At 40.6% G+C, this 261,645-nt stretch overlaps 2 protein-coding genes and 2 long non-coding RNA genes across 11 annotated transcripts; 2 read left to right on the top strand and 2 right to left on the bottom strand.

Annotated features, from left to right (window-relative positions):
- Window positions 1-30,822: 30,822 nt before the first annotated feature.
- On the top strand, window positions 30,823-32,186 carry LOC134347534 (mid1-interacting protein 1-B-like). The gene has a single exon (XM_063049874.1). It carries the CDS (start codon window positions 31,129-31,131, stop codon window positions 31,591-31,593), a length of 465 nt encoding a protein of 154 aa, XP_062905944.1. The 5' UTR covers window positions 30,823-31,128; the 3' UTR covers window positions 31,594-32,186.
- An 11,119-nt stretch (window positions 32,187-43,305) lies between these two features.
- si:dkey-100n23.5 lies at window positions 43,306-225,043 on the top strand. 4 transcript variants are annotated; one of them, XM_063050821.1, is made up of 14 exons: window positions 43,385-43,441; window positions 47,191-47,243; window positions 47,330-47,478; window positions 51,872-51,926; window positions 71,823-71,879; window positions 75,291-75,351; window positions 104,979-105,066; window positions 132,617-132,706; window positions 155,653-155,691; window positions 158,603-158,681; window positions 175,139-175,186; window positions 180,389-180,471; window positions 221,174-221,321; window positions 224,046-225,043. In XM_063050821.1, the coding sequence occupies exons 4-14, from the start codon at window positions 51,879-51,881 to the stop codon at window positions 224,208-224,210; spliced, it is 906 nt and encodes a 301-aa protein (XP_062906891.1). In that variant the 5' UTR covers window positions 43,385-43,441; window positions 47,191-47,243; window positions 47,330-47,478; window positions 51,872-51,878; the 3' UTR covers window positions 224,211-225,043. The 4 variants fall into 4 exon arrangements, with proteins under 4 accessions (XP_062906890.1, XP_062906891.1, XP_062906892.1 ...); XM_063050822.1 differs by having other exon boundaries at window positions 43,386-43,441; window positions 47,377-47,478; XM_063050819.1 differs by lacking the exons at window positions 43,385-43,441; window positions 47,330-47,478 and adding an exon at window positions 44,224-44,495.
- LOC134348039 (uncharacterized) lies at window positions 209,833-223,382 on the bottom strand. Its single transcript, XR_010018334.1, has 5 exons — window positions 223,218-223,382; window positions 221,355-221,675; window positions 219,496-219,626; window positions 211,734-214,508; window positions 209,833-211,502 (listed from the first exon to the last, which is right to left on the bottom strand). It is a non-coding gene; the product is annotated as an uncharacterized LOC134348039 (long non-coding RNA).
- A 139-nt stretch (window positions 225,044-225,182) lies between the features above and the next one.
- Window positions 225,183-260,687, bottom strand: LOC134348038 (uncharacterized). 5 transcript variants are annotated; one of them, XR_010018332.1, is made up of 4 exons: window positions 260,487-260,687; window positions 240,963-243,455; window positions 236,275-236,418; window positions 225,183-225,922 (listed from the first exon to the last, which is right to left on the bottom strand). It is a non-coding gene; the product is annotated as an uncharacterized LOC134348038 (long non-coding RNA). The 5 variants fall into 5 exon arrangements; XR_010018330.1 differs by having other exon boundaries at window positions 236,275-236,422; window positions 240,963-241,882; window positions 260,487-260,681; XR_010018329.1 differs by having other exon boundaries at window positions 240,963-241,882; window positions 260,487-260,680.
- Window positions 260,688-261,645: the final 958 nt, after the last annotated feature.

Here is a 261,645-nt window from a genome sequence, read left to right as displayed (position 1 = left end):
GCATGACATTGGACTTCTGAAGTTCGACAAGGAGGAAAAGCAATTCTGCCTGACGTGTTGAGAACAGAAATAATAAAGCTGGATTCGAAGTATTTCCAGAACAGTGAGGGGCCTTTCCTACCAACAAATAACCGCTCAATGAACAAAACTTAATTCAAGAGGAAATTGGGAAATGGTCGTGGTGAGGAAGTGACTCGCTCATGGCTGGTCTAGTCCCCTTTTAAAAAGTCTGCATTTTGTATCTGTTGTCTTCTCTATTCCCGGTCAGACCATCAATCCTCATTGGAGCAGGAAAGTGGATTCAACCAGTGGAAAGCACCTGAAAGGATTAGTGTTCATGAAACTGCCAAGAATCATTGGGAATGCTTCACACAGTGGAAAGAAATGGAAAGAAATTTAGCTGGAAACATGTTCGACTCGACTCCTGATCAGGCACACCGTGAGCAGATGGCAGAAGTACTGAGGTATGTGGAAGTTGATTTTGAGAGGAAAACAGTCCGTGTTAGAGAGTCCTTCCTTGGTTTTATCCAGATAAGCCAGAAAGATGCTGAGAGCTTGGTCGAAGACATCTTGAAACAGCTAGAGAACGAAATGGAGCTACAAGATTGTCAGTCACAGTGCTATGACAACGCTGCTATGATGGATGGACACAGAAGTGGTGTTCATCAAAGAATAAGTGAGAAAAACAATCTGGCAGTGTTTGTGAATTGCGACAATCGCTCACTCAACTTGGTGGGTGTACATGCAGCCAAGCAGGATACAATGATGGTCACGTTTTTTTTGAACCATCAAAGCTCTCTACGTGTTTTTCTCTCGTTCAACACAGCGTGGGGAAAAACTCAAAAATGCCGTGCCTGTGGTTGTTAAGTTGGAATCCAAAACCAGGTGGGGTGCAAGTACAGAAGCAGAGAAGCCCGTCAACAAGTACCTTGAGGAGATACTTCAAGTTCTCCAGGACACGATAAACAATGAAAACGAGACCAGTGAAACAAGAAGTGATGAAAGGCAGCTGCACAACCGCATGTTGAGTTACGATTTTCTGATTTTGCTAGAATTTTGGAACAAAGTACTCATTCGCATTGACCATATTCAAAAGAGGCTGCAGGATCCTAGCATGAATTTCCACGACGCTGCCCTGGATTTGAAAGCCCCCCCACCCCCATCCCCGAGATCATTTTTATGATGAAAGAGAAGTGTTGATCAGTGAGTCACTCGATAGAAGAGTCTGTCTCTGTCAAGAATGGAATATTGAAGTTGAAAGATATCAGAGACAAAAGAAATGAATGGCTGATGAGAACTCAAGAGACGCTGGGTTAACAGCTAAGGGGGACATGGAAAGAGTCATGAAGGGAACACTCGACCCTCTTTACAGAGAAATGGATGAAAGGTTCGCTCGTTTGCATGACACTGACACCAAGTTTGGGTTCCTTCCCAATGTCGAGGGACCGTGTTATGGCACGAACAGTAACGACCTAAAGAAGAAGTGCGAAAGTTTGGGTGAATTGTACAGCTCTGGTGTTGATGGACGGCAGCTATATGAAGCAATTTTGGATTGCAGAATGTTGCTATCAAGGCGGGTCAACATGAAAATATCAAGACCTGAAGAGTTTCATGAACTTATTCAACCAACACACACAAAAACTGCTGGTGAACGCAGCAGGCCAGGCAGCGTCTATAGGAAGAGGTACAGTTGATGTTTCAGGCCAAGACCCTTTGTCAGGACTAACTGAAAGAAGAGATAGTAAGAGATTTGAAAGTGGGAAGGGGAGGGGGAGATCCGAAATGATAGGAGAAGACAGGAGGGGAGGATCTAAGAGCTGGAAAGTTGATTGGCAAAAGGGATATCAGACTGGAGAAGGAAGAGGATCATGGGATGGGAAGCCTGGGGAGAGAGAGAAGGGGGGAGGGGAGCCCGGAGGGTGGAAAGCAGGCAAGGAGTTATAGTGAGAGGGACAGGGAGAGAAAGAGAGAGAGGAAAAAAGAGGGGAGGAAGAAAAAATATATTAAATAATATATTTAATTCTACCTCTACCTTGCTGAGGCACAGTGTCAACTCGCGGATACCTCCTCTTATTTACCCCTAGATCATGACTCCACTAAGGAGCACCAGGTCATTGTCTCCCACACCATCACTAACTTTATCAGCTCAGGGGATCTCCCATCCACTGCTACCAACCTTATAGTTCTCACACCCCGCACTTCCCATTTCTACCTCCTACCCAAGATCCACAAAACTGCCTGCCCAGGTAGACCCATTGTCTCAGCTTGATCCTGCCCCACCGAACTTATTTCTGCATACCTCGACACTGTTTTATCCCCCCTTGTTCAATCCCTTCCCACCTATGTTCGTGACATTTCTCACACTCTGAATCTTTTCAATGATTTTAAGTTCCCTGGCTCCCACCGCTTTATTTTCACTGTGGATGTTCAGTCCCTATATGCCTCCATCCCCCACCAGGAAGGTCTCAAAGCTCTCCACTTCTTTTTGGATTCCAGACCTAACCAGTTCCCCTCTACCACCACTCTCCTCCGTCTAGCAGAATTAGTCCTTACTCTTAACAATTTCTCCTTTGGCTCCTCCCACTTCCTCCAGACTAAAGGTGTAGCTATGGGCACCCGTATGGGTCCTAGCTATGCCTGCCTTTTTGTTGGCTTTGTGGAACAATCTATGTTCCGAACCTATTCTGGTATCTGTCCCCCACTTTTCCTTCTCTACATCGACGACTGCATTGGCGCTGCTTCCTGCACGCATGCTGAGCTCGTTGACTTCATTAACTTTGCCTCCAACTTTCACCCTGCCTTCAAGTTTACCTGGTCCATTTCCGACACCTCCCTCCCCTTTCTTGATCTTTCTGTCTCTATCTCTGGAGACAGCTTATCTACTGATGTCTACTATAAGCCTACTGACTCTCACAGCGACCCGGACTATTCTTCTTCCCACCTTGTTTCTTGCAAAAATGCCATCCCGTTCTCGCAATTCCTCTGTCTCCGCCGCATCTGCTCTCAGGATGAGGCTTTTCATTCCAGGACGAGGGAGATGTCCTCCTTTTTTAAAGAAAGGGGCTTCCCTTCCTCCACCATCAACTCTGCTCTCAAACGCATCTCCCCCATTTCATGCACATGTACTCTCACCCCATCCTCCCGCCACCCCACTAGGAATAGGGTTCCCCTTGTCCTCACCTACCACCCCACCGGCCTCCGGGTCCAACATATAATTCTCCGTAACTTCCGCCACCTCCAACAGGATCCCACCACAAAGCACATCTTTCCCTCCCCTCCTTTCTCTGCTTTCCGCAGGGATCACTCCCTACGCGACTCCCTTGTCCATTCATTTTCCCCCCGCCATCCCTCCCCACCGATCTCCCTCCTGGCACTTATCCTTGTAGGCGGAACAAGTGCTACACATGCCCTTACACTTCCTCCCTCACCACCATTCAGGGCCCCAAACAGTCCTTCCAAGTGAGGCGACACTTCACCTGTGAGTCGGCTGGGGTGATATACTGCATCTGGTGCTCCCGGTGCGGCCTTCTATATATTGGCGAGACCCGACGCAGGCTGGGAGACCATTTTGCTGAACGCTCTGTCCACCAGAGAAAGCAAGATCTCCCAGTGGCCACGCATTTTAATTCCATGTTCCATTCCCATTCTGATATGTCTATCCACGGTCTCCTCTACTGTAAAGATGAAGCCACATTCAGGTTGGAGGAACCACACCTTATATTCCGTCTGGGTAGCCTCCAACCTGATGGCATGAATATTGACTTCTCAAACTTCCACTAATGCCCCACCTCCCCTTCGTACCCCGTCCGTTATTTATTTATTTAATATATTCTCCCCCCCCCCGCCCTTTTTCTCTCTCTCTCTTCTCCCTCTGTCCCTCTCACTATAACTCCTTGCCCGCTCTCCACCCTTCAGGCTCCCCTTCCCACTTCTCTCTCTCCCCAGGCTTCCCGTCCCATGATCCTCTCCCTTCTCCAGTCTGGTATCCCTTTTGCCAATCAACTTTCCAGCTCTTAGATCCACCCCTCCCCTCCTGTCTTCTCCTATCATTTCGGATCTCCCCCTCCCTCTCCCACATCTCTTACTATCTCTTCTTTCAGTTGGTCCTGACGAAGGGTCCCAGCCCAAAACGTCGACTATACCTCTTCCTATAGATGCTGCCTGGCCTGCTGCGTTCACCAGCATTTCTTGTGTGTATCGCTTGAATTTCCAACATCTGCAGATTTCCTCGTGTCTGCGTTCTTGAATTTATTGTTCAGTATGGAGATGAGAGCATCTTCCCCAATCTTTGCATTGCTCTTCAGATAATGCTAACCATCGCAGTTTCCATCGCCAACTGTGAGAGATCATTCAGCAAGTTAAAACTAATACTTTCGTATTTGAGAGCCTCCATGGGTCAAGGCAGACTCTGTGATCTTGCTCTGCTGAGTGTAGAAAGAGAAGAAACTGAAAAAACTGATTTTGATTACATCATAGACCAATTTGCATTAGTGAAAGCAAGGAAGATGCAGTTATAATTTTCATATAGTGCCATAATTTGTTAATTAAAAGATTAACAAGCTTGACTTGTATTTTTGAGCTGAAATTATGGTAAAGTTATCTAAAAGATGGGTGTCAGATGTTTGGACAGGGGCGCAATATCAGTGCTTGCCATAGGCGCTATTTTCCGTAGATACACCCCTCCCTTTGCCAACGGCAAAACTACGCAAACTCTTTGATGGGGAACCTGCAAGATGGCACCGCCAGGCAACAGCGACGTTTCGCGGACAGCTCACTAAGCTACTCTAATGGTTATACTTCTGAACTGTGATCACTGCCCACTGCCTGCAATTTCCTTTTTAAGAATGTTCCTTTAAACAACTAAACAATCTGGTGCTCTTGTGATCTCATGGGGGATTCGACGAGCTGAACTGTCAAGAGTGAAGGTATGGCTAGGGCAGCCGTGGATGAGGGTGGATGCTGTGTCGAGGACTGAGAGTGGAAGACGAACCTATGGTCAGCTCCATTACTCCACACTGATTAAAGTGTCCAGCAAGGTTAAATTTGTTGAGAAGGGTGGAAAATGAACAGATCTCTGTCTCTCTTCTTGATACCACTGTCGAGCAGGAGGTGCAGGAGTCTTGGGTCCCCAAGCTGCCAGGTTCAGGAGCAATTGTTGCCCTGCACTCACTGGGCTCCTGGACAGCCTTCATTTGCCTTTGTGTTGAATAACCTCTGCAGCTCTGGACAGATTTTTGAGGGCCCTGCAGTTCACATAGAACATAGAACATAGAATAGTACAGCACATTACAGGCCCTTTGGCCCACAATGTTGTGCTGACCCTCAAACCCTGCCTCCCACAATTCCTCCATATACCTGTCTAGTAGTCTCTTAAACTTCACTAGTGTATCTGCCTCCACCACTGACTCAGGCAGTGCATTCCACGCACCAACCACTCTCTGAGTAAAAAACCTTCCTCTAATATCCCCATTGAACTTCCCACCCCTTACCTTAAAGCCATGTCCTCTTGTATTGAGCAGTGGTGCCCTGGGGAAGAGGCGCTGGCTATCCACTCTATCTATTCCTCTTATTATCTTGTACACCTCTATCATGTCTCCTCTCATCCTCCTTCTCTCCAAAGAGTAAAGCCTTAGCTCCCTTAATCTCTGATCATAATCCATACTTTCTAAACCAGGCAGCATCCTAGTAAATCTCCTCTGTACCCTTTCCAATGCTTCCACATCCTTCCTAAAGTGAGGTGACCAGAACTGGACACAATACTCCAAGTGTGGCCTAACCAGAGTTTTATAGAGCTGCATCATTACGTCGCGACTCTTAAACTCTATCCCTCGATTTATGAAAGCTAACACCCCATAAGCTTTCTTAACTACCCTATCCACCTGTGAGGCAACTTTCAGGGATCTGTGGACATGTACCCCGAGATCCCTCTGCTCCTCCACACTACCAAGTATCCTGCCATTTATTTTGTACTCTGCCTTGGAGTTTGTCCTCCCAAAGTGTACCACCTCACACTCCTCCGGGTTGAACTCCATCTGCCACTTCTCAGCCCACTTCTGCATCTTATCAATGTCTCTCTGCAATCTTTGACAATCCTCTACACTATCCACAACACCACCAACCTTTGTGTCATCTGCAAACTTGCCAACCCACCCTTCTACCCCCACATCCAGGTCGTTAATAAAAATCACGAAAAGTAGATGTCCCAGAACAGATCCTTGTGGGACACCACTAGTCATAATCCTCCAATCTGAATGTACTCCCTCCACCACCACCCTCTTCCTTCTTCAGGCAAGCCAATTCTGAATCCACCTAACAGTTCACGTAACAGTTTTTTCGATAATTTTTTTCAATATTAGTGTGAATTCACCTCTTTTGCAGATTGGATATGTGGTGGCTTTGTTGTGTGTGTTTTTAGTGAATTCTATTGTGTTTCTTTGTTTTTGTGAGTGCCTGCAAGAAGATATATCTCAAGGCTGTAGATGATATATATACTTCGATAACAAATCTGAAATTTGAATTTTGATGGCCTCCATTTCTTCAAGTCTATTGCGCACAGTGTGTCCTTTCAGTGCTAACGATAAACCTATCTCTCTGTCTTGTGAGAGTTATTTGGATCTTCATCTGTTTTCCCCTTTTGGATAGTCAAAGAATCTTGATTTCTCCTTTTGATTTGAGTGTTTAAACACCAGATGTTTCCAGACAGCAGCCCCGGGAAAAGTTCCCAGTAAAGCATGTAGTGAGCTCTCGAATCCTTGACTTGTACAAGGGGCCCTTGCTCTATTCTTTCTGGCTTTCTGGCTTTATCTCCGGCTAATTGGTTTTCCCCAATGTTCAATGTTGTGGGTACTATATCTATAATGACGACACTGTTCAGTACTCAGACTAGCTTATTCCATCCTATCCTTGTTCAAATTGCTTGACTCTCCCTTGCAACAATCAGTTGCAAATAAATAAGGTAGAGCGATATTTAACCTTAGCAAAGTCATACTTTCTACTTCAAGCTTTATGTAGCTCATCTATGTAGACAAGTATGAGATAGGGCAGAAATGCTATTGTTTGCAAATTTAAATAAAACAATGCAGAAACACACACAAAACATTGGAGGAACTCAGCAGGTCAGGCAGCATCTATGGAAATGAACAAACAGTTGACATTTTGGGCCATGGCCCTTCTTCAGGAACGGAAAAGAAGGGGAAAGGTGCCAAAATAAAAAAGGTGGAGGAGGGGAAAGACGATAGCTAGAAGGTGATAAGTGAACCCAGATGGATAGGGAAGATAAAGGGCTGGAAAGGAAGGAATCTGATAGGAGAGAAGAGTGGACCATAGGAGAAAGGGGAGGAGGAGGAGGCCCAGGGGAGGTGATAGACAGGTAAGAGCTAAGAGGCCAGAGTGGGGAGTAGAAAAAGAGGGGAGGAGGAGAGAAAAATATTCTTTTACCAGAAGGAGAAATAGCTATTTATACCATCAGGTTGGAGGCTGGACAGACAGAATATGGATGTGTGACATCCAGGCTGGAATCTGTGCTGCCACCCGGTGTTCACTTGGCAGAAGACAAGCTGTATTGTGGTCAACTGCAGATTTCTGTGACATTCATGGCCTCAGGATCTGGACTTTTTTTTGCATGGCTATATTTTGCAGACAGCTTACAAGAGCTTTCTATCTTGTATGTGCTGATGAAGGGTCTCGAAATGTCGACTGTACTCTTTTCCATAGATTCTGCCTGGCCTGAGTTCCTCCAGCATTTTGTATGTGTTGCTCGCATGTGTTATGTGTGGTTTGTGCTGTGTGACTGTTGCTGTTTTGCACATTGGCCCCATTTAGCTGTATTCATAGGTATTCATGTATGGTTGAATGACAATTAGACCTCATTTGAATTGAATTCAACTGAATAAAGTGGTGCTCCTCCATCCTGAGGGTGGCCTCATCTTGACACAAGTTGAGGCCATGGACCGACATGTCTGAATGGGAATGGGAATCAGAATTAAAATGTTTGGCTACCAGGAAGTTCCAGCTTTGGTGGGTGGAGTGGAGGTGCTCAACGAGGCAGTTCCCCAATTTATGTTATGTCTCACCAATTTAGAGAAGGCCACATCGGGAGCACAAATACAATGGACAACCCCGGCAGATTCACAGGTGAGGTGTTGCCTCACCTGGAAGGACATTTGGGGCCCTGAATAGAGGTGAGAAAAGAGATGAATGGGCAGGTATAGCACCAGAGATAAATACCAGGAGAATTAATTGGGAGGGACGAATGAACAAGGGAATCATGGAGGGCTGGGGTTGGGGGGGGTGAGGTATGTGCTGGTAGGATCCCTTTAGCGATGGCGGAAGTTGTGGAGGATGATGTGTTGGATACGGAGGGTTATGGGATGGCACATAAGGACAAGAGGAACTCTATCACTGTTAAGGCAGCAGGAAAATGGGGTGAGCACAGATGTTTGGGAAATGGAGGAAATACAGGTGAGGGCAGCATCAATGGTGGAGGAAGGGAAACCCTGTTCTTGAAGGAGGACATCTCTGATGTCCTGGAAAGGAAAAGCTGTATCCTGGGATCAGATGCAGCAGAGTTGAAGGAAATGAGAAAAGGGAATAGCATTTTTACAGGAGACAGGGTGGGAAGAGGTATAGTCATGATAACTGTGGGAATTGATAGGTTTATAAAAGATGTTGGTCAACAGTTTCTCTCCAGGGGTGGAGAAGTTGAAAAAAGGGAGGGAGGTGACAGAAATGGACCAAGTGAATTTAAGGGCAGGTGGAAGTTAGACGCAAAGTTGATGACATTCCCAAGCTCAGCATAGGTGCATGAAGCAGCACCAATGCAGTCGTCAATATAGCGGAGGAAGAGTTGGGGGGAATTATCGCTTGGAACATGGAGTGTTCTTCGTAGGCAGGCAGGGCTGGGGTTTATGTGGATGCCCATGGCTGCACCTCGTCTGGAGAAAGTGGGAGAAGACAAAGAAAAAATTGTTGAGAATGAGGACCAGTTCTGCCAGACAAAGGAGGGTGGTGCTGGAGGAGAACTGGTTGGTTCTTTAATTGAGAAAGAAGCAGAGACTTCTTTGTTGATGAGGGATAGATGTGTATAGGAACTGTATATCCAAGGTGAAAATGAGGTGGTCAGGGCCAGGGAATTGAAAGATACTGAGGAGACTGAGAGCATGAGAAGTATTGTGGATGTAGGTGGGAAGGGACTGGACCAAGAGGGAAAGATTGGAGTTGAGGTATGAGCACACGAGTTCAGTTCAGTATAGGTCTATCAATACAGAAAGCCTGGGTTAGCGGTAGCAGTAATTACATTGTTTCAAGTGTAGATGAAATTGTAAAATCTAGTATTTATTATTGAGCAGCACAATGCGCAGGTGTCCAACCTGGTGAGACAAAGGAGGGGCCAGGCCCGGAGTGCCCGGAACCTCCAAGTGTTGCAAACTAATCCCTCTAACATGAAGTCTAACAGGAGGCGGATCGAATGGCCTGCAGCTAACATGACTTCACTGTGGAAGCAGTTTGATGAAGATGTTAACCAAATTCTGGAGGCAACGGCGAAGGGAGGGGTTGATAGGAAGCTGCAAGCCATGACAACAGTTATTTCCAGTGGAGGTTGGTTGTAGGCGATTCGTAGCCCACTCTTTAGTTAGAGCCTTCAGCATTTTGGGCATCGAGGGAGAGAGGGAGAGAGGAAGAGGAGAACCATCCGCAGTACCACCGATGCGGCAGAGAGGGCCTCAAGATGGCTGTGGCTCAAAAGAGGGGAGCCATGGAGTCATAAGTAGCTAGCCATCTGGACACAAGCTGGGGTCTGATCAGCCCCGGCTGGGTCACCTGGAGGAGGTTGTGTGATATTGAAAGACCCGAAACACCCGATGATTCCAGGAGCATCACTGAAGATGTGTCCAGAAGCATCAATAGATGTATGTACACAACTTAAAGAATCACAAATTTCAACCCAAAATTGCAATAAATTTAAGATTGATTTTAAAAAATTCTGAAAACAACCAACAATGGAGAATATATAAAAAGTTGTGAAATAATCCTTGTCTCAAAAAGACAATGCTTGGGACAAAGGAGGAAATTTCCAGACTTGTCATTTCCCCCACTTGAGATCACCATGCTAAAGAATTTTATCTATCCTGTACAGCAGTGTACAACCCATAAGATTGGTTATTTAATATAAGATAGTGTTACACAAGTCAAAAGAACTATTTACAGAAGTAAATTGCATTTGAAAACTGATGCACTTTAAAACGGCTACAGCCAGCATGGCAACATGGCAGTGAGTTCTGTATTACTAAAAATTGTTAATTACAAACAATTCCAGGTGTTGTTTTATGGTTGCACTGCTGTGAATTACATACAATATTTAAAGATATAATTTTTCCTAGAATGCAATCTCTAAATGTCATTTAATTTTCTTCTTTTAAAAGCCAGTGATTAAAATTGTGATATTAGCAGACAAAGTAATTATAAAGTTACATATTCAAGATCTGGTAGGCTAATTCTTAACTTTGAGGATTTTGTGGGGGAATTGTTAAATTTTGACCTTATTGCCTGGGGTGTATCATTAAGTGTATGTTTCTGCATTGTGCTTCCAGGTCAATGTTTTAATATGATAGCATCTTCTCTTTATTTAGCACCATCAGTTTCCTTGGTAACTTTTATCTTTTATGCTCCTCATAACAAAATTCATGTTATAGAACAATTAAATAGAGCACTAATTCATGTTTTTAAAGTGCCTAAATTCTTCATAAGTAATATGGTTGTTGATGTTGTACTCGCATTGGTAGTGCATGAACTTCCTTTTAACAAAGTAGGTAGAGTCTCAACATATTGCTCAATTGGTCCCATTGACTGGATATTTCACAGCTTCAGGATAATTTCCTGCTGATCACTTTCCTACATTGCTGTATTGGACCATGGTCCACTGATAGAAAGACCCGTAACCAACAAATAATTCCTTCCACTTCAACTGGATCATGGCTAAATGGATTTATCATTAAAGATATTGGTTTACTTCTATTAACAAAAAAAAAAGGTTTTTTTTTACAAAATATTTACAAGTGATTACTATAAAAGTGGCTGGAAATGGCAGTTTCTGTTCCTGTGAAATTCTGAGCTGACAGCGAAGTCAGGGTCTGGGGTGCTGAAACCAAGAGTGCGGGTTTTTATACAGATACTTTGTTTCACCGTATTGATTCTTTCCTGCTCCAGAGCATTGGCAATAGCAAAACTACGCGAACTCTTTAACGAGGAACCCAAAAGATGGTGCTGGCGATCAACAGCGACATTTTGCGGACAGCTCACTTTGTGGATATACTTCTTCCGAACTGCGATCGCTGAAACTCACAGCCTGTAATTTCCACTTTAAGGATGTACTTTTGAACCAATTCAACAATCTGGTGATTTTGTGATCTCCTGGGGAATTCGGTGAATTAGACTCTCGAGAGCGAAGGTAAGGCCAGGGCAGCAATCACTGCATCAAGATCCGATTGCAGAAGATGAACCCATGGTCAGCTCCGTTACTTCACACCGATTAAAACTTTGAGCAAATTAAAATAGTTGAGGACAAGAATGGAAAATGAACATGTGTTCAACAATGTCAGCCTCCATTTGACCGGTCTCCCTCTCTTCTCACGACTACCGCACAGTTGAACAGGCTCCTCAGCTCTGGGCTCATTTTCAGGGACACTGCAGGTTCAATGTTGCTTGTTTTGGCTTTTGGTTTACTTTTTTTTTACTATTTGTGCAAATTCACCTCTTTTGCAAATTGGATACAAGATGGTTTCGTTCTGTGTGTTTTTACTGAATTCTGTTGTTTCTTTGTTTTTGTGAGTGCCTGCAAGAAGATAAATCTCAAGGTTGTATACGATATATATACAAACGTTTGTACTTTGATAATAAATTTGAACTTTGAATTTCGATAAAGTCTCCATTTCTTCAAGTCTATCACTTGCAGTGTGTCCTTTCAGTCCTAATGATAAATCCTTCTGTCTTGTGAGATTTCTTTGAATCTTCATTTGCTTTGCTCTTTTGTATGGTCAAAAAATCTTGATTTATGTTTTGGTTTGTGTGCTTGAACACCAAATGTTTCCGGATGGCAGCCCCAGAAAAGGTTCACTAAATGCCTTGTTGGGAACTCACGAATCCTTGTCTTGTACCACTTCGCTTCACAAACTTTAATTAACGTTGTGTGGCCTGGCTCAATGGCTGCTGGATTTCATAACAAATGGGCTCTTGCTCTATTCTTTTTGGCTTTCTGGCCTTGTTTCCAGCTATTTGGTTTTTTCCAATGTTCAATGTTCTGGGTCTAATATCTATAATGACTTAACACTGTTCAGTACTCAATACTCAAATCAGCATATTCCATCCTATCATTGTTCAAAGTGCTTGACTCCCTTGCAATGACTATTTGCTGTGCTAGTCTTTTTCCTGACAAATCGAGACTGATTCTACCCTGCACCATCTTCAACCCCAACAAACCTAATATCATTTTCTTGATTCATAGTCCTTAGAAGAAATAAGAACATGTCCTGAGCTGTTACCGCTATTTATTGGGTGTCAATTTCATCATGTGATGAAGTTTCACATGAACAATGGTCACCATGGTGAAACCCACAAAACAAAGTCAGCACAACAACTGGATAAACATTCCACCAATGGAATGTATGGGTAGATGTATTGTTAATATCCTAACATGGTATTGCCATCGTTACAATGGCTATATTTGAGCACAATGTTTAATGTAGTCATTTTGGGTGAAAGTATTCCTTATCCTTTAGTTAATAATCACAACATGCATTTGATGCAAAGCAGTAAGTGCTGATTATTTCAAATTTATATTTAGTAAACCTCAAAATGCTGCACCCACTCTACTGGACAGTGAATAATGCAGTTGACCTTTATAACAGGCCAGTAAGTCACACCTGATATGACATGTGCACCATATCCAGTTTTAACATGCTATAACAATTATAGCAAGTTATTAATGGCAATGGTGGACATGTCATATCAGACTGGCTGAATGCTGGTTCTAGTGCTGTGTAATGCTGACTGGAACTCCATCTCCATATATAGTAAGGCTACATTAAAGCCAGGGTTCATTAGTATGAAGGAATATAAGTAAGAAGAGTACAAATGAAAACACCAGTAAATGCTCTTATTATTAAATAGTACAATTTGCTGTAATGTTCAATGTATAAGTAACAGAAGGTTGAAAGCAGTGGATAGTACATTGGGAATATTTCTGATCGGTGGTTTGAGGTCAAGGTTGTAGCTAATAGACTGTGTGAGAAAATGGCTGAAAGGAACAACACATACATCCTCTGTACACTATGTACATGCAGCCATCCTTAAAATAGACATAAAATCACAAATTAAATTTATAAAATTTTAGAAAATTGCTTTCAATTTGCAAGACAACCTATTTCCCAATTTGAGACTAATGCCTGTTTCTCAGACCAACTCTAGATTGTCCCATTACACAAAATATGACCCTATTTCAAAGGCAGCAAGTCTCAGGCACTCTGTGTTCTATAGACCAAAGCCTAAAACTCACACAGACATCTAGTCATTGGTATTCTCTAGTCATGTCCCCCTCTACCCACACCCCTCCTTCCACATTTCATGGCAACTCCTCAGGTTCTCATCATTCTACAGGAATCTAGCATAGAAGTTGGAGTATCGGGTGTAGGCTGTATTAAACAACCAGATGTTCAGCTATTCGATATGAAGTACAGGCTCCATCCTGTTGCTGCTCACTAAGCAAATAAAGTGCAGTGCTATTTATACTTTGCAACATCATGCCTTCTACTCCAAACTTTATGTAGCTCATCTATGTACAGTATACTACAAGCATGCGGTTAGGCAGAAATGCTATTGTTTAATGTGTAGATGAAATTGTGATATCTAGTATTTATTACTTAAAAGAAGCATACATTTAAATGCAAAAGTGCAATAAATCTAAAAGATGTAACAAAATAATACTGAAAATAACCAACAATGGAGAATGCATAAAAAATTGTGAAATAATTCTTGTCTCAAAAAGAGCTGTGCTTGGGACAAAGGAGGAAATTTCCAGACTTGTCATTTCCCCCACTTGAGATCACCATGCAAAAGAATTTTACCAATCCTGTACAGCAATGTACAACCCATAAAACTGGTTATTTAATATTATGAGATAGCATTAAGCAAGTCAAAAGAACATTAGAGGTAAATTGTAGGTAAAACTGATACATTTTAAAACTGCTACAAGCCAGCTTGGCAAGATAACTGCAACATTGTGAGTTCTGTTTTAATAAAAACTGCTAATTACAATTGATTCCTGGTGTCTTTTTTTATGGTTACCATGCTGTGAATTACATATAATGTAGTGGATTACTCGCACGGATAAAGCAGTAGCTGATTGGCAGGGGGCGAAGAGTGGGAATAAAGGGAGCCCTTTCTGGTTGGCTGCCAGTAACAAATGGTGTTCCACCAGGGTCTGTGTTGGGTCCACTTCTTTTTACACTGTACGTGAATGACTTGGTCGACGGAATTGATGGCTTTGAACGACACACAGATAGGTGGAAGGGCAGGTAGTTTTCAGGAAACAGAGGCTATAGAAGGACTTAGACAGATTAGGAGAATGGGCAGATGGAATAGAGTCTTGGGAAGTGTATGGTCATGCACTTAGTTGGAAGAAATAAAAGCATGCACTATTTTCTAAATGAAGAGAAAATTCAAAAATATAAGGTGCAAAGGAACTTGGGAGTCCTTGTGCAGAATTCCATGCCATCAATCTGTGAGCAATCAATTAACAGGCGTGCAGTTCTCACGCAAGCATAGCTGTCACATTCTCAATATGCTTCAATAATTATAGCATTTAATGTGTTGAAGAGAAAATACTTAAAAGCTAATATTTATTAGTAAAAGTGAGGAATCACACTATAAAAGCAAGAAGCACAATAATATGTAAGACAGCTGCCACAAGTTATTAAATTAATATTCCACAATAAAACATCAAAATCTGCAAGGCAATCCTAGAGAGATGTGAGGCAAAATTTTTAAATTTAGTTATCTCCAGAAACGTCGTAACAGCAATGTCCAGGACCCATTTCCCACGTGTGCCAGTCGAAAAATCAAACTTGCGTGTAGCTTTGGACAACACTCCCCACTGACAGTTCCAACAGGATGCATATTCTTTGCTAGTTCCTCAGTAAAATGCTTTCTGAGAGACCAAGACCTGTCCTCCTACCTGTCAAATATATTGATGGCAGCAGTGGTGTTCTCTCATAACAGTTGTGCCTGGGGTCTGTTCACTGCTGGCAGTGTCTAAAAATTCTGATCTTTAAAAGGAAATGGGCAAACTTCAGTGATCTTATCATTCCTCTTGATCCTGGTGTTTCTGATGACAAAGTAGCAACTGGAAACATACACCAAAATTTTTCTGGCTGATCCATGTAATCTAGAGAGTCTACTCAGATAAGGTGCGGTCAAAACTAAGTTATTAATGTGTTTGATGGAGTGGTACATCTCTACCAAAGGAAGCACAATAATGTGGCTATTGTTTGATAATGCGGTTATTGTTTGATGGAGTGATACATCCCTACCAAAGAAGGCACACCTTCCCTCCACTAGCCTGCAGGTCACCAATCAGCAAGGTGTAGCAACAGCTTAGCCCACCCCCACCCCGACCAGGGTCATGTGAAGCCATGGAACCGGGTGGTGGATGGTCATACGAACAGCCGGTGCATATCACAAGTCCTGGTTATGTGACCACTGACACCAGGCAGACGATCTCTGAACAGTATTGATAATGGCTAGGTTACCCATTTTGTAAAGACACTACCCAGAATAGCAAACCAGTCCTGTAGAAAAATTTGCCAAGAACAATCATAGTCATGGAAAGACCTTGATCACCCATGCCATACAACATGGCACATAAATGAAGAAATGAGAGTTCGATTAAAATTAGACTGCTTAGAGGACACAAAAAATTAAGACCTAGTTAAGAACAAGTTAGATAAGTAGATAAAAATAGTCTAAAATGCAGACCAATGAACCTTGACTATATGACTTCCTATTGTGAGCCAGGATTGTTGTCACCTATATCACAAAGAAATCAAGGCTCCTCTCCAGATTAAAACAAGCCTTCCAGAAAATAAATCTATAAATATTCCCCTTCACAATTGTGGGTCTTTAGTTAGAATAGAAATCTGTAAAGAACATCAAAGAAAGTGACAATGCTACTTTATCACTTTGCCAGTTTTTAACTGATACCCAAATCTTAAATTGTCTTCTTATAACAAATGAGATGTGGTTTCCAAGATAAAACTTTCTTTTCCAATATGATCTCAGATTATCATATTAAAATATGGGGTAATGTATCTATTTCTATTTTAAATCACAGATGATGGGCCTTTGATTTATAGAAAATTAATGTCTCAAGAAAAAAAAGTGTTTTAAAAGGCAAGAAATTGTTCCAATTGAATTAGGCACATTTTAACTGAGTAATACTGACTACATCACTGAACTGGCAGTAATTCTAAAAGTCAAAATGTTACAAATGCCAGGGAAACTCTAAACAGTTTTATTTTCAGGATCAATGAGTCAAAATAAATTTGATTCTGTGGCAGAGAAGGAAGCCTGAAATTAAAGTAGCTATTGTTTTTCAATGCTTAGAAAATGGATTTTTCATATGCTAAATATGTTCTCTGCATAACTCTAACACCCACTTAGCTCTCCCAAGAAGATTCATGAAACAGAGCATAAACACATTAAAAGGACTAAGGTATTTTGTGCATAGAATCGAGTCCCAAAACAGAACAATGCAGATCCCATCTGGAGTGCTAGCTAAGCTTAAAGCTGCGACATCATTATCATGCTGAACACTGGGGAGCTAGCCAGAGTTTAAACAGCTCTCCTGTGGCAACAACAGCTGCTGACAAAGACCTGAAGCTTTTGTTATCTAGGCACTTCTCACATGATGGTCCATCTTGATTAACTCCTGTGCTGCATGTAGCCCCAAGTCATCCAGAAGTGCAGACAGATCAATGAGCCAGGCATCACAGCATGCAGCACAGAGTTGATCTGAACTAAAAATTGAACAGTGAAGGGACTTCACCTGAATCATTTCCCATTACACAGACCATCAACAACAGAGGTACGAACTACTGTGTTCAAGACATCAATGTCACTATGCAGACCTTGCAATTGCCACCTCACTTTGAATCCCTGCACAATTTACTTCTTCCTCTTTGTGACTGACCACGAAAGATCATCATTGCTCCAAAGTTTAAGATTTCTTCGAATAAACAAGGAAACTGTAGTGCTGATGACAGCAGAAGGTACCATATACAATTCATACAGAGCAAGCATCTACATGTGTAAATGATTTGTCTATGGAAGTACCTAGATGAATTTCTCAAAGAATATCAATTCATCTGGAAGTGATAGCTAGCATGATCTCGCCTGGGTAAAACCACTCTTAAACACAATTTGCACATAAAATGGTGTGCAAAATTAGTTCATTTTCCAGGAAATTATTTCCTTAAATACGCTGCTGAGAAAGAAAAAAAAATCTGCTTTGATAATCTAGTAATTAAACTAAACTCTTCCACAATACTTCAGCATGCATTCTCTAGATAACGTCCTTCTAATAATTTCTTCTGCTAATCTACTTTAAAATAGTCTAAGTTTTAGATTTAAAGGTGGTGGTTATGACTACTTACATGGTTAGAACAACTTCTCTGATACTTGAAAAAGGATCAGGATCACAAAATCACTTTACTGACCTGATTGAGATGGTCATAGCAATAACTTTCTATGTTGTAATTATGTAATTGTAATTAGTAAACAGATAAATAGTGTAATAAACAGCTATTTGGAATTCCACCACAGTAGGCACATTCAAACAAAATCTTTGGTTGAAGCTAAAATTAATTAGTTTTAAGTTCTTATTGAGCTCTTGTACTGACTTACCGTTCCATCCATTTTAAAGCATCATTTTGGTCTGCTAGCTATTCCCTATTAATCATATGAATACTGAATAAATATGAAACTGACATAAGCACTTTAGTTCCACCATCAACAATAGTAAATAAGGACTATACAGAGATGTAAAAATAGAAAATATTGGAACAAGCAGCAGGTCAGGCAGCATCTATGGAAAGAGAGGTGTTAATTTAACAAAACAAATCTTTCTCTTTCCATTGCTGCCGCCTAACAAGCTGAATGTTTATATTTCAGATTTCCAGAATCTGTAGTTTCTTCATTATCAATCACATCTGGAGAAGGAAGAGTTTCTCATTTGGAGATAAATTAAAGAAAAGCTCAAATACTATTAAATAATAACAGTAAAAATGTACTAGAAATAAATAAAACTGTCAAAACAAAGTATAATAAGTAAAACACTTAAAAGGACTTTTTTTTTAACTCAAGTATCGATTCCTGCACTATCTAGCACAAGCAGTCAGCTGCTTTGCATAGTACATTCATGCTCTGCTGTTGGGATTCAGCAGCAAGTCCAACTACAAAGCAGGAGGTTTGCTATGCTTACAAACTTCAGGAGGAATACAGCAAGACAGACAGCATCTATAGAAGGAAATACACAATTGTCATTTCAGATCAAGACCCCTCATAGATTCGGCCTGATCTGCTGAGCTCTGTTGGTATTTTGTGTGTGTTACTCAAGATTTCCAGTATCTACAGATTCTGTTGTGTCCAGGTTAGCTTTGCTGGCATCTTACCACCACTTCACCTCCAACTCCTGATGCCAGTGACCGGAGGTGGGGATGTCGTAAGCGGTGTGTGAGGAAGAAGAAGCGAGGCGAGCAGCAGGAGTCCGTGCCAGGAAAAAAGCAAGCCCTAGCCGGCCAGCTCTCCCGTCTATTCTGCTCTCAAAATGGACATTAAATTGGACTACATCCCACTCCAACAAAATACTCGGTGGGATTACAGCTGTTTATTTATGTAACCGTTTTTCCTCTTCTGTACTTTATGCAGTCCTGGATAGGTCTGTAGTCTAGTGTAGTTTTTGTGTTGTTTTACGTAGTTCGGTGTAGTTTTTGTATTCTTTCACGTAGCACCATGGTCCTGAAAAACGTTGTCTCGTTTTTACTGTGTACTGTACCAGCAGTTATGGTCAAAATGACAATAAAAAGTAACTTGACTTGACTGGACTTCAGTCAACAAGTGGGAAGCCTAAAGAATGAGCAGGAAACACCTAGTAAATCTCTGAGTGCAATCCTGCCATCCATTATAAATCCAATTACAGTTCAATATTCAGTGTCTGTCCTGATATTTAATAATTAGAAACTGATGGCAGAAGCTATAAATGACATGGCATACATTCGTAAAGTTGTAAACTTTGTGCTTTTTCCTTCAGTTGTGCTTGCAATTAACATAAAGTTCAGCATGCATGTAAGGGATGGATATTGGGAGAGATGCAAGAGGAGAACGCATACGCAGAACAGTATTCAACAATAACTGTATTTTCAGCTAAGGAAGATGAAACTGGAGGTAAATTTCCTTTTAAACTATTTCTTAAAATTAGCAACAATAAGTTCTAACACCAGAAAGCAACGTACAAGTCCTCCCCAGGTTACGAACTGACTTATGGACAACTTGTACATAAGAAGGGTGCCATGGTAATGTAGCCGTTAGTGCGAAGGCACTACAGCTCAGGCATCAGAGCATGGAGTTCAATCCTGGTGTCCTCTGTGAAGGAGTCTGCAAGGGAGATGAGGCTGAGTACAGGGCTACAGTAGGAAACTTTGTCACATGGTGTGAGCAGAATTATCTGCAGCTTAATGTGAAAAAGACTAAGGAGCTGGTGGTAGACCTGAGGAGAGCTAAGGTACCGGTGACCCCTGTTTCCATCCAGGGGGTCAGTGTGGACATGGTGGAGGATTACAAATACCTGGAGATATGAATTGACAATAAACTGGACTGGTCAAAGAACACTGAGGCTGCCTACAAGAAGGGTCAGAGCCGTCTCTATTTCCTGAGGAGACTGAGGTCCTTTAAAATCTGCAGGATGATGCTGAGGATGTTCTACGAGTCTGTGGTGACCAGTGCTATCATGTTTGCTGTTGTGTGCTGAAGCAGCAGGCTGAGGGTAGCAGACACAAACAGAATCAACAAACTCATTCATAAGGCCAGTGATATTGTGGGGATGGAACTGGACTCTCTCACGGTGGTGTTCGAATAGAGGATGCTGTCTAAGTTGCATGCCATCTTGGTCAATGTCTCCCATCCACTACATAATGTACTGGGTGGGCACAGGAGTACATTCAGCCAGAGACTCATTCCTCCGAGATGCAGCACAGAGCGTCATAGGAAGTCATTCCTGCCTGTGGCCATCAAACTTTACAACTCCTCCCTTGGAGGGTCAGACACCCTGAGCTGATAGGCTGGTCCTGGACTTATTTCATAATTTACTGGCATAATTTACATATTACTATTTAACTATTTATTACTATTTTCTATTACTATTTATTATTTCTATGACTATTACTATTTACTAATAGTAATAATACTATTACTATTTCTATTACTATTTATTATTTATGGTGCAACTGTAACGAAAACCAATTTCGCCCGGGATCAATAAAGTATGACTATGACTATGACATCCTCCTCATAGAATTCATGGGTTATCCCCAGGTACTCTCGTTTCCTCCCACAGTCCAAAGACGTACCAGGTAGGTTAATTTATCACCGTAAATTGTCCTGTGATTAGGTTAGGGTAATATCAGGGTTGTCAGGGGTTGCTAGGCGATGCAGCTTGAAGGGCTGTAAAGACCTATTCCATGGTGTATCTATCTATCAATCCATCAATAAATAAATCGAAAGTGTTTGGTAGACTGATGAGATGGACTTGCTAGCCACAGGTACCTTCTTCCAGGTGAGAATGAGGTTATTTCCTCATACCTTCTATCCCCACCAGCACAGCCACTTCCCAAGCTGCAACGATTGAGGACTGCTTCAAGATGAGCGAAGCTGATAGCAGTAAGTAGACTCACCACTGGCAGCTGCTCCTCCTGTGCCTACTTGCTTTCTCAACAGAGCTGTTTTTGGGATCCTCTCCCATTTAAAAATTTTTTATTCAGAAATACAGCGCAGAATAGGCACTTCCAGCCCTTCAAGCCATGCCCCCCAGCAACCCCAATTTAATCCCAATCTAATCAAGGGACAGTTTACAATATCCAGTTAACTTACCCAGTAAGTCTTTGGACCAGCATTGCTTTTGTTCATTTCTGATTTACAAATGGTTTGGATTATGTACAGTTTTTAGGAACAGAATCAACATCATAGCTTGGGAACTGCCTGTAATGCTAAAATTCAAGAAGTTGTGTTACAATCCTACAAGATAGCTGAGATAATGTGAAATCAAAGGTCAGTCATTAATCTTATAGAAACATAGAAAACCTACAGCACAATACAGGTCCTTCGGCCCACAAAGCTGTGCTGAACATGTCCCTACCTTAGAACTACCTAGGCTTACCCATAGCCCTCTATTTTTCTAAGTTCCAAGTACCTATCCAGGAGTCTCTTAAAAGACCCTATCGTTTCCACCTCCACCACCGCTGCCAACAACCCACTCCATGCACGCACCACTCTCTGCGTAAAAAAACTTACCCCTGACATCTCCTCTGTACCTATTTCCAAGCACCTTAAAACTATGCCCTCTCGTGCTAGCCATTTCAGCCCTGGGGAAAAGCCTCTAACTATCCACAGGGTCAATCCCTCCCATTATCTTGTACACCTCTATCAGGTCACCTCTCATCCTCCGTCGCTCCAAGGTAAAAAGGCCGAGTTCACTCAACCTATTCTCATAAGGCATGCTCCCCAATACAGGCAACATCCTGTAAACCTCCTCTGCACCCTTTCTATAGTTTCCACGTCCTTCCTGTAGTGAGGCGACCAGAATTGAGCACAGTACTCCAAGTGGGGTCTGACCAGGGTCCTATATAGCTGTAACATTACCTCTCGGCTCTTAAACTCAATCCCACGGTTGATGAAGGCCAATGCACTGCATGCCTTCTTAATCACAGAGTCAACCTGTGTAGCAGCTTTGAGTGTCCTGTGGACTCGGACCCCAAGATCCCTCTGATCCTCCACACTGCCAAGAGTCTTACCATTAATGCTACAGGTATATTCTTCCATCATATTTGACCTACCAAAATGAACTACCTCACACTTACCTTGTGAACTTATGAACGATGGGGAAATCTTTATGACATGGTTTGTGTTGGTTTTGCCCATTCCATTATTAACATGAACGGTACCATAAATAGCACAATCTTCAACAGCTTTTCCTTGAAAATGATTAATGATTTCCCTGCTCAACAATTCACTTTTTAATCAATTATCTCAATGAGTACCTAGAATGGGAGAAACTGTGAGAGAGTGAATCCAATTTATGTTGACCAAACTGTTTAAAAGTTACAGAGAAATCATGGACAGCAAGTCAACCAAGGCTACAATTCCTTTGACAAGAACAAGTATTTTAGAGTGAGTTTCTTATGGCAAGTCTTCAAGGTTTCTGATTCCCTTATGTTCACCTCACCCAACACACGGCCCCCACTCAGTGGCATGATGATGAAAGGACCATAATATATTGAGCAGTCAAAGAAATCATCTATTTAAATATCTTACACTTGCCATTGTCAGGCCTGCAGAAGCAGGCACCTCCCAGTCTCCACCTAGCTAACTGCAGCCATCTGCCACTCACATCCAACTCATCACCTGCAGCCTATTTAAACCCATTTCTCATCCACAGTCTCAATCAGTTGCTCCTAGCTTTCAATTGCCTTGTCGCATGTGGTGTTGAGTATCTGTTCTCTCTCATTTTTGTTTTTTTGTAGTCTATTATTAAAGTTGTCACTGCTCTGCTTTGGATCAAGCCTCCTCTACATTTCCTGAAAGCCATACTTCAATCAGTGTTTATTAATTATTAATTTGGATTTTATTAATTTGGATTTCTTCCCACCACCCCAATTCTGGATGAAACTGAAGTTTATTTTTAAAAGCACAGTCAGAAAACACCATTGCAGTTCTACATGGGAAATAATTATCATGCATATTCCATCACCAGACATTAAACATGCACCTTGAGATGCAATGAGGACAGCTGTTCAATAAAAGCTGAATATAAGAAAGAACAGATGGACTATGATCAAGAGTGAGTCACTCAACCAGGTAAGAATGATTCAGTATTTATTAAGATCATGGCAACCTTTTACCCATTTGACTCAGAGAGCTGTACAGCACATAAACAGGCCCTTCAGCACACCATGTCTATGCCAACCATTTTGCCTGCTGCATTAGATCCATATCCTTCTCTACCTTGCCTATTCAAGTGACTAGCTAAAAATCTCTTAAACTTAAGTGATTTTATCCAATTCCAACAAATTCTTTGGCATCCAGTTCCAGATATCAACCACTATCTGTGTAAAAAAAAAACACCTTGCCCCTCAAATCATCTTTAAAACTCCTTGCTCTCACCTTAAAACCATGTCCTTTTGTTTTCTTGATACCAGAGCCGTGAGGAAAAAGCTCTGTTTATGCTTCTTTGCTTATTATGTCGCTTCCTTCACTTCAGGGAAAACAAGCCCAGACCTTCTGATCTCTCTCCATAACTAATGTCCTCTAATTTAGGCAACATCCTGGTGAACCTCCTCTGCACCATCTCCAATACAGCCACATTCTTCCTGCAGTGTGGGACCAGAACTGCACAAAATACCTTAAGCGCCTTCCAATTAGTGTTTTGTAAAATTGCACCATAACATCCAATGCAGGGCAAGTGGGGAATAAAATATCACCCACAGCCCAAAATAGAAACAAATCCAGGCACATCTGTACCCAGATTGAGCGGTGCTCTGGTCAGCACTAAGCCTCCATGTTAGGGGCGGATGAAACCAAAATCTGGCTGTAGGTCTAAAAAATTATACCCTTTCACTTTAGAAAATGAGAGATACCTAAAGAGTAGAGTAATACACCCACTGCCTGGGGATCTCCAAGGCATGTCTGGAGCTGGTGCTGGGTGTGACAGTAAGCAAACCGGTATTGGTGCTCTGCTGAATAGTTGAGCAGGCATCAGAAAACCTGAAAAAGATACAGCCAGCATTCAAGGTAGCCTCCCAACACCACAGGCTATGACTGCTGTAGGTGTTTCTCAGGGGAGCAGTCCACTTACAACTGAGACCATTTAAGCAGTTAGGAGAAGAAAGACGCGCATGAAATGGTCATTAGAAGTAAACACATTCATATTGCGTGTATATTATCGAGTACGGAACTTAAGACTGACATGACAACACACAGGGACAAACTTCATCAACGGTTTATAGCACAATATCCCTTCATACAAGCAAATGCACAACAAATAGCTGATCAATGGAGAGAGAGAATAAAAGAAATTAATCACTATAGACATGTTAAACTAAATAAAACATGACACAGCACAAGAGCTAGAAAGAAACCAACTTAAAGACCACAACAATGATGTGGTCATTGAAGAATATAATGAAGATGCCACGCCCAAAGCACTGATGAAAATAGAATTACTTCAACAACTGCTTCACAAGCTGATGGCAATAGCAACAACACAGATGTAGAACCTCCAGAGAATGTTGATGATGAAGCTGACCTTACGGACCAAATTATTCTAACATTTAACACCATACTAACAGAATACATCAGCCACTGACCCAACAAAAAGACCCTCTGTACCAAAACAAATCAAAATTTACAGAAATTGTGAATACTCTCAACTACATTATGTTACCACTATATTTAGGTAAACTTGAAATGTTTGAAGAACTACACACAATAACATACTGTGCAGCATTAACAGCAGTGCAGTGCAATGGCTCCAAAATATAGGGACTCATTAATAGAAACCCAAAACTGAGTAATGAAACGAAAACACCAAAATGGCAGAAGAGATTAAAAATCAAAACTGAAACCTCAAGAGCAGAAATAGCCTGTATAAAGGAGTATAAAATGGATAGACCTCTTTCCAGTTCAATAAAATTAATTTTCTAGCCATTAATGTTAAAAAAAAAGCAATCATCCGACAGGCCGAAGGGGATAAGCAACCATCTTCCATCATTGGTAACCCACAAATTGCAGTAACAGGGTGTGGTTGTAAATTAATACGCAAAACAGTAGAAATAATATCAAAGATATTTTTCCAATATTTATGCAAGAAAGGACAAGACCAAAACATGTGAGTCAAGGAAGAAACTTCAGAATGGCATCGATCACAAATTGGGCTTATATGTGAATAGAAACGAGCTAACTTGTCTTTAGACATATGTGTCCTACGCACCACCTTAAATTGTATCAATGTATGTTTAGCACATACAGAGGACATGTTAACTGATAGAAAGTTTTTTTCCCATTTTTCTATAGGTAAATAAAGTTGTTCTCTTTCCCATTCAATCTTAATTTTATCAGATATACCTGAATTTATTTTATATCCAACTTTCATTTGTAGTAGGAGGTCAATCCCCCTACTACATTTCAATGGTTTTCTCAAACGATATCTTGTTTAAATTTAGAGAAAATTAGATGTGGCACCTCTGACCCTTCAACTAAATTTGAAGAAACTTGGAGACCATTTATTCAACATTTCCATATGATGTAGTTTGACCTTTTCAAATCCTTTTTTTTAAACTTAAGATACAATGGATAGAGGAGTGGAGTTAACAACATTAATGATTCTATCCAATGTAATATGGTAACCTGTCTTTTTTTTCTATACCTTTGTTTTCAGGTTTTTTTAGTTTAGGTTAATATCGCTTAGTTTAATTAATATGTTTTTTTTTCTTTTCTAATTTGGGTTTCTTTTAGATTTTTTCTCATTTATCCCTTTACCATGTTTAATTACATTTAGAGTTTGGGAAACTTTATACATCTGTATTATTACCAATGCTATATTTGCAATGTCAATTATTAATATTGTAATCCCAATCTCTGTTCATTAATATTGTTGTTATGTTTATAATTTTGAAAATTAATAAAAAGATTGGAAAAGAAAGGAGTATAAAATGGATAACCCAAGCAAGAAAGTTAACAGAAAAGCTAAGGAAAGGTCCATACAAGATATGATCAACTTAGCAAAAGTATTGCAGAATTTATAGATACACTAAAACAAAAGCTTAGTGCATACAAAGCCAGACTAAATAGATACATGAAATGCACCTTTTTCTAAAGAAATAAACATGAACTTTGGACTAGATACAGTGCCTTGATAAAGTATTCAGCACCCAATCCTTTATTCACATAAAGGAGTATTACAACCAAAGGTTGTGATCCATTTAACAGAATTTTTAAAATTTGTGAATCACATGCTCCTATTTTTCCGAAGTAGAGCCTAAGTACTCAGGGAAACTTGTAAAGCATAGAAACAGAAATGTCAGCCAATCAAAAGTATTCACCTCCTTTGCTCCATACTTAGTTGAACCACCTCTTGCAACTATTGCAGCCAGTAGTTTTTTGGGTAAGTCTCGATTAGCTTCACACAATGTGACGGAACAAGATTTACCCATTCCTCCTTTCAGAGATGTTCAATTGGGTTAAGGAATAGGACTCTGACTGGGACACTCAAGAACATCTTTGGCAAGACCTCAAGATTGCTGTCCACTGCCACTCCGCAATTAACCTGGCACAGCTTGAGCAATTTTACCTGTTTTTAACACTCCATTATGAAAGAAGGAGCATGTGATTCACAAATAAAAGTTCTCAGTTAAATTGATCAAAATCCCTGGTTGTAATACTTATTTGTGTGAACACGGGTTGGGCTGAATACTTTTTCACTGCACTGCAAGTACAGAAGATTAAACATAAAGGAAGATGCAATAGAGCTAGCAGAATATAAAACAGAGCAGCAGGATGCAACTAATGGCTGAAAATGAAACATACATATCTGGGATTAAAAAATTAGCAAAGAAAATAGTGCGATAAAGGGAAAACCTTTACAGAATTTACTTCAAGGCTTAAGAAAATCTGCCAAACAGAGGTCAAGAGTAAAAATATAACAAAGGCAAAAAACACTTCTGCTATACCCATATTATTTTGGCATAATATCCTGTCCGAAGCCAGTATGAACCGAAATGACAAACTTTAGAAAGCACTATGTACACTTGAATGCTCTTAGGTTAACACTACCTAGGACAGAAGGAGGAAGAGGAAGAACAGATCAAAAAAATTACACAACAGTTAGGTAAAACTTCTAAGGATACATTTTCACCAACAAAAACAGAATTCATTCAGCACTCCACAAGAGCATATGCAATTCTTTTGAGAGTACTCACCACTAAACTCAAACGAAAGCATGACCCAGAAAAGGAAGAAATTATCACTACAGAAGAAAAAAACTTAACCAATGGAAGCCCATGACCGTCCATGGAAGCCATCCCCACGTCTAACCAGCCAAGGATATGTCAAACACCTGGATAAGAGTTGAAGACCAGAAACAAAGGGCTTCCATGGGGCATACAAGACTAGGTGGTTAACAAAAAAACAATTACCAAAAATACATAGTAAAAGACAAACACATTCAAGATGATAACTGCAGAAAATGCCAAGAGAAACTAGAAACAATCCAACATATTACAGGATCCTGCAGCAGATTAATTCAATCCGATTACTTACACAGGCCAAAATCTTGCTTTAAAATACAAACTCAAAAAAGACACCATACCTTACTATAAATACAAGCATGATCCAGTTTTAGAGTCAGAATCCTACAAATTATATTACGATTATTCTAGATAGAACAATCCGTAATAACTGTCCAGATATAACATTACAGGATAAACAAACAACAACAATGAACTTAGTAGATATAGCCATCCCAAACACACAAAATATACAGAAATCAATAAGTGAAAAATACCAAAAATATGCTGAAATAAAAGTGGAAATAGAAAGACTGTGGAACATGAACAGGGTACCCATTGTCCCAATAGTAATATCTACAATGGTATCATCCCAAAGTCTGGCATTAACAATTAGGTCTATACTGCAATATTCATGTAAATCTCCAGAAAGCCACTAAACACCACTAGAATAGTCAGGAAGTTCCTAGCATTTGAGGAATGAGTGTGTTTGGCTATGCCTGTACCTCAGGTTTTACTGGTTTGAGCTGAGTAAAAAAAAACTAAAAATAATAATAAATGAGTAATACATATCAAGAACATGAGATAAAGAGTCCATGAAAGTGAGAATTAGAGGTGGAATTTGTCTTGAAATTCTCAATAACTTGAAGGGCTCTAGATTAATCAAAGCACAATTTTAATAAAAATGTCAAAATCTATTGAATGGTTCCTTAGAACAATAAAATGGACTTGAGTGCTGCCAAAGGGTTTTGGCCCAAAATGTCGACCGTACTCTTTTCCTAGGTGCTGCCTGCCCTGCTGAGTTCCTCCAGGGGAGGGAGGGGAAGAGTGAGAGGGAGAGGGGGAGGGAGAGGGACTGACTCAGATTTCCAGCATCTACAGATTTTCTCATTTGTTCTTGACTAAATGACCTCAGTATGACCTGGCACCTTATTGCCTACCAGCACTGCACTTTCTCTATAGCTGTTACACCTTATTATGCATTCTGATATTGGTTTACCTTGTACTCTCCCAATGTACCATGTAATGAATTGATCTCTATGAACAGTATGTGAGATAGTTTTATTTTTAATATAAATTGGATTTGCTTTCCTATTGTCATATGTATCCAAGTACAGTGAAAAACCTATTTCCTTCCCTCTTTCTTTCATACTCAAAAGGGGGGGGGAACTAATCACTAACTTCAAAAATAACAAGTACAGCGATATTTTTGAATGAAAATCTCCACTTCACCCAAGTATACAGACTTGGTCTAATTTCCCCATCAATAAGATCTCAAAGCCCTCTGCTACTTTCTGGATCCCCATCAAGAAGGCCTCAAAGTCCTCCGCTACCTTCTGGACAATAGACCTCACCAGTTCCCCACCCCCTACCCTCCTCCGGTTGGCAGAACTGGTTCTCACACTTAATAACTTCTCTTTTGGCTCTTCCCACTTTCTTCAGACCAAGGGTGTCGCTATGGGAACTCGTATGGGCCCCAGCTATGCCTGCCTCTTCGTTGGTTATGTGTAACAGTCTGCGCTCCAAACCTATACTGGTACTGCTCCCCAACTTTTTCTTCGCTACATTGACGACTACATTGGTGCTGTTTCCTGCACCCATGCTGAGCTCGTCAATTTAATCGTCTTTGCTTCTAACTTCCACCCAGCCCTCAATTTCACTTGGTCTATCTTGGACACTTCTCCTCGCTTTTTCCATCTCTCGGTCTCCATCTCTGGAGACAGACTGTCCACTGACATCTCCTATAAGCCCACTGACTCTCATAACTACCTCGACTATACCTCTTCCCAACCCGCCACATGCAAAAATGCTATTCCCTATTCCCAGTTCCTCCATCTCCGCCATATCTGCTCCCAGGATGAGGCTTTCTGTTCCAGGACATCTCAAATGTCCTCTTTCTTTAAGGATCGTGGTTTCCCTTCTGCCATCATCAATAATGCCCTCACCCGCATCTCCTCCATTTCCCGCACTTCGGCCCTCACCCCATCCTCCCGTCCCCACAACAGGGACAGAGTTCCCCTTGTCCTTACCTACCACCCCACCAGCCTCCGGATCCAGCACATTATCCTCCGCAACTTCTGCCACCTTCAACAGGACCCCACCACTAAGCACATCTTTCCCTCTCTACCCCTTCCGCTTTCAGCAGGGATCGTTCCGTCTGCGACTCCCTGGTCCACACGTCCCTCCCCACAGATCTCCCACCCAGCACTTATCCCTGTAAGCATAAGTGCTACACCTGTCCCTACACCTCCTCTCTTGCCACCATTCAGGGCCCCAAACAGTCCTTCCAGGTGAGGCAACACTTCACTTGTGAGTCTGTTGGGGTCATCTATTGCATCCAGTGCTCCCGGTGCGGCCTCCTCTATATCAGTGAAACCCAACGCAGACGGGGGGACTGCTTCATCGAGCACCTCCGCTCCATCCGCCACAACAGACAGGATCTCCCGGTTGCCATCCACTTCAACTCTGCTTCACACTCCCATTCCGATATGTCCATAAATGGCCTCCTCTACTGCCATGATGAGGCCAAACTCAGGTTGGAGGAGCAACACCTCATATACCATCTGGGTAGTCTCCAGCCCTTTGGCATGAACACTGAATTCTCCAACTTCCGGTAATTCCCTCCCCCTCCCTTCCCCTATCCCTATGTCACTCTGCCCCCTCCCCTATCACCTCCCTCAAGGTTCTGCCTCCTTCTACCTCCTATTATGCTTTTCCCTATTCCTTCTTCACCTTTCCTGCCTATCCCCTCCCTGCTTCCCCTCCCCCACCACTTTATCTTTCCCCTTACTGGTTTTTCACCTGGCACCTACCAGTCTTCTCCTTCCCACCCTCCCCCCACCTTCTTTATAGGGCCTCTGCTCTCTGCCCCCTCCCTCTTCAGTCCTGATGAAGGGTCTCGGCCCAAAACGTTGACTGATTGTCTCCACGGATGCTGCCCGACCTGCTGAGCTCCTCCAGCGTGGTGTGAGTGCTGTCTAATTCACAACCTGTCCTCATCCATCAGAATGAAGAGTCCTGCTCCTGCTGACAGATCTCCCAGTGACGCATGTGGCTATTTGCCATTGGCTGCTTTGTCAAATCGGAGCTGATTATCATATTGAATTCACAAAGGACGAGAGAAGCGATTGGTCAGAACAAAAAGGGTGACATTGATGTCACGACGCCGGCCGGTCTGATTTGTTGCCAGGAGATAGGGCGTTTCTCCCGGCGTGTGCAGCAGATCCAGTCTGCTCTGCGGTCGGGGCCGTACAGTCGCTCAGTGGAAATCGGAGCATGAAAGCAACTGCACGCCCCGGAAGCAAGAAAGGAGGCTCTTTGCATTTGGCTCGGTTCCCGCTGTTCAAGTCATTTTAGGACAGGTTCCATCTTGATTTGCAAAAAAATCTGCCAAGTAACGCCTTCATAAATTCGCTGAGGAATCGAACTGATCGCAGTGCAAAGAGGAGCTCAGCAAGGAGGAAGTTGTGAAGCTAAGAGTTTTAAAGATTCCGTACAGAAAAGCGAAAGCAACCGGACTTGAAGGAAAATGATGCAGATTATGGATACGTACAATCAGAAGCACTCCTTGTTCAACGCCATGAACAAATTTATAGCTGCGGTCAATAATATGGACCAGACAGTGATGGTGCCGAGTCTTTTGCGGGATGTTCCTCTTGAAGACGAAAGCAAGACCGAAGTTAATGGCGTCTCAAGTACTGGAGCTTCTAACTATTATTCTGATCAGCGGGATATGTACAACTACTACGTCTTGCTGAAATCCATCAAGAACGATATTGAATGGGGTGTGGTGCAGCTGGACGACAGGAAAAAGGATAAAGCCCCCACCATAGACATTAGAGTGGACGAGGTGGAAGGCGAAGAAGACTTGCAGAAACAGTTCCATTATCATCTAAATGGATTATATACTGTCTTGTCAAAACTGACCAGAAAGGCTAACGTCCTAACTAATCGCTACAAACAAGAAATCGGATTCGGTAGCTGGGGACATTAAGCACAGAGCTTACAAGGACTAACCTACTGAATGAAGTTAAGCCAAGCCTAACTGAAGTTGCAAGGTTGTTTTCTGCTCTGTTCTAGAAACCGATAGAGGCAACGATTAACATCATTTAATATGCCCCTCTTTTTCTGTCTTATTTCCCGTCTTATTTGCTGGGAGAAGGGAAGGCTTTTGTTGGACGTGCTTAATAAATTTTTCATTCATGAAATGGAAAATGTGGTTGTGAGCGGCTGTGCCGGCGGAGATTACCATTTTACTTTGCACTACTTTGTAATATATGTGTAATGTATAAAATTGTAACGTCTTGTATACTGTTCACTCGTTTTACAAACGCACAAGATTAGCGCGTATCTTTCTACAATCTCCACGTGGTACATAAAGTTCCTAACAAAATGAGGCTGTTGGAAAAAGCCAATGACTTAAAAGCTATATAGTTCGGTGGGTGATTTACTGTATGGAACCAACTGAAAAAGAATGTTTCCTGTATCACGACGCATTTTTCGTCTTTAAACCCTAATTTTGTACAAAGTGATATGCTAAACCAATGTTTAAAAATAAAAAATAACTAGTTTAAAAAAAGACTAGCAGTAATTTTGAAATCCTTGGCCGCCGGGTGCGACATATCTTTCGACAGCCGGGGTCGAAGCTAACATCTTCGTGTCTGAAACCCTTTTGAGCTTTGGCTTAATACGGGTTAGGGCGAGTCTTGTACTTATCGCTTTCACGGAGCCGCCCATTATTAACCGGCCACGGGCAGGCCGGCTGCAGCATGATGTGTCGCCCGAATGACTTCACCAATGGGTGGGTTGGTTTAGAATGTGCAGGCAAGCATTTGCCAGTTCTACCGCATTCCTTTCCATATTTAAATAAAACACCTTTTACAACTGTGTGAAATCCTTACGCGGACATATCCGGAGTCCGCTTCCGTTTCAAACGAGAGTATGTTCTCTTCCGTCTGCATGGCCTGTGTCGATGTGCGCCAGCAGAGCAGACATTTTACCATTATCATCCATCACTCCAAAATCGTGTCGAATTACAATGGGCTAGATGTGGTCTTGTTAAAATTAAAGTTCACAAGGATGCTCATATATGGTCAGATGGCGTTAAGGGAAAAGTAATACGCCCATAAGGTCTGCGTGAATCAGGGAAAAAAATTACGGGGAAGAATGGCAAGGCAAACAAATGAGGGAATGAGAAATCTAATTAAAATACTGTACATGATATATAAGTTATATAAGTACCGTCTGCATCTTAAACATGTTTGATATAAAATAAGTGAACTCTATGGCATTCACTCCTCATGGCGGAGGATATTCTTCAACATTGATGTTCCCATTGCGCTGGGGATGAATTTTGGGAACTGTAGTAAGACATTTGGCTGGAAATAAAGCTGCGATTTTTCACGCTTAATTTTACTTAAATGTTTTATATCTTTTTCAATTTGAGGAACATATTTTAGGTTTTACTTTAACCTGGTAAATATTAAGATTATATGATTTTTCAGATTGCATACTAATCACGTAAAGACATCAAATATCTCCTCATTCCAAACACTTCCCTCTTCTTCAGCTGTTCGATCTCCAACCACGCAGCTTCCTCCCCAGCGCTAGCCTCTACTGTTTTTAATTTTTATGAAATGTTACTTCCAGAGACTAGGGTTTTGATCAGGTTCTTTTCCCCAATATGTTCTGTTATGTAAACAATTAGCATTATTGACTGCAAAACTTATATCATTAAGACAAGTTGTTATTTCAATGTGAGTGCAATGCATTCTGAAAAGGCTGGGCCATCCAGTATAGGCTCGCTCTAAATGCTGCACACAAAATTGCTGAAAACTTTTTTTTTGGCATTAATTAATGACCTCCTTTGGTTTACAATATTTTCTGTTCACATTTCAGTTTTTAGCTATTTCATTAATTTGAAAATAACTTTGGCTCCATTGATTTTTTTAAAATGATGAGCTTTTGTAGTGTGTCCTGGCTAGTTTTGTATGCTGCAGCTAGTTATTGAAAGTTAATTTACACTTTTAGGGCTATAGTTCCATTTCTATGTGAACTTCTTTTGACTTTATTTCAGAAAAGTGTTCCACTGTAATTTAAATTCTAATTTAGAAAGCAAATACCGGGCGTGGACTTGGCTGAGTTGATGATATTTGAGTAGTGTGCAGGAGCCCTGCAACTTAATGTTTTAGTTCAATAAATATGCATCATCATAATGATATTAAACTACGAAATATACATGTAAAAGATACAGTAAAAAAAAACTAGAAGTTATTTTTGTGGAATCCCAGCCACTTACCCTTCTCAAACAGCACCACAAACAAACATTAATAAAGTTTGTGCCATTTTGGTCATACAAAATTGGCTACGTGATTTTGTTTTAAACTTCCAGGGCATGGACAGTAATGGGGAGGCTGGCATTTATTACTGAACCTTGGATGGTCCAAAAAGATGTCAACTTCTGGGACCATGGATAGTGGTTTTTATGTCATGGAGTGCCTTACTAGAATCTTTGAAGGGCGTATTAAGAGTTAGACTAGAGATTTGCAGTCCCTTGGCAGTTTTACAACAGTAGCATATTTTTTGATTGTTTAAAAAAAACTGAATTAAATCGGTCACATCGAAAAGTAAAATTTTAAACTTGCACTCTCCACATTACTAGTCTATTAGCATAACTACTATACTCCTATATCTTCATCTGCATACTAATAAGGACACTAAGAGTGTTTTGGTAGCTGGCCAATTTTCTTTTTATTAGAGTCCTTAAAGAATCTCTTTTTGAAAATGACCAATGCTGGGTAAACATACTGTATACATTTTAAAGCTGATGTTGAATTATTTTTCATATGGTCATTGACTTACAAGGATTAGATGCTGTGCATGATTTCATTGACTGGTTTAATTATTTGTCTACTTGTAAATCAGAGATTTTCCTGGAAAATACACTTACAAACTACACTTGCATATTACCACTCTTGATTTCTCCACTGTCTCAGTGTTGTCAGAACTGCTGATTGATACCCAGTCCAGAGTTTTAAAAAAGCTCACACCATTCACCAGTGGGAAGAACAAAGCTATTGTCTTCAACCCAGCAACCAAATTTCCATTTAGACCCACTGATGCCACGTCTTGGACTGAACCAGAGCATTTTATTCCTTGGTATCCTGAGGCCGAAATAACCCCATATCAGATCCATTCTTAAATACTTGCTAGTCTCCTTAGACGAGGCTCTTAAAGTGGTTGACACAAAGTGCCATGGCACGGCACAGCACCTTCAAAGAATTTGGAAACAAAAACAATAACTGACTACTTCCTGTGACTTCTGGATTCAACATCCCAGGAGGATTTTTAATTTTAGGCTGGCAATGCAGTGTTATACTGAATGATGTATATCAGAGAAGCTTTATAGCTTGAATAATATCTGATTCCGGCAAGGATTAAGGACAGGTTGGTACTACATATTGAAGAACATCCTTCTTTCAGCCATTCCACCATAATCAGAAATTGATTATGCTGGTATTAGCTAAAAGATAATGTTGCTTCAAATATATCTAAGGTATAAAAAATAAATTTCAAACTACTAGCAGCATGCACAATGCTGGAGAACTCGGCAGGCCGGGCGGCATCCATGGAAAAAAGATGTCTCGGGCAGTTTTGGAAACGTTGACTGTTTACTCTTTTCCATAGATGCTACCTGGCCTGCTGAGTTCCTCCAGCATTTTGTGTGTGTTCCTCGGATTTCTGGCATCTGCAGATTTTATCATTTGTGATTTTCAAACTACTAGGTTTTTTTTGTAGTTAGAATGGTTGTAGGGTTGAGGAATTTTTGGAATAATGTTTAGATTTTGTTTGACTCAGCCTACATGAGAACATAAATAGAAACAGGAATCAGCCATTCAGTCCCTCATGTCTGTTCTGGTATTCAATAAGATCACGGTTAATCTTTTACTTCAATGTCAATTTGGTGGTGGAGATGATTGAAATGATAAAATAAGATTACTGGCTCCTTATCTGAAGGCTCCCTACACTCAAAACAATGTAGTTGAGCTGATGGCACAAATATAAATAAATAGTTTTGCCCTGATGGCCAATAAGGAAATGTTGCAAGGTGATCAAGACTGAAAACTGAATACTTAGGAGTATTTGACTTGTTGGAAGGAAAGTGAGGCAAGTAAGTCTGTTGGTAAAAGATGAGATTACTGCAACAGTAATATTGGCTCATAAACTCAGGATGTAAAATCCAGATTATGGAAGAAAAAGTAAGGATAAGAATTCATCTGCAAATTAAATTTGCTGAATTAAATTAAATGAGGCAGCTTACAGAGAAGAAGTCATCACCCTGACACAGTGGTGTTAAGAAAACAACCTCTCTCTCAATGTCGCAAAAAAAAAGAGCAGGTTGTGGACTACAGGGGAAATGGAGACAGGCTAACTCCTATTGACACCAATGGATCTGGGGTTGAGAGGGTGAACAGCTTTAAGTTCCTCAGCATACACATCATCAAGGATCCCACGTGGTCTGTACATACTGGCTGGGTGGTGAAAAAGGCACAACAGTGCCTCTTTCACCTCAGAAGGTTGAAGAAGTTTGGCATAGGCCCCCCTAATCCTAAGAACTTTGTACAAGGGCACGATTGAGAGCATCCTGACTGGTTACATCACTGCCTGGTATGGGAACTGTACCTCCCTTAATCGCAGGACTCCGCAGAGAGTGGTGTGGACCGCCCAGCACATCTGTAGATGTGAACTTCCCACTGTACAGAACATTTACAAAGACAGGTGTCTAAAAAGGGCCCGAAGGATCATAGGGAACCCAAGTCACCTCAACCACAAACTGTTCCAGCTGCTACCATCTGGGAAACGGTACCACAGCATAAAAGCCAGGACCAATAGGCTCTGGGACAGCGCTTCTTCCACCAGGCCAACAGACTGATTAATTCATGCTGATACAATTTTATTTCTATGTTATATTGACTGTCTTGTTGTACATACTGTTTATTATAAATTACTATAAATTGCACTTGCATACTTAGATGGAGATGTAACAAAGATTTTTACTTCTCATGTATATGAAGGATGCAAGAAATATGGTCAATTCAATTCAGTTCAATTCATTGGTGTGAACAGTATAAAGGTCATTAACTCTAGCTATACTCTGGGACAGAGTGCATTTCAAGAAATAAAGGAAGCTTACGAAAACAGATACTGTAATATCCATCAATGGTTTTAATCATCATATAGATTGGACAAGTAGGCAAAGGTGGTCTTAATGACAATTTCTTAATCATGTGTTTAGGATTATTTCTTAGTACACTGTTCTGAGAAACCAACCAGGAAGCAGAGAATTTTAGATCTGGTATTATATGATGAGCAAGGATTAATAAATGAGCTCATATAAGGAAGTTCCAAGGCAAGAGCGATAGCATAGTCCAAATTTCAAATTTAGACTGAAGATGAGAAACATAAGTCTGAACCTGATGTATTGGGCTTAAATAAATCTGATTACAATAATAGTGAAGTATAAACAGGGTGAAGGTTAAATGAGAGTAAACCAGTGAATAATATCAAGTATTTTTATAGGTTTATAAAAGGAAGGAAATACCTAAAGTAATCTTTGGTACTTTAATGAGAGTGTGGAATAATGAAATGGCAGAGATTCTAAATAATTATTTCGGACTGGCCTTCAAAGTAGAAAACACTCAAAATATTAAAATAATAGATATTCAAGGGACTATTGGGAGGCAGGATCTCTAACCAACCTCCAACACAATAGTAAAAGTACAGGCAAGTTAATGAGATTGGTGGCCAACAATTGTAGTGTATGTGATTCCCCACATCATAGGGGACTCCCAAGGAAATGGCTGCAGAGGTAATCTCCCCAAATCATCTAGATTGGGAAAACTGTAAATGTAATGTCACTGGTCAAGAGAGGTGGGGGAGAGAGAGCAGGAAGCTATTGAGCACCTCCTTTCCATCTGCCAAAAGCAGAACTTCCCGATGGTCAACCATTTTAATTCCAATTCCCATACCCACGACAATAATGTTGGACCATGGCTTCCTCTTGTGCCACAATGAGGCCACCCTCAGGGTGGAAGAACAACACCTTATTTTCTGTCTGCATGGCCTCCAACTTGATGGCATGAATATCAATTTCTCTTCTGGTAAAAATGCATTCCCTCCCCCTCCCCTCTTCTTCTAATCACCAGTCTGGCTTCTTACCTCTTCTCAACTGTCTATCACTCTCCCTGATGCCCTTCCTTTTTCCCTTTCTATTTTGGTGCACTCTCCACACCTAACAGATTCCTTCCTCTCCAGCCCTTTACCTTTCCTACCCACCTGGCTTCACCTATCACCTTCTACCTATCCTTCTCCCCTCCCCCCACCATTTTATTCTAACGTCTTCCCCCTTCCTTTCCAGTTCTGAAAAAGGCTCTCAGCCTGAAACGTCAACTGTTTGTTTATTTTTGTGGATGCTGCCTGACCTGCTCAGTACCTCCAGGATTTTGTATGTGTTGGTTTGGATTTCCAGCATCTGCAGAATTTCTCATGTAACTGTTAGCCAGTTAGCTTTGCATTTGTCATGGGGGGGGGGTGAAAAAGCTTCAATCCGTTGTTAAGAACATGTTGGTCTTTCATGCAAGGGGTTTGAGGATAAAGTAAGAACACTTGCCACATTTACACCTTTACTGAGGCTGCACCTGGTTTAATTTATGCTAATTCATGTTGTGACTGACTAGCTTCGTGGTTGTGAACGCACTTTCATAAACTTCAGTTCTGAATGTTATCAGCTTACCTTTTATTGTTTGCATGATTTGTTCTATTTTTTCCACATTGGATGTTTGGCAGTCTTCTTTTTCAATGGGCTTTATTGGGCTGCTTTGTTTTGTGGCTCCCTGTAAGGAAATAAATCTCAAGGTTGCATTTGATAATAAATGTATTTTGAACTTAAGGGAGAATATATTGGCTGTAGAAGTGGAAACTTGCAAATATAAGAATATAAGAAATTAATTATCCAGTAGCACTCTTATACCAGCATCAGAACACATAATTCATAGTTTTTAAAGAGTCTTGCTTATTTATTTATTATCTTGTTTTCATTGAAAGGTTGGAAATAATTACTTTATTCTACCCTGAATTACTCATCTCAGTGCTTCTTTGTGCTTGTAATGTTTGCATTTTCAAGGGCTCCTCTACTTTCCCAACTTTGATTTCACTTTTACTGTTCTATTCAGTTTGTCTTCCATTCTCTGTTGTGTCCTGATGTGCTGTGCTTGTGGTTAAAAACCTATGACCTATGACTGATCACATAGTGCTCTATGCTCTTCCAATAAAACTAAGACATTGTCATCCAAGTGATAGGTGCACCTACCTATAAAAATTTATTGTCCCCCAATCTGCTTGTGTTGTGAATTTCTTCCTTAGTTTTATACTTTTATTCTAGTTGATCCTTCACACTGATTATTTGCTGCCATTTTATAATGTTTCTCTTCAGGTTCACTCCGATTACTCTCATCAAGTCTCTTCTGCTATTAATCCAGTTTTTGCCCATTGCTTTCTTTTAGTCATTCCTCTCACGTTTGCTCTTTCTACTTTCATTAATTCTCTTGATGTGAATAAAAGTGACAAAATAGAGAGATGTGTAACTGCTACTGAATCCAATTCTGAAATTATCCTGATAGAAGTATTGGAATATAGAATGCCTTATGTGGATGGGCATGAATACCAGACTGATTGAAACCCTGTGTAGCAGTTACTTTAAAACAAACCAAAACTGCTGACAGACCGCCAGGCACTGTATGACGCACTTCTAAATAACAATGTTCAGAGTGTTCAAGTCGAAAAAAGTGCATTCAACCCTTTATTATGAAACTAGGACAGACATTCTAGTTGTAGTGAAGAAAAACTGTCTAATAGAGATTATTAAGCATTCCATTTAGTGATCTAATTAACACATTTAAGTGATGTCAGAATTAGCATTCTATACATATTTAAGCAGTGTAAATAATGTTCCCAATACAGGTAGATTGAGAAAACTAGGTTGGTGCTATATCCCAAGAAGGGGAATTTCTAGAATGCCTACGAGGTGGTTATCTAGAACAGCTAGTGGTTGAGCCCACTAGGGGATCAGCTATTCTGGATTGGGTGTTGTGCAATGAACCGGAATTCATTAGAGAGCTTAAGGTAAAAAAAACCCTCAGGAGAAAGTGATCATAATATGATCGAATTCACTCTGAAATATGAGAAGGAGAAGCTGAAGTCAGATGTATCAGTATTACAGTGGCGTAATGGGACTTACAGAGGCATGAGAGAGAAATTGGCCAGAATTGATTGGGAGAGAACACTGCTGAGGATGAAGGTAGAGCAGCAGTGGCTGGAATTTCTGGAAGCAATTCGGAAGGCACAGGATAAATACATCCCAAAGAAGAGAAAGTTTTCTAAAGGCAAGATGAAAAAACTCTATACATAAACAGACATAAAACTTTACAAACCTCTATATAAACAGACAAAAATTGACAAAAACCAATGTGCAAAAGACAAAAATGTGCAAATAAAATTAACCTAGAGAATATGAGTTGTAAAGAATCCTTGAAAGTGAGACTGTAGTTCACAGGACCAATTTAGAGTTGCGATGACTGAAGTTTGGGATACTTGATGTTTGTAGAGTAATAACTGTTCCTGAACCTGGTGGTATGGCACCAAAAGCAATAACAAGAAAAGGACATTGCCCGAATGTTGCTGGTCTTTGATAATGCATACTGCCTACTTGTGGTTATGCGCGATGTTAATATACTCAATCGTCACGAAGGTTTGCCTGTGGTGGTCTGGGTTGTATCTACTATTTTACGTAGCCCTTTCAATGTTTCCGTACCAGGCTGTGATGCAACCAGTCAGGATACTCTCCACTGTACATCTATAGAAGTTAGTTGAAGTTTTCGGCGACATGCCGAATCTATGCAAACTTCCAAGAAAGTAGAGATGCTGTCAGTCCTTCTTTGTGATGACACTTTTGTGCTTGTGCCAGGACAAATCTTTTGATATGTTAATACAAGGAGTTTAAAGCTGCTGACTCTCTCCACCTCTGTGCTCCTAATAAGTGTGTAAGCTTAGTAATCATAATAGCCATATTTATAGTAAAAGGGCAGACAGGACCACTGATTTAAATTGCATCTGTTAGACAATGCCCATAGCTTAACAGGTAAGGCAGATAAACCGAGGGCATGCATTGACTAGGCACTGGGATAATTGTGGCAATAACAGAAATGTGGCTGAGAAAGACAGGACTGTTTCAGGATACTGATGCTTTAGAATGACAGAGAAATAGGTAAGAGTGTTGCATTTTGGTAGGGCTATAATATAGAACCCCCCCCCCCCCAATAGTCAGCAGGAACGAGGAGCAGATTTGTCAGGAAATTACATTTAATTGTGAGAATAGTATAGTAGTGTAGGTGGGAGATTCAAATTTTCCCAGTATCGACTGGGGTACCCAGAATGCAAAGGGCCCTGAATAGGGCAGAATTTGTACAGTGAGTCTGAGACAATTTGCTCACACAATATATAGAGGAACCTACTCAGGAAGGAGTAATACTGGACTTCCTCTTAGGGAAAGCACCAGGCCAAGCAACTGAAGAGGCAACTGGGTTCCACTTTCTGCCCTGTAATCACAGTACTATTAGTTTTAAGATAGTTAGAGGAAAAATAGAACCAGTCCATTGTTTAAAGTCCTGATCTGTAGCAGGGCCAACTTTGAGGGCATTAGGCAGGATTTAGCTGGGGTCATCTGAGAGTCTATTTAAAGACAAAGGAACTTAAGAAGGAAATCAGAAGGGCAAAAAGAGTGTAATAGATGGATTTGGCAGGCAGGGTTAAAATGATCCAAAGAAGTTCTTCAGTTATATTAACAGTAAAAGAGTGACTAGAGAGAAACTAGCTCCTCTTAAAGACTACACGTTAAGCTGTTTTAGCTGGCTGAAACTTTTAATGTGAATTTCTCTCAGCATTTACTAAGAATATCATGGATGCCAAAGAAATTAGGGCAATAAATAGTGAGGTCTTGGATTATTTCTGTTTTTGCACTATTCTTTTTAATTTAACTATTTAATATAGATATATATATATATATATACTTATTGTAAGTCATTTTTTTTTCTGTATTTATCATGTACCGCATTGTACTCCTGCTGCAAAGTTAACAAATTTCACAACATAGTCATAGTCATACTTTTTTGATCCCGGGGGAAATTGGTTTTCGTTACAGTTGCACCATAAATAATTAAATAGTAATAAAACCATAAATAGTTAAATAGTAATATGTAAATTATGCCAGGAAATAAGCCCAGGACCAGCCTTTTGACTCAGGGTGTCTGACCCTCCAAGGGAGGAGTTGTAAAGTTTGATGGCCACAGGCAGGAATGACTTCCTATGACGTTCTGTGTTGCATCTTGGTGGAATGAGTCTCTGGCTGAATGTACTCTTGTGCCCAGCCAGTACATTATGTAGTGAATGGGAGACATTGTCCAAGATGGCATGCAACTTAGACAGCATCCTCTTTTCAGACACCACCGTGAGAGAGTCCAGTTCCATCCTCACAACATCACTGGCCTTACGAATGAGTTTGTTGATTCTGTTTGTGTCTGCTACCCTCAGCCTGCTGCCCCAGCACACAACAGCATACATGATAGCACTGGCCACCACAGACTCATAGAACATCCTCAGCATCATCCGGCAGATGTTAAAGGACCTCAGTCTCCTCAGGAAATAGAGACGGCTCTGACCCTTCTTATAGACAGCCTCAGTGTTCTTTGACCAGTCCAGTTTATTGTCAATTCGTATCCCCAGGTATTTGTAACCCTCCACCGTGTCCACACTGACCCCCTGGATGGAAACAGGGGTCACCGGTAACCTTAGCTCTCCTCAGGTCTACCACCAGCTCCTTAGTCTTTTTCACATTAAGCTGCAGATAATTCTGCTTACACCATGTGACAAAGTTTCCTACCGTAGCCCTGTACTCAGCCTCATCTCCCTTGTTGATGCATCCAACTATGGCAGAGTCATCAGAAAACTTCTGAAGATGACAAGATTCCGTGCAGTAATTGAAGTCCGAGGTGCAAATGGTGAAGAGAAAGGGAGATGACCGTGATAATAAACCTGATTCTGATTCTCATTCTGATACGCTTGTTACGAGGAAGGAGGTATTTGCAGTCTTGAGGTGTGCAATGTATGAGAAGTATTTGGATAGGTACATAGAGGGTAGGGTTCTTGGGGACGGGGACCAGCAGGGAGGAGACAAGGAGCAGATGTACTGAAGAGTCTGATTTCTTGCTGTATTATTGTAATGAACACTGTGCTTCCTAACGAGAGTACTTTGAAGATGCTATGAATTTAGTAGTTAATTCACTTCTGGAAACCTTGAAATATAATTTTCCAAAATATTTGTAATTTTCTTATACAGAAAACTGGTTTGAACATGCCTTGTTGTTCGTTTGTGGGAAGTGTCTGAAACAGCAGTTCCTGAAATAAAACCAACACATTGTGGGTTTGTTTGTAATTCGACGAGGCTGTAAGAGCGCCTTTATTTCTTGCGTGCCGGTCCGGAGGAACCTGCCAGTTCTCTGTTTGGGGCATGTTTACACGAGGAGGTTAGCTGCTGGAGCGAACTGGTTAGTCCCAGAGCGGATGCCGTAACTGTGCATGTTACATATACTGTACCAGCGGCGGCAGCTTTTGTAAACCCTGTTACCATGGAAAATGAGCCACTGCAAGTCACCAACTCTGACACTAACCTCACCGGCGTGCCGAATTACCGCTGCACTATGTTTAACTCGGACTCGGAGGATTACAAATGCGTGAGTATGACATCGCCCATGTTGCTGATTTAACTCCTCTCTCCTAGCCTGAGCTGCAGGCCCGCCTAGCCCTAGCAAAACAATTCAAAATAACATGACGAAATAAATAACTGCACAGCTTGCTTTAACAGTTCGTGCAGCAGTACAGTATGGCCTTTTAAATATTTCTGCATCATTACTGGGAAAAGAACGTTTCCACTATGCCCTGTGACAAATAATAATTTAAATTAATATTTTAATTAATATTTTCCTCTGATCAACATAATTCCAAACACTACCCGTTACTCTTGTATCTTCACCTACACTCTGATCAGAAGCTGGCTTTAGTGATACGAGTGGAGTACTTTGGTCATGAATTTTACTTATTGTGTTATTCCAAAATTAAGGATTCAACTAGGCAGTCATCGTTTCCTTTAGTGACTCAGTGCATCTAATGTCTTAACATGTTCCTGCGCAAGCAAGCGTTTGAATCGTATGAAAAATATTAAATAATTAAGGTGCCCTTTCTTATCAGCTTTGTCATGTGCTAATGTATTTCCAAAAATGTGAATACTTTTTTATAAGATGAAGAGTCTTAACCCAAAATATTGACTGTCCAGTTCCCTTCACAGATGCGCCCATACCTCTCAACTTCCTCCAGTAGTTTGTTTTTTTGCTCTTATCTTCTCAAAGGTATTGATCAAATTGGCTTCAGAGCAGAGGGGATCTTGTGATGAGGGCCCATATTAGACATGCTAAACTATAAAATACTTCATATTTGCTGGAAATTGTATATTCTTAAGGTATGGACATTTTTTGCAGCAGTATTGAGTCAAACAAGTCAAGAAAGTTGTGGGTTTAATCAAAATCTGTTATATTGGCAAAGAGACTTGGTGATGGAAGGAATGAAAAGCATTAGTTCTCATTTCGCTGTGACAGTTGGCTGCAAATTCTGTAATCTGGAGTGAAGGACAAAATGCTGGAGGAACTCAGTGGGCCAGGCAGCATCTGTGGAAAAGAGTATAGTTGGCGTTTGAGACCGAGACCCCTTCGGCAGGACTGGAGAAAAACAAAGGTGAGTAGAATTAAAAGGTGGGAGGAGGGGAGGGAGAAACACAAGAAGATAGGTGTGTGTTGCTTGGATTTCCAGCATCTGCAGATTTTCTCTTGTTGGTGAAAGGCTAGCCAGTTAAGTCTAAAGGAAGCAACACACATCAAAGTTGCTGGTGAATGCAGCAGGCTAGGCCTGCTGCCTGGCCTGCTGCATTCACCAGCAACTTTGATGTGTGTTGCTTGAATTTCTAGCATCTGCAGAATTCCTCATGTTTAAGTCTAAAGGAAACAGGGTTTTAACAATATATGAGCTGGAAGAAGGGAAGAATCCAGTACTGTTACCTTGCTTGGAAAAGGAGGTCTTTGTGATGGTATAGATATGGGGTGAGAACCTCAATTTGACTTCAAAGTTGCTACCAAGGTTACTACATTCTGTGTCAGTTTTTACCGATGTTGTTCCTGAGAACAAAATTTTTGACAAGTCAATGATAAGATTATTCATTTCCTTAACATCTGTTCTAGGTTGCAATATAGTTCCTGCTGCAATTGTGCAATCAATTATGTATATTGAATAGATTATTAAAAAAATTTGCAGAAACAGAGATACTGTATATTCAAATAAGTGAGGTAGTGTCCAAAGCTTCAGTGTCCATTTAGGAATCAGTTGGCAGAGAGGAAGAAGCTATTCCTGAATCTCTGAGTGTGTGCCTTCAGGCTTCTCCTACCTGATGGTAACAGTGAGAAAAGGGCATGCCCTGGGTGTTGGAGGTCTTCAATAATGTACGCTGCCTTTCTGAAATACCGCTCCATAAAGATGTCCTGGGTACCTTGTAGGCTCGTGCCCAAGATGGAGCTGACTAGATTTACAGCCTTCTGCAGCTTCTTTCAGTCCTGTGCAGTAGCCCCTCCATACCAGACAGTGATGCAGCCTGTCAGAATGCTCTCCACAGTACACCTATAGAAGTTTTTGAGTGTACTTGTTGACATGCTAAATTGCTTCAAACTCCTAATAAAGTATAGCCGCTGTCTTGCCTTCTTTATGACTACATCAGTATGTTGGGACCAGGTTAGATCCTCAGAGATCTTGACACCCAGGAACTTGAAGCTGCTCACTCTCTCCACTTCTGATTCCACTGAGGATTGAAACCCACTGCAATTCCAATAATACTTACTTATTCTTGTATTCACATCCTCTTTCTTGCTGCACTTGCACACTGGCCTTCAGCAATTTGTATGCAAAATCCTATTTCTATCTCTTTGAATGGAAACGCTGCCAAATCTCTCTTTATGTTGCAAATACTCTATGTTCCTGTTATCTGCACCTAACTGCTTGAGCTCACATTTTTTCACATTATGTTCTGTCATCATGTATTCACCTGCTCATTCAGTTGGTCCATTTCCTTTTGAAGCCTCTGCTTCAGTTGGGCTCTAGTGGATTAGCAATTTCTGACAATTTGACCGACAAATCTGCTATTCTTTACCTATCACTGTTTCAGTCATGGCATGACTTTTAAGCATTCCCTAGTCCTTTTAATCTATCTAATTGGGAAAAAAAATTGTCAGTATGAACTTAGTCTTTTTCCTGAGTTTATTATTAATATTAATTAAAAATTTCTAAGTCCATGCTTCTCAAAAGTGTAAACAAAAGTCTGCTGGGTAACTGTAATCTGAGAGACAGTCTTTTTTTGCATCTGGAGCCTTCCTGTTTGTCTTCTGTTGAGACTGCTTTGATTGGAGAATTTCATGCTAATGGGCATCACTGAGTGAAAGTGACTTGTTTCTAATTTGGTGAGATTTTTTTTGAAGTTCAACAGTTATGGCAAAGCCAACATTTGAAATCTATCTATAACTGCCCTTGAATTGAATAACTTGTATGGTTGTTTCAGAACTTGTGCATATCAGCACACTTCTCCTCTCATCATAGTTATCCCCTTTCACAAATGAGTGCAGTAATTTTGGTACATGGATTTTATAACAGATCTGATGTTATAGATGAAAATTTAATTTTCATACGTACTTACCGCAAAGTTCAAAGTACATATTTGTCACCATATTTTACCCAGAAATTCATTTTATTGCAGGCATTCACAGTAGAACAACTAAATACAATTGAGTCAATAAAAAAATTACCTAAAAGCAAAAACTGACAAACAACCAATGTGAAAAAGAGGACAAACTCTGCAAATACAAAAAGAAAAATAAAATAATAATAAATAAATAAGCAATAAATATGAGAAAATGAGTTGTAGAATCCTTAAAAGTGAGTCCATTGGTTGTGAAATCAGTTCAGTATTGGTTGAGTGAAATTATCCCCTCTGGTTCAAGAGCTTGATAGTCGAGGGGAAATAACTGTTCCTGAACCTGGTGGTGTCGAACTTGAGGTTCCTGCACCTCCTTTCTTATGGCAGCAGCAAGAAGTGAAGATGGTGGGGGTCCTTGATGATGCATAATGCATTTCTGTGACACTGCTCCTTGTGGAAGTGCTCAATAGTGGAATGGCCTGTATCCACTATTTTTTTTGTAGACATTTCCATTCAGGGGCATCGGTATTTCCATACCAGGCCGTGAGACAACCAGTCAGTATACTCTCCACCACATACCTATAGAAATTTTGAAAAGAATAAAAGCTTAAAAATAAATTGCTTACTGTATATAACACTTAGATGCCAAAAGTTAAATTGATGAAAAAAACTTAATAAAATTCCTATTTTCTGCAGGTCATCATCATTGCAGTGAAACGGGCCTCTGCTACTTTCTCTCTCATTGGATGGTAAGTTTTGTTCTATTTCATAATCTCTGATTAATCAAAATTCCCTTGTTATATTTTGACATTTGTGTTGTATATGTGTGACTCAGTTGTGCTTGCAGAAAACCAAAAGCCTTCATTCTACCAAAATTAATAGGAGATCATTGGGAGGAAAGTGGACCCCTTGAAGTAACTTTGTTGAGTGGATAGCTTGGCGATTCACAGCAGGAGGATCCTGTGTATGGATCCCTGGTTAGCGGTGAGTTAGTTGCTTTTAGTTGGGCACCTATATGTTTATACTGCAATAGGTCTTTTGTGGAACCATTCATTCTCTTACAGGTCCATTGGTTAAGATTACAGCTTGCGTGGAATCTCCTGTATCACTAATGTGAGTTTTTTGAGGAGGTCATTAAGATTGATGAAGGCACAGAGGTGAATTTTGTCTACATGGACTTTACTAAGGCACTTGACAAAGTACCATATGGCCGAGAAGGTTAAATTCAAAAACTCAAAGTAAGTTTATTATCAAAACGCAAATATGTCACCATATACAACCCTGAGATTCATTTTCTTTTGGGCATACCTAATAAATCCGATAGCCATAATAGAATAAAAGACCACACCAACAGGGCGGACAGCCAGTGGACAGAAGACAACAAACTGTGCAAATGCAAAAAAAGAAAGAAATAATAATAAATATCAAGAACCTGAGAAGAAAAGTACTTGAAAGTTCCATAGATTGTGGAAACATTTCAGCGATGGGACAAGTGAAGTTATCCCCTTTAGTTCGCGAGCCTGATGGTTGAGGAGTAATAACTGTTCCTGAACCTCTTGGTATGAGTCCTGAGGCTCCTGTACCTCCTTCCTGATGGCAGCAGCGAGAAGAGAGCATGACCTGGGTGGTGGGGGTCCCTGATGATGGATGACAACGATGTGTATGGATGTGCTTAGTGGTGGGGAGGGCTTTATCCGTGATGGACTGGCCTGTATTCACATCCTTTTGTAGGATTTTCCATTCAAGGGCATTGGTTTTTCTATACCAGGGTGTGATGCAGCCAGTAAATACACTCTCCCTCACGTATCTATGGAAGTTTGTCAGAGTTTTAGATGTCATGCCAAATTGCAGACTGCTCAGGAAGTAAAGTTGCTGCTGTGCTTTCTTTGTAATTGGACTTGCATGCTGGACCCAGGACAGATCCTCTGAAATCAACTGGAAAAATGGGCTGGAAAATAGCAGATGGAATTTAATGCTGGCAAGTGTGAGATTTTGCACATCGGTCGAGCCAACCAGGGTAGGTCTTACACAGTGAACGGTAGGGCACTGAGGGGTGTGGTAGAACAAGGGATAATTCGTTGGAAATGGCATCACAGGTTGGTAGGGTTGTAAAGAAAGCTTTTGGCACATTTGTCTTCATAAATCAATGTATTGAGTACAGGAGATGGGATGTTGTGTTGAAGTTGTATAAGACAGTGGTGAGGCCTAATTTGGAGTATTTTGGGCATTTTGGGTCACCTACCTACAGGAAAGATGTAAAAGGGTTGGAAGAGTACAGAGAAAATTTACAAGAATGTTGCCGAGTTTTGAGGACCTGACTTACAAGGAAAGGCTGAATAGGTTAGGATTGTATTCTTTAGAACATAGAAGACTGAGAGGAGATTTGGTAGAGTTTTACAAAATCATGATGGGTATAGATAGGGTAAGTTCATGCAAGCTTGATTTCAATGTTTAACATACGTTTGGATAGGTACATGGATAGTAGGGATTCAGAGAGCTATGGTCCTGGTACAGGTTGTTGGGAGTAGGCAGTTGAAATGGTTTGGAATTGACTAGATGGGTCGAAGGGTTTTTTCTCTGTTGCATTTCTCGAAGTAAATAAACAGATGGTAACACTGTGGAATTTAAAGTTGCTGACCCTCTCCACCTCTGAACACTGGATGAGGATGGTAAGGTTAAGGTACGCTGGGATACAGCACGTGCTGGCTATTTGAATCTGAGCTATGCTTGTTGTTAGGATGTAGAAGATGGCGTTGAAAAGCTGCCTTTCTGATTGGAAATCTGCAGTCAATGTGTGCTGCAGGAATTGGTGCTGGTACCCTTGTTATTTGAGCTATATATATTGGATGTGAATGTAGGAGGAATGATTAGTAAGTTTGCAAATGGCATGGAAATTGGGACACTTGTGAAAAACAAGTCCAGTTGTTTAAGGGTACAGATCAGCATTGGTAAATGGAAATTAATCCCAGCAAGTGGGAGGTAATTGATGCATTTTTGGAAATCACATGAGGTTAAGGTATATACAGTAAATGGTAGGGCACTAAAGGGATCTTGAGGTTCAAGTCCACAGTTCCCTAAAAGTGGCAATATGGGTAGATAGGGTAGCAAAGAAGGCATATGGTATGCTTGCCTTCAAGGATTGTGGCATAGAATACAGACGTTGGGATGTTATGTTCTTTTGGAATAAGATGGTGCTAGCGAATAACACGACCAAGGGTGACATCTTCCAGACATTTCAGGAAAATACTTCTTTCACTTCTTTTTTGTCTTCTTTTTCTTTCAAATGTGGTTCTGCTACTGTTGGAGGCCATGATCTACTTTTTTGTTGTGTGTTTTTGGGCCAATTGAGCAATCTGGTGCTTTGCTGTGGTTTCAAGCAAAGCATGCAGCCTTGGGGTCAAAAAACAGGGTGCGAGCCCATGATCGATTTCATTTCTTGCTGATCTTGCCAATTAAAACATCAGGGAAGATTGAAATCATTGAGGCAAATGCAGAAGACGAGCGACAGTTCAACACTATCTACCGGCTTCTTGCTTGCTGCTGCCAGAGGAAGGTGTCTATGTGTGATGCGCGCGCGCTCTCTCTCTCTCTCTCTCTCGCTGTCTGTCTCTCTCTCGCTCTCTCTCTCTCCCCCTCTCTCTCTCTCTCTCTCTCTCTCTGTCTCTCTCTCTTTCCTGCTGCTCTCAAAGGAAAGTCCCTGTGTTCGCATGGTCTCTCTATTTCCTTATGCCGTTGGAGGATGGTGCCGGAGTTCTTGGTCTTGGGCAAGGTTTAATCAATGTGGATTGGACTCTGTAGTTCATGGAATGATGTGCTTCTGGTTTCTGGTTGCTATTTGGCGCGATTTTGATTGGAGCGGCTTGCAGATAACAAACAACATAGCACTAGATTGAACTGAACTGAATGTGCCTGGACTCTTAATTTTGTGTTTAATATTCTGTGTTTTTTTTGGTTGTATTTTTTGCCCATTTACGTGTAACTCTTGCTTCGGCTAGCGACTTAATATAAGGGGTGATAACCCCTGGCCCTGCCAAACTTAAGAGATCTCATTTGGGTGGATGCTGCGCGATGTGCCCCCTGTTACAAGTCCGTACCCCGAAATAACAAACAGTACAAAAGGGGCCAATCTTATTAAACAGTCTGTTGCGCCAAGTTGGAGCTCACTGATAGGCCGATTGTTCACCATCGACTTCCTCCGATCGTCGCTGCCCTTCAGACCCTTGCTCCGAGTCCACCCTGTCCTGCGGTCTACCAAATCTCTCCATTCATGTCTCCTCTCCTCGGAAAAAAAGCCCGCAAAAAAAACTCCTCCCAGATTCACAAGACAGGGCAACAAAATCCTGATTGGCTTACATACATAACCACAGTCCTGTTATCTCCAGCCATAACCCAAACAATGCTGCTGCAGAGAACCTGTTACCTCAGCAGTGAACATTACAGAGAAGCCACTTCATTAGCCTTAGCAGTGAAACATTACAGAGAAGCCATTACAGTGTGTTACATACGCTATTCATTTTTTTGTGGGGGGTTTTGATGTTTTTATTTGGGTTCCATAGTTTCTTTTGTTTTGTGGCTGTCTATGGGGAAGACGAATCTCAGGGTTGTATACTGCATACATACATTGATAATAAATGTACTTTGAACCTTGAATGTGAAAACTTTACAAAATGCATGTTAGACTATATTTGAGTATTTCTGTCTGGAGTGTCCTCTGCTCTATCTATAGCACAACCACATCTTTCCTGTACAACAGAATAGAAAGGATGCAGTTATCTGAAGGTAGAGTAGAGGAGATTCACAAGATACTGCATAGTTTGGAGACTTAGTTATGGAGAGAAATTGGTTAGCTGGGCTTGTTTTCCTGGAGCACAGGTGGCTAAGGGTGACCTAATAAAAGTATATAATATGTATGAGAGGTATAAATAAAATAGATGGTCAAAATCTTTTATCTGTGGTAGGAGTATCAAAAAAAAAGCACAAGTTTGAGGTGAGGAGAAAAGCAGCCTGAAAGGAGATTTTAAGAGGAGAGTTTTTTACCCAGAGAGTGATGAAAGCTGAAGTTTGTTGCAGAAGTTTGACCATTATGAAACAGGTACAAGATGGAGAGAAATTTCTATGAGCAGGAAAGTTTTGTGTAGGAAAAAAGACCATTTATATTGTTGAGGCAGCTTGCTGAATTCTTAGACATTCCCTGCCTAGATCAAGGACACTGAGTCACTTAAAGTACCACTTTTGTAGCTCTTGAGGTCTCACAGTCACAGGTACTAAACCAAGGACCTTTATAATCTGTACCATTTAGCTACCTGCTGGATAAGATTTGTGAATTGTTGTGATGCAAAGGAGAATATATTCTAATAATTGTGTTGTTTTTATTTAGCCTCTTTATGCTTCTTGTGATATGGTTATTTCGGAAGTACAACTCTCTGGCACAGGTAAAAATAATTAAAATGCTTTGTTATTAATGTGCTCCGCCACCACAATCTCCAAACACTTGCGTCTTTAGATTTTTCACTTTCTTCATTGATGTCAACTTTAGGTACCAATGAACAAGGAAGGTTGTAAAAGAAAAAATATAAATATCCACTAGTGGGATGACATATCATTAAGTGGCTTATCTGTGCCATTTTTCTGCCAGTTATGTTGGTGTAGTAAAGTAAGTGGTCTCTCTTCAATTGATACCAACTTTGCTTTTTACTTGCACTTTGGGTAGAATGGCAAAAAAAAAGAGAATGTGTATCATGAATGCAGAAGGATTGTGTATTTTATTTGTGAAACATTATGTACCTTAAATAATGACTAAATCAGTAAATCATTCTGTTGTTCAAGCTTGTATTTAAAAGGCTTGAGAAGGAATAGATTAGCAAAAGTAAATGGCGGATCTCTTAAAGGGAAAGGAGATTTTAATATGGGATATCCTTTATATTTTGTAGGTCGCTTCTGCAGACTGAAAGCGTTCAGCGTATAGTGAGGATGTGGATCCTAAGGGTTTAATGACAATGAAACACTTAAAGTAAACAGTGATGCTACCAGAGAAATTAGTGGGATAAAAAGTTGAACATGACGCCTGGGGTGAAGCTAGCTTGTTTGTGTTCCACTTAACATCCATGTTAGTGAAACTAGTCAGTGGGAATCCAAAGAAAAATTGTCCATTATCTGGGTTCATGCCAGTCACTAAAACCTTGTGGTTTTTGAAAGCCAGTCATTTGACTTTAGTTCATTATTGGAATTATGTCCTTCAACCTCAACATTGGCACCAATAAAAGGAAATTGAAAGAGCAGCAAAAGCTACTCTGGCCTTTTAGATCTTCACCAAAGTCTTTGGCTCCATCAGTTGTGGAGGACTGAAATATCCACCTCAAGTTCTGTTGCCTACAGAAATTTGTCTCTAAAGTAATCTTGTTCCATTCTGGCATGCAAGCTGTGACATTAAATGTACCCCAGAACTATTGTCATATGTTACATAAAGCTGCATCAATACCCCAAACTTTTCTCAATCTTTCTTGCTCTAATGTTGCAACTTACCTCCAACAAACTTCCCACAAGAGTGAAACTAATCTTCAGAAGCAACAGGAAATTGTTCATCTATGGTGACCATACACCAGAGCTTAGAACTGAACTGGTCATATAAAATGAGATTGATTAGTTAATACTTCACAACAAAGGATCCTGATCAAACATAATAAAATTTAACTTTCTCATTTCATAAGAGTGATTTTGGTGTATCTTTCTACATTCCTCACCTGAGGATTCACCTTTTCCATAGTTGAAAGGTCTTTCAACTATGTGTTGTCCTAATTTTTGCTTGTCCATTCCACCTATTTTCAGAACATGATAGCTACCCCTTACTTCACCTCCCACCCCACCAGACTACCTATTCAATAAACCACCATCAGATTTCTGAATAGCCCGTGAATCCATGAACACGACCTCATTATTCCCTCTTTTTTGACACAATTTATTTTGTAATTTAGAGCTATTTATGTCTATGCACTATACTGGTACTGCACAATAGCAAATCGCATGTCATATGTCCGTGATAATAAATCTGATTCTAATTTGGATTCTAATGCTGACAACAAGCACATCTCCTCTACTAACCCACCACAGCTCTTTCAACCCTTAGAAAATATCATTCTTGAAGTGACACGTTGATCCCTTACTGTGACATTGAAGAGGATGTGACACCTGCCTTTTACCTCCTTTTCATTGTCCTGAGCACTTTGTTAGATGAACTTCAATGTGCAGGTCCTCACTAACTTATGAACACCATTGAGCATTTGGAAGGCTGGCATGATGGATTTGCTGGCTGTTGTGGGCTCCATCATCTTCTGCTGTATAGGAACGCCTTCACATTTCAGCTTTTGGGTTACAAACTTCGCAAGAATGGATTTCTGTTGTCACCTGGGGAGGACTTGTTTTTGCACTGTCATCAAGTTAGTTTACTGTATTAACTTTTCATAATCCAGTCTATTTCACCTTGGGAAGACCAACAGGGATTAGATGATTGCTTTTTGGAACATTTCCATTCATTTTGGTTCACTCAACTTTATGATTACCTGCCCCATACATATTCTGACCTCTATCCTTGGTTTTCATTGAAGCTAGAGAAATAACATTTCATTTTCTTTGCAGACTTCAAAATAAGAAGTTCCAATTGTAATTATGGCTCCCCAACCTTTCTGAAAGCAACTGTTGGAATAATTTCTCTTTTCCAATTTACCCTAGAGTTTTACTTCTATTCCGTGCCTTTGTACATAGTTAACTATTAGTTAATTATTCACGAAGATACGAAGTATTGATTTAAAGCAATTTCCTGCTGATCAACCTGGTAAATTATTTAGCATTTTCTATTTTAATGTTAGATTTTCATGGTATGCTGAATTTGGTTATTGTATGTATTGAAACATCTGTTGAAACATGTGTTGGACATTTTTGGAAGACTAAGGTACCAAGGGGTGTGGGGAACTGGCACATAAGAGGAAAGGAGGAAGGCAGCAGAATAGAAATTATAGACTAGTTAGCCTGACTTCAGTGGTTGGGAAGATGTTAGAGTCAATTGTCAAGGATGAGGTGATGGAGTATTTAGTGATACAGGACAAGATAGTACAAAGTCAGCATGGTTCTGCTTCGGGGAAAATCCTGCCTGACGAACCTGTTGGAATTACATGTCGGATAGATGAAGGGGATGCAGTGGATGTTGTATATTTGGACTTTCAGAAGGCCTTTGACAAGGTGCCACACATGAGGCTGCTTACCAAGTTAAGAGCCCATGGTATTACAGGAAAGTTACTAACATGGTTAGAGCATTGGCTGATTGGTAGGAGGCAGCGAGTGAGAATAAAAGGATCCTTTTCTGGTTGGCTGCCAATGACTAGTGGTGATCCGCAGGGGTCGGTGTTGAGACCACTTCTTTTTATGCTGTATATCAGTGATTTAGATGATGGAATAGATGGCTTTGTTGCCAAGTTTATAGATGATATGAAGATTGGTGGAGGGGCAGGTAGTGTTGAGGAAACAGGTAGGATGCAGAAGGACTTGGACAGATTAGGAGAACGGGCAAGAAAGTGGTAAATGAAATACAATGTTGGAAAATGCATGGTCATGCACTTTCGTAGTAGAAATAAATGGGCGGACTATTTTCTAAACGGAGAAAATCCAGGAATCTGAGATGCAGAGGGACTTGGGAGTCTTTGTGCAGAACACCCTGAATGTTAACTTGCCAGTCAAGTCGGTGGTGAGGAAGACAAATGCCATGTTAGGATTAATTTCAAGAGGTGTAGAATTCAAGAGCAAGGATGTGATGCTGAGGCTTTATAAGACACTGGTGAGGCCTCACCGTGAGTATTGTGAACAGTTTTGGGCCCCTCATCTTAGAAAAAATGTGCTGGCATTGGAGAGGGTCTAGAAGAGGTTCACAAGGATGATTCCAGGAATGGCTGTGGGTCTGTATTCGCTGGAATTCAGAAGGATGAGGGAGGATCTCATTGAAACCTTTCAAATGTTGAAAGGCCTAGACAGAGTAGATGTGGAAAGGATGTTTCCCGTGGTGGGAGAGTCTAGGACAAAGAGGGCATAGCCTCAGGATAGAGGCGCACCCTTTCAAAACAGAGATGCAGAGAAATTTCTTTAGCCAAAGCTTGGTGAATTTGTGGAATTTGTTGCCACATGCATCTGTAGAGGCAGAGATTGATAGGTTCTTGATTGAACATGGCAACAAAGATTACAAGGAGAAGCCCAGGAACTGGGGTTGAGGAGGAGATAGGATCAGCCATGATTGAATAGTGGAACAGACTCAATGGGCCAGATGGCCTAATTCTGCTCCTGTGTTTTATGGTCTTATGGTCTTGAGGTGTCAAGTAGATCAGCTATTTTGAATAGCAATGCAGGTCTTCTCCTGCTTCTGTTTTCTTACGTTCAGCTTTCAAGAGATAGGAGAAAAGCATAGAATCATGTCTTTCACTGTTGTGAACAGCAGATCATGCTATAATGCGACCAAAAGTAACTTGCTACTTTCAGATGTGGAGCCAGCTCATCACAGGGTCATCCTAGTATAGACCAGGAACTTGTAACTGGCTGCATTTTAAATGTTTATATCTGCATATCACAAAGAAAGATTCAAAGGTCTGGAGTTCTTTGTGCCCTGAAACATAGGATTTATATTTCAATCTGTAAAACAATTCAGTCCTGGAACCAATTCAGCAGAGAACCACAAAGCTAACATCAGATTGAATTATAAGAGAAGGGAGAAAAACTTGTACCGAAAGGTGAATGAGAAGAAATTCGCTGGAGCATGTTATATAAAGACAAATTTGGAGTATGGTTTCAAATTAAATTGCAGGTCTAAGGGTTGCTGGTTCATGCTAGTGGAAAACAAATTTGGGAAGATGTCTGAAGGAGAACTTCAGTGCTAAGATTTTTTTCAACGCAGACAATGAATTCCTGATTTAGGTAACAAAAACTTGAGAGTACTTTTAGAGTACGTTCAAAGTTCAAAGTAAATTTATTATCAAAGTACATTTATGTCACCATATATATTACCCCAAATTTTATTTTCTTGTGGACATTCATAGTAATAGAAAGAAATACAACAGACTGCACTCAACAAACAACCAACGTGGAAAAGACAACAAACTGTGCGAATACAAAAAAAAGAATAATAATAAATAAATAAGCAATAAATATTGAGAATATAGCTGCACAGTTCTAAAAACGAGGCCATAGATTGTGGAATCAGTTCAGTGCTGGGATGAGTGACCCCTGGTTCAGGAGTCTGATGGCTGAGTGGTAGTAACTGTCCCTGAACCTGGTGGTGTGGGAATTGATGGCAGCAGCGAGAAGAGAGCATGGCCTGGATGGTGGGGCCCTTGATGATAGATGCTGCTTTCCTGTGACAGTGTTGTTTGTAAATGTGCTCGGTGTTGGGAGGGCTTTACCTGTGATGGACTAGGCTGTATTAATTACTGTTTGTAGTCTTTTCCATTCAAGGCCATTAGTGTTCCCATACTAGTCTGTGATGCAACCAGTCAGTATAGTCTCTACTGTGCGTCTATAGAAGTTTGTCAAAATTTTAGATGACATGCTGAATCTGCACAAGCTTCTAAGAAAGCAGAGACAATGCAGTGCCGTCTTTGTTACGGCAGTTACACGCTGGAAGCAGGACAGATTCTCTGGAATCATAATGCCAGGGAATTTAAAGTTGCTGACCCTCTCCACCTCTGATCCCCTGATGAGGTCTTCTACTTTCCTCCTCCTGTATTCAATAATCAGCTCTTTGATTTTGTTGACATTGGATAAGAGGTTGTTATTGTGGCACCATTTGGCCAAATTCTCAATTTCCCTCCTGTATGCTGATTTGTCACCACCTTGGATTCAGCTTATGATTCTGGTGTCATCAGCAAGCTTGTATGTGGCATTGGAGCTGTACTTAGCCCCCTGCTCTACACGCTTTATACTTATGACTATGAGGCTAAGCACACAGCCTTATTGTGCACCTGATGGGAGATTGTGCAGAAGGTGTTATTGCCAATCTGAACTGACTGGGGTCTGCAAGTGAGGAAATTGAGGACACAGTTGCACAAGGAGGTATTGTGGTCTAGGTCTTGGAGCTTATTGATTAGTTTTGAGGGGATGGTAGCATTGAATGCAGAGTTGTAATCAATAAAGAGCATCCTGATATACGCATTTCCAGAGCTGAGTGGAGAGCAATTGAAATGGAATCTGATGTTGACCTGCTGTGACGGTAGGAAAATTGGAGCAGATCCAAATCACTCTTCAGGCAGGAGTTGATATGCTTCATCACCGACCTCTCAAAGCACTTTGTCATAGGTGGCTATCTTTGACTGCCGAAGTGAGAGGTTAAACATATCAGTGAACACTCCAGCCAGTTGAATAGCACACGTCTTCAGCTCTTGGCCAGGTACCTCGTCAGGTCTGGATGCTTTTTGTGGGTTCTCACGTCAGCCTCAGGGATTGAAATCACGGGGTCATCGGGGACTATGAGAGTTCATAAAGATGTCTCTGTTTTGGCGGTCAAAGCGAGCATAAAAGGCATTGAGCTCATCTGGGCGAAACCTTGTCTTATGTATGTGACTTGACTTCATTTGTAGCAGGTGATAGCATTCAAGACTTGCCACACCTCTCGAGCATTCTTCAGTGATTCAAGTTTGGTTGGGAATTGCCACTTAACATACGAGTTGGCTTTCTAGAGGTCATACCTGTACCTCTTGTATTTTACTTGGTCATCAGATCTGAACGCCACTGATCTGGCCCTCCGCATATTGTGGGTCGTTTGGTTCATCCATAGCTTCTGGTTGAGGAAGACTGAATTATTTCCTGGGACACACTACCATTCCAGGAACTTAGACCATTTCTTATTACTTGACAGGAGCTGTGTTGAATTGTAATATTTTCCTGATCATCAGTGAAAATTCCAGAGTTGTTACCCCATTTGGGACAATGAAGAGTGTAATTGCAGGAACTATGCCCAACTGAAATGGTACCTTTTGAACTCAAGCAAAAAGTGCCTTTTATAGTGAACACATGAAAAGATTAATAGCTTTGTCATGAACATTATATATGGATATAGAGATATCCCAGGATAAGACATGATTAGGGTCAGATATGATATTCCCTAAATTGCATTGATTATATTTACATAAATGATCCAGTATGTGTGGGGCATTATCATTATATATATTAGTGAATATTTTGAAGTATGCAGTATATGATGATGTAACCAACAGCTAGAGTCGGTAACAGCATCAGCAAATTCATATGATACTTGCCAGTATACATTAGGAGTTATCTCAACTGGCACATTATGAGTAAGGAAAACTGGCAAAAATATAACAAGAAGTAATATTAGAATAAACTTCATAATGTTTAGTAGTTGTCAACTTGCTTGAAATTTTCTGGCTGGTTAGTGATTTGCTTATTGTAACCCAACAAGGTAGGCACATGGCCAAGAGGCTGCTAGCAATTAACCACTGCACTTGTCATCATGAATACCACTCTATCCCGCTTGCAATGGTTGGTGTATATCCACTTAATTTTATCTGGTACTTTCACTGCTGAGTTGGCAATTAACAACACTTGATAGGAACCTTCCCATCGAGCTGCTAGTGGTTCCTTATGCAGTTTCTTAATCAAGACGCACTCATCAGGAATCAGGATGTGTCCTCCTTTTGGATCACTCCAAGTGGCAGAAACCTGTTGAGAAGCAGACTGGACAGCTTGGGTTAATTTCACACAATAGCTAACTAAACTGTCTGCCATAATGTGTATCAGCCTCTCTGAGATTGAGGGCATTGTGCAGTGACATAGGACACCCTGTTACCACGTTGAATGGACCTAGAATAGTTTTCTTGTTTTGGTCCGCTCTGATGCTACATAAGATCACAGGAAGAGCCATAGGACATGATATGCCTTTCTCATGATACTTCAATTGTTTGATGGTTCCATTCATTTGTTTGCCTTGGCCTAATAATTCTGGGCGATGTGGGCAATGAAAAGACTATTCAATGTTCATCAGTCAGTATAATTCTTGAGCATTCAAGGGCATTGGTGCTTTTATACCAGGCTGTGATGCCGCCAGTCAAAATACTCTCCACCACACATCCATAGCAGTTTGTCATGTCATGCCAAATCTTCGCAGGCTTCTAAAAGAAGTGTTTTCTTCATAATTATATTTCTGTGTTGGGCTCAGAAGAGGTATGCTGAAGTGATAACTCCAAGGAATTTAAAGTTGCTGACCCTCTCCACCTCTGATTCCCCTCCCCCCCCAATGAGGACTGGTTCATGGACCTCCAGTTTTCTCCTCTTGAAGTCAATAATCAAATCCTTGGCTTGCTGACATTGAGTAAGAGGTTATTATTGTGGCACCATTCAGCCAGATTTTCAATCTCCCTCTTATATGATGATTCGTCACCACCTTTGATACAGCCAATGACAGTGGTGTCGTCAGCGGACGGGGAAGTGGCATTGGAGATGTGCTTAGCCACATAGTCCTAAGTGTATTAGAGCTGTGTTTAGCCACACAGTCACAGTCACAGTCACAGCCTAAGCTGAGTAGAGCAGGGGGACTAAGCACACAGTCTTGTGGTGCACCTGTGCTGATGGAAATTGTGGAGGAGATGTTGATGTCAATCCAAACTGACTGAGGAAATTTTGACCAATTGGAGATGCAGAGGGGAAATGAGCTTAAATTGTAGTGCTGAATAAAATGTATAAATTATACTTAAGTTATAAAAGACAGTGAAAATAGAGAGGAAAAAAAAGACTGCAACCTTAGTGCTAAAAAAAAACCAATCAGAAACAAGTCCATGGTAGTGCAAGAAATCTATAGTGTTCCATTGCAGAGGTAGAGTTAGGATTGTGCAGGTTGGTTCAAGAACCTGATGGTTGTAAGAAAGTAGCTGTATCTGAACGAGGTGACCAGCGTCAGCAGAGTGATTTGGAAAACTAGCAAGGTAACTTCTGTGCAGGTTGTCAGTCCTCAGTTATAGTAGGGTGTATAATCCAAACTGTTGGCAAGTCAGAAATGCAGCCGTGACCTGAGTTGCTACGTTCAGAAGATGCCTGCAGTCCTGCAGCAGCCAGCAAATCGATATTACCTGTCTTCCAAATGCATCGACTGTACTGTACATAAATTGGACTTTCATTAGCTAGTGAGGTTCTATAACAGGAGAATTTACAGTACTGTGTACATCTACGTAAACCTCGTGTGCTGAAGACTTTTGCATAGTACTGTTGTTATTTTGTGTATTGCACGGTACAGCTGCTGCAACAAAAAAAAACAGATTTCATGACATATGTGAGTGATGATAAACCTGATTCTGATATGGGTCTCTATTGTGGACTGAGAGTGGGAAGGGGGTAGGGATAGGGCAATCATGGTTGGGAAAAGGGGAAGAGAGCGAGAAGCACCAGAGGGAGATTCTGTAATGATCAATAAACCAATTGTTTGGAATCAAATGGCCTTGGAATCTAATGTCTAATGTCTCAGGGCTGGGTGAGTCTGCACCCACGTCATCTCCTGCCCCTGGCACCTGTCCCACACCCTTCCCACTTTGCTTCACCCTTGCCATTCCCAAAATAATCAAAATAAATTACGTGCATACATCCTCTGTGAAATAGACACACATACCTTGTCAGGCACTAATGAATTAATTCATAGAATGCCACATAAAAAATAATGTTATTCATTCATAAAACAGTAAGTGTCTAGTGTATTATTAAATATAAAGATACCTTAAATTTTAAAAAGATGTTTGCACAGTAAATCAATAAATTTTTGGAGTGGTAAAATAAAACTACATTTTTTGCCAATCAACTGTCCAGCTCTTGGCTCCATCCCTCCCCCTCCTGTCTTCTCCTATCATTTCGGATCTCCCCCTCCCCCTCCCACTTTCAAATCTCTTACCAGCTCTTCAGCTCTTCTTTCAGTTAGTCCTGATGAAGGGTCTCGGCCCGAAACGTCGACTGTATCTCTTCCTAGAGATGCTGCCTGGCCTGCTGCGTTCACCAGCAACTTTTATGTGTCTTATTTGACCAGTGTCACTGTTGTCTCTTCCAAAGATTTGCAAACTAATTGTACCAGTATCCTGACACCTTGTATATCAATGGCTTTGAGCAGTCAGGGTGTATTTTCTGGCTGTAAGTATGAGTTGAAAATGTCCCGAATCTATTATTTAAAAAATGAAGAAGCTTTTAGTTTACAAATTGTTTTAGTTAGAATATAATAAATCTTTGGAAAAAAACAGAGATAGTTTAGAAATCAAAAATAAAGTTTGCTGCGAGGAAAGCAAACAAATCCAAGATACGGATTTGACGAGGTAAAGGAGATTAATTGTGTGGAGGTTGTGTTCAGGGTTCCAATGCTGATCAGGGTAGGAATGTAGCCAGGAATCACAAGGTCAGATACTGAAAGATTATGAGACCTGGGTTACCTTATGTATCATAGAAATGTGACAGTACTGATGAGGTTAAGTAAGCCCTAATTCAAAATAAAACTACTGCGTGGAGCAAGGAAGTTGTGATTGCCCACAAATACAAATGTTTGTAGGTAGAGAAGAATAAAACAAGCAGCTACAGGATGTGTGTTTTCAGTAAGAAGGATACTTCCAAGTCCTTATGCCTACATGTAAAATTGTAATATCAAAGCTTACTGCTCGTAGCTTGTGGGAAGTTGGGCAGCGTGCCATTCACAGCATTATAACCAAATTCAATCATTATTTTATAATAAATGCAATTGTATTGTGATCTTTTAAATAAGGATCAGGTGCAGGGTTTTTTTCAAGCTTCAACCCAAACAAAATGAGGTCTATGGCTGTGCACTGGATAAGTTAACCAATTCAGTAATTGTACTAGAAACTGAAAGTATGACCTTATTTAACCAGTATTTTGAAGTCAGTGAATGCAGCTGAATCTTTGTTTGAAAATGGTTATTTTAGGGTCTCATTCCATGAATGATTATTTACAGCAAATCCTACAGAAGGCAAGGATTTTGATAATTATCTCTTAGGTTCAAGTCTTAGTGAAACAGAATTCATAGAGCATAGAACGTAGAACAGTAGAGCACAGGAATACACCCTGTGGCTCTAAATGTTCTGCCAAACTAATTAAATTAGTAATCAAATGCCCAGCTAAACTACTCCCTTCTACCTACACAATGATCTTATCCTTCTATTTCCTGCATATTCATGTATCTAAGAGCCTCTTGAACACCCCTGTTGTATTTGCCTTCACTACCACCCAAGGCAATGCATTCCTGGCACCCATCACTTGCTGTGCAAAAAGAAACTTGATCTGCTTTAAACTTATCTCGTTCTTACCTTTAACATCCTCTGGTGTTGGACATTTTAAGCTTTGGTAAAAGGGACTGGCTGTCTTCTCTTCTATGTCTCTTGTAATCTTATAAACTTCTGTCAGATCTCCCCATAGCCTCTGCTGCTTTGGAGAAAATAATCAAAGGTTGTCCTTGGTAAACCTGTTCTGCACCAAACTCTCAGCATTTTTCCTGTAGTTAGGCACCAGATCCGAATGCAATATTTCAGATGAGGTCTGACTAGAGCCCAGTCAGAACCTTGGTAAACCTGTTCTGCACCATCTCCAAGCTCTCAACATTTTTCCTGTAGTTAGGCAACCGGATCTGAATGCAATATTTCAGATGAGGTCTGACTAGAGTTTTATAAAGGTGCAGCATAACACCCCAACTCCTGAACTCTGTTTCTTATTTCATAAAGACAAGCATTGCCATAGGTGTTCTTGACCACCCAATTGACCTATCTTTTCACTTCTGGGGAGCTATGGGCTTGATCCTCAAGATCATCAACATCTTTAAGGATCTTGCTGTTAATGTGTACTGTCTGTTTTATCTGATCTCCCAAAATGTAACACTTCACACTTGGCTGGGTTAAATTCCATCTGTCATTTCTCCATCCATATCTGCAACTGATCAAAGTCCCTCTGTATCCTTTGCTAATCTTCTACGCTATCTACAACACAACCAATCTTCGTATCATCAGCAAAGTTACTAACCCACCCATCTACATTATCATCCAGATTACATATATAAATAAAATATCAAAACCAGCAGATGTCTCTGTCCAGATCCCTGCAGAACACCACTAGTCACAGACCTCCAGCCAGATTAAGTCACATCAGACACTATTCTCTCTTCTATGGCCGAACCTATTCTGAATCCAAATGGCCAATTCACATGGATCTCATGCTTATTTGGAGTGAGACCATTTTAGTAAGCATCTTGCCTACGTAGCAGGTTTTCAATATATCAGCTTAACTGGGTCTATTATTGATTCTATTACAAGATACGTATCCACACATAGACACAAAATGTATACCTTTTACCTGATGAGAATCAGAATTAGTTGTTGAAGTAGTTGTTCACATTGATATCTGAAACCTTATTTAATTATATAGTTGGGAATTTGTGGCAATATACACTCAGTGATCTTTTTATTAACCTCAGGATTAGAACCCGGTGTGGTCTTCTCCTGCTGTAGCCCGTGCACTTCAAGGTTTGATGTGATGTGCATACAGAGGTGCTGTTCTGCACACCACTGTTGTAACACATGGTGATTTGAATTATTGTCACCTTCCTGTCAGCTTGAACCAGTCTGGCCATTCTCCTCTAACCACTCTCATTAACAAGATGTTTTCACGCACAGAATTATCACTCATTGAATGTTTTTTGTTTCTCACACGATTCTCTGTAAACTATAGCCTGTTGTGTATGAAAATCCCTGGGGATTAGCAGTTTCTGAGATACCCAAACTGCCCCATCTGGCACTAACAATCACTCCACAATCAAATAACTTAGATCAGATTTCTTCCCCATTCTGGTGTCTGATTAAACAACAACTGACCTTCTTGACCATGTCCGCATACTTTTATGCATTTGAGTTGTTGCCACATGATTGGCTGATTAGGTATTTGCATTATAAGCAGGTGTACCTAATAAAGTGGCCACTGAGTCAAAAAATCTCAAATCTATGTTTGAAGTTGAGTCAAGTTGTTGAGGATTGCAGTAATTGGACTTTGATGCATGAATGGAATTGAGTGCCTAGTTTTAAAGTCCATGCAAATGCTTTTATAATGCTTTGCATATGACAAGTACTTCCTTATATCAAGCCAGATAGAAAGTTCGAGCATGCCAATTACTTTTTTATGGCATTAGACCCAAACTCATTTATAGCTTTACCTTTAGTTTAGGCTTGGATATCAGGACTACCTGGAATTCTGACCAGTTTACTCTTCCGTAACCCACCAATATTGGGACAAATTGCATTAAACTGGCAATATCTTTAATAAGCAAAATCCATTCTATAGCCACAATGGTTTTAGAGATGGTAATTCCCTGTTTATATGTAAAATAGCATACATTTACAATTCTTGCTTCCCAGTATTGTTGTGCTTTACAAAGATGAATAGAGGATGGCCAAATTAATTCAGTGTATGTGGATTGACCAGGTTTTTGAAGAGTAGATACAGTTAATAAAAAAGGATGAGATAATTCTACAGCAAATTTCACCTCTGCCTTTGAAAAATAAGTTTAAAAATTACTATATAATTTCCTGTCACAGTGGCTTAGAGAATAAGCAACTAAATAATTTAAAATGTGTTTCTGACTTCTGTGTCTCCTGTTTTATCAATGTGAGCCAGTGTTTTTGAGGATAACACCTTGATTCCAGTTACACGTAGGATAGTGTAGTGGTTATCCCAATGCTATTGCAGCTGAGAGCTTTCCAGAGTTCAGGGTTCATTTCCAGCGCCATCCGTAAAGAGCCTGTGTGCTTTCCCGGTGGAATGCATGGGTTTTCGCCGGGTGCCCTGGTTTCCTCCCACAGTCCAGACATGTACCTGGTGGGTTAATTGGTCATTGTAAATTGTCTCATAATTAGGTTAGCGTTAATCAGGGTTGTAGGGCTGGGGCGGCACGGCTCAAAGGGTTGGAAAGGCCCAATCCGCACTGTATCGCTAAATAACTAAGTAAATGATGGTGCTGAATTTCCCATCAGTTCCTGCATATCAATGTAGGACAATTTATTTATTAGTAAACAAACATCTTTATTATTATTTGTTTTGTAGTATTTGCACAGTGTGACGTCTTTTGCACTTTGGTTGCTTGTCACTCTTTGTTAGTGTGTAGTTTTTCATTGATTCTACTGTATTTCTTTCTTCTACTGTGAATACCTGCAAGAAAATGAATCTTATGGTAGTACTTGGTGATGTATGCATATTTTGATAATAAATTTACTTTGAACTTTGGACCACAGCTGATTGATCGCATGAGTGAAACCGTTAACTGATAAGCAACTAGATATTGCCATTGAAACGCTTGCTTTGGGAAAGTGTTTACTGACAAATATGATGCAAGTAAAGATGTATTTTAAATTTATTTTCAGCATGTAGATATTGTTGGGAGAGCTGGATGTTTATTATTCATCCTTTGGCGGCCTGTTTGAGTTAGTTGGCTGTCTACTGCAGGGTTTCTCAACCGGGGTTCTGTGATAGGTCACTAGGGGTTCTGCGAGAGATCATGATTTAAAAAAAATCATTGTTAGTGCTTGCAGTGGTGGACAGTGACTGGGCAGCCCTGTTAGCAATCTTATTAGAGGTCTCTCAGCTCAGTACAGCAATACACAGTAGGACTGTGTTTATTTGCTTGTGTCCATTCTCAGTTTCTTACGTAAGATAGGGAAGGCCGTTGATAATTGGTAAGTACTCTATTGCATGGAGGGGAGGATGGTAGGCTGATAATTGGTGAGCGCTGTGTTGCATGGCTGGGAGAACGGTAGACTGATAATTGGTAAGCGCTCTATTGCATGGCTGGGAAGATAATAGGTTGATGGAGAGATTAGTTTTGCCCAGAGGGTAGGACGGTAAGTTGATGGAGAGATTTGTATTGCACAGAGGGTAGGATGGCAGGCTGTTGAGAAGCGTGATGTGGATTTTCCAAACATTGAATGGACTCGCCCAACATGGGCTGTGACGTCAGCCTCTCCTTCCTGAATTACCTCCCCCAACTTCCTCTTCCGCGGCGCTGCCTGACTTGTGGGAGCCAACCAACTACCAGTGTAGTAGAAAATTGGAGGGAAATTTTCATGCTAAAGGTGGTCCTTTGTGTTGATTTTTGAAGGGGAGGTGTGAGATGGAAGAGGTGGGTTCTAGGCCTAGGCCTACAGATAATTCTGATAAGGCTAATGATTAACAAATACAATCTTTTGAGTCACTTCACTCCTGTGGTGCAACAACAGACACAAAAAGTCTTTTTTTATATATAAAAAAAACTATAAAACTATAAAAGTTTATTTACACAACAAATACATAAAGGCAAACATTAAGTATTTATAAGACAGTGAATAAATTCAAATTAGAATATGATTATTACGGTCTATAAAACAGTCAATTCCCTGGATAGGATGGGGACCAGTTTCCCTTGCAGCTAGAGCGCCGTCCCCCACCGGCGCAGGAGCACCCTGTCTGGATGAGACTAGACCCCACGCCTTCAACTGCTCTTGGTAAAAGCAAGGTAGTTCCCTCAAAGCAGCATGGCTAATGCTGTCTGCTGGAAGCTACATGTCCTCCTGCAGGCAGTGTCCCTGGCGGAGAAAGTGCATCGTCAGCGCATTCCATCTTGGAGGGTGGTTGCTGTACACATATCTGTGCAGGGTCCTGAGGCAGAGAGCCGCCAACTGGGTGTGCGCACACACCAATGACTGACCGCCCTCTGTGATCGGAAGATTCAGGACTGCAGCAGAGATCCAATGCCTCCTCTTGCCCCAGAAGAAGTCCACCAGCCTCTTCTGGGTCCTGGAGACAAAAGCAGTGGGCAGGACTAAAATAATCAGCTGGTACCATATCTTTACAATGAAAGCTACTTATCAATGTGTTTACATGGGCTGGTGATCCAAGTTGTCCTATTCCATTGTGCCTAGTCTGTGGCAAAAAACTTAGAAATATAGCATGGCTCCAGCAAAATGGAAAATGGAAATGGAAAATAACTACAAATCACAGCCATATGTCACGTAAAAGTGTTGATTATTTTAAATGACTATTGGAATCTCAAAACAAACAGATTAAAGCTTTTGATAATAGAGTCACAGTTAGTGAAAAGATTCAGGATGCAAGTTATTCAGTAGCTTTAAGACCAATTCACTCGAGAATATTTAAAAAACTGTGTGGAAAAACTGGACAAAGAGAATACCACTCTCCAGCTACATGCAGAAATCCAGTGGCTTAGCAGAGGAAGAGTTCTCAACAGGGTGTTTGATCTGAAAGGTGAATTGCAGGAGTACTTAAAAAAAATAGTAGACCAGATTTTGCTCGGTGCTTTGAAGATGAAGAATGGCTGCAGAAACTAGCCTGCTTAACAGACATTTTTCATCATGTGAGCCAGTTAAGCAGGTCTCTGTAAGGCCCTGGAGAAAAAGTTTTGACTTCAAGTGACATTCTAGGATTTAAAAGGAAATTGAAACTTTGGAAAATCATGCACCAAAAGGAAATCTTGAACTGTTTCCACTGCTGCTTGGGCTTGAGAGTGAGGAAGAATATCAGAAAGTCTCTTGTCTTATTGAAAACCACCTGGAAGAACCGTAGAACAAAATTGAACAGTGTTGCTCCTCCCTTTCAACACAAGTGTATGACTGGATGAGGTACCCTTTCTCTGAATCTTCTGCTCAGCCAGAGAACTTGACTTTGAGAGAAGGGGAAGAACTTTATGAGCTGCACTCTGATCATGCACTCAAGATGAGATTTACCTACTGGTCCCTGGACAAGTTCTGGGTTTCTGAGAAAGGGGAGTATCCTGCCATTCATAGGAAAGCAAAGAACATTATGCTGCAGTTTTCAACTTCTTACATGTGTGAGCAAACTTTTTCTTGCTTAATAAGCATTAAGAGCAAGGATAGAAATGGTCTCATTTCAGTTGAAGGTGACATCCGTTTGTGCTTATCTCAAGTTTGACCCAGAATAAAGAAATTTATTATGTTTACCTTATGAGTTTTTAAAAAAAATGAAAGAGAAATGAAGAGTAATTTCAGGAAAGGTAAGCAAAGCTTAACTAGCTGTTTTTTTCAAGAAAGATTGGCTAAAAATTCATTCTCTACTTAAAAGAGCATTGACAGTTTTTTAAAATTATATCTACAACTTATTGATCACGCTAAAGTACCATAAGCTCTAGATGTAATAATTTTTATGCAGGAGTTCCCTGAGACCTGAAAATTATGTCAAGGGTTCCTCCGGGGAAAAAGGCTGGCCTACAGAGTCTGCATGGTGCACACAGAATGCTGCTATGGATTAGCAGGATTTTTATGAATTATTGGTGAAATATTTCTGAAGCTGAATGGTTTATGACTTGGAAACCTGAAGAGGATTATATTCCCATCATCCCCAGTCCTTGTTTTTCTTGATGGTGAAGGGCATTGGTCAATATAAATATGTATATACCCAAATAATTTGAACCCTTCTTGTGGTATTAAAAAAGTAGTCATACCCACAAGCACATCAGTAAATGAACATGAGAATGGAAGTGCAACTTTTATCCCATTATAATCCAATCCCTAATTACAAGGCTCAGTGTTGCTCAGCCTTTCTTTGGTTATTTTCTGAACCTTTCCATGATATTTTAATAATTATCTATTTATGTCCTTTAAGTTTATTTGGATTTGCCTAGTTTCTAGTGTATAACAACTTACAAAGTTTTGCTATCTCTTTTTAGATCCAAAGTGAATATTCTTGCATTTGCTTATTGTATTCCATCTGCCACAGTTTTGCCCAATCACTTCAACAACTATTATCTTGCAATGGCAGGGATTATTTTAGACCTGGTTCACTGGCCCTGGATTGGCCCTCATAGTTCAGACTTCTTCGGTTTTTCTGGATGTGAAGAGCTGAACAGAGCTGAGCCTTCATACTTGACAGCCGTCTAGCAAGGCAGAGTGGTCTCTCAACACCATGTAGACCTCAGCCATTGTATTCTGAGGCCCTGCCTCCAGAACACACTTGGGGCTTTTTAATGAATGCTGGTTATTAAAGACTTCTTAACTTTTAAAATGTCACCAATAGACATTTACAAGCTTTTCAAAATGATTTAATATAAACAAAATGGGGACAATTATGGCACATGGGATACAATGTAGAGAAATACAGTGTGAGGTTTCTACAGTTTGTTAGGTTGAATCAAAAAATAGAATACTGTTTTAGTGGCGAGACTACAGAATGCTATTGCATAAAAGGGTATGTTTTTCTCATTAATGAAACAGGAGGTTAACCACAGATGCACTAAGAAATTAGGAAGGCAAATAGAACGTTGGTCTTTATTGCAAGAAAAATTATGTTTACAGTTTTGGCCTGTAAGCTCCCTTGAGTGTTATTATCCTTCTTCAAATAAGAAGATGGTTCCCCAGGTGGATGCCTGGGACGAAGGAATTGTGATAATGAAAATATGCTTGGCAGATCGGGCCTATGCTTATTGGTGCTTGAAAGGATTAGAGATGCTCTTATTGAAACACACAAGATTTAAGTGAGCTGGACAGAGTAGATGCTGAAGGGAAGTTTCTCTTCTGCACTTGTGGGATGGGAACTAGAATGAGGAGTACAGTATCAGAATAAGGGGTCACTTATATAAGTTGGAGGTATGAAAGATTGTGAATCGTAAGTATCTTCTTTCATAGCGAGCAATGGAGGCAGTCACTGAATATATTTACCAAGATAGGCAATATTTGCTGTAAAGGAGAGTGGAGAATTGTGGGAACTGCTAAGAGAACTGAGTTTAGGCCAAGAACAGATTAGCTGTAATCTTTTGGAATCAGAGCTGGGTGAAGTGTAACAAGTGTTACATTTTTTTCATATGTGTAAAGAAAAAACTTGAAAATAGAGACATAGACGGAGAAAATGGTATTTTTCGCTGTGGAGCAAAATCTGCTAAGTGTGAGATGATGAATTTCAGCAGGAGGAATCAAATGGCAGAATATTATCTAAAAAGAGATAAAATGCAAACAAGTGAAATACTCAGAGATGAAATGCAAATCATAGGTATGCAAGTGCATCTGGGTAATTAAAAAGTAAATGTCATATTGGCCTTAATTGTTAGGGTTTAAAAAAATAGAGTAGTACAATTTAACAGAGTGGTGATGGGGTTACACCTGCAGCACCATGAACAGCTTTGGTCCCCTGATTTTATTATATGGATATACTATAACTGGAGGCAGTCCAGAAGCAAATCACTGGACTAATATCGGGAATGAAATGTTGGCCTTCATAGGCAGCTAAAATGGTTGGTTCTGCATTAATTGGAGTCTTGAACAACGATTGGTCATATTTTGGAATGTATATGAGCCTAAATGGGTATGGTAATGTAAATAGTGAGAAGTTTCCACCAAAAGGAGAGACTCAGGGGAGGAACATTGTTGCAAGATTTGGGGTGGTTCATTGTAAATGAAAGTACATGGGAATAGCTCTGCCAGGGGCTGGCGAATCTCCGGAATTCTCTACTGCAAGGGCTGTGGAGACTAGTTCACTGGAGGAACTTAAAAGAGAGCTAGATATATTTTTGAAAGATGGGGTATTAAGCATTATGTGGATCCATCACACTGTTGGCTAATGGTAACCATGCATCCAGTAGAATTAGCAAACAAGTTGTGTACGTGATGGTAACTTCAATAAACATTTCATTTTCTTTACCTCTTTACTCTAGAAAGATTATAAGGTCTCAAATTTTAAAAAATGAGAAAGCAGACAATTTTTTAAAACTTCATCTATTTTTCAGTAGAGTTTTGCACAGGGAGTAATAAATCCTTGGAAGTAATTGCAGGCAGTAATCCAATCAAAGACAGGCAAGTGATGAACCAAGAGAACACAGTGGGAGTAGTTGTAGTTTATAAATATTATCTCAAATCTGAATTGGATTACTGCATTGAAACATTCCAGTTTCAATGTGTTGTTAATTTCATGGCACCATGATCCTGATTTTCAGGCATGTCAGGTGGATTGGAGAGTGTATGCAGATGGAATTTGATGTTGTATTTCGTAACTTAGCTCAGTTGAACAAAGTGTTACAGGAGGACACTATGGTTACTACCTTTAGGGATTCCATTTTGGGCAGTATGGAGAGGGAGACCTCTCCATCTGCTCCATCTGCTGCTACTGCCAGTATACAGTCTATCATTAGTCATGGCAGAGTGAGGTACCTTGTTTTGATCCAATAGACATAGCAAAAGTGCAGCAGAGAGGGAGATCTCTGTCACCACCAGTTTTCAACAAGTATGGTATAAAGCTTTACTAATGCAAATTTTCACCTTTTTCCCTAGAAAATGATCCTGAGTCTGACTTTGGCTGCATTGTTTGACAGTATTGCCTATCTAATGGTAAGTGGATAATAACTTAAATTATAGGTTTTTTTTCCAACCACCTTAAAACTTTAGAACTTATAGTACTGTGATTCAGTTTATAACTTATTCTAATAATTTGTAGAAAAATATGCAGAACTGTGCAAAAGTCTTAGGCGCATATACAGTATATAGCTAGGGTGCCTAGGACTTTTGCACAGTAGTGTAGTGACTTTCTGTATTTCTCTGTACAGTCCCACAAAAACAAAACAAATTTCATGACAAATATAGGTGATGATAAACCTGATTCTGATATTAGTCTCTATTGTAGACCGGAAGTGGGAAGAGGGCAGGGAGAGGGGAAGGAGTGGGAAGCACCAGAGAGATATTCTGTTATGATCCATAAACCAGTTGTGTAGAATCAAGTGACCTTGCCTGGTATCTCAGGATTGGGTGTATATGTACCCATGCCACCCCCCACCCCTCGCACTCCTCTGCCGTCTGTCCACACCCCTCCCATGGTGCTTCACCCTCACCATTCCCAACATCCTATACTTTGGCCAGATTTACAAACTCGTTCTCTACTTCACGTTGACAAATAAGGTTATTTTGCACAAGTTTTAGGCACCCTAGCTATATATGTGTCTAAGATTTTTGCACAGTGCTGTATAGTAGTTTCTTAGTTTTAATATTTTAATTTATTTTTTAACCAAAGTAAGAGTAAGCATATTTGCCTTAGGCAGCCCATGTGATCAAGGATAACTTGCTAAGCTACTCCAGTTCTTTGACTAATGAGATGACCAACATTGGACATGCAAACTTGCACAGGTGGGGCATGAATTGCTTGTTAGTGTGGGTGGGTGGGTAGTTAGTTTCTGAAACATTGTGTTCCTTCTGCCATTTACCAGATGGATTTTGTGTATCCTTATGAAAGAACTCAAGATGCTTAATGCCTTTCTGAATGCTCCTCCTCCATGACTGGTTCATGAGTCGTGGATTATCACAAGTGAAGGGATATTACAGTTTTTCAGGGAGGCTTTGAAACCACTTAACTTAGAGCTTAGAACAGTACAACACAGGAAAAGGCTACTTGGCCTACAGTGTTTTTCCAAACTAGCTAAAAAGCAAATCAAATACACCCAAACACTAATCCCTCTTACCTACACCACATCCATAACTCTCCATCTTTCTTACATCCATGTGACTAGCCAAACGGCTCTTAAAAGCTTCTAATGGATACCCATACCAGGCAGCGCATTCCAGGCCTCCGTGACTGTGAGTAAAAAAACTTATCCTTCACATCCCTTTTGAACCTACCTCCGCACACCTTCAATCCATGCCCTCTAGTATTAGACATTTCAACCTTGGGAAGCAGATACTCTGTCCACTAACTATTCCTCTCATAATCTTGTAAACCACTTTCAGATCTCCTCTTATCCTCTGGCATTCCAGAGAAAGCGACCCAAGTTTATCCAGCCTCTTGTGATAGCACATGCCCTCTAAACCAGGCAGCAACCCGGTAAACTTCTTCTGCACTCTCTCCAAAGTCTCAACATCCTTCCTATAGTGGGGTGACCAGAACTGTATGGAATACTCCAGATATGGTCTAACCAGAGTTTTATAAAGTTACAACATAATCTCTTTAGAACTCAAGACCTCCACGGATAAAAGCAAGCATTCATAATTTTGAAAGGGACCCTCTTCCATCTGGTAATATCTTGCCATGATGATTCAAAGTACTTGCATTACAATATCTTTGTTTTGCTATATGAAAATTCAATAATTGGAAGTTTTGGAAATTGATTTGGTTTTTGTTCAACTACATGAAGCTTTGACATAAAAACAGAAAATGCTTAAAGCACTCTACAGGTCAGGAAGCATTTATAGAAAGAGACATGATTAACATTTCAGGTTGAAGACCCTTCATTAGAACTGAGTTGATGAGCCTGAAGAGACACACTCAATGTCTCAGGAACAGCTTCTTCCCCTCCACCATCAGATTTCTGAATGGATGTTGAACCCATAAATACTACCTCAGTATTTTTTGCTCTACTTTCTTAATTTATTTTTTTATATAGTTCTTATTGTAACTTAGTTTTAAAAAAGAATCATCATGTATTGCAATGTACTGCTGTTGCAAAACAATGAATTTCATGACGTATATCTGTGATATTAAACCTGATTCTGATTAAGTTGCAAAGAGCATGGGGCAATGATAGATGGGACATGGGCTTAGTTTCCAGGAGGATAAGTTTGTAAATGAGATAATGACTTGATGGGGGAAATTAGATGGAGGGAGAGAAAACCTGAACAAAGTAAAAGCTATAGAAGGAAGAAAATTATTGAGAGAGGAAACAAAGGAAGACAGAAGCTGCAAAATGCAGTACTCTAAGATGCACTCAGCAGGTCAGACCATTGGTGAGCCCCTACCATGGGCAGATTTGCTAGTTTTGATACAGACCAGATAAATGAATTACCTGAAGTTATAAAATTCAATATTGCTTTGGGAATGCTGCTGTATGCTCAGATGGAACATGGGTTGCTGTTCCTCAAGCTTTCCTTGGGCCTCATTATAATAACAGCACAGGAGGGCATAGTCAGCTAGGATATAATGGGAGGTGGGATGGAAACTTGCAGGCACACGGATGCTTAATATTACTCCTGCAAAATGAAAACTAGTGCTCTGCAAAGAGTCACCAAATTTTCATTTGGTTCTTCCAATATTGAGAAGACCGCAATGTGTGTAGCAAATACAGTTCACTTGAATCTCTGCTACACCTGGAAGGAGTAACTCAGAAGTTTGAGAATTTGATATTGATTCCATTATAGAACATGATGTATTGTTTCTCAGGTTTGTCTTGGGGCCTTGTTGTGGGCAGATTAGAATGAGAATGGTGTGGAAACTAAAAGTTCAGGGTCATTCCTGCAGACTGAATGTAGGTATTTTGCGATGTGATTACCCAATCTGCATTTGATTTCTCTAATGTAGATGAGACCACATTATGAAAACAGAGTGCAGAGCAGTAGATTGGAAGAACTGCAAGTAAAGCACTGCTTGACCTAGAAAGATTGTTTGGGTCCTTGGATGATGGGGAAGAACGAGGTGTCACAATTATTGCAGTTGCACGCTGTAAGGAGAGGAGTTGTTGGTGAAGATGGACTTGTGAAAGGAATGGTCCTTTTGAAATACTGAAATGGGGTGAGGGGTTGAAGGTGTTTGGTGCTGGAATTCTGTTGAAGGTGGTGGAAATCTGAAGGATGATATATTGAATATGATGACTGGTGGAGGGAAGGGTGTGGGCCATAGAATACTCTCCTTGGAGGAGAATTGAGAGCGGTGGTGTGGGAAAGAAATGAGATATGGTCAAGGGCTCTATCAATATCTACTACTACCAGTATCTGTAGTTTTTTGAGTTTTGTTTACTGTATGAAACTTTGCCTTTGATACAGGGAGAAGTTATCCCAGATGGTGCCCTGTGCAACTTCCAGGCCTGGTGGCTTACATATTTTGGTAAGTAGTGTGCTTCTTTTGCATACAGAAACTCAAAATAGGTCGAAACCCAAAATTTAAACTTTTTAAATAAATACAGTACTTGTATATAATTTCTTTCTGATGTTTCAACTGTATTGGAAAATAACTTGTGTTTATCTCAAAATGCTACAATTGCAATATGTTACAAATTGGTTTAATGAAATGTCATCTTGATTTTTCATTTGTTACAATAAGGTGTAGCAGAAAGTGTGGTTTTATTGGTTCTGTAATTCATTAACAGTTCTACATCACTATAAGCTTTTTGTGCGTAACAGAATTCATAGCAATCTTGGCAATCCTTAATCTTTATACTACATTTGACATGGAAATATTTTATGAGCTTTATTATATATTTTTGTAGAGCTTGGTTAAATGCTGCAGTGGGATACGTTCCAACAGAGATCATTTTCAGAGGAATAAAGGGTGAATCTGGAGAAATATGCATTGTCACTTTTGCAGTCCTGGAAGGATTTGATAACAAGTAGGACTGAGTACTGCTTATAATAAATGAAGAATGTTTTATGATTATAATTATAGATATTTCAACCAAACAGTATGTACAAAGTATGAGATTCCAGCAGAGACAGGCCAAGGGATATGGAACATAGAACAGCACAACACAGCAACAGACCCTTCAGCCACAGTGTCTGCACTGAACGTGACGTTGAACTAAACTAATTCTTTTCCGCACAGCAGTGTAAAAGGAACACAGGGAAGGGAGGTACAGGGAGCATAAAAGGAATGTAGTTAAACAGAACCCCTGGAGCTTCAGGTTATTTTTTCTATTAGATAAAGATGGTGCTCCATCTCCTGCAGGATGAATCTATCTTTATCCACAGGAAAAAGTCATGCTGGGCCCTCGGGCAATCCATAGTCTGCCAACATTGGACAGCACCGTAAGGGGAGATGAAGATTCTCTTGGACTTCCTGAGAAAGGTCAGGTTGTTGAAGGTTAGGCTGTAGGTTTCGGGTGGCTGGCTGGTGGAACCATGTAGAGGCAGGGGACCTGGAAAGTTGAGAGCATGCCCTGAAGAGAGTGAACCACAGTAATTACTAGATAGCTTCATTTGTTGGAGCAAGGGACCTATCAGCGGCTGATAGGGGAGCAGAGGGGAAGGAAGAGGGAATAAGCGAAAAAAGATGAAAATGAGTAGAGGGGTTGTGAACAGAGTTGGGAGAATGAGGAAGATGGTTAAGAGTAAAAGGTCAGAGATAGGGAGACTGACGGAGAGGTGATGAGAAAGAGCTGGCAAGATTATCTGCAGTAGTGATGAGTAGGTGATCAAAGTATCTTTGTGTACTTTGTATATGTTGAGCATACATGTGTGTCTGTGTGCATATGCTTAGCCTATGTAGCAGAGCCTGGTCTCCAGTAGTCTTGGACCTTCTTACCAAAAGACCTTGCTTTGTCAAGGGAAGAGATAGTAGAAAGGATGAATGTGTTATTAAGCACATTTTGACTTGCGTAAAATGTCAGAAAAATCTTCCCTTCCCTGCACCATCATACATTGTAAGCAGTGAAAGCCGAGTTAGTGCTGAGTGTCATTAATCACTTTAGTACTTGATTCATTCCATTTCGTGTTGTCATCCATCTGCAATATTCTTTGCTTCAGCAGTAGTGGTAAATAAACTGCTTTGTCCTCTTGGTACTTATTGACCTATTCAAATAGTCAGAAATGGTATTCATTTATGAAATCTAATATATAAATAAGAAATATTCATCTGTTAAAAGTCCACATCTTGATCATGAATACTGAAAGTTGCAAAGCAAAAAATATGCTCTCTCAATGTAGTTTTATTATGATAGCAACCATATCTTTGCTTTGTGGCAGCTCGGCCACATGGCAAGCGAACCGGCTCCAGCAGTCGTGGGCGAGTCCACAGCCAGTGGCAACCGAGGGGGCTCTGAGTGCGGGGCAGACCTCGGCCCAGAAGCCGACGTTGCTTCCGCCCCGCAAAGAGCGGGGGATGCTGGGAGCGGGTACTTAAGCGCGCGTGGATTGAAACAGTAAACAGTTCAACCAGACCCTGTTCGACTCAGTGTGTTTCTTTCACTCGTTGCGTATCAGTGCGACTACATTGGTGACCCTGACGGTCCAACGGCATTTGGACCCAGCATGAACGACTCAGCTCTGCAGAATGCAGTTTCCCTTAAACTGCCAACCTTCTGGACCACTCAACCCCTGGTCTGGTTCGAGCAAGCAGGGGCCCAGTTCCAGGTCAGGCAAATTGTCTCAGATGCCACCAGGTATTACTATGTGGTGGGCGCCCTTGACCAGGAGACAGCGGGCCGTGTTATCAACTTTCTGCATCAGCCCCTGGCAACAGACAGGTATGAGGCACTCCAGGTCCTGTTAATCCGCACATTTGGCCTCTCCCGCCACGAACGGGCCACGCGGTTACTGCATATGGACGGCCTGGGCGACCACGCGCCATCAGCCCTGATGAGCGACATGCTAGCACTGGCAGACGGCCATAAGCCTTGCCTGCTTTTTGAACAGATCTTTTTGGAGCAAATGCCAGAAGACATCTGCCTCCTGCTAGCAGATGAAGACTTCAGAGACCTGTGCAGGGTTGCTGCCCATGCGGACGTGCTTTGGCGCACCAAACAAAATGGCGGAACCACCATCGAAATTAGCGCTGCGGCACGGCCGAAAGCCTGGCCCTCCCACACCCCAGCAGTGGAGCACGTAACACCCACACCAAGGGACGGCACCACTTCTGAGTCTTGGTGTTTTTATCATCAAAGGTGGGGTTCCAGGGCCCGCCGCTGCCGACCACCATGCTCGTTCCAGGGAAACGCCAGGACCAGCCGTCGCTGATGGCTACGGCGGCTGGTCACCGGTGATGGCCTCCTCTATGTTTGGGACAAGCATTCTGGGCATAGATTCCTGGTGGACATGGGGGTGGAAATCAGCGTCCTACCTCCCTCGAGCCACGATATCCAAACTAGAAGGACAGGACCAGAACTTACGGCAGCCAACAGCAGCACCATCCGTGCCTACGGCACAAGAACCATCCCCTTGCAGTTCGGTTCCAGCTGCTTTACCTGGACATTTACGCTGGCCACAGTATCACAGCCATTGCTGGGTGCGGGCTTCCTCTGCGCGCACTGCCTGCTCGTGGATTTGAAGGGACAACGATTGGTCGATGCGAAGATGTTCCAGACTTTCTCCCTTGGTGAGGCCAAGTTACCTGCCCCGCACCTGGACTCTGTCACTCATTCCGACAACGAGTTCACCAGAGTGTTATTGGAATTTCCATCTATCATCATGCTGCTGTTTTCCTCAACAGACCCCAAGCACGGCGTGATGCACCACATCCCCACACAGGGACCTCCCCTTCATGCCAGGGCCCACAGGCTACCGCCCAACAAGCTCCACCTCGCGAGAGGAATTCAAGAAGATGGAGGAGATGGGGATTGTGCGGCGTTCCGACAGCCCGTGGTCCTCCCCACTCCATATGGTGCCCAAGTCCGCGGGAGGGTGGAGACTGTGCGGCGACTATAGGAGGCTGAACAATGCCACCACGTCCGATTGCTATCTGGTACCACACATGCAGGACTTTATGGCCAACCTGCACAGGGCACGCGTCTTTTCGAAGATTGACCTGGTCCGAGGGTATCATCAGATCCCAGTCAACCCGGACGATGTACCCAAGATGGCCCTCATTACCCCCTTTGGCCTGTTCGAGTTCCTCAGGATGCCGTTCGGGTTCAAAAACGCGGCACAGACGTTCCAGCACCTGATGGAGCAGTAGGGCGAGATCTGGACTTTCTGTTCATCTACCTGGATGACATACTTATCGCCAGCCGCTCCCACCAGGAACATCTAGCACATCTACGCCTGCTCTGCCGCCGCCTATGCGACTACGGCCCAGCTATCAACCCCGCCAAGTGCCAGTTCAGCCTACCCGCCATCGACTTCTTGGGACACCGGATCGACTGCCATGGAGCTGTGCCCCGCCAGCAAAAGTTGAAGCCATCCGCCAATTTGCCAGACCCAGCACTGTTAAAGGCCTGCAGGAATTTGTTGGGATGGTTAACTTTTATCACCGTTTCCTGCCCTCAGCGGCCCGGATCATGCGGCCCCCTTTCGGCTTGATGTCCGGCAAGGTCAAAGAGGTCACCTGGACAGAGGAGGCGACGGTGGCTTTTGAACAAGCCAAGAACATACTAGCAAACGCCACGCTCCTGGACCACCCCCGGGTCGATGACCCACTGCCCACACTGTGGATGCCTCCAATGCGGCAGTTGGCGGCATGCTTGAGCAGCTCATCGAAGGCCAGTGAAAGCCGCTCGCTTTTTTCAGTCGGCACCTATGACCCCAGTGCTTTCGACAGGGAGCTACTGACCCTGTACCTTGCCATCTGGCACTTCAGGTATTTCCTGGAAGGGAGGGAGTTCACAGTCTTCACAGACCACAATCCCCTCACTTTCGCGTTTGCTAAAGTGGCGGACCCGTGGTCAGGCCACCAGCAGCGTCACCTGTCGTACATCTCGGAGTTTACCACCACGATCAAGCACATCTCCGGGAAGAACAACGTGGTAGCCAATGCGCTGTCACGAACCTCTGTCCAATCAGTGCACTCTCTATCTCTGGGGGTGAATTATGCAGTGTTAGCTAAGGCGCAATGACTGGACAGCGAGATGCCGGCGTACCGAACCGCAGTCTCAGGGCTCCACCTCGAAGACATACCCATTGGGCCCGAAGGTAATGAGCTCCTTTGCGATGTGTCCACCGGGCAACCTCGGCCCATTGTCCTGACCGCTTGGAGGCGCCGCGTTTTCGACGCCTTGCACGGTTTAGCCCACCATTCCATTCGGGTGACCATCCGGCTGATCGCAGACAGGTTTGTGTGGCACGGCCTATGCAAGGAGGTCGGGTACTGGGCCAGGACATGCACGCACTGTCAAACCTCCAAAATCCAGAGGCACATGAGGGCCCCACTGCAACCCTTCCAGCCGACACAGAGGTTTGAACATGTCCACGTGGACATCGTCGGCCCACTGCCGGTTTTGAGAGGAGCGAGATACCTGTTCACCATGGTGGACAGGTTCACGAGGTGGCCGGAAGCTATCCCACTCACTGACACGGCCACGGAGACATGCGCCAGAGCCCTGATTACCATCTGGGCGGCACGGTTCGGACTCCCAGCCCACGTCACTTCAGACAGGCATGTGCAGTTCACATCGGCTTTGTGGTCTGCACTGGCACAACTCCTCGGAACCCAGCTCCACCGAATGACTGCTTACCACCCGCAGTCCAACGGCCTGGTGGAACGTTTCCACAGGCACTTGAAGTCAGCCCTGATGTCACGCCTCTGAGGGCCAGACTAGGTGGACGAACTCCCCTGGGTGCTGCTGTCATCCGCATGGCACCCAAGCAGGACCCGGCCGCATCATCGGCTGAACTTGTTTATAATGCCACACTCACGGTTCCCGGTGAGTTTGTGCCAGCACCCCGTGGCCAGGAGGACACACCTGCTGGGGTCCTAACTAAACTCTGGGAGCGGCTTGGAACACTTGCCCCAGTCCCGACGTCCCATCACGGAACAACACCCTCTTTTGTGCCCAAGGACCTACAACAGAGCAAGTATGTTTTCGTTCGCCGAGCACGCACAGACCAGCCCTGCAGCGACCATATGAAGGACCCTACAAGGTGGTGCGCCATAATGGGACGACCTGCGTTCTCGACATCGGCGGTCGTGAAGAGACTTTTACCATTGACCGTCTCAAACCGGCGCATCTAGACCTTGAACGCCCGGTTGCGGTGCCACCCCCACGACGACAAGGCTGGCCACCTAAAAGAACTGACAGTGTGCAGGCTGTGGACTCTGCACCTCCTAGCGCCGGTTCTGGTGGTGGGGGTGGGGAGGTTCATGTGGTTGCTCGCCCACGCGGCAAGCAAACCGGCTCCAGCAGTTGCCGGCGAACCCACAGCCAGCGGCAACCGAAAGGGCTCTGAGTGCGGGGCAGACCTCGGCCCGGAAGCCGTCGTCACTTCCGCTCTGCAAAGAGCGGGGGATGCTGGGAGCGGGTACTTAAGTGCACGCGGATTGAAATAGTAAACAGTTCAACCAGACCCTGCTCGACTCAGTGTATTGCTTTCACTCGATGTGTATCAGCGCAACCACAGTTTCATTGTTTTGTTTGGATGTTGTTACATTACAGAAATGCTTCGGGTACCCATTAAGAATCCATAAAAAGTCTATGCATAAGAATTCTGTATTTTCACTTCATAACATGAAACGCTGCAGCTGTTTTGTTTTCTTCCATCTTTTTTGTGGTTTATTGTCTGTACTCTTCCTTTGCCAGAAAAACATTGTAGAGGGTATGGTCAAAAATAGTTAAGCTATTGACTCTTAATGATGAGATTGCATGCTGTGTCACAGCAGCCTCACTAACATTGGCCTTTTTAGGAATGACCCATTTATTTTTCCCAGAAAGCTGTGCCAGAAACAGAAAGAGAGAAATTATAGGCTGGCAGGAAAAAGAATGTAAGTAAGAAATGATGTGAAGGGGATGAATGTGAACAGAAGCTTTGAGTGGGAATAATGGAAAATTGAAGGGAAAAAAGAATGTGTAATCATAATTAGAGGGAACTGATGAGAGTCTGAGGGAGACTGATATGTAATCCAGGCAAGTAGAGTAGTAACCATAAATAAAAATTAGTGTATAAACTAAAATAATTGAGGTATATAAAATTACAAGAGGCATATTGGCAGTAGATAGTAAGAATCTTCTTCTTATCAAAAACATGGGTTTCACACAGAGTAGTTGATCTTTGGAACTCGCTGCTAGAGAAGGTGATGGAATCAGGTATAATCACTGTGTTTAGGGAATACTTAGGTGGGAATATTTAGCTAAGCACTTGCACAATAAGATATACTGTAGAAGGATACAGACCTAATGCAGACTGAATGGATTAGTGTAGACGGACAAAATGGTCAGCATGGATGTCATGGACTGAAGAGTCTGTTCTATGGTATATGACTGATTCTATAAATGCAATCAAAGAACACAAACTAGAAAGAAAATGAGATTTGAAAACAAAGCAGAGAGAAAGCTAAAGAAGGAAGAAAAAATGTGGAGACAGAGGGAAGATAAGATGGGAAGGAACAGAGAGCAGCAAACATACAAGATAGGAAGAGGCACAAGAAGGGACAAGGATTCATACTGCTAAAAGAAAGAAACTGGATAGAGAGAGAGAAAAAGGAAAAGGAAAGATAGGAAGCAAAAGTAGTGAGACTACTTCCTTTGATTTGCTCATTAGAAGAAAGAACACCCTAACTAGTTTAATTAAAAGCAATAACAATTATACCAGGTAACTGAAATTTCAGTAATGCTGTTGTGTTGGACTAATTCTATGCATACGCTCAGTCCCCACTTTATTAGGTACAACTGTACACCTGCTTATTAATGCAAATATCTAATCAGTCAATCATGTGGCAGCAATCAATGCATAATTGCATGCAGACATGGTCAACAGGTTCAGTTATTGTTCAGACTGAATATCAGAATGGGGAAAAATGTGTTCTAAGTTACTTTGACCATGGAATGATTGTTGGTTTAGACTGTGTGGTTAGAAAATCGCCTGGGATTTTTATGCACAACAGTCTCTAGAGTGTACAGAGAATCATGCAAAAAAAAAATCCAGTGAGTGGTAGTTCCGTGGGGAAGAAATGCCTTGTTAATGAGAGAGGTCAGAGGAGAATGGCCTAACAGGATGATGACAATAACTCAAATCACCACACATTACAACAGTAGTGTGCAGAAGAGTATCTCTGAATGCACAAATTGTTGAACTTTGAAGTGGATGGAGCTACTGCAGCAGAAGACCACGGACATTCACTCAGTTGCCACTTTATTAGGTACAGGCGGTTCCTAATAGAGTGGCCCCTGAGTGCATCTGTGACAGGAGAGAATTCTGAGAGATAAGCTATGCTTGTATCTGGAAAGACAGTAGTCACCATGGCATTTTGCATGGGCAATCATGTTTTATGAACTTAATGGAGTTTTTTTGATGTGACCTAGAAAGTTGATGAGGGTAGTAGACTTGGTTTATAGACTTCAGTAAGACCTCTGACAAAGTTTCACATGATAGACTGCTCTGGAAAGGCATGGCAAATTGGATACACAATTTTCTTTATTGTAGAAAGCAGAAAATGATGGTAGAAGGTTGTTTCTTGGAATGGAAACCCTTGACTAGTAGTGTGCTTCAAGGGTCAGTGCTGGGCCCATTGTTGTTTGTCATCTACATCAATGGTTAATAAATTTGCAGATGACATTAGAAAAGGTGCTATAATAGACAAGGAAGAAAGTTAGTAAAATTACAGGGAAGTCTTGATCAGGTGAGCAAATGGACTGAAGAATGGGAAATAGGATTTAGCTAGGATAACTTGGAAAGATAAATCCAGCTAGGACTTTCGCAGTGAATTGCAGTGCCTTGGGAGCATTGTAGACCAGGTGACCTTGGAATCCTTGATTGACTGAAAGTGAAGCTACAGATAGACAGAGTGTTGAGGAAGGCTTTTGTCACACTGGCCTTCATAAATCAGTATAAAAGTTGGCGGGGCGGGGGGGGGGGTTCATGGTGCAGTTATACAGGGCACTGGTGAGGCTGTACTTGGGAGTATTGTGTTCAGTTTTGGTCACCCTGCTACCAGAAAGATGTTATTAGACTAGAAAGAATGCTGGAAAGATTTATAAGGATACTGACTAGACTTGAGCTGCTGAGTTATAGGAAGAGGTTGGAGAGCTAAAGCTTTATTCCTTTGAGCATAGGAGACTAAAAGGTGATCTTATAGCAGTATATAAAATCATGAGGGGCATAAATTGGGTGATTGCACTATCTTTTCCCCAGTATTGGGCTATCAAGTATGAGAGGGCATAGGTTTAAGGTGAGAGGGGAAAGATTTAAAAGAAATTTGAGGTGCAATTGTAAGACTCGCTTCGCCTAGCAGCTTAATAGAGGAGGTGATAACCCCCTGCCCGGCCAAACTTAAGAAATCTCATTTGGGTGGATGCTGCACTATGTGTCCGCTGTTACAAATCAGTATCCTGAAATAACAAACAGTCCACAATATACGATTAAGTGATTAAACTTTATAACTCTTACTTTGACTATATGGTGAGTAGAGAAACAAAATTTAAAAAAGGCCCAAGTCTTATTAAACAGTCTGTGCACAAAGTTGGAGTTCACTCATAGGCCAGTCGGTCCCCATTGACCTCCTCCGATTGTCACTGCCCTTCAGACCCTCGCTCCGAGTCCACCCCATCTGGTGGTCTACCAAATCTCTCCATTCGCGTCTTCTCTTTTCATCTCTCTCCCTCTCTGGCAAAAGCCCATGAAATCAACTGCTTCCGGATTCACAAGACAGGACAACAAAATCCTGATTGGCTAACATTCATCCATAGTCCTGTTATCTCCAGCCATAACCCAAACATTGCTGCTACAGAGAAACTGTTACTTCAGCAGTGAACGTTACAAAAAAACCATTACATTAGCAGTGAAACCTTACAGCGCGTTACACTAACAACAGGAATTCTGCAGATGCTGGAAATTCAAGCAACACACATCAAAGTTGCTGGTGAACGCAGCAGGCCAGGCAGCATCTGTAGGAAGAGGTGCAGTCGACGTTACAGGCCGAGACCCTTCGTCAGGACTAACTGAAGGAAGAGTGAGTAAGGGATTTGAAAGTTGGAGGGGGAGGGGGAGATCCAAAATGATAGGAGAAGACAGGAGGGGGAGGGATGGAGCCAAGAGCTGGACAGGTGATAGGCAAAAGGGATACGAGAGGATCATGGGACAGGAGGTCAGGGAAGAAAGACAAGGAGGGCGGGGGGGGGGAACCCAGAGGATGGGCAAGGGGTATATTCAGAGGGACAGAGGGAGAAAAAGGAGAGTGAGAGAAAGAATGTGTGTATAAAAATAAGTAACAGATGGGGTACGAGGGGGAGGTGGGGCATTAGCGGAAGTTAGAGAAGTGGATGTTCATGCCATCAGGTTGGAGGCTACCCAGACGGAATATAAGGTGTTGTTCCTCCAACCTGAGTGTGGCTTCATCTTTACAGTACAGGAGGCCGTGGATAGACATGTCAGAATGGGAATGGGATGTGGAATTAAAATGTGTGGCCACTGGGAGATCCTGCTTTCTCTGGCGGACAGAGCGTAGATGTTCAGCAAAGCAGTCTCCCAGTCTGCGTCGGGTCTCGCCAATATATAAAAGGCCACATCGGGAGCACCGGACGCAGTATATCACCCCAGTTGACTCACAGGTGAAGTGTTGCCTCACCTGGAAGGACTGTTTGGGGCCCTGAATGGTGGTAAGGGAGGAAGTGTAAGGGCATGTGTAGCACTTGTTCCGCTTACACGGATAAGTGCCAGGAGGGAGATCAGTGGGGAGGGATGGGGGGGACGAATGGACAAGGGAGTCGCGTAGGGAGAATAATATGTTGGACCCGGAGGCTGGTGGGGTGGTAGGTGAGGACCAGGGGAACCCTATTCCTAGTGGGGTGGTGGGAGAATGGAGTGAGAGCAGATGTACGTGAAATGGGGGAGATGCGTTTAAGAGCAGAGTTGATAGTGGAGGAAGGGAAGCCCCTTTCTTTAAAAAAGGAAGACATCTTCCTCGTCCTAGAATGAAAAGCCTCATCCTGAGAGCAGATGCGGCGGTGATGGAGGAATTACGAGAAGGGGATGGCGTTACACTAGTTTTCTACCCAAAGGTTGGTGTCCACGTAGAATCAGTTACCAGAGGAAATGCTTAAGGCAAGTGTATTAACTAACTATAAAGCAATTGGGTTGATAACGTTCAGAAGGTTAAGGGGAAAATGCTGGCAAATGAGACTAGCTTTGATGGGTATGGACCAGTTGGGCCTATTTCCATGCTGTATGACTGTATGACATAGAACATAGAAATCTACAGCACATTACAGGCCCTTCAGCTACAATGTTGTACCAACCATGTACTTTACTGACATCCAGTGCAAACTAATAAACTACACCAAATTAGGTGGCAGTTTCTGAGTATTGCCTTAAATGAAAGAAATTTCATCTTCATAGCTATTAAAGAAGCTGTATGTATTCTAACCATTCACAGCTCCGGTAACAAAACGATGGTGCAGCATGCAAAATCATTAGCTATTTGCATCTTAATTTGCACAGTTAGATATATCATTACTAAGATAGAATTTCAGTAATTCATTAGGAGCCATATGACATGCTTAATGAAAATTAGGTATTTGTTACAGATTTTCAAAATTTTTCTTTGTGTAATTTTGCAGCCAAATCCCATCATATCCCAAATGAAAGATTTCAGCATACCTATTGGTAAATAATTTAAAATATTATAATAAAAAAAGATTTTTGGCTGTTCAGTAACAACGTGACTGAGCATTTACGTTACTACTACTTTCCTGCATTTCTTTTTATTCCTTTAATATTCAAAATTATCTCCATCTGTTTTGAATATACTCAATGACTGATTCTCCACAGTTTTCTGGGTAGAAAATTCTAAGCATTCATTACCCTCTTGATAAAGAAATTGGTCCTTGTTCCAAAATTGACCCCTTTGAAAATGGTAATCCTGGTTTGGTGCACCCCAGCTATAGGAAGCTTCATATGTATGTACCCAAAACACATAAGCACATAAAAATTTTGTAAGTTTCTTATTCTCCCCAGACTGCTTAACCTCCCCTTGACACAGTTGTTTTGGTGACATAATTGTAGTTGTCAGGATCTTAGATGGTAATGAGGAGACGTATAGGAGTGAGATTGATTGACTGGTTGTGTGATGACACCACAATAACTTTGCACTCCATATCAGTAATAAAGGCATCCGTTAGTCTTGCGAGACCTTCGCTCTTCACTCTCCAGGGCGCAGGCCTGGGCAAGATTGTATGGAAGACCAGCAGTTGCCCAATGTTGTCCAAGGGAAGGGCATTAGGACCCATACAGCTTGGCACCAGTGTCGTCACAGAGCAATGTGTGATTAAGTGCCTTGCTTAAGGACACAACACGTTCCCTCAGCTGGGGCTCGAACTCACGACCTTCAGGTAGCTAGTCCAATTCCTTAACCACTTGGCCACGTACTCACACCAATATCAGTAACAACAAGGTATTGATTGTGAACTTCAGAAAGGAGAAGTTGGGAGAATACACACCAGACTTCACTGAGGGATTAGCAGTGGGAAAAGTGAGCATCTTCAAGTTCTTGGGAGTCAACATTTATTTATTTTCTTTAGAGATCCAGAACAGTAACGGGCCCTTCTGCCCCAATGAGCCCGCACTGTCCAATTACTCTAATTTGACCGATCAGCCTATGAACCCGTACGTCTTTGGAATGTGGGAGGAAATTGGAGCATTGTAAGGTCACCGGGAGAACGTACAAGATAACTGATTTGCACTATTATCTATTTAGTTATTTATTGTTGTAGCTTATAGTAATTTTTATGTTTTGCACTCTACTGCTACAAAACAACAAATCTCACAACGTAATAAACCTGATTCTGATGCTGTCTGCCCCATCCTAGGAATCAATCTGGTGAACCTTTTTGTGCTCAGTCTTTTGCAAGTGTATCCTTCCTTACTTAACAAGATCAGAACTTGCATATAATATTCCATTGTGGTTACATCAGGTATAGTTACTATGAGACTATTTCCTCTTATCTTAGAATCATGCAGCATAGAAGCAAGATCTTTGACCTGTGTTTTTGCTAAACGTCATGCTATACTAATCGCACTTGTGCATGCATTAATTCCAAAGCCTTCTTTGCCCTAGTTTTCAAGTATCTGTCCAGGTGCCTCTTAAGTGTTGTTTGTTTCTGCCTCTACCACCTCCTTTGGCAGCTCATTGAAGTTACCAACTACCCTTTTGTGTGAAAGATTTACCCTGCAGATCCCCTTTATATCTCTTCTCTCACACCTTAAACCTGTGCTGTCTAATCTTAGACACACTTACATTTTAGAAACATACATTGGCTATTTCCCCTATCTACACCTTTCATAATTGTATATAACTCTATCATGTCACCTCCCTAGAGAAAACAGACCTAATTGATCCAATCTCCCTACGTTTCAGCTCTCCAATCCAGGCAACATCGTTGTTAAATTTTTTGCACCCTCTCAAGCTCAATCATGCCCTTGCTATACCCTATAGAATATAGACTATAGCATCTAATTCATGCCAAAACTATTTAAACTGCCTATTCCCATCGACCTATATTGGGACCATAGCCCTCTATATCCCTACCATCCATGTACCTATCCAAACTTCTCTTAAATGTTGAAATTGAGCTCACATGCACCACCTATGCTGGCAGCTCATTCTCATGACCCTCTGAGTGAAGAAGTTTTCCCTCGTGTTTCCCTTAGACTTCTCACCTTTTACTCTTAACCCATGACCTCTGGTTGTAGTCCCACACAACTTCAGTGGAAAAAGCCAGCTTGCAATTGCCTGATCTATATCCCTCATAATTTTGTATACCTCCATCAAATCTCCTCTCAATCTTCTATGTTCTAAAGAATAGTCCTAACCTATTCAATTTTTCCTTATAACTCATATCCTCCAGATCAGATAACATCTTCGTAAATTTTCTCTGTACTCTAGGTTACCAAAACTGCACATAATACTCCAAATTAGGCCTCAACAGCGTCTTATAAAACTTCAACATAATATCCCATTTTCTGTACTGAATACATTGATTTATGAAGGCCAGTGTGCCAGAACCTTTCTTTATGATTCCATCTATCTGTGATGTCACTTTCAATGAATTATGGATCTATATTCCAAGATTATTTTGTTCTACCGCACTCCTCAGTGCCCGACAGTTCACTTTGTAAGACCAACCCTGGTTGGTCCTACCGAAGTGCAAAACCTCACAGTAGTCTGCATTAAATTCTATCTGCCGTTTTTCAGCTCATTTTTACAGCTGATGCAGATCCCTTTGCAAGCCATGATAGCCTTCTTCACTGTCCACTACACCCCCAATCTTGGTGTCATCCGCAAACTTGCTGATCCAGTTAACCACATTATTATTATGCAGATCATTGATATAGATGACAAATAACAAAGGATCCAGCACTGATCCCTGCGGCACATCAGTAGTCACAGACCTCTAGTCAGGGAGGCAACGCTCCATTACCACTCTCTGGCTTCTCCCACAGAGCCAATATCTAATCTAATTTACTACCCATGCTGAATGCCGAGCGACTGAACCTTCTTGACCAGCCTCCTAAATGGGACATTGTCAAATCCCTCACTAAAGTCCATGTAAACAACATTCACTGCCTTTTCTTCATCAACCTTCCTGTTTCTAAACAGCAGAACAACATTGGTATCCTCCAATCTTCTGATACCTACCCTGCCGCTAAGGATGATTTAAATATCTCTGCTAGGGCCATAGCAATTTCTGCATTTGCCTCCTGTAGGATCTGAGGGAACACTTTATCAGGCCCTGGAAATTTATCTACCCTGATTTTCCTCCTGCATAATCTGTACAGGGTCCATGAAGTTAATGCCTCTATGCCTCACTTGTCCGGACTCTGTGTCTGTCTCCTGAGTAAATTCAGATGCAAATAATTCACTTAAGATCTCCCCATCTGGTTCGGCTCCAAACTTGGGTTGGCATTCTGGTTTCCAAAGGACCAATTTTGTCCCTTGCAATCGATTTGCTCTTAACATACCTGTAGAATTCCTTAGGATGATCCTTCACCTTCTGCTAGAGCAACTTAGTTTAGCCTTCCTGATTTCTTTCTGAAGTGTTCTCTTGCATTTCTTTATTCCATAAGCACCACATTTGTTCCTGCTTGCCTGTACCTGCTATGCAGCTTAATTTTTTTCTCTTAACCAGGATCTCGATATCTCTTGAAAACCAAGGTTCCCTACTTGTTATCTTTATCTTTTTTTTGAACTTTATTGAACAAATACGTATCTACAAACAAGCATCGGCTATCAGTCCACAGTTCACTGCACAATGGTAAATACCTGTATTAACAATATCGGGTAGAAGAGAGTAGGAGCAAGAGAAAGAAGAAACAAAGAGCACATACATACACTTACATACAAACACAAACATACACATGGTCTATATACTTTACATCAGCCCTCAATGTAGATTTACATCTATTTTAATTAAAATCACAGTCCTCAGTAAATCAACTCAAGTTCTACATTTTACCAGGCCCCTGTATGGGCCTTTCACTGTGCCAGGTACACTATAACAGAGTTCCATCTTTCCAGGCAAAAGTCCATTTTCAGTTGTAAATTTGCAGTGATATTTTCCATACTTCACTTCTTTCATTCTCTGTATCCTTTGTTCCAAAGTGCATGGCTGAGACTTAAGCCAGTGGACGGTTATCATTTTATGAGCAATCAGAATCAAGACTCTTAACATGTGTAGTTTATTCTTCTGTAATGCAGATTGCGGGAGGTTGCCTAAAATTAAATGACTAGGTTCAAAGGGTATACTTATATCTAAAATCCTTCTTATTTCCTCAGTGACCTTGTACCAAAATTCCCTTAATTTGGGACAGTCCCAGAATATATGTGCAAAATCTCCCACTAGGCCACAGCCTCTCCAGCAAAGTCTGCAGTTTTTTATCTTATCTTTACCTTTTATTCTGACAGGCACATATAAACTTTGTACTCTCAAAATTTCGTTTTTGAAGGCCTCCCACTTACCAAGTACTCCATGCCCTGAGCTCATCCACCTTTCGTACCATACTTCTTGCATTGAAATATATGCAGCTCAGGACCCCAGTCGCACTATCTCAACCTTTTGACTCTTCACTTTGTCTGAGGACTTACTAATATTTGTCTCCACAGTCTCTCCACTAAATGTTCTGTTACTCTGGTTCGCATCCCGCTGCAATTCTAATTTAATCCCCACTGTGCAGTATTAACAAACTCTCCCGCTGGGATATCAGTCCCCCTCCAGTTCAGGTGCAGGCTATCCCTTTTGTACAGGTACCACCTTCCCTGGAAGAGAGCCCAATGATCCAAAAATCTTATGCCCTCCTTCCTACACCAACTCCTCAGCCAGTTGTTAAACCTGCAAAATCTTCCTAGTTCTGGACTTACTAGTGCATGGCACAGGTAGCAATCCTGAGATCACAGCCCTGGAGGTCCTACCTGTTTACTTAGCACATAACTCCCCGAAGCTCCCAGTGCAGAACCTAGCCACTTGTCCTGCCCATGTAATTGGTACCTACATGGATCAAGACCTGTAGCTGTTTACCCTCCCAATTTAGAACTCTGAGGACTCAATCCAAGATGTTCTGGACCCTGGTATCTGGGAGGCAGCATACCATCCGGGACTCTCTTTCTCGCCCACAGAACCTCCTGCCCATTCCCCTAATTAATGTATTTCCTATCTCCACAGCATGCCTTTCCTTCCCTTCTGAGTCACAGGGGCAGACTCAGTGCTAGAGACCCAACCGCCATGACTTTCCCGTTAGATCATTCCCCCCACCCCCAGCAGTATCCAAGGTGATATACCTGTTGTTGAGGAGGGTGGTCACAGGGTACTCTGTATTGGCTGTTTAACCCCTTTCCCCTTGCTGACTGTCACCCAGTTTCCTGTGTCCTGCACGTTGTGTGTAACTCCCTCTCTATATGTCCTATCTGTCACACCATCAGCTTTCCAAATGATCTGGAGTTCATTCAGTTCCAGCTCCAACTCCTTAACGCAGATTGTTAGAAGCTGCAGCTGGATGATCTTCTTCCAGTTGTTGTCATCTGGGACACTGGAGGTCTCCCTGCGTTTCTACATTCCACAAGAGGAATAGTTAGCTATCCTCCCTGGCATCTGTACTGTCCTAGCTGAGCAGATGTGAAGAAGGATAGGGAAAAAAACCTGACTTGAAGCCTTGAAGAGTAGAAGGGTAGTTATGGAAAGTATGACAATTAAAGAAGAGGAATTACTGGGGCTTTTAAGGAATATAAATGTGGACAAGATATTCCCTAGGACCTTGAGGGAAGTTAGTGTAGAAATAGCAGGGGCTGTGACAGAAATACAGGTGTCCCCTGCTTTTCGAACATTCACTTTACGAAACCTCACTGTTACGAAAGACCTACATTAGTACCCTAACAGAAGGTGTTTTCACTGTTACGAAGAAAGGTAGCGCACAAAAAAAGCAGTGCGCGAAAAAAAGCAGCACGCGATAAAAGGCAGCGCGCACCCCGAGCAGCCGCTCTCCCCTGGATTCGGAACTGCAATCTCGCCGGCATTGCTTAAACACATGCCTGTGAGCAGCCGTTTGCAAGATGAGTTCTATCGTATCGGAAAAGCCTGAAAGAGCTCCTAAGGGTGTTACACTTAGCGTAAAACTAGACATAATTAAGTGTTTTGATCGTGGTGAACGAAGTAAGGACTAAGTGAGTTTGGCTTGTGGAAGATGACGAAGATGATGTTGAAGAGGTTTTGGCATCCCATGACCAAGAACTGATAGATGAAGAGCTGATGCAATTGGAAGAGGAAAGGATAACAATCGAAACCGAATGAGTAATGATAAGGGACGACTTTAATTTTGAAAGGGTACGTCGATTTAGGGGATATTTGCAGGATGGTTTGAGTGCTTACAAAGAACTGTATGATAGAAAAATGCGCAAGGCTCAGCAGTCAAGCAAGCCTTCCACATCAGCCACAGCAGACGATGAACCTCGACCTTTGACATCGAGGCGGGCAGTCATAGGAGAAGATGAGCTGCCTGCTCTAATGGAAACAGACGACAATGAGATGACACCCCAGTGTCCCACCACCCCAACCCCCAGGCCGTGGACAGATACCGATTCACAGAGAATGCAACGGTAGCCGGGAGGCACACAGCACATCTTTAAGAAAAAAGCCAAAATAAACAAGCTAATTAATTAGGTGCTGCCTGACACGTAATTGTCGGCCCAGATCAGAGGCAATGTATTCAACAATCGGCACTGATCTGGGCTGACAATTATGTGCTGGGCGGCACCTAATTAATTAGCATGTTTATTTCGGCTTTTTTTCTTAAAGATGTGCTGTGTGCCTCCCGGCTACCGCTGTACCCCTGCATGCTTCGTGGATCAGTATCAGTCGCTGCCCGGAGGGTGGGGGCCACTGCACCACCCAAACCTCTGACGACTCAGCCTAACACACCATCATCAGTGTGTTCGGCGCTTTCCCGATTCCGGTAAGTGATACTACACTGTACATACATTATTTCTACTTTATATCGGCTGTGTATTTTTACGTGTTATTTGGTATGATTTGTCAGCTTCATAGCTTAAAGGTTACTGGAGAGCGCTTGCGCTGTGTTTTTGCCAACGGTGCTTCCGTGATATTTTCGCTATGGAGAATAGTTCAGGCAATGATTGTGGAAAAGTATTTCTACTTTATACAAGCCGTGTATTTATCATATCATTCCTGCTTTTACTATATGTTACTGTTAGTTTAGGTTTTATGTGTTATTTGGCATGATTTGGTAGATTATTTTTGGGTCTGCGAATGCTCACAAATTTTTCCCATATAAATAAATGGTAATTGCTTCTTCGCTTTACGACATTCCGGCTTACGAACCGTTTCATAGGAACGCTCTACCTTCGGATGGCGGGGGGAAACCTGTATTTCAAATGTCATTAGAAATGGAGTTGGTGCCGGAGGATTGGCGTATTGCTCATCTGGTTCCATTATTTAAAAACGGTTCTAAGAGTAAACCTGGCAATTATCGGCCTGTGAGTTTGACGTCAGTGGTGGGTAAATTGATGGAAAGTATTCTTAGAAATGGTATGTATAATTATCTGGATAGACAGGGTCTGATTAGGAACAGTCAACATGGATTTGTGCGTGGAAGGTCATGTTTGACAAATCTTATTGAATTTTTTGATGAGGTTACTAAGAAAGTTGACAAGAGTAAAGCGGTGGATGTTGTCTATATGGACTTCAGTAAGGCCTTTGACAAGGTTCCACATGGAAGGTTAGTTAGGAAGGTTCAATCGTTAGGCATTAATATGGAAGTAGTAAAATGGATTCAGCAGTGGCTAGATGGGAGACGCCAGAGAGTAGTGGTGGATAACTGTGTGTCAGATTGGAGGACGGTGTGTAGCGTGCCTCAGGGATCTGTACTGGGTCCAATGTTGTTTGTCATATATATTAATGATCTGGATGATGGGGTGGTAAATTGGATTAGTAAGTATGTGGATGATACTAAGATAGGTGGCGTTGTGGATGATGAGGTAGGTTTCCAAAGCTTGCAGAGAGATTTAGGACAGTTAGAAGAGTGGGCTGAAAGATGGCAGATGGAGTTTAATGCTGAAAAATGTGAGGTGCTACATTTTGGTAGGACTAATCAAAATAGGACAGACATGGTAAATGGTAGGGCATTGAAGAATGCAGTAGAACAGAGGGATCTAGGAATATAATGGTGCATAGATCCCTGAAGGTGGAATCTCATGTGGATAGGGTGGTGAAGAAAGCTTTTGGTTTGCTGGCCTTTATAAATCAGAGCATTGAGTATAGGAGTTGGGATGTAATGTTGAAATTGTATAGGGCATTGGTAAGGCCAAATTTGGAGTATTGTGTACAGTTCTGGTCACCGAATTATAGGAAAGATGTCAATAAAATTGAGAGAGTACAGAGGAGATTTACTAAAATGTTGACTGGGTTTCACCTCCCTAAGTTACAGAGAAAGGTTGAACAAGTTAAGTCTTTATTCTTTGGAGCGTAGAAGGTTGAGGGGGGACTTGATAGAGGTGTTTAAAATTATGAGGGGGATTAATAGAGTTGACGTAGATAGGCTTTTTCCATTGAGAGTGGGGAAGATTCAAACAAGAGGACATGAGTTGAGAGTTAAGGGGCAAAAGTTTAGGGGTAACATGAGGGGGAACTTCTTTACTCAGAGAATGGTAGCTGTGTGGAACGAGCTTCCAGCAGAAGTGGTTGAGGCAGGTTCGATGTTGTCATTTAAAGTTAAACTGGACAGCTATATGGACAGGAAAGGAATGGAGGGTTATGGGCTGAGTGCAGGTTGGACGGACTAGGTGAGAGTAAGAGTTCGGCAGGGACTAGAAGGGCTGAGATGGCCTGTTTCTGTGCTGTAATTGTTATATGGTTATATGTTATAAGAGCTAAAGCCTCAGCACTCTAACCCTGTTGATGGCCATTGTGCTTGCCCCTGTCTTTTTAAATTTGCTTTTGCTAATCAGTCCTAAATGCCAATTGGTTGCTGGTCAGAGCTCAAATAATTTCCGTGATCCGGCGCTGCTTTTTCTACTCTGACAGTGAACTTGGGTGAAATCTGCCCCCCCTTGCAAACTTCTGTTGTCCAGATTGGTCACCGGTTAGAGCATCATAGTGTGGTGATCAAAACAGCAGAACATGCTCCAAGTGTTACCTGTCCAAGATTTTGTACAATATGTTGTATTCAAATTCCATTGCAATAAATGGCAACACACCGTTCATTTTCCTAGTTTGCTTGCATCATGTATTTGCCAATGTTTGGTGATTCATGTGCTAGAGCATCCAGGTTCTTTTGAACACCAGTGCCTTACTATCTCTCACAATTTTAAGAATACATTTTTCTTTCACAGTAAATGAATTTTCATTTTTCTACATAATACTCCCACTTACTTTGTCTGTATCTCTTTAACATCTCCTCACATTCTCCTCACAACTCATATTGCCATCCATAATATTCAGCAAACTTGGATGTATTACCGTTGCTCCTCTCATCCAGATCATTGATTCAGAGTGTGAATACCTGATGGCACAACATTGATATCTGTGGCAGCCACAGGTCACCGTCTCAACAAAGTAATCTGTTCAGATAGATTGATAGATATTTTATTGATCCCAAAGGAAATTACAGTGTCACAGCAGCATTAAAAGTGCACAGATATACAAATATTAGAGGAAAAGTAAGAAAGAATTTTAAAAAAGTTACCTCAAACAATCTAACAGGAGAGGGTGGATCATGACTTCCCCAGCTATAGGTTGACTCATTATAGAGCTTAATGGCTGAGGGTAAGAATGACCTCATACAGCGCTCTTTGGAGCAGCACAGGTGTTCTAGTCTCTTACTACAGTGTTCCTGTTTTCAGCCAAGGTGGCATGCAGTGGGTGAGAAACATCATCCGGAATTGCCAGGATCCTCTGCAGAGTCCTTTGTTCTACTAGCGCCTCCAATGTGTCCAATTTGACTCCTATAACAGAGCCAGCCTTTCTGATCCATTTGTTGAGCCTGTATATTGATGCCATCGCCCCAGCACACCACTGCATAGAAGGTTGTATTGGCAACAACAGACTGGTAGAACATGTGAAGGAGAGGTGTGCATACTCTAGAGGTCCTCAGTCTTCTCAGGAAGTAGAGGTGACTCTGGCCCTTCCTGTATATAGTCTCTCGCAATGCTTCTATTCTCTATTTTCTGTTCGATAACAAATCCTCAATCCATGCCAAATTTTACTCTAAAACTTTTCAGATATAGTGGAGAACAATGGGTCTCGAGTAAGTCATAGTCATACTTTATTGATCCTGGGGGAAATTGGATTTTGTGAGGAATTAAAAGTTTCCTGTGCTCTTCTCAACGATGAGAGAAACAGAATTTGAATCAGGCTCATTATTGAAATGTTATATTGCGGCTGCAGTAGAGTGCAAAGTCATAACAATGACTACAAAATACAAAGTAAATAAATAGTGTGAAAAGAAATAATGAGGTAGTGTTCAGGGACCATTCAGAAATCTGATAACTGTGGGGCAGAAGCGGTTTCTGAATCATTTAGTGGTGGTTTTCAGGCTCCTTGTTACTACTGTCTGGGAGAAAAGGCCATGTCCTGGATACTAACGGTCCTTAATGATGGATGCCTCCTTCTTGAGGCACTGCCTGTTGAAGATCCCCTTGATGATGGGTAGGGCTATGCCGGTGATGAAGTTGGCTGGGTGTACAACCCTCCACAGACTTGTACATTATCCTGCTGTTTATTGATTACAGCTTGGCGTTCAACACCATCATTGCCTCAGTACTAATGAACAAGCTTCAAAACCTGGGCCTTTGTACCTCCCTCTGCAACTGGATCCTTGACGGACTTAAAAGAACAGCACAGTCAGTGTGGATCAGTAATAGCATATTGTCCTCAACGACAGTTGACATGGGCATCTCAAGGATGTGTGCTTAGCTTATTGCTCTACTGTGTCTACACTTATGACTGTGTGGCTAAATAATATAAATTCACTGATGACAGCACTGTTGTTGGCAGAATCTCAGATGACAATCTCAGATGAATCTATGATGGCAGAATATAGTATTAATGGTAAGACTCTTGGCAGTGTGGAGAATCAGAGGGATCTTGGGGTCTGAGTCCATAGGACACTCAAAGCTGCTACACAGGTTGACTCTGTGGTTAAGAAGCCATACAGTGCATTGGCCTTCATCGATTGTGGGATTGAGTTTAAGAGCTGAGAGGTAATGTTACAGCTACATATGACCCTGGTCAGACCCCACTTGGAGTACTGTGCTCAGTTCTGGTGGCCTCACTACAGGAAGGACGTGGAAACCATAGAAAGGGTGCAGAGGAGATTTACAAGGATGTTGCCTGTATTAGGGAACATGCCTTATGAGAATAGGTTGAGTGAACTCAGCCTTTTCTCCTTGGAGCAACGGAGGATGAGGGGTGGCTTGATAGAGGTGTTCAAAATAATGAGAGGCATTGATCGTATGGATAGTCAGAGGCTTTTTCCCAGGGCTGAAATGGCTAGCATGAGAGGGCATTGTTTTAAGGTGCTTGGAAGTAGGTACAGAGGAGATGTCAGGGGTAAGTTTTTTACGCAGAGAGTGGTGAGCGCGTGGAATGGGCTGCCGGCAGCAGTGGTGGAGGTGGAAACGATAGGGTCTTTTAAGAAACTCCTGGATGGCTACATGGAGCTTAGAAAAATAGAGGGCTATGGGTAAAGCCTAGGTAGTTCTAAGGTAGGGACATGTTCGGCACAGCTTTGTGGGCCGAAGGGCCTGTATTGCGCTGTATATTTTCTATGTTTCTACGACAATGAAGAGCGTGCAGGAATGATCTAGATCAGTAGATTGAGTGGTGTCGCAGAAACAATGTTTCAATCAATGTCAGCAAGACCCAGGAAACGATTGTGAACTTCACGAAGGGGAAGACCGGCAAACACCCACTAGTTCTCCTAAGACCATAAGAGATAGGAGCAAAATTAGGGCATTTGGCCCATCGAGTTTGCTCCACCATTTCATCATATCTGATCTATTTCCCTGTCAGCTTCAATCTCCTGCTTTCTCCCTGTAACCCTGTATCAAGAACCTGTCAATCTGTGCCTGAAATACACCCAGTGGCTTGGCCTTCCCAGCCACTGTGGTAGTGAATTCTACAGAGTGGAATTGTTGCCATGGAATTCCATTGACAATCCTCACTGAGCAGTGGAGAGGGCGAGCAGCTTCAGGTTCCTGGGCATCTACATCTCAGAGGATCCATCTTGGGCCCAACACATTAATGCATTCTCGAGGAAGGCATCTTTGCAGCTCTACTTTGTTCGGAGTTTGAGGAGATTTGTATTTCACCAAAGACTCTTGCAAGTTTCTACGGTGGAGAGCATTCTGACTGGTTGCATCACAGCCTGGTATGGAGCTTCCAATGCACAGGATTAAAAGAGGCTACAGAGTGCTGTAGATGCAGCCAGTTCCATCATGGGCATAACCCTCCTTGACATTGAGGACATCTTCAAAAAGCGGTGTCTCAAGAAGGTGGCATCCATCGTTAAAGACCCTCACCTTCCAGGACATTTCCTCTTCATGTTATTTCATTGGGGAGGACGTACAGGACCCTAAAGACCCACACTTAATGTCTTAAGAACGGCTTATTCTCTTCTACCTTCAGATTTATGAATGGCCTATGAACATTAACACCAACTTCTTATTTGCCTTTTGAACTACTTATTTGCTTTGAAATTTTTATTTTTTGCACTCTACAGTTGCCACAAGCAACAAACTTTGCAATATATGTCTGTCCTAATAAATCTGATTCTGAGCTTTTTGTGATCTTGTGCACTGGAGCCTCCATATCAGGCTAGGATATGATTAGTCATAATTCTGTCCACCGTACATCTGTAGAAATTTGTTAGAATCTTTAGTGATATACAAACTCCTGATGAAGTAGAGCCACTGACGTACAATCTATGTGATCGCACCAGTATGCTGGGCCCGGGGAGATCATTACAGATGTTGACACCCAGCAACAGGGGGCTGCTCACCCTTTCCACTGCTGACCCTCAATGAGGACGGGTGTGATTTCTCCTGATTTTCCCTTCCTGAGGTCCACCATCAGTTCCTTGGTCTTACTGATGTTGAAAGCGACAGCACACAACCAGCCATTCTGTCTCATGCTTGTATGCCTCCTCGTGCCATTTGAGATTTTACAAACAACAGTAAGTCTGTGAATTTATAAATGGCATTTGAGCTGTGGTTAGTCACACAGTCATTTGTAGAGAGGAAGACCTAGAAATTAAACATGTTTAAGTGCAGTAAAGGAGGAAGGACAAACAGAACAAACGGACTCACAACACGCTGGAGGAACTCAGCAGGTCAGGCAGCATCCGTGGAAACGATCAGTCGACGTTTCGGGCTGGAACCCTTCGTCAGGACTGTAGAGGGAAGGGGCAGAGGCCTTATAAAGAGGCCTCCTCTACTGTCATGATGAGGCTAAACTCAGGTTGGAGGAGCAACACCTCATATACCGTCTGGGTAGTCTCCAGCCCCTTGGTATGAACATAGAATTCTCCAACTTCCGGTAATTCCCTCCCCCTCCCTTTCCCTATCCCTATGTCACTCTGCTCCCTCCCCCAGCTGCCTATCACCTTCCTCATGGTTCCGCCTCCTCCTTCTACTACCCATTGTGTTTTCCCCTATTCTTTCTTCACCTTTTCTGCCTATTACCTCCCTGCCTCCCCTCCCCCACCCCTTTATCTTTCCCCTTACTGGTTTTTCACTTGGAACCTACCAGCCTTCTCCTTCCCACCCTCCCCCCACCTTCTTTATAGGGCCTCTGCCCCTTCCCTGTACAGTTCTGACAAACGGTTCTGGCCCAAAACGTCGACTGATCGTTTCCATGGATGCTGCCCGACCTGCTGAGTTCCTCCAGCGTGTTGTGAGTGTTGCTATGATCCCAGCATCTGCAGATTATTTTGTGTAGAACAAACGGACTGTCTGTAATGACGCATCATTCACAGATTATCCACGGATTATCTCTAATAACCTGAAGCCAGGATTGCTATGCAAGTAAGTTGTGCAGGTCATCTCATTATTGGGTTCCCCCCCTTCCCCCTCTCTCCCCCACTCTCTCTCCCCCTCTCCCCCTCTCCCCCTCCCCACTCTCTCTCCCCCTCCCCCATCTCCTCCCCATATCTCCATCCCCCCCCTATCACCCCTCTTACCCCTCAACTGTTAAACTGAAGACCTCTTTAATACATACTTCAGTATTGGTTTGGATTCTTTTTCAGGTGGTGTTAATATTTACAGGTTTATGACTTCTTTTTGAACAGTGAATGCCTGAATCTGACAGGGTATTGGAGTGTGGTAATATTGTGATCATATTTGCTGAGGGAGCTGTTTCCATTGTTTAAGCAGTACATAGAGAAAATGGAAAAACACGACAGTTTGTTCTGAATGAATGAGGTCAAGCTGGAAAACTGACAGTATAGACCTGAACATTGTGTTCCATTGGCTAATTATAAGTAATATTTAATGCTTCATTGGACCAGAATTAAACGCAATTAAAACTCCTAACTTAAAAAACAGTAAATAATGGCTGGGAAAAAACCTCAGATACTGACTTGAATTGAATTGACTTGACTTTATTACTTACATCCTTCATATACATGAGTAAAAATCTTTACATTATGTCTCCGTCTAAATGTGCAATCTGCAATTTATAGTAATTTGTAATAACTAGTATGTACAACAGGATAATCAATATAATATCAAAATACAGTTGTGTCAGCATGAATTGAGCAGTCTGGTGTCCTGCTGGAAGAAGCTGTCCTGGAGCCTGTTGGTCCTGGCTTTTATGCTGCATAGTAGCATAGTTCCTGGATGGTAGCAACTGGAACAGTTTGTGGTTGGGATGACTTGAGTCTCCAATGATCCTTCGGGTCCTTTTTACACACCTGTCTTTGTAAATGTCCTGAATAGTGGGAAGTTCACATCTACAGATGCGCTGGGCTGTCCGCACCACTCTCTGCAGAGTCCTGCAATCGAGGGAGGTACAGTTCCCATACCAGGCTGTGATGCAGCAAGTCAAGATGCTCTAACTGTACCCCTATAGAAAATTCTTAGGATTTGGGGGCCTACACCAAACTTCTTCAGTCGTCTGAGGTGAAAGATGTGCTGTTGTGCCTTTTTCACCACGCAGCCGGTATGTACAGACCCATGAGATCCTCAGTGATGCTTATGCCAAGGAACTTAAAGCCGTTCACCCTCTCAACCTCAAATTCATTGATAGCTGTAGGGGTTAGCCTGTCTCCGTTTCTCCTGTAGTCCACAACCAGCTCCTTTGTTTTTGTGATATTGAGAGAGGTTATTTTCTTGACACCACTGTGTCAGGGTGATGACTTCTTCTCTGTAGGCTGTCTCATTATTATTTGAGCATAGGCCTATCACTGTAGTATCATCAGCAAACTTAGTTAGCAGATTGGAGCTGTGGGTGGTGACACAGTCATGGGTATACAGAGAGTAAAGGAGGGGGCTTAGGACACAGCCCTGAGGGGCATGATGTTGAATTAAAACTGCAGACAATCAGAAATTCAGAGTCACTCCTGCAGACTGAGTGCAAGTGTCCGCTATGCAATCACCTGATCTTTATTTGGTTTCTCTGGTATTGTAGACCCGAGCACAGAATTTTTTTTTTGTTTCTATGAAAAACTTTATGTTGAGGCTAGATAAACAATGATCATGATATAACTTCCAGAGTACATTAGGTAGAGTAATATAAGCAGAGTTAGATAGTTATGCAGTGGGAAAAATCTAGATTTTGCCCTAGTATGGTTGCATATCTGTCAGAACACAGTATATTGTCAGTCTGCAATTGCAAATAAACTACAAATTAATCATCAGCTATATTGTGAAATCTTATGAAAATGAATTGCCCATTTTCTGTTGATGGATATGTTAACAATCCAGTAGTACTTCAGCCCGGTGAATCCTGGGAAAAGTACGTTCATTTTAGTCAATATATTCTATATGAATTCAATACAAGATTAGAAGAAAATCACTTATGGCCTTGAATAGCATAAAAAGTGCTCTTATACAGGTACTGTTCTGAAGGGTAATGCATTTCAAGAAATTTGTTGCAGACATGAAAGCAACACAGGAATAATTAATACTGTGCTCAACATCCGCTCAGAGCATTACTCACTACTTTAAACCGTTTTATGAGATTAGCCCATTCAGTATTAAAGTAGGATTTCACTACCACTTTATACTCCATGTGGCAAGGTCTATTATTAACTCCTTCCCTATATAAAACAAATATTCTTTCCTTTCTCTCTCCCAATTCTTACTAAATCTTGAGTTTCTTTGCTTATGGGGCCTTAGCTTCCTATTGTTGCTAATAAATATGCTTAAAGTGACTCATGTTTTATTTTCCCTTCCCATCCCTGTGACATTACACTCAGCTTGTGCTTCTGTAAGCCAGCACGCACTGTGAATTGTATTAGGCATAGCAGTCTGCAGTGATTAGCTGAAGCTCCATAAGGTGCAGTGGTTTTGATTAACTGTAATTGTCATCATAACCCCCAACAATATCTGCTTAAATCTATTTTCATATTGTATTAAACTACTAATACTAAACTTTATAAATTGAGGTCAGTAGGATTTGTATGGCCAGTTGTTCACTTTTAACAATGATAGTGAACTGATGAAATCAGAACCAATTTGCCTTTTTTCCAGAACTCTAAGAACACAAGACTTATGTTTATTTGACTCTGGGGATAAATTGGCTGTGATTTCAGAGGAAGCAGCAATTTCTAACTCTACAGGTTTTCCAATTCTGAGTTATTAATGTATCAGGCTCATAATTAAGACATGTTACTGTTGTGATTCTTGCTTATTCCTTGCCAACTCCTGGAACATCTTTCTGTTCAGTGAAGATTTTTGTTTGCCATTTAATGGAGTATGTTAAATTATCTAGCATCTATTTATGATATATTTTAACTCCAAGGTAAAACAGGGAAGATTTTTAATATTAAAAGAAATATATAACATTTACAAAATAAATTGTAATAAATTTTAAAATAAATTAAAACAAGCTTTGTCCTGCATATTTTAAATTATTGTATGTACATTCGTCTAAGTACTCAAAATGGTTAATTATTTTCTGAGGCTTTGTGTGCAATTCAGAACGTAAAAGCCCGTAGTTTAGAATTAAAGGTGATCTGTTAGAGACAATCTGAAACTTTGAATGGAAAGAATGACAGCAATGAGAAATGTTGAAAAAACCCTTAATGAATAGAGTTTCTGCTTCTAGTGCAATTGCATTTTTGGCATTGAACCTACAATTTTCAACTTCCTTTGCTTTCGCTCATCACTGCCTGATCATCTCTCTCTCTCTGAATTCCAGTCATACAACATAGAAGTAGGTCCTTTGGCCTAACTCGTCCACACTGACCAAGTTGTCCTCTTGAGCTACTCCAATTTCAGTGTGTTTGGCCCATATCTGTCTCAGCCTTTACTATTCATGTTTCTGTCTTAGTGTCTTTTAAACATTGTAATTGTACCTGCTTATACATTGTCTTTTGGCAGCTTGTTCTATCATCTTCAATCTATGCCCTTGAGTTTTTGATTCCCTTGCCACTGGAAAAAGATTGTGACCTTGTCTTTGCCATTCATGATTTTATAATCCTCTATAAGGTTACTCCTCAGCCTCCTATGTCCCAGCCTATCCAGTGTTTCCTTTTAGCTCATTTTTTAATAACACATATGCACCCAAAGTTTTGGAGCATTTGTGTATGCCTGTATATTTCAGCGCCTTTAACAGCAAAATAGTTCAAAAGAGCTTCACCGGATTGTTATCAAACAGAATTTTATGCCAACCAGATAAGAACATGTTGCAAAAGGTTGATCAAAGTGGCAAGAACATCTCACCGGAACAAAGAGAGAAGCACTCGCATTTATTGTCTTGTCAATGGAAGGAAAGAAAGAAAGCAAAAATAATGATTTTCCTTCTTCAGATAAATCTAGTGTTGTTCCAAAATGATTTCTAAAGTATTTACAAAATACAGAAACAAAACTTTCTGATAATCTTACAGGAAATTTTTACCTTGTATTGGTTTGAAGTAATGCACATGATTATTCAGTGAAAAGTGTTGAAATCACAAAAGTAATTGTCTCCTTCAGAAAAATCAGCATCTTTAATTTTTTGGTGTGAAAATTAACCTGCCACATGTGTGTAATGGAAAATCAATTTGTCGTATGTGTGTTTTTATAGCCATTAAATCAAATGCGCAGTTGAATTTCAAAACTTCATTGGGTGTGGGAGGAATTCCCTCCTTGAAACCTTCAGTTAGAAAATGATTCTTTAGGTCTGAGTGTATCTTGCCCTTTTAGTGTGTAATTCATTTCCTCCTTCTATACAGACTGGTGTTCCCTGGCGTGGGTTTGTTGCATTACCGTCAACCTATATTTCAACTTGGTGAAAGAAACCAGAACAGATCATCTCGCAGTGTGAGTGTTGAACAGGGTGTTTATTTTCTCTCTGGACTTTCTTTTAGAGATTAAAGTAATTTAAAAAGGAAGGGTATGCAGAATTGTAATTTTTTCCTTATATGTACTAACCTTCTGAAAGTCTTGGTCCAAATATAAAAATACTGAAAGCAAACGTGCAGTGTAGCAAGCAGTTAAAAAGGCAAATGGCACACTGGCCTTTATTGGAAGAAACTTTGAGTAGAAGAACAAGGGTATCTTACTCCAGTTACAGTATGTTAGTAAGATCAGATCTGGAGTATTATGCTCAGTTTTCATCTACTGTTCTAAGAGTTAATATACTTGCCTTAGAGGGAGTGCAGCAAAGAGTCACATGGCCACCCCTGTTTTTCTCAGTTTCTATGCAACATTAGCATCCAGGAATAGTGTAATGTCATAGTTACTTTCTCTGCTATAAATTTCTATGATTTATTTCCTTGAGTTATATGTGCTCATGGCTTGATGCAATACATTTTGCAATGTGCTCTTCCTGTTACAGAGTTTAAGTAATTAAGTAAGTTTAGTTACTGCTAGAAGATTTTAATATAGTTATCTTAACTTGTTTTGTAATAAGGGACACATTGTTGCCCAAACTTCCTTTACCCAATCCTCTCCAGCATGTACAGTACCTGTCCAAGCAGTTGTACATATTTGGGAGCTATATCCCCAAATTATTACATTTGTTTCTACTTGCTTTATATCTCCCATCCACTTTTTAAAATATTGGTGGTTCTCTGTGTCACCCTCTGCTACTTTTCTTGTTGAAAAATCTGTCTTTCTTGCAACACACATCAAAGTTGCTGGTGAACGCAGCAGGCCAAGCAGCATCTGTTCCTTCAGTTAGTCCTGACGAAGGGTCTCGGCCTGAAACGTCGACTGCACCTCTTCCTACAGATGCTGCTTGGCCTGCTGCGTTCACCAGCAACTTTGATGTGTGTTGCTTGAATTTCCAGCATCTGCAGAATTCCTGTTGTTTGTCTTTCTTGCCCTCAGTCTTTGCCCTCACTCTGCACCATTAGTTTTCATTGCATGTCCTCCAGCTGACTGTCTAAATCCAGTGACCACCGACTTACCCACCCATATTCACAGCACCTTCTTTGACCTGCTACTATTGTCTTCATCACAATAGAAGTAATTTCTGATTGCTTAATTCATTCCCATTTCTGGCTGTGTTTTGCATAGCTCACTGGGAAAGAAAGGCTGATGAAATCATTTATAACTTTACCCTAACAGTGTCTTCAAGGGAACTTGTAGACTACTTTTAACCAAAGTTCAAAATAAGTTTGTTATCAAAGTGCATATATGTTACAATATACTGCCTTAAGATTTATTTTCTTGCAGGCATTTACTGCAGAAAAAAGAAATACAGTAGAATTTTATGAAAAACTATACATGAGCAGACAAAGACTGACAAAGACCAATGTGCAAAAGAAGACAAAACAGACAAATAAAAATAATACTGAGTACATAAGTCCTTGAACATGAGAATGTAGGTCATTGAATCAGTCCAGAGTCATGGGGAATGAAGTTCAGGAACCTGATGGTTGTAGGGTAATAATTTTTCTAAGACTGAAACTCTCCACTTGACATCTCTCTTCTTCCTCTTGCACACCATCCTCCTGTTCTCTTTCCAACATCAGTCTTTCTGCCTTTCCAGAATCTTTTCTTGGAAAGTGGTTATGTGATCCTGTCACTGAGTACTGGATTTATACAGCACAGTGAGCCACCTCTACAGCCCAACCCGTCCATGCCACCCAACTAGACCTAGTTGTCTACATTTGGTTTCTCTTCCTAAAATCCCTCCTTATCCATGTGCCTGTCCAGATGTCTTTAAAAATGTTGTAATTGTAACTACCAGTTCTTCTGGCAGCTTGTCCTATATACAGACCATTTTGTGTGTGAAAAAGATGCCCTTCATGTCCCCTTTAAATCTTTCCTCTCTCACCTTAACATATGCCCTCTAATTTTGGACTTTCCTATCCTAAGTAAAAGACTGTGGCTATTCACCTTATCTATGCCCCTCATGATTTTATAAACTGCCATAGAGTTATCCCTTAATCTCCTATGTTCTGGAAGAAACTCCTAGCCAATCCAGCCTCTCCTTATAACTCAAACCCTTCAGACCCAGTAGCACACTTATACCCTTTTTTTAACACCCTCTCTAGTTTACCTTTAGTAGGGCAGTAAAGCTATATGCATTAGAGCACCAAGGGTGGTCCTACCAACATCTTGTTAAACAATGTCCCAAATCTCATGTTAATGAGATTTAACAAAGTAATGGGCCAGAGTAAGGTTGCTGTTTGAAATCAATATTGCTTAGGTCATGGAAGGCTGAATGAAGAACATGGTGAATAGTTCTGCTCGTTTTTTTTAGTAGAGGGAAGCAGCTGTGCCTGGGCTGATGCTGCCCAGTTATTGGATATTTGAGCAATGATGTGAAAGGACTTGTAGCTGAATGATTCTGGTGGAACTAAAAACTGCATCAGTGATTAATTGTTAATGCGTCATTGCTGCTCACATGTTGTTAGTTTAGGTGCACCCTTTCCCCTTCCTGGGAGCTGGTTTGCTTTGTTTTGCAAGTGTCCTATAGTTTTGATTACAATAGAATATGGTAATGTTACAATTATATTTTTCAGCTCATTCGAGGTATTACTCTAGGCATTTCCATAACAATCAGAACATTAGAATTGCTGTCTGAAATTCAAAGGACTGCTACATTACATCTGTCCAGCAATTTTACATTGTGTAGAATACTTCTTGGGGAGCAAATAACTTTAAAAAAGATATTTATAACTTCCGAGGTATTTAGCAGTATTACAACAGTGACTATATTTCAAGAAGCTTTTATTAACTTTAATATACTTTAGGATAATATATTGGTTCAAAAGATCCCATTCAACTGCTAGTTGGTCTGTCTTTTCCTTTTTTTTTAACCTTTCATTATCTGCACAGAAAAGATATCGCCTACATAGCAAACATGCTTGCTGGCAAAACAATTATACTATTATGGTCTGTCTACAGGATGCAAAATTTAACTAAGGAGCTTGTTATTTCTTTCCTGAGTTAATCTTTACAATTAACTCACATACTGTGATAAAACTGTCCAAGAAATACATGTAAAACTTGAGTAGATGAAGCGATTGTGGATACAATAGTAGTGATCATTCAAAAATCACTAGATTCTATAATGGTTCCAGAGGACTGGAAAATCACAAATGTAACTCCACTCTTTAAGAAGGGAGGGAGGCCAAAGGTAAGCTTGTTAGCCTGACTTCAGTGATTGGCAATATATTAGAGTCTGTTATTAAGGATGAGGTTTTGGGGTACTTGGAGACACACAATAAAATAGATGGCAAAAGGCTTAGTTTCCTTCAAGGGAAATCTTGCCGGACAAATCTTTTAGAATTCTTTGAGGAAATTACAAGCAGTATAGACAAAAGAAAATCAATGAATAGACTCGCATTTTAAGAGGCTTTTGACAAGGTATAGCACATGTAAAATGGTGGATGTTGTCTATATGGACGTCAGTAAGGCCTTTGACAAGGTTCCACACGGAAGGTTAGTTAGGAAGATTTCATCGTTAGGCATTAATATGGAAGTAGTAAAATGGATTCAGCAGTGGCTAGATAGGAGACGCCAGAGAGTAGTGGTGGATAACTGTGTGTCAGATTGGAGGACGGTGTGTAGCGGAGTGCCTCAGGGATCTGTACTGGGTCCAATGTTGTTTGTAATAATATATTAATGATCTAGATGATGGGGTGGTAAACTGGATTAGTATGTATGCAGATGACAATAAGATAGGTGGTGTTGTGGATAATGAGGTAGGTTTTCAAAACTTGCAGAGAGATTTAGGACAGTTAGAAGAGTGGGCTGAAAGATGGCAGATGGAGTTTAATGCTGAAAAATGTGCGATGCTACATTTTGGTAGAACTAATCAAAATAGGACATACATGGTTAATGGTAGGGCATTAAAGAATGCTTTAGAACAGAGGGATCTAGGAATAATGGTGCCTAGTTCCCTGAAGATGGAATCTCATGTGGATAGGGTGGTGAAGAAAGCTTTTGGTTTGCTGGCCTTTATTAATCAGAGCATTGAGTATAGGAGTTGGGATGTAATGTTGAATTTGTGTAAGGCATTGGTAAGGCCAAATCTGGAGTATTGTGTACAGTTCTGGTCACCGAATTATAGGAAAGATGTCAACATATTGAGAGAGTACAGAGGAGGTTTACTAAAGTGTTGCCTGGGTTTCATCTCCTAAGTTACAGAGAAAGGTTGAACAAGTTAGGTCTTTATTCTTTGGAACGTAGAAGGTTGAGGGGGACTTCATAGAGGTGTTTAAAATTATGAGGGGGATTGATAGAGTTGACGTGGTTAGACTTTTTCCTTTGAGAGTGGGGAAGATTCAAACAAGAGGACATGGGTTGAGAATTAGAGGAGAAAAGTTTAGGGGTAACATGAGGGGGAACTTCTTTACTCAGAGAGTGGTAGCTGTGTGGAATGAGCTTCCAGCAGAAGTGGTTGAGGCAGGTTCTATGTTGTCGTTTAAAGTTAAATTGGATAGATATGTGGACAGAAAAGGAATGGAGTGTTATGGGCTGAGTGCAGGTCAGTGGGACTGGGATAGGGTAAGAGTTCGGCATGGACTAGAAGAGCTGAGATGGCCTGTTTCCGTGCTGTAATTGTTATATGGTTATATGTGGCTACTCAACAAATGTACTAGCATAGACAAAAGATTGGCAAAAAATGCGAATAAATGGGAGTTTTTTATTTAGCTGCCGGCGACTAGTTGTGTCCTGCAGAAATCAGTGTTGGGTCCAGTGCTTTTTAAATTATATATTAATGATATGGATGATGGAATTGATGGCTTTGTAGCCATGTTTGTGGAGGGGCAGGTGGTGTTGAAGCAAGGAGTCTGCAGAAGGACTTGGACAGATTAGGAGAGTGGGTAAAGAAGTGGAAGACAAAATACAGCCTATGGATGCTTTAGCTGTGGAATCCCTCTGTTCACAAATGATTGAGTTCATTTTAATGGTGGAGCAGACTCGATGGGCCGAATGGCTGACCTCTCCACCTTTGTCTTATGGTCTAATGAAGTGCAGACCATTTTATATACTGAGGGAGTTCACTATAATTGTGTTGTTAGCTATATATATCCCCCTCCTCTGCTAAGGTGGAGGCGTGGCATGAGTTCAACAACACCATCAGTGACTTTCAAATCAAACACCCTGATGTATCTTCATTGTTGCTGATGATTTTAACCATGCAAACCTACATTCCACCAGCCTGTTGGTTTTGCCACCAAAAATGAAAATCCACTAGACCTCATTTATGCTAACATACCAGGTGCATAGAAAGCAGTCCCATGACCCCCCATTGGGTTCCCAGATCACTTGTCTGTAATGTTAATTTCAGCACATGAACCACTGGTCAACTGGGCCATTCCAGTCCTATAGGTGGTGAAAACTTGGCTAAGGGTGCAATCTCTGCACTGCGTTCTATGAGGATGTAACCATCATGAAACCCATCTGGGTGAGGGCAAATCAGAAGTCATGCTTACTGCAGAGGTGCATGCACGGCTGAGGGGTTGTGAAGTCCACATTAGATCTGGGAATGTGAAATGCATTAACATCAACCATTATGAACTGCTTTGAGTGGCTGGTCATGGAGTGCATTAAAGCCTTACTCCCGGCTACATAGGACCCTTTCCAGTCTGCTTATTGCTGGAATCAATCCACTGATGATGCCATTGCCTCTGCCCTCCACCTTGCCCTGTCCTGTTTGGAAAATGGGGTCTCATATGCCAGACTGCTGTTTATAGAGTTCAGGTTAGCCTTCAACACCATCGTACCCCAGAAACTGTCCTCGCTAGGTCTCAACACCTTCCTCTGTAACTAGATCCTGGACTTCTTAACAGAAAGGCCACAGTCAGTCCATGTGGGCAGCAATGTCTCTAGTCCCATTACGCTGAGCACTGGCGCTCCCCAGGGTTGTGTGCTCAGCCTGACTGTCATGGGATTCAGTACAAACCGTGTCATCAAGTTTGCGGATGACACAACAGTGGTTGGCCTCATCAACGATGAAGATGAGTCAGAGTACAGAGAGCAAGTGGAGCAGCTGGTGGATTGGCGTGAGAGGAACAACCCAAGTCTGAACATGGAGAAGACCAAACAAATGATTGTGGACTTTAGGAAGGTACAGATGTACCATCCCCCTCTGCGCATACATGGCTCCTCCATAGAGAGAATTAAGTGCACCAGGTTCCTGGGGTTTCATATCACGGATGACCTCAATTGAGGCAAGTGAGGCTCCCCCTCCCCCCCCCATCTAAACTCAACTTTACAGGGGCACTGTAAAGAGCATCCTGACAAGCTGCATCTCCAACTGGTATGGGAGCGGTTGAGCATTGCACCAGACTGTGAGAACAGCTGAGAGGATCATAGGGGTCTCCCTACCATCCTTCGGGGACATTTGTCAGGAGTGCTGCGTATGCAGGACCCTTAGTATTATCAAGGATCCCACCCATCCATCCAGCATCCTCTTTGACTTTCTACCATCAGGCAGGAAACCTGAATGCATAAAGACAAGAACAGTCAGGATGGGAACAGCTTCTTCCCTGAGGCCATTGGGCTTCTGAACTCCCTGCCGCATCGCATTCAAAGTGTCACCAGTTAATTTGTTCTGTACCCTACAATATTTCATTTATGCACTTTACTGTATTTATGCATAATTCACTTGTAGATTTAATTCTTACTTTCCTAAGTTATTGTGTGTTATGTGTACCACTGCTTTACACCCTGGTCTGGAGAAATGTTTCTTTTGACAGTATACATGTATTAAGTGACAATAAACTTGACTTGACTTGACTCGGGAAGTGTCTGGTCATGCACTTTGGTAGAATGAATAAAGGCATAGATGTGTTTCTAAACAGGGAGCAAATTCAGAAATTGGAGATGCAAAGGTACAGTAAAGACACAGACTTGCAGTACCCCAAAAACTACTCATTCACCCTATTTATTCAACATACCACAGGCTCTCTCTCTCCCTAATAAGGGAAAAAGAGATGTTCCTATTTCACAGTGAGAGGGGAGACATAACAAACAACTTGCTGATTTATGATGTTGAAAGTCTGTTGCATTGCTTTTTCTGAGCTCTGTGCCCACAGAATCGGCCCCAGAAAGACGCAGTTCTTTGGACACACAGCCCCCGGCAGCTAACCTGCTGCTCCCGATGTTCTATGTTCTCCTGCAACACTTCAGTCAGGGTCACCGGCCTAGAATCAGCATGTCTCCAGAGCCATGAAAATCCAGAACCTTGAAGGCACGCTTACCTTCCAGGCTGTACCCTTGGGATATCAAAAAACGGCCGGTCGTGAGGCCCCGAAAGTGGGTCCCATTCCCTCAAAGAACCGGTCAAAGTGTAACTGCAAGTCAGGGTCTTCAAAAGAACCTTGAAAAGGGAAAAAAGAGATATCAAAGATAGAAATAGAACTGTTTCCGAAAACGCGAGCAAAGGAATCGCCATTTAGCGCCATCTTGACTTTGCTCTGCCTCCTAAAGTTTGCTTGCAGATTGAGTTGGTAGGAAGGAAGACAAATGCAATGTCAGCATTCATTCTGAGAGGATGAGAATATGAAAACAAGGATGTAATGCTTGAGGCTTTATAAAGCTTGATCAGACCACACTTTTTTGGGCTGTTTTGGGCTCCATATCTAAAAAAAGGATGTGCTGACATTGGTGAGGGTTCAGAGGAGATTTACAAGAATGATCCCAGGAATGAAAGGGTTAATGTGTGAGAATAGTTTGATGACTCTGGGCCTGTACTCACTGGAGTTTAGAAGAATGGGGGTAGGGGGAGTGGTGAGATCTTATTGAAACCTACTGAATATTGAAAGACCTGGACAGAGTGGATATGGAAAGGATATTTTGAATAGAGGGAGAGTCCAGGACTAGATAAAACAGCCTCAGAATGGAAGGGCATCCCTTTAAAACAGTGTTGAGGAGGGGCTTTTTTTGAGCCAGAGCGTGTCAAATCTGTGGAATTTATTGCCACAGACAGTTGTGGAGGTCAAGTTGCTGGGTATATTTAAAGCGGAGGTTGACAGGTCCTTGATTAGTTTGGGCATCAAAAGTAATGGAGAAAAGACAAGAGAATGGTATTAAGAGGGATAATAAATCAGCCATGATTGAATAGCGAAGTAGACTCAATGGGCCAAAAGGCCTAATTCTGTTCCTGTGCCTTAAGGTCTTATGATCTTGATACCTGTGATCATCTTTTCAACAGTATTCTTTCTATTGACATTTAGTACTTGAAATTTCTACCTCAGATAAAAATATTCTGACTGTCCCCCTGTCTGTACCTCTCATAATTTTATAAACTTCTGTCAGCCTCCAATGCTCCGGAGAAAACAACCTAAGTTTGTCTAGCCTCTCCTTATAGCACATACCCTTTAATCCAGGTAAACTAATTCTCTACCCTTTCCAAAGCCTCCGCATCCTTCTTGAAATGGCGTGGCCAGAACTGAACATAACACTCCACATGTGGCCTAACCAAGGTTTTGTGTAGCTCCAGTATGACTTCTTTTTTAAGGCACTTAAGCTATATGCTTTCTTTACCAGCCTATCAACTTACATGGTCACTTTCAGTGACCCATGGACTTGAATCCCAAGATCCATGTTGTTAAGGGTCCTGCCACAAATTGTATCCTTTTCCCTTACATTGACCTCCCAAAGTGTAGCTTCTCGCACTTGCTCAGATTATACTACACCTGTCATTTCATGATGATGATAGATCAAAGGCTGCAGAGAGCTGAGAAGAACTCTTCATGGAGAGCCATAGTCACAGAGGTTATTATATGAGTCCTGATGGAGGGATGCGGAGGCTGGTGGGGTATTAGGTGAGGACAAGAACCCTATCCCTGGCAGGGTGGCAGGAGAATGGGTGAGGGCAGACGTGTGGGAAATGGAAGAGGTGTGGTTGAGGGCAGCGTTGATGGTGGAGGAAGGGAAGCTCCTTTCTTTGAAGAAGGACAACATCTCCTTCATTCTGGAAAATGGAAATACTGACAAGGACACAATTCACAAGTGGATTTTTTTGGAACAAGGGTGGCGATGAAAGAAAGTTTGATTGTACTTGGAGACCATTAATAATTTGGTGTTGGTGGGGTTGGAGTGACAGAAGAAGATTTATTGGATGGTAATCAGTTTAGCAAGAAACAAATTGAGGTAGTAGTAGAACTAGTGAAAGACTTCCTTTCATATTAAAGTCTTTATATTAATTTTTGTTAAGAATTTCAAAAGACAAGCATAAGGCTGACCTGTTTATTAAAATAAAATACACCAAAATTGTCTTCTGATTTAACATGAAACTTAAATAGAGCGAATATCAGTAATCAAAGAACAGCAAATTCTTTGGGAAAATGCATCAATGAATAGATTACTCTTTTAAGACATTATTTAAATTAAAGATGACAAATGCAAGGAGAATTTTTAGCTGACAAGAAACTTGGCAGCAGACAAACAGTTTTCCTTTGTTATGGGGTATGTGGCTAGGAATGATTTCTTTCAAGGACACATCTGTGTAAGGAAAGTATAAAGTTGCCAATAGTGGGCCATTGTTCATGAATCTCTTCATTAGTCTCTCATGGTTAAATGACTTAATTGGCTAACATGAGAATTGTAGTTAGTAGTTAGCAAAATGTTAGTCGTCAGTGAGGCATAACAGCTAATTGAATCAGATAAACAATGAAATGTGGAATTTTATGTGCTAAGTTGGAAAAATTATAAAGTCATTTTTGAAAGATACCTCAGTGATTAAAAATATCTAAATAATGTAAACTTCATAAGCTTGAGAACTGCAATTGGTCAATTTTTCAAAGGACTCTGCAAATGTGTATGTATAGTTTTTACAACTATTTGATTAAATGAAACATTAGAAGGTCTTACTGCAGTCTGTCAAAATTGCTCACTATTCTAGATTGTCCTGAAATGCAAAGAAAAGCTCTAACTTCTTACTTCTACTAAAACTGTCTTCTCAAACAGCTCTCCCCAATGCTCTGTCAAGTATTTCGACAAATTAATAAAGTTTAGTTTCCAACATAAGCTGTTAGCTAAAAACAGCTTACTGACCTAAACAAATATGTTGGTGACAGAAGATCGAAACTACAAAAAGAGAGGAGGTGCTGAAATTGATATCACATGACAGTATTTTAGAAGGATGTGGCTTCATCTTTTCTCTATATGGTGAGGCACAAATGAATTGTCAGCACAGCTAAGGTAGATAATATTGTAAGTATTGTGAATAGAAGCATTACATTAGAAAGCAATATTAGTAGATTAAGTGAATGAACAAAACTGTTGAGGAATGTGCAGTTATTATATTTAACTCTGTGTCCTTATTTATACCTCCTCTAGTCAGATCATCTATGAATAACAAACCTTCATCACCTTTTAATTTGTGCTGTCTTGATTTTCTTGTCTTTATCCTATCACAGGCATTCACTTTATACTTTCTAACTCTTCCTTTTAAAACTCAAAACTTGAAACTTTGGTTTCAAATATGAGAAAATTTGCAGATGCTGGAGATCCAAAGCAACACACAAAATGCTGGAGGAACTCAGCAGGTCAGACAGCATCTATGGAAAAGAGTAAACAGTCGACATTTCGGGTGTCTCGGCCCGAAGGTTTGGCTGTTTACACTTTTTCGTAAATGCTGCCTGATCTGCTGAGTTCCTCCAACATTTTGTGTGTGATATTTTGGTTTCTTACTTTTCCAGTTTGGATGGAAATCCATGGGCCTGACACACTGACTCTGTAGTTTTCTTTGGAATTCTCTACCTAAGAGAGCAGTGAAGGTTCAGCTGCTGGACAATTTAAAGTGAGTCTGATAAATTGTTATATAATGTGAACCAATAGTTAGCAGATGAATGTAGTGCTGAGGTAAATATTCAGACCTGATCTGAATAACCGATGGAATGAACATGAGGGACAAAAGACTTCCTGCTGTTTTTTAATGTTCCAGTTTACCATATTATAAAATTTGTCACTTGTCTGTTCTTCCTTTGAGCTCATTTATTACTTCTGATTTACTTCCTCTCTTGCTTCTGCTGCTTTATATTTCTCATTTCTCATCTTGCCATTTTTGTAGATAATTTCAGTTATGGATATTAGATATAATAAGGGTGCCCAGTTTTAGGACTGCAGAAGTTCTGCCAGTAGTGGTGGTAATAAATTAGAAAGCAATATTAGTAGATTAAATGAATTAAGCAAAATGAAAAATTGAAAATGCTGGGCAGTGACAGCCCCAAAATTCTAAACTCCAGAAATTTGTTGTAGTAGTCCTGTGAAATGTCGATACATGTACTAGATTAAAATAGAAGTCACTACAAGCATTCTGGGTTCTGTTTTGGTATATTTAAAACACATCATGAAAAGTAGCAAAGTAAGTATAAGTATTGCAATGTGCATGTAAGAATTTTTAATGACACTTATACATTGTGTTGTAAATGTGATGGTGTACAATGAGAGCAGGAAATATTAATGTGGCTCTTTGTGAAGAATTGTGAGAACTGAGGACTGTAAGTCAAAATAGCAGTTAAGTATTTTAAGGGCAGATAACCGTGAGTAATGTAAAGTAATTGTTCATCAGCTTTGTTATGTATCAGTGGGTGAGGATTAGTAACAACATCTCCTCCTCGCTAACCATCATCACAGACGCACCTCAAATGTGCTTAGCCTCCAGCCCTATTCACTATCCACACTGTGTGGCTGAGCACAGCTTCAATCCCATATACAGTACAAATTCACTGATAACGCCACCGTTGTTGGGCGAATCACAGCTGGTGATGAATCAGTATATGCGAACAAGGTAGAATACCTGGTTGGTCTTGAACACTCAACATCTTCAACATCACTAAAACTAAAGATTTGATTGTTGACTTTGGGAAGGGGAAGGAGGATGAATATGTGTCAGTTTACATTATGGGATTGACAATGGAGAAGGTCAATGGCTTAAAATTTTTGGGCATCAACATGTCGAATTCCCGTCCTGGGCTGTGCACATAGATGAAATCACAAGGGGAGTGCACTGATGTCTTTTTTTAGGAGGTTTAGCTTATCAGCAAACACTCCCATAAACTTCTGCGGATGACCTGTTGAAAGTATCCTGAATGGTTGCATCATGGTCTGGTACAGTAATTCAGATGTGTAGAAAAGAAGCTGCAGAGAGTGGTGGACTTTGCCCAATACATCATGGGCACATCCCTCCCCACCATCTACAGAAGACATTGCCTCAAGAAAGCAACATTCATCGTCAAAGATGTCCACAGTCCAGGTCCTGCCATCTTTTCACAGCTACCATTGGATAGGAGGTACAGAAACCTGAAGTCCTATGCCACTAGGTTCAAGAACAGCTCCTTCCCTTTAACCACTTGGTTCTTGGATCAAATGGCACAACTTTAATCACTATAGTTTGCCAACACTAAGATTGCTTTGCACTAAACTAGAATTTTTTTGTACTAATTGTGTTCCTTCTTTTAAAAATTGTATAATTTCTGTTTAATTAATATTTTTCTTGTGAGTGTTGCTTAGATGACGTGCATGTGATGCTGCTCACCTGTGCTTATGTGTACTTGTGCATATGACAATAAACTCAACTTCAACTTTGAATTTTACCTAGATATTTATAAACCACTCCCTTTTATATTTGAGCAGAGAACAAAGGCAACAGCATTGGCAGCTTACCCACTCATAGTTTTGTATGAATTGTTAATAATTCTCCCTAACACTCTCAACATCTATTGTGGTATTTGCCGCAAACAAAACCATATGGTCAATACATTTGTGCTACTATACAAGAATAGTGTTGAAAGGCCTTACAGAACCTACATTTGTGATAGCAACTAGCATTAATTATTTTAATAAATTTCTTGTCTATCTCTTCCTCCTTCTCTATCTTCTTTTCCCAAGCATCAGCTATACATTATAGCAGCACTTAGGTATTTGAATTCATAAGACTCTGTTCAAGCCATTCTCGATGCAGAATCAAAGGAATATAGTTCCTTGGAATCAATATACTTACAATCGACACATACCAGCCATAGCTACAGATACTGTACATTAATACACATGGATTGTAAGCATATGTGTCATCCTCATTTGTCTGCCCCCCCCATCCCCACCCTCACATTCCCCATTCTTACCCTCCACCCAACATATCTGCCCTCACTTTCCTTTCTCCCACAACCTTCAACTTGTGTTTTCCCCTTAGTTTCACCACCATTTCTTTTCTCAACAATTGTGCCCCCCGTCCCCCTTTATTATTTTCAAGTTCAGTTTCATTTATTTGTTCTTCTTTAAATCTGTCTGTCTTCAGTTCTGCACTTGGCTTTATCTTTTGTTGAAAAGTATGGAAATTTAACTAGTATCAATTATTACAGCTAAATAATTCCTGACATGCTGTTTCACTGGCCACATATTGTTACTGTCAATTTGGATCTTTGTCATTAATGTGCTGTCATGTCTAAACAAGAGGTAAATTTGTACTTTTCATCACATTATAAGTAATGTTTTGAAATGAGTAGTTCCAACTATTTGTGGAATATTGAAGAGTGAAATATTATTATGAAATTCCTGTTTCTTTGCATAATGCAAATCTTATAGGAAATTTTGCATAAAATCTGTGCAGAAATTGGGTTATTGGATATAATGAAAAATATAACATTTGCACATTCTCACACTAGCTCTCTGACTACTATATAGGTAATAGTATAGCTAGAAAGTTTAAACTGAGAACCTGTTTTACTAAAGATTTCTGTGATTTACTTTATGGTGTAACTTTATAGCTCTTTGCACTATGATGACAAAATGAAATAGGATTCTAAATTTCTACACTTCAGTCCATGAACTTCCTATGCAAATTTCCAATCTGTCTCTAAAATACAGCATATCTGTTACTATTTGAGTTCCTTGGTATCTTCCCACCGATTTTTTTTCAACTTGTTCATCAATTGGTCACTCCTTCAGTGTATTTGTGTCTCTTAGATTTTATCATGAAACAGATAACTTGAAGGTCTTTGCATATTTATTTAATCAAATATATTGGTCATCTGAAATTGGAACAAGGTTATGCCAGTGTTATGCATTATATTTAACAAGTAAACCTGCACTTATCAGTCTATTACATGTAGTGCATAGCATCATCATGAAATTGAATTGTATGGACTTAATTAGATTTGAAATAAACTAATATACTATCTCAGGAAGAAGGATACAATCTTCAATATGTGACATTTTCACTTGGCAAGTTTGTATAAAGGCTACAATTGTTATTGAATGAGCTCCCATAATTTCTGCAGGTTTTTCCAGTTCATATTGGAGTTTTCTGCCCAAATGAGCCAAATATTATAAACTACTGAGCATAATATTTGAGGGAAAAAACACAGCGTAAGAATTCACCATCATGAATGAAAAAATTGTCCCAAAATCATGTAAGGAAAAGTTAAAGAATGTTGTTAAGGCTGCTAGTTTGAGCTTGGTATTGGTGAAATTTTAGTGGAGTAATTAAGCAGCATAATGTTTCATTTTGCTGCTTAATTAACCCTTATTTCAACCCATATGCACCTATACTTACCATAGGTGCTGAGATATCATGGAAAAGTCTTACAATGGCTCAGTTGTATTTTTGTTCAAGGTGAGGCTTATTAGTGCAATATGCATGTCAGGGCTTGATCCATTCCTTAGAGCGACAGTTTGATTTCACGAAGCAGATACCCACACCCCTGTAACTAGGTAGCTGATTGGTTCCTCTGCAAGTTCTTACTGCATGTAATTACAACAGTGAAGAGCAGGACCATAAATAGATTATGAAAATACAGTTGACACATGTCTGGTGATTTTCCTTCCTGGGCAGTATGCCAGTTCAGGGTTGTGTGATGCTGAGTGGATTGTTAGTTCAAAGACCTGGTAAAATTACGGAGGTTCATTGTTGCAAAACCCGAATGACTCTCATGGGTTGTGCAGAGTAAAATGCACATGAATAATTGCTGATGGCAAATTCTTGAGGCCTTCCTTTATAGCAATATTTGATATGATTAAAATGGCTTAAAGCTACTGTAAGGGCTCAGTATTAATTAATATTTGTACTTTGTTGTTGGAGGTATTCGGTATCCTGTTTATGTTACTTGAAACTTATTCAGGAAACTTAGCATAATTATTTAATAATTGATTTGTATGACATACTTAAAAAGGAAAAGATTATATTTCCAAACAAGAATTGTATGTAACCGTGTCCCTGTCATGGGTGAAAATTAGCCATTTTCAATAATTAGCAGAGCCTTCATGCTTTTCATTTAACTGTTTCATTTCCAGAAAAAAACTTTGCATATATACTTTCCTTAATTTAATGATGCTGATTCAGGATATAGGTTTACCAGTATCATTGAGTTCAAATACCTGTGGAGATTCTTACTGTTTATTTACAGGCCTTGGTTTTGTGTGTTGACAGACTAGTTAACAAGAGAGGCATTACAACTGAATTTGATTCTGTTTTCATCTGACCTTTATAAATGGAAACCTTGAATGAAGGTGATCAGTCTTGAAATCCTGCCATGAAAGCCACCTATCTTGTTTCAGTAATTTTCCACAGCCCCGCCTGAAGTAGATTGCTCAACTACCCACTGTATCAGGTACCTGAGTCATTGGACAACACTTCTTCCCTTTTCTGTTATCAAATGTGTGATTTATTCTGGGCAACTCCCACAAAATCACTGCTGAAATTTTAACTAAGCAGTTCCTAAGTTAGTAAAATTAATAACCTACAGCATGGCACCTCTTTTTTAAGGTTTCTTATTTTAAAAAGCAGATCTCTCATATTCTTGTTTCTTCAACTGAATAAGCAAACATATCATAGTTTTTTCTAACAAGAAAATCCATGGATCAGTACAGGATTTGTGGTGAGAAAGTGGATTAAAGCCAGAACATAGAATATGGTCTTGGAGTTTCTGTGCTTAAGAGTTAGCATTCTATCATCTGCCCTTTAGCAAAATCATATTTATTAAATTATTATTTATAGAAACATAGAAAACCTACAGCACAATACAGGCCCTTCACCCCACAAAGTTGTGCTGAACCTGTCCCTACCTTAGAAATTACTAGGCTTACCTATAGTCCTCTATTTTTCTAAGCTCCATGTACCTATCCAAAAGTCTCTTAAAAGACCCTATCCACCTCCACCACCGTTGCCGGCAGCCCATTCCACACACTCACCACTCTCTGAGTAAAAAACTTACCCCTGACATCTCCTCTGTACCTACTCCCCAGCACCTTAAACCTGTGTCCTCTTGTGGCAACCATTTCAGTCCTGGGAAAAAGCCTCTGACTATCCACACGATCAATGCCTCTCATCATCTTATACACCTCTATCAGGTCACCTCTCATCCTCCGTTGCTCCAAGGAGAAAAGGCCGAGTTCACTCAACCTATTCTGATAAGGCATGCTCCCCAATCCAGGCAACATCCTTGTAAATCTCCTCTGCACCGTTTCTATGGCTTCCACATCTTTCCTGTAGTGAGGCGAAGTGGGGTCTGACCAGGGTCCTATATAACTGCAACATTACCCCTCGGCTCCTAAATTCAATTCCACGATTGATGAAGGCCAATACACTGTATGCCTTCTTAACCACAGAGTCAACCTGCGCAGCTGCTTTGAGCGTCCTATGGACTCAGACCCCAAGATCCCTCTGATCCTCCACACTGCCAAGAGCCTTACCATTAATACTATATTCTGCCATCATATTTGACCTACCAAAATGAACCACTTCACACTTATCTGGGTTGAACACCATCTGCCACTTCTCAGCCCAGTTTTGCATCCTATCAATGTCCTGTAACCTCTGACAGCCCTCCACACTATCCACAACACCTCCAACCTTTGTGTGATCGGCAAACTTACTAACCCATCCCTCCAGTTCCTCATCCAGGTCATTTATAAAAATCACGAGGAGTAAGGGTCCCAGAACAGATCCCTGAGGCACTCCACTGGTGACTGACCTCCATGCAGAATATGACCCATCTACAACCACTCTTTGCCTTCTGTGGGCAAGCCAGTTCTGGATCCACAAAGCATTGGGCCATTGGATCCCTTGCCTCCTTACTTTCTCAATAACCCTTGCATGGGGTACCTTGTCAAAAGCCTTGATCCATATACACTACATCTACTGCTCTTCCTTATCAATGTGTTTAGTCACATCCTCAAAAAATTCAATCAGGCTCGTAAGGCACGACCTGCCCTTGACAAAGCCATGCTGACTATTCCTAATCATATTATACCTCTCCAAATGTTCATATATCCTGCCTCTCAGGATCTTCTCCATCAACTTACCAACCACTGAGGTAAGACTCACTGGTCTGTAATTTCCTGGGCTATCTTTACTCCCTTTCTTGAATAAAGGAACAACATCTGCAACCCTCCAATCCTCTGGAACCTCTCCCGTTCCCATTGATGATGCAAAGATCATCACCAGAGGCTCAGCAATCTCCTCCCTCACGTCCCACAGTAGGCTGGAGTATGTCTCATCCGGTCCCGGTGACTTATCCAAATTGATGCTTTCCAATAGCTCCAGTACATTCTCTTTCTTAATATTTACATGCTCAAGCTTTTCAAGGTTATAAAATATTCCTGCTGAAACATACTGAAGGTTGAACATTAAATTAAATCTTCCATGATTAAATACCCTTTTGACAATTGTGGACCAAGTTTCCACTTGTGGATTGATTAGTTCATTGAGGTAAGAATAAAGGGAAGACTTCAATATCAAATCAGAAGTATGCTAAAAGATGCAAACACGAGGAAATCTGCAGATGCTGGAATTTCAAGCAACAAACATAAAAGTTGCTGGTGAACACAGCAGGCCAGGCAGCATCTCTAGGAAGAGGTACAGTCGACGTTTCGGGCTGAGACCCTTCGTCAGGACTAACTGAAAGAAAAGGAGGAGGGGTCCCTCTCACTATACCCCTTACCCATCCTCTGGGCATTTTTCCCCCCTCCCCCTTTTCTTTCGCCCTAGGCCTCCTGTCCCATGATCCTCTCATATCCCTTTTGCCAATCACCTGTCCAGCTCTTGGCTCCATCCCTCCCCCTCCTGTCTTCTCCTATCATTTCGGCTCTCCCCCTCCCCCTGCCATTTTCAAATCTCTTACTAGCTCTTCTTTCAGTTAGTCCTGACGAAGGGTCTCGGCCCGAAACGTCGACTGTACCTCTTCCTATAGATGCTGCCTGGCCTGCCGCATTCACCAGCAACTTTTATGTGTGTTGCTAGTATGCTAAAAGAGGTGAGCTTTAATAGGTTCTGGATGAAAAATAGTTGATAGACCTGGAGCGGAAGGGAATAAGATTGCAAAGTATATTGGCATGCTACCAATAGTGGGAAAGAGTAGAATGCACTTAAAACTGGAGTCAATTGTGGATTGTTAGAGAAAATGTTCTACCTCAGGAGATGGATGTAGAGTTAGAGCAGGATGATCAAAGAGGAGTTTCACTGCAGGATGATCTTATTTTTTTGTGGCATTGGCAGGCAAAAGGCTGATTTATAAATGTTGGACTTGATCTACTATTGGGAATGGGCAGCAAAAATTCACATGAGGCAGATTGTATAGAAAATATTGGAGGATAAATTGACCAGCAGAACAATGGAATAAAGCAGAATGAAATTGAATTAGAGATGAACAAAATTACTAAAGTTAAAGTCTCTGAATAGAAGTGTATGAGGTGAAAACACTGCTGAAGATCACACATTGAACAGCCTGATTTAGTCTAAGACATTCACTTAAGAACATTTGATGAGGGAATTAGATTTGCAGTATGTACAGGTGATGCTGTCATCTTTCCCAGTGGTTAAGCTGATGAACTTTTAACTCATTCAAAACTGCATTTTATTCAAGCAGACTGACAGCACAGAGAGAATGGAGGGGTTGCATAAAGTGGAACACTTGCAAATTGGTATACTATATTGACAAGAGACAAAGCTTTGATCCAGAAATCGGGGCTTTGGAAGGATGCGTTGGGGATTACCGAGCGAATAGTGCATGATTGGGATAAGAAGCCAGTTTTAGAATCAAGAGTTGAGTGAAGCTGAACAAGGGAGGACTACATCAAGGACCACAGAAGTTGGTGAATTAAAGAGATAATATGATGAGAAGAAGAAAATTACTAGATATGGAATAGGAAATATAATTTGGAAACTGGAAGCATTACAGAGAGAGAGTCATTAAAAGCAGGATGGGAGGAGGCCATGAGGGTTTTGGATAAGAGGCATAATGTAAATAAGCTGATCACATTTTGAATAGGAGGAGAGGGCAATAAGGAATTAATCTTATTATAAGGCAGAAGTGTATTTGTAGAGATTGCTAGAGGTAAGCAGTTGTAGCTGAAAGAAATCTGAAAAAAAAACCCAGGAAATTCTGAAAATGTTTGTTATCTGGCATGCTAATATGTCTTTACCATTTAACTGTGTCTTGTTTTCCATTTAAGCACACAGGTAATTCTGTTTCTTTTCATTTTTCTTTCTTCTGATTATTCTAAGCTTTTATTCTATTGCAATATTCCTTTGTTTTGACAAATATTCTCCATATGCAACATTAATTAATTGAGAAATTGGATTGGTTAGTTTGAAAAAGAACACACATCAGGTACTGATGAAGTATCTCAGCCCAAAACATCAACTCTCTATTCCCCTCCATATATGCTGCCTGACTTGCTGAGTTCCTCCAGCAATGTGTGTGTGTTGTGCAAGACTTCCAGCATCTGCAGAATCTCTTGTGTTTCTAATTTTAAATAATTCTTTTTCCTTCAAGTTATCACTGAAACTTGCTTGTATTCACTAAATGTAAGATATAGTGTGAACAAATGAAATTGAATAATCTTTTTTAAGGTAATTTTGTGCTTTACATATTATTTCAATGTATATTTCTAGATGTATTTAAGAGTGGACAACTAGTACAATTTGGTTGAATAGGTTTATGACAAAATGAGAGCCATTTTAAACTTTATCTAGACCACTAATTTTGAGTAACCCAATTTTGTGTAGTAGTATTGGTGTATAGTAATCAGTATCTTAAATGATTAATCAGTATCTTTAAAAATTAACGAATAGCAATTTTGATTGAAATTAACATTGGCCCATTAAAGGTGTCAAATGTTGTCACGTGCAGAGACAGTGGTTGCTAACTGCCTTCTTTTGTCCGATCTCTAAAGTTAACAACTGCCCTGTATGATTTTGAGAGGGTATGCCAGTTTTCCTGTAAAGCTGACAGAGAGGCTGCAGTGTGAAACCGGGAATCCCCAGTCCAGCCCAAGCCCATTAAAGGGGCATCCAATGATGTAATCATGCAATTTGCATTAAACTTAAAAGTCCCATGCTTTTGGAGATGGGCACTGGCTGTGCAGCCGAGGTAGGCGGACATGGGTGCCTTTATTATTATAGTGTTATTGATATGGGGTGCTTCCATTATTGCAAACTTGTCTCTCCCAATACTGGGTTTGGGCCTGCTTAAATTGCCATGGTCTCAAGTGATATCAGGCCCTCTTGGGCCAATCTCCAGAAAGGTAGGGTTTCACCCAGTCAGTGCATGGGCACACCATCTGTGGAATCTGTGAACTGTACACCACACTCCAGGGAAAGTATGCATAGTCACCCTGGAGCAGTTTTGCATTAAACTAAGCTACGATAAATTATTCAAAGTATCCCATCCTCAGTGGAATCAGAATGCCCTACAGTATACTTTGTTTTCTTAACTGCTTGTTGTCAGAGTAGACTTTGTTGTTCACAGGTCCTACCCACAGTTTATTTCTTAACACTCAGGAAACAATTTGGGCAGCTGATGTAGAAGTGTACAATGATGATTAAGTTTACGTGAGTGGTGTCAGCTTTCATCACAACGTTTTGTAAACTGTCATAAATTTTGCGGACATCTTGAAGATCATTTTTCTGTAAACTTCCTCAAATTTGTAACTGCTTTGGTTAAGTGGGAAGTTCTTGTGAGTGTTGAACACGTTGCATTGTGGGATTAAACTCTGAATTTTACACTGGTAACATTGATCAACCCAACCTCTTCTACTAATATTCTCCTTCCTCCCAAATAATAGTTTTCCTAAGTAATGTTGTCCTTGATCAACACTGAACAGTTACCATTTTATATTGTGGATTTACATTCAATAGGCTGCAATAGTTAAATTTACTTCCCCTTGAGTACTTAACCATATAACAGAAAGGAAATTTGAATGCAAGTGCCAGTGAAAATACAGTATTGAATTGCCCTTTTGGTGAGTTTCACCGTCTGTTTCCAACTTCAGATTTTTAAAATAGGTTCTCAATTTTTCTTTGAATTAATAAAAAGAAGTATCATGGTTACTTTTTATAAGAGAGCACATAAAGTTAGAGATCTAATCAAGCTCTTAAATTATAGACAACATTGTCTATCAAAAGAAGAATAGAAAAAATTGGAAAATTTCAGGTAGAGAGAGGACAAAAAGAAGGATGAGAAAAATAGGAATCCCTTATTTCTGAAGCAAATAATTGCTGAATTTTCATTGCTGTGGAATATTTTCCCAATGTGCCAATTCCTGGAAACGGTCAACTACAGATATCAATCTTTAATTTTTCAGTATGAGAATATAATGAACTAAATAAGATTAGTTAATTGCCACAGGATTAATGTAGGATAAGGGATTGACTAACACAGGGCCTCAAAGGATGATTATCCTGTGCATCAGCCATGCCCAAAATTTCTTTTGTAAGTTTACATGCTAACCTGATAGTGAAAACACTGTTAACTTTTATGGGCAGGATGTCTGAGGAACTGCACCTAGGCTGAAACTTTAATTGGTTTCTCTTACTGTGGATGCTGCTTGACTGGCTGAGTTCTTCTAGCATTTTCTGATTTTGCTAAGGAGTACTTATCTGACTTAATGACAGGTAAATGATGATCACATCAAACAGGAAACAAGTGCAGAAAAATTATCTTGAATTTAGATTAGATTATGAGGACACAGTCCTCTTTTATTGTCATTTATTAATGCATGCATTAAGAAATGATACAATATTCCTCCGGTGTGATATCACAAAAACACAGGACAGACCAAGTTTGAAAAACTAACAAAAACCACATAATTATAACATATAGTTACAACAGTGCAACAATACCATAACTTGATGAAGAACAGGCCATGGCACAGTAAAAACATTCAAAGTCTCTCGAAAGTCCCACATCTCACGCAGATGGGAGAAGGAAGAAAACTCTCCCTGCCATGCCCGACCACAGTCCAACTCTGAGTAGTCCGAAAACTTCAAGCTCCGATCAGCCCTCAGACACCGAATACCGAGCACCATCTCTGCCGAACGCTTTGACCTCAGTCTCGGTCACCAGCAGCAGGCAAAGCCGGGGATTTTGGGCCCTCCCCTCCAGAGATTCTCGATTGCACAGTAGCAGCGGCAGCAACCTGGGCATTTCAGAAATTTCTCCAGATGTTCCTCTGCTTCTCATGTCTGTCTCCATCAAATCAGAATTGTGCATGGCTTCCTACTTAAAAATACGATATCATTTCACCGGAGAGATGCGCGTGCATTGCAGTGTGCATGAGAAATGCAGTTTACAAGAAGTTATTTTCAAAGCACAAAATATTCTATATTTTCTAAAAAAAAAACTACAGTGATTGTGTGAGGCCCACAGAAGCAATATTCTATCATGGCCCAATACATCATATGCAATAAAATAATATTTACAAACTTAAAAGAATTGAAAAGGCCTTGTTGACAAACTCTACTATTGAAGTGCTTATAACAGGAGTCAGTTCAGCACGCGTTTGAGGAATGATTGCTGTGGATCGTGGTTGGGCTAAGTTAAGGAGAAGGCAAGTTATGGTGAGTGTGTCCTGCATTCGGCCAGGGAAGCAAAGAATTAGATAGTGGGCTGTCATCAGATTCATGGAAACTAGTTATTCTGGGGTCTAACAACATTAGTATTGTATTGAAATGGAGGAAACAATCACTAAGAAAATTACTTAAAAGAGAACCTGCCTCAAAATGGACACTCTTAAACTAGATCCAATCAGTTTCCATTTAACCAACACAAATAAAAAATCTGAATTCTCCATTTAGGGTTGTCTTCATTATGCAGAATATCTTGCACAAGTAACTTCAAAACATGTATTGCATCCCATATGATGTTACTTTGAGTGTCTGGCAATCTCCATGCTCATGAACGAAGAACCTACATATTCAAAATCCCTCCACGTATTGCATGAAAATAGTGCACAATGAAAGATGTTCAAGGATACCAAGACTACATTTTTAAGTGGATGGCGCGGTACTGCAGTGTTTTTTTTTGACAATGAAAAGAATTACAATTTGATGCTTATAATGAAGAATGTGCTGCTTCACAATCAGGCTACTCAATTCTAACCGGTCAGCCTATCAACTGTGTTATCTCTTTGCCAGCTATTCTTTAATTGGTAATACATATTCTGAAATGAGAACGATTCAAAATATTTTTGAAGGAATGGCAAATAATGCATGAAATCAAAATTGTTATCTTCATAATTGAGTGCTTGTTATTTGGCATTGCCAGGTCCTTTGAATGATCAGCATAAAATCCAGAAGCCACTATTTGTAGCTTATTGGTAGCTAATCTAAACAGCAAAAATCAAATCAAATTTCACAGATTTGACAAAATTATGCTAATTGGTTACATATGAAGACAATTGTTATTTCAGTGCTAGAAAGATTCAAGGTAGAATTTGAACATTGTAAGTCTTCACAAGACTTTTTGAAATGGTTAGAATAAGAATGAATTATCAGGGGAATAAATGGAACGGATGCACCTAAATGTTTGTAGGCAAAGATTCATAAAACTCTATGGTGACTCTGGTGTTAGAGCTTGTAGTAAATTATATATCTTTAACTATAGATAGAGTTTAGACTTGTCTATAAAAAGTGCAGTGGTGTCACCTGAGGTCGCAGACCTCTAAGGAAAGGGTTTTGTGTTCCAATTACTACTTGCTACATTTTATTTTTGAACTGCCTTCATCTGGTGATAACTCTAAAGACCAAATGCCTGGCAATTGTATCTGCTCAATTGAAAAACCTGGTTTTGATATCTGTATTTCATAAGAAGAGTTACCACATTGTTGGATACATTGGAAATGATAAAATATCCAAAATCATAAATTTAGTTCTAATTTACATGTTTGTGATTTTACTTTACATTTATCCAGTGGCATGTTTGTGATTTGACTTTGCATTTATCCAGTGGCAGATTAAAAGTTTTTCTGGGAGACCTTGACCAGCATCCTATGTGGCTAAGGCTTCTTGTGACTAAGTCAAAGCTACCGCACAGGGTAAATAGGTCAGTTTGTCATATGTGATTGTGGGAAATGGATGAAATGAGATTAAGTAAATCAAAGAAGAAAGTGAAATGCAATACAGAATATGCCAATCAGTCTTTACCAAAATGTAATTATTTTTTTAAAGTACAACTCAAAAGCATGTTATTACATTCAGAGTTAAGGTCAAAGGTTAATTCTCCAAGTCAAAAACCAACGGTTCACATGTTTCTCCCCTTCCCTCTGAGGACAAGTATCTCCCACTTATATGTCAGGAAGTTGGGCACAGTTCCTCCTTGTCCATGCTCAGTAAACATGGACACTTACTCCAAATTCCAGTACTCCTCATCCACCTGGCCCTCCATCTGGTTTCTTACTTTCTACAGATCTATTTATTGCTGACTGCTGAAAGAACATTGATTACTTGTCCTTCATAGTTTTGAGTTTCTTGAAAGTTGTTGGAGCTGCATTCATGAGGATAGGTGGAGTGTATTCCATCAAGCTTTTGCCTTGTCCCTTGTCCATGGTAGAAAGGCATTAGATTGCCAAGAAATGAGTTACTAGCTTTTGATCCAACCTGTGATCTGTTCTTGTTGGTGCAATATGGCTGTGGCTGGTCTGGTTGGGGTACTGGTTAGTGGTGACCACAGAATATTGTTACTGGGGAACTCGGCAATGGTAATGCAACTGAATGTCAAGGACAAACGATTAGAATCTCTACTGATGGAAATAATCATTGTCTGATACTTTGGTACTTTGGGTACTTGACAATATATTGTCTAGATCTTGTATGAAAACATGGGCTACTTCATTTGCTGAGCAGTTGTGAATGGAATTGAATATTGTGTAGTTATCAGTGAACCCATACCCACTTATAATATTTTGCTAGATGGAAGGTCATCGAAGTAATGGAAGATGGTTGGTAGTTCCCTAAGAAACTCTTGCATTGATGTTCCAGGGCTGTGGTGATTAACCTCTAACAATGATAATCATTTCCTTTGTGTGAAGTATGGACCCAACTACTGAAATACTTTCTGTTTGATGCCCATTGATCAGGTTTACTATGGTGCCCTGTTACCACATGTGGTCAATACTGCTTTGGATAGTCACTTTGCCTCTAGAATTCAGCCTTGTGGTCCATGTTTGATCCAAGTTCTGGAATCAAGTGGTAGCTGAGCATCAGTGTGTAGATTACCGGAGAATGACTGCTGCTTGATAGCACAATCAATGACACCTTCCATCATTTTGATTGGAGGGTAATTAACCAAACTGATATGTCTGCTTTTTGTGAACCTGGCATATTTTCCACATTTTCAGGTTGATGTCAGATGTGTTGTAACTGTATTTGACGACAGCATATATCTTTAAAAGGATATAGAACAGCACGGAGAGGAACAGATCATTTGGTCCACTATGTTGTGCTGAATTAAGTAAATTAGTAATCAAATGTCCACTGAACTAATCCCTTCTGCCTTCACAATGTCCATTGCCTTCCATTTCATACATGTTCATGAATCAATCAAAGAGCCTCTTGAACGTGTGTTGCCTCCACCATCACTCCATCCTGCACATTCCAGGACCCCACCACTCTCTGTGAGTTAGAAAAAAGCTTGCCCCAACATCTCCTTTGAAATCACCCCCGGCCCCACCTTAAATGCATGCCCTATGGTATTAATTATATAAACCATGGGAAAAAGGTCTGTCTCCTCTATCTATGCCTCTCATAATCTTATAAACATTCATCAGATCCTCTATCAGCCCCCGCCACTCCAGAGAAAGCAACCCAAGTTTGTCCGACCTCTCCTAACAACATATGCTCTCTCATCCAGGCAAATCCCTTCTGCACCCCCTCCAAAGCCTAACCTATTTCCTATAATGTAAAGGCCATTACTGACTGAAATATTCCAGATGCAGCTTAACTGGAGTTTTAAAAGCTGCAATATAACTTCCTAAATCCTGAACTCAGTTCCTTGACTGATAAAGGCAAGCATGCAATAAGCCTTCTTTACCACCCTATTAACCTGAGTACCCATTTCCAGGAAACTATGGACCTGGACCCTAACATCCCCCTTGCACTTCAATACTGTTTAGGGTCTAGCCATTAACAGTGTACTGTGTCTTCACATTTGATCTCCCAAAGTGCAGCTCTTCACATTTGACCAGATTACTCTCCATTTCTCATTTCTCTGCCCACACCTAGAGCCTATCTATATCTTACTGTATCCTTTGCCAGTCTTCAGTGCTATCTGCCTCACTTACCAATGCACCCGTCTACATTTTTATCCAGGTTATTTGTATACTTCACAAACAGCAGGGGTCCCAGTATAAGTTCCTATGGAACACCACTGGTCACAGACCTCCGATCAGAATTAGTCTCATTGACCACTGTCTTATAAGCAAACCAGTTCTGAATCCAAACAGCCAATTCACCGTGGATCCCATGCACCTTAATTTTCTGGATGAGCTTCCGATGAGGGATCTTCTGAAATGCTTTACTAAATCCATGTAGACAACATCCATTGCTTTACCTTCATTAATTCCCTTCATCACCTCAAAACACTCAATCAAGTTATTAAGGTAGGACTTGCCTTGCACAAAGCCATTCTGCTCTCCTAATAATATTACTGCTGGGATGTTATGTAGTTCTATAGCTTTTGCTGAGACTAACACTTCCATTTGAATCATGGTATCTTGTGGAATGAATCACCATAATTGAGCTTGGAGAACTTCTTTCAGCCTTCTTGTCTTGTTAGTTATTTGAATGGCTGTCACCATTCATGACTGATGTGGCAGGTTTGCAGAACTTCAGTGTGGTCTATTGTCTGTGAGATCACTTAAGTCTGTCATTTGCTCTTTACATACAATCTTGTGACATTATCTATTGCTTTTTAAATTGTTTTCAATATGTTTCTTTGCACAATCAGTATGATGTTGAAATGGTTAATCTATAGCTCCAAGTTATTGAGGCTTTGAAAATGTAAGCTGTTATTAAGCAGGTTTTCTATTTCTGTACCCATCCTTCATTTAGCAAGAGTTTGCACTAGAATGATGTCTCTACTGTTTTGGGAACAAAATGTTTTACGATTTACAATGCATTTCATTTTAGTTTATTTGTTCAGTATGAAATATGACTAATTTGGTTATCATGCATTATCCCTTGCAGGGTGTATTATGTTGCTGCCTGGGGTGTGCCATTTTTTCTGTCCTGTCTTCCACTCTTTGGTGATTATTATGGCCCTGCTGGAGCATGGTGGTAAGGATCTGATTGTGACCATAGATGATGCAAATTTTGCTTAGAGCATGTTAACTGTATCTTTTTAAGCAGAAAAAAATAATTAATGCCCAAAAAAAATAGTTTCAAGAATTGGGTTATATTTGAGGGTATAAATTTATTGTATAGGAAAGAATCAGATGTTACAAATTATATCTATAAAGTATCTTTATTAAAATATTTTGTTACTTTCCGAGGAAGCAAATTATAAACTTATTTTCTGTGTTTGTTTGGTGCTTTTGCCTTCTCATTTCCTCCATTGAAGTTAGTGAAGCATTTTGAGTTCATGGTTTCATAGATCCAAAAAAATTTTGTGTGATAGCAGGGACTGTACATGTTGATATACATAAAAATAATGTTCCAGGCTAAGCAAATTCCTGAGTGGATGAATAATCAATAGTTTGAAACGGAGCCTTTGAATGCACACAAATGCAGGCATCATTTTTTATATTGCACTTGATACTAAGGTGTGGGTGACTTTGGTTCTGAAGTAGAGTGAATAGATTCCCATTAATTCTGGAGATTAGCTTCATTCTTTGCAGGAGATCTTTTGGAGGTGAGGCGCAGCATTGCTGGGGGAAAAAAATTGAAAAGAACTTTTGTGGTAGTGTCACATCCTTGTTTGATGCCAATCTTCACTGAGATTGGCTCTGTGAAAAATGTTTGGTCAGATCCTTGATAGCATTCATTAAAGAAGCTGCAGTCTGGACTTCAATTTGAAGACAGACTTTATTTCTGACCAGAACCAGTCATTTTTTTATACCACAGCCTTGAACAGGACTTACACGTTTTCAAATTTGTCTGCTGTTTCTGCAGTACAATTGTGAAAAAATACTCAAGGTTATTGCTTCACCTTCTTAAGCTTGTAAGTAAATATATAAAAGCTGTTAAATCACCAGAGTTTGTACCTGTAATTTAACTGTGATACCCACCTAGCTACTTGGGCAGGTTTCTTCTCTACCAATAACTTGAGTATTATCATTGCAATGTCAAATCCAATATTTACTGTCAATATACGCCTGTTCCTCTACATTGCTTAAATCTTCCCTTTAACCCTTCAAGTTCAACCTTCCAAAGTTCCAAAATTACTTCATGCTTTTCTAGATTGAACTCCATCTGCCACTTCTCAGCCCAGCTCTGCAGCCTATTATTGTTCCATTGTAATTTACAACAACCTTCTACACTTCCCACAACACCACCAACCTTCATATCAGCTACAGACTTACTAACCCATAACCCACCCTTCCACTTCCTCATCCAAGTCATTTATAAAAATTACAAAGAGCATGTACCTCAGGATATATCCCTGCAGAACTCCACTGATCATTGACTTGCAGGCAGAATATGCTCCATCTACTGCCCCCCTCTATCTTTCGTGGGCAAGTCAATCCGAGTCCACACAGCCAAATTTTCCTGAATCCCATGCCTCCTAACTTTCTGAATGAGTCAACCATGGGGAACCTTGTCAAATGCCTTACTAAAGTCCATATACATCACATCCACTGCTCTACTTTAATCAATTTGTTTTGTTACTTCCTCACAGAATTCATTTAGGCTTGTGGGGCATGGCTTGCCCCTCACAAAGCCATGATGACTATCCCTAATAAGACTATGCTTCTCTAAATGCTTACAAATTCAGTTCCTAAGAATCTTCTCCATTAATTTGCCCACCACAAATGTAAGACACACTGGTCTATAATTCCTAGAGTTATTCCTATTGCCTTTCTTGAACAAAGGAATAACATTTGCCTCCCTCCGATCTAGTACTACTCATGCGGCCAGTACGGACACAAAGATCATTGCCAAAGGCACTGCAATCTCTTCTGTCACTTCCCAGAGTAACCTGGGGTTTATCTGGATTGGTCAAGGAACATTGAGGCTGTCTACAAGAAGGGTCAGAGCCGTCTCTATTTCCTGAGGAGACTGAGATCCTTTAACATCTGTCGGACGATGCTGAGGATGTTCTACGAGTCTGTGGTGGCCAGTGCGACCATGTTTGCTGTTGGGTGCTGGGGCAGCAAGCTGAGGGTAGCAGACACCAACAGAATCAACAAACTCATTCGTAAGGCCAGTGATGTTGTGGGGATGGAACTGGACTGTCTGACGGTGGTGTCTGAAAAGAGAATGTTGTCCAAGTTGCATGCCATCTTGGTCAATGTCTCCCATCTACTACATAATGTACTGGTTGGGCACAGGAGTACATTCAGCCAGAGACTCATTCCACCAAGATGCAACACAGAGCATCATAGGAAGTCATTCCTGCCTGTGGCCATCAAATTTTACAACTCCTCCCTTGGAGGGTCAGACACCCTGAGCCAATAGGCTGGTTATGGACTTATTTCCTGGCATGATTTACATATTACTATTTAACTATTTATGGTTTTATTACTATTTAATTATTTATAGTGCAACTATAACGAAAACCAATTTCTCCCAGGATCAATAAAGTATGACTATGACTATGACTATCTCATCCAGCCTGGTGACTTAACCATTCTAATATTTTTCAATAGTGCCAGCACATCTTCCTTCTTAACGTTGACATATTCTAGCATATCAGCTTGTTCTATGCTGACCTCACATTTGTCAAGGTCCATCTCACTGGTGAATACAGAAACAAAGTATTCATTAAGGACCTCGCTTACCTCCCTTGACTCCTAGCATATGTTTCTGCTTTTATCACTGATTAGTCTTAGCCTCACTCTAATCATTCTCCTGTTCTTCACATAAGTGTAGAATGCCTTGGGTTTTTCCCTCATCTTACCCATCAAGACCTTCGATCTCTCCATGTTCTTCCTGTCTCTAGCACCCTCTCTGATCTTTGCTTCCAAAACCTTAAGTATGCCTCCATTTTCCTTTTTGACGAAATGCTCCACCTCTCTTGTCAGCCATGGTTCCTTCACCCTCCCATCCTTTCCTTGCCTCACTGGGGGAACTTTATTAACAGTAGAGTGCTGCTTTCTCTGCAAAGTAATTTGCTAGGCCCTCCTCATCTGATATATCATGCGGTTATGGGTGGATTTGTGAATCACAACAGAGACATTAACTGGAAATTGCTTTGTAGAATTACTGGAGCAGAATTTCATGTGACACTTGAAATGTATTACTTAATAATTCTTTTTGTCTGGCTAAGTAAGGTGTGTGCTCATCAAGTAAATGATGGGGTGGATACTGTTTTGTACTTAATATCTGTAATATTTGAGTTGTATTGTAAATATTGTGATGAGAGAACTAGGTGAAGATGGGACCGAAGTGTGGAGTATCTGAGACTGGAGTCGAGCTACAATGCAAGGCTGAAACGGAAGGAGTACAAAACTAGATGGTAGACAGCAAACCAAGTAGAGTTATCAATTGAGCACTGAACCTCCATTCAGGTGCTCCTTAGGTATTCAAACCCTGGCACCAAAACATAGGTGCCAATTAGCGAGATGGTCCTGAATCCTGAAGGGGCCATGCCAGATGTCCGTATTCCAGTGATTCAGAGTGTCTAAACCTCAGAAGCTGGCGCGGTTGGGTGCGTATCGTAAAGGGACCCTCTCCCCTACGGCTGACCCCTGATGATCCTGGCTGCAGGGAGAGACGGTGATGGTAGACATGGATGAGAGCCAGATCCAAGATTCCTTTTCAGGAACCCAGCATGTTCCCCAGTTTCCAAATCCTTACAGTCCACGAGGTACTGCCGAACACCCCAAACAGTTCATGAATCCAGAATTCTTCTAATGATGAAGACCTGTTTACCATCGACAAACCTGGCAGGTGGCAGGACTGATGGTGGTGGGGGCCAAAGGTCTGGAGTTAACAGGTTTCAATTTGGAGATGTTGAAAGTGGAATTGATCTTTGAGGGTCTTGGGGAGGTACAAGGTATAAGCCACCGGGTTTACTTTCCTGAGAACCTTGAAGGGTCCAATGAACTTGGGCGCCAGCTGTCTAAACTCCACCTGTAAAGGCAAATCTTGATTAGACAGCCAGGCCAGTTGCCTAGGCTGCAAAGTGGGTCCCTGCCTTCTCCTGCGGTTAGTCTTGATTTCAGCCTACCTGGTAGAGGACAACAAAATCTCCCTTGCCCCAGTCCATTTCTCCTTGCGTTGCTGGACAAGATCTTCGGTTGCAGGAACCCCAGCCGTGGCCTCCTGCTCAGGGAAGATTGGCAGAGAATTCCCGAATTGGCATTCGAACAGGGACATCCCGTGCACTGAATGCTGTACAGCGTTGTGGGCGACCTCTGCCCACATCAAAGGGTTGCACCAGTCGTTAGGTCTTTTTGAGGCCAGGTATCTAAGGGTTTGTTTCAAATCTTGGTTCACTGCTGCATCTAATCGTTGGACTGAGGGTGAAATCCAGAGGAAAGACTTACTGTTGCCCCAATCAGCTTACAGAACACCCTCCAAAAATGTGATGTGAATTGAGGATCGTGATCCAACACAATGTCCGTCGGAAATCCGTGGATCCCGAAGACCTGTTAGATTTTGTCCGTCTCTGCGCAGATGGTAGCTTGCCCAAGGCGATAAATTTGCAGGCCTTTGAAAAACAATCAACTATTACCATGATGACGCTCTTCCCCTTGGAAGGCAAGGGACCCATGGCAAAGTCCGTGGAGATGTGTTTGGAGATGTCTGTCTGGAACAGGTAGTGGGTGGAGAAGCCCTTGAGTTTGGGTGCGGGGTGTGGGGTGCGGGGTTCCGGGTGGACACCTAGTGTGCCTGGACATATTGTCAAACCTCTCTCACCATTCCAGGTTATCAATATGTTCTTTTGATGAACTCGAGGGTCTTGGCAATCCCTGGGTGAGCGGTCATTCTTGATGAGCATCCCCTTTGAAGTACCTGTGACCTGATGGAACTTGGAACGTACGGACTACCCGGAGGACTGTTCTTAGGATTCACTCCTTGAGCCTGGGCCTTGCGAACAAGTGCGTTGATTCCCCAACTAATTGGCACTATCACCTTGGTTTGGGGCAAAATGGTGACAGGCTGCTCCTCTCTTCCAGGTTTGTCGAACTGACAAGACAAGGCACCTGGTTTCTGGTTCTTAGACTCTGGTTGGTAGGTCAGGGTGAAATTAAAGCTGTTAAAGAAAAGAGAGCCCCTGGCCTGCCTGGAATTCAGTCTCCCTCAAGCTTGTGATGTAGGTCCTCCAGAGCCAGTGATCGTGAGCAGTTCTCTGTTACAGATGTGGTAGTTCGTCTCTGTCGGGGATAGCCACCTGGAGAAGAATGCACATGAGTACAGTTTATTGTCTAGAGTTGTTCATTGATACAACTCTGCACCCACTCCGATGTCCAAAGTGTCCACCTCCATGGTGAAGGGAAGGTCCGGGTGGGAGCTGCTGTGAAGTGCTGTTTGAGCTCTGTGAAATCAGCCTCTGCGTCGGGTGTCCAAACAAATGGGCCTATGGATTTCTTCGTTTGAGCTGTCAGCAGAGCTGCCACTGAGCTGGAGTTCCTAATGAACTTCTGGTAAAAGTTGGAAAATTCCAGGAATTGTTGAATGGTTGTGACCAATCTCTGACTGCCCGAGTTTTGGTAGGGTCCATCTGGAACTGCCATTAGAGATGATAAAAGCCAAAAAAATGAAGTGGTGGCCACATGAAATTCAGACTTCTCCAGCTTGACATAAAGTCCATGATCTAGAAGCCTCTTTAAAATGCCCCCAAATTGAGCGACATGCTCCTCCCTGGACCTCAAGAAGATTAGGATAATATCCAGGTAGACAAAGGCATAATTGTGGAGAACATCCTGGAGCACGTCATTTATAAAGGTCTGGAAAATTGCTCGAGCATTTGTGAGGCTGAAGAGCATGACCAGGTACTCATAGTGCCCTGTCACTGTGCTGAATGCAGTTTTCCACTTGTGGCCCTTTTTTATTTTCTTTTAATAGTACAGCACAGTACAGGCCCTTCAGCCCACAGTGTTGTGCCGACCCTCAAACTCTGCCTCCCATATAAGCCCCCACCTTAGATTCCTCCATATACCTGTCTAGTAGTCTCTTAAACTTCACTAGTGTATCTGCCTCCACCACTGACTCAGGCAGTGCATTCCATGCACCAACCACCCTCTGAGTAAAAAACCTTCCTCTAATATCCCCCTTGAACTTCCCACCCCTTACCTTAAAGCCATGTCCTCTTGTATTGTGCAGTGGTGCCCTGGGAAAGAGGTGCTGGCTATCCACTCTATCTATTCCTTTTATTATCTTGTACACCTCTATCATGTCTCCTCTCATCCTCCTTCTCTCCAAAGAGTAAAGCCCTAGCTCCCTTAATCTCTGATCATAATGCATACTTTCTAAATCAGGCAGCATCCTGGTAAATCTCCTCTGTACCCTTTCCAATGCTACCACATCCTTCCTATAGTGAGGTGACCAGAACTGGACACAGTACTCCAAGTGTGGCCTAACCAGAGTTTTATAGAGCTGCATCATTACATCGCGACTCTTAAACTCTATCCCTCGATTTATGAAAGCTAACACCCCATAAGCTTTCTTAACTACCCTATCCACCTGTGAGGCAACTTTCAGGGATCTGTGGACATGAACCCCGAGATTCCTCTGCTCCTCCACACTACCAAGTATCCTGCCATTTACTTTGTACTCTGCCTTGGAGTTTGTCCTTCCAAAGTGTACCACCTCACACTTTTTCGGGTTGAACTCCATCTGCCACTTCTCAGCCCACTTCTGCATCCTATCAATGTCTCTCCGCAATCTTTGACAATCCTCTACACTATCTACAACACCACCAACCTTTGTGTCGTCTGCAAACTTGCCAACCCACCCTTTTACCCCCACATCCAGGTCGTTAATAAAAATCACGAAAAGTAGAGGTCCCAGAAAGATCCTTGTGGGGCACCACTAGTCACAATCCTCCAATCTGAATGTACTCCCTCCACCACCACCCTCTGCCTTCTACAGGCAAGCCAATTCTGAATCCAATTATGTGGACCAAGTTGTATGTATTCTACAAGTCGAGCCTTGTGAATACCCTGGCCTTTGGAGAATCTCGAAGACGTATTCATGAGTGAAAGGGGATAATGAGTTTTGGCCGTTGAGTGATTCAGCCCTCTATAATCAATGCATGGCTGCAGGCTCCCATCCTTTTTCTGTACAAAGAAAAAGGCTGCGCTGGCTGGTGAGATGGAGGGCCGAATGAATTCCATGGCAAGAGTCTCCTTTATATACTTTCCCATTACACTTCTCTCTGAGCCAGAGAACACCTATAATTGACCACACAGTGGACAGGTACCAGGCAGAAGATCTATAGAAGTCTTAAGGTTAGTACATCGGAAGAGTTGAGGCCTTTCCCTTGCTGAAGGCCTCTTCGAAAGTCCTGTAGGTAGAAGGGATTTTGAATGGTTTGGGTGTTGCAATTACCTCCAAACCCTACGTCGGGGATGACTCCTGATGTTCCTTGGGTAGCAGGGTAGATTCAACCAACTTCAGAGTCTCCTCCACAGGTTCACTAGACTCTTTTGTTGAAACAGTGCTCCACCAACTAAGCTTCAAGGGTCTGCATTTAGGCGACTTTGCCTTAGTTGGGACCTGGCAGCTGGATCCCTTCAGCTTAGCTGCTAGAGTTCCAGACTGTTTGGGTGCGTCCTTGGGTTGTTCCTGAACTAGAGATCCCCTCCCTCTAGTTCTAGCACGCCCCCCCCCCACTAGACAGGGTTGAGACTCACACAGCTCTGTTGGCCAGAGCCAGCTGGTCTGCCCTTGAGGACAGGACTGGATCTTCAGAAGGGGCCAGGTTACCCTGAACCAAAGTCTGCCCCCTTGTCGATCATTTGTTTTGAGAGAATCTAGGGGTTGAAACCCTACGCCAAAAACATACCCTCTTGCAATGACTGGACCAAGCAATGATTCTCCCTTCCTTCCATGAAGTGGAAGGAAGGTTATGCTGGGACCGCCAAGGGTGCCCAAGGATCAGTGATGTGAGAGGTGAATCGATGATAAAGAAACTAATGTCCTCCACATGATCCTGGATCCTCATTCACAAAAGCAATGTCTGCTGCAAGATCTGCCTGGAACCTAGTGGATGGCCGTCCAGGACAGTTGCGGGCATGATCTGGATCAACTTCTGCAGCATTATGTTGAACTGATGAGCAGTTCCCAAGTCCAGGAAATTACCAGCAACCCCAGAGTCCACAATGGTATTCATCTCTTTCTGTTTTTTTTTCCCCAGGAGATCCCCACCTTCGGGTGTGATGTCAGAATCTGTCGGGTTGGGAGTGGTAGCTGCTACCATCACAGTCCTCCCGACACTGGACTGTCTTAGCAGTTTTCTGATGGCTGCAGCCTGGGGCAATCAGACTGCAGGTGGCCTGCCTTCCCACAGTAAGTGCAGCAACTTTGACTCTGACAGTGGGACCCTTCATCGGTAGAGAGCCTTGTGTAACCCATTTGCACGGGCTCAACAGAGTCCTGAGTAGGTAATTGTCTGAGATCAGAGAGTGGAACTGCAATGTATTCAGGCCAGGGCTGGGCTAGCCCTCTTTAACCTCTTGAAATAGTCCCACTTGCCAGACAATTATCAAGGCAAATGGACTGATCAGTCAGAACCTCTAGGTCCTCTGCTGGCTTTCCCAAGGTGAGGGCATCCTTTAGTTTGTCTTTGAGTTTGTGGCAGTATAAAGTGGTCATGGCTGCCACATTCCAGTCACTCTCTCAGGCCACTGTCCAAAACTCAATACCGTAGTCGGCTGCTGACCATCCGCCCTGATGCACCTGCATCAGAGGGTCCGAGGCTCGGCTTGCACTGGCAGAATAATGGAACACCCTCTTCATGGCGGCCATAATTTCCTCTGAATCCGAGCAAATCTCCGACCATCATTCCCAATGTGCGATGGCCCAGGCCAGGGCTTCCCCAGTCAGGAGAGAGATAATTAAGGTCACCCTTCCGTGCCCTGAAGAGAATCGGGGTGGCTGTAGTTCGAGCACCAATGAAGAAGCCGTGGCAAGAACCCAGGGTCAGAAGATGTACTGGCTCTGCAGAGTGACCGACAGTCTTACCTGAGCAACTCTGACTTGCTCCTTGTGAAAGTTGGCACACGGCGACCTGGAGGTCGTGTATCTCCAGGCTCTGTCTAGAACCTCTTGCTGTGACTGGCTACAGCGGATGAGAGACTCTGATACCCCACTGGGTCCATGTTGGCTCAGTTGTACTGTGATGAAAGACCTAGGCGAGGATGGTTAGGATACCAGTGCTGGAGTATCTGAGATCAATCGAGACACGACGCAAGACTGAAACAAGAACAAAGTACAAAACATGGCTGCCTATTAGCAGGACAGTCCTGAATCCTTAAAGGGGCCACGCCAGCTATCCATATTCTGGAGAGTTAGAGTGTCTAAACCCCAGAAGCTGTCGTGTTTGATGCGTGTCATAACAAATATATTATTTGATTAAGCATTCTTTGTTTAAATTAGTCATTAGGGGTTACACGTAAAAATATGTGTATGGTATACATCACTACACCACCGTGTCATATATGCTAAAGTACGAATGAAATAGACGCGTATACATAGCTCTGTGTTTTTCTTTCATTCGTTTTATGTTTTGGAGTTACAAAGCATAACAGATATGCCTCAAGCAATTACTGGATTACTGTCTTTGCTTCAGAATGTTACAAATGTGGTTACGCTAGTTCAGCGTCTTTCTCCAGCTGGTTGTTAAAATGTCCAATACCAACTCCTTTTTAAAAAAATTTTCTTTGCATCTCTTCAATTTTGTAAGTCTACTTTTAAAATCCATCCATCCTCCACATATTCCTTGTTGATATACAGTACACTTACATGTAAGTGAACTTTGCCTTTGTCAGGTAACTTTCACTTATGAAACTTCTTGCATTCTCCCTTTACAATTGAAAGTTTCTCCACTAGGTCAGAATATTATCCTTTGGATAACAAAATACTTTGGAAAAGAGTTAATGCTTGTCCAAAATATTAATTTTAAAACAATAAGAATAGTCAAAGTTGTAATCAAATAAATGTTACAGTGGAAATCAATATGTAACCCTCTCACTAGGCTCGAATACAAACTTGGCTCATTAGCTAACTCTGCTAACAGCCACATTACTTAGCAGTGAGAAAGCCACCTTTCATAAGCAATATATGTCTAGGGTCAGTATGATTTGGATTCCATCAACCAGGAATATTGATTGTGGTGGATACTGCGTAAATACTGCTCACACAAAATAATCAGTCACCAAGAAATGACAGATAGTACACCAGCATAAAATTATAAAGAGTGTATTTCCCAATTTTTCAACTTTATCAAACAGTTAACAGGAAAAGGAAAAAAGAATTAAAAGGGTCCATTATAGTTAAACCAGTCCAATGTGCACATAAATGTTGGAGCTCATTTTTGGAGTAGTCAGGTATATCGCTTTACTCAGGTGCTGAAGCCACTTTCTGTCTGAAAGACAGCAGTCACAGTTCGAACTTCCCTTGAAGACCATCTCGAACAAACTGGCTAACTCAGGAATATTGACACTTCCTCCTTTAAACCATTATTCTGCACAAAGCACTTCTTATAATGAGGTCTTTCCTTCAAGCAGCATTCTGCATCTTCCTTTGTGCCCCGCTCTGCAGCTCCCGCCCAAAAAGACCCGAAACCAGATTACTGTCCTTCAGAAATCTGATCCCACCCAGTCCTCTTGAATGTTCCATGACATCTCACTGGACAGAAAGTTACAACAGGTACCAAGATAACCCCAATTGGCTGACACAACATTCCTTGGCTCCTTTTCTTTAGCCGAAGCCAAAACACTCTTACTAACAGGGCACAGTGCTTTTGCAAAAAACTGCTAAAATAAAAATACCTCACAGCAGGGCAGTAGAAATCTTAACCAAGACATTACAAATAAATGAATGATGAATCAGTATTTAACAACATGTAGTTTTAAATGGATGAAATTCAGTTTGGCTGAGATACTTCTTAATGAATCTTGCCAATTTACCACCTTGTGCACCATTTGAGTTTTACCCAGCAGTATTTAATACCAAGGCCTTCTCATTTTGAGATGTGGAGTCCCATAAATTACATATAAATGAATAGTATTTTTATCTGCTTATCATACTTCTGCATTCTTCAACTCCCCAAGTATTTCCAGCTCTTAAAATAAATCACTGTGCAACTTAAATAATTTATTCTGGTGAGATAGAATTGGCAGATTGTATTACTTTTGGTTTATAATCATCTTGGATTAAACTACTTGTAATCCTATAATGCAGTACTTTTTCAAGGTCTGTTATTTATTCCCTTAACTCAAGTTGTCTTAGAAAATAATGATTAATATAATCCATGTACACCGGTCCAGTACTGAATGTTTTATCTGCTGTATCATCATATCTATCAATATATCTTAATTATTTAATTTCCATCCCTATTTCAATTTTTGCTTTGTTCAGTAAATTCTTAGGAGTTAGTAATCTAAATCTACCAATTCTCCATTTCCTGGTTCCTTTAGATTAGAAGGACTGCAGACTCTGACACATTATCTAATTAAACCCCACATTTGATTTGATCAAGTTGAATATTACTGTACCTGGTTTTCTTTGGCTAAATTTTCTCTTGCTTCACAATTATCTGGAAGCCATCTATAACCCAAGTCTGATTTCTTTCCTGCCTGTCTGTCTTCTCAGCCTTGTGTTTCTTAAAAGTCTCTTAAGCTCCACTAAACTGCATGATTCCACTATTACCTCTGCTAACCTATTCCAAGCACCTACCACTCTGCATCAAAAAAAACTTGCCCTCAAGTCACCTGTAAACTTCGTTCCTCTAACCTTAGAACCATGTCCTCTAGTATTTGCCATTTCCTACCCTGGGGTAAAGATTCTAACTGTCTTTGATTCTATCTATGCCTCTCATAATTTTTGCAAGTCTCTATCAGGTCTCCCCTTAGTTTCCAATGCTCTAGGGAGAACAAACCAAGTTCCTTCAACCTTTCCTTATAGCTCATAACCTTTAATCCATGAAGAACTCTGGTAAACCTCTTCTGCACTCTGTCCACACCCTTCTTGTAATGGGGTGAACAGAACTGCGTGCAATACCCCAAGTGAGATCTGAGTAAAATTTTATATAGGCATGACTTCATTCCTGTTATACTCAACAGCCCTACCAATGAAGGTAATTGTGCCACATGCTTTTTCATCACCTTATCCACTTGTGTGGCCGTGTTCAGTGAACTATGGACCTGGACCCCATGATCTCTCTGTAGCTCAATGCTATTAGGGGAGTCTCCTTTCAACTATTTACACTCATTCGTCTTCCAAAAATACAACACCTCACACATGCTTAAATTAAACTCCAACTGGCCATGTCTGTAAGTGATCTATATCTAGTTTCACCAGCACAAGGAAAGCTTCTAGCCTGCTGTTATAGGACCGTTAAATGGTTCCCTACTGCAACAAGATGGACCCTTGACCTCATAATCTACCTTGTTATGATCTTACACCTTATTGTTTACCTACTCAGCACTTTCTCTGCAGCTGTTACACTTTGTTCTGCATTCTGTTATTGTTTTACCTTTTTCTAATTCAATGCATTGTATAACGATTTGATCTGTATGAACAGTATCCAATTCAAACTTCTCACCGTATCTCAGTACATGTGATAATATTCCAATTCAAATTGCATTCCTCTTTATGATCCTTGATTGTCATACCATTACTTTGTATTGCTATCTCTCAAACTCCATTAAATTCCATCCCTTTGGCTGCTGACGTTCACAGTGACAAGTCACCTAAACCAGAGTCTCACATTGTCATAATCTGTAATGCTGATTTAGGTGAGTTATTTAGTCATAAACTATTGAGCATTTATTTGATGGCTTACTGCTTTATTCCACTCTTGTCCAGGTTCATAAATTCCACTACTAGCTACCTAAATGCAATATGCTTGTCCAGTAGTGGCTCTTCTTCCTATATCTCTGAAAATGTGTAAACTATCTGCTCCTGGCTTCCTCCACTTTCTTGTCTTCATAGTCCCTTTTGATGATCTCATGTATATACATGGGATCAGCTCCCACGTGTGCCTGCCTGTTCTATCCAGTACTACTTCAACAGCAAAACCAACATTTTTAGCCCTATCATCTCTATTCCCTTGCCTCTTTCCATCATTCTGTCCAATATTATGTCAGGCTGAAATAAAGCAGAATGTCGTGTTTCAAGTAGAGCTTAAGCCCTAGATCCACACAATGCCTTAACCCTGTAACATTGCCTATCTCTGCCCCGGCCAAAGGCTTGCTGATTTGTTTGCTTTAGTTGCCTCTTGAACTCATAGCTTTGATGGCCTGCATTTGTTCTTCTATGTATGCTTTCTGTAATTTCAACTATTGAGAAAGAGTTCACATAGGTTTAAAATGGCTGCATTTCCCTATTGTAACTTGTTCCAAATTCACATGAATATAATAAGCTTTTTGAAATGCAGCATTCACTCTATTAAAGATTGCTTCAAATTATTGATCTGAGGTATATTTAAGCTACCTCATGTTTTTATTTTATTTAGAAATACAGTACAGAACAGGCCCTTCCAGTCCAATGAGCCACACCAGCCAGCAATCCAGCTATTTAACCCTTGCCTAGCCACAGGACAATTTACCTATTAGCCTACTAGCCAGCATGTCGTTTGGACTGTGGGAGGAAACTGGAGCACCTGAAGGAAATCTACATGCTAACAGGAAGGACATACAAACTTCTTACAGAGGACGCTGGAATTGAACTCTGAACTCCGATGCCCTGAGCTATAAAAGCGTCAAGCTAAGCACTACGCTACAGTGGCAGTTTCTTGTGTGTGATACATTCCTGAAATAATATGTAGATTTAAGCTAAAATGGGTACAACAGAACAAAATGCTTTTACAAGTGATGCACATACAGTATATACTAGTTCTTACTGTCTCTGTTCTCTTCTTAATTTGTGTTCTTTAGTTTTTAATAGTGTCTCAACATTTGATCTTCTTAAGCATAGCAATTGCATTTAACATAGGGAATCAGACCAATCAAAGAGATGGTTTTTTTCAGGAGTGTTAAACAGAGACCACGACTATATTCTTGGGTGTGTTTAATCATCAGTTGGAGAAAGAGTAGGGGAGTCCTGCAGCTCTGCTAGCCACTTTTTAACCACCAATTAACATTAGCCAAGCAGTAAAGGGGCATTTAGTTATAGAGCTCTGAAACACACCCTTTGGCCCAACTCATCCAGGCCAATTAAGTAGCCAAATTGAACTGCTTGCATTTGGCCCATTTTACACTAAACCTTTTCTCCTTTCCAAGTATCTACTGAATGCCTTTTAAATGGTGTAATTGTACCTGCCTCTTCCACTTCTTCTGACAGTTTGTTCTATATACCCAGCACTGTGTGAAAAATTGCCCTCAGATCCCTTTTAAATCTTTCCTCTCTTACCTTAAACCTATGCTACCTAGTTTTGGACTTCCTTACCTTGGAAAAAATACTGTGACATTTTTATTTATTTATGCCTCTCATGATTTTATATACTTCTATGAGATTCCCCCTCTCTCTCCTACGTTCCAGTCCCAGCTAATCCAGTCTCTTTTTATAATACAAACCTTCCAGTCCCAGTAACATCCTTGTAAGTATTTTCTCCACACCTCCCAGCTTAAGGACATCATGCTTCCAATTAGGTAGGCAAGCAGAATGCACACAGTATTCCAAGTGTGGTGTCACCAACATAAGGCACATCTGGAACATGACATCCCAATTCTTGTACTCCGTGTCATAACCAATGAAGGCAGGTGCAGCAAACGCCTTCTTCACTACCATGTCTACCTGTGTTTAGAGAACTGTGTACTTGTACCCCCTGTCTTTCTGTTGCTCAATGTTCTCCAGGGCCCTGCCATTTGCTGTGCCAGTCTGCCCTGGTTTAACTTCCTAAAATGTGACATGCCATGTTTTATCCAAGTTAAATATCACCTGTTATTCTTTTGCTCACTTTCTGAGTTGATCTCAGTCCTGTTGTAATCTTAGAATACATTCTTCACCATGGATTATATCCACAAATTTAGGTGTCATCTACCAAATTACTAACCATGCTAACTAACTGCTAACCAAATTATTAAGATTGACCATTTATGTAAACAGTATCTGGTAGCTTTAACCAGCAAAACTTTCCAAAGGACTTCACAACAGTGTTATTGATATGCTTTGCCTGCGATTTTTTTGGCTGCTGCTGAGTAGTGCCTACTATATGGATAACCTCAGGTACGTGATAGTAACACATAGTTGTGGGGAGGATATTGTAAGACCAGTCATGTCACAGTCTTCAGATAATATGAGAAGAACAAGGAGGCATAAATTACCATTCAGCAGTTGCAGTCACATAGGAGATTATGAGTCCACTGTTGCACACTTTTCTCATACATGACTGCACGACCAAACACCTGAGTAATCACATTAGCTGGTGACAGGACAGTGGTGGGGCTCATCACCAACAATGATGAAATGGCCTACAGAGAGGAAGTGGAAGAGCCTGAGGTCTGGTGCCAGGCAAATAACCTCTTCCTCAATGTCAACAAGACAAAGGAGATAGTTATCCACTTCAGAGAGCTCACACCAGTCACACCCCTCTTTACATTGACAGCACAACAGTAGAAACTGTGAGCGGTTTCAAATTCCTGGGCGTGCACATCTCGCACAACTTCTCATGGCCCCAGAATACATCACGCAATCAAGAAAGCTCACCAGTGACTCTGCTTTCTGAGGAAGCTGAAGAGAACTGGACTGTGTACATCATTACTTATGACCTTCTGCAGAGAGCATCCTAATATAACTGCATAGAATGGAAACTGCACTGCAGCAGACAGGAAGGCTCTACAACAGATAGTCAAAACTGCCTAGTGCATCAGCCCCACCATCAAAAGCATACTGTATGTACAGAAAGATGTCAGAAAAAAGACTAATAGTATCATGAAGGATCCCACCCACCCTGCTCATGGGCTGTTTGTCCCACTCCCTTCAGGCATGAGACAGTCATATAAAGAAATGGTATGATTAATTTTGAATCATAACACCATCATTTGAATATTGAAAATATATTTTTGTAATGCCATGAGAATGCAAAGACTGTTTTTTGTTTTCATTTTCAGTTATGTTTTCTCAATTAAGATAAGGAATGCCTATCGTTCCTTGTCCAGGCCACATTTTGGTAAATTGGATCACTTGGTTGTCCTTCTGTTACCTGCATACAGGCAAAGGGCAAAATGCAATGCTGCAGGGATTAGGAGAACAAAGAGTGTCATGGGAGGCAGGGGAGTGGTCACGAGTTTGCTTCGATTCAGTGGACTGAGCTGTGTTCAAGCACTCATCTAGACCTGGGTTGTAACGGATTTTATTAAAACAGCTGTAGGCGAGTGTATCCCCATTAAATCATTCAGAGTCTCCCCCAATCAGAAGCCCTGGATGAACCATAAGATCTGAAATTTGTTGAGGGTCAGATCAGAGGCATTTAACTCTGGAGACCAAGAAAGTTGCAGGAGGTCCAAGTATGATCTCTGGAAAGCCGTCTCATGTGTGAAGTGGAAATTCCAGACCAAACGAATCAACGAGGAATGCTCGACAGCTGTGGCAGGGTTTGAATGCTATCACTTTCTATAAAGTTAAATCAAGCTACATGGGAGACAGCAGGGCTTCACTTCAGATAAGCTCAATGCCTTTTGTGCTCTCTTTGACAGTCAGAACATTGAGGAACCATTGGCAACTCCCACATCCCCTCAGTGATCCTGTGATTTCATTCTCTGAAGGCTTCAGGAGAGTGAGTCCACAAAAAGCATCCGGTCTGAATGGGGTACCTGCCCATATAGTGAAGACCTGTGCTCATCAACTGGCTGGTGTGTTCACTGAGATCTTTAACCTCTCACTTTGGCAATGTGTGGTACCCACCTGCTTCAAGCCCAAGAAGTTTATAGTCACCTTCCTCAATAAATGTTGCCCAATTGCACTTGCATCAACAATGAGGAAGTGTCTTGAGAAGTTGGTGAAGAAATATATCAGCTCCTGCCTGAGAGATGACTAGGATTCACACCACTTTACCTAATGGAGCAACAGGTCAACAGCAGATGCTATCACATTGGTTCTTCACTCAATCCTGGACAGCAAAGATGCATACATCAGGATGCTCTTTATTGACTACAGCTCAGCATTTAATACTATCATCCGCTCAAAACTAATCAATAAGCTTCAAAACTTTGGCCTCAATATCTCCTTGTGCAATGGGATAATTACGATAGTAAGTACGTTATTGATCCCAGGTGGGAAGCTCTTTTGTTACAGCAGCAACGTTTAAAATTGCTCTACGGGCTGTGATACCTATAAGGTACAAACTAGAAAATTACTAAAACAGTACATTGTGGATATAAATTTGGTTGAAGTATGGAGAGAACAAAACCTTGGTAAAATAGAATACTCTTGTCATTCAAGTTCATGTAAATCTCATTCTCGTATTGATTATTTTCTTGTCTCAGGAGAGCTCTTATCAAAGATTAAAAGTTGCTGGTATGATAGCATAGTAATAAGCAACCATGCTGCTATTTCATTAAGTATTCATGCAGAGAAATTTATTCACAGTCCCCCTAACTGGCGATTTCAGGTGAGATGGCTACAAAACCCAGACTTTGTTAAATTTGTAGGAACTAAAATAGGTAGTTATTTTGAGTTAAATACAGATCAAACTAGTGCCAGCACAAGATGGGAGGCGTTCAAGGCATATATTAGAGGAGAAATCATTAGTTATACAAGCTCCAAGGCCAAACGACAAAAAAATAGAGATGGAAACTTTGGGAAAACAAATTAAATCTTTAGAGATAGAACTAAATGAAAGGGATGATCCAACAAAACAAAGAGATCTGCTACTTTTGAGAGCCAAATATAATAAATTATCTGCTGATAAAGCTGCAAAAAGTTTAATGTGGCTAAAGCAATCTTATTATGATCAAGGAAAAAAAGCTGGAAAACTCTTGGTGTGGAGAATTTTAAAAATACGGTCTGATAGAGCAATTAACAGTAGAATAACCTCTTCAGCAAGCCTAACAGTAGACCCATTAGAAATTAATAACAGTTCTAGAGAATTTTATGAACATGTATATAGATCAGAATGCCCCCAAGCCTCAGAAGGTGGGACACATTTCTTGATCAGTTTCAATTCCAGACACTGACAGAAGATGCAAAAAAGGAGTTAGATAGAGGTATAACAATTGAAGAGATATCACAGGCTATCCAAAATATTAACAGTGGTGAAGTGCCAAGGCCTGACAGCCTACCAATTGAATTTTACAAGACATTTCAAGAAAAATTACTAGTCTCACTCTTAAACATGTATGACGAATGTTATCGGAATGGAACTCTCCCACCCTCTTTAAGGTTGGTGATGATAACGCTGATCTTGAAGCCAGACAAACCACCTACAGAATGTTTCTCATTTAGACCGCTAAGTCTAATTGGATCGGACACAAAAATACTTTGTAAAGCCTTAGCAAGAAGATTAGATCCTTATATCCCACATCCCTGGCGAGTAGATGGCTCTAAAATGACTGGTTTAGAAAATATACTATTTGTTAAGACACTGGCTATTGGATTTGTATATAAAATCTGAATCTATTTAAGGAAGTTCTTTCCAAATCCAAATCTAGACAATACATTAAATAAATACGGCCATTCTATTCTATCGAAGGCCTGCCAAGCATTCAGTGATAATACTGCTGTATCTTTTGCACCAAATTTTTCATGAATTATGTTAAGAACTCTTCTAATGTTATGGAATCCTTGGCATTTTTGCACAAAACCATTCTGATCATTACATAACATTAGATTAATAAAAAATCTAGACTGAGACTTAGGCTGCTATACCTGCCTTATGAAAGGGGAGGGCTACGGCTCCCGAATCTGAAATGGTATTATTGGTCTGCTCAGTTACGTTCTGCAATGTTTTATTTCTCAATGGAGGCCCTTCCAGCTTGGGTGAATATTGAACAGGCATCAGTACTAAACCTCCCATTAAAGCTCTATCTATACTCTGCAGACCCAAGAAATCTGTAAAGAAACAACCGAGAACCCTTTCCTCAGAAATACAATTGACATCTGGTATAAAGCACAACAGCATATTAAAGATACTCCTCCCATTCCCTGCTTCTCCCCAATATGGCACAATACATACTTCAGGGCAGGAAGAGCAGATGGTGGTTTCAGAATCTGGGCAGACAAAGGTGTGCAGAAAATAGAGGACCTTTATATGTATGCTAATCTTGTTACATTTGATCAATTGTGTCAGACATACCATATACCTAAAAAAAAACACTTTTTAAAAATATCTGCAACTGAAACATTTCATACTTACAAAATATAAGCATTTAATATCTGAACCACCACTATCACATCTTGAAAATCTCACACTTCTAAACCTAAAGGGGAGGAATCAGATTTCTTTATTCTATACAGCTTTGATGTCATATGATAAGGAGTTCACCATTGACAGGCTAGAGGCATGGAGACTGGATGTTCAAGAGGACATACAAGAAACTGAGTGGGAAATGGCATGCTTAAAAGCCCAAAAACAATCAATTAACACGAGAATTAAGCTATTACAATACAAATGGTTAATGAGAACTTATATTACCCTGGTCAAACTGAACCGTTGGTCCCCTGACATCCCAGACACTTGTGTTAAACGTTTAGAAGAAAAGGGTACTCTGTTTCACTGTGTAAGGGACTGTCCAAAATTTCAAAAAAAAACTGGAAAACAGTTGTTCAGACTATATTTGAGATTGTTGGAGTAAAGGTGCCTCACCAAGCAAAAATGTGTGTACTAGTTATATATCTAAAGAACTTTACTGTTCGTTCAGAGCAGTCAATTTTAATGACTTTGGATTCCTGCGGGCCAGGAGAATGATAGCTTTATCTTGGAGAAAAATGAATATACCTTTGATACATGTATGGGTGAAGGAGATGGCATCTTGTATTGTATTGGAGAGACTGACTTACATAACCAGAGGGAGGACAGGAGAATTTGAAAATGTGTAGAAATCTTTATTGGAGTTTCTTGGACGTCAAGGTGCACAGTCATTTTGAAATAGCTGTGTGTTGTTGAGTGCTTCTATGGTTTTTTTTCTGATGTGTTTTTATTTTATTTCTTTGTTAAATATGTGAAGTATATGAAATGTTGTATTTCTTTTCCTTTGACTACGAAAAACATGAGGACATGTTTCACTATTTAGTTTAATTATTATTGTTTATTTGTATATGTGAAATATATGTAAAATTTAATAAAAATATTGTTTAAAAAGCATTTAAAAACACACTTAGCAGATGTAACTGATAATAAAGTGTGGAATAATAATATATACAATAATAAATCACCAATGTGCAATAATAATGTACGAAGTAATAAAACAGAGACTATTGTACTATTTTTGTTCTCCTGTTGAACGGAGATGAACTGTTGTATATGCTTATTGCATTTGATAGGAAAGATTTTCTGTAATGATCCTTGTGACAGCGAAGCTGAATGAGTCTATTGGAAAACGTGCTCCTGTGCTTAGTCAGTAGTTCAATGAGGATTGCCAGATTGTCTATAATGGATAACAGTTTGTTTCGTGACCTCTTGTCCACCACTAACTCGAAAGAGTCTGGGTTGCTGCCAAGGATGGATCCAGTCCTTTAGTCTTTTATTTAGTTTATTTAGTCTTCTTGCATCACCAGCGCCGATGCTGCTCCCTCAACATAAAGCCGCAAAGAAGACTGCATTCACTACAACAGACTGGTAAACGATCTCCAGTATTCTGCTGCACACATTGAAGGATCTCAGCTTCCTTACAAAATAAAGTCTGCCTTCTTGTCAACAGCCTTGATGTAGGTTTTCCAGTCAAGGTGAACACCCAAGTATCTGTACTCCTCCACCACTGCAACTTCTTCTCCTAGGACTTGTCACGGTCCTAAAATCTGGCTGAGTGGTGTCATAACAACAACCTCTCACTCAATATCAGCAAGACCAAGAAATTGATTGTAGACTTCAGCAGAGGGAAACCAGAGGTCCATGAGTCAGTCCTCATTGGAGGATCAGAGGCAGAAGGGGTTAGTTACTTTAAATTCCTGGGTGTTACTATTTCAAAGGACCTGTCCTGGACCCACAACATAAATGCAATTGTGAAGAAAAGCATGGTAGCACCTGTACTTCCTTAGGAGTTTGTGAAGATTCAGCATGACATCTAAAATTTTGACAAACTTCTATAGATGTGTGGTGGAGAATATATTGACTGGTTGCATCACAGACTGGTATGGGAACACCAATGCTCTTGAATGGAAAATCCTACAAAACGTAGTGGATTCAGCCCAGTGCAACATGGGTAAAGCCCTCCCAACTATTGAGCACATCTACATGAAAAGCTGTCATAGGAAAGCAGCATCCATCATCAGGATTCGCCACCACGCAGGCCATGCTCTCTTCCCGTTGCTGCCATCAGGTAGAGGTATAAAAGCCTCAGACCTCACACCACCAGGTCAAAAAAAGCTACTGTCCTTCAACAATCAGACTCTTGAACAAAAGGGGATAACTGCACTCAACTTCACTTGCCCCATCATTGAAATGTTCCCACATCCAATGAACTCACTTTCAAGGACTCTTCATCTCATGTTCTTGTTATTTATTGATATTTATTTATACTTGCATTTGCACTGTTTGTTGTCTTCTGCACTCTGGATGAATGCCCTAGTTGGCGGTCTTTCATTCATCCTGGTATAGTTATTATTCTATAGGTTTTTTGAGTATGCCTACAAGAAAATGAATCTCAGGGCTGTATATTGTGACATATATGTACTTTGATAATAAAATCTACTTTGAACTTTGATTAATGATATTTTTGGTCATATTTATTATATAATCTATCTACTCTGTGACCGAGAAGATTTCTGTTAATTGTAAATTAAGGTGTTCATTTTTTGATGCTGTTACATGTGCTGCCTCTATTTATGTGGTTAAGTAAAGGGTAAGCATTAAGAATTAAACTTCTGGAATAAAGCCTGCCAACAAAATGTTCAATATGTATGAAGCTATTTTCTTCTCTTTAAAGGAATAAATATTTTCATATAGAAATCATATTTTGGATAAATGCTTAAGATATTTTATCAATCATGTTAATTAATCCTTCAGTTTTAAGTTACGTTGATAAAATGAACTAAGTTGATTTTAGAAACAGGAGGCTCCTGATAAACTGATTATGTTATACATAGTTTTTTTAGTCATAGTCGTAGTCATACTTTATTGATCCCGGGGGAAATTGGTTTTCGTTACAGTTGCACCATAAATAATAAATAGTAATAGAACCATAAATAGTTAAATAGTAATATGTAAATTATGCCAGTAAATTATGAAATAAGTCCAGGACCAGCCTATTGGCTCAGGGTGTCTGACCCTCCAAGGGAGGAGTTGTAAAGTTTGATGGCCACAGGCAGGAATGACTTCCTATGACGCTCTGTGTTGCATCTCGGTGGAATGAGTCTCTGGCTGAATGTACTCCTGTGCCCACCCAGTACATTTTGTAGTGGATGGGAGACATTGACCAATATGGCATGCAACTTAGACAGCATCCTCTTTTCAGACACCACCGTGAGAGAGTCCAGTTCCATCCCCACAACATCACTGGCCTTACGAATGAGTTTGTTGATTCTGTTTGTGTCTGCTACCCTCAGCCTGCTGCCCCAGCACACAACAGCAAACATGATCGCACTGGCCACCACAGACTCGTAGAACATCCTGAGTATCGTCCGGCAGATGTTTAAAATGCAGATTGTATCCATTTTCTTTGAAGCATGTAAAATTAGATCATTACTACAACTGTTCTGCACCTTGTACATATTGTGTTATGTACTGAGTAATTTCTAATGGTTTCAGCTGCTCTTTATTTCTATTTCCTCTTTAAAGAATACTTCTTTCTTTCTAGCTGGATTACAGATGAACATGTTATCTGGAGATTTGGCATGTAAGTATACTTCAAGTTATTTACGTTCCCTTTTCTTCCAGTGTTGATCACCATCTTAATGTACTTTTCCTTATACCTATCAAGTATAGCATTATAAAAATTCATTGTCATACTTTAACATTGAAGTTCAGTGCCCTTAAGGGATCACAGCACTTAAATACTTATGTGTAAATGATGTATGCTTCCTATTTTGTTGCCATCTCTCAACATGTTGTTGAATAAGGTTTTGTGCAAGCATCATATTTATATTATATATTAAAATTGGTGAATGTTCTGAAGATACCAGAGGTTTTGCTCCCATGTAGTGTAATAACCAAAACTGCCAGGAAAATACTCAAAAACATATGCCGTGATACTGGTGTACCTATGTTGAAAGTTGCTGTTCAGGAATGCTCTAAGTATGAAATAGACTGCCCCTAAATCTGTAGGCTGCTCATGATGCACAGCAATTCTATTGGTTCTATTCCACGTAGCATTGCCAACCAAAGTGCCATTATCTCTAATGGCCTTAATTTCCAAAAAATACTGCATTATTGCTGCAGAGAAGTCAGTCATTAGCTATAGCTTTCATCCAACAGAGTGCTTCTTAACTGTGATTTTGGACCGTAACTTCATGTTTGTCCTTAGTGTGTCCCTAATTTAGACACAGCAGAGCTTGGCTGGTAGTTTGTTCATAAATACATTTTTACTGCTGGCACTCAGATTTTGCCATCTATTCTCATAGAGCCATAAAATCATGGAAACAGGTCTATGCCAACCAGTTTGCCCATTGACTTCTGTGCCCAGGAGATTCAAGTGCTCATCTACATGCTTATTAAGTGCTGTCAAGATTGTTTGCAGTACTCGTGGGCGCTGTGTTTCAGCTATCCACTGCTCTCTGGGTGAGAAATGTCACCCTCAGATCCCGTCTAAATCTCCTACGTGGACCCCCAATCTATTTCCTTTGAATTTATCTGCATCCGATATGGGAGATAATTCCCTGCCATCTATTCCATCCTATGCTCCACATAACTGAAAAAGGCTACACCCTAGTGAATCTCATCTGTATCCTCTCACAATATGTATAAAGTTTTACCAAAACCTGTGTACTCGAAGCACTGGTTAAATAAGGCAGTCATTCTTTATGCCTTGACCCCCACCATATCTTCCAGTGCTGTCATCTTCAGGGATCATTGGAATTGTACATCAAGATCTTTTTGTTTCTTTGGAACCAAATTGTCAACTAGCCTAGGATCCCATGGGCTCTAATCATTTGGACTAGTGTCCATCTAGGACCTTGTCACAGGTTTTCCTGAAATCCATGTAAGCTAAATTAACTGCACTGCTCTCATCAATACATTCATTTAACACTTCAATCTTAATTAAATTCACCACTAACAAACCTGTGCTGACTATTACTGATCAATCCTTGTGTTTTCAATCATGGCTGTTAGAATTTTTGCCATTACAGTATATTCTTAGCTGTCAGGCATGCATAGGAATGCTGGTTGCGTGAGAATGGAATGAAAACATTAAACCACACACAATACACATCAAAGTTGCTGGTGAACGCAGCAGGCCAGGCAGCATCTCTAGGAAGAGGTACAGTCGACGTTTCGGGCCGAGACCCTTCATCAGGACTAACTGAAGGAAGAGCTAGTAAGAGATTTGAAAGTGGGAGGGGGAGGGGGAGATCCAAAATGGATCTAAATGGATTAAACCACACACACTGGTTTGCTATGGCTAAACCTTTAAATGAATTGTTGGACTACAAGTCATCTCCTTACCCCTTTAAATAAGGATGTTTTACAGTACACTTCTATAGTTCAAAGCTAAACAATATTAATGTAAAATGCCACGAAAATAAATTAAATGAACTACTGAACACACCATAACATGAAGTACAAGGTCTTCAAAGAATGTTGCTGTTACTCAGCTTACAACTGCATTGCCCTTGTGTATAAACTTAAATAAACTAAAAGAAATGTCTTTTCACATATATTTTGCTGACACCTGAAATAAAATTCACTGTTCTAGCTTATTTTAACGAAAACAAAATTTTGCTTGAGAATTCCAGACACATGAATCCAGATAAATGAGAGTTTAATGTAATTTTCCGACCACTGATATTAGACTAATTACCTGACTTACCCTTGCCATCTTTCTTGAATTAAGGGACTGCATTTTCTGTCTTCCGGTCATTTGGCCCCTCACTTGTGACCATACATTCTCTCACAGAATTATTTTAAGAATTATTCCCAGTACCTTAGTCAATCATCCTCACAAAACAAATTATCTGTTCATTATCTATTTGTGATTATGATGCTTGTAGGTGATTTTGAGAACAAATTGACTGTTGTGTTTCTTCTTAAAGCCCTTTTGAGTGTTCTCATGTTGTGAAGGTATTATATTTTCACTTTACCCTTTTCTGTCACTGACTTTTAAGTCAATAGCTGTTTCTATTTCAGTCAGTGGGTCTTATTTTAAAAGTATATATTTTAGGCATGTTGTTGCTTTAATGCTGAAATTGTATGTGTTATTTGCTGAAGTCAGGAATATACTGGATAGTAGAGAGGAGTAGAAATACTCTTTCTCTACTCCAAGGCAGAAGCCAACTGTGGCACCTTTCTAGCTGAGTCTTTGATACTAACTTATTCCATTGTCTCCTGTTTACCTGAAATGTATGTTTTTGCATCTTGTTTTCACAGGCTTAAAACATTTAAAATTCTGTGTATTTTATTGCATTCAAAATATTCTCTGTTTTTTCAGTCTCCCAAACTTTATGTTTTCATGATACAATAATGATATTATATGGATCTTCTCTGTAGTGGCTAGTTGTTGTGCTGTTTATGAACAATGTAATGCCATTTTTTATTTTAAAAAAGCAATGCTGTAAACTGTCATGTTTATTTTGTTCAATTGTTTTTTGCAGATGGTACATCCCATTGTTTGTCCTCATCTTTTTGATGATGTCCTGCTACATTCACATATTTTATATAGCCAAACAGAGGGTAAGCATTCAGATTTAAACTGCTGAAATAAAGCCTGGCAAAAAAATGAACCATGTTCAACACGTTTGATTGCTTCTGTGAATCTACTTTCTCTTGTTAATGGATCCTCATAAATAGTTGATTAAGGTATTTTGTTAGTTATGTAAGTTAACTCTTCAGCCATCAATCAGCTTTATGTAATGGATATCATCTGAAATGAATTTGTGTTGTTTTAAACTTGCTGGGGAAAGAAAACTGGATATTTGCAGTATGTAAATTTGGATAATTGCTGTAAATATTCTGCATCTTGCAAAGGGACAAAAATGGAGATAAAGCCACTAACTTCAACTCTCTCCCTGGTAGCTAACCATCAGAAATAGAACCAGAATATTAACTATCTTTGTTTTAAATTTATCCCTGCAATAAGCTTCAAACCACATATCCATACTATCAGTGAAAATACTGCTTTCACTGATGTAATGACCTTTAATTGCAGAGAGACAAAGTATAAGCACTCACATCTTGCATAATATGCCACCTGCCATGATACAAGGTGATCAATCATAGTTAGGCTTATGGCTTCCATTTGTTTTCTAAATCGCAGATCCGGGGTTCTTCCTTTAGAGTGTTAGTCCTGAGTCCTTTCTGTGATCCCAAGTTCTCGTACAGTTCCAGGGTTCAGTAAGGAGTGCAATCTTGTTTTCAAGACCCATTTCCCTTAATTTCCTTGTTTTATTCCAGTGAAATAGTATTACATCTTAATTCCAGTCCAGGTCCAATCCATTTTGTCTATTTTCATTCTGTTGCAACTGAACTGTTGCTTGTCCTTTTTACATCTCAACTGTATAGCATCCTTGTTATTGATATTGAGTGAATCAGGCACAGAAGAACATGGAATTGATTGTTACTGATAGCATATCCACATGTATATTGTGCTTTCAGCACGTAAGTATTTTGCTGTCGTAATCTAGGCCTCTAGTTATCGCTTATTGCCATAGTAACAGCTAGCTCTTCTGCCCACTGTTGAGGCAGTGGATGCCATGGCAGATGTTGTAGAATGGACCCATTATTTCTTATCTCAGTACAAGCAGATGGTTGCTGTCCTACTTTTTTCAATTTATTAGGCCTCTGAGACCCAGCGAAGCCAGGCAATTCTCCAATGAGATTAACGAGAATGAGAATACGTTATTCTGCAGCACTGTTCCTTGATCTCATGATGATCTGTAGTTATGTCTGCTTCACAGTTTAATCACTACTAATGGCTTTTCAAAACAGTTCCTGATGGATACATCTGTGATCAATCAATCAATACCCAGAGATACAACTTTTCAAATTTAAGTCATTTCAATCTCCTTATATTTTCTTAGCATTTTCAGAGAACTTCATAGATCATTGGAGAAAGGCTAACTTTGAGGAGATGTGAAAGGATTTAGAAGGAGTGGATTGGGAAAATTTGTTTTATGGGAAGGATGTAACAGAGAAATGGAGGTCATTTAAAGGTGAAATTTTGAGGGTTCAGAATCTTTATGTTCCTGTTAGGTTGAAGGGAAAGATTAAAAGTTTGAGAGAGCCGTGGTTTAAAAAGAGAAAATTTCAATGGTTCTTGTTTCAGTTGAAGCAAGCAGCTGAAGAAGGGAGTGGAAGAAATCGGGTAGAAAAAGTCGTTAAAAATAAATGTTGTTAAAAGTTCAAGCAAATCCGCTAATAGAAAGGATGTGAGTGGTGGTAAAAATCTTCTGAGGTGTATATATTTCAATGCTAAGAGTATTGCGGGGAAGGCGGATGAGTTGAGGGCGTGGATTGACATGTGGAATTATGACGTTATAGCAATTAGTGAAACTTGGCTACAGGAGGGGCAGGACTGGCAGCTTAATATTCCAGGGTTCCGATGTTTCAGATGTGATTGAGGCAGAGGAATGAAAGGTGGGGGAGTAGCATTGCTTGTTAGGGAAAATATTACAGCAGTGCTCGGGCAGGACAGATTAGAGGGCTTGTCTACTGAGTCCTTATGGGTGGAGCTGAGAAACAGGAAAGGTATGGCCACATTAGTGGGATTGTATTACAGACCAACCAACAGTCAACGAGAATTGGAAGAGCAAATCTGCAAGGAGATAGCAGGCAACTGCAAGAAACATAAAGTTGTGGTGGTAGGGGATTTTAATTTTCCATATATTGATTGGGATTCTCATACTGTTAGGGGTCTAGATGGTTTAAAGTTTGTAAAATGTGTTCAGGAAAGTTTTCTAAATCAATATATAGAGGGACCAACTAGAGGGGATGCAATATTGGATCTCCTGTTAGGAAATGAGTTAGGACAAGTGACGGAAGTCTGTGTAGGGGAGCACTTTGGTTCCAGTGATCATAACACCATTAGTTTCAACTTGATCATGGACAAAGATAGATCTGGTCCTAGGGTTGAGGTTCTTAACTGGAAGAAGGCCAAATTTGAAGAAATGAGAAAGGATCTAAAAAGCGTGGATTGGGACAGGTTGTTCTCTGGCAAGGATGTGATCGGTAGGTGGGAAGCCTTCAAAGGAGAAATTTTGAGAGTGCAGAATTTGTATGTTCCTGTCAGGATTAAAGGCAAAGTGAATAGGAATAAGGAACCTTGGTTCTCAAGGGATATTGCAACTCTGATAAAGAAGAAGAAGGAGTTGTATGAAATGTATAGGAAACGGGGTAAATCAGGTGCTTGAGGAGTATAAGAAGTGCAAGAAAATACTTAAGAAAGAAATCAGGAGGGCTAAAAGAAAACGTGAGGTTGCCTTGGCAGTCAAAGTGAAGGATAATCCAAAGAGCTTTTACAGGCATATTAAGAGTAAAAGGATTGTAAGGGATAAAGTTGGTCCTCTTGAAGATCAGAGTGGTCAGCTATGTGTGGAACCAAAGGAAATAGGGGAGATCTTAAATAGGTTTTTTGCGTCTGTATTTACTAAGGAAACTGGCATGAAGTCTATGGAATTAGGGGAAACAAGTAGTGAGATCATGGAAACTGTACAGATCGAAAAGGAGGAGGTCCTTGCTGTCTTGCGGAAAATTAAAGTGGATAAATCCCCGGGACCTGACAGGGTGTTCCCTCGGACCTTGAAGGAGACTAGTGTTGAAATTGCAGGGGCCCTGGCAGAAATATTTAAAATGTCGCTGTCTACGGGTGAAGTGCCGGAGGATTGGAGAGTGGCTCAGGTTGTTCCGTTGTTTAAAAAAGGATCGAAAAGTAATCCGGGAAATTATAGGCTGGTAAGTTTAACGTCGGTAGTAGGTAAGTTATTGGAGGGAGTACTAAGAGACAGAATCTACAAGCATTTGGATAGACTGGGACTTATTAGGGAGAGTCAACATGGCGTTGTGCGTGGTAGGTCATGTTTGACCAATCTATTGGAGTTTTTCAAGGAGATTACCGGGAAAGTGGATGAAGGGAAGGCAGTGGATATTGTCTACATGGACTTCAGTAAGGCCTTTGACAAGATCCCGCATGGGAGGTTAGTTAGGAAAATTCAGTCGCTAGGTATACCTGGAGAGGTGGTAAATTGGATCAGACATTGGCTCAATGGAAGAAGCCAAAGAGTGGTAGTAGAGAATTGCTTCTCCGAGTGGAGGCCTGTGACTAGTGGTGTGCCACAGGGATCAGTGCTGGGTCCATTGTTATTTGTCATCTATATCAATGATCTGGATGATAATATGGTAAATTGGATCAGCAAATTTGCTGATGATACAAAGATTGGAGGTGTAGTAGACAGTGAGGAAGGTTTTCAGAGCCTGCAGAGGGACTTGGGCCAGCTGGAAAAATGGGCTGAAAAATGGCAGATGGAGTTTAATGCAGACAAGTGTGAGGTATTGCACGTTGGAAGGACAAACCAAGGTAGAACATACAGGGTTAATGCTAAGGCTCTGAGGAGTGCAGTGGAACAGAGGGATCTGGGAATACAGATACAAAATTCCCTAAAAGTGGCGTCACAGGTAGATAGGGTCGTAAAGAGAGCTTTTGGTACATTGGCCTTTATTAATCAAAGTATTGAGTATAAGAGCTGGAATGTTATGATGAGGTTGTATAAGGCATTGGTGTGGCCGAATCTGGAGTACTGCGTTCAGTTTTGGTCACCAAATTACAGGAAGGATATAAATAAGGTTGAAAGAGTGCAGAGAAGGTTTACAAGGATGTTGCCAGGACTTGAGAAACTCAGTTACAGAGAAAGGTTGAATAAGTTAGGACTTTATTCCCTGGAGCGTAGAAGAATGAGGGGAGATTTGATAGAGGTATATAAAATTATGATGGGTATAGATAGAGTGAATGCAAGCAGGCTTTTTCCACTGAGGCAAGGGGAGAAAAAAACCAGAGGACATGGGTTAAGGGTGAGGGGGGAAAAGTTTAAAGGGAACATTAGGGGGGACTTTTTCACACAGAGAGTGGTGGGAGTATGGAATTAGCTGCCAGATGAGGTGGTAAATGTGGGTTCTTTTTTAACATTTAAGAATAAATTGTACAGATACATGGATGGGAGGTGTATGGAGGGATATGGTCCGTATGCAGGTCAGTGGGACTAGGCAGAAAATGGTTCGGCACAGCCAAGAAGGGCCAAAAGGCCTGTTTCTGTGCTGTAGTTTCTATGGTTTCTATGGTTTTCAAGAGATATTAGAAACTTGGTTCAGAAAAAGAGAGGGATCTTCAATAAATATAGACTGTTTGGCGTTAATAAGGTACTCGAGGAATATAAAGAATGTAAAAAAAAATCTTAAGAAAGAAATTAGAAAAGCTAAAAGAAGATACGAGGCTGCTTTGGCAAGTAAGGTGAAAATAAATCCAAAGGGTTTCTACAGTTATGTCAGTGGCAAAAGGATAATGAGGGATAAAATTGGTCCCTTGGAGAATCAGAGTGGACGGCTATGTGCGGAGCCAAAAGAGATGGGGGAGATTTTGAACAATTTATTTTCTTCGGTATTCACTAAGGAGGAGGATATTGAATTGTGCAAGGTAAAGGAAACAAGTAGGGTAGTTATGGAAAGTATGACAATTAAAGAAGAGGAAATACTGGCGCTTTTAAGGAATATAAAAGTGGATAAGTCTCCGGGTCCGGACAAGATATTCCCTAGGACTTTGAGGGAAGTTAGTGTAGAAATAGCAGGGGCTCTGACAGAAATATTTCAAATGTTATTAGAAACGGGAATGGTGCCAGAGGATTGGCATATTGCTCATGTGGTTCCATTGTTTAAAAAGGGTTCTAAGAGTAAACCTGGCAATTAGCGGCCTGTGAGTTTGACGTCAGTGGTGGGTAAATTGATGGAAAGTATTCTTAGAGATGGTATATATAATTTTCTGGATAGACAGGGTCTGATTAGGAACAGTCAACATGGATTTGTGTGTGGAAGGTCATGTTTGACAAATCTTACTGAATTTTTTGATGAGGTTACTAAGAAAGTTGGCGAGGGTAAAACGGTGGATGTTGTCTATATGGACTTCAGTAAGGCCTTTGACAAGGTTCCACACAGAAGGTTAGTTAGGAAGGTTCAATCATTAGACATTAATATGGATGTAGTAAAACAGATTCAGCAGTGGTTAGATGGGAGATGCCAGAGAGTAGTGGTGGATAACTGTGTGTCAGATTGGAGGACGGTGTGTAGCGGTGTGCCTCAGGGATCTGTACTGGGCCCAATGTTGTTTGTAATATATATTAATGATCTGGATGATGGGGTGGTAAATTGGATTAGTAAGTATGCAGATGATACTAAAATAGGTGGCGTTGTGGATGATGAGGTAGGTTTTCAAAGCTTGCAGAGAGATTTAGGACAGTTAGAAGAGTGGGCTGAAAGATGGCAGATGGAGTTTAATGCTGAAAAATGTGAAGTGTTACAGTTTGGTAAAACTAATCAAAATAGGACATACATGGTAAATGGTAGTGCATTAAAGAATGCTTTAGAACAGAGGGATCTAGGAATAATGGTGCCTAGTTCCCTGAAGATGGAATCTCATGTGGATAGGGTGGTGAAGAAAGCTTTTGGTTTGCTGGCCTTTATTAATCAGAGCATTGAGTATAGGAGTTGGGATGTAATGTTGAATTTGTATAAGGCATTGGTAAGGCCAAATCTGAAGTATTGTGTACAGTTCTGGTCACCGAATTATAGAAAAGATGTCAATAAAATTGAGAGAGTAGAGAGGAGATTTACTAAAATGTTGCCTGGGTTTCATCTCCTAAGTTACAGAGAAAGGTTGAACAAGTTGGGTCTTTATTCTTTGGAGTGTGGAAGGTTGAGGGGGGACTTGATAGAGGTGTTTAAAATTATGAGGGGGATTAATAGAGTTGACGTGGTTAGACGTTTTCCATTGAGAGTGGAGAATATTCAAATAAGAGGACATGGGTTGAGAATTAGAGGTGAAAAATTTAGGGGTAACATGAGGGGGAACTTCTTTACTCAGAGAGTGGTAGCTGTGTGGAATGAGCTTCCAGCAGAAGTGGTTGAGGCAGGTTCTATGTTGTCGTTTAAAGTTAAATTGGATAGATATGTGGACAGGAAAGGAATGGAGGGTTATGGGCTGAGTGCAGGTCAGTGGGAATAGGATAGGGTAAGAGTTCGGCACAGACTAGAAGGGCCGAGATGGCCTGTTTCCGTGCTGTAATTGTTATATGGTTATATCATTAACCATCCTTGTAAGTGGCAACTTCAAAATGTTTACTCAAGGTGAAAATGTCCAATGTTCTGTTCTGGGTGCTTGTTTATAACTCTCTGACTGTTACACAGGGAAATAAGGAGTGAGGAAATGGGACTCGTGGTGTTACTCACCTGGGAGCCAGGTGGATCTGATGGGTTGAATAGTCTCCTTCAGTATCATAAACAAGTAATTTAGGCCTATATAATGCTAAAATGTAATTTCTGCACCACTGCTGACTGCTTGCTTCTGTTTTGCTTTTTTTCCTCTCAAGTTTCTGAACTCTGGAGTTTTCTACTTAAACTCCCCCATCTCTTTCCACTTTGAGTAGTATGTCCTTAGGATGCTGGGTGCCAAATTTTGTATATGTACTGCATTAAACATTTTGTAACAATACATTTTGTTTGCTTAAAACTGGGATGTAGATCTGTCCCAGAGGACTCAATATACGATCGGTACTTTCTTCTTTTTTTAAATTGTTTTTAAATAAATTTTACAATGCAACAACAAAAAAAGCCAGTAAAAAAGGTTTATACAGTGCAAAACAAACATATCAAATGTACAGTTCATAACAGTTAAGGAAAAGCACCCATAGTAGAAACATATAAAGTTGGTTACCACCCCACCCTCCCACAACCCAACTCCAAGCCAACCTTACGATATATAGAAAAGTTGAACAGAACTTTAATCACCACAGAGCTGTATTTATAAAAAGAAGGTATATTGCCTCCTACCTACACATTAAAAAGAAACTGTAGGTCTTAACCGAAAGAAGTTGGAAGTAAGGGATTTAAATGCAAAAGAAAAAAAAGGGAGGGATAAACCCTTAATCTAAATGGGAATTATGAAAATATTCAAGAAAAGGTCCCCACTCCTTTTGGAACTTTATGTCTGAATTAAGAAGTGAATAATGAATCTTTTCAAGGTCTAAGCAGGACATAATGTCTCTGAGCCACTGAGCATGAGTGGGTGGGGCAACATCTCTCCACTTAAGAAGGACTGCATGTCTGGCCAAAAGAGAGGCAGAAGACAATGTACGACGATCAGCCGGACTCAGATGCATGTCAACTTCTCCCGAGATGCCGAAAAGAGCAATCAGAGGATTAGGTTCCAAATAGCAATTAAGTATATAGGATAAAGTTAAAAAGACATCTCTCCAGAATTTCTCCAAGCTAGGACAAGCCCAGTACATATGAATAAGGGAAGCCTTGCCCCCTTTACACTTGTCGCAACAGGGACTAATATCAAGATAGAACCGCAATAATTTAGTTTTAAACATATGAGCCCTGTGTACAGCCTTGAACTGTAAAAGGCAGTGGCGAGCACATGAAGTAGTTGAATTAACTGACTTAAGAATTGAATTCCAAACCTCATCGGACAGAGGAAAATTTAAATCATGCTCCCAGGCAGTTTTAATTTTGTCATAGGGGGCTCGCCTCAAAATCAGTAACATATCTCGAATAGTGGATATTAAACCTTTACCCAATGGGTTCTTATGAAGAAACAAGTCCACAACATTTTTATCGGGTACCTCAGGAAAGTTTGGTATTAAAGGGTTGATAAAATATCTAATTTGGAGATGTCTGAAGAAATGAGTGTTGGGTAGGTTGAACTTTACAGACAGTTGTTCAAAAGGTGCAAAGCGATTGTCTATGAAAAGATCTTCAAAGCACCTAATGCCCTTTCTGTGCCAGTCTTGAAATGTGAAATCCTGCATCGTGAAACCTGGCTGAAAAAGATAATTATGTAGAATAGGACTAGAGAGAGAGAAACCGTGATGACCATTATATTTTCTGAACTGAGCCCATATTCTCGGAGTGTGTCTGTTGACAGGATTAACAATTGATTTAGGCAGATGGCAAGGAAGTGCCGATCCAAGAAGTGCGGGAATGGAGAGATTCTTATAAGAGTTCAACTCCATTGCCACCTTATATTGGGCAGTTAGGCTGATTATAAAAGTAAGACCAAACGATAAGACAACGTATGTTGGCTGCCCAGTAATATAAATGAAAATTGAGCAAGGCCATACCACCTACCCTTTTAGGTTTTTGAAGGTGAGTTTTATATAGTCTGGGACGTTTGCTCTTCCATAGATAGGACGAAATAATAGAATCTTAAAGAGTCAAAAAAAGCTTTAGAAAGAAAAATTGGTAAAGATTGAAATAAGTATAAAAATTTAGGAAGGATATACATTTTAACAACATTAATTTGACCTATCAGAGACATAGACAGGGATGACCACTATACTAGACTCTTGTTTTGTATGATTTAAAAGATTAGTGAAATTTTCTCCAAAAAGACGCTTATAATTCCTTCTTACTGTAATGCCAAGGTAAGTAAATTGATTATTTACTACTTTAAAAAAGAGGTTATGAAATTCTAATATTTGTGCTTCTCTGTTTATTGGAAAGAGTTCGCTCTTATGTAAATTAAGTTTGTATCCGGAAAGCTGGCTAAATTTGTTAAGTGAAAACATTGGGGATAAGGAGGTAGTTGGACTTGATATAAAAAGTAAAAGATCATCAATATAAAGAGAGACTTTGTGCTCAACACCCCCCCTCCAAATCCCCGGCAATTCAGCACCGCTACAAAACGCAATGGTCACTGGCTCTATGGCCAGATCAAAAAGTAAGGGACTTAAAGGGCACCCTTGCCGGGTGCCACGTTTAAGGTTGAAAGGTTGGGATTGCTGTGAGTTGGTTAAAACAGAAGCAGTGGGGGTGTGAATATAACAATTTAATCCATGTAATAAAACTTTGTCCAAAATCAAATTTTTCTAAAACCGATAAAAGATAATACCACTCCACACGATCAAACGCTTTCTCCGCGTCTAGAGAAATGACACATGCAGAAATCCCAGCTGAAGGTGAGTGTAAGATATTAAATGGACACCGTATATTAAAAAAAGGGAGACAATTTTTAATAAAACCAGTTTGCTCTTCAGAAATAATTAAGGGTAGAATGTTCTCCAATCTGCGGGCCAAAACTTTAGCCAAAATTTTAACGTCAACGTTTAGCAAAGAAATCGGCCTATACGAAGAACACTCGGATGGATCTTTGCCTTTTTTCGCTAAAAGAATGATACATGCCTCATTGAATGATGCTGGCAAGTTACCTTGTTTAAACGAGTCGGATAAAACTAAAATTAGTTGAGGTGAAAACAGTGAGGAAAATGATTTATAGAATTCTACAGAGAACCCATCAGGTCCAGGAGATTTACCAGACTGCAATACAGTAATAGCTGAGGATATTTCCTCTAATGATAATGGCTCATTCAGTTTTGCTTTGAGATCAGGAGAGAAAATGCTCGACAGAAATATTATCATTTAAAGATTCAGAAGTATAGAGTCGAGAATAGTAATTCTTGAATGTGTCATTAATTTCAGAATGATTCCCATTTCTCGTTCGAATTTTTGTAATATGTTGTTTAGCTTTAGAGCGTCTTAGTTGGTTAACTAAAAATTTACTGGATTTATCACCATGGAATAATCGATTCTTTCGATGTTCATTGTAAATTTCATTGGTCATAGCTTTTCACTCGTCAGTTGCAACTGTAACTTTTTCATTCTTTTAAACTCTTCTGGAGCTATATTTTTTTAAATCTTGGAATGTGTCTGGTAGCTCTTATTCAGTGAAAAAGAATGTTAATAGTGGCAAGTAAAATATAACACTAATTTTACTTTTTCAACCTTGAACTCATGAAATTGTTTGGGACATTTTGTTTCAGAAAATGATTCAGTGTATATTTAAAGTGATGATTAGTCAATATGTTCTTTTATGAGATATGTCTTTGTATAATATTAAATGCTGATTTTCCTCCCCACTCTCACCAAGCCACCAACATTCACTCCAGCTGCCCACTTGCCAGCTCTCAGTTAAATTATCTTAAGCATAACTTTAGAGTAAACTATTCAGGACCATCCTATGTAACTCAGTGCTGCAGTGAAAGTAATTGATGGCCATTTGGTAATGATTTTTTTCAAATCGCTAGGTAGCTGTGTTCCTAATGGAAGGGGACACTATGTGCATCTCTGCCCTCTATAGGATCAATATAGCTAACAATGCCTGGCATAGTGAGCTTTTACATTTTCATGAAAGCTTCTTTGTGATAATAAATTGCTTGAGGTTGTCTAAGCTAATGCCTTCCACTGAATCAACACTCAGGCACTCACCTACCATGTAGTCTGCATAGTTTCTACAAGATCAGTATTTTGTTAATGCTTCCTTCCATGGTTACCTCTTGCTATATAATCTGTATTTAACATTCATTTGTTGGGAAAAATAGTATATATTTTTAATTTTATCATTAAAAAGATGCATTAAATATAAGTAAATTTGATTAAAATCTGTGTGCAATCTTTTTTTCCTTTGTGACTTCAATAAAAAAAGGTTTGTAACTTTTTAACAGTTCTTAAACTTTTTAAACACCACAAATTCTTGCATAACTAATATTATATGAAAATGCAATTGTTTAATGCTGCAAGTTTAATTTCTTGGATGACAGTTGTTATAGAGAAATTTTTAAATGTCCAGCTTGTGATTGAAAATTTATACTTTTACTATTTAGGTTCAGTTTTCAAAAATAATAAAGCTTAAATCTTAAAGAAAATGAATCAGATAAAGATGAATATTTCACTATTTAGATACTTTCTTTCATAATAGATGAATGAAGCCTGATTTTTCAACCAGATTGTGGTGTTAAATATAAAATACTCTTAATGGTCTACCGATTGATTGGTTTTTATCCAGTATCCTTTTTTCTTTTTCTTAAGTGCGCACAGTATTATATCAGAAGTGTTCACTAATTGCCTTCTTGAGTTAACATGGGTTACCATTGAAAATGCATTAATTTTGCATTCATGTGTATCTTATCACCATGTGAAAGAGGGCATTGTGCATTTACTTGATTGTTTAATTATCTAAGACAGGGAACTAAGTGTTATGATTCCCAAAAATGGTGGAGGAATCATCATCTGCAATTAGTCCAGACCCATTCATTCCAATCCAGGCAGCAAGCCATCTTCTTTCTGCCTGCAGGTTATATTGATTACAGCTATGTTGCACTTCCATTGCTGCTCGTTTCAACAAGAAGCTAGTATTGTGAGTAAATAACACCAGTTACTGCTAATCTACACTTCTTAAAGTTAGCTGGCCACTGGCTAAAATGCAGTATATTACATCTGTAACTGATCTAGAAAACAATGGCACTACAATTAAAAGAGCATACTGCAAGGGTTTTGCACACCATGGTAGAAACTTTAGTAGGAAAGAAGGCAACCTAATAGTTGGAGAAGGCAAAAGGTCTTTCAGACAAGGTTAAAGGCTGGGAAATCAGGTAGTCTTGGAAGTCAATGTAACTATCTGGATGCAGTCCTGCAGTAGGTTATTGACTTTGCAAGAATGGTTACTTGCATTTCCTCCACTGATCTTAAAAAGATGTCCTCTGGTATTAGCCATTGCTACTCTGGGAAAATGGTCCACCTTATAATCTTATATACCTCTATCAAGTCACCTCTCATGCTCCTTTGTCTCCAAAGAGAAAAAACCCAGTTGGTTCAACCTTTCCTCACAAGACATGGACTCCAATCCAGGCAGCATCTTGGTAAATCACTAATACACCGTTTCTAATGCTTAAAGTGACCAGAACTGAACACAATATTCCTATTGTGGTCTAACCAGAGTTTTATAGAACTATGGCATTAACTTGTGGCTCTTCAAATGTATCCCCCAACTAATGAACTATACGCTTTTTTAGCCACTCTTGTCAACTTGTGTGGCAACTTTGATGGATCTGAGAATGTGGACCCCAAGATTCCTCCACGCTCCTAAATATCTTGCCATTTGACTTATTCACTGCCTTTAAATTCGATCTTCAATAGTGTATCACTTCACACTTTTCTAGACGGAACTCCATTTGCCACTTCTTAGTCCAGTTCTACATCCTATCATACTCTTCCACCTATGATAATCTTCTACACTATCCACAACACCACTAACCTTTGTGTCATCTTCAAACTTAATAACCCATCCTTCCACTTCCTTATCCAGATCATTTCTAAACATCACAAAGAATGGGGGTCCCAGAATAGATCCCCATGGAGTACCACTAGTCACCACCTCTAGGCAGAATTTGCACCAACTACCGCCCTCTGCCTTCTGTGGGCAAACCAATTCCGAACCTACGCTGCCAATTTTCCATGGATCCCATGCCTCATGATTTTCTGAAGAACCTTCCATGGGGAAACTTGTAAACTTCCTACTAAAATCTACATGCACTGCTCTACCTTCATCAATTTGTTTTGTTACTTCCTCAAAAAAGTCTTTAGGCTCTTGAGACACAACCTGCCCCTCATGAAGCCAAGCTGACTACCCTAATAAGACTATGCTTCTCAAAATGCTCATAAATTCACTCCATTAGCTTGCCCACCTCTGATGTAAAACTCGCTGGTCTACAATTCTCGGGATTATCCCTATTACTGTTCTTGAATAAAGGAACAATATTTGCCATCCTCCAATCCTCTGATACTCTCCTGTAGCTAATGAGCATGCAAAGATAATCTTCAATGCCTGAGCAATCTCCTCCCTCACTTCCCGTAGTAATTTGGGATTATCCCATCTGGCTCTGAGAATTTACCTGTCCTCGTGATTTTCAAAAGCTCCAATACTGCTTCTATCTTAATGTCAACACACTGCTGCCCTATTCTACACTGACCTCACATTCATCAAGGTCCTTAATGAAGCCAAGCATTCATTAAGGACCTCCCCTACCTCCCCCAACTCTAGACATGTTTCCACCTTTATCCCTGAGCTGTCTTCTCACTCCAGTCATTCTCCTATTCTTCATATATAGAGTGCCTTGGGGTTTTCATTAATCCTACTCACCAAGGCCTTCCCCTTCTAGATCTTCTAAGTACTTTCTTAAGTCCTTCCGGGTTACCTTTACACCCTCAAGAGCCCAGTTTTTCTTGTGCCTTTCCAAAATCTGCCTGCTTATCTGCTCTTTAGTGTCCTTGTTGCTATTGGTGATCTGTAGAATACTCCCAATAGGATGATTACTCCCTTCCTGTTTCTGACTTCTACTCTCATTCATACTGTCTCAGTTATGTGACCTCATTCCCTCATTTGTACCTTATTCTCTGAAAGTGTATCTTTCAAAGATAGCATAGAAGTAGGATTATTATGTGTGAAACACTGGAGAGGAAATGCTAGTGTTAAATTATCATGAGAATCCTTCATCTTTATGTTTAAATATTTTTCTTTTATTTAACTAAATCCAGCAATGTTCATTGAAGACCTGTGAATTGAATGGCACCTGTTCAGACACATCAATACTGTTTAGCTACATTAATGTCACAGTGCACTGTGAACCAACAAACATTTTATTTATTAACCCACTGCAATAACATTCAGAAGCATATAAGGTCTTCCAAGTCAAGCAACCAAATGTATTGCAGAATGCAAGAAGGAAGTGGTTTAATTCTGGCCCCATAGTGCATTGGGAGGGTAGCCACAGGAGGGCAAGAGTTGACGTGAGCTGGTGAGATAAGGTGAGAGTCACTTGCAGGAAATCAAAAATAAGGAGTGATTAGTATGAGTGTTAGCCAAAGGTCAGTGGGGGACAGAGATTTTAGTGTCCGATTTGTCATTAGGTGTGGCAGAATGATCAGAAAATTAGTAATTAGTGTTACTGTTCATACAGATCAAATCATTACACAGTAGATTGAGGTAGAGCAAGGTGAAACAGTAATAAGGCAGAATAAATAGTAACAGCTATAAAGAAAGTGCAATGCAGGTAACCAGAAAGGTGCAAGATCAAAATGAGGTAGATTGTAAGGTCACAAAACTATCTTATTCTCTGAGGGAGCTATTTAGTAATCTTATAACAGCAAGGTATAAGCTGTCATCATAAGCCTGGTGGTATATGCATTCAGGCTTTTGTATCTTCTGTCCAAAGGATGAAAGGAGAAGAGAGAGTGTGGGGTGGGCAGGGCCCGTGTTATGCTGACTGCTTTTCGGAGGCAGCGAGAAGTGTATTCAGCATCATGGCATCTACATGATGTTCACGCTTAGGAAGGTGAAGCTCTCAATCCTCACAATCGCAATATCATTAATGGAGACAGCAGCATATGCACTGCCCCCCTCCTGACCAGCTTTTTTGTTTTGCTGACATTGAGGGAAAGGTTATTGTCATGACACCATGTAACTAAACTCTCTATCTCCTTCCTCCACTCTGATTCATTGTTATTTGAAATACGACCCACTACGGTGGTATCAACTAAAAACTTGCAGTGGACTTAGAAGAGAATCTGGCCACATAGTCATGAGTGTAAAGGGAATAGAGTAGGAGCTGAGGACAGAACCACCAGTGTTAAGAATAATTGTGACAGAGCAAAGGGTAATTTTGAGCTCATTCATTACTTATTAATTCACAAGACTTGCCACTGGCAATGCTATCGTTTATGAAATGTAAAGGCAGTTAAGAATCAGCTGCTTTGCTGTGCCTGGTGTCACATGTAGGCTTTAATGGCCAAGGATGTGGATTCCCTTACATAAAAGCCATTGGTGAATTAGATGGATTTTCATAGTTTCATCACCGAAGTAAACTTTATATTAATTCCAGATTTTAATGAGTTTAAATTCTCCAACTGCCATGGTGGGATTTTACCTTTGCTCTCTAGATCAGTAGTCCAGAAAATTTGCTGCTAGTACACCAACATTCACCACAACACAATTCTTCCTCAAGAAAAACCTGCTTGTTAATGCAAATATCTAATCAGCCAATCATGTGGCAGCAACTCAGTGCATGAAAGCATGCAGACATGGTCAAGAGGTTCAGTTGTTGTTCACACCAAATATAAGAATGGGGAAGAAATGTGATTTAAGTGACTTTGACCTTGGAATGATTGTTGGTGCCAGAATTTGCTGATCTCCAGGGATTTTCACGTACAACAGGCTCTAGAGTTTACAGAGAATAGATCAAAACAAAATCCAGTGAGTAGCAGTTCTGTGGGTGAAAACACCTTGATAATGAAAGAGGTCAGAGGAGGAAGGCCAGATTGGTTCAAGTAGACAAGAAGACAACAGTAACTCAAATAACCACATTCTCCAACAGTGGTGTGCAGAAGATTCCAAGATTGAATGGCTTGGCATATGAAGAGATTGATAGGTTCTTGATTGGACAAGGCATGAAGGGATACAGAGAGAAGGGAATGGAGTATATCTATTGGTCTTCTGATTGCAGTACTACTACTTTTCAGTGAAGGTATTCTTATAGAAGCTCAGCAATCCCCATATTTCTCTCTAACTTTGAGGTAGGAGAAAACTATCCTTCACTATTTTCACTTCTCCCTTTTCTACCACTTTATATTCATCATATCCTCTACCCATTCCACCAGTAATACTGATTCTTTAAGCCTATTTGTCGTTTGAACTACAATTTGCAAAATCTATTGGTAGAGAGCACCAGGTGTTGGTAGAATTGCTCCATGTGCCAGAATAGATCAACCAGCAATTATTGTATTAGTGGAAGAACCTCTTAGAAAGCTTTCAGCCCAGTGCTGAACTAGTATATTGCAGATGTTTTCACGAGAGAGTTTTAGCTAGTAAATATTTAATTCTAAAATAGCAGTACTATTGTCAACCAAGCCTCATATGGGGACTGATGCCTTGCCCACTCTGGTGTGCTCCTTGCAGGAATTCCATGGGTGTGCTAATACGCTCATAAAAGAAGACACTATTTTAATAACTAAATGGTGCTCAAGCTATGAGTTCAACTGATCTGAATGGTGCAGCATTTGTTATTTAAATCTTTTTTCAGTGTCCTGTCTTTCTCTTACAGGTTTTAATTTGGTCTGGCCCATATGATCCTGAAAGGGAAAGAAGCAAGGTACATTTTTTCCAATATTGTAAAGATAAAAAACATTTTAAAGCAATAGAAACATATTGGCATTTCATTGCAGGTTGTAGATACCAGGATTTTTTTTTCAATTTGCCTATAATTAAGGATTCCTCGTGAAGTTCTGTTGCTTTTTTTATATATATATTCCTTTTTGAGATGTGGGTCTTACAAATTTATTGTATTTCAAGTCTTGCTACATGGAAACAGGTCCTTCGGCACAGCCAGTCCATGTCAATGAAGGTGCCAATCTAATCTAGACCCATTTACCTACGTTTGACCCATATATCTCTAGCTTTCCTATGCACGTACCTGTCCAAGTGCCTTTTAAATGTTGTCAATGTACCTGCTTCAACCACTTCCTCTGACGGCTCATTCCATATATGGACCACCAACTAGGTGAAAACATTTCCTCTCAGGTTCCTGTTAAATCTATTCCCTGTCATCTTAAACCCAAATCATCTCATTCTTGATTCTTTGTCTCTGGTAAAAGACCATATGCGTTCATCCTACCTATGCCCCTCATGATTTTATAGACCTCTATAAGACCACCCCTCATTCCCTGTGCTCCCATGAATAAAGTTCTAGCCTCTGTCTTTAACTCAAGTCTTGGCAGCATTCTCATAAATCTTTTCTGCACATTTTCCAGCTTAATGGCATCTTTCTTATAACAGAATGACAAAACTAAACACATTACTCCAAATGTCACCTCACTAACATTTTGTATTACTGCAACATAATGTCCCAACCTCTATACTCAATGTCCTGACTGATGAAGGCCAACATTCCAAAAGCCTTCTGTGGCTCTCTTCTTCTTCTCTATCTACCTGTGACGCCACATTCAGGGAACATTATATTTATACTCCTAGGTGTCTATTCTATAACATTCCCCAGGGCCCTACCATTCACTGTAAACGTCCTACCCTGATTCACTTCCCAAAATACAACACCTCACACCTTTCTGAATGAAACTCCATTTTTCACACATTGGTCTATTTATCCAGCTGATCAAGATCCTACTGTAATTCTTGGTAGTCATCTTCATTGTCTATGATCCCACCTGTTTTGGTGTCATTTGCAAACTTACTAACCAGCTTTGTAACTAACTTACTAACTAGCATTGTACATTTTCATACAAGTAGTTGATATAAATGACAAATAACAATAGATTGTCATTTATATGGTCAAGGTCCTCCATTCGAAATAAAAATCTTCCACCATCACTTTCTGATTTCAATCAAGCCAATTGTGTATCTAATTAGTTAGTTCTCCCTGGATCCCATGCAATCTAACTTTACATAGCAGCCTACTATGAATTGAATTGAATTGATTTTATTACTTACATCCTTCACATACACAAGGAGTAGAAATCTTTCGTTACATCTCTGTCTAAATGTGCAATTTATAGTAATTTGTAATAAATAGTATGTAAAACAGGACAGTCAATGTAGCATAGAAATACAATTGTATCAGCGAGAATTAATCAGTCTGATGGTCTGTTGGAAGAAGCTGTCCCAGAGCCTGTTGGTTCTGGCTTTTATGCTGTGGTACCGCTTCCTGAATGGTAGCAGCTGGAACAGTTTGTGGTTGGGATGACTTGGGTCCCCAATGATCCTTTGGGCCCTTTTTACACACCTGTCTCTGTAAATGTTCTGTATAGTGGGAAGTTCACATCTACAGATGAGCTGGGCTGTCCTCACCACTCTCTGCAGAGTCCTGCGATTGAGGGAAGTACAGTTCCCATATCAGGCAGTGATGCAGCCAGTGCCTTACCGAAGGCTTTACTGAATTTTATGTAGACTAAGTTTACCACCCTACCCTCATTGATCTTCCTGAATATACTCAATCAGATTCATGAGACATGATCCCCCACACACAAGGCTGTGCTGGCTATTGCTAATCAAGCATGTTGTTCTAAGTGCTCGTAAATCTAATCCCTCAGAATCCCCTCCAGTAAATTACCTATGACAGATGCTACGCTTACTGGTCTACAATTCCCACTTTTCCCTTTGCAGCCCTTCTCAAATGAAAGCACAACATTAGCTACACTCCAGTCTGCTGGCACCTCACTTGTGGTGAACGGTGATAGATGTATCTCACGTAGGGCTCCTACAATTTCTTTTTCAGGTTCCCACAATATTCTTGGATATACTGTACCCGATCAAGGTTAAGATATATCTGTTAGATATGTGCAGTTAAATGTAATTGGTTTTGTCGACCACAGATATAAGAAAACAGGTAGGAAGTTGCTCTGTTGGTTATATGCAGCTTCAACCGATGATCATTATCTCATTCTGTTAGTTGGTGCAGATTAGCATTAGCAACGTGTTATTGTGTTACTTTGGACAGTAGGCAGCAATCTCGAGTTGTTTCAAAGTTCAAAATAAATTGATTATCAAAGTACGTATACAACCTTGAGATTCGTTTTCTTGTGGACGTAACAAATCCATAATAGAGTAATAACCATAATAGATTCAAAGAAAGACCACACCAGCTTGTGGTTCAACCACTGTGCAGAAGATACAAATTGTGCAAGTACAAAAAGGAAGAAATAATAATGAATAAATACCAAGAACATGGAAGTGAGTCTACAGGTTGTGGAAAGATTTCAATGATGAAGTGAAGTTGAGTAAAGCTATTGGCTTTGGTTCAAGAGCCTGATGGTTGAACGGTAAAAACTGTTTCTGAACCTGGAGTCCTCAGGTTCCTGCAGCGAGAAGAGAACATGTCCTGGGTGGTGGGGGCCCTTGATGATGGATGCTGTTTTGCTGCACTGATGTTTCAAGTGGATGTGCTCGATGGTGGGGACTGCTTTACCTGTGATGGACTGGGCTGTATCCACTACTTTTTGTAGGATTTTCTGTTCAAGGGCATTGGTGTTTCCATACCAGACTATGATGCTGCTAACCAATATACTCTCCACTGCACATTTATAGAAGTTTGTCAAAGTTTTCGATGTCATTCTGAATCTCCACAAACTTCTAAGCAAGAAAAGTCACTGCCATGCTTTCTTCGTAATTGCAGTTACATGCTGGGCCCAGGGCAGGTCCTCTGAAATGATAACAGTGAGGAATTTAAAGTTGCTGACCTTCTCCATCTTTGATCCTCCAATGAGGACTAGCTGATGGACCTCTGGTTATTCCTCCACCTGAAGTCAATATCAGCTGCTTGGTCTTGTGAACATTGAGTAAGAGGATGGTGCTGTGGCATCACTCAGCCAGATTTTCAATCTCCCTCCTGTATGTTGATTCATCACCACCTTTGATCTGGCATTTGAGTGTGGTGTCATCGGCAAACTTGGATATGGAATTAAGGCTGTGCTTAGCCACACAGTCATAAATGTAAAGCAAATTGGGCAGGGGGCTAAGCACACACCCTTGCAGTGCACCTGTGGATTCCTAGATGCTTTCATGCATATATAGAGAATATTTAATATTTTTCATTATCTGAATGTAAGCTAAGTTTTCAACTGTGAATGAATGTATCTCTTATAAATATGGAAGGTGGTTTCCACAACAGTTACAGGACTTTGTTATGCTTTTCTATTCGCTGTTATGAGAACTGAAAATGGAAGCCTTGGTTAATTCTGTAACAGTAAAAGGTGAATGCTGCCACTCTGTGGCTTCTGATAATACTGACAACTACTGTATATTGCCACCAAATATCTGCATCTTATTTTTGTGTATCTCTAAAAGAATGTACATCTAAATGCAAAAAAACCCCTATTAATTGTATATTTTCCCTTTTGTCCTAACTCCAAAAAATGTCTTTTTAAATATGGATTTTAAATTTTGATTGACAGTAGTGATTTATCTGATTGATGTTAGATGCCAGAAAGATTAGATCTTTCACAAACTCCATTTAATGGATAGATATGTTTTTGAATATTGTTTGCATAAAATATAACATTGCACTTATATATAGAATTTAAAATAAAAATATTTTTAAGTTAAAGAAGTTCTGTGACACATCAACCATGCTGTATTCTAACAAGGCATCTGTAATTAGTCAATTTATTTTTTTCAAATTTTCAAACACAGCCACTTTAATCTTTAATAAAATAATGAATAGCCTTTTTTTGTATATTCAGTATATTCTTGAATCTAGATAACTGAAGCACTCCTACAGTTTGTAAAATGTGGCTTGAAAAAGAATTGATTCAAGTTCAAGTTTATTACCATATGCCCAGTTACATCAATCCATAGGTGCAATGAGCGTTTCACAAACACGTGGCATCCTATAAGCAGCATTCACTAGAAAACATATATTGTGCATAACTTTTACAAGAAATAAAGAACAAAGGCAATTTCAGTGCAAATTGATCAGAGTGGTCCCAGTGTTGTTAAATTGTAGTGGTAATTAAGGTACTTCTGGTTTGTTCAAGGACCACGTAGTTGAAGGAAGGTTGTTGCTCTTGAGCCTGCTGGCATGGGACCTCAGTTTCTGTACCTCCTGGTAGCTGCATGGACTGAATGGTGGGGATCTATGATGTGTGTTGCCTCTTGTAGATACTGACAGTGGTAGGGAGGGATGAGCCCCTGATGTGTTAGGCAGAATCCACGAATCTCTGCAACTTCTTACATTCCTGCACTTTTGAATTGCCTTGCTAGACCATGATTCAACCAATCCAGATACTTCCAGTAGAAAATCTGTAGAAGTTTGTTAGAGTGCTTGGCGACAAGCTGAACCTCCTTAAAACATCGTAAGAAAGTAAAGATACTGGGGCACTTTCCTTATGATTGCTTCTATGTGTTGGGTCCGGGACAGTTGCTCTGGTATGTTAACACCCATGAATTTAAAATTGCTGAAGCTCTCCACTGGCAATATCCCAATGTAACTGGCCCTTCTTCCCCTTCCTGAATTCAACAGCCAGCTCTTTAGTTTTGCTGATATTGAGTGAGAAGTGGTTGTTGTGACACCACTCAACCAAGTCACCTATATCTCTGATTTAATCTATTTCATGACCATGGTATTTCTTCTGGGGTTTCTCTGAGTTATTCCATTTCTCCACATTAATATATTTTCTAAAAGCTAGGTGTTTAGAGAAGAGTGAATATTATTATTTTAAAACAGGTGCACAGGTTTGCCTTTCTTTCTATTTTTAACAGTGAACTTTATGTCAACCATTTGATAAGATTATCTTTGTAAGAAATTATTTACAACTGATTTACGGATTATTGTTTTCATTTATAGATCTTATTAGCTCTGGAAATCAAGCCACTTAAGTGGTACCCATCTGTATACCTGGCAGTATCCCTTTTCCCTCTTATTAACAGGTGAGTGAAAATAAGTGTGGCTTCTGCTTCTGGAGCTTAATAAAGCTACAGTAATTATAGATTACTGTAGCCAAGAAGCATGACTACCAGATGATTACTGTCAGATCAAAGATGAGTCATTCTATGTCTTCTGTGTATTGGGTGGGGCTAGGGAAATTGGTTTTATTTTCTTATTTAAGAGAAACCTACCATGATGCTCTGTTCACAAATGACAGTTATCCTCATTGCAGAAATAAATGTAATTTTCAAGTCTTGAGCCTAACTTTCAGTCCACAAAACAATATGATTTTTAAGCAAGTGCCATAATTTAAAAAAAAAATAAACCTCTTTCTTTGAATTTAATGGACGTTCCAAAATCATTTCTCCACCTCATTCACATTTGGATTCTCACTGATCGATATGATGAAAGTGTATTCAATTAGTCAGTTATAAAACATAACTTACTTGGATTTCTATTTGCAAAATAAAATAAATTCTGGTAAAAGAGTAAGAAAACAACCAGAAATCCAAGAAAATATCTGGAAGTTAATGTTCCATGTGCTAATCTGCACCACTCATACTCTCCTCCAAGAATACCCTACATTAAAAGGACTATCAGAGTTGAAAATGTAGCACTTGGATGTCAGATGTGAAGGATTAGAAATTAACTCTAGGTTCTGTGCTAAAGTTACAGTATTATTATAGGTATACATTGTTCTTCACTTCAAAATTCAGTTCCTCTTAAATAAAACTGAATTCTGGAAGTGGAAGACAAAGGACAAGTGGTAAAGATATTAAGTTTAAGTTTCTACGCACAGGGGATTTTGTATCTTTGGTGTCAGTATCCAAGTCCATATAGAAATTAAGTCATACCATCCTTTAATCTCAAACCCATCATGATCTTTGAGAAGATTTCACAGATACACAAGAAAATGCACATGATGGAAGAAATAACAAACAAATGACTATGTAAATTAAGAAAAAAGCTGACATTCTCACCTAGTCATCAGTGTTTATGGACTGTTTTGAGCACATAACCAACAGGGAGCTAACAAATGCAGGTAGCAGCTGGCTGACTGAGGTTTCGCTTTTGCATATAAGACGATAAGCTATAGGAGCAGAATTAGGCCTTTTGACCCATCGAGTCTGCTCAGGCATTTCATCATGGCTGATCCATTTCCCTCTCAGCCTCGTTCTCCTTCATGCCATGACTACTCTAGAACCTGTCAACCTTTGCCTTAAATGTATCCAATGATTTGTCCTGCACAGCCGCTAGTGGAAATGAATTCCCCAGATTCAGCACTCTGGTAAAAGTAATGCCTTCTCACCTTCATCCTAAATGGACGTCCTTCTATTTTGTGGCTGTGTCCTCTGGTCTTAGACTTCCCCACCATAGGAAGCATCCTCTCCACATCCATTCTATCGAGGCTTTTCAACATTCAAAAGGTTTCATTGTGATTCCCCACCCCTCCATTCTTCTGAATCCCAGGAAGCAGATGCCCAGAGCCATCAACCCTGCTAATATGATAAGGCTTTCAATCCGGGAATCATTTTTGTGAACCTCCTATGAACCCTCTCCAATGTAAGCACATCTTTTTTTAGATAGAAGTCCAGAAACTGCTCATAATACAATAAGTGAGGCCTCACCAGTGCCTTGTAAGACACCAACATAATATCCTTGTTTTTATATTCTAGACCTCTCAAAATGAATGCGTTATTGCATTTGGCTTCCATATCACCAACTCAACTTGCAAATTAACCTTTCAGGAATCCTATGCGAAGACTCCCAAGTCCCTTTTCAGAGAGAAAATTCAAAACATTCAAAATTCAATTTTTACTTCTTCTACCAAAGTGCATGACTGTGCACTTCCTGACACTGTGTTCCATTTGCCACTTCTTTGCCCATTCTCCTAATCTGTCTAAGTCCTTCTATAGCCTCTCTACTTCTTCAACCCTACCTGTCCGTCCACCTACAGTATCTTTGTATCATTAGCAAACTTAGCCACAAAGCCATCAGTTCTGTCATCCAAATCATTGCTATATAACATAAAAAGAGGTGGTCCCAACACAGATCTCTGTAGAACACCACTAGTCACTGACAACTACCCAAAAAAGTCTTCCTGTATTCCCAATCTTTGCCTGCTGCCAATCAGCTTTATGCATGCTAGTATCTTTTCTGTAATACCATGGGCTCTTAAGTTGTTAAGCAGTCTCATGTGTGGCACTTTGTCAAAGGCTTCTGAAAATCCAAGTACATAGCATCCATCTATCTTGCTTGTTACTTCTTTAAAGAATTCCAACGGATTTGTCAGGTAAGATTTTTCCTTGAGGAATCCATGCTGACATTGGCCTATGTTATTATGTGCCTCCAAGACCACATCCTTAACAATGGACTCCAACATCTTCCCAACCACTGAGGTCAAACTAACTGGCCTATAATTTCCTTTCTTTTGCTTCTCTCCCTTATTGGTGTGACATTTGAAAATTTCCAGTCCTCTGGAACCATGCCAGAATGTAATGATCTTGAAAGATTATTATATCTATCTCCACAATCTCTTCAGCGACCTCCTTCACAGCCCTGGGGTGTGGACCATCTGGTCTAGGTGATTTATCTACCTTCAGGCCTTTCAGTTTCTCAAGCCCCTTCTCCCTAGTAATGGCAATTTCACTCACTTCTGCCCCTTGACACTTCCAAACTTCCAGCATGCTGCTAGTGTCTTCCATAGTGAAGACTGATGCAATATACTTATTTAGTTCATCCGCTATTTCCTTGCCCCCCCCCCGCCCATTACTGCCTCTCCAGCATCATTTTCCAGTGGTCCAATATCTATTCTCACATCTCTTTTATTTTTTATACATCTGAAGAAACTTCTGGTATCCTCTTTAATATTATTGGTTAGCTTATCTTCATATTCCATCTTTTTCTTCTTTATGACTTCTGTTTGTTTTTAAAAGCTTCCCAAACCTCTAACTTCCCACTAATTTTTACTTTACTATGTGCCCTCTCTTTGGCTTTTATGTTGACTTTGACTTCCCTTGTCAGTCACGGTTATGTCATTCTGCCTTTAGAAAACTACTTCTTCTTTGAGATATATCTATCCTGCGCCTTCCCAATTGCTCCCAGAAACTTTAGCCATTGCTGCTCTGCCATTATCCCTGTAAATGCCCCCTTTCAATCAATTTTGGCCAACTCCTCTCTTGTGCTTTTGTAATTTCCTTTACTTCATTGTAATACTGATTCATTTGACTGTAGCTTCTCCTTCTCAAATTGCAGGGTGAACTTTTATCATATTATGGTCATTCTCTCCTAAGGTTCCTTTATCTTAAGCTCTCTAATCAATTCCAGTTCATTGTACAACACCCAATCCAGAATAGCTCTGATCTCTTAGTGGACTCAACCATAAGCTACTCTTAAAAAGCCATCTTATAGGCATTCTGCAAACCCCCTCTTTGGTCTGAGCACCAGCCTGATTTTCCGAATCTGCCGGCATATTGAAATCCCCCATGACTATTGTAACATTGCCCTTTTGAAATGCATCTTCTATCTCCTGTTGTAATTTGTAGGCCACATCTTTGCTACTGTTCAGAGGTCTGTCTATAACTCCCATCAGAGTATTTTTATCCTTGCAGTTTCTTAACTCTACCCACAAGGATTCTACATCCTCTGATCCTGTGTCACCTCTTTCTAAGGATTTGTTTTCAGTTTTTGCCAACAGAACCATGCCTACTTGCCTGTCCTTTTGACATGTATGTCCTTGGATGCTAAGCCCCCAGCTATAATCTTCTTTCAGCCATGATTCAGTGATGCCCATAACATCATACATAGAAACCTCTAAGTGCACTACAAGATCATCTACCTTATTCTGTGTACTACATGCTTTCAAATGTAACCCCTTCAGTCCTGTATTCATCACCCTTTTCGATTTTGACCTCCTGTTACATTGCAGTTCGTCTCTTGACTGCAATTTTGCCCTATCATCAGCCTGTCCTTGCTAGCAGTCTCACTACACATGCCTCTTTTTGTAAACCAACTACCCCATCCTCACCCTATCAGTCTGGTTCCCATCCCCCTGCCAAATTAGTTTGAGCTCTCTTGAACAGTTCTACCAAACTTGCCTGCAAGCATATTGGTCCATTTCGGGTTCAGGTGTAACCCATCCCATTTTTGAGGGTTGTATCTTCTCCAGAAGAGGTCCCAATGATCCAGAAATCTGAACCTCTGCCCACTGCACCAGTTTCTTAGCCATGCAGTTATCTGCCAAGTGCTCCTATTTGTACCCTCACTGGCAGCAATCCAGATTCTGTCTCTTAACTTCAATTGGAATTGTTTTTTTGCACTTAGATTGTAGCTGGACTTCTTGTATAGTCCTTGAATGCCACAGATATAGCCCTCAGCAGACTATGAATCTCGTGGTTCATCCACAGCCTTTGTTGTTGTGTTTGTTATTGTTCACAAAATTGTTTTTCATAGCTTATGTTCTGATCACTCACTAACGAATTTCAATAAATATAGTTGTTCTTGTTGCAAGTACAGTATATTTGCAGATATGATGTAAATCACAAAATATTAATCTTAATACAAAGTAATGATTTCTTAAAACTAATATCTTCTCTATGAATGATAGATTTGTTACCTTTACTTTTGTAGTTTCAAATAAGAGTTTTGATTTGTATCACAAGTCTTCTTGACCACCTCAGTCCTGATGCAGGGTTTTGACCTAAAACATTGGCAGTTTTTTTCTCCCACAGATGGTACTTGACCCACTGAATTCCTCTTGCAGTTTGTCTTTTGCTTAGTTAACCATCGGTCTCAGCAAATATTTCTTGAGAGTTAAGAGCTTCTGACATTTGTCTTTAATTATACTTTGAATAATTACAATTTCCATGGTAAATTAAGTAAGTGCTCTAATGATTAGAAAAAAAGGAAGAATATGGAGGAGGTAGAGAAGCAGATTTATTTCACTCTCCACAGATGCTGCCTGACCAGCTGAGTATGTCTACCATTTTCTGTTTTTATTTCAACCGTCAAGAATCTGCAGATATATAATTTTTTAGGGTATATTGACATACAGTGCAGAATAGGCGCTTCCAGCTGGCTAGTACACTGTGCTGTGTACCATCATTACACCGTACCGAAGTTTGTGTGATAATGATAGTGTGGGTGCCACAGTAGCATAGTGATTAGATCAATGCTAGTACAGCTCAGGGTATTCCGGAGTTTGGAGTCTGTACGTCCTCTCCATGGAATGCCTGTGTTTTCCCCAGGTGCTCCGATTTTCTCCCACAGTCCATTGTAAATTGTCCCGTGTTTAGCTTAGGATAAAACAGGTTTGTCAGGAGTTGCTGGGGCAGTGTGTCTCAATGGACGGAACAGCCTACTCTGTGCTAAGTACAGTACTGTGCAAAATCTTAGGCATGTATATTTAGCTAGAGTGCTTAAGACTTCCGCTCAGTACTGTATTTGTCAAAGTGGAGTGGACAGCGAGTTTGTAAATCTGGCGGGAGTAAAGGATGTTAGAAATGGCGAGGGTGGAGCGCTGCGGGAGAAGTATGGGACAGGTGAAAGAGGAAGAGTGCCTTGGGTGGGGAAGTTGGGTTGCTCAGGTGCAGACGCCAGGCAAGGTAATTTGATTCCAAACAATTGGTTTATTGATCATTACAGAAAGTCTTTCAGGTACTTCCTATACCCTCACCTCTCCCCTATATCCTAATCATGATTCCCCTCTCCCTGCCCCCTTCCCACTCTCAGTCCACAATAGAGACCCATATCAGAATCAGGTTTATCAGTTCTTACACATGTCATAAATGTGTTGTTTTTTTTGCGGCAGTAGTACAGTGCAATACCTGAAATTACTACAGTACTGTGCAGAAGTCTTAGGCGCCCTAATTATATATGTGTGCCTAGAACTTTTGCACAGTACTGTAAGTAAATAAATGAAAATAATAAGCTTTGACATTATGTTGTACACTATATCTACCATTATGTTATTCTACTTTTAGATGCTCAGTCTTTTATGTATGCAATCACTGCTGAAATAGTGTATCTTTTAGAATAAAAAGTGCTTCCAACAATGATTACCGGATGGTAATCTAACAAAAGCTTTCACAATCCTCAATGTCAGTATAATGAAGCTTGAACAATGTATTACATTTGAACCACAGAATGTATTACAGCCTTGTAATCTCCTTTTGGTTTTGTCTCTAAAATTTCAGTGTTTCAGCCATGTTTGGTTTTCAATTACTTTACTTTCTATTCACACGCTACAGAATAATTTCTGCAAATCTATTATATTGACGAGATCCTGTAATGTAAGGCTGTTGTCAGTTGATTAAAACCTATTTTGAACTTCAACCAAAACTTACTTTCATCCCATCTCGTACAACTCCTCAGATATGTCATAGAGTCATAGAGAAGTACAGCACAGATCAGGCCTTTCGGCCCATCTAATCCATGCCGAAACCGTTTAAACTGCCTACTCCATTCGACTTGCACCGGGACCATAACCCTCCATACCCCTACCATCCGTGTACCTATCCAAACTTCTCTTAAATGTTGAAATCGAGCCCACATACACCACTTGTGCTGGCAGCGCATTCCATACTCTCATGACTCTCTGAGTGAAGAAATTTCCCCTCATGTTCCTCTTGGACTTGTCACCTTTCACCCTTAATCCATGACCTCTGGTTGAAGTCTCACTCATTCTTGGTGGAAAGTCTGCTTGCATTTACCCTATCAATACCCCTCATAATTTTGTATACCTCTAATAAATCTCTCAATCTTCTACATTCTAAAGAATACAGTCCTAACCTGTTCAATCATTCCTTATAACTCAGGTTTTCCAGACCTGACAACATCCTTGTAAATTTTCTCTGCACACTTTCAACCTTGGTTGCATCTTCCCTGTAGGTAGGTGACCAAAACTGCACACAGTACTTCAAATTAGGCCTCACATACATTTTATACAACCACGACATAACATCTCATTTCTTGTACTCAATACATTGATTTATGTGCCAGAAGCTTTCTTTATGACCCTATCTACCTCCAATATCACTTTCAATGAATTATGCAGCTATATTCCCAGATCACTTTGTTCTACCGCATTCCTCAGTGCCCTACCATTCACTGTGCAGGACCTACCCTGGCTGGTCCCACCGAAGTGCAAAACCTCGTCTGCATTAAATTCTGTCTGCCATTTTTCTAGCAGATGCAGAACTCTGCAAGCCATGATAGCCTTTCTCACTGTCCAGTACACCCCTAATCTTAGTGTGAACTGCAAATCGGTTGATCCAGTTAACCACATTATCATCCAGATCATTGATATAGATGACAAACACCAATGTTCACAACACTGATTCATGCGGCAGGCCTCCAGTCAGAGAGACAACCATTTACTACCACTCTCTGGTTTCCCCCACAAAGCTAATGTCTTATCCAATTTACTACCTCATCTTGAATGCATTGTGACCGAACCTTCTTGACCAACCTCCCATACAGGACTTTGTCAAATGCCTTGTCCATGTAAACAGCATCCACTGCCTTGCCTTCATCCATTTTCCTGGTAACTTCCTCGAAAAACTCCATTAGATTGGTTAGACACACAAAGCCATGCTGACTGTCCTTAATCAGTCCATGTCTATCCAAATACGTATATATCCAGTCCCTAGAATACTTTCCAATAACTTTCCTGCAACTCACCAGCCTATAATTCCCTGGTATATGTTTAGAGCCTTTTTTTTAAAACAGCAGAACAACATTGACTATTCTCTAATCCTCTGGTACATCTCCTGTCGCTAAGGATGATTTAAGTAGCTCTGCTAGGGCCCCAGCAATTTCTGCACTTGCCTCCCGTAGGGTCCAAGGGAACACTTTGTCAGGCCCTAGGGATTTATCCATCTGATTTGCCTCAGGATAGCAAACACCTCCTCCTCTGTAATCTGTACAGGTTCCATGAAGTTGAGACCAGTTTTCTTCATTTCAGTAGACTCTATGTCTGTCTCCTGAGTAAATTCAGATGCAAATAATTCATTTAAGATCTCCCCCATCTGTCTTGGCTCCATACATGGATTACCATTCTGATCTTCCAGCAGACCAATTTTGTTTCTTGCAATCCTTTTATTCTTTGCATACCTGTAGAAAAAAATTCATGCCTTCTTTTAACCCTCCTGATTTATGTCTTAAGTGTACTCTTGCATTTTCTTAGACTCCATGAGCACCTCATTTGTTCCTACTTGCCTACACCTGCTATGTTCACTGTCCCACTTAAGAATGCTGAAGACTCAGTCTGAGATGCCCCAGACCCTGGCCCCCAGAAGGCAATAAGTCATCCAGGAATCTTGTTCTCGTCTGCGAGTTGCTGCCTTTTATATTTGGTCAGCAAACCTGAGTGAAATTCCGTCTTCTTAAGTTTCTGATCTCCCAGTTGGTTGCTGGTCAAAGCTCAGTTTATGGTTATTAATTTTGTTTTCTTACAGCTATAAAGTGATCTTTTCTTTGAATATGTAAATCTCTAACGGTGAACCGAAACAACCAATGCCTATTGGTCAGCTGACATCCAATCCCAGGCTGACTTTCACTGATTGGTTGTTATTCCTATCAACATCTCAAATGTTCTTGGGTAAACCATTTAAATAGTAGTGCTTTGGGATGCACTGTTGAGTTTTGAGAATTTTGTAGTTGTGTGGTTTTACTGAATAAATGATTATTTTGTGTTCTGACTTGGTTTTATCTCCTGGCTTCAGGTCTCATCAGTATTTTGTAAGCAAGTGAACACAACAAATTGGTGCAACACACACAGAATGCTGGAGGAACTCACCAGGCCAGGTAGCATCTAGGAAAAAAGTACAGTCGAAGTTTTGGCTGAAATATCAACTGTACTCTTTTCATAGATGCTGCCTGGCCTGCTGAGTTCCTCCAGCATTTTGTGTGTGTTGTTCGGATTTCCAGCATCTGCAGATTTTATCTTGTTTGTGATTGGGCAACAAATTGGTGACAAGGTGCTGTATTATATCACCTTGCACAATTTCAGCAGAAGACTTGCGCACGGCTCTACAACAGCAGCAAGCTCAATTTGAGGCAGCCCAGCTGAAGATAATTGAAACCTTGACCTGCAGGCTTTCAGTGAGTCTAACGATGTTGGTGTCAAACACTGAACAGAACACTTGTGAGTCAGTTGTTGCATCGATTACCACCTGCCAGCTCGATGCCGCTTTGGGAATTACGAAGATATATTCAGGTCAAGTTCACCAACATCTGCACTTTGCGCCCAAAATTGGGTATTGCTGAACCTGAATGTTGTTTCAACTTTGTCCTGCCTAAGAACCCACGTGACCTGCCCTTTGATGAAACTGTCCAGCAGCTTACAAGCATATTTGGAAAGTAGTTACCTCTCTTCAGTATTCGTGACCATGATGCCAATGACTTCATCACATATGTGGGTGTTGTCAATCACAAATCTGAAAAGTTCAAGCTGTGTTCAAGCATGATTGAGTTACAGTCTGATCTTTATTTGTGGACTTCAGGCTCCTGGTTAAGCAGATGTTTGCAAATGACTCCTGGCCAGACTGGAGGAAGACCCTGATGTGGCTCTACAAGTTGTCACTCAAGGATGTCAGTGTTTGACCATCCTGAAACACGATTCCAATCTGGTCAAACAGAGCCATGACAATGCAGTTTCCAAAGGCCCAGATGTCATCACTCAGCTGGTCCCCCAGCGACCAAACGCTGTTTGTTGGAACTGTGGTGCATGGTATTACGCAAGAAACTGCCCATAATTTCAGCAAATGCTAATGCTGTGGTCACAAAGAATGCATTTGCCATCCTTCACTGTGTTCGAGGCCAGTGAAGCACAAGGACAAGAAGTTTCAGAAACGATCAAAATCTACAAGGATTTTAATGGTCACGTTCAAAGTTGCCTTACGGTCCCAGGAGGTGGTATGTCAATGTATTTATCAACAATCATTTGATCAAGCCACAATTCGATATGGTGTCAGACATCACCATTAGCTCCAAACACATGTGGTAGGCACTTGGGTCCCCACCAGTCACATTAACTCATCACTCTGCCTGCAGTGCATCGGGTGGAACCCTCCAGCTGACTGGTGAACTGCACTGCATGGTGAAGCAGAACAGTATCAAGTCAATGGTAAGTGTTACCTAACAGACCAGTAAGATCTGAATGCCCTTGGCATTGACTGACTGGACAAGCTTGATCTCTGGATGAGGTCTGTACAAAGACATTGGCTGTTTAAATCATGTCAGTGCAACACTCACAACACGCTGGAGGAACTCGGCAGGTCGGGCAGCATCCGTGGAAAAGATGGTCGACGTTTCGGGCCGGAACCCTTCGTCAGGACTGTAGAGGGAAGGGGCAGAGGCCTTATAAAGAAGGTGGGGGGAGGGTGGGAAGGAGAAAGCTGGTAGGTTCCAGGTGAAAAACTAGTAAGGGGAAAGATAAAGGGGTAGGGGAGGGGAGGCAGGGAGGTGATAGGCAGGAAAGGTGAAGAAGGAATAGGGGAAAACACAATGGGTAGTAGAAGGAGGCAGAACCATGAGGGAGGTGATAGGCAGCTGGGGGAGAGGGCAGAGTGACATAGGGAAAGGGAGGGGGAGGGAATTACTGGAAGTTGGAGAATTCTATGTTCATACCAAGGGGCTGGAGACTACCTAGACGGTATATGAGGTGTTGCTCCTCCAACCTGGGTTTAGCCTCATCATGGCAGTAGAGGAGGCCATGTATGGACATATCTGAATGGGAGTAGGAAGCAGAGTTGAAGTGGGTGGCTACTGGGAGATCCTGTCTGTTTTGGCCAACTTCCGGTAATTCCCTCCCCCTCCCTTCCCCTATCCCTATGTCACTCTGACCCCTCCCCCAGCTGCCTATCACCTCCCTCATGGTTCTGCCTCCTTCTACTACCCATTGTGTTTTCTCCTATTCTTTCTTCACCTTTCCTGCCTATCACCTCCCTGCCTCCCTTCCCCCACCCCTTTATCTTTCCCCTTACTGGTTTTTCACCTGGAACCTACCAGCCTTCTCCTTCCCACCCTCCCCCCACCTTCTTTATAGGGCCTCTGCCCCTTCCCTCTACAGTCCTGATGAAGGGTTCCGGCCCGAAACGTCGACCGATCTTTACCACGGATGCTGCCCGACCTGCTGAGTTCCTCCAGCATGTTGTGAGTGTTGCTTTGACCCCAGCATCTGCAGAATATTTTGTGTTTACAAATCATGTCAGTCATCGCCACACCAATCTCTGTACGTGAGACCATAGAACAACAACTGCAACAGCGCTATGCAGTAATGTTTCAAAAAGATTTAGGCTGTTGCACCAAATTGCAAGCAGAACTCTTCTCTGTCCAAATGCAAAGCTAGTCTTCTGTCCATAAAGAACAAAGAAACATAGAAAACCTACAGCACAATACAGGCCCTTTGGCCCACAATGCTGTGGCGAACATGTACTTACTTTAGAGATTACCTAGGGTTACCCATAGCCCTCTATTTTTCTAAGCTCCACGTACCTATCCAGGAGTCTCTTAAAAGACTCTGTCGTATCTGCCTCCACCACCATCGCCGGCAGCCCATTCCACACACTCACCACTCTGCGTAAAAAACTTACCCGTAACATCTCCTCTGTACCTACTTCCAAGCACCCTAAAACTGTGCCCTCTCGTATTACCATTTCAACCCTGGGAAAAAGCCTCTGACTATCCACACGATCAATGCCTCTCATCATCTTTTAGTACCATACACAGGCTTAGCGATTGTTGGGCAAGGGCTGGAGGTCAACAAGCTGGTGTGAATAAAGCTTTCAGCTATTCATATTGGGAAGCTCTGAAAGTCATCATTAAGAAAGCCAACGGCACGGTGAGGCTGTGTACAGACTTCCCAACTGGTCTCAGTGTGGCTCTGGAGACAGGTCAATACTCGTTACCACTGCCTGCAGACCTTTGTAAAATTGAGCGGTGGTTACTACTTTGTGAAGTTTGACTTGGCTGAAACCTATCTCCAGGTAGAAATGGCAAAAAATTCACAGAAGCTTCTCACCATTACAGCATTTAAGGGGTTGTTTTCCTCCTGTCTTCCTTTTGAACTAAAGGCAGCTGCTTCAATTTTCGAATAGCTTATGGACACCATGCTCAGTAGTATTAATAGTGTTGCTGCTTACCTTGACAACATCATTGTGATGGGCATGGATCAGACAAAACTATGTCTGGACCATGTTTTGAACAAACTACTAGTATCTGGACTGCAGCTTAGGGCAGAAGGGTTACAGCCTACTGATGTCTTCAGTCAAGAATCTGGAGTTTGTCATAGATGAGCACGGTTGACACCCAGATCCCAAAAATATCACTGCTTTCTTAAGGATGCATCCATCATCTGATGTCGGCACTTTATGATAATTTTTGGGCACGATCAGTCATTATTCAGCATTCCACCCAGCAATGCAGTGGCTGAAGGAGCCACTCTGCCACCCTGCTCAACAAGGGTGCCACGTGGAAGTGGTCCAAAGAATGACAAAAGGCTTTTGATTAGGTGAAGAATACGCTGTCATCCGATCTTCTCTTGAGGGATTTCAACTGAGAGTTGCCAGTCGTTATGACAGATGTATCCAACTACGCGTTGGGAGCTGTCATATCCCATATCTTCCCTGATAGTTCCAAAAAAATGTTGTGCATGCAGCCAGATCACTGACCGCAGCAGAAAGGAACTATGGACGAATTGGAAGGGAGCCTTGGGAATCATCTTCACTTTGAAGAAATTCCACAAAATGTTTTATGGCAGATGCTTCACTCTCTCTACTGATCAAAGCCACTGTTGTCCATCTTTGGGTCTTAGAAAGGATCCCAGTGTATACAGCTAACTGTTCACAAAGATGGGCAATGGTGTTATTCGCCAATGATTTTGAAATCAAGTACACATCAACCTAGGAACTTGGTCAGGCAGATGCCCTCTCCAGACTTATGAATCAATGGGTTACTGAAAACAAAGACGCAGCTGTAGCTACGATTTCAATTGATCGGGAAGTTCACTGGCTTGTATTGGATGCTGCTGAAGTTCTTCCGGTCACAGTTGATATCAGAATGAAACAGTTGCAGATCCAGTTCGTCAGCATATCTCCAGACACCTCATTGATGTATGGCCAGTCAAGGTTGAGGAAGAGGTTGTACTCTTCTACTGACATCATACATTGCTCTCAACTGTGCACTCTTGCTGAAATCTTGGAGACAGAATAATGCCCAGGAACACTTCAACCAAAAGTACTGAAACAATTCCACCTTGCTCACCTGGGCATCAATCAAATGAAAGTCCTAGCAAGAAGCTTTGTGTACAGGCTGGGCATAGACAAAGGTATCACATCCGTACTCAGATCCACAACTGTGGTCTCAGGCTACTAGACCTTGGAACTGAGTATATATTGACTTCGGTGGCCCAATCAACAGGTGTACTTACCTTGTCCTGGTTGACACTGGAGTCCCCTCACTGGGCTCGTAAGCAAACTTGGCTCGTTAGCCAGCTCTTCTAACAGCCTTGTAACTCAGTGGTGAGGAGGCTACCTTTCATAAACAGTATACGTCTAGGGTTGGTATTATGTGGGGTTGTTCAACCAAACAGGAATGTTGTGATGTACTGATTAAAGATACCTCAATTGGGGCAAGTGCTGTGTAACTACTGCCCCCAATTATGGATATTGTGTATGACATCAGTAGAAGAGTACTGATTCTTCCTCACCCTTGACTGGCCTTACATCAATGAGGTATCTGGAGATGAGCTGAACAAGAAAAAAAACAGATCGTACACCACGTAAAATTATAAAGAAGGCATATTTATTAATATCAGCTTTTTTGAACAGTTAATAGGAAAAAGAAAGAAAAAATAAATAAAAGGGCCCATTCTGGTTAAACCAGTCCATTGTGCCCAATGACCACTGGAGCTCATACTGCATTTTGTCATATACTCAAGCACTGGACCCACAGTCAGAGTGAAAACACCCACCACATTCTGGACTTCCCTCAAAATCCTTCTTGAACGAACTGGCTCTTCCTCAGGAGTGTTGACCCTTCTTGGAGCCATTCATCTGCACAAAGCACTTTGTGCAATGGCAACTCTCCTTCCAACAGCATTCTGTGGCATCTTCCCCTCAGTCTTCTCTCAGCTCCCGCCTAAAGACCCGTCCTTCACCAAAAATTCTTTCTGTCCCCTCTCTCTAGTACTTTCTCCTGATCCCACCATGCTGATTGGCTGACACAACATTCCTAAGTTGAACAACATGGCCGCTTATCTCTAGCCAAAACCAAAATATTCTACCAGCAGGACCAGCAATTTGTGTGTGCTTGTTTCTGACAACAGCACTCAATTCAGTTTACAGCATTTTGCGGCATTGTCCACATCTGCTCATCCACAGTCCAACGGGCAAGCAGAGAGGTTTGTGAATACCCCTTCAAACATTTGCTTCTGAAATCAAGAGGGTAAGGAGCATCAACATATTTCTGCTGACATATCGAATTACAGCACATCCAGGCCTCGAGGGAAAGTCTCCTGAAGCAGTTTTGGGAAATAAAGTGCACAGTGTTTGATGCAATGCTGCCACAGCATCCAGCGTCCAAGATCATGGCAGGTGAAGTCATTCAAGCCCGGAGCTGTAGTGTGGGTTAGACAGTATCAGGATGTGCAGGACCCCTGGCTACCATGTCAGATTGTCAAAAAATAGGAAAAGTGCTCTATGGATTTATCGTAGACAGACATCGCTGGCGTCGCCACATCAATCATTTGTGGCTGCATACTCCTGAAGGCACAACAAGTTTGTCGCCAGGTCATCAAACACAGAGCTGGACCTTCATCGCTTGGAAGTGTTGATTAACCCAACCAAACCAACCACCAATGCCAGCACAGCCGCAAGCAACATTGCGACAAGAAAGTGGCAGCCTGCATTCACTAAGGACTGATAATCAGCATAAACTGGTTGTTCCAATCTAAATGAACCCTTGACTCAAATTCTACAGTTAATGATCTTCAAGAGGGAGGTATTATACCGCTAAACCAGCCAATGCCTATTGAACAGCTGACAACTAAACCCAGGCTGACTCTCACTAATTGGTTGTTCCTATCAATTCTTGGGTAATCCATTTAAGTAGCTGTGCTTTGGGATGTACTGTTAAGTTTTGAGATTTTTGTAGTTGCATGGTTTTACTGAATAAAGGTTTATATTTCATGTTCTGGCTTTGTTCTACCTTCTTGCTCCATGTCTCATCATCAGTTATAGATGAGCGAACAGAACAAAATCAAATAAAACTTTTTCTATTAAAAACTTAGCAACAGTAAATTCCCTGAACATAGGTGATATTAATTTTCACTTTGGTAAAACTCTTTTTCAAAGTTCCTGCAATTTAGTAAGTGGACCATTAATTAAAAATTGCATCCTAAGTCCAATCAGTGGCACGAGCATGCAGCTTTCAAAATTCAGGCTCATTAATAATGATTGTCTTTGTGATTTGTGTCTCCGGAAATTGATTAAGCTTTTGATATAAAAGAATAAAGTGTGTACATCATGGAAATATCTTGAGGTGCAATAAAGATTGTGCATCTCTATAAGTATGATCATTAATGGTTGATATTTTTCTCTAAGAATAATATTTTAATTATAATTTCTGAAATTATTTTCCAAATGTGCAGGTACAGATAAACCCTGATACAGCAATAGCTAATATTGTTCACACCTTACCTTTGAATTAAGTATGACTGGACCTTTATTTCTAGAAATGTAACCAAGAATGTACATCCTGAAAATGGTTTCGTTAGTGTAGCTGAACTTGGAACAGCATGATGCACTGAACAAAAGCATACATCAAAAATTCCAGTACAGTCATAGGCTTTTATTTAGAAGGTAGGTCAAAAAGCAAACTGCTAGAGGATCTCAGTGGGTCAAGCAGCATCTGTGAAGATGGAGAAGGAGGTAGAGTCAGAGGCTGGAAAGTGATGTTGATGCAACAGTGGGCTCTAGATTCTGGAAACCGAGAAGTCAGCCAAATGATGTGGAACTGGATAAGGGGGGGGGGGTGATGATTACTCAGAACCAGGTTGGAAATAAAAGAGAAAGATTACATTATAAACACAAAAGATACTGAAGATGTTAGAAATCCAAAGCAACTCACACAAAATGCTGGAGGGACTCAGCAGGTCAGGCACTATCTATAGAAATGATTAAACAGTCGATGATTTGGGCCCTTACCCTTCATCAAGATTAAATTAACTTTCTTTGTCATATGTATATTGAAACATACTGTGAAATGGATTGTTTGCATCAACACAGTCTGAGATGTGCTGGGGCAGCCTACAAATGTTGCCATGCTTCTGGTGCCAACATAGCATGTCCACAATTTACTAATCTTGACTCGTTTGTCTTTGAAATGTGGGAGGAAACCAAAAGCCCACAGAGGAAACCTATGCAGTCATGGAGAGAATGTACAAACTCCTTACAGACAGCAGTGGGAATTGAACCCCGATCTTACAGCTAGAGCTGGTGCTGTAAAGTGTTACTTTAACCACTAACCCACTGTGCCACCTGTGAATCTGGGTTGGGGGAGTTGGAAACAAGGTGTTAAGTACAGCAAAAAGAGAGAAAATGAATACCGTTGGTATGAGTTATCTGAAGTTGGAAATTTCAGTGGATTGTAGACAGACCAGGTGAAGTGCAAGGTATCTTGTAGCTTGCCCACTCTGGCTGCAGAGAAGGCAAAGGGAGATTAATGCAATCTGGAACTCAAGATGGCCATTGTAGACAGAATGAATGTGCTCAGCAAAACACACAAAATGTTGGAGGAACCCAGCAGGTCAGGCAGCATCAATGAAAAGGAATCAGTGGTTGACCTTTTGGGTCACGATCCTTCAGCAGCACTGGAAAGGAAGGGGAAAGAAGCCCGAATAAGAGGTGGGGGAGGGACAGGAGTACAAGCTGGCAGGTTACAGATGAAAGCTGAGAGGAGAAGGTGGGTGGGCGGATGGGTGGGGAAGGAGGTATGAAGTAAGAAGCTCGGAGGTGATCAGTAGAAGGGGTAAAGAGCCGAAAAAGAAGGAATCCGAAAAAAGAAGAGAGTGGATCATAGAGATAAGAGTGGAAGCAGACAGGTAAGTGAGGAGAAAAGGGGTATGAGGAGAACCAGAATGGGGAATGGAAAAAGTGAGAAGGAGTGGGGATGGGGGAAGAAATGTCAGAAGTTTACCCAGTCATTTCACCTGTGAGTGTATCAGAGTTACCTACTGTATCTGGTGCTCCCAGTGCAGCCTCCTTTCCATTGGTAATAGCTGCTGTAGATTGGGGGACTACATTGTCAAGCACCTTTGCTCCGTACACCACAAAAGGCAGTATTCCCTAGTGAACACCCATTCTAATTCTACTTCCCATTCCCATATGTCAGTCCATGGACTCCTCTATGGTCTCAATGAGGCCACTCTCAGGGTGGAGCAGCAACACCTTATATTCCATCTGCGTAGTCTCCAAGCTGATGGCATGAACGCTGATTTCTCTAACTTCCAGTAACTTCTCCCCCCCCCCCAGCCCCGCCCCCGCTTCTCTCTTTTTCTATTCCACATTCTGGCTCCCCTTTTATCCCTTTTATTCTCCTCACCTGCCCATTATCTTCCTCTGATGCCCCTCCTCCTTCTTGCTCCCATGGTCCACCCTCTTCTCCTGTCAGATTCCTCCTTCTTCAACCTTTTACCTTCTCCACCTACCACCTGTGAACTTTTTTCATTTGCCCCCCCCAATTCACCTTCCCTGTCACATGGTTTCATCTATAATCTGCCAGTTTGTGCTCCTTCCCTTCCACACACCATTTTATTTTGGCTTTTTCCCCCTTCCTTTCCAGTTCTGATGAAGAGCCTGAAATGTCAACTGCTTTTTGCCTCTCCATAGGTGCTCGCTGACCTGTTTAACCAGCATTTTGTGAGGGTTGCTCTGCATTTCCAGCATCTGCAGAGTTTCTCATATTTATAATGTGTTCAGTGAAGTGGTCATCTTGTCTGTACTTAGTTTCCCCTGTGCTCTTAGCCCCGAAGCAGGGTTTCAACCTGAACTCCACAGATGCTACTTGAACCACTAAATTCTTCCAGCAGTTTGTTTTTCACTTCAGATTCCGGCATCTGAAGTCTCTTTGTTTGGAGGATGTTTGAGAAAATATTCATTTACTTGGCATCCATAACTTAAAATCAGGAAACTTTCACCTCTGCCCATGAATTTATTATCAAGTTGTTATTATATCAATTCCACAGTAAGTTATATGGCTCGTATTGGAATTGTGCCTTTGCCTCAGACTCGTTTGGTAGCAGTATTTGAATTTAATTACAATCTTATTGGGCCAGATCATACTAAACGGGGCTTACTGCGTGATCCCTGCACTTGCACAATTATCTGGACTAGATCCTGAGGGCAGCCTGGATGGCACTCCCATGTTCGTATCCAGTGATGTGCTCGGGATGACGAGAAGACCACAGATAACACAGCGGAGCAATCCACCTCCCCACATGCCCACAATTGTCCCTGACAAAAGGCAAGGCTGTTTTTTGTCAACAATATCTCTAACATAAAGACAAGTATAAAATTATAAAGATTGAAGTAAATGAAGAATAAAGTTAGTTTAAAATGCATTACAGCACTTAAAAGCACTAAAACAAAATAATATTTAAAATGTGCCTCTCAATCTGCAGGTCTAGAATTCCCATTGAAATCTGAGGGGTTTTAGACCCTGCACTGGGAGCAAGTGTCGATTTTCCCAGGTCAAATTAATTTGCCACTGGATTTCTTAGAGGATACATGGGTAGACCGAAGTGAAGTATTGACCTCTGAGTCCATCGTTAAACCCCTACTGCCAGTGAGTGTATTAAAACTAGAATTTAATTTTTTATTTTAGTACTGTTCATTGTGAACATTATTGATCTAGTTTGAACCATTATGCAACCCATCCCAGGAAACACAATGTAAGGAATGGCATTTGGTTCTCAGATTATTTTTTGAACTTTCGGAAATCTGATGTGTGATCTTTGGCTTGAATGTTCCTTTTATTACACTTTCAGCAGCTCAGCTACTTGACCTGATGTGCCAGTATAACTAACCTACCATGTATTAAAGCCATATACCATTTCACTATGGAGAAAATATAATTAGTCTATTCCATTTGTTTACTTAATCTGGCTTTTTGGTATCAAATATCAAACTGTCTACTCCCTGTGGTGATGGGAACATTGAGCAGCATCCAGTAAATCCTCAATTAGAAGTTAAAACAGAAGATGCTGCAAATACTCAGTGGGTCAGGCAGCATCAGAGAGAAAAAACAGAATTAACTTTTCATCAGATCTTTAGCAGTTTTATAAAGAAGATGGTTATTTTTCAAGATTGTTATGTACATTATATAATTTTATATACTGATAATTTGGAGTGAATGTTATTTAGTTTGATAGTCATTTTAAACTATACTGCAACTGCTGCTCTTGATATTTCCCCACATTAAGTAGAGAATAATTATACTATTTTATACCCTGCTGCAAACATCTCACTGTGCAGCATCTAACAGTCAACTAATTATATACATTTAAACTGTTAGAAACCATGCTAAAGTGTATATGGAAGTTTATTTTCTAATACATTGATATCAGTTCAATTTGTGCTGCTTTCAGTACAATTTGTCTTCTCCAATATTATTGCTCGTCATTACATTATGATAGCAATGGTCTATTATATCAACTGTCTGGTATGAAGTAGAAGAAAATTATGTTTAATTCTGATGCAAGACTGCTTTTATTATCAGTAACTTAGAAGGTTGGAGTAAGAAAAATACATTATTATTGGTAACTGAGTTACATCATGTTATTCAGTTGAATACTTTTGACGGAAACCATTTTCAGCTGAGTCTTGTTTTTAAACACGCATCATAATAGATTTATGTACTTAATCGAAATTAGTAATTCTAGTTTAGGGTTAAACTATTGAAAGTGTATACAAGGTGTCCTTAAAATTTCAGTGTAATGGTACATTGCTGAATGTTAAGCTATTTTTTGAACTTTATAGAATTTGTTCCAAACTGATAAAAGCCAGAGCATCATTATCACATCCTCTATCTGCCTCTCAAAGTTAAAAGTAAATTTATTATCAAAGTACATATATGATAGCAAATACTGCCCAGAGATTCATTTTCTTATAGGCATTCACAGTAGAACAAAGAAATACAATAGAATCAATTAAAAACTTCACACAGAGGGAGAAAGATCTCAGTGACAAAAATTAAAATAATACTTTCACAAATCTTCAGATTTTATACAAAACTTCTGTAGATCATAAGTTTCTTTTATTTCCATACTGTGTTTATGTGGACAGTTGAAGAGGTGCTTTAAGTGGAAATACAAAGGGAGACTGATATTTACTTATTTTTAATGAACACAGTTTCACAAAACAGGTAGCTGTATTTTTGAAAATTGATGTGAAACAATGGGAGTGGTATCATAATAAGAGTTGCATAATGACAGTCAGATTTTTAACAACTCCTTTATGATCAGGAGAAACAAAAAAGTTTACTGTTAAAGTATCCAATCCAAAGCTGTAATAAAATTTTAATACTTACAATAAAATGAAACCACTGACTCAACAACATAGCTGTTTCACTGTGCCCCTCCCACTCCACCCATCCCTAATGTTGGATTTTATCCATTTTCAAAGCTATAATCTGAGCTGTAGGCAGGAATCTAGAAGTATATGGATGACAAAAATTTATTTTCTGAAAAACTCTTCATAAATAAATTAAAGATATGAAGTCCTGAAACTATCTTGGATTTTCTTCCAGGATTTTAATTTTCCATACATTGATTGGGACTCCCATACTGTTAGGGGTCTAGATGGTTTACAGTTTGTAAAATGTGTTCAGGAAAGTTTTCTAAATCAATATATAGAGGGACCAACTAGAGGGGATGCAATATTGGATCTCCTGTTAGGAAATGAATTAGGGCAAGTGACAGAAGTCTGTGTAGGAGAGCACTTTGGTTCCAGTGATCATAACACCATTAGTTCCAATTTGATCATGGACAAGGATAGATCTGGTCCTAGGGTTGAGGTTCTGAACTGGAAGAAGGCCAAATTTGAAGAAATGAGAAAGGATCTAAAAAGCGTGGATTGGGACAGGTTGTTCTCTGGCAAAGATGTGATTGGTAGGTGGGAAGCCTTCAAAGGGGAAATTTTGAGAGTGCAGAGTTTGTATGTTCCTGTCAGGATTAAAGGCAAATTGAATAGGAATAAGGAACCTTGGTTCTCAAGGGATATTGCAACTCTGATAAAGAAGAAGAGGGAGTTTTATGAAATGTATAGGAAACAGGGGGTAAATCAGGTGCTTGAGGAGTATAAGAAGTGCAAGAAAATACTTAAGAAAGAAATCAGGATGGCTAAAAGAAAACATGAGGTTGCCTTGGCAGTCAAAGTGAAGGATAATCCAAAGAGCTTTTACAAGTATATTAAGAGCAAAAGGATTGTGAGGGATAAAATTGGTCCTCTTGAAGATCAGAGTGGTCGGCTTTGTGCGGAACCAAAGGAAATGGGGGAGATCTTAAATAGGTTTTTTGCGTCTGTATTTACTAAGGAAGCTGGCATGAAATCTATGGAATTGAGGGAATCAAGTAGTGAGACCATGGAAACTGTACAGATTGAAAAGGAGGAGGTGCTTGCTGTCTTGAGGAAAATTAAAGTGGATAAATCCCCGGGACCTGACAGGGTGTTCCCTCGGACCTTGAAGGAGACTAGTGTTGAAATTGGGGGGGCCCTGGCAGAAATATTTAAAATGTCGCTGTCTACGGGTGAAGTGCCGGAGGATTGGAGAGTGGCTCAGGTTGTTCCGTTGTTTAAAAAAGGATCGAAAAGTAATCCAGGAAATTATAGGCCGGTGAGTTTAACGTCAGTAGTAGGTAAGTTATTGGAGGGAGTACTAAGAGACAGAATCTACAAGCATTTGGATAGACAGGGGCTTATTAGGGAGAGTCAACATGGCTTTGTGCGTGGTAGGTCATGTTTGACCAATCTGTTGGAGTTTTTCGAGGAGGTTACCAGGAAAGTGGATGAAGGGAAGGCAGTGGATATTGTCTACATGGACTTCAGTAAGGCCTTTGACAAGGTCCCGCATGGGAGGTTAGTTAGGAAAATTCAGTCGCTAGGTATACATGGAGAGGTGGTAAATTGGATTAGACATTGGCTTGATGGAAGAAGCCAGAGAGTGGTGGTAGAGAATTGCTTCTCTGAGTGGAGGCCTGTGACTAGTGGTGTGCCACAGGGATCAGTGCTGGGTCCATTGTTATTTGTCATCTATATCAATGATCTGGATGATAATGTGGTAAATTGGATCAGCAAGTTTGCTGATGATACAAAGATTGGAGGTGTAGTAGACAGTGAGGAAGGTTTTCAGAGCCTGCAGAGGAACTTGGACCAGCTGGAAAAATGGGCTGAAAAATGGCAGATGGAGTTTAATACTGACAAGTGTGAGGTATTGCACGTTGGAAGGACAAACCAAGGTAGAACATACAGGGTTAATGGTAAGGCACTGAGGAGTGCAGTGGAACAGAAGGATCTGGGAATACAGATACAAAATTCCCTAAAAGTGGCGTCACAAGTAGATAGGGTCGTAAAGAGAGCTTTTGGTACATTGGCCTTTATTAATCGAAGTATTGAGTATAAGAGCTGGAATGTTATGATGAGGTTGTATAAGGCATTGGTGAGGCCGAATCTGGAGTATTGTGTTCAGTTTTGGTCACCAAATTACAGGAAGGATATAAATAAGGTTGAAAGAGTGCAGAGAAGGTTTACAAGGATGTTGCCGGGACTTGAGAAACTCAGTTACAGAGAAAGGTTGAATAGGTTAGGACTTTATTCCCTGGAGCGTAGAAGAATGAGGGGAGATTTGATAGAGGTATATAAAATTATGATGGGTATAGATAGAGTGAATGCAAGCAGGCTTTTTCCACTGAGGCAAGGGGAGAAAAAAACCAGAGGACATGGGTTAAGGGTGAGGGGGGAAACGTTTAAAGGGAACATTAGGGGGGGCTGCTTCACACAGAGAGTGGTGGGAGTATGGAATGAGCTGCCAGACGAGGTGGTAAATGCGGGTTCTTTTTTAACATTTAGGAATAAATTGGACAGATACATGGATGGGAAGTGTATGGAGGGATATGGTCCGTGTGCAGGTCAGTGGGACTAGGCAGAAAATGGTTCGGCACAGCCAAGAAGGGCCAAAGGGCCTGTTTCTGTGCTGTAGTTTCTATGGTTCTATGATACGTGGCCACAACATTATTTCCCCCTCTTAAACAAAAATATTTCTCACTTCCTTAACTTTATTTGCCCAAAGCCTTTTGCAGCAAAATAATGAACGTGGTTACTCATTATTTTTCTCATTGCTATTTTATTGACATGGTAACACTGTACCTATTAGTTGTTTGCAGTACAGTTAATGGGTTAATGATAGAATCAGCACTGGTTGCATTGCACAGATTTTTTAATATTTAAATCTGACTTCCACAAATTTGCAACCTTTCTGGAGTTGCAATCACAGTGTCTAGGCGGAGATAGAGTCTGGGAATGTGAAATCCCTTTTCCCAAATTGTGAGGGTTCTATCTCTGCAACTGTTTCTTAGCAGAAGCATTTGAGGACGTCTGTTTCTATGGATACAGTCCTAGCTATCAGTCTGAGAGTTGCACAGGATCAAGAGGTTTCTTGTCTTCCAAATACAAATCAAACTAATGGATCAGTTTTTCACTAGTATTGATTGAGACAGACAACTTCAGTCAGTGTCACTGTGCTGTGGTTTCCCACAGTATTTAATGAGAGAAATAATGTTGATGTGGCTTTTTATCTAGTATTGATTGTCTATCCTTTGCATTCACTGAACTTTAAATCAAAATACTTAGTTGTGTGTTTATTTATATTGTACTGGTCAATTAAATCTACTAATTTTTGTATTTATTTCCCACTCCCCACCACCTCTACAATTATTTGTAAACAATTATTTTGTGGACATAGTTCAGTGACAGAACATGATTTGTAGAATGATTGAAAGTATATTTAGCTGTCAAAGCCGCAACAGATGATTAACTATCCACAACATGTCAGCAATGTCTCTTATTATGACAGCAAGATAAATGGCTTTGCCACATGGGACATATCTTGGAATTAATTTCAAACACCATACTACTGCAGATTTTGGGTTTTCTTTTATTTTTTTTTAACTTCCAGGACCTTTGAAAGCCAATGAGTTTGCTATTGTACTAACTTTGCTGAAACTGAGATGATTTAAAGAAATAATTTTCCTGAAACATAGGCAAATTGACATGCAGTGATGTGCCATTATAAAGCAGGGTGCCAATCAAGCAGTCTGTGCAAAATTCAACATGTGGAGCAGTTGATGCAGGTGTACACCAGTTAAGGATTACATGATGACATACACAGTGGGAGGGTCTAACTGTTTGAAGTGAGCAAACCATTAAAATAATTGGAGAATTTGAACTTGCGTAATAATGTGAAGTTCTTTGTCAACAGTAGTTGTAAGCACAAGTTATATAAACACTAGAAAATATGCAGATGCTGGAAATTCAAGCCACCTTTTACTTCTTCCTCCCTTCTTGCGCTGACTTCTTACCGTTTTTTTCCAGTCCTAATGAAGGCTCTCACCCTGAAATGTCGACTGTTTGCTCTTTTCCATCAATGCTGCCTGGCCTGCTGAGTTCCTCCAGCACTTTGTGTGTGTTACAAGTTATATAAGACTGCATGCTGATGAGAAACTGTACTTTGTACTTACAAGGGTTTCTGTCTGGCTTCTATTTTTAAGCCAAAGCATGACAAATGTGGCTGTTACTCCAGTCAAGTCCTGCTGCCATCAGCATGGCCAGATCAAAAACACATTTGTATGCTTTTCAAAGTTTGTCCTTGTCAGAATTTGCATAGGCGCCACAGTAGTGTAGCAGTTAGCGCAACGCTGTTGCAGCTCGGAGCGTCGGAGTTCAGAGTTCGATTCCAACATCATCTGTAAGGAGTCCGTACGTCCTCCCCCTGGAATGCAAGAGTTTTCTCCACTTCCTCTGATCTCCTCCCACAGTCCAAAGATATACCAGTTAGTAGGTTAATTAGTCATTGTAAATTGTCCCGTGATTAGGCTAGGGATAATTTGGGGTTGCTGGGCAGCACAGCTGAAAGGGCCATATAGGCCTATTCCGTGCTGTACCTCTGTATAAAATGTAACAAAATAAAAATGAAATAATAGATCAGAAATGAACTATCACTTTTAGCCGTCACTTACATAAAAAACAACACCAGTATTGTTTCTAATGAAATATTCAACTAATATTGGCCACTTACTCAGTGTTGACTTTATTAGGTACACTGCTGTTCATTGCTAATACTTAATCAGCTAATTATGTGGCAGCAACTTTGTGTGTAAAACATGCAAACGTGGTCAGGAGGTTCAGTTTTTGTCCAATCCAAACATCAGAGTAGGGAAGAAATTGGATCTCAGTAACTTTGGCTGTAGAATGACTGTTGGTGCCATCCAGGGTGTATTTGAGTATCTCAGAAACAGCTGATCTTCTGAGATTTTCATGTGCAGCAGTCTCTAGAGTTGACAGAGAATGGTGCAAAAAATAAAAGTCATCCAGTGTGCATTAGTTCCTCTGGGTAAAAACGCCTTGTTAATGAGAGAGGTCAGAGGAGAATGGCCAGACTGGTTCAGGCTGACAGAAAGGCGACAGCAACTCAAAGAACCATGCATTAGTTCAGTGGTGTGCAGAGGAGCTTCTCTGAACGCACAACATACCGAACCATGAAGTGGATGGGCATTGGCAGCAGAAGACCATGAACATACACTTAAGTGGCCACATTATTAGATACAGGCTGTACCTAATAAACTGGCCATTGTGTATAAACAAATGTTTGAAATGTGAAGCTGAGTCTTCTGAATTGAAGAATTATTTAAAAGTGACTAACACTTAATGCGTATACTGAAAGTCATCATTTGCACTTCAAATATTGCATTATTTGGCTCATTCATGGCTGCAGGAATATAAAGGAAAGGTGACTTGGATCTCTTAGTTACTAATATTGTCAAATATCGGACTTACCTTATCGATGTGTGGTATAACCTTTCTGCAATAAAGGTCACTTTGCATTTCCAGGTTGTCAGAAATTGATGCTGTTAATTAATAGTGATAAGCCTGCTGATAATGTAGTACCATCCGTACTGGGCTTCAAAGCAAGTGGTCCCGTGTTCGTATTTGGCTGGCTCCTTGCAGGCTTGCTGCCTGATGCACCACAAGGCACGTTAAGGACCAGCAACCACAATGAATAGTGATAAGGATTTAATAGTTAGGGGAACATGTGGATATTTATGCAGTTAAAGATGTGACTGTGCATGTTGTGCCAAGGTCAAAGAGGTCACTGAACAGCTGCAGAACAACTTGAAGAGACACTGTAAGAGCCAGAGGTTGTGGTCCAAATTAGTACAAACTACATAAGTAGAAAGAGGGATGAAGACCTGCTGGCAGAGTTTAAAGATCTAGGATGGAAAAAGTTTGAGTTTAAAAAACAAGTTATTAATGGTAGTAGTCTCCACATATTACCAGTGCTGCACGTAAATGCGGAATTCAGAACATATGCCAGATGAATAGTGGCAAGAGAGATAACGTGGCGGGGGGAGAGAGAAACTTTAAATTCAAGGGAAACGCGGACAGTTTCTGAGGAGCTAGGATCTCAACAAGCTACGTGGGATTCCTCCTCAAAAAAGAACACAACCAATATATTTGTAAAGGGGTTTGCTGGTGCTCTTGGGGGGGGAATTTAATCTAGTTTGGCAAGAGGAAACAAAAGACATGTTTGAAATTAGTTGGTATTTAGGAAGGCAAATAAAACAGAAAAGGCAAGGGCAATGACATCCAGCATGTATTGGGAGGGGCACTGTGTAAAAACATAAGGTGAACTGGCAAGTAGAGTCAGAGTAAGAATAAACAATCAGAGTAAAGGGTGGTTCTAATTAATAAGTGGGTCAAGTGCATCAAGTTACAGACAAGGAACATTTATGAGCTGGTGATTATAACACTGAAGATTTAGGTTAGCTATAGAAAAGGAAAATAGAGCAATCTAAAGTGAAAATAATTAACAGGAGGAAGGGCAATTTCAGTGGGATGAAATTGGATCTGGCTCAGGTAAATTGGAACCAAATGTTAACATGCAAAACTATGGCGGAATAATGGGCAGCCCTTAAGGAAGAAATGGCTGTGGTATGGTTAAGACATGTTCTCCCAAGGGGCAAAAAAAGAAAACAAATAAATCCAGAGCTCCCTGGATGACAACAAAAGATACAGCAGAAACTAAAGCTGAAAAGTTAGTCCTGACGAAGGGTTTCGGCCTGAAACGTCGACTGCACCTCTTCCTAGAGATGCTGCCTGGCCTGCTGCGTTCACCAGCAACTTTTATGTGTGTTGCTTGAATTTCCAGCATCTGCAGAATTCCTGTTGTTTGCGTCTGAAAAGTTGTATCATTTCTTAATGCATGCATTACTAAATGACAATAAAAGAGGACTACGTGTCTTCATAATCCTAAAAAGGCTGCTTGTGACAAGTACAGGTTGTAAGTACCAGCAAGAACAGGTTGATTACAAAAAAATCAGAAAGGGAGGCACCTACAAACGAAAGTTGATGAATTAATGCAAGTCGGTACAGATTTGTTAAGAGTAAATCCTGTTTAGCCAAATTCAGTAGAATGCTTTGACGAGATAATACTTAGACCTGATGAAGATAACACAGTCAAACTGGTATGCATAGACTTCCACAATGCTTTTGATAAGGTGCTGCATAACAGACTTACCAGGAAAGCTGAATCACGTGACTTAAAAGAGACACAGACAGCATGGCTTCAAAGCTGTCAAAATATCTAACAGAAAGGGGTTGTGATGAATGGTTGTTGTCTGGTCTTGAGGAGGGTGAATAGCAGTGTTCCTCAGGGATTGCTTTCAGGGCTAGACCATTGTTTTTAGTGATCTGTATTAAAGACCGAAATGCAGAGATTTAAGCCAGAATTTCTAAATTTACGGACGTCAGAAAACTTGGCAGTATTGTGAGCTGCAAAGAAAATAGTCATAAGCTACCCCCGTATACAAACAGGCTGCTGGAGTGGGCAGATACATAACAGATGAATTTTAATGCAAAGAAATGTAAGGTGGTAACTTTTGGTGGAAAGTAAATGGACAGCCAGTATAAAATAAAGAAGACTGCTCTGAAAAGGGTGCGGGAGTAGAGGGATCTGGGAGTTATTTGTACAACTCATTGAAAATAGCAAGGCAATACCATCATGGCAAATAAACTGATTCCTAAGCTCCGGAACCTGGGCCTTAGCACTCAGATCTGCAGCTGGATCTTCAACTTCCTCACAGACAGGACCCAGGCTGTAAAAATAGGGGACGAGCTCTCCTCTACAATCACTCTGAGCACCGGTGCCCCACAAGGCTCTGTACTCAGCCCCCGCTGTACTCACTGTACACCCATTATTGTGTAGCCAAGTTTCCATCGAACTCAATATATAAGTTTGCTGATGACATAACAATTGTAGGCCATATCTCGGGTAATGATGAGTTTGAATACAGAGAGGAAATTAAGAACCTGGTGGCATGGTGCGAAGACAATAACCTATCCCTCAACGTCAGCAAGACAAAGGAATTGGTTGTTGACTTCAGAAGGAGTAGCAGACCGCACAACCCAATTTACATCAGTGGTGCACAAGTGGAACAGGTCAAAAGCTTTAAGTTCCTCGGGGTCAATATCACAAATGACCTGACTTGGACCAGCCAAGCAGAGTCCACTGCCAAGAAGGCCCACCAGCGCCTTTACTTCCTGTGAAAGCTAAAGAAATTTGGCCTGACCCCTAAAACCCTCACTAATTTTTATAGATGCACCGTAGAATGCATTCTTCTAGGGTGCATCACAACCTGGTCTGGAAATTGTCCTGTCCAAGACCGGAAGAAGCTGCAGAAGATCGTGAACACAGCGCAGCACATCAAACAAACCAATCTTCCGTCCTTGGACTCACTTTACACCAGATGCTGTTGGAGCAGTGCTGCCAGGATAATCAAGGATACGACCCACCCAGCCAACACACTTTTTGTCCCTCTTCCCTCTGGGAGAAGGCTCAGGAGCGTGAAGACTTGTACGGCCAGATTTGAGAACAGCTTCTTTCCAACTGTGATAAGACTGCTGAACAGATCCTGACCAGGATCTGGGCCATATCCTCCAAATATCCGGACCTGCCTTTCGGTTTTTTTGCACTACCTTACTTTACATTTTCTATTTTCTATTTATGATTTATAATTTAAATTTTTAATACTTACTATCAATTTGTACTCCAGGGAGTGGGAAGCGCAGAATCAAATATCGCTGTGGTGATTGTACGTTCTAGTATCAATTGTTTGGCAACAATAAAGTATAAAGTTGTGAAAGTAGTTAGTAAAACATACTAGATTCTAACTTTAAGGAAAAAACATAGCTTATAAAGGCAGGGAAATTCAAATCAACTCTTCTAAAATGCAAGTCTGGCCTCAATTCTAGTTGCCATATTACGGAAAGACTGTGAACCATTAGGTTGAGTCCAGAAAAGATATTTTAAATGTAGTCCGTATAATAAGGGACTGTAGTTACAAGGAATGATTTTCTTTTGGAGAAGTGTGGAGGGATTTGAGAGAAGTATGTAAAAAGATGATGGGACAGGGTGGAACGTGACAGGCTGTTACTTGTGATGATGGAAGGATCAAGGACTAGGTAAAATAAAATAAAGGAAAATAGAGTTAAAAGTGATATTATGAAAAACTTATTTTCGCATTGTGTGGATGAAATCTGAATGCATTGCCTTCAGATGTGGATGAGACAGGTTCTATTGTTCCTTAAATGGCATGATGTATGGTGGACAATAATTTGTAAAGCTATGGGGAAGAGGCCAGGAATGGTAAAGAGCCCACCCAAACCTGATGGTCTGAATGATCTCGTGTTCTGTGTTCTCCCTCCTTCTCTGCTTCATCCATTCTATGATTCAGTGAAGTCATACAGTCTTGACTTTCATTACCAGCAATTTTGGTTACCCTTAGAGTCTACCTCTACCTAATTATTTGTGACTAAACATAGTATCTCCATAGAACATATGGTAAACTAAAAGAAATCTAATCAAAGTAATTTCCATTTTTTAAAAGTGGTGTGTGGTAATTTCATAACTACTACATGTTTATTTAAAGTTTGTATCTTTGAAGTGTTACTTTACATGTGCTGGCATATCAACATAATACTGAACTTTAATCAGAATCAGAATCAGGTTTATTATCACCGGCATGTGACATGAAATTTGTTAACTTAGCAGCAGCAGTTCAATGCAATACATAATCTAGCAGAGAGAGGGGGGGAAATAAATAAATAAAACATAATAAATAAACAAGTAAATCAATTATGTATATTGAATAGATTATTATTAAAATGTGCAAAAACAAATACCGTATATTAAAAATTTATTGGAAATAGCCACTAGAATTGCCAATTTATTGCTGTTAGTATGCTCAATTAAAGTAACACAAATTAATATGTTTTAGTTGCTGCACCACAGATTCTCCTTCAAAATAAAATGAACAACATTCTGCCCACAGGCCACATCCGGCCCTCTAACCTCCATTCCTGCTGTGATGGTGTTCATAGAACAGAGGGTTTTGTATGATAAACTCTCTAAGTACAGCACCATGACCCATAGCACAGTTGGAGATGCCAGTGTCCTTAGTCCTTGCGAGATGATGTTGTTTGAAGTTTCTTTGAATATAGTAAATCACCTCTTAATCCTTGTGGCATAGTACTTGCTCGATGAAAAGTTGTAACTAACCAGCTATTCTGTCCCCTGGCTGGGGACCTCTCAGACCCAATCATTCAATAGTCAAGAAAATTGAATTCACTGGTTTTGTAGGTCAGTCTGAGGAATTCTGCAGTGAACCCAGCCTCTGCCTTTTTTGGGGAGTCAACATCATAATCAACTGTTGAAAAGAAGAACAAAAATAAAAAGTGCAACATTACATTTAAATGAGATAAACACACACACACAAACTTAACAAAATTAAATTATTTATAAATACAATGTAAATTGATCAAATAAAAGAATGTACCCTTTTAAAATTATGAGTAAGTGTCACTGGAATCAAGATATAGCTGTACTCTGATTCCAGCTCACTGCCTGAGGTTCTAAGCTGGCAGTGAGCAGATCATACCTGTAAAATTACTCCAAGCTTTAGTACAATTTGTTGAAGCCTCCATTTAGTGTCTTCTACTGGAAACAAGGACTGGAAACTGCCACTGGCAATCTATCCATTATTGTACACTCACTGAAAAAAAATGATTACACTAATAACAGTTTAAAAACACAAAATATAAATCTTTTATTTAAACTTTGTTCAGAAAATAGGTAAAGTACAGTGAAGTCTAACTTGCAGTCATGTAAGTAAACAGAAATCATCATTTAGTTACGGTCCTTTAATTTTTCAGTTTTAACCACTGGATAACCAAAACATTCCTGCTTTTATCTTTGTTTGCCACCCAAAAATAATTCATAATAAGCATTAGATTCTAAACACAAGGTTTCACTTCTACATCAATAATAGGGGGGAACATTCAAGGCAAAAGTTTGTAATTCTAAAAAGTGCATTTTTGATGGTACTTTTCATCTGTCTGTCTTTCAATCAAAAATCATGTACCACTACCCCTACAAAAATTGCATAATATCATGTTCTGGTACTGAGTGACATAACCCATTTTCACTGGCAGAAAGTTGGGAGTCTGGAGAGGCACAGAGAACGGTGATAGGAAGGGGTGAGTAAGGATGAGTATAGTGTGAAAACCTCCCATTTTTAAAGAGCTGGCAGCAAGTGCAAGACATTTTGATCTACATGTGACAAATAAAGATAAATAAAACCTAAGTTAATCTACAGTAACACACACAAAATGCTGGAAGAACTCAGCAGGTCAGGCCGCATTCATGGAAATGAATAAACAGCTGACATTTCAGGCTGAGAGCTTTCTTTAAAACTGGAAATGAAGGAGGAAGATGCCAGGATAAAAAGAGGTGGAGGGAGGGGGAGGAGGATAGCTAGAAGGTGATAGGTGAAGGCAGGGGGGTAGCAAAGATGAAGGTCTGGAGAGGAAGGAATCTGATAGAAGAGGAGGGTAGACCACAGGAGAAAGGGAAGGAGGAGAGGCACTGGGGGAGGTGATAGGCAGGTGAGAAGAGGTAAGAAGCCATAGTGGAGAATCGAAGAGGGGAGGGGGTGGAATTTTTTTTTAACTGGAAAGCGATATCAATAATTATTCCATCAGGTTGGAGGCTACCCAGACGGAATATAGGGTGTTGCTCCTCCACCCTGATTGTGGCACTAGAGGAGGCCATGGACCGACATGTCGGAATGGGAATTAAAATATTTGGCCACTGGGAAGGTCCACTGGATGGAGCGGAGGTGCTCAATGAAGCAATCCCCCAATTTACAGTCGGTCTCACCAATATAGAGAAGGCCACATCAGGAGCACCTGACACAACAGATGACTCCAGCAGACTTAATTGTGAAGTGTTGCCTCGCCTGTAAGGACAGCCTGGGGACCTAATGGAGGTGATGGAAGGGATGAATGGGCAAATGTTGCACTTTGGCCGCTTGCAGGGATAAGTCCTGGGAGGGAGATTAGTGGGAAGGGATGAATGGACAAAGGAATCACGGAGGAAACAATCCCTGCAGAAATTGGAGAGTGTGGGGGATGTAAAGATGTGTTCGGTGTTTTTGATGGTGGGATCCCTTTAGAGATGGCAGAAGTTGAGGAGAATAATGTGTTAGATGTGAAGGCTCATGGAGAGGTAGGTAAGGACCAAAGGAACTTTACCACAGTTAAGGCGGCGGGAAATTGCGGTGAACATGGAGGTCCAGCAAATGGAGGAGATGCAGGTGAGGGCAGCATCAATGGTGGAGAATGAGAAACCCCATTCTTTGAAGAAGGAGGACATCTCTGATGTCCTGGAAAAGAATTCCTCTTCCTGGGAACAGATGCAGCGGAGCTGAAGGAACTGAGAAAAGGGAATAGCATTTTTATAGGTGACAGGGTGGGAAGAGATATAGTCAAGATAGCCATGGGTAGGCTTATTAAAGTTGTTGGTCAACAGTCCATCTCTAGAGATGGAGACAGAGAGATTGGGAAGGGGGAGGCAGGTGTCAGAGATGGACCAAGTGAATTTAAGGACAGGGTGGAAGTTAAAGGCAAAGATGATGAAATTGACAAGTTCAGCATGGGTGCAGGAATTAGACCCAGGATTCACATTAGAATATAAGTGCAAATCAAGATTTGTTTTTTTTTAGATTATGAGGACACTCAGTCCTCGTTTATTGTCATTTAGAAATGCATGCATTAGAAAATGATACAATGTTCCTCCAGGAAGATATCACAGAAACATAGGACAAACCAAGACTAAAACTGACAAAACCACATAATTATAACATATAGTTACAACAGTGCAAAGCAATACCGTAATTTGATAAAGAGCAGACCATGGGCATGGTAAAAAAAAGTCTCAAGTCCCAATAGCCCATCATCTCACGCAGACGGTAGAAGGGAGAAACTCTCCCTGCCATGAACCTCCAAGCGCCGCAAACTTGCCGATGCATTGGAAGCACCTGACCACAGCGGACTCTGAGTCCGAAAACTTCGAGTTTCCAGCACCGAGCACCATCTCTGCCGAGCGCTTCGACCCTGCCCCGGCCGCCGAGCAACAAGCAAAGCTGAGGTCTCGGGGCCTTCCCCTCCGGAGATTCTGAATCACACAGTAGCAACAGCAGCGAAACAGCATTTCAGAAGTTTCACCAGATGTTCCTCCGTGCTCTCACGTTTGTCTCCATCAGATCAGGATTGTGCACGGCACCCTACTTGACAGATAACAGATATCATTCACCAGAATGGCCGCTGCAAGCTGCGTCGTGTCGCCATCTTCTCCTCCCTCCCTGGGAGGTTTCCTAGGTGAGTAATAGCAGTACGTTTAGTAATGTTATGCACTATAGCCACGATGTGTTGATGCTAGAGAGAATGAATGGTTAGTGTGGTTGATGAGGTGCCAGTTGAAAGGGGCACATTATCCTTGATAGTGCCAGATAAATACAACCCTGATTTCTAAATGGTGAAAAGGTTTTGGGGTGACAGGAGTTAAGTCACCCACAACAGGAAACGCAGTCTTTGACCTGCTGTATTTATGTTGCTGGATCATTTGAGTTTCTGACAGGATATCAATAGTGGGGGATTTTGTAATGATGATGCCATTGATTGTCATTGGAGATGGTCATTTTCTGGCCCTTTTGTGGCCCCGAATATTACTTGTTACTCATCAGGTCATGCGTGAACGTTGTTTAGGTCCTGCTGGGAGTGGGCCTGCCCTGCTTCATTTGCTAAGGAGTTGTCAAGTGAACTGAATGTAGTGTATATATCAGTGAGCATCTGCACTTCTGGGATATAATGGAAGGATGGTTATTGATGAAACAGCTCAAGGTGGTTGGACCATGGGCACTGCCTTGAGGAATTTCTGCATTGACATCCTGGGGCCAGAATAACTGACCTCCAGTAGGCACAACAGTCTCCCTTTTCTGTGAGGTATGGTTCCAGCTACAGCAAATATATTATCCAACTATGCAGAAATCCCAGTGCTTCTGCCTCAGTCTCACCAAGTACTGATTGCCACAAAACCTTCCACTGATGGACCCAGTTCCTGTGCTCCAGTCCCCACTGGCCCTTTCTCTGACTGGACCCAGGTCCCTGTGCTCCTTCCACTGATGGACCCGGTTCCTGTGCTCCGGTCTGCATTGACCATTTCACTGACTGGGCCCAGTTCCTGTGCTCCAGTCCCTATTGGCCCTTCCACTGATGGACCCGGTTCCTGTGATCCGGTCCCAATTGGCTTTTTCACTGACTGGGCCCGGGTCCCTGTGCTCCGGTCCTCATTGGCCCTTTCACTGACTGGACCCAGGTCCCTGTGCTCCCTTCACTGATGGGGTCCTGGTCCGCATGCTCACTTCATTGGTGGCCCCAGTCTCTGTGCTCCCTTTCACTGAGCCCCTGTCCTGTGACCCCATCCACTGGCTGGGCTCTGGTATGTGTGCTCATCGTTCACCATGAAAGCCCTGAGGGTGCTGGATAAAAGGGATTCTACTGCACTGGAATGCTTTCCGGGGTTGCTTGATGCCACCACTGGTCAAATGCAGCCTTGAGGTCGTGGGCAGCTCATTGCATCTACCTAAACAGAGCCCAACAGATACAACTTCTTAAAATTCAGATTACCTTGAATCTATTGCCAATATCAAAATAGTAAGTTTAAGCTGCAGCAATTCTGCTTGTCAGTCTACTACATTAAAATATGGACAGTGGATGTCACTTCAGAGAGCAGGAAGAGAAAGCTACCTTGTTTTGGATCTGGAGGTGCAAACAGGTAGACTGTGTTATGGCATGCAGCCAACCTGGTTGGAGAGTCGTTTGACGTTTCCAAATGAGCCGCTGGATGAAGCAGCCTGTCTACTTTCTCAAGCTGAAGCATGTTCATTGAAACATACAGTGAAATGTGTCATTATATTAACAACCAACACACCCAAAGATGTGCTGGAGCATCCCCCAAATGTCGCGCATTCTGGTCCCAACATAGCATACCCACAATGTTTAGCAGAACAACACAAGCAGCAGCAATGACAGAACAAGACAACAACCCTCCCACCCACCCACCCACTCACACAGACAGCCCTCCACTCACTAAAAACCTGACTACATACCTGATGCATTTTCCCTATAGCTCAACTTCTCAGAGTTTTACATCATCTCGGCCCTTTTTGGATTAATTAAATGGTCCAAGGGTGAAAGATTAACTTTATTTGTCACATGTACACCGAAATATTGAAACGTACAGTGAAATGCATCATTTGCATCAACGACCAACACAATCCAAGGATGAGCTGGGGGCAGGCTGCAAATGTCACCATGTTTCCAGCACTAACAAAGTGTTGGATCCAACTGTTAATTCGAATTGTCATATTCTTTTTTGCAGTTTAACAATGAATTATCTGCTTGTATTTAAGTAGTCTTTATATGCATAACAGTTTAATATGCCTCGAGTGATTGGTCTTTATTTAAAAAGTTTGAAGTATGGCTATAAATCTACTGGAGAAGAAATAATCTTTTAGGTGTTGCAGAGATTGATCCTCGCAGTGAGGGTTGTCAGGGGCAGAGTGGGTGAAAATCTAGAGGTGGAGTGGAGGGGTAGATTTTAGAGGAATGAAAGTTGCTTTCACTGAAATGTTTAAATTCTGTAAAGCATTGACAGGGTAGGATGCTAACAGTCTGTTTCATTGGTATGAGAATCCAATTAGCATAAGGAGCCAATCATTTAGAACTGAGATAGGAAATATTTTCTTAGTGGATTGTTTTTCTTTAGATGTTGATTTATGGATACAAACACTTTGAAGACTTACAGAAAATCAAATTGGATTAAAAGGAACTAAGTAAGTCAATTGCAGGGTTTTCTGTAGGACTGATAATGTGTAGCCGTGATCCTCATCGCTCTTCTCTGTGTGCTTCTCTCGAAATATACATATCAGTGATATGGATATAATACTAGCAGATGTGGTATTCAGATCTATATGTATCAATAAAGTCAGAGATATCTTACATAATTCCAAGAGAGGGAGCAACTGTCATTTGGAATGCAATATTAGTAAACATGAGGTAATATAGGTTATCTTTCTTCAGAATTTTACAAGGGAAAGTTCAGAGATATGGAGGATCAGAGGAATATGAAGCTTCAAGCTTGTAAAACATTAAAGGAAACCATTCAATAAGCTAAATTAAAGTGGATGGAATACTACGTTTAATGGCAAATGGTAGATAAAAGTCAAATGATGACATTGTATTAATCTTGCTTACGTCACAGTTGGAGTACCCTTCATGGGGGGTTAGTGGATATAGGTGCTGAGATGGACCAAAAAGCGTTGTTAGGTATTATGTTCATATGTATAATAAAGAACTATTGATATAAAAGCACAGTTATTCTGATTGAATACTTAATGTATTGTCTCAACCCTGTTGATTGTCACACACTATATCAAGGTACTGGTAACTATTACTATGGAAGTACGCCTCTGTCTGGCTTATTGATTCAGCACATCTCTGGGTTTGCTATACATTTCAAAGGTGAAGGTGTTTTAATAGATTTCACTAACTAATCCGTCATCCTTTTTGTTTGTGAGAGAGGCGTCTTCACTGTCCAAACAAGGGACTAAAGCTTCTGCCTCCAAGACCTTTGGCACATGCATATATATAAAATAAAAAACAATTTTATAAACCCAGAAAGCAGACTATTTCTTTTGATGAATATTCCAGGACAAATTTATTGTGTTCCTTGGATCCATTAATATATTTTCAGAAAACATTACGCAAGATATCTCAGTGAGGTTAGGGATAGTTCTGTATTGGGATCTGATGAAGTAGAGATCTAATATTTTCCTTGAAGCAGGGTGCCAATACCAGAGAAGTGTTGTCAGCTGGTTAAACTTGGATAGAATATTTTAAAGGAAGAAAAATTAGGGTGTGGTCATAGTGTTAATTATGTAGAAATAATTATATTCCGTTTGACAAGAGATTAATCTTCTCTTGAATTGGGGATCAAATATATGTAATTTTAGAAGTTTTCACAGAAAAATGGCTGTGTTGAAATAATTGCCTTATTAAATAGATTGGTAAATATCCCAGAGTTGGTAGCATGCGATTCTAAAAGATTTTTTTACAATTATACTTTGGAGAGATTAAACATAATGAGCTCAAAATCCAGTTTTCTATTGTCATTATCCACTGACAGTATCAATTCTGAGTAACCATTATAAGATTTGATGACGTTTTGTAATTTTTGTGCCTAGATTGGTTTAAAAATCTGTTTGATTTATTTTCATGTGTCATTCCATATGTTAACATTTGGGTGTTAATCTTTTCGAGGGTGATAGCGAGAACAATTTCAAGTTGTCAAAATCACATCAACCTATATAGTTCAATATATGGTTTCACTTCAGTGCAATTAAACCTCATTTTGTTAATTAGTTGAAATCTTTCAACTAACTTTAATGTTGTAAAAAGAAGTTATGTGGAATCTACATCTTGTTAGCTGCAGGAAAATGCACTGCATGTTTCATTGCTTCAAATGGAGAAAGGCATTTGCACTAATTCCGGTGGCTATTTTGTTGAAGGTCAATCCTAAATGATTACACTTTTGTGTTCTGACTAACAAAATAGCTTGAGCAGCACAGACTTAGAAAGTAAAGCCCAAGCAAACAATCTGAAAATGGGCAGCTTATCTGGGACAAAAGGCCAAGCATTTAACTTCAAAAAAAAGCTAATTTAAACGTGTAGGTGGTCTGTCAGAAATAAATGTTACTTCTCCCTCTGAAGCGACACTACAGGCACCCGGTGGGGTTGCTTAAACAGCACTTCATTCACCAGTTCATATCAATTGTGTGTTAACTCTTTTTGTAGCTACAAACTCATTTACACTATAGCTTTATCCTAAATTTTACAGCTATAGTGAATTAAAATTAAGAATATGGAAATAGTCTGAATTTATTTAATCCAATTGTGCTCAAAAATAAAAACTGATACCTTCTTGTGCCATTTTAAATTTGGTTTAAAGGAGATGGATTTGTACTGAATCAATAGCTATTGCACGTTTCTGATAAAATAAACTCAAAATCACCTTGCTTGTCCTGACAGTGAATTTGCCTTGCTTTAAATGCCTTGATCTAGTTGAAACACTTACTGAGTTTCAAAATTGAATTACACAAAACTAAGTTAATTGTGCTGCATCCACTTTGATACTTAACAATTTTACTTATGCACAATAAAAAGCAATTCTTGTACTGTACACTAATTGAAATAGATAGATTGCCCGGCAACCAAGTATTTATCTTTTAACCATATTCCTACCTCAGGGTGATGTGTTTTAAGGAAATTCATCTGTATTAAATTAAATTAGGCCTTTGAAAATATATGTCAAGGTAATATTTTATGTTTCCTCTCCAGCTATATTCTAGTTGCAATGGTATTGTTCAGTTCTTCTGCAAAGGAACAAACAAATTATCCAATGTTTATACTGGCTTCTGTAACTGTTGCTCTTTAACTTTTATTGGTACACAACTCATGAAAAAAGACTTAAACTTATATAGCACCTTCCCTGACATTGGGATAAATCAAGCTCTTTAGCTTTGAAGCACATTAGATGTGTAGTCCTAATTGTCATAAGACGCAAAGTCATCAAATATTTTATTTCATAACAGGGATGCACTTTACAGCAGGACCTACACCATGACAACAACAAAATAGAAGCTGCTTTAATTCAGGATTAATTGTATGGTGGCTTCAAGTTCAAGTTCAGGTTATTGTCATTCAACCGAACACATGTATACTGAAACAAAACCACCTTTCTCTAGACCAAGGTGCACAACACGATGCATATAACTCACACACACAAAACATAAAAGTAATATTACCACAAAGAAATTAGCAAATAATAAGGTGCATTTATGACACAAGTTGAGACCTAGGTGATGGCAGGGAGTTCAGTAGTTTTACAACCTGGGGGAAGAAGCTGTTTCCCATCCTAATTGTTCTTGTCCTAATGTTACTGTACCTGATAGAGATTGTTGGACAGATGGGAGGGATCATTGAGATTGCTAAGGGTATACAGCGCTCCAGATAAGTATCTCTGACCCTGATAATCCGCTCAGCAGCCCTCGCAATCCTTTGCAGTGACTCGTGGTCAGATGCCTTGCAACTCCCATAGCAAGTGATGCAGCTGGTCAGCATACCCTTTATGGTGCTCCTGTAAAAGTTAAAATGGGGAGAGTGGGGAGGGGGCGGTGGAGGATGGAGACTCTGCTGTGCTTACTTGACCAAAGAGGTGGTGTTGAGCGATCCAGGTGAGAATATGTGCACCCTCAGAAATGTGGTGTTTCTAATTCTCTCCATGGCGGAGCTGTTTACGTGCAGCAATGAGTGGTCAGCCTGCACCTTACAATCATCTCTTTAGCCTTGTCCACATTGAGACTCAAGTTACTGTTCATGTATTTTTGTATGCTGGTTCCAATTTAATTATTATTAATTTTAGAGAATCATTCAAGTGACTCTTCGTGGCCTCATGAAAATGTTATGATGTCCTATTTTATGATCACTATCCACTATTGTTACTCTCCAATCCCTGTGCACAAAAATCCATCTTTTATCAGGAACCCTCAAAGTTTGAAGTGTTCCTTATATGGAGCTGTTAGCTAAACATTATTTATGATTAAAGGGAAATGTTTTAAAGAGTTGATGAGATTTTAAAGTCTCCGGATACAGGAATATATTTGAATTATATGGCCACTGTGAATATTGAAAAAACTGTGCAAATATGCTGAAATTAAATCAATAAATTTAGGACATTTATTGCATCATAGCTCCAGGACGATCTCCATTTATTTTGACTCTGACTTCTCTTCCACTGCATACATTAATAGTTCTATCAAAAGTAAATTGACAAGGAAATTTAGTCTTTACGTTTTTGGTAAGTTTGTTAAAAATATGCACAATTTGTTCAATGTCTTCTGTTCTCTCTTTCTGATATTAGGTTGCACAATGCATTTGATCCTAACCATCCCGTTTTTGTCCTGACACTCCTCCACGTTATAACTGCTCCACTTCATGGACTGGCCAATGCAATTGTGTTTGGGTTTGACAGAGAGACATGGGGCCAGCTGAATTTAACATCTTTGCAGGTAACAATCATTAATCAGTAAAAACTCCTGTACCTGTCCTAAACATTTCATTTGCTTCCATGCCTTTTTTTCTCCTGGATAATCTTCTGTAATGTTTTCATAAGTTACAAACTTTTGTCACAAATCTGCAGTTTTGAAAGATCAGCAACCCGTCCTCCTAAGTAGCTAGATGACTTTGAAAGTCAAGATGGTGAATTCCTTTCACATCTTTGTTGAGTGACAGGAGATCAGCTGCATATTAAAATTAGGCTGGCTACAAAAGTTCATGAATGAGGATGCAATTCTTATAATTAGTTGGTTGTGACTCTCACAGTGCAATTCTGATTGGCTGCTATCTCACATCTTCACCCCCAACTATAATACAAAAAGAAACATATCATTTGAAATTCAGCCTTTGAAGTGACACCTTTGTTTTAACAGCCAAACATTGTCAGTTAGAAATATATTTTCTCAGTTGCAAAGGTACAGTTGTATTTGCCCTGTATTTGCATTTAAATTTTATAAAGTTACAAACTCTAACATTTATTAAGTTAGTCTCAGACTGCATCAGCTACAATTACACAGAAGTGACAAATATCCCCACATCATTTTTCCGGGCTTCTGTCAAAGGGAGAGAACTACAGTAATCTTACTTCCAAAAGTTGAATAGGATTGCGTGGTGCCTGGCAGGAATCCCAGTTGTTGATCCCTCAAGCTATGTTCCCACAGCCTATAGACTCACTTTCAAGGACACATCATCCCATGTTCTTGATATTTATTGTTTATTATTTTTCTCTCTTGTATTTGCACATTGGCTGTTTGCCCTGTTGTATGCGGTGTTTCGTTGACTCTACTATGGTTCTTGGATTTACTAAGTATGCCCAAAAGAAAACGAATCTCAGGGTTGTATATGGTGACATAAGTGTACTGTAAATTTACCTTGACTTTGAAATTTCACATGGTCCCTTAATTCAAATATCATTATAGGATGGAGACTATCTAGCCACTAAAGAGACCCCAAACTGTTTAACAAGTTAGCCCATTAAGGGACATCAGGCCAAACAGTCCAGAAAGAATTACAAACACCAAAGTGACACCTTTTATAACAGGATGTATTTAAATAAAAGATCTTGATCAGAATATCAGGTTTTATGACAGCCTTTACTCCTTTGCTAACTACTTTGGAAAAAAATACCTTGAATCTGAGCAAAGACATAGGAACATCCAGAATTGTATCCCAAGCCCCCTGCTTCTATACCTATAGTTTTAAGGCAGAAATTCAGTCTGTCATATAGCATCAATCAAGGCTGAGATCCAAAATACTTGAATCATTGCCTATTTTCTTGCTTTTCCAAACAATCCTGTGGAATCACTTAAAGGGTTTGCAGGCTTTTAAGTTTCTTAATAAATTCAGTGAAATTTAATTTTAAATCAAAGGGTGTTGGGCTGTGCTACTTTTCTTTTTTCCCCTCCAGAGTCCAAAACATTTAATATTTTTCCATATAACCCACACACAAGATTTTGGAAACATGGTTCTGCATTGCCATTACTTGTAGTCTCTTTTTCCTGTCAAACTCTGCAGAGTAGCAGAGTTGATAAGAAAAGCTAAGTTTATGTCAAAAATCTACCCTTTCAGTTCTTGTTAAATTATGAACAGCCTGTTGGTGTTGGTGCTGTGCTACAGTAGCTACTATTGTTTGCTCAAGATTCTGTGATTATGCCAGGAACAGAGCTTTTTCTACTTTTGGAAAAAGGGGAAAATACATTCTCAGATAAAGTTCATATAGAATATTGACAATAGAGTGCACAGAATTACATACTGTTTACTAGACATAAGAGTCTCCTTATCTTCCCACTCATTGTCCCTATAACTGCTCAAGAAAGAACCAGACATTAAAATTCAACAGTAAAATTTACCATCTTTCTCTGAGGCTGGATTGCAGAAGCATCCTTGAGATCACAGGAAATCTGTGACTTGCCTTTTGGTATATCAGTGTGATTTCTGTGCTTCCAGCGAGCAAAGGGTCAAAGCATGGAGAAATCTGTGTTTATTACAGTTATCTCCAACTGCACCCTGCTGTTCTGCCAGTTAATAATAATGTAACAAAAAAATTCACATGTCAACACAGTACTTAATATCTCCATCAGGCTGAAAATCAGATTCAAGAATTTAAGCCAAAATTGATAGAGTTTCAGTATGAAATTACATTTAAATCTTTTCTTAGCTACTGTTTGTGTTATGTCTCATCATTGGTTTCATCAGTTAAATAGTTTGTTATTAACTTTGACCTTCAAAGTAGATTCCTCATCTTTTAACCATTTTCACAATGCTTTTCCAGTAAATTTAATGTTATTGTTTATTTCCTGATTGTTTATCTCTAATTTTGATTCTGGCTTTAGCTTTAGTACTGACTTCCAACATAAATAATGCGGCTTGTGTGTTGGAAATGATAATATGACACTATTGCATCAGTGTTTAATCTTCTCATTAGCAACCAAATCAAAAAGTGTGTTGTTGGTTTTAAAAATCCTTGGTAAATTCTTAAAACAGTTGAAAGAATGAAGATATCTTTGTTGCATAAAGTGTATTTTGTGCAGTTTATTTGGCATAATCTATTTTTGCTATAAAGTTTTTTAAATTAAATTTTCTCACATGCTGTTTTTGGGGGAAAAAAGACAAAACTGTCTCAAGCATGTTCCTGAGTTATTCCTTTATTGCAGAATCTGACATGTTAAAATTTTCAGCTTGCTTTTCAGTCCAGATTTTCTGATACAACATTGATTATGGAGTACCAGCCCGGGCCAGTGCGTTACAAGCCCCATTTGGAAAGTGATTCCTCAGACTCATGTGACGATGGCACAGGAGCAATTTATTCATCCACCATGACGTCTAGGGACAGGAGGCCCTGACAACAGAAACTCCCTTGAACTGAATATGTGCACTGTTGGACTCCTAGACAAAGGAAGAACCCCTCTGTGACAGTAGAGATGAGCTGTCAACCTTCATTATTAATTCTAGGCTCTTAATATTTAATGTCATAAAACTGGAACAGAAGCTTCAGATTTACAGAAGAGGCATCATACTAAACACAAACACATCGGTTAAAGAGATTGTTCCTTTCAGCTGCCTCTTTTTTCTGTGCTTCAGACCAAAAAACTCAGATAATCCTGTATAAAAATGAAGAAAAATATTTGGAGTAAATGTATGTGATAACCTAAGTGTAAGCATTTATATATTTTTCTGAAGACACTCTGTTTTAAATGTTTTTTTAAAAAACATAAATTAAGTATGAACCCTTTTCATACATAACATCAATTTAGTAGGTTAAGCAATCTGGTTCAGATCGTGGAGCAAATTATGTTGTGAAACTATTGTGTCTGTCCTTATATAGCACTCTCTGCAGGGAAAACAGGCTGTTTGTGGGGGTGGGGAAGGGAGAGAGGAAAGCAGAAGAAAGTTGAAAGAATAATTGCAGAACCCTTAACAGAAAACAGTGACAAGAGGTGGAAGGCCAGAACTATTACTTCATTTCTCAAAAATGTTTATAGTTTTATTTTAACATGTGTTACTTATGGTGCCAGAATACTGAAGAGAACTCTTCAGAGATGAAAAAAAAATTACAGATATCTAAATGTTCAGGACAACAAGACTATAACTTATTTGCTCATTTTAATTTAGTAATGTTGGCATGTGTCAATTCTTGATGTTTTATTTTATTCATATAAAATTATTGAACATGCTACATTTAAACTGAAGATTTCCCTTAAAGAGCATTACAGAGTTGTGGCCGGAAAGGTCAAAACTACATCCATTAGAACCATTCTTCATTTGACTGCGCTAGTTCTGTTACAATGTTTATAGAAAATATAGGCAACATTTAACTTTGCTTTCTTGGTTCCAATTGCTCCAAGGCATATTTTTTAAAATTCTAGGCACAATTTAACCTTGCATTTAAAAAAGCAATTAATTCTATTATGCAGAGAAATTCTGGACACTGGTTGTACAAAAACAAAATATTGCTGATGCTGGAAATCTGAAATAAAAACAGAAAATCCTATTAATGCTGAACTGCTGAGACTGCAGTAGAATACTAGTAACCTTACTTTGTGATGAGCTAGCACCACTCAAGAACATTAAGTGAGAATTCGTCTCAACATTTTCATTCCATGTGTTTTTAATCTAGCCCATAACTGTTCATCATTCAAGCCTGTATTTGCTGATCTATTAAGCAGCAACTTAATTTTAAATCTCTCCCTAGCACTGAATTCTCCCCAGCTTTATAATACTCCTCCAGAGTTGTTTCTTAATCATTCCCAAGTTTAATTGGACCAATGGAAACACAAAAGACTGCAGATTCTGAAAGCTGAAGCAAAGAACAACCTGATGCAGGAATTTGGTCTTGTCCTGAAATGTGACCTTCTCCAGCAGTTCAGTTTTTAATTTAATAGGACCAAAAAAGGCCAATGCAAGACTCTAAGCTGTGGAATACCTTTCCTAACCACCTGTCTCTGTTTTTTCTTTTTTTAAGATGTTCCTTAAAACCTACCTCTTTAACCAGGCCTTTGGTCATCTCCTCCAATATTTCCTTTAAGGCTTGGTGTAAAAGTTTATTTGATGGCACCTGTATAAAGTTGATTGAGATATTTTGCTGTTAAAAATATTTATACATATAAATTGTTCTTGTAATGTCTCATTTCCATTTTCCTTAAATCATTAAATGAGAATGAGAGTTTATTATAACAAAAGAATGATCTTTCAAGTAAACTGAATGTCCAGTTTTTTATTCTTTCTTTATATAATTATGCATTTAGGCAATCCTTTAAAGATTAGATTAGATTCAACTTTATTGTCATCGTGCCAAGTACAGATACAAAGCCAATTAAATGCAGTTAGCATCTAACCAGAAATGCAAAGAATAGTGTTAATTACAAAATAACTGCGAATAAAAAGTAAGTGCTACAACACACAAATATGACAGTACTGAGACAGTACAATATGGGTGCAATACTGCTGAGCGCTGTGATGCGAGGTTCAGCAGGGTCACAGCCTCAAGGAAGAAGCTCTTCCTGTGCCTGCTGGTGTGGGAGCAGAGGCTCCTGTAGCGCCTACCGGATGGGAGGAGGGTAAAAAGTCCATGGTTAGGGTGAGATGCATCCTTGATAATGCTTTTCACCCTGCCCAGGCAGTGTTAATGGTAGATGTTCTCAATGGTGGGCAATTGGTGCCGATAATCCGCTGGGCAGTTTTCACCACATGCTGGAGTGCTTTGCGGTCCAATATGGGACAATTGACATACCACACTGAGATGCAGTTGGTGAGTATGCTCTCAGTGGTACAGCGGTAAAAGTCCGTCAGTATCCTGGGATGGAGGTGAGTTTTCTTGATGCTCCGCAGGAAATAAAGGCGCTGTTGTGCCTTTCTGATCAGGATGGAGGAGTTCAAGGACCAAGTGAGATCCTCGGAAATGTGGAATTTGAAGCTTGATACACACCCCATACATAGGGAACTGAAATTCAACTTTGGTGAATGTAGAATGGGTAGTATCAAATCAGACATTATATATCCTGCCCATTTTTCTTTTTTATTGACATCAGTGGAAAGCAACAGCGGGTACAGGTTGTCCCGAGCTACAAACACCCGTACAGTATATATGAGCAAGCATCTGGGAGACTGGCGGGATGGCTTTGCCATCTCCTGCAGCCTGGGAACTTAGTTCATGGTCACATTTCCGACTTATGAACTGTCTGGGTTACAAACAGTTCACAGGAACAACACTACCGTAATCTGGGAAAGACCTGTAATTTAAAGGGTGGACATTTCAGAAATTTAAATCCCTACCAGGCTTGCTTTTCATCCCACAGCAAAACTGAATTAGGCATTGAGAAATAATTTGATGTATAAAATACAACAATGTCTATTTCACTGTTTTATTTGTAATAGGAGAACCTACACTTCTAACACAATATTCTTGATGTTACAGGAACTTCTCACAATTTCAGGATTTCCCAATGTACTGGGAAGAATCTTCTGCTCCTGAAATAGTTTCAAGGAATCTTTTATATGTCAAAGACAGCAATCCAACATCAACTTCAAAAGAATGTCTGGAAGAACATGGCACTTATGTAGTCGTGTACTGCAAAGTCCACCTAGGTCTCTGAAGTGAGGTTTAAACACAGAACCATCTCACTGAATGATCAGGCAGTTACCTTTGATCCACAACTTATGTTGAAGTGACATTTCTTAGTACTCAACTATAGTGTTGGAAAAAGGGAACGCTGTTAATCCCCACACTGCTCATTCAGAACAGATAGCCTGTTCGGTAGTCGTAGCATTGTATTGAAGGGATCCTTAGATTTTCTCAGTTCATGGTATTACAGTTTATAACATGGGAAAAGTATATAAAACTATGAGATGTATAAAGATTGCTGCAATATGTAAGGAGTAATTCAGTATCAAAGACTATAAAGAGCTATAAACATTCCACATAATTATACAATTTCATAAGGGAAATTACTTTTGAAAAATGCTGTAAAATTTAGTTAATGGCATGCTGATTTGAAAGGTGCTGTTGTGCAATCATATTAGAGTCATAGAGTACTACAACAAATAAAAAAACAGGCCCTTTGCCCCATCTGATCCACGCTGAACTATTATTTTACCAAGCCCCATCGAGCTGCACCTGTACTATAGCTTTCCCATCCATCTATCGATCCAGTATTTTCTTAAATGTTGAAATCAAACATGCATCCAATTTACACTCTCACCATCTTCTGAGTGAAGTAGTCTATTTTTATATATATTGAGATAGAAAGCAGAATAAGCCCTTTGAGCCACGCCGCCCAGCAATCCCCAGATTTAATTCTAGCCTAATCATGGGATAATTTACAATGACCAATTAAACCGGAGGAAACCAGAACACCAAGAGGAAACGTGTGTCACCGGGAGACTGTACAAACTCCTTACAGGAGTTAGCGGTGGGAATTGAGCCCAGGTCGTCTGTACTGTGAAGCATTGTGCTAACCACTAAGCTACCGTGCCAACCCAACAAGTACCCGCTCATGATTCCATTAAACAGTTCACATTCATCCTTAACCCATGACCTCTAACTTTAGTCTCCCCAACCTCAGTGGAAAAAGCTTGCTTGCATTTACCCTATCTATACCATTCATCATTTTGTATACTTATATCAAATCTCCCCTCATTCTCCCACAATCTAGGGAGTAAGGTTCTAGCCTATTCCACCTTTTCCTTTAACTCAAAGGTCAAGTTTAATGTCAGAGAAATGTATACAATATACATCCTGAAATGCTTTTTCTTCGCAAAACATCCACGAAAACAGAGAAGTGCCCCAAAGAATGAATGATAGGTAAATGTGAGAACCCTGAAGTCCCCCCCCAGCTCCTCCCTCCCACACGTAAGTAGCAGCGAGCAGCGATCCCCCTCCCCCCACCAGCAAAATTAAACACGCATCAGTACAATCACTGAGCCCAAACGTATGCTAAGCGATAGCAAAGACACAGACCTTGCAGTTACCCCAGAAGTTTTGCATTTCATCCGAATTCGACAACCCACAGGTTCTCTCTCTCCCTGGCAAGGGAGAGCAAGGTGTCCTCCATTTTCACTCAGGTCCTCATGTACTTGCAAATTTTCTCTGCACTCTTTCAACCTTGTTTACATCTTCCCTGTAGGTAGGTGACCAAAACTGCACACAATATTCCAAATTAGGCTTCACCAACGTCTTATACAACTTGACATCCCACTCCTGTATTCAATACATTGACTTATGAAGGTCAATGTGGCAAAAGCTTTGTTTAAAAGCCTATCTACCTGTGACTAAACTTTCAAGGAATTATGACCATAAGACATAGGAGCAGAATTAGGCCATTTGGCCCATCGCGTCTACTCTGCCATTCAATCACGGCTGATCCTTTTTCCTCTCCTCAGCCCCACTTCCCAGCCTTCTCCCGGAAACCTTTGATTCCGTGTCCTATTAAGTATGGGTACGTATTCACAGATCCCTCTGATCTAATACAGTCCTCAGTGACCTGCAGTTCACCATGCAAGTCCTACTCTGGTTTGCCCTCCCAAAGTGCAACACCTCACACTTGTCCATTCAGAAATCTAATAGTGGAGCAGAAGACAGTGTTCCTGAAACATGTGTGTGTGTGTGTGTCTGTCTGTGTCTGTGTCTGTCTGTCTTTAGGCTCCTATACCTCCTCTTTGCCAGTACCAATGGGAAAAGGGTAAAACCTGGGTGGTGGGGATCCTTAATGATAGATGCCTCCTTTTTGAGGTGTCCTTTTGAAGGTGTCCTGGATCCTGGGGAGGCTAGTGAGACCACACAATTAACTTAATTGTGTTGTTAGAACAAGAGCTATAATCAGAGGCTACAAGCCTCATTGATAAGCTTACAGATATTGCACATTGAAATTGACCCTATAAGCTATTTGCTGTGAAACTTCGTCTCATTGTAAAATACGTTGTAAAATATTAGCGGAACAGGAAACATCTCAATCTTTGCCACGCATACGTCCTGCCTCACTCCAAACCTATTCATAACATGGAGTCATAGGGCACTTCAACCCAGAAAGGGGCCATTCCGCCCATCTACTCCAGCAGTTTATACTTAGTAAAGATGAACAGTCTGTGTGCTAGTTTGATCGCAGTTAGGCTCAGTCCTTTACAAGCAACCTCATGCAATAATATTTAAACTTCCACCCATGTCTTTCTGACCTGTGGAGGACTAGTTCACACAAACCTCTGACAGTAGGCTATCCTATATTGAATCACAATTGCCCATTACTTCTGCTATTGTTGAACCATTTTCACTCCCAATGTCTTAAAATTGTACACTTTTATCATTAGTTTGCCTCGCCCCTCCCACTTACTCATGTAACTTCACCAGCAGTACAATTTTTCCACTGCCCACCACCACCACCGACCTCCCATTTTCCTCGGCTCCTCAAGCACTGCACCCTTTGCAGCACCATTGGCAGCCAAGCTTTCAACCTGATCGATTCCTTGAACTCTGAAATTTATTCCCTGATCTTTCTGCATCTTCTAGTTCTGCTAAGGCTTCCCACGAATCTCAGTAACCAAGCTTCAGGTCACTTCTACTATTGCTCTTCTGACTTAGCATTTGTTTCCCCAATAGTACCTGTGCGAAGTACTTAGGAATATTTTCTTTATGTTGCAAGTGCTATTTAACATAAGGTTATTTCCAAATGCAAAAGCAGTCATTTTGTATATTAGACTGAGAGTCCAACACACCATCAAACAATGCAATATTAAATAAATTCTTATTGATATACTATTTACACAAGTGTCACTGGCAAAGCATGCTAGAGATGGAAGAAAATTATTTTTAAATAGTACTCTTTACTGTTGGCGGAGACCTAGCATCAGCAAGGGAAACAAGATATAAATGATAAAATTCTAAACAAATTTTCAAATATCATACAATCTTTGTGGCTGTACAGGGTGCAAAATTCAGATTGTTACAAAATCAACAGAACAGAAAATGTCCAAAATTCCTGTAAACCTAGTTAAATACTTTGGGAAACTTTAGTCTACTAAGCTAGTGTGAAATGGAGAATTTAACATCATGTCTGTGTGGTTCATTAATATGAAAATATTATGAGCAAAGTTAAAGATAGAAGCAAGTCATATTTGATTGATGCTGAGCTTAACTTTTAAAAAAAAGTTAATAATGGAAAAAAAAACAAACCAATTCCACATATGTAAAAGAATTTTCTTACAGTGGAAGATGGCTTAATGAGACTTTACTGCAAGGAAATAAAAAAATGCATGGTGGAGAAAAAAGCTTGTAGGATGTCAAAATTGGCACCGAGCTGTTTTTAATTATTAGTTGTAAACTCCCCAAATCAGTAAAAACAAAGGGGAAAATATTCTTTATTACAGGGGGGTTTCCAATTTTAAATAGGATTGCCATGGATAAATTGACAAGGATTCGCTGACTGTTTTGCTTGAGTACGTTTGCATATAGGTAAATGTTCCTTTTATTATTCCTTTTGCTTTTATTGCAAAATAATTGGAAATTATAAAATAGAAGAGAAAGAATATGCCTAACCAGAGTAAGGACAAAATCCTTAAGCCTCAAAATGAGTAATATGAAAATAGAAAAAATTTTTAGACTGACAAACTGCAGAAAGAGCAAACATTGCAACATTGCATTTGATGTTATTGGGTCAGTAAAGAATACAAATGCCTTTGGGCTTTGTTTTATTTGTAAATCAAGATGACATTTTTATGGTGCTTTTGTATTAAGGTAAACTAAAATGACAACCTCCAATTTTTTTAAAGAAAACACTAATTAAAATTTCTTTAAACTTGAAACTAAACACTTTAAAAAATAATTATTTTAACTATATATCTACCCACACTCCTCATAATAGGTGAACTGACCCAATAAACAATCAGCAGAAAATTCTGCAGCCATGTGTGTACTTTTTGATTAGTAACCCTAACCTGTGAGATCCTATGGCATTAGGTCATTTGTTTAAATGCACTGTTTCTTTGGATTTCCTCGACATCTGGTTAGCTATGGAAGCGTCATTAGCAATCTACAAAGAATGAATAATATATTGTACTCCTTGGAATACAAGGCAAATAATAACATCTTTCAAAATCTTCACCGAGTAATGGTGTCATCAACTGTCACAAAAATTAAAGAATTATTGAGCGGAATAGCTGGCATATCCTGAATGCACCTGCACTATTCAGTTATAATGGTCTGAAACCATCTAACCACTAATGGAACAAATTCCTTTCAGGTCACAGATGCTAGAAGTTTGTGATGCTTTCAACCACAATATGGAGATAGCAGTGGTATCTGCAGTCATGGAATTCTGGATATCTGGTATAAATGATTTAATCTCCATTTCTTCCTCCTTTCTACTAGCAAAGTAACAAATGTATGTTCTTAGCAGAGAAGGCCCAAGCATTATTATTATGCTGATGGTGTGGTCAATTAACAAAGTTGGCTTTAAATGATTACCTTCCATGAAAATTCATTTTAGTGATCTTAATTACAAGTATTGTTGTGTTTGTACAGGATTTTTTTTTTGCAGCCGTCAATATATGCACCTGCCTCCCCGCTGAAGTACAAGGTCAACCATGACATGTTGAAATTCTTATACATAATAATTCTGCTAATCCCGGTGGATGGGTGCCAGGTGCCAGTGATGAAGATGTAAATCCTTCTTTTCACTCCACATACCTTCACTCCTCCACATCCAAAACAACCACTGGCAAGCCATTGGAATGCCATTGCTTATTAACTACAGGGAGGACAGCAAAAATGATAGCTATGGAAAGTGGCCACTAAATAAACATTTCACAAATATGCTAATACAGATTTAAATGAAAGTATCTGGAGAATAATGTGAAAATTTCTACTCTCTTTTTAACTACTGCACAGGCAAGCAACATGAAGAACTCAGTGTGGGACCTATTTAAATCAATGTACATTCATTTATAATGAGTCAGCTCACACACAACATGCTGCCCAGTAAAAATTTTCTCCCCGTGGACATTAGAAATCCAGACCCATGTGTCTTCTCAATTATGTGGATTATAAAGGCAATAACCCAAATCTACACAGTAGAATCACCACAAATTATTCTTGGTTACCCACACACAGTATTATAAAGAAATAATAACCCGTTGCCTGTTATTTATTTAGTCTTGATTTGAATATTAGAATACTAAGATTGTATAAATAAATGTAACTGATCAATTTCATTACCTTTGCCAACAACTTCCACCCTGTCCTCAAATTCACCAGGATTATTTCTTTTTTCCAGATCTTTCTATTCCAGGAGGCAGATTTGGCTCTAGAATCTTCCATAAACATATCTCCCACCGTATTTTCTTAATTCCTTCATCTCTGCTGTATCTGTTCTGATGTTCCTGAAATGTCCCTCTTCCAACAGAAAGTTAGCTTCCCAATGGCCATGGTCAGTGGAGTCCTGATAGGAGTCGCCTTCATTTCCAATATATATTAGCTCCCAAACATCCCCCACCCCTGACAGAACAGTGGTAATGTTCCGAGTCCTCACTTTTCACCTCACTGGTCTTCACAGCCAACACATTATCCTCTGCCATCTCCACCATGATTGTGTGACACATCAGGATACAGAATAACCACTCCATCCGCCACGGCCATCCAGGCTATTTTAACTGTCCGTCCTATTCCAACACTAACCCGCTATCCCTCCTTTCTGTTTTCTGCTGGAACCATCATTTTTGTTTTCCTCTGTTCTGCCTATCCCCTGACATTTTCCCTGCCATCAGGGAAGGTGTAACGCCTGCACATTCATCTCCTCCCACACCACCATCCAGGGACTTAAACAGTCCTTCAAAGCAAGGCAGAGATTCACCTGCGCATCCTCCAACCCCATCTTCTGCATTCTGTGTTCATGATGAGGCCTTCCCAACAAAGGTGAAACCAGGTGTAGACGAGGTGATCACTTCACAGAGTTAACTATGCTCTGTCTGCATTGGCTGTCCAAGCTACCGGTTGCATTTGACTTTAACTCTCCATCCTATTCCAACACTGACCTCAGACTTCTCAATGCAATGGAGAGACGAAAGGCAAATATAGGAAGAGCAACATATTCTGATTGGTTAGCTTACAACCCAATGGGATGAACCTTGAATTTTCCAGTTTCAGGTAACCCACATGCACATACATACACACACATACACAAATTACAAATCTTTTCAACAGCTTATCAGAACAAATTCACTGTTGTGTACTGTCAGCTTTTAGTGTATTAATGAATTTACTTTCAATCTTTCATTAACATGTTGATTTTATGTGTCTTTTATTTTGGGGAGTAACTAATAGCAGAATACTTCCAATGTATTTTTATAGTTTGGTGATAACAGGTCCACCTATATCACTCAGGTTAAGTCACCTGCAGAATTTAACCCTTTATTGTGAAATACCTGGCATTTTCAATGACTCAGTTGCTATAATGAGGAATGCCGTTGGAATAGCAATTTGATGTATCATCATTCCAATTTCAAATGCAGGGAGATCCCATTCTACGAAACGAACTTGCTTATTACAGCACAGAGGGAAGCCCTTCCGCCCCTTGAGTCCATGTCAGCCTCCAGCAGACCGATCCCATCAGTCTCTTCCCCTTAAATATGCAGTTGATTCGCTATCAAATGCTAATCAACTTCTCAAGATTCTTTTAGCATTTCTACAATAAGGGGTCATTTAAAATAGCCAATCAACTCACAAGCACTTATTTTTTAGTTTTTTTTTACTGTGGGAGGAAACCATATACCCAACGGAATTTTACAGACAGTTGTGAAGAGAACATGTAAACTCCACGCTAACGATCTTCGAGGTCAGGATCAGATCCCGAGCTGTGCCATGGCAGCTTTAACTGCTGCACTACCATGCAACCCAACAAACCTATCCAATTGTATAATACATTGCCAGAATGTAGCTGAATTAGGTTTGAGATTGGGTTAGTGCTGGGGGGATGGGAAGTAAGCAGTCTCTGGTGACATCAAATTGAAGCAGCTAATTTTAATGAACAAATTCTAAACAATGCTTTGTTCCAGCCCCGAATATAATGACACAATTGAAGATTAAGCACAATAATCAAGTGTTGTTTGATATGAATGGACTCACATTTGCAAGGAATGAAATATAGGACTGTACAATACTTGGAATACACAACCCATTATATTGTTTATAAATGTGCTTCCCACTGCTACTAATACCAATTGGAAAATGCCTCAAGAGTTTAACTGTCTAGGGGTCCAATAATTATGAGCTCCAGACACAATGAGTTAAAATCAGAATGTTGCAGACCTCTTCTTGACTATCTGCAATCTTGTTTAGTGAGAATTCATGCTCAGAACAGTCTTACTCTGAAAGCGTTTCATTTTTTCCCAGTAAATTATTGTAAATACAGCCATTCACACTCAATTTACCTTATGCAAAATGCTAATTATACCGAAACTAACATCCTTAAATAATCATTGTACTGATAGTTGCAGGGAATATTCTGAGTGTTTTTTGCCACAATAAACAAAAATAGAATTAAAATATTCTTTTTTCAGCAAATTGTGCTCAATAATTAATGTATGATTTTTGAAACCTTATCAGATGAATTTACAATCATTATTCCACATTTCTCTCAGGACCATGCCTACTACATTGCTGCTCTTCTAAACTGCTATCTCCTCTACTCTGATTATCTAACATAATAACTTTTTTAAAAAATCATACAATCTGCCAGACTTGTCTATGGATTGGGGAAAAGCAGCATAAGCTAGTGGCAGCATTGCACCTTAGTTCTTAATTGATTGGAACCAGACTATTAGAAACGGATGTCTCACCCTTCTCCTTTCCCCCACTGATGATGCTTCCAAGAAACTACAGTAAAAATTATAGAGTGTATTCTTTCAGTTTTAAGCAAAATCTCAGTATAAAATTTTAATACACACTGTTTGAGAACATCTAAGTGATATAAAAAAGGCTTGCTTAGGAACCACACACTTCTGTCACCCTCCCTGGTAGCACTCAGTTATACCTGAGCTATTACAGTGAATTATCAACAGTCAAGTCCAATACTGTTCATCCATGTATTTCCAAATAGGTTGCTCCATAACTTTTGGCAGCAGATTCTCAGGCTATATCCCTCCTCCATAATTCAGCATAGGCGATGACAATGGATTGAGCCAATATAGCATAGAATGAATCCACTGGAATTCAGCTGCTCACTGGACCACGTGGGGACTTTCACCTTGGTTGTTTATCAGTTAAGCAGCTTGAATTGTAATATTTAAATTGCTACACGGTGCACTAAATGAAGTCATTAAAATGTCAATATTTAACTTTTCTCCCCATCAGTTTTTTTTCCCTCAAGTCTTCAGATCTATGGTATCATATACTTTTCCTCAGTAAAAATAAGTTTTGTCACTTACTCCCAGGGGGTCTGTGAATTCCTGTATGGAATGAACCATGAGAGTGACCCCTCCAGAACACTTTGTTGTTGTAGATTGACACTCCTGTTTTCATTTTGATTACCTCAATCACACTTGTTAAATCCCTTCCATCCTGCTGACAATCTATCTTAGGGCAAGTAAGAAAAAGAAACAGATTTACATTTACATGCCACCTTTCACATTCCAAGAAGTTCATACCCAATAAACTTTAAAGATTGTTAAGATGATATTGGTAATTTCCCTTCAAACCTACTTCCTTGGCACACTTTAGTTCCAGCTGCAAGTCAAATGGGTCTTAACTTAACATTTCAGTTGAAGTATAGTTAAATCAATAAATTTGACAGTATTTGACTTTTTTTTCTAAATGCTTCTTCATACCCAAATCATTGCATCAGCAGTTTTATGCTTACAGATTGTTTGAAAGTTATTCATATTTCTAACTTGTAAAATTTTAAAAATAACATTAGAAATGAAATGAACCATCTTTATTGTCCTTGCATAGTACAATGTCATGCACCAATACAGCAAAAATAAGTTTGCAACTCTCATACTCAATGCTATAAAACAAATATATAAACAATAAATAAAATCAAGTAACCAGCCAGTACAAGCAACGTCCAGCAGTACAAAAGCACAACTCCAATGCATGGCAGCCATAAAACCAGTATTAAAAGTAGCAATATAACAATTTATGGATGATGCTTGGTCAATCAGTTCAGAGCAATTATAGCTCTGGGAAAAAAGCTATTTTTCAGTCTGGAAGTGCGGGCACAAAAAATCTTATAACGTTTGCCAGATGGAAGAAGTTCAAACAGATGATTGCATGGGTGTGTATTGTCCTTACAGATGCTTGTAGTTTTTCTTAGGCAGCAAGAGCTGTAGGTGTTCTCCAGGGCTAGGAGCTGCGTCCCAATGATCTTCTGTGCGCTAGAGATGACCCGCTGAAGTGCTTTCCTTAGTTACTTCTGAGATTCTAGATGAGTTATTTCTAATCTGCTTTTAAATTTATTCTAGCCATCCAGCCTTTCATTCCATTCGGTTAAAATATAATGTGTAAAGTCTCGATGATCATTCTCCATTTTCTGCACCTGACCCACTTACAGCTCAATGTTTTCTAAACTAGTGCAAAAGATTGCAGAATGCCCATTTGCACTGAATATAACATAAACCTAAAACTCTGAAACCTCTGACAATGTTAGGCCAATTGTGGATGAAAAAAAAATCACTGCACCCAATCAATAGTGGACCTTTACCTATCAGATTTTGATTCGGATTTATTTAATTATCACATGTACATCAAAACATACAGTAAAATGCATAACAACCAACACAATATTAGGTGCGCATGCGCCAGTCGTGCATGCAGCCTGGTACAGCTGTTCCGATCTATTCTTAGTTTATTCTTCTTACTTTTTAATTTACGTTATTTTTTGTATTTTTTTTCTCACGGTAACATGTCGAAGCTGCACCCTCTCTAATATGCTGGTAGAAAGAGTTTTATTTGGGTCTTCTTTAGCGCTGGAAATGGTTACATCCCGACACGCAGGACAGAAGCAAGGTCGCATTGTGTATTCCACGGACCAGCAAATACCGACCGGTTTAGCGAACAGAGTAGCAGACACCCCTGCTGAAATCCGGAGGAAAACACACAGAGGATGCAGAGGGGGATCACAAAGCCGAGGAAAGAGGACCGGGTCGAGACAACAGAGACTTTTGGAGAAGAGGAGTTCCGTGGGTAATACCGTTCCGGCTGACCGGAAGTGCACTGAGAGCAGTAAACATAAAGGAATTGAGTGCTTACTGTTCTGGCTAACAACAGATGGTGCAATCCGGGGCATATTACGATCAAGGAACGTGTTTGCAGACTGGATATTGAACTTTTTACTGTTGGACTTCAGCCACATTCCACCGTGATACAACACTGGGTGGCACGGGAGGTCGTTCCTGCCTGTGGCCATCGAACGTGCAGCTCCTCCCGTGGAGGGTCAGACACCCTGAGCCAATAGACTGGTCCTGGACTTATTTTCCATCTGGCATAGTTTGCATTTTGTTGTTTGATTGTTGGGGGTTTTTGTATTGCTATATTTACGCTCTATTCTTGGTTGGTGCAGCTGTAATGAAAACAAATTTCCCTCGGGATTAATAAAGTATATCTATCACAACCCAAGGATGTGCTGGGGGCAGCTCACAAGTGTCAACACACATTCCTGAACTAACAGTTTTCATTGGAACAACACAAGCAACAACAAAACAAAAACAGCAAAATAAGCTCCCCCACCAACACACACACACACACACACACACACACACACTTACTTACTTACTTACTTCTAACCCCAGATCAGGCTGCCTCCGGGCCTTTGGCCTCTAATCCTTGGCTCTGAGCTCTCAGAAGTGTCAACACTGGGCCTCTAACCTCCAGTTTTATAGGATAAAAAGTCAAAATAATCCTGAATTGGTTGAAGCAACACACATCAAAGTTGCTGGTGTATGCAGCAGGCCAGGCAGCATCTCTAGGAAGAGGTACAGTCGACGTTTCGGGCCGATACCCTTTGTCAGGACTAACGGAAGGAAGAGCTAGTAAGAGATTTGAAAGTGGGAGGGGGAGGGGAGATCCAAAATGATAGAAGACAGGAGGGTGAGGGATGGAGCCAAGAGCCGGACAGGTGATTGGCAAAAGGGATATAAGAGGATCATGGGACAGGAGGCCCAGGGAGAAGGAAAAGGGGGTGGGGGGAACCCAGAGGATGGACAAGGGGTATAGTCAGAGGGACAGAGGGAGAAAAAGGAGAGAGAGAAAGAATGTGTGTATATAAATAAATAACGGATGGCGTACGAGGGGGAGGTGGGGCATTAGCGGAAGTTAGAGAAGTCAATGTTCATGCCATCAGGTTGGAGCATCCGTTATTTATTTATATATACACATTCATTCTTTTTCTCTCTCTCTCCTTTTTCTCCCTCTGTCCCTCTCACTATACCCCTTGCCCATCCTCTGGGTTTATTCCCCCCCTTCCCCCTTTTCCTTCTCCCTGGGCCTCCTGTCCCATGATCCTCTCATATCCCTTTTGCCAATCACCTGTCCAACTCTTGGCTCCATCCCTCCACCTCCTGTCTTCTCCTATCATTTTGGATCTCCCCCTCCCCCCTCTCAAATCTCTTACTAGCTCTTCCTTCAGTTAGTCCTGATGAAGGGTCTCAGCCCGAAACGTCAACTGTACCTCTTCCTAGAGATGCTGCCTGGCCTGCTGCGTTCACCAGCAACTTTGATGTGTGTTGCTTGAATTTCCAGCATCTGCAGAATTCCTTGTGTTTGCTGAATTGGTTGAGTTAGTTTCTTCTTCCTCCTGTCCAGAAGAATCCTAATGTGAATCTCAACAGCCACTAAGCATGCTCATATGAAACAATTTCTTATTGACAGCTATTAAATTTAATAGCTGTGTTCTGCATAACAACTTTAATATTTCAGCACTTTTTACTGTATAAAGTTTCATCCAAGAAGCAAATATGATTTGTAATTTAAGATAGCAAGAAGATATATCATCAGGTATGGTGCAGATAAACTTAAGCATACCTTTGTAATTTTAATGATGTGTATTACAAACAAATATTTATTATGTGTAATATACTTGCTGCTAGCCTCAAATTTTATCTTTTTTTGAAAATCAATAAAAATTCTCTCCTGTACACAAATGAAATGGGAATAATTTAAGTGAGTATTTAAAATGTTTTTCAATTATGAAACTGACTGTTAATTGCCTTCAACTAATATATCAGAATCAGGTTTATTATCACAAGCATGTGTCGTGAAATTTGTTAACTTTTGTCAGCAGCAGTTCAATGCAACACATAATATAGAAGAGGAAAAAAGTAAGTAATCATTATTGCAAAATTATTGTAGAAGAAAGAATACATGCACCGAAGTCTTGCATTTTTCTCCAATCCATTTGTTCTGGGAAAAGGGAACAAATGCTGACTCTAATTTGTAAATCATTTTCAGGCCAATGAACATTATTTTATCCTTAATTCAGGCCTTTTCCATGAAGCACCATTTAATTATTAACTTGAGCTGATACTTTATTGCCTAAACACACACAAAATGCTGGAGGGACTCAGCATATCAGGCAGCATCTATAGAGGAAAATGAAGAATTGAAGTTTCAGGCTGAAGTCCTTCATCAAGACAGGAAAGGAAGGGGACTGAAAACAGAATAAAAAGGTAGGGGGAGGAGCAGGAGCTAACAAATGATAGGTGAGGGGGAGAAGGGCATAATGTGAGAGGCTGTGAGTTGATAAGTAGGGAAGTCAAAGAGCTGAATAAGAAGGAATCTGATAGGAGAGAATAGTAGACCATGGAATAAAGAGAATGAGATGGGGGAACGAGAGGGAAGAAGGTGAAGCTGATGGGCAGGTTGTGAGGGCATCACACTAAACATTTTCAGCCCCATGGGTCCAGACAGGCCTCACTGTCCTAGCTGTCCCATAAGGTGAAATACTGGGCTCAGGTGATGGTTACTGAGCACCTAATAACCTCTCAACAGCTCATGCAGCTCTTTCAAATGATGCTAAAATATTGGAAATATTTTTAAATGTTGTTTAAAATTAGGTATTATTTTACAAACACTAATTAAAATTAATTTAAATGAGATTAAGAAATTAAAAATTACTTACCTTCACTTTACCTTTTCAATTTAGATTAGCAACCCCACTCGAGTGGGTTGGTGTAAAACTGAAGGGTCACATTCACAATGATCCAGCCCCTCGGATCACGATGGATGAACTGCATCCTTGGACTCTGCAGGAGGTCAATTGTTTCCTACTTCCATGCTGCAATATGCTGGAACAAAATCAAGAACATGCTGTCCCACAAAGAAGACCTCACCAACAGTTTTCTTCTGAACCACCAGTACTTTGTCAGATTGTTTCTTCTGTCTTCTCTAAGAGATCGTTGAACTGTAGACGCACACAGGTTAAAACCACATTGCACATCACTAGCCACCAATTTTTTGCTAAAGCAAGTGTTTCCTTGGGTGAGATTGGACATGTTTTGTGGATTCCCCTTGGGTTGGTTGGCAAATTTGGATAGAGTCAAGATTTACAGGATTTTGCTGCTCTTTCTACTCCATCCTAAAATTCAAAGGAGTGGACAGATGAGTCTTCAATCCATGTGTTTACATTTGGCCAATGCCCCAAGCATACGCGTCTTCTTGAGTCACTTCCAAAACTGCTGATATATCGTCCATGCTATAGGAGCTCTGCATTTTGCAGGTTGGTTTGTACTGTTAGGAACCCAAAAGGAACTCCTCATCTCTGCTCCACCAATAAAAATTGAATGCTCCATGTGTTAGCTTGGGTTGGACATCTACAGAAGATCAGTGCCCAGAAGTTTGGCATTGTCTCACTTTCTCAGATATCCGATAGATGAATGCGCCATGAGGTTTCATATTAGTTGCACAGACTAGGAGAACTTGACACTTACTTCCCTGAGGTCATTGTCACATCAAAAGACCATTGACTAGAGCAGATGTTCATTCACCTCACTGGCCAAACTGCGAGAAGGGAAATGGTCACCCATGGTTCTTCCTCCAGCTCTGCAGGAAAATATGCATACAAGAAGTTTGAATAAAAAAGTTCCAACTCAGAAAGTATGTTAGTATTTGCTCTCCAGATTCATATTTGAAGAGCAATCACAAAGTGTGTTACTCAGAAGTTTTTGGTGTTCATTGAAGTGTTATCTTAGCCCTGGTCAACATGCATCTGTTGAACTAATACAAATCAATTTAGAATGTATAAAACCCAGAGCTAAAGCAGCAAACCATTTGGTAATTATTCATTGTTAAAATCTTCAAAAAGATCAGTTTTAGACATAGAAAACTGTGTACAAGTGAAACTTAACAGAATGGGTAAATTGATGGGAAATGTTACAATAGACAGACAACAGCCCTGAAGTCTTTAGTAACCTTTGCCAAGGCCAAAGTGATGGGAACCTGAATGACAAAAGTGATCAGAAAATAAACCATTGGCTCAGATATATGTCAATGCTCCCACCTGAAGCTTATCTGACTGCTGTGATGGTTGTGAAAAGGATTGCGGAGGGTTATAATTTTAACCAAACAGTCAATACTGTCACTGGCTGTGCCAGGGCAATTATCTATGTTAACATATGCCCTTGCAGCAAAAGGATCTGTCTATCCATCGACTCAAGGACAGAGAGGTGAAAGTAATTTCCATGGCTACAGTGGAAAGATGCAATAATGTCTGCATCAGTGGTAACTGACGATGTAAGATGGGGAAAGGGAATATTAGGTGAGGTTCCATAGTGAACTAAGATAGAATATGACAGGATACATGTTTCTCTGACCCAGGTCAGAGCTAGAAGATATTGCTGATGTGACAAATAGACTAGCAGTAACCCCCAGATAATGCCTTAAGGTAAGCTATTGCTGTAGTGGATAACTAGTTTGCTTTATAAAACTCTAGTTTGGCTGCATCTGCAATATTGCATAGAGTTCTGGTTGCCCCATTATAGGAAGAATGTTGAGACTTTGGAGAAGGTGCATACAAGATTTACCAGGAAGCTGCCTGGATTAGAGGATATATACTATAACAAGGGGTTGGACAAACTTTGGGTGTTTTATCTGGATCTCTGGAGGCTGAGGTTGAGATCTGATAAAGATTCATAAGATTATGAGCGGCAAAGATGGAACAGACAGCATCTTTTTTCCATGGTTAGAATGTCTATTATGAGAAGGCATGCATTTTTTTTAGGTGAGAGGGGATAATTTCAAAGGAGATGTTAGGGCAAAGGTTTTTTTTCCCCTCCCCACACGGAGAGTGGCGGTGCCTGTAATGTACTGCCTGATCTGGTGGCAAAGGCAGATACATTAGGGACTTTTAAGAGCTGTTTAGGTAGTCACATAAGCATGAGGAAAATCTAAGGATATGGACATTGTGTTGTTTAGTTGGGCACTTGATGCTAACTGAATTGGTTTGCCAAAACGTTGTGGGCCAAAGGGTCTGTTCCTGTTCTATGTTCTGACTCAGTGACAAGAAAACATCTTCATCTGGTAATCTGCATCTACTTATCTTTTCTTCTTGCAGGTTTCTGCCTCTATTCTTCATAAACCAGTCAAAGAATCCTGGAAGAACTCTTTTTACTTCATCCTGTGGTCCCGCACATAGGCGCAAACAGGAATATTTTGTATGAGTGTCATTCCCAACCATCCCTTGGTATCACGTTTATACAAATGGATTCCAGTTAATTAGGCCAACGATTAATTGCCGCAGCCGCTTATTTGGGACAACTCTTAAAGAACAAAACCCAATCAAGAAAGTAGCCAAGATTCCCTTTGTTTATTTGGGACACTATGCCACTTAATTAGGACAGGAGACTGTCACTAAACAGTTTCTAACTAGAGTCAGATGCATGTACTGTGTGGTTGTTAGATCCAACACTGTGTTTAGAGCAAACAGTTTTTAAAATAGCTTCGGTTGTGTGTGCATGTGCTCCATCATGGGCACTAGTCTCTGTAACAATCAGGACATCTTCAAGGAAAGGTGCCTCAAAAAGGCGACGTCTATTATTAAGGACCGCCATCACCCAGGGCTTGCTCTCTTCTCATTACCATCAAGAAGGTGCAGAAGCCTGAAGGCACACACTCAGCAATTCAGGAACAGCTTCTTACCCTCTGCTATTCCATTTCTAAATTGACATTGAACCAATGAACACTACCTCACCTATTTATTATTTCTGTTTTTGCACTATTTTTAATCAAACTATTTACTATACATAAACATACTTACTGTAATTGATTTTTTCTATATTTCTCATGTATTGCATTATACTGCTGCCGCAAAGCTAACAAATTTCAAGACGTACGCTGTTGACATTAAACCTGATTCTGATTCAAAAGCAGTGATTTTTGTCACTGGCAATAAATAAGCACAAAGACAATTCAGAATTGTTTTGCTCACTGTGGTTTCAAGCATTATGCTTGGAAATGCCAGAAATGGTCAGGAGTGAAAATGAAACAATTTCACTACTTTAACAAATTAGAAACCATGAAGAACTTGAAGGTATTGACAATCATGTTGAATGTTACAATGAAAACAAAGATTTGGAGGACTCACTCGTCAATAGAATTGCATGAAGGCAGTTCATTATCAGATTTTATTGATTTTGTTCATTTACAGTCAAACATGTCACTGTACACTGCAAAAATTTCTCTGCTGATTATTAGGAATTAATGCAGTTTTATAGAACTGTAGCAGTATTGACAGTGTTCCAATTTGTTCTATATTTCATTTAAATACAGAACTTATTACTCATTTAGCCTTTTAAAACCTTTTAAGCTATTTATATGAAACTACAGCTAATTGGGTGAGCCGCTTAATTGGGCCAAAATGTATTGATACCTATGTGTCCTAATTAACTGGAATCCTCTATATACTGTACACTTTCAAGAACCAGTCCACATAAACCAGCGACCACTATGACGAGAAAAGCAAACCGACAACTAATGCAGTGCTGAGAATGACCATGTCCTAAATAATATACTGTTGTTTAAAAAAAACACACCACAGGCAGCAAAATACACTGAGCACTGTAAAGAACATTTCTGTTGCTCTACTGTAGATCACATGGGTCAGTAATTCAGCTGTGGGAGTGTGTGTTTCACTCCCATATCTCAGAAGTAATTGGTAACCTCATTTGTCTTATGAAAATGATAAATCTTACCTTTCACCAAGAGCACATTAAAAAGGTTATAGAAATGCACAAAACTTACCGAGACAGATATTTATGAAAATAGATTGTATCATACTCACTTCACTCTTTGATATGTTTCTCATGTAAGTATTTTCAAAGATGTAAATATTGTATTTTAATTAAAATATAAACTTCATGAGAATTATATACTCGGTGGTCACTTTGTTAGGCACTTCTTATATGAAATAAAGTGGCCACTGAGTTTGTGGTCTTCTGCTGCTGTAGCCCATCCACTTCAAGGTTCCGTGTATTGTCCATTCAGAGGGATGCTCTTCTGCATACCACTGTTCTAATACTGTCATCTTCCTGTCACCTTCAACCAGTCTGGTATTTCCCCTCTGACCTCTCTCATTACAAGGCATTTTTGCCCACAGAACTGTTGCTCTGTTTTTTTGGTTTTTTTTGTTTGTTTTTTTTAAAACCATTCACTGTAAACTCTGGAGACTGTGGCGCATGAAAATCCCAGGAGATCAGCAGTTTCTGAGATACTTAAATCACCCCGTCTGGTACCAACAATCATTCCACTGTCAAAGTCATTTAGATCACGTTTCTTCCCCATTCTGTTTGCTCTGGACAATAACTGAATCTTTTGAACATGTCTGCAAGCTTTTATACATTGAGTTGCTGCCACATGACTGGCTGATCAGATACTTGCATTAACAAGTAAGTGTACTGGTGTACTTAATAAAGTACAAAATTGTTTTATTTAAGGACACGGACACACACACACACACACACACACACACACACACACACACACACTTTCAATATAGATATTGGTCCAAAAGAATCTTGGATGAAGTAAATGCAGTGGAGAAGTTAAATGGAATAAGAACGCCAGTTTTTCCAAGTGCCTCATGTCCCTCCACAGTCTGTAAAGGTGAAAGTGGGTTGAATTATAGGCACTACTTATTAATTCTTTGGGCCTTTGCAGTTATAGCTTTTTAACTGTCTCACTGTCTGGCACAAGTAAGAACTAATGGCAGTTTGCCACTCTGAGTAACGGTAGCACAACTGTAATTCACTTCTTTCCAGCTCTCGTGGCCGAGTCTCACAGTGCAGTGTTTTATTGCTTTACATTCCTTCCTGGAGATACTTGCCAACCTAACAATTTTTCATTCAACTGAGAAACTCACGAGATTGTCTACCTATTCACCGTTAGGCTTCACAAGGCCTTTGAGCAAGAGCAAGACCGAGAGAGTTTAAGAGAGGTAGATCTTGGGACTTGCTTGAGACTTTCAGATGAGACTTCAGATGGTCACCTCAGAGGCTTCAGAGAGATAAGTGACCATCAGTAAGGCAAGGGGATTAGGCAGTCAGTGCAGGGTTGCCCTGTGGCCATTCTCTTCACTAAAATGTCTACCTCTTTGGATAATGTTGAGGGGGATAGCAGTAGCAGTCAGGTTTCTGGCTCTGAGGCACAAAATTAAAGGGTGCAGTCAGACTGGGAGATAGTGACAGGATATTGTACAGTGAAGGAAGCAGATAGAAAATTCTGTGGCTGGAGAAGAGATGTCAGGAAGGTATGTAACCCATGCACTGCATGTGCCAGGGTCAAGGATGTCTCTGAGTGGCTACAGAAAATTCCTGAGGGAGAGGTCGGACATACAGGGGTCATATTTGTACAAATGATACAAGTAGAATAAGGAACGAGGTCCTGTGGAATGAGTATAGGGAATTAAGTAGGAAGTTAAGAAGCAGGACCTCTAGGGCAGTGATTTCCAGATTACTCCTGGTGTAAGTTGCTAGTGAGGTCAGAAATAGAGGGTTAGGGCAAATCAATCTCTGGCTGAGAACTGGGGTAGGGGCAGAGATTCAAGTTCTTGGACCATTGGGATCGCTGAAGTAGAGGTGACCTGCAATGGAATCAGAGAAGGGCCAATATCCTTGCAGGGATATTCACTAATGTTACATTGGAGGGTTTAAACTAGGTTGACATGCGGGTAGGACTCTGAGCATGAACAAGTAATGGGATAAGGCAGCAGACAGGAAGAGCAAGGTTAATAATCAGGATAGACAAAGGGGACAGTAAAGGCAGGTGGAAAAATGTACTCAGTTAAACTGCATTTATTTCAATGGACAAGGTTTAACAGGTAAGGCAGATGAACTCAGAGTGTATATAGCCATAACAGAAACATGGCTGAGAGAAGAACAGGGCCAGCAGCTCAGTATTACAGGATACAGAGGGTGCAGGTATGACAGAGGTACAGATAAGCAAAGAGGGGGTGATAAGGTTGGATGTAACAGCATGTAACAGGATGTTGGCATCCCTAGGCGATTATCCAGTGAGGTTACATGAGTAACTTTTAGAAACAAGATGGAGAGGGCCACTCTAGTAGGGTTGCATTATAGACCCCATAATGGTCAGCTATAAGTTGAGAAGCAGTTATGTAGAGAAACTGCTCAAGGTTGTAAGAACTTAATTTCCCTGGTATTGACTGGACCACCCAGAGTGTTAAGGCCCTGGTAGAATTTGCATAGTGTGTCCAAGAAAGTTTCCCGAGCTGTTATATGTCAGGCTGTACTCAGAAGGGTGCAAAATAATTAAAGTAGCAGTCAAGGAGAACTTTGGCTCCAGTGACCATATTCTAATAGTTTAAGATAGTGATGGAAAAGGATTGGACAGGTTCACAGGTCCACCAGAGGGAGCTCCCCTTTCTTTCATCCATGACCTTCTGTCTTCTTCTATCAGATTCCCCCTTCTCCAGCCCTTCACAGCTCTTTACTTCACCCCTCCCCCCTTCCCGGTTTCACCTATCGCTTTGCGGCTCTTCCTCCCTCCCCTCCCCCATCCCCTCACTTTCTTACTCTAATTCCTTGTCTTTTTTTCTTCAACATTCCATCAGGACTTCGGCTCAAAATGTCAACTGTACTTCTTTTTCATTGATGCTGCCTGGCTTGCTGAGTTCCTCCAGCATTTTGTGTGTGTTGCTCAGATTTCCAGCATCTGCAGATTTCCTCTTGTTTGTGCCCTAATTTAGCATCATCATTTAACTTGACACTCATACTTTACATTCATATCCAAATCTTTTAATATTAAATAACATTGACCCCAAGGTACACCACTACTCACAGGCCTCCAGTCGGGGAATTGACCTTCAACTATCATCCTCTGCTTCCTACCATCAAGCCAATTTTGAATCTGCTTGCTACTGCCCCTGTATCCCATGCAACCCAGTCTTCTAGATCAGTCTGCGATGTAGGACCTTGTCAAAGGCCTTACAATGCCCTACCTTCATCTATCCCAGTTACCTCCTTGAAAACCTCCAGAAGATTCATCAGATATGACCTTCCGTACACAAAACCATCCTTGCTATTCCTGACTATCCAAGTGATAGGAGATCCTGTCTCTCAGAATTTCCTCCAATAATTTCCCTACTACTGAACTGAGGTTCTCTGGCCTGTCTGTGCTATCCATCCTGAACAATGGAACAACATTAGCAAGTCCAAAATTAAAATGGCACACTAATCATACAATTTTTAAATTATTGAAATATATTGGCAGTTGTGAAATCTTTTAGTCCTAGAAAAAGATCAAGTATGTCAAAGAATTGAGGTTACTGACCTTCAATCCATTGTGGTGGCATTGACAGCTGAATCTAACAGACGCACATCTGAGTCCTGCTTTACAAGTAGATCTTGTTTTAAACTTTTCAGCGTTTGAATGGAATTTGTACTCAGCAAAACCTTCAAATTAGGATGAATTCTGTTCAGCCTTAGTCTCTGCACCATATGTCAGGTTTCTGTCAGTGCTATTGGAAGCTGATAATCACTTTAAAACTCATTGCAGGAACACCAAGATTCCAGATCAGCAGACCCATTACACTGAATAACTCAGCCAGGTAAGAGGTTACAGTCCTGCTGTTGCCAACATCATCAGCTGAAACAGGCAGAATTTGTGATTGCTGGTCTTAAAGCCCGTGAAGATGATTTATTGCCTGTGCTTCTAACACCCCGATGGCTCTAAAGAGGTTACAGAGATTTCTTTTCACATTTATGATGTAAGAAATGCTGTGCTACAATTACTGGACTCCCAAGGGATTTAAGGAGGAGGAACTGGGCAGAATGAATGAAATGCTGGTGAGGCAGTGTTTGAAGGAGAGGCATCCCATAATGTCCCCCACATTCCCCATCAACCCTCACCCCCTGGTGCTTATGAATATTTATGGAGCTTGTTTAGGCCATTTAGGCCTGAGGGGTAGGGTGCTTGGTGCATGTGCCTGTTTACATGGTCATTGGGACCATGTCAAATTGGTACTGCTAGCTCTCAACAATGACTCCTTGCTGTTCATTTGTGTGGAACAGATTACGGAAAATTGAGATTCATTGGTAGTATTTAATGGCTCTTGAATGAACCACTCTTAAAGGGAAGGCGCACACGGAAGCCGATTTAAGGGAACAATTATATGGAAAGAATGCTATGCAGGCCCTCCGTACTGTGTCTCACATCCTTCAGTGCCTCATTAGAGTCCCTAGTGCAAAAGGAGAAGAGCACAGAGAAAAGACAGACTTTGAGGATGACAATTATTTCTAATCCTTTCATCTTCAAGGCAAGGTTTGCCTGACAACTTCCTCTTACTGGTTAGACAGAAAGGTGCAGAAATGAAAATGACTGACTTACTAAAAATAAAATGAATGAGGAGTTCAAACCTGGCTCTGCTAAAATCACAGCTCGTTTATCCCACATGCAAGATAAATTCTCATGGCAGCTATTGTTCCTCATGTTCCCATTGAAAATCTAGAAATGAGACAATTTAAGACATCAATAAAGTAAGATCTCTCCAGTTTCAGGCCATATTTGATATAAAGTCAAGGTAAATTATCTTGACTTTTAACAAATTAAGAAATGTTCTCTTAAATACATTAGAAAAAAGCAAGTTGCCAGATAAATTTCTATTTATCAAATTGAACACACAACTTGCCAATGGGAGGATTTCTACAGGTTGGCTGATCACAGTTCCAATGATGAATGACATACTTGAGTTTCACAAAGTCTGGAAAGGGAGGATATTAAAACCTGTCCCTTTGCTGACTAGAGCTGCATTCAGAAGTCCTTCTCTAAGCTGGCTAGTGGCTGTAAACTACAAGCAGCTACATGATAGCTGTTTTGGATTTCTTTTGGAGGAAACTTCCTTCATTCAGGGAATTGATTTTTTTTTAAAACGTTCAGCCAAACTAATTAATTAACTAATTGTTCCAACATCGCACTTTACTTGGTTTATAAATTACCATTTTGAATCCCTTTTAAAATTTCCCTGATATATACCTTAATATCTACCTCAGAAACCACCTGTCTTCTGTAAATCCTATTTAAATAGTATCAATCAATCTATTATAGTCTTTCACTGTGTCTATGTCTCTTGGAAACTGCAACTGACATTGTCCAGACTCCAGTTAGATTTCTAACTTTCTCTCAATTCCTTACTTTTTCAATTTCAATTTTATCCCAATCCACATCTTGCTGTCATTTTGTTTACATGAGATCACCTAGTTCTCAAGAGTGAGGACGTCCTTAATTGCTAGTACAATGAAAATCTTGAACCCAGTGTACACTTTGCTTTGTTCTAAATCTCAGTTTAGGATCACACGTATTTGCTTTATTCCACTTTGGTACAGACTTTAAGGTCAGATTTACATTTTATGGCACTGAAATTCCTGAGAAAGCATGAATTGGTACTAGTGTCTATAGACTAAACTGTTTCTAGCTCAAATGCATCAATTCAAGGCAGACGAATGCCAGCCTAATTGGTGCCATCATATGTGAGTTCTGCATTCCCAATTGCTTTCTTGTTCATCACTGTATTGCCACATCAGCTTATCTAGATGGAAGAAGCTGATTAAAATGAAACTGCTCAAGGTGAAATTACTTTGTGGAAACATTTCTTGGGCTTAATTGCATTCATTATCTGTGGATATATTGGTAACTAAAGATAGTAAGCACCTATATGAAAATGATAATCCCATTTTGGAATCATCATCATCATGGCTTGACTTCGTGAACGAAGATTTAGGAACGGGGCTGCCCACGTCTGCTGCAGGCTCACTGGTGGCTGATGAGGCCAATACGGGACAGGCAGGCCCGGCCACAGCAGCTGCAAGGGAAATTCTGTTCTGGGTTTGGTGCTGCTGTGTCACTGTTCTTCCTCCTTCTCCTTTTGTCCTCAATGCCAGCCCTGCGTGCGTTCTCAAAGGAGGAGACAGAATGGTGAATAGTGTGTCGCCAGGCCTCGTGATCGGAGGCTAGATTAGACCACTGGCGATGGTCAATGTGACAGGCACCAAGGGATTTCTACAGAGAGTCCTTGTACCTCTTCTTCAGTGCCGCTCCATCACGGTGGCCAATGGAGTGTTTGCCATACAGCACAATCTTGGGCAGGCGATGATCTTCCATCCTGGAGACATGCTCTGCCCAGCGCAGCTGCATCTTCAACAGCATGGCCTCGATGCTGGTGACCTCCGCTTAGAAACATAAAAAATATAGAAAACCTACAGCACAATACAGGTCCTTCAGCCCAAAATGCTGTGCCAAACATGCATTTAATTTAGAAATCACCTAGGGTTGCCCATAGCCCTCTATTTTTCTAAGCTCCATGTACCTCTCCAGGAGCCTCTTAAAAGACCTTATCGTATCCGCCTCCACCACCATCACCGGCAGCGCATTCCACACACTCACCACTCTCTGCGTAAATAATTTACCCCTGACATCTCCTCTGTACCTACTTCCAAGCACCCTAAAACTGTGCCCTCTTATGACAGCCATTTCAACCCTGGGAAAGAAGCCTCTGACCATCCACACGATCAATGCCTCTCATCATCTTATACACCTTTATCTCGTCACTTCTCATCCTCTATCGCTCCAAGGAGAAAAGGCCGAGATCACTCAGCCTATCCTCATAAGGCATGCTCCTCAATCCAGACAAAATCCTTCAACTCTTCTGCACCCTTTCTATGGTTTCCACATACTTCCTATAGTGAGGCGACCAGAACCGAGCACAGTACTGCTAGTGCGGTCTGACCAGGGTCCTATGTAGCTGTAACATTAACTCTTGGCTCTTAAACTCAATCCCATGGTTGATGAAGGCCAATGCACTGTATGCTTTCTTAACCACAGAGTCAACCTGCGCAGCAGCTTTGAGTGTCCTATGGACTCGGACACCAAGATCCCTCTGATCCTCCACACCGCCAAGAGTCTTACCATTAATACTATATTCTGCCATCATATTTGACCTACCAAAATGAACCACTTCACATTTATCTGGGTTGAACTCCATCTGCCACTTCTCAGCCCAGTTTTGCATCCTATTGATGTCCCGTTGTAACCTCTGACAGCCCTCCACACTATCCACAACACCCCCAACCTTTGTGTCATCAACAAATTTACTAACCCATCAGCATCACTTCCTCATCCAGATTATTTACAAAAATCCCGAAGAGAAGGGGTCCCAGAACAGATCCCTGAGGCACACCACTGGTCACTGACCTCCACACAGAATATGACCCATCTACAACCACTCTTTGCCTTCTGTGGGCAAGCCAGTTCTGAATCCACAAAGCAAGGTCCCCTTGGATCCCATGCCTTCTTCCTTTCTCAATAAGCCTTGCATGGGGTACCTTATCAAATACCTTGCTGAAATCCATATACACTACATCTACTGCTCTTCCTTCAACAATGTGTTTAGTCACATCCTCAAAAAATTCAATCTGGCTCGTAAGGCACGACCTACCCTTGACAAAGCCATGCTGACTATTCCTAATCATATTATGCCTCTCCAAATGTTCATAAATCCTGCCTCTCAGGATCTTTTCCATCAACTTCCCAACCACTGAAGTAAGACTCACTGGTCTATAATTTCCTGGGCTATCTCTACTCCCTTTCTAGAAAAAAGGGAACCCTCCAATCGTCCGGAACCTCCCCTATCCCCATTGAGGATACAAAGATCATTGCCAGAGACTCAGTAATCTCCTCCCTTGCCTCCCACAGTAGCCTGGGGTATATCTCATCCGGTCCCACAGACTCATCCAACTTGATGCTTTCCAAAAGCTCCAGCACATCCACTTTCTTAATGTCTATATGCTCAAGCTTTTCTATCCGCTGTAAGTCATCCCTACAATCGCTAAGATCATTTTCCGTAGTGAATACTGAAGCAAAGTATTCATTAGTTACCTCAGCTATCTCCTCTGATTCCATACACACTTTTCCACTGTCACACTTGATAGGTCCTATTCTCTCATGTCTTATCCGCTTGATCTTAACATACTTGTAGAATGCCTTGGAGTTTTCTTTAATCCTGCTCGCCAAGGCCTTCTCATGGCCCCTTCTGGCTCTCCTAATTTCATTCCTAAGCTCCTTCCTTTTAGCCTTATAATCTTCTAGATCTCTATAATTTCCTAGTTTTTTTGAACCTTTAGTAAGCTTTTCTTTTCTTCTTGACTAGATTTTCAACAGCCTTTGTACACCACTGTTCCTGTACCATACCATCCTTTCCGTCTCATTGGAACGTACCTATGCAGAATGCCACACAAATATCCCCTGAACATTTGCTACATTTCTGCCGTACATTTCCCTGAGAACATCTGTTCCCAATTTATGCTTCTAAGTTCCTGCCTGACAGCTTCATATTTCCCCTTAGTCTCCCGCTTTCCTAACTTGTCTGTTCTTATCCGTCTCCAATGCTATGGTAAAGGAGATAGAATTGTGATCACTATCTCCAAAATGCTCTGCCACTGAGAGACCTGATATCTGACCCCGTTCATTTCCCAATACCAATCAAGTACAGCCTCTCCTCTTGTAGGCTTATCTACATATTGTGTCAGGAAACCTTCCTGAACACACCTAACATACTCCACCCCATCTAAACCCCATTTTACACGATATTCTTGTCTGTGGTAAAGGTAAACAAGCAAAAGGAGTCTCAGAAGCAGAATACACACAAGAAATCCCCGTGGTATGCATCCAGCAGGATGTTACGCTGTGAGTACTGTCACAAAAAGTGTCTCAGGAAACCACATTTATTCATTACTATTATTGGCCAGGAAGGAATTGAGAACTGCAAAACCTCTAACTGAAATAAACCAAGGAGTGTAGAAGGCAAAACAAATGTCTTTGTTCTGCCATGTAATCAAAGGAATGAAGGCTGCCATTTTGCAATACTGTCCTTGTGGCCACCATTTTGTGAACTACATCTTGCTCTGATCAAGCAACACACACAAAATGCTGGAGGAACTTAGCATATGGAAAAGAGTAAACAGTCCACGTTTTGGAACAAGACTCTTCATCAGGACTCACTTTGGGCCCAAAAAGTCAACTGTTTACTTTTTTCCATAGATGCTACCTGGCCTGCTGAGTTCCTCCAGCATTTTGTGTGTGTTGCTCAGATTTCCAGCATCTGCAGATTTTCTCGTTTGGGCCGTAGTTTAGTATCATCAGCAAACTTGACACTCATCCAAGTATTTTGTGTGTGTTGCTTGGATTTCCAGCATCTGCAGATTTTCTCACCTTTTTGCTCTAATCAAGTCATCACAGAGCAACTGAAAGTGGACACAATGAGGTCTCTGCTGATGAGATGCAAAATCTGGCATTATTTCCAAAGAAGGTGGTTATTTGGTTAAGTAGAAATGGCAGTCTTGTGGAAAGAACAACTGATCACCTGGCTAAACTGGTTTGAACAGGCCTGATTCAGGGAGAACAAAAGTTACCTTGAGGCACAAGGCTGGTGGAAAAACAATAAATTAAAGCTGCTTATATCCATGGGACAGACCCAAAGAGTAGCTGCCGAAGGCTAGCCAGTAAAACCTGAGCCAATTAAGTTGAAAAAGGACAAGAGTGGAGGATTTTGGTTATAGGAAAAGCAGACTCTGGAGATTACCATAGTGGAAGTGGATGAACCCATGACAGAAACAAGGAGATTATGTTGAGATGAAGAGGAATGCCTGGCCAGCCAAATTCTTATTACCGGGTATTACTTTTTCTATTCTTTGACTTAATGTACATCCATTAGAGTTCCTTGATCCTCTATCAGGGAAACCTAGTGGATGTGCTGACGGATATTCAGTTTTATATAGCTTATGTGTTTGCTTTAATTGAACCAATGAAGGTTATCATCGGTTAATACAGATTCTCTCTGTGCCTAATCATCTACTGTTATTGAGAGTGAACACCTGCAACACCTAGCCAGGTTTCCAACCACAATCCACGACACTTGATTGTGACTATTTCTATAATGAAGGCTTATTCCTATGAGCAACAAGGTGCTCTGCCTGACAAACTAATTAAACTTAGAGGCAGAAAACAGTTTCTGATAAAAGAAGTTCGATCTGAAACATTACCCTTTCTAGCATTTTTTTAAAAAACAATTTTCAGCATTTGTACTTTTAACCAATTTACTGCACATTCATCTAAGCCAGTGATTCCCAATGGGGCAGTTACATGTCCTTAGGGGGCATTAGGGGAAATAGAAGTCATGGGGGGCATTCAAAATTATTGGGGGGGGGGTCATAAGCAGCACTCTAGCTTGAAGCACGAGAGCTGACTGACTGTTAGTACAGCAGGTACTTCCAAAAAAAGAATGAGGCACTGGATCACAAGGAGAACCACAGCTCTGCAGGTGATGAGCATTTGTCATCACAATGCATCTGAAACTGGCTATCCGATCCGACCTTACCAACCAGACAGACATTACTGTAGATACCTAAATTTGCAACCAAGGTGCCCAACAGTTCCCCATTACTCATGGCAGGAGAACAAGTTCATGCAATTTAACAGTTAATAAGTATACCCTCTTAACTTTCTCTACAGATCTATGGAAAACAGGTCACACAACGATACAGCGCTGGCCGGAACCAAGCGTTGAAATAGAGCCAATCAGTGAACCTGTCAAACCTGATGGTTCCTTTTGAGGTGTTCAATGTGACCTTGGCTTTGTATGTGCAGTCAAGAACCATCTTTGAAGATTATGAGACCTTATGTAATTCATCAGTCGTGCTAACCGGAATAGTACAAAGGTAGCTTGGCGAACACCTGCTCTATCCCAACTAACATTCCGATTCCAATCTGAATCCTTGTCAACATAATTTTCGCTGTTGTGATCATCTTCATCTTGCTGTTCCTTTGTGTGCCACTACTATTGTTCCATCAATGTCAACTTGCTACCATCATCAACACATGATAGGCATTCCCAGTTTGTGTTAATTTTTTAATTTTAATTTAGCCCTGTTAATGATGGATAAATACACATGGCACGATCTCTATCAGCCTGAAGGTGGTGAAGCCTTGAATTCTAATTCTCCTAAGAAACAGAAACTACGGAAAGTGTGTCAATACAATGTTATATACCTGGTTTTATTCCATTCCTGTCAGATCAGCAACACCCCATGTGTCTTATTTATAAGACAGTCCACGCTAATGAAGCCATGAAATCATCAAGATTGCAGGAACACTTCCGTAAAAGACACCCTGAAAAGGCTCCTTATGGTATTACTCAGTTTCAGAAGATGAAAGAAGCATTGCTCACTCGAGCAATTTGCCAAGAAAGCTAAAAATGACCTTGATAGTGGTCTCATTGCTTCTTACAACATTTCCAAAATGATAGTGAAGTGTGTAAAATCATGATTTCTTGTGCAACAGATGAAGCACCATATATAACAGATCACCATGCTGGTTTAGGGGCATTTTTGAAAAAAGAAATTCCAAGTCTGTTTGCAATCCATTGTGTAACTCATCATCTCGCAGCCAAAATCCTCAGCCAGCAGCTTTTTTTTTTGTTTCATAGTCATAGTCATACTTTATTGATCCTGGGGAAAATTGGTTTTCGTTACAGTTGCACCATAAATAATAAATAGTAATAGAAATAGTAATAGTAATAGTCATAGAAATAATAAATAGTAATAGAAAAATAGTAATAAATAGTTAAATAGTAATATGTAAATTATGCCAGTAAATTATGAAATAAGTCCAGGACCAGCCTATCGGCTCAGGGTGTCTGACCCTCCAAGGGAGGAGATGTAAAGTTTGATGGCCACAGGCAAGAATGACTTCCTATGACGCTCTGTGCTGCATCTCGGAGGAATGAGTCTCTGGCTGAATGTACTCCTGTGCCCACCCAGTACATTATGTAGTGGATGGGAGACACTGATCAAGATGGCGTGCAACTTAGACAGCATCCTCTTTTCAGACACCACCATCAGAGAGTCCAGTTCCATCCCCACAAAATCACTGGCCTTACGAGTTTGTTGATTCCGTTGGTGTCTGCTACCCTCAGCCTGCTGCCCCAGCGCACAACAGCAAACATGATAGCACTGGTCACCACAGACTCGTAGAACATCCTCAGCATCGTCCGGCAGATGTTAAAGGACCTCAGTCTCTTCAGGAAATAGAGACGGCTCTGACCCTTCTCGTAGACAGCCTCAGTGTTCTTAGACCAGTCCAGTTTATTGTCAATTTGTATCCCCAGGAATTTGTAATCCTCCACCATGTCCACACTGACCCCCTGGATGGAAACAGGGGTCACCGGTACCTTTGCTCTCCTCAGGTCTACCACCAGCTCCTTAGTCTTTTTCACATTAAGCTGCAGATAATTCTGCTCACACCATGTGACAAAGTTTCCTACCGTAGCCCTGTACTCAGCCTCATCTGCCTTGCTGATGCATCCAACTATGGCAGAGTCATCCGAAAACCTCTGAAGATGACAAGACTCTGTGCAGTAGTTGAAGTCCGAGGTGTAAATGGTGAAGAGAAAGGGAGACAAAACAGTCCCCTGTGGAGCCCCAGTGCTGCTGATCACTCTGTCCGACACATGACTCAAGCATGACTCCTATAATATCTGCTACCAACAAAACTGAAGCCAGTCCATTAAATACCAGAATATTTTGCCAGTTGTGCCAAGATAACAATGAAGAGTTTAAACACTTAAATTGCTCACACTGAAGTGTCAAAAAAGCTGCTATTTAAGACATTTCTTTGATCTTTTTGACACTGTGGTTGAATTGTTGCTCTAAGTTGACAAGAGCTTGGGAAACAAGATTGAACTTCTACGTGGAGATGTAGCATACCTAGCCGATCTGTATGACAAAATGAACATTCTAAATATGAAACTGCAGGGTGAGAATTTCAATTTAATCCAAACAAAAAGTGCACTTTTATCAGAAAATTGGAAATATGTAAGCAAATTATTGGGAGAAGAATGCTCTCAGTTTCCCTGCATGGAAAGTATGGCTCTCTCTTTCAGAGACTGTGATTTGCAAGAGTACTGCTTACACCTGCAGTCACTAAACGAGGATTTTCAGAATCAAGGATTTGAATGATCTGGAAATTCTGGACTGGGTAATTAACCCATTCCTTTGCAATGCTCAAGAACAAGAAGACAGCTTATAAGAAGAAATCATCGAAATTCAGAATGATGAAGAAGCAAAAATGCTTTTCAAAAAATGTCGGCTTTTTGTGATATGTGGCTACACTGTCATATGAAGTTTCCTGGTCTTTGGAGAAGAGCCAAACTGCTCTTCATTGCATTTCCATCCTCCTACCTTGTTGAAAGAGGCTACCACATACTCACAAAACCCAGAAACCGCTTGGACATTGTGGGGGCTTAAGGCTTTTGCTGTCTCAACTTGAACCAGATATTTCAACTCTTGCTAAAAACCATCAAGCTCAAGGCTGCTGTACAGCACTCAGGTACCAGGTAAGCTAGGTTTAAAGACATATAAAATTAAAGCAGAATCATTTTCCTCATGTCAGCATATGGTAGACATGTTTTTACACTATGGGGTCACTGGAAAGTATAGTGTGTCTAAGAAGGGTGTTGGCAAGCATGAAAGTGTTTGGGGGGGCGCGCTCTGGGCTAAGAAAGGCAGCACACCTCAATTTATACACGTTGACACCAGACACAGGTAAACCTCTGAGAGCATAATAATTATTATTCAGAATCTATGAATTCCCCACCCTTCCAAAATCCCAGGTTTGTAGGCCTATTGATTACATTCAAGAGACGTTGTGTGCTTCAACTATTAACCTAGTATTTACATCAATGGTAAAGATAAGCCCAGATAAGTGATGGTAGAGTACTTCGGATGCTTATTTTTATATAATCAATCTAATGTTGCAGCATCTCTACAGCAAATCACATTACAAGTGGACAAGTTATTAATTACAAAATGAAAAGAATACAATTATGGAGAAAAGTATACAGTAGTTAATTTTCTAATTACTTTTGTTTCATCAAACCAAACTATGAATATTTTGCTCCACTTCACTAAATTGAGTGTAATAAATTTATTTTTTAAAATTATCTATAAGGAAATCAAAAATGCCAAATATTTGATGCAAAATTATGCAGAAAAGCTGTTCTATCACTTTAGCTTTGCACACTATTACATTGAGAAGGTTTGGCAAATATCATTTTTAAATTAAATTAGTCTTTAAAATTTAATTTCTCTCCCAAAATGTTTTCATGTTAGTATAGGGGGAAAATTACTCCTATTTGCCGGTGGCTTGGTGCATGCTGTCAAAAGTGCGTTAGATTTGAAGCAAGAAAATTCAAAATAATTGAGTCAAATGCTTGAATGCTGTAATTCCACATTGGGTGTTGCACCAGCTAACGATCAATGGAAAATGAGCTGCATCTGCCGGCGTTCTGCTGAGTTTTTTGCACTTTAATGAGTGGATTAAAGTAGTCTCCTTAAATACCATAATTGTTAAGGAAATTTTTAGATTTAAATGTATATATTTAGACTTTAACAGGTTTTGATTGTCAGGAGTATTCAAAATATTAAAATCCTAGATAGCTTTTATTGCAAAGGTTTTATTTTTAGTAGTTTCGCGTTTGATCTGCGTGATTCGTGACAACATTACGTCCACAGTAAGTGGTGCTATGTCGGGCTTCGAAATGTACACCAGGATAGGATTTGCCAACGCAAGCACTAACGGATCCGCAAATAATTAATATACATTTACCTTATGATAATAAAATTACAACTGGTTCGCCGCAAAATTTAATTGGCTTTTGTTCAAACCAAGTAAATAGACATTTGAAATTCAAATTCATTTTGACAACTTTCAGCGTAACTCAAGTTACCTGTCGGAACCTTTCTACGTTATTCTATCAAAAAAAATCCTGCATTTCAAGGAATGAAAATCCTATGGAGGAAGTTGAGAGAATATTGCTGGAGAGTTTTGCAGAAAGTGACGAACGCCCACTGAAATTCCATTGAATCAGAAATCTTTGAACACCTGGGTTTAGATGTGTGCTCTAAACTATTTTAAATAGATGAAGCTAAGAATGAATACTAACAAATCGACGAGATTTCCAGATTAAAAATAGAACTGCTTCACGCGCGCCTTCCCTGGAGCTGCTGGGGGAGAACGACCGCGCGTCGCATTGCCGCGGCTGCTAGGGAAGGTCTACTGACAGGGGAGACTAACACCTCCCACTCACCTCAGGTACATCTCACTCGCTTTCATTTTTCAGTGCCGCGGAAATGAAACCAGTCCGGGAAGTTTTGAACGTTTAGTTCAAACAACGCAAGAGCTTTTCGGTTGATCCACGCGCAGCTGTTTCCCCCTGGTTTAACGCTAGTGTCGTGCACGTGATCTGAGCCGAGAAAATTCGGCTGAGGTGTGTCTCGTTTACGATCGGATGACGGGGACTGCGTGCGTCGTTTGTTTGGTCAGTGATGTGTAAAGGCCGTATATAGCTTCTGCAGACGTTTTGTTTTGAACATTGCTCCGAGGAATATCGAGTAAATGTGTTGGCTGGACGCCAGGGAGCCTGGCCCCGAAAACTGCACTTGCTACCCCGCGCTATGCTGTTGTTCAACTTAACTAAGATGCTGTGCCTACAGTAGCAACATTACTATCACGTTAAAGCCTAGTCCGACAGGACAAGTTTGTCAGAGCAGTTTCAAAGTCCCCAACTTCACGCTGAGTATATGATGGCCATTTAAATTGAACACAGACTTGACCCTTTACTACACATCTGGTTAACGTTAGCCTCTGACGAAGGGAAGATCTGTGCTGAATTTAAGGGTGGTGGTGGAAGCAAGTTTTGCACCACTTGATGTCGCTTTCAGGAAGTCCAAAAATACTTTGCAAAAATAAAGCAGTCTTTCGATATAGGCATTTAGAAATACTGTTCTTTTAGAGTCATGGAGAGATTCAGCACAGAAACAGGCCATTCAGCCCATCTAGTCCAAGTTAACCACCAAGCACACAGTTCAAAGGTTCAAATTAATGTCAGAGAAATGTATACAATATACATCCTGAAATGCTTTTTACACTAATCTTAACCTAACCCATTTTATTCTCCCCAAATTCCCATCAGCTTCCTTTGGGTTCTACACAAGGACATTTTGGAGTGGCCAATTAACCTCACAACCTACATGTCTTTAGGATGAGCGAGGAAACAGGAGCACCGAGCAAAAACCCACATCCGGGAGCGAAGTTTAAAAGGGCAAGCATCATGGGAACTTGACTATAACCGGAGCACCAATCGTGAGTCGGAGAACAGGGAAGATTCCGGCATAAAAGGGAGACCCTGCCTAGCGGAGCTCTCATCGTCAGAGTAGGGGGACTTTGGCTCATTCAGGCTTCAGCAA

Source organism: Mobula hypostoma, chromosome 6 (genome assembly GCF_963921235.1).
Source record: "Mobula hypostoma chromosome 6, sMobHyp1.1, whole genome shotgun sequence".
NCBI classification, from domain to species: domain Eukaryota; kingdom Metazoa; phylum Chordata; class Chondrichthyes; order Myliobatiformes; family Myliobatidae; genus Mobula; species Mobula hypostoma.
Note: the sequence above shows the minus strand (reverse complement) of the source record. Positions and strands in the feature narration are given on the sequence as shown.

Coding starts and splice junctions, on each gene's coding strand:
- LOC134347534 (XM_063049874.1), top strand. CDS start 31,129: ATGATGCAGATTATGGATACGTACAATCAGAAGCACTCCTTGTTCAAC.
- si:dkey-100n23.5 (XM_063050819.1), top strand. CDS start 44,397: ATGCTGGAGGAACTCAGTGGGCCAGGCAGCATCTGTGGAAAAGAGTAT. Junction 51,927..71,822: donor AGTACAACTCTCTGGCACAG/GTAAAAATAATT, acceptor CTTTTTCCCTAG/AAAATGATCCTGAGTCTGAC. Junction 180,472..221,173: donor CTTTTCCCTCTTATTAACAG/GTGAGTGAAAAT, acceptor TTCTGATATTAG/GTTGCACAATGCATTTGATC.